General features: G+C 44.7%; 1 protein-coding gene and 1 long non-coding RNA gene across 4 annotated transcripts; both read right to left on the bottom strand.

Moving 5' to 3' along the window:
* Positions 1-118,772: 118,772 nt before the first annotated feature.
* On the bottom strand, positions 118,773-247,713 carry LOC133223438 (uncharacterized). Of its 3 annotated transcripts, none has more exons than XR_009728571.1 (4): positions 247,594-247,713; positions 184,319-184,399; positions 149,574-149,937; positions 118,773-119,475 (listed from the first exon to the last, which is right to left on the bottom strand). It is a non-coding gene; the product is annotated as an uncharacterized LOC133223438 (long non-coding RNA). The 3 variants fall into 3 exon arrangements; XR_009728570.1 differs by lacking the exon at positions 247,594-247,713 and adding an exon at positions 202,870-203,030; XR_009728572.1 differs by lacking the exons at positions 118,773-119,475; positions 149,574-149,937 and adding an exon at positions 169,125-169,313.
* Positions 247,714-266,352: 18,639 nt separating this feature from the next.
* MYC (MYC proto-oncogene, bHLH transcription factor) lies at positions 266,353-270,413 on the bottom strand. Its single transcript, XM_061374099.1, has 3 exons — positions 270,110-270,413; positions 268,457-269,159; positions 266,353-267,495 (listed from the first exon to the last, which is right to left on the bottom strand). The coding sequence occupies exons 2-3, from the start codon at positions 269,142-269,144 to the stop codon at positions 266,933-266,935; spliced, it is 1,251 nt and encodes a 416-aa protein (XP_061230083.1). The 5' UTR covers positions 269,145-269,159; positions 270,110-270,413; the 3' UTR covers positions 266,353-266,932.
* Between the last annotated feature and the right edge of the window lie 17,945 nt (positions 270,414-288,358).

Here is a 288,358-nt window from a genome sequence, read left to right as displayed (position 1 = left end):
CAATAGATAACTCCTAAAAAGAAATGTTGCAATATTTAAAGGAAGTTCTTTGTTGGTTTTTCTCTATTAAATTATTCCATAAATTTGACTGTTGTATTCTGAACATTTGACGTTTTCTTTGACAGATCTTCTGTTTCTAAAAAAGAAAACTATCCATTGTTCAGGTTTGATATTTACCTAATGGCCATGTCTTAAGACTGGCAAACTCAGTAGAATAAGAGAGTGAAAGAATGGCCCCATACACAGCACACTAAATAACTGGATCTCTTGTGATTCAAGATGTTATCAAAGGGATTTCTTAGCACCAGTTTACACCAGCTACCTCCACTGCTTGTACAGAATCCTCCCAATGAATAACATATAAATAGTTTTTAATTCTATGTACTTATATATGGATTTGAATTGAGATTTTGAATAATTTCTTGATTTCCTTTAAAATTTATAAATTTATATGAAAGAAAATTGTATTTCAATTACCAATGAATATACTCCCACAGGCACATGTATATGTATAAACCATGCACTTTGTGGGTCATAGTGAATGTTTTACTCTGTGTCTTCGATATACTGAAATTGCTGTAAGGAGATAGCTTTGAAGAATTTTTTTTATCATTGATATTCTTGGAAAATTCAGAAAATGTAGAGATATGAAGGGTACATCAGAGAATTTCATTATAACTGCACAGCTTCTTCTTGGTGCTGCATAAAAGTCTTTCTTCAAAGGATTGCAACACGTTGTACTGCTTAGCTGAATTGAGAGTGCACTTTCTTATTCTTCAAACAACGCCAGCCAGACCTGGGAGCAGTGGACTCCAAAGGACATACAGGTTCACACAGCAATTAGGGATTGGTGGATTTTAAGAGGCATACAACCATCAGCCTAATCATGGGTGTCCTGAGGCATCCTGGACATGGCAAACCAAGATAGCAAGTCTAACAGCCTGATGACTGTCTTGGTCGCTGTCAAGCACGGATAGCTGAGGCAAAGAGAAAGGGAAACAAAGAAAAAGAAGAAAAGAAATAAAAATATAAAAAAATATAAATATATCTCTAATGTACACTATAGGTTTTTCTCTATGTGCAAAATCCATGAAATTTCCAGGAAAAGGGCTGTCTGCCTGAAAACCATGGCAGCTCTGCTGACAGCCCCACTCCCTCCCCAGCCATCTCCCTCTGTGCCGACAGCAGCATAAAAAGGACAGGGTACCTAAGACAACAGGAAAATATGTTATCTCTCCATGGTAACCTCAAGCCCAGAGGCCACATGGTTAGCTGGTATAAATTGCTATATCAACTTTGCTGGATCCTAGGTGATTTATTTCAGGGTCCCACTCTTTACTGGGTGTACAAAGACCACAACAACATGGCACTCTATACACACCCCCCATCCTGCCTGCCCTTCGTCATGTCACAAAAGCCCCATAAAACCTGGATTCTGCAAACACCACCACTCTGGGCTAGTCACGGACAGGAGATAGGGTGCTCCTTTCCCCCAGGGTCATGGCCTTCAAGGTCCTGCCTCTCACTTCTATAAAGTGATAAAATTAAGACATTCACTGAAGTAATCCCAGGCGCTGCCTGGGGAGGAAGCAGCAGAGCCCTCTTGGTGGGGATGCCTGCCTCTGGGATGCCTCCACTCTGAAATTAGCTCTTGGAAATGGCACAGGCATCATCTTAACAATCTGTGTTTAAAGAAGCTTGTCAAATGAGGGCAATGGTAACTTGTTGTGCACAGCCCTGAGAAAACTCACTGAGTGCAATTCTGGTCATCCCTTTTCAAGAAAACTAAATTCACAGAGAAATAAGTGCAGAAGAAGGCTACTGAACTGTCCAGGGACATGGAAAGGCTGTTTTACAAGAGGAAATGAGATGATTTTCCCTGCCCATAGCAGGGGGGGTTGAAACTTGATGATCTTAAGGTCCTTTCCAACCTTAACTATTCTATGATTCTATGTATGAGTTTTGTTTAGCTTTACAGGACAAAGGCTGACACAGAATATGGTTGCTATATCTAAATATCCCATACTGATAAATGCCACGGAAGAATTATTTAAGCTACAGGATGGTTGTTGGCACAACAACCAGAGCAAGCTGCCTGTGAAGCCACTTGATGGAGAACAAGGATTTTCTAATTGGCAGAGGAAGAAGTTTTTGAAGACATAAGAAAAGCTGTGAGATTTTATCGTGAGATCCGGTGAGGTAAGTCATGGAAATTTGAGATTTTACTTGAGCAGAGGGACTGGATGCAGAAAGCCTTCTCATCCCTTCCACCTCTACGTCATATAAAAGCCAAAGGGAATTTTGCCACAGATTTAATTGGGCTCCCCCTTAAATATTAATCCTATCAGTGTGTGCTGGTGGCCTAATCAATTCTGGGTCTTCAAATGATTCACCGCAATTTTTCAGACCACATACAGACTTTAAGCTAAATGAATGCGTAAATTGTATCTTCAGCAGCAAGGATCCAGACCTGGCTGCTCCATTCTCAGTGCATAAATAGTGGCCACAGATACACTTTATTAATCAATTATCCCTGTTTATTGGAGACCAGGATCTTCCTGCAGCTGCTAAACCCAATGACATGAGCTGACAATTATGTAAACTTTCATGAAACTGCAGAAAAGCTATCATCAGTTTCCTGGCTTTAATTTTTGAGCTGATTTCATCTGACATACAGTGATTTTTTGAGTCATTTGATAGTGTAGAGAGCTAAGTAAACCCCTCTCCAAACAGACATAAAAAGTGGCCCTGCAGTCTTTTCTACTTTTGAAAGACCAGAAGCACATTACTGCAAACAATCAAGCATGAACACAAAAAGGATTAGATCTTACAGCAGATCTTGACCTTGGGTGCATCAAACCTTTTTAAAACAAAGATATGTTTCCAGATAAGCAACCTATTTTTTGTAAAAGGAGTCAGCCTTCTGGAAAAGATCACGACTCTTCTTCAGAAAGTGTAAAATCCAATAGGTAAAAAGTTTTCATTTGAACATAGGGTTTTTGTCAACAGTACACTTGTTAAAAAAGATCAGTTTTCAGTCACTGAAGATGAAAACATTTGTAAAGGCAGTTGACTTTTCTGTGAAGAAGTGACACTGGTGACCCTTCTGCAAATGGTGGAATTTTATTCTGCAAATAAATTTCATCCAGACATTTTCCAGAGCCTTATATTCAAGTCTGCCCCAACTGGACTTCCATTTCTTGCTTTAGCTTGGGTCATTTAATCCTCTGAGAACTGATTGATCCTATAAGTCAGCTATTTAAATATATAGAGGTCCTAAATATTACACTTGGAATAGGATTGCGTATCCAGACATGTCTCTTAAATATCTGGCAAACACAAACCAATAGAAAATCTGTCTCAGAGCATTAGGTTTACAACTGATACCTACAGAGCAAAACAAAGATTACCCTAAAATATTTCTATTAGCTTATGCTGAACTGCATATCCTGCTTACTAGTAACACCAAGTTAGGTTTAATAGAAAGAAAACATTTGTAGAAATCTGAAGTACACAAAAATGTCTCACAATCATGCATCAGCTTCTGGACAGCACTGAAATCATCCTGCTTCACTCTCATCAGCACCTTAATAATAATGATGGTGCATGTAGATTAGAGTCTTTGTTTCCACAAAGGCAATCTTGCTTAAATTTGCTGTAATTGACTTACAAGCCAGTGACCCCACTCAGAGATATAAGGCAAGCTGCTGAGGATGTGAAGAGTTTTGGTTCCAGCAGCAGCTGTAGCTGCTGCCTGTGTCCTGTAGCGGTTAGTGCATGAGGAAAAAGGAGGTGAGGAAAAGGGCCTGACCAGAAGTGAACACTGGTGTGAAGCTGATTTCATACCTACAGCTGAAGCAGGAGCAGACAATATCAAATGTCAGAAGGAAGTTTATCCCCTCAAGCTTGCCTGCCCCATTTTGCACAACAAAGAGATCTGGCCATTTCAGATAAGGGGTGGATGAACATCCCAAGTTTCAGTTGCTTATTTATCTGAGGCACTCCACCCTTTACTGAAGATCTCCATTCCCAGAATGATGCAAGTCCCTTGATTAGGAAAACATGGCACATTACCGGAATACCTCAGTCCCAATGTGCTCTGTTTGTCCTGCTCCCAGAGAGCCATCACAAAACCTGGTTCTATCCTCCCAAGTTAGCAAGACTCCCACCAACCTCAGAGGCACCAGTATTAGGCCTGGGTGAATATTTTGTATTCATACACAGGTTGTCTTATCCAGTTATTTTCAGCAAGGGAGGATATTACCATACACACCTTTCTTAAATAAAGCTTTTCTTTGGCTTTGTTTATAGAGCCATGAAAACACCGTGCATGGAAGAAATCTTTTATTCCAGCTGCCATAACAACTGCTTACAGTAGTTGAGAGAGGCCTATGAAGAAGAGAAAGGATAACCTTTCCATGACACAGATCTTCATTTCCCTTTGAAAACTTGCATGCTTCAGTTGAGTTCTTGTCTCTCTCTACCTGCGTGTTCAACCGTTTTTTAAATGCTGACTTAGAAGGCCCTGCTTGATCAAAAAACAAATTCCTGTAGAGTGAATGCAAGCCTGTAAAGAGTAAGCTCACTTTTCTTAGCTATCTCCTATGAACCCACTGGGACTGCTTCTTAGTCTTTCTTTGATGATTCACATATGGATTTTTTGTCCTGCTCACCAGCCCTGAAGGGACCTCCCCAGAACCAACCCTGAAATGGTGAAATGTCACTTGCCCATCACAGAGATGGAGCTGTTTTCAGGAGAGCTGAGTTGCAAGTCCCTTTCTCAAGTCTTGGTACACTAAAATTGTTCTGTACCTGGCTAAAAACAGAGAGGGCACAAGTTCAAATGCACATCCAAATGTGGCTACTTTCTCTCTACTTTCTCTCCAAATTATTATCCTTAAGTGAAAAACTCTCCTCAGACTTACCCCACCATCTGCCAACCTGAGAGTGGCAAACCCTCAGTGTCTCAACTGCTCCCCTCATCTGGCATCTGGCTCCTGTCAGGTCCTGACAACGCTATTAGAAATGTCTCCTTTACATTCATGTCTAAGTGAAGTAGTTCACAGTCTCCTCCAATATTTTCACATCTTTGGATATTTCACCTTAACGTATCCTTCTAGTGTCTATTTCCATCTCTTTCACTTAGCTATTAGATTTCAACGAATTTAGCTGGAATAAGCATTTAGTCTGACTTATTCTATATATAAATCAATCTTTCGTATTATTTGTTTGAAGAATTCTAGCTATTGTTTGCTTGCAAGATATGCACATTATGGAGTATCCTCCTATGGCATCACCACAGATAAACTTCTTACATAGTCTGTCCCACTCACAATTTACATTAATTTTCTAATGAGCTAAAAACTAAAAAGGTAGATAAGGCTCATTAGAAATATGTATTCATTTTTACCAAAGTCAAACTACACAGCTGCAATTGAACACATTATTATTGTATCCATTGCACTAGAAAAATGAGTTTGCTCCAGATATTTCGACCAGCATTTTTCTAAGACATCAAAATGCACGACATGCAGAATCTCCCCAGACATTGTCTGCAGATCTCATCAGAGCCTTCAGACCTGACATGAATATGGTTCCCTGTTTTCCCTACGCTCACGTATAAAAACCTGGCATTTCAGCAGTTTGCAACTATTCAATTAATAGGTCACTCATTGACTGATTTAGTCAAACATTAACATGAGAAGAGGCCAAGTGACCTCCTTCCTTCACTGCAAAACCTTTGCAGTGGTGACTTGAGTGAAAAAAAATTAACCATCTCTGCTACGATCTCCATGAGTGAACATCCTACTTTCAAATAGTAAAACTTCACTTGCCCTCTGGAATACCACAGCATCAATCTGTCACATATTAGGGATTTCCCCTTCATGCTGTTAACATACCTCAGACTCAAATACCAGTAATTAACAGGCTTGTTGAGGAGAGAAACAGTTTACCCAGTGCTTGCCTATGTATCTTTTCTATACCAGTGAGGACAATCCTTTTCTTGAACTTATGCTCATCCTAAATTTGCTTGCTTATTACTTTGCACAGTGAGGCAGGAATGTGAATCCTGTGTGTACTCTTGACACTTTCTGTCCGAGGATGCACTTTGTGAAGAGTTGCTCAGGTTTTACTTCCTCAAGCCAGCAAATAGATTGCTTTAAGCTTAAATCTTGTCAGTTTTCAGGAAGCTGAACTGCTCTGGATGTGGATCATGCCCAGAAAAAAAATTAGAAGCTGTAGGTCGTGGGTTTTGCTGCGAAACTGGTACCAGTGATTTCATGGCAGATGATAGTTACACGTCTGAATCAGATCTAAACAAATGTGGCTAGAAGGTGTCAAAGAGTACAGAGCCACCCAGAAGTGCTGTCTTTTAGATTAGATTAATCATAAAAGCAAAGTTCAACCCTTGCCTCTGCAGGTACATTAAAGCTAGTCACTCTTGTGCTCTTTGTGGGCTACTAACTCTGATGCCCTTCCTAAATCTCAGCTTGTTGAAGTACACCTGATTCCCCAGTAGGCAATGGCAGGATAAAGATATTTTTTGTTTCCTAGGAACCAGCAGACAAGCTGTTTTCTGCTTTTGTGGCTCTTGTCTTAAGCAAAGAAAGAGAGTTTTCTTTTCCCTTACAAAGTAAAATTTCCTCTCAAAAATCTCTGTCATATCTTGTGGAAAAACTTAGCATACCACTGGCTAGAAGAAAAACAGCACACCTTTTTGTTCATTGAAGCTCTGTATCTAAAACTCCAGGAGTTGTTTTAATGAAAAAAGTCCTTTCTAAAGCTCTCACCAGAAAAAAAAATGATAAAAAAATAACAAAAAATCAACACGTTGTGAATGTGTAAGGCCTTAGCGCTCTTAAAGAAAGGCCACCTTTCACCTCACATACCTGCCTGAACCAGTCCAAATTTCTTCCTCAGCTCACCATTTCTATTGCAAGCGCAGCTCTGAGAGGTGAGACCTCGTCTTCCAAATCCTTTTGCACTGATGTAGATACCTTTTGTACGATGATACAGGCAAAATGGGCTTCAAAATGCCCATCTGCTCTGGTTAACCCCAGGCAGCAGCTAAGTACAGCACAGCTGCTTACATGCTTCCCCTTTGGGGTGGAAAATCAGAAAAAGGTAAAACCCACAGGTTGACATAAGAATAGTTTAATAATTGAAATAAAGTAAGATGTAATAATAACAACAATAATAAGTTATAATAGTAATAATAGTACTAATAATGAAAAGAAAGGTAGCAAAAAGAGAAGAATAAAACCCCAAAACCACAAATGATGTACAATACAATTGCTCAACAGCCACTGATCAATGCTCAGCCCATCCTCTGGCAGTGATCTGTCCTTCTTGGGTAACTCTCCCTAGTTTATATACTGGGCATGGTGTTCTGTGGTATGGAATACCCCTCTGGCTACTTGGGGCCAGATGTCCTGTCTTTCCTTCCTCCAGCTTCTTGTGCCTCTCCTCACCGGCAGAGCATGAGACTGAAAAGTCCTTGATCAGGGTAAGCCCTATTTAGAAAAAACTAAAGCATTGGTTTGTTACCACCATTATTCCCAAACTAAAGCCAGAACACAGCCCTGCACTAGCTATTAAGAAGAAAATTCACTCTATCCTACCCTGAATCAAGACACCATCAGGACACTAACTCTCCTGTAGTCCTCTTGGTCTTTTTAGAACTATTTCTTTTTGTGGAGTGGTGGAAATCTGGAGGGTAAAGAAAGTAGGAAGTATGCTGCTGTTCTGCTGGGCAAGAATGAGGTGTCCATACTTCATTTGGAAGCCACATCTGTATAACTAAACTTGTGAACACTGGGAGGATGGCTTCACTTAGTCATTTTGGGGATGGGCTAATAAATCTATGTCCACAACACCATACCCCTCCCCAGGGAACCCAAACCCAGTGATCTTCCCAAGTCCATCTAGCTTCCAGAGCCATGTACAAATGCAGGCCTGTAATTACAGTGATGAGAGACAGACCACATAATGAATAATAGAAATGAGTCAGAAGGAAGAAAGAACACAGCAACACCCTCTCAGCTCAGCATTCAAAGAGTGAGTGTGGCCATCAATGGGTGAGAACGAAGGTGGCAAACCAAGTCCCTTCCTTATTCCCTACTCCGTGGTACTAATGGGAAGGAAAATCAGATGCAAGGTCCAGAATGGAGTTGCAAACAGCTTCTTCCAACTATATTTTTAGCCCTGTCCAGGATGGTATGACTGCAGACAAAGAAGAGCCGTCACTCTGTGTAACCTCTGTGATGGCTGTGAAAGATGGCAGGAAGAAGTAAGACTTGGTGATCACCAATTTATTCATGCTGGAGGTAAGGAAGGCCAAGTGCAGCTCAGGTAATGATGATAGAAGATACATAAGAAACTTTTAGGAAGTCGCAATGCAGATCCCAAACTAGGAAGTAAACAGGTATGTTATGACAAAGAGAAGATGCCATGATTTAATAGATGGCAAGGAAAAAGACCCCGGGCTTTTCTGTGGAGACATGTCTGTGGAGGTAACCTCCAGCTATCCTGAATGGTGCTAAACCACATGCAATAGTGCTCTCTCCACTTTATTTATGAATGAGCAGAGTCTGCAAAAGATGCTTCATTTGGGACCTCAGGACAGGTCTCTGCTCATGGTGGAAATGAAAACCTAGCTGCTCTTTTACAGTAATCGGAGGGTTGTAGCTGGGCTTTGGGTTAACAAAGAAAATCTCTTGTGGTGACAAATTCACTTCCTTAAAGTGATGACCCAGCTGTAAAACAGCAAGGTTGGACAAAAGACAATAAAAATAAAAAGACAAAGACAAATAAAAAAGAAAAGGAAAAAATCCTTTCAGGATTATTCACCTTTTTAAATTGCGCCCTTCTCATTCCCTTAATGCTGGTCCAACAATTGTCCAACACTTCTCTTTGTAAATTAAACCTCATGAAGGAAACACTTTTCCTTTCTCATCATAAAAATGTAGGTACGTAAAAGTACTGACCCTGTGAATCAGGGGTCAATTGTTCTTTCTAAATGTGTGCTTACAGACAGGCAAGTAGACACTGGACAGACCCTAAAATGCTGTGGACTGTGTTCTGGCTGCCTATTACAGTCATTAAGCAAGTGATTCATTGCCTAGTATTTAGGACTGCCAGACTATGCCTTTCTGTGCAATAAAGAGGCAGAGGAGTTGCAACATCAAAGTTAGAAGCTCACAGTCAGCCATCTGCCTAACACTTTGACTTATATCCCTTTATTGTACATGGATCAGGGTCTACTATGGTATACTATGATCTCCTATTAATCATCACTGTTCTAGGTGCTTGTATCCATACCAGGAGCCCTGCTCGGTAATAAAACCAGCCTTATCTAACTTGGGACATGAACAAAGCACAGAAGGTCACTGCAAACAGTATATGAAGGAAGGCTGGCAATGCTTCACTGGAGAATGGCAAAGAAACCACATTTGATGATGTGTTCTGCTGCAGCTTAGGTTTCATGGAGTGGGCAATGGGCTGCAAGCCCACAGTAATGCATGACACGCACCACTCCCCTAGCATCTCCCACAGGTTGACCTCAAGGTACTTTGCTGAAGTGTGAATGTTATTGATCCCCATTCCCACAAGGAAACAGAAACATCATAACATCACCAAGGTTGCACAATAAAAGCCAAACCCAAATGGTTTCTCCCAGAATTCCACTTAAAGCAGGGAGCAAGAGCAGTAAACTGGTCTGCTACCAATCTCCAAAGCAGTATTCGAAGCACTGCTAATCCTATGCTTAATCCACCCCAGCACAGTACAGTAGCAGGCAATTACCATGTCTTTGTTGCATGAACTCTCCTGCAACATACACAGGGCAGTCAAAACCACAGGTCTGTTGTAATTGTTTCGGTTCAGGCATTAAGAATGGAACAGAGGGAGCAGGTGGAGGTGTTTTGGCAAAGCTGCTCTTCCCTCAAGAGTCACAGTGCATTGCTTCCTGAACAAGCCCAGCCGTGTTTGCTCCTCTAATTGTGCAGCTACAGGCTTGTTTCTAGCTCTCACTTTTGTCACCAGACTGCGTAAGTCCTGTCAGGCTTCACATGCCAGGCATGAGACCTGCATGCCTGGCTCCTTCTCCATCACTGCTACGTCAGGCAGTGGTGGAGTGGTGCCACAGGTGACACCAGAGAAGAGTGAATCACTGTAGTGCAAAAAAGCTGCCATGCAAGACATAAGTGGCACAGCCAGGTCACCAGGCTAATACTGGTAACATGATGCTTGGCTTGGGATCATTCCTACATGCCTGAATCACATTTCCTATTACTAAGAACCACTCCAGGACATATACACTGGCAGCCGGGAAGGATGGCATCTATTTGGAACAGTCGCAGAAAATAAGGTTGGGCGCTGGGTGCAAAGGGTCACTGGTGATCTGGCTCATCCTTTGCAGTAGAACTGCTGCATAGGGCACATCCCTGCACACAGCCACTTCTGCCACTGTGAAACAAGAGGCTCCATACAATGCTTGGACACTTCTTTGAGCAGCTACCTTTAAAAGGAAGTCCTTTAAAAGGACCAGTGGCTTCCAAGTGTGCTGATCAGCTTAATATACCCTGAAATATTAATATATCTGAACACCCCATTCAGCTGAGTACAGGTCTGTGGATTGCCTCTGTGGACAACATTTAAGAAATATTCTTGCAATTGTAATGTATTTATATCTATTTGCTGGTTTGGCAATTTTGAGCCTCACCTGATTTAGTTTATTCAGTTCTCTTGAGAAAACACATGCACACTCATGTAATTCATTGTGCTCATGTAACTCTTTGTGTTCTGCTCCTGTGTTAATTTGAAATTCATACATGCGCACACACTTGAGAGGAAGATAAAATCACTCTGGCTGAGAGGCTGCATCTTGCCTATCTGTTCCTCAAATGGGTCCATTTGACTTGGAAAGGAAGAGGATAATTTGATTCCTAGCAGAAAATGTCCTCCTTTGATCTGATGTTTCTGCAGGGTTACCCATTCCTCAATAGATCTTCTCTGTGTGATGTTTTCCTTTTGTTTTTCTTCATCCTTGTCTTATTTTACAATAACACATTTGAGATAACCCACCCTTCTCCCAGGGAAACATCTCATCTAGCCCATTCACAGCACTGCCTCCTGTACCATCCTGTGTTTTTAGATGATAAAACACTATCTGACTGGTCTTGCATTTAAGCCAGCAGATGCTAGCATTACTACATTTCAAAGGACCCCATCATTCCATTTCCTTCATTGTCCCACTCTTGCAAAAACCTAGACAGAGGAAGCCTGAGGCTTTGTAGTTTTTGAAGTGCTCTAATCTGGACAGATCTTACCATTGCTGTCATAATTGAGTAAGCTGTTGCTAGCATCCCCTGCATCTCCTGAGAGCTGTCATGGTTCACATTCTTCAGGGCACGCTCCAAAGTTCACACGCTTCCAACAAGGCACAGCTCAGAGGGAGTCGGGAGTCATTAGAATAATAATACTTTGCACTTGCATCTTGCCTTTCATCACAGGCTCCCAAGGCACTTCACAAATACTAGGAGCCCATTTCTGCTACCCATTGTCACACTCTGTTGTACTGTACAGCAATCCTCTCCTTTCCAAAAATATTCCATGGAGTTATTTACAAAGTGAGATTCAACCAAGGACAAGTAAACACTCATCAGAAAAATGCCATGATGCTTTTGAGAGGTAAGTGTTATTCCTGTTTTGCAAATGGGAAAACTTAATGACTATGTTGGCACTTGTCTTCTAAGGGTGGCTGGAAGCTGCACCCTGAGTCTTGCCTGTCTCCTACAATGGGTGCCTGCAAGCATTGCCCCAGGCAGGATCAAAGTGTCCCCGCAGGATTTTGCGAGCCCAAAATATAGGCTTTGTCATACAGGCTGCTTGCAGACAGCGTGGAGGAGCCATGCAGATAGAAGGTGGATGCATTGGGGAACATATTCCATTTACAGGTGATTTGGAGAGTCTTCTTTCAGTCCTCCATGTGATTTACCAAAGAGGATAAAGAGGACTCAGCATGGGAACTAACACAGAACACAGCATTTCCTAAATTCCCACTCAGTGTCTAGTCACTACAACTTCCCATCTCTCACTAGCCAATGGGTTCAACTAGATGTTTACTTATTGGCTGAAAAAAAAAAAAAAAACCAAACAAAAAACCCTATGAAATGTATTTTCACAAACAAACAAAAAAAAAAAAACAAAGAAATGTAATTTTCCATGATCCGAACAAATAGGATGCTTGCCAAACCTGTGTGCATGGACAGAGTTGCTGTGGATACGTGTTTTTTTATAGGTGTATTTAATGCACGTGCAAACCTGGGAGAGAAAAAATCAGGCACATATTGATGGGGGTTCTCATTTTGTAGGAAAGGGGCTTGCTGTGTTCATGTGACAGGTAATTTTAAAAGAGTGTTTTCTTCAAAGGAAATAGTATGTGTGTATAGAAGGGGATATTCCCCTCCATAAGCAGTTCAGGTGGGGACAGGGCAGTCTTTTATTCATGCTGGAGTTCTGTAGTCAAGCAAGAACAAGGCAAGATGCAACAGCGATAAGGAGGCAGGAAGAAGCCTCAGTTTGGTGGAGAGACTCAGTGTCTTTACTGCCTGCAGGAAGCACAAAGGGAAGATTCAGCACAGGTCAATATTAAGAAAAGCCTTGTCCTGGGAGACTGAGAAGCTGCAATTTGCATTTTCTCTATTAATTTCTTGGACGCTTCTTGAGATGATGACTTTGCACCTCTACTTATCTGCTCTCTCCCTTTCTTCTGTCCAGATTTAAACAGAGAGAAGACAGCAGGTTGCTAAAATAAAATGAAATCGTTCACTAAAGGAAGGGCAAACTGAGTTGGAAAACCAGGAGCCATCTCTACACCTACCAGCTGGAGTTTCTCCCACTTCTACAGCCATTAAAGTTATGAAATGTTTGGATGTTTTAGTAATTCCACTAAGAACCAGAAAGTCTGTTCCCACCATGACCAGAAAATGAAACTGCAGCAATCACACGGGAAAATGCTCAGCTTTCCAGACTCAGCAGGTTTTTTAGTGCAAATACCCTCCAGATAGACAGCCACACATTTGACTGCTTCCTTACGCTGAAGCCTAACTCAGCCTGCAGAGGCTAACCCGGTGTTACTAACCTTCTTTTCCAGCTCTTTTCACCAGAAAGAAGGAATGGCCCATGAGGACTCTGACCTAGGATTCAGACATATATTCTTTTCCTCTATCTTTTGTGGTCTGCTTGAGAGACTTTGGGAAAGTGTTAAGTTTGCCTGTGTTCCAGTTCCCCATCTGTGAAATGGAAATAATAGCACTTCCATGCTGCAAAACAGCATTAAGAAGGTTAATTTGGAGACAACTGGTATATGAAAAACATTGGAACAACCATTTTCCAGGCTTCGTGTTTAGCCTGGGTCTGGTTCTTCCCTAGGATTTCTTTAACAACAGCAAATGCTAATGTGGCAAACATGGGGCTTTTTTTGTGGTGTTGTCTATGCTTCTTCCTTCATCACTCAGCTCCTGGAGTCATGTGATTCTGGATAATCTCTCTTCATTAAAATAAAGCCTAAAGTTTCATAGTCAGGAGAGTGCAGCATAGGGGGTGCCAAAGGAAGGAAATGAATGTCTAAAAGCATGAATGCAAAAGAGGAGCAGCTGAAACAGCCCAACATCAGTTATTTTAAAGTATCAAGATTTCTAAACTGATAAAGGCTTTATTAAGGATTAAAAAGTTAGCTGTAAATGCAGAGCTGACAATACCAAGTTTCGTTCTTCCTGGTTTTCCCCCTTCAGGTGCTTTTGCAGTACAGATCAGATCAGCAGAATTCACTCCAATTCACCAGTACAGGCACCCAAATTACAACCCCAGAGCTGCCTGAGTCTTTGAGAAAGTGAGACAGAGCTCGAAGCTGAGGTTGGAGGACAACTCACACTATGACAATCTTGCTCACTAATGTGATGAGGGTATTAGTATTTAGCAAAGGTATATAAAGCCATGGTCCCTGCCTCAAGGAGCTTGTAGCATTGTAATACAGACAGAGGGACTGCAACAGGAAGCCACATGAAAAGAAAAAGAATTAAGCAGACATGTTGGTTATATATTCCTGCAACCACATCAAGCCTGGTCAAAGGCAGGAAACTATTGTGTCCTTGAATGCAATCCCCAACTCATGAATCCAGGTCCTGGCCGTCACCCGCAGGTCAGTGCAGATCTGCATGGATTCCCAGCACCCTTTCCCAGGGCCAGCCCACCCTCCTGCACAGGGCTGCATGGTATGCAGCAGATAGGCATGCATAAGTTAGCTATAAGCCACACGTGTAATTAAATTACTGGCTGGTTCAGCTAGCGAAAGCAGGCACTAGTTACGTACAATCTGCTAACATTTTTAAACCCTGTCATTAAAAATTCCTTGCTCCAGCCTGTGCCAAACTGAGTCAGTAAAGTCTGAGGCTCCCAGGGCCCTGATGCTCCCATCATAAGCTGTCTTCTATCTGCAGCAGCCATTGGTGTTCCTGGCACAGCTGCACAGACCCCAGCCTGTCCCAAACCCCTCTACCCCAGAAATGCCAGGACTCCACTACTCCAGGGCTGAGTGACTTGTGTGTGGTCTCAGCACTAAAGGAAGGACAGCTGTGTCTGGCCTGGGTCTCATCAGACAGGGGCTGCCTGTTTTTCCTAGGAAGCTGGAAAATTCCCAGGCAATCACACAAAGGAAAGAAAATCTTCTCAGGAATCGAGGAGCACTCAAACACACAGGACCATGGAGGGACTTGCTCAGGTTCACAATGCAAGTACTGCTGGAGCTGGACAGAGACGCGAGGAACCTTGATCCCTAGTCTGTACCATGCCCTCTTCCCTTAAACCAACTCAGACCAACGCAAATCAGGATAAGAAAATGATCAGACTAAGGAAACTTTAATATTAGAGATGCTAGCACCTCCAGATGATGATGGCAGTAAGAACCTGTTCCTAAAACTATACAGAAAAATATTGGTTCTTGATTGCTCTATGGAGCTTAACTATAAATAAGATCATTCCAGCTTCTTTGGCTATCCCATGTCCAAAATAACAAATTTCAGAGTTTAAGCCACCTTGTGGAGGCACAAGGGGCAATATAACCTGATCTTCTTTTACAGAAGCAGTCATTATCTCTCAGATATTTAGCATTCCTCTGCAGAAACCCATCAGGCTGCTGCACAGAGCACTGCACGCCCTGCTCTCCCTCTGCATAGTTTATTGCTTTCTTAAAGAGAAAAAGTAAATGGGCCAGATCTGCAGCTGACGTAAATCAGCATCTCCCTCCTGAAGTCAATGAAGCTACACCAGCGGGCACTAGCTAAAGATCTGGCCCAGTGAGTTTAGTGCCATGAGGTTATGAATCACTGTTATTATGTGGCGCTGCATGTAATTGCCTGATCCCTTCTCCCCATCTCCCCAAGGGGTCCAGAGCAGCCCTCCTCCTAATGCTGCCAGCAGCAGGGGGAGATGAGAGTGTAATGTTCAATTATCTTTTGCATGTTTTTCAATAGTAAATCACAGCAGGGGATGTGACCCCCTGCTAATTGGAAGTCATGTCCTGTGGGGTTCTCTTCTTCCCTTTTGCTCCAATGTATGTATTTGTATTAAACACTGATAAATGCAGAGGTGGTAGATTCTGTGCAGTTGTGGCTCTAATGAACATTTCTCTCACAGATCTGTTTTACTCTAGTTTTAGAAATGTTCAATCCCATTTATGCTAGGTTTCAGCATTAGAAGCTAAAGCTGACAGAGATTCCTTCAGCCAAATCTGACTTAAATCAGCTAAGCTGTTCCTGTGTTATAGGAGGATAATATTTCTTTCACTATCATCTACCACAAGGTCTGAAAACCCTCCATGACCGCTTTGTGTTTCAGAAAGGGTGAAACCTAGAGATGGTAATGCAGTAGACAGGAAGTATTTCTGTGTAGCTCATCAGCAACCCAGTTTAGGTTTTCAAAGGGATTTAATCCAGGTGAAATTCAACCCTGTGGTCAATGGAGCACTTACATTCCTCCTGAAGCTCAGCAATAAGGTTTAGACACAGAGGGGTGAGATTGTCAGTCGGAGATTTCCGGGGGAGAGATACACAGGCTGTAACACCCTGTGCCACTGGAGGGTGACGAGTGTGCTCTCTCCTGTCACTCAGGCCTGACAACTCCTCTCCCACTCTTTTGTTCCAGGTCTTCTGGTGGTGTGTCCCAGTGTGGAGCTGCTGCTTCAGGCACTGTGCAGAGAGACCACTGCTCTCCCTCTGCTCCTTTCACCCCTTTGGTCCCTGTCTCTTACAGACTTGTAAGCCCATGGAACAGAAGTACCCGGTCAACCTGTTCCGCACCCTGTCCACAGCAGTGGGAAGGCTGCTTTGGAAAGAGCACGGGACGATAACCAAGCATGACCTCCCAGCAACATTACCACTAACCTCTTCCTCCACCCAGTGCCAACATATCAAATATGCTTTCATCCCATAAACCAACCCAGCCCTGTCTCATGCATGGAAGGATGATACCTGAGAAGCCTGTTACATCACGATGCTGTGAGACACAATTACGCACCTTTGAAATGTACCCAGCACCTATTGCATCATGAGAGATGTACCAAGAATATGATTAGAGAAGGATAAAAGGTGTTTCTTTAATAACGCATTAGCCAACGTGTTTAATGAATGTATTTTAAATGCCAGCTGCAGACAGAACAAGGTGTATTTCGACACACATTAGCTGATCAAGGGAAACCTCAGGAGGAAGTCTAAAGGCAACAAATGAACTTGGCAAACTGGAGAATCCAGCCAACAGAGAATTTAATGGGAATTAAGGCCCTAATTCAGCAACATATTTAAAGACAGATTTTTAGAGGTACTTAGTGAGCTAAACGTTTAAATACATTTTAAAATCTCACTTGCCAGCATGTAATGATCTCTTAAGTCAGTGTTCAGATCCATCCCTGTTCATTTCAGCAAAGTAAGCAGTACTACAATGCTCTGCTGAGTCAGGACCTAAATCAAATTTTACAGGGTAATCCAGACATTATCTAAATCCTATGCAAGCTACTAATGGAAGTTTTCTCCTCCCATTTTCAGGTTCTGGAGCCCTCTTGTGAAAACACTTCTCAATATTTTATTAAATTCTGTGGGCTAGTTGCAAAAAACCAATCTGTAGCTGAGTAATCATTTTGTGTCAAATTCTGCCAGACCTGAGGAGAGCAGAGGTTTGAATTTCAAACAGCAGAATCAATAATCAACTGCTGGACAATAATTTGGAGATCCGCAACACAGAATTATCCATGTGACACATAGAAACCAGGTTTTACAAATGGCTCTTCTCCCATTTTATGTCTCATCAGGAATACCAGTCACAGTTGCCTCTGAACGCTAACTCAGCGGGAATCTTACAGGAGGAGGAAGTGAGAGGAAGCTCATATACTACAGGGATGGGCAGTGTAAGAACACAAATCAAATCTAGTAAGTCCAACCCTCAGTGAGTGAAAGTGGCAGATAATTAGGGCAAGTCAGAGGCTTAAACATCTGTCACAACTGGATGGGCAGAGAGTGAAGAAGATCCTGCACTGGGATTCCCCCACTCCAACTGGCTGCTCATAAGAGAAGTTTGCATTTTAAGAGAGACTGTGAGGGACTGATAAGGTGAAGAAGAGACCCTTGAGACTCTCTACTTCCTCCATGCCTGCAGTGAAAGCAAAAGCAATCTTGGACAGATGATGAGTGAGAAGATCAGATGTTGGTGATATGACTTTAAAGTGTCTCCAGACAAAGTGGCTGGCACCCCATTCTGCAGTGAAAACCTGATAAGCATCAACTACCTGAGAAAGCCTCCAACATAAGAGGTTGAAGTGCAATGTGCTTCTTTTCACCCCAAGGAGCCTCTGCCCACATCTCCAGACCATGAAGTGCCCTGGCTGCTGGTCATGCTGCACAAGCACCACGGCTTTGCCAGGTCCTGAATCCACTCTCAGGGGAAAGACTCTGTGTGTACCCAGCCGCTGCAGCAAGAAGGTGTGATAGCATCCTGTTCCCTGTCACCTCGCTAGCCTCAGGGAGCAGCAAGCTCCACCACTGACCTGCTTCCCCCCCTTGCAGCCCTCACCCTCTCACAGGCAAGCATTACCCTCAAAGATGAGAGCACTTTTTCAATAGGGCAATACAGGAAATGCTTTGGTCTGTACTGAAAAAATAGCCACTTTACAAAAAAGAACCCCCTAGTGCTTTTCAATAGGCCCAAAGGTGCTACTCTGAGTATGCACAAGCGTATGAAATCAGACTACACATGGTTTTTACACACATTACTGTGATGAGGAAGTTTTGGGGAGTGATAGGGTTTTAGTGAAGATACTACTGCTTTTGAAAAGGTATTTTAAACTACACTTTTATTTCTTAGGGCAAATTTCCATATGCTTTGTGGTCAATCTGGGCTGCAGTCAGCAAGTACAGCTATTTGATTAGATGTGTGAAGACATCATGCTCCTGAACAAAATGTGTTGTTAAAATGAACCTGCACTAGTGTGAATTATGCTGACAAAAGCCATATACCAGCTAGAAGGAGGGTTGTTGGTGTGATTTTGCTGCTGGTGGATTCACAGAAGAACAGTGGCTGATATTGGTGGCATAGTGGGTATTACAAACATTTCAGGCTGAGGTGAGATCCGTGGCTGATGAAATGACTGCAGCACCATAAGACAGGGTTTAAATATCATTGTCTTTACACAACACGTTCCTGGCCAGCAGGTCTGCTGGCAGAATGCTTTCTGTGCTCTCATATACCACCTAATTCCCTTCAGGAAAAAGAAGTCACTCCTGCAGTGGGCTGGAGTGTGGAGTAGGGGAAATTTGACATGGGATGCTTTGCTGCAGGCTCAGTAACCTCCTGATGGGCAAGGCAATCTCTTCAGCCCACTCAGCTGCCCCTGGAAGAAGGCAATTATTTGTAACTTCTTTGAGAACTTAGCTTGGACCAGGAAAACTTTGCTTTTGCTGCCCAGCCTTTCTCACCAACCAAGCAAAATCAGGCAGGCATCACCTGTGTTTTCATCATATTCCTTATCATATTTTCAGCCACCACGACAAATGTCTGGAGTGTGTTTGTGGTCTCATTCTGCATTCATATGGGGAGTTCTATGGTATAATATATATGAGCATAATTTTTAATGTGAACTTTACTGTGCAGGCAGCAAAGTTTGAGGTCTGTGTCTACACTGTTGTATCAACAGATTTCTTGTGGCTTAAGTCCACTACCCTTCACAGTGGCAAGCAATCCAGTGTAGCCAAGACTGCCGGTGACAGCTGTGCCCTATAGAATCATAGAATGGTTAGGGTTGGAAAGAACATCATGATCATCTAATTCCAACCCCTCTGCCATGGGCAAGGATGCCTCACATTAAATCATGCCACCCAAGGCTCTGTCAGACCTGGCCTTGGACACACAGGGATGGAGCATGTGTGCAAGCATGATGTGGAGTGCCTATAGGTAGCCCTTTTTCATCTGGATCTGGCTCTGATTATGGTTCTTGCTCAAGAGCTGCAGGTGACTATTCCTCAGCTCCACTGCTGTAGCAGGACATGTGAATTATCCCTCTTCCAATTCAAGAGCATCAGCAGGTCTGTTTCAAATCAAGTATTTAGACTGTTTTGAATAAACTGGTGCAAACCAGACAACATCTTTCCTATAGACCCCTCTGCCAGCAGTCCTTGTTCAAGGTTGTATGGCGGAGGGTTAATAACAAACAAGCAGATGGCATTCATGAGTTAAACCAGGTATTTGCAGGCAGCAACTGCTGTAGCTGGAAGGGTGCTGGCAGCTCCCCTCTCTGCTTAGTGACAGCATGGAAAATCTCTGGAAAATCATTAAAGCAGTAGCTTGCCCTGGTCTTTACTTCAGTGATCAGCATCAGAGGTCTCCTCACTGGACTGCCTACTGGGACTGTTTCCAAATGGGTATGAGTAGATAGCAGTAAGGGCAGAAATGTTAGTAACTTAGCTGGTCAGGGTCCTGTGGTACCGTTACAGTGGGCTAAGACCTAATGAAATCTGGGGAAATCTCAAAATTTCAGGGAATCAATCACAGTGTTCCATTTCAGAAGAGAAGTAAAAAACTAAAAAATGTACTTGGGGCACAGAAATGAGGGGGGGAAAAGAAGAAACACTGAAAAAAGCAAATGTTTGAGTATTGCCACTACAGTGAGTTCCAGTGCTTCTCCATATAGCAATTCTATGATATTTGAAGGCTTGACCAAATCCAGACTTTCAGCGTTTGAGAAAAGCAGCCACTGACTTCTGAGAGCCTGGAAGAGAAGCCTGGAAGTGTCAATGCCCCAGCATAAGCTGAGATGGCCAGATTTTCCAGACTCCCAAGAGCATAGTGGTGGGATAGGCAGTGGCTCTAAAGCCTTGTGCCACATCAGCTCCTTTACATTGCATCTGTGATGGCGTGGTGTCAAAGACTTTATGAGCCCTGGAAACTACAGCCCTTTGGACTGCCTTTATGTGCTCTACGACTGTATTTTCTGAAAGCCCGGGCTCCTCACTGCCATTCAGCAAGCAGAGACTGCACAGGTTTTACTAGAAGCTTCCTTGGTCAAAGCCTGTGAAGTGAATATCTAACTGCAGCTATTTTCCTGAGTTTCCTCCTGAGGAGCCTGTTAAGACCTGGAGGGAGCAAAGGGTTCCACGTTGTAACACATTTGATTAGTCCAAAGGAAACCCCAGGCCCATGCTGTGAATAGCAGGGTCAGACCCTGCCTCCACTATTGACTTTCCCTATGGCTTTGAGCTTATAATACCACTGTGTGCTTAAGCTTCTGCACAACATGAGTTACCATTTCTAAAGCTCTTAGGTGGTATAACCTACCACGTAAGGAGTCACGGCCACAAATAAAGCTTTGTAGAGTTGGGTTTATAGGTGATAGATTGCTGCCAACTTCATTTGTTAAGTGAGTTTCATGTGTATGCTTTCCCACATGTATGTTTTGGTGGCTGCGTGTAAATCAAGACCATCAGGTTTGATTTCATGTATTGGGCAGAAAGTAAGAGTAGATTGTATGAGGCCTACAAATCTTACAAGGAATCTTTACAACTGCCCATTGACACGTTGTATGAAACTGCATGCACTAGAGTGGGCATTTCTCCTGGTTTTCTATTGGGAAAGTGGGAGGAAAATACCTTTTGTGTTCTGTCAAGGGTTTAATTAATGTGTAAATGTTCTTTGGGCTTCCTGTGAATGGGAAACCAAATATGGTGAGAGGAAAAAAAAACAAAAAACCAACAGACCCTCTTCCTCCCCCCCAGAAAACCCAATATAAAATACCCCGTTGGCACATAAAAGAAACATGAACTTTGATTTTTATCAATGCATCTCACAGTTCTGATGTTTTTCAGAAGCACATACTTGATAAAATAACTCAGCAAAGGGGAATTAAGAGGCAAATGAAATAAAGCAAGCAGGTCACAAAAATGTATTGCAACTAGAACAGGCCTGCAGGAAGGATTAAGAAACAGAGTCGCTAGTATGGGCCTAAAGGTTTGTAAGTAACTACTCATTTCGGTTCATTAGGAGGAGATGCCTGAAAAGGCTTTCATTTCCAGAAAGCAGTAAATTGTAAAGGATTTCTGGAAGATGAGCCACTTTCAAAGGCAGATACACAGGAAAACAAAAGGTAAACTAAAGCCCATAATAATTATTTATGTAAATAATTTTGCAAATTTAAGTTCTCCAGATCTCAGTGTCCCAGTGCTTCTGGGACAAAACTTTGACCTCCTTCCCACAGAAAAAGCTTCTGGAAGTACAGCCAGGGGGCTCTGAGTGCATCATGACACTTCTGTCACTGGAACAAATATCTGGGAGTGGATGGATGTTCTCTTCAGTTTCAAGATGATTTAAGAAACAATTGTTGTGGTTTAAGCTCAGATGTCAACTAAATATCACACAGCTACTTGTTTATTCCTCTTCCTTCTACTGCTCTGCGAGATAGGATGGAGCACTGGAAAAAAGTTAAACCTGTGGTTTGAGACGAGTTTAATAATTTAAATAAAGCAAAATGTAATAGTAATAGTAGTAATGAAAAGGAAGATAAAAAAAAGAAAGAGGAATGGAACTCTAGAAAATTAGGCTATGCACAATACAACTGCTCACCATCCACTGACCAATACCGAGCCTGACCTGAGCAGCGATCTGCTTTTCTTGGTGACTCCCCCCAGCTTATATGATGGGCATGACTTTGTGTGGTATGAAATACCCCTTTGGCTAGTTTGGGTCAGGTGTCCTGTTTTTGCTCCCTTCCAGCTTCTTGTGCCTCTCCTTAGTGGCAGAACTTGAGAGACTGAAAAGTCCTTGATCAGGACTGTGCTACTGAGCAACAGCTAAAACATTGATTGGTGTGTTATCAGCATTGTTCCCAGACTAAAGCCAAAGCACAGCATTGCACCAGCTACTAGGGAGAAAATTAACTCTATCCCAGTCAAAACCAGGATGACAATCCAAGCTTTGCTGTAGTGAATAAAAATTCCTAGTTAATGAATCTCAGCAGGTATTTATTACATTTTGAGACTCCTGAGTTAATGATTTCTTTGCCATACGATGGCTTTAACAGCTGTGAATTGTGGTCTTTTTCTAGAAAGTTCTCATGCAGTCTGAGAATAAATTTAACTTGTTTTCAAACCTAATAAAAAAATAGGAAATCAGTATTTTCAAACCTCCCATGTTGAAAATCCTTAGCAACCCTAGGCCACTTGTTTCTCACCAATCCTTGACTTGATTAAAGGCCAGCTAATATCTATATATTTGTATGCATCAGAGCTGCATGTGTCAAGCATATGTTAATTACACTAACATTGACTAAGGTAGTGGAGAGGCTGACCATGGCCCCATGTCTTCCTCTGTGTGAGCAACACCCTTGGAGTCCAGTCAGTGCAAGGAGTAATTTGTGGGTAGGTTTCAAGATTTTAGATCTCATTTCTTCCTCTAGTATTCCCTCCTTATCAGTGTGGCTGCAAAAAGGGAAGGCTTTCTTTCTTAGTTTCCTTAATTTAGTATTTCAGGATCATTTCTAGGGTTTTAGCCCTTTTAGGCATCCCTTGTGTCTTGTATCCTGTGACAGGCACAACGAAGCTGTGAACTTGGGAGATGATAAAAAGTTAAATACACAGGGATGCAGCATCACATTACACGTACCCCAGTGTCACAGCAAGCAGCCACTAAAAGATGATGCATGGATCTAGCTTGTTCCGACCTCCCACCTACCCTTGTATAAAATCTAACAATCACCTTGAAGAAACTGGTTTGTTTGCTAAATCAGGAGAAAACAAATCTTTTTCTTCATGTTTGTAATTAGTTTCGATATCAGCTCACTGCACCCTCGCATGGTCTGCAGATCCTATGTGAGGGAAGGGCAGAAATATGTAAGTGGGGGCAGAGAGGGGAAAGGAGGTTACATCAGATTAAATTGAACATTAAACTGAACCCAAATCCCCAGTGGCACATTTAAACCTACCAATGCAGTCATCAGAAGTAGGAATGGGATGCTGAATTATGTGAGAAGCCATGAAGGCTTTTCACCATATGAAGAGAACCCTAACGGTTTGAGGAGTTTTAGATAGAAGTTTCAGGCTGTATCAGACACCAGGCTAGAAGCACACAGTGAAAATAACATTTTGTGGTTTATTTTACTGTAACAAAGATCACTTATTTCCAAGAATAACAGTAATTAACCTGCACTATATTAATGTTTAAAGACTGAAACAGTGTTCAAATGATGAGTAAGGATGTTTTATCATCAATGGTCTTTCTAAGTTATCCCAATCATTAGGATTTGTTTTTCATTAAAGCTGTAAAGTTAATGCTTGGGAACTCTATGATACTGTAATAAAGTACTATTTTTACCAGCTACATGAAAGGTGCCAACTCTTACATAGGGTACTTACTTAGCTTATAGGCGTATTTCATGCAGCACATATAATTTGGATTATTTGGGGATTTCAAAGAAAATTAATATTTGTTTTTCTGTTAGAGGAAACGTTTTCTTAAAAATCTTTAAAAACTGTTGTTAGACATCTTGCTTTTCATTGTATGACAACAAACTCTTAGAATCTCCATGTATGAAGACTGCAATGAAGAGTAATTAATGGTGTTTATCATCTAACTTGTCTTTTGTGCTAGATAATCAAACAATACTTTTACAGTCATGTGAAAACCTTTTATACAATTGCAGAAAGCTGATCCTTACTAAAGAATGTATATTTAAATGGCTTAGATTTAGTCTCATCCCCCTGTAAAGTAGAACTTCAAAAGTATTTTAGTAATATATACAGCATTACTGATAACTTCATTATAATATAAGGTCCAGCCATCATAAGCATTTTCCAAACAGATTTTGGCAAACGTAAGTTCAGAGAAGAGGATAATGTGCTTTTTCAGCTAGATCTGTCAGGAACACAGTTGTAGCACACACAGAGAGTTTTAACTAATTTTAGCCATTGGTTCAGGTATTGATGTTGAAGCTTTACTGCAATATGCTACTAAAGACAGCTTGAGTGTCTCTGCAGACACCCACAGCTGCGCTCTAGACTAAGCCAGAATGACTTTTGAAGCTAAGGTCAGGAAGAGATCCAGAAACATGACCTCAGGTCAATAGTAAACACTAAAAACATTGAATTGAATGGAATGGGAACAAAAGTGCAAAGTTAAGGATGTTCTTTGCAGAATCACAACCCACAGCACTATCAAAGGCCCCTCAGACAACTGGAAGCCCATCAGTATTTTGGCAATTGACCATTGAGCATCCACCTGCATTTGCAGCTTCATGGCCAAAGAATATCCATTCACATAATGAATTTTTTGAGTTTTGCATCTTCCAGGAAGGAATCACATTGCCCCAAATGTTCGTGTTGCAAAACTACTTGCCCTTTCCCAGACACTCACACTGATGTGAGACATAAGCTCATCATACTTATTCCATTAGTCACACAGGACCTTGATGTCTGAACCAAGAGTTCCCTTATTGAAAACTGGGTTACTTTTGCTGAATCTGAAAGATAAATTATTTATGAAAGGTGTGAGGAGCTCATTTGTTAAGATATGACTGGTGTTAGCAGAGCGTCTCTGACTGACATGAGTAATTAATTAAAAATGCACTGAACTGCTTCAGACAGAATGCAGATTTAAGGGGGGAGGTCCATGCTAAACCCATGTATCTCCTACCAGCAGATGGTACTGGAATCCTGTTGTTGGAAGACCCCATTCCCTCCCCACCAATTCTCAGCCTTGGTAACTCTGCTCTGAAAAACACAGAACTGCCATGGTATGAAAAAAAGAAGCATTTATCCTTTGGCAATAGACTCATTATGAAGTGCTGGCTCAGCAGAACAGAAGAAACAGAGGACCTGACTACAGCTACACAGTATTCCCTCCTGGTTTTCCAGTAACTGTTTGACATTAGAAACCATTACCCACCTAGTATACTTGCTTCATTTAGCTGAACTATGACTGTGTAAAAGAGAAAACATTTATCAAAGCTTCTAAAAGTTAAGCAATTACAATGAGGATGAAAAGCTGTCTATAAACTGTGTATTTGTCTGTGTTGTTTAGAGCAATGATGAGGTCACAGTTGCATCTGCTGACCTTGAGGGCGTTTATAGCTTTTATTCAATAAGTCTACCAAAGGAACGGAGAGATGAAGAGATTTGGCTGGGGGAAATAAGATTTTGGCAGGTGTGCTGACCTGTAGGTGAAGTCTACACAGGAGGCCTTTACTGCTCCATGCTAACTAGCAGCACAACTCTTTCTTACCAGCCCCATGTTCTACATTAGCATGAACACCGTCTCTGCCCCAACCTTCCCTATCGACTAAGCTTATTTCTTTGGTGTGAACAAAAGCACACTTTGAAACCTGCCAACAACATGTCCAGTGGGAGAAGCTACTACTCTATCCAGTCCAAAAATGCTGTCTACATTATGGGGATTTTTTGGTGTGAATCTCAACAAGTATTTGTAATCTTGACTGGTTTTAGGCATAATTCCCACCAAGTTCTGAGAATTTAGTTCTATGAACCTTAGCTTACCAACACGTAAAACAGAAATTACAGCCTTTTCTTTCCTCACTTGAGCACTACAATTTGTTCTTTACTGTGACATTATTAATTATGTAGCACCAAGAACTCACTGGGAAAATTTCAGGTAATACTTGTTCCAATAAGATAATGCCAGACTCATTCCCAGGCAAGGGAGCTTGATCATCTCCACTGCTGATGGTCCCTACCACAGTTTGTGTTTGTGCCAGGTAACATTCTCCAAAATAAAATCCCCAAGCACAATTTAGAAGCTTGCACAAACCAAAGATCATTCCCAACAGGTGGTTTGGATGCAGCCAACCATCTAGTATGATAAAAGAGCTATAGGAGTTGGGGCACTTGGGACCAGTGCCAGACAATGGCTCTGAGTACAACTACTTGCCTGGACATATATATTCAAGTCATGAGCGAGAGAAGAATAAAGCAATTTGTTAGTGGTTTTAAAACCATATTTATCATTGTCATAGCCAGACATACAAATAAATGCACAGGATGTTGTTATCATTAGGTATCCTGGGTGCCAAATCTCTGTGGTTATGTTTGTACTAAGTAAAAAAGGCCAAAGCATGCGCCTGGATGGGACTGCTGATGCCCAAACAGACTGCCCCTTCCCTCTTTGGTCAGATCGCCAGCTGCTGAGCCATCACCCCAGGCCATGCCAGAAAACTCTGTAAGAGAGCTATCCATGGACAGTGGTGTGACTGAGCTTTAAGCATTGCTCTGACCCTCATGTTGCCAGCTTATATGTAGCTCTGTGCTCTAGAGCCCTTTGCACATAGATAGTACAGCAGGATGAGCACTTCCTGAATACCTATAGCACAGTCTACTTTTTTTCCCTATTTTCTTTACCCTCAAGCCATCATCAGTTCAATGACGTCCCTTGAGGTCCTTGCATCTACACCTCATCTTGAAACTCCTCAGACAACAATTGATGCAGGAGGAAACAGTTCAGGGCTCCAAAAGGAAAATCCTTTTTGTGGGAAGCAGAAGGCAGATGTCCCCAGCCAGGGACCAGTTTTGTGCTTATTCATCACTGTGAAAACTATTTCTGCCCTCATTCAAGAGGCACAGAAATTTTTTTAACATCTTTAGGTGCGGAGCTAGAAAGTAGGTCAGGTAGAATAAGTGTGACAAGACAGGCCACTCTCGGGGAGGTGGGAAGTTCAGCTATTATAAGCACAGTTGTGACATAGGTTTGGCATTCGTTGATCAGGATGTCTCAAATGTCTAATACCTTCAACCTTCTCCTGAAAGGGCAATGTGCCTGTGTTTGCCCTTAAAACATTTTGTGAGCGTAATAGTAGAAAGTGAAGGATTTATTTTACGGGCTGAATATTTCATTAACTAAGCAGTTCCAAGGTACTTAGGATAACATAATACAGTAGTTTCAAAAATTACACTTAACGTTATATAGCCGGTTTTAGGGCACTTCATTTTTAACTACAGTGTATTAATGAGAGAGATAAGATTAACAATAAAGCTACCAACTGTTTGCAACGTGATCCATGGCTATTAAGATGCATCATTGTAATGTAATGAAACATTTCCAAATCATAACATTATTTATTATGTATGAACTACCAGAACTTAATTTTGTACAGAAATGAGCAGTAGTGGTGTTATTTGTTATTTTACTTATAAAACAGCCTCCAGCTTTCAGAAAGATCTCAATAAAAAAAATAATTATAAGAAATCCACAATTTTATAAGCAGTTCCTTAATATGATACCAGTAAAGCTGGAAATCTTGTATAATCTGTAATATATGACTATCTACAAAAGCCAAGTAAAACTCCAAATTCCAATCAAAGCAGTTGCAAGTCTGATCACTTACAAGCTAACTGATGTTAATGTGCAGGTCATATATTTCTGCAGTCTTTGTATCAGATCCTGTCACACATGCACAGAGCCACACACATACAATTCAGCTGTTGCTTGTCTCATTGAGCAACTCCAACAAGGCAGATCCATTGCATTACAGAGGTTTGTAGCACCATTGTCATCAAGACTAACAACAGGAAGAAGGTTGACTCAGCAGGACACCAACAGAGGATTTTAGAGTTGTCAGTTCTAGCTCCTATGGCTCACAGGCTCTGTATCATGAATCATCTATGCTTAAAAAACCCAAAAGAAACATTATTGTTCCACTTCCCACTGGGGTGTAAAAGGAGGAACAAGTGATAGTCCACCGTATGCAGGTACACAGTGATAAGGGTCAAGCAATTCCCCTCAGTGCAGCCTCAGCAAGCACCCTCAGTGATTTAGTACTTTCTGTTTTTGTGAACACAAGTCCCTTTTAACACTCACACACTTAATATTTACTCATTGCTAAGAAGAGTGTTCATCTGCAAGGTCTGGGTGGCCTCAGAGTAATCTGAAAATTCATTTGAAAATCAGTAATTTGAATACTTTATGTACTAGAAGTCTACCAGCTCCCAGCAATTCTTGTTTTCCTCTTTCCCAGAAATGTCAAAAGCCTGGTGTGTTTAAAGAAGATCACATCGCATGCTCAGAGACTTTCTTCCTTGACATGTAGACTCTCTGCTAGTGCCCCCATACCACAGAATACTCTTCTCCAGCATCCTACTGTTAGGCCCAGCTTTAACACTAAAACTCTTGCTTCCCTGAAGCACAAAGGCATCATAGGACCAGCAACACCTTGTTTGGGTCGTGCCAAGGCCAGGCTGAGCTTCAGAGATCAAACAAACTTTCAATCTTGTATGCCTACAGGCAGCTTGTTGTGATTCTCAGGGCCATGAGTCTCTCTTGGGAATAGACTTCTGGTACAAATTTCCGCATGTGTGCGCTGCTTACACAGGAAACACAGAATTATGATAAATGTGTGATTAAAAAATTACTTTTTGATAAAAAGAAATATATTTAATAATATAAAATAAAAATAAAACAAATGATTCTACAAGTCATTGGTTTGCAGAGGTTTTGGCCAAGGGAAGTCATTGATAACTGTGTAAAGTGCATATAAAATACTTTTCATATTAGAAAAGTTACATTTTGCACTTTGCAATCGCTTTCTTGCACTTCATATTCATATTTTATGGTGTACATTAATAGCAATAATCACATATTCTGAGTTGCTTTTCATAAGGAAAATCTGATATATCTCTCCTACAGCCATGAAAACTTTTGTGCGATACCGTAACTTCTGGGGTTTCCTAGCTTTTCAATGCTTCATTTCACATGCATTAGACTGTGAAAGTGCTGCAGAATTTTAAGGGTGATAGGAGGTGCGGGGGTTCTGGGTTTGTTTTGTCCTCTTCTTATGAAATGGGGATTTGTTAATTTTCATTTTGCATGTAATTCCATGAGTATTCTTCAACACAAAATAAGGAAACAAGGAAATCTGGTGCAGTGTCTAAACTTTACCTACTTTCAGACTTTTCAAAATCTTTATTCCATACAAACTCTGTGGGTAACTTTGCTGCTGTGAGTCTCCTCAGCTGACATACCTCATACATAGCTTTTTTCTTCCTTAAAAACTCTTTATATCTCATAGCCTATAATCTTATTTGACTTTCCCAGAGTTTGGCTCCTCTTTGAAATGACCAGCGTACCCATTAGTCATGCACACAAGGTGCTGCAGACATATTATAGGTTTAGTAAGGTTCTCATATGAAATACAGGTAAAGCACACATGATATAAATGTGCACCACACACTAATTCAGTGGGGGATCACATGCACAGGCCATTTATCCATCTAAGCATGTGTTTAAGCACCATGTAATACCTGGTCCTTTCCCAGCAAAATGGAAATGCTTCCTTTTTGTGTTCACTGTCACTTAATTACCATTCCTTCATCCATCAGTTCTTCAGAAAACACTGTTCAAATGGGCCAGGCTTGAACATGAGCGAAAACAGAGCTAAGGCAGAGTGAAGTGAAGGTCCATAAAGAGACTTCAGAAATGTCAAGGGTCTTGTGGCTAGTTCCTGGCTCCCACATTTTGGTATCAAATGGTGGGAATGGTTTTATAAAGAACCTGGCATTCTTTGACACATTCACAGAATGAGTTGAGCAACAGTACAGAGACACCTGAGCTAGTAAAGACACCATGCATTATTTACCTATTTGTAGATAAAATCAGTTCCCAAGAACTGACTTGATACAGAAGACAGTTGCAACCAGATCTAGAGGCATTTATGTTTAATCCATTCCTGGGCTGCTGAGGCTACCACAGAGTTGTACCTTACCAAGTGGATTACACTAGTTTGATCTTCACATGTTCTTTTCTCACCCCAAGGGCAAACACATCCAGAGGCATATGACCATGGCTTACCAAAGTAAGTTTACTACTGGTGGGGTGTGAATTATTTTGAGATGCCACAGGCATCATATACACCTGGCAGCAGGAGTTTGGAAACCTCTCTCTTACAAATCATAGAATCATAGAATGGTTTGGGTTGGAAAGGACCTTAAGATCATCTGCTTCCAACCCCCAAATACTGGCATTAAGCTCATCTTTTGGTCAAGATAATTTCACATCCGAGTAAATTTTATTTCTAGAGAGAAATATCCTGGGTAGCTGCGTGCTCACAAAAAAGAGGAGAGCCTTTCTGAAGTATTTCTCAGTAGTGTCTTCTCTTGGGCAACTGTTTAAACATGTTCTTTCAAGCAAGATTGTGGGTTGGGCTTGTTTTTTTTGTTTGGGCCACTGACAGCATGTGATTTCATTAGACATGTGAGTAAAATTGTGAGTTTTGTGCCTTCCTTGTGTGAAATCCCCTCCCACCTACCCTGTTGCTTCCGAGAAAGAGAAGCTGGAAATGGCTGCTCGAGATTTTCCTTTCTGTCGAACTAAAAATGAGAGCAAAGCAAAGACTTTCTGAGCTCAGCTGTACTTTCCCAATCAATAAAAGCTGATCGAGAGCCCAAAATGCTCTGCACACAGCTACAACCCTGCATTTACTGTCACTGCCTGAGGTGAAACCTTCCATTGCCTGCTGCGATGATTCATTTCCAAAATTTCAGTTAAGTTATCACAACGGCAGGTGACCTCTGATTTTCACCCGTGTCTTTTCCCCACCCTTGCTTTCTTTTATTCTTTTTCAATTAATATGTGACTCACTATGATAGAAATTTGTCAGAGTCCATCAACCCTGATCCTCTTCCTCCCAAAACCCTGCTCCTAATGCACCCATCACAGATTTCATTTTAAACCTTGATATTTGGTGCTGTCATTTCATTGGATATGCCTTCAGCTTCTAGCAACTGAATTCAGAAGGTCTCTGTTGAGCCACGTGCTGTACAAACATAATGAGACCTTTGCCCAGGAGCTACATTTTAAAAAGGTCTCTCAGTCCTTTAGAGATACTCTCTATTTCATGTTTTCCTGCTGGTGCTCTCTCATCAAAGCAGTAGCCTGGCTGCAAACTTGCCTTTTGCTACCATCACAGTAAACTGGCTTGTCTTACTAGAGAACTACTGTGGATTTATACTTAGGGTCACTGACAGCTGGACATCCTCCCCTCTTCCACTCATTAAAAAATTAGTCATGATGAAATGCTGTGATAGGTGCAATAAAAAAAATCCTGTGAGGTTAGAGATCCAATAAACCTTCCTCCTTTGTGTGATACTACCTGCTTTAAGGGACCTTAATTACTAATTAGCTATGCTGTGCATTTGTTTTGTTATATTCATCCCTGCTTTCTGCTGCGATTTCAGCATCTGCTGGGGAGGAAACCTTGGAAGAAAGCCAAAAAGCTGTAGTAAGAGGTGTCAGCAATGCTCTTTTTAAGGCAGAACCGGAACACTGCCACCATTTGATGGTAGTTACCCCACTGTGATACTGCCTTGGACCACATCGTGGGAATGTGACACTGCATGTGGTCATCAGAGCTTGGAAGTCCTAACAATGAACTGCAGAATTAAGCAAAATTTCAACAACATAATGAAACCAAAATGCTTTTATAAAAAAAAAAAAAAAACACAACCAAAAAAAGCCTTCTTATAAATTGCCTTATCTGATTAAGAGACTACCAAGGAACCTTTAACTTGAGCACCCTTGGGTGAACTTTTTCTCATAAGCAAAAGCCTCCCCCCTTCCCTATCAAAAGTGATATTTACTTTAAGAGATAACAGGCAACAGCCCGGCGTACAGGCAGCCACATACTGGTGGTGGAACTAATTGATGCAAATGTCTTCAGGGTGTCTTGCAGAGGGTCTCCCAAGGATCTTCACTGCCCTCATCATCCACATTGCAGTATAGCCTTGTTAAAGAAATAGGTTACCTTCACAAGACTTTCCTTAAGAAGGAGAGCCTAAAGACTGAGAAGTCGGCACCAAACTCTAGTACTCAATATTTGAAAGCTGAAGGTAGTTACTGCTAGTATCTTAAACATTTCAGTCAAGCTCTAATAATAGGTTTCCCACATAAAAGGATAAATGATACTGTGTGTCAGAGATTATGTCTTCACTTCAGAATTAACTCAGGTGAAGCTGTTGTCTCTTAATCCTTCTGGTTCATAAACAAAAAACAAATCAGGGGGGGTGTTTTCCATTCAGAGTGGGATTACCAATTAAAGCTCAGGATGTGTTTTCACAAGAGCTGACACCCTCAGTGTTGAAGATGTGGCCACAACATTTGAATGCTGAGTTCCCCAGTGTTTTCCCACACCTTTCTGTGCCCAGAAAATCACTTCAATTTACATACACTCACATGGATGGGGCTATGTGTACACCATCATCTCACTCCCTGCATCACCCATGATCTTGATTCACTGATCCTCTGTGTTGCATGAACACTGGTTCACTCCCATGCCATTTTTGGAAACTCTAGGTAGCTCCTTTGAAGGAAAAATCAAAGTATTTTGTCTTAGATATTCTACTATGGGAATATCTCTCAGCAGACACTATGGGCAAGAATGCATCTGACTATCTGACTTGTTTTCTTCTGTTCTGCAGTCCTCTAGCATCTTCCCTGCAGTCTGCAAACTCAAGCACTCCAGTCTTGACATGTCATGCATACAAGACCCAAATGTAGAATCTCAGGTTCATTCCATGAAAATACCAAACAGCAGGACTACAGCACAACACACACTTGGAGCTGAAAGGAACAGAACAAAAATGACAGCTATTTCTTAGGGGAAAAAAGACATAGGGCTAAGTGTGGTAAGGAGAGGAGAGAGCTACCCTGCTGTCAAAGAAGCCAGCCTGCCTAGTACAGATGCTGCCACTAGTGAATGCATTCATCAGGGTAGATATAGCCAGAGCAACACCATTAAATGCAGTAAAAAGAATTACATGATATTACTGTGACTGGTTCTGAGATGGACACGGGTGCGTGCAATCCTTTTGTGAAAATAATGAGTATGGAATATGGCCACACTCTGGTAACTTGAGTTTAGACACACGTGGAATTCAACCACATTTTAACAACAAAGATCTTCCTGTGTGACTGAAAGTGGTCCTCTTAAAGGATTCAAATGCCCCCAGATTGGAACTTTGTCATGAATAAAATATGACAGACTCCTTAGATAATGATTTTCCTTAGGGCAAAGACAATTGGTACCCCCTCATGAATCAGAGCTTTTGTGACACTGTTCTTCACCTGTGAAGTGCTTTTCTGGTCCATTATAATACAGACCATCGATCTTGCAGGCTGCAGAAGCCAAGGAGGTCTGTTACATGGAGAAGTGACTCTAGTCTTGTTTTGAATGTGAATTTTCTTCCATGGTGGTCTAATATTCAAGGAGTATATGCATTGTGGTTCAACCAACTTTGCAAGATTAACCTTAATTTGATGCCTCCTACCTGCAGTGAAAACATAAACAACAACAGTTGTCAATCTACCTACAGCTAACATGTAGGTTAGCTGTAGGTAGATTGGAAGCTGGTTATAACAACATGTCATAACCAGCTTCCATATGCAGGAGCTTCCCAGCTGGTGCTGAGGACCTGATTCAAGAAGAACCATGAGATTCAAATCTGGGTAAAATATGATTAGTTGGCTGTATGTCATGAAAGAGGGCAAGCAATCTGCTGCAAGCTAAGACTAAGAGGCTGTAGTTATTGCACTTGATTAAGAGGGCAGGGTAGTCTTGTGTATGTCTACAGAGGTGGGAAGGAGTAAAAGATCCTCTCCATGCTCATCCCAGTTGAGGATTATGTAGGCAGAAGGTGTGCACATTGAGTGCAAGACACTTACAGTGGCTGTACCATTTCTGAGGACTTTCGACAGTTTGGATTTTGTCTGTGGACACATTGGAGGGATAAGGTGGGAAAGTTTCTCAAGATTTGAGAAAAAGAACTCACCATACTTACAACTGCTTAATCTAAACCCCTTAGATCTGCACATTTGGCTTGGATGTATCAGAAGGACAAACATTTGCATGAGATTTCTTCTGATTTTTACTTCCAGAAGAGCCAGAAATAGTATGAGAATGTCAAGAATGACCTCTTTACTTCTGCTTTGGGTTCCCTGTAGGAGGAAGTACAAATCTCCCAACATGCTCAGTTCGACCTCAGTTTTTTTCTGAGTCTTTCTGTCAAAGCAGTTTCTCCCACTTTAACTGTGGAGAAGCTACAAACCCTGAAATGGAACAGCAAAGACAGCAGAAGTGTTGGGTAGAAAAAGAATAATTCAACTATCCCACCTTAATGCAGAGGGAGCATGATATCGGTGGAAGACTCAAGACTGCCTTGAACTCTGGAGTCACTACATTGTAATAATGCACAAAACTATCTACTACGTGGTTTGTATTCCTGGAGACAGAAAAGAGAAATGAAGAATCTTTTCCTAAGCCTTCCCAGAGCCTTGTTCAATAACAAAATATTGACAGTTTTTCGATCTATGCAATCATCTTGTTTAAGTAAAAGTTCTCCTAGATGGCTTCAAGTGATGTGGAACAAGACATCAATGTAATTGGCAGCTCTAACCTCCACTTTGACTGACCCAACGGCGTGTTCCCTGACTGAGCACACACAGAAGAGGGGTCATGCAGCTTCATATAGGACAAAGAAACATTTACAGCTGCTTTCCTCAGTAGTGTGGCTCTGCTCTCTGATGTCAGTGGCATCTTGAGGGAGTTTTCCCTCTCTTTTCATCAGAAAAGCAGTTAAATCTGCCTCGGGAACAGCATTACGGGAATGTGACTTTTCGGTGTCAGAGGTGTTGTAACACGAGTAGCTGGAAGTCTGCACTGCAAATAGGATGGGAGATAAGGAACTTCTTCACATCTGGGGTGGCCTGCATATCTCCTTCACACTGGCAAAGTAAGCAAACGGCTTTGCTAAATGGCAGCTGTTGGATCCAACAAACTGTTGGTTCTGCCCCTTTTCACATACTGTAAATATCCATATCAGAAAGCCCACAACTAACCCATACTGAAACCTTGGCAGATAAAAATCAAAGGAGAGATACTGATGTCTGATGTCTTCATTCAAAGCTGACTGAAGTCAATCTCTTAAATGATTTGGTGTATATATCTATCCCTAAATCACCCTTTCATTCTTGGGGATGTTAGCAGAGACAGAAATCTCTCCAAAGGATGTTTGAGAAGCATTAGTATGACACTGTATGAAGTTGGTGTTGCCTTTCTCAGACTGTGCCTGCAGAATCTATAGGACAAGCTGGAACTCATGCATCTTTTGTCAACCCTAAAAATCCAGGCTTGTTATAAAATTAATAAATAGAAATAAAAGCTTCCCTAGATAAATGGCCCCTTTCAAATTCACACTGGTGACAGAAACCTTATTACCAATCACTAAGCATGCTGATGTGAGCACTGCAGATTGTTTCTAACATGAGTTACTGCCCATTTTCAATGGCTTGTACAATCAGTGGGTTTTCTAATTGCTTTGGGGATTAATAACACAATAGGAGGCCATTTCACATTGGTTGACAATTATTTTATCCAACTGTATAAAGAACAGGTGATAAATTAATAAATTATAATCCGTCAGTTATTAAAGCTTAATGGCAGATGGCTGTAACAAGAATAAAGAGAGCCTGAGCCTCACAAAATGGTATTTTGATAGTATTTTTCAATGCATTTTTAATGAGAGGCATATAAAATGCATAAAACTTATAAATCATTTATAGAAGAACAAACTAGAGAGTTGAATGGTCCAGTTATAATGCTATCATTATATTATTAATACCACAAGATCACACAGCAGCCTGCAAATCTGACTGGCATCTTATTGTGTCAAGTGCTGTACAAACAGCGACTGCTGACCCGGCGCCAAGGAGCTGCATGGCCACGGCTGGGTGCTGGGGGCTGCACACTTGGAAGATGACCTGCCAGTGTCATGGGAAGGTCCCAGGGTTAAAGCTCACTCATCAGCACAATCTCTGCACTCCAGTCCTCGGTGACTGTTGAACGCAGTCTAGGGCCTGAGGATTTTAACCCAGACATGAGCTTATTTCTTGTGCATTTTGGTGTTATGAGACCAAAAAACACCCCGTGCAGGTGGGAGAATGAATGTGCAGTGCCTTTGTTTGTTTGTTTGTAGTTGTAAGGTATTTCACAGCACAAGTGCATGCTCATGTGTGTATTTTTTTACTTCCTTACTTTTGGTATAATAGTCTGAAAATATAGTCAATCAAATCAGTCTATGAAATTTATTGTTTTCCTGCCTCCTTTTGCTTCCTCTGAGGCACTGAGTAGCCTATTGTATGCATTTTATTAGTTCTGTATACTTGGATGAAGTTCCCACCCTTTTCAGGCCACTAGTTTTTACTGTCATTGTGCCAGAATGTCAAAGATTGTCTTTATTTTCCAGGTTATAGGTCTACAGAATACTATTTCTTCCCTCATGCAGCACCCAGCCAAATAACACCTTGGAGTCCTAGTCCAAATGCAGAACAGCTAATTAAGACCAGATAATAGATTCTGAAGCTTTTTGCTGGTTACTGACTGGCTCAAACTGACTTTGGTCAGTTATAAGTTAAGACTTTCCCCATGGGCAATTTGGTGCTGGAAGGACACTGCTCAGGGGACATTGATACACATCTGTCAGTGCACACAAAAATTCAAGTTTCTCCACCTCAAAACTCACCTCAGACAAAGCTTTCCTTAATTCCTCCCTGCTGAAGGTTAGCCAGCAATTTAAGGAAAGTGAATTGAATATTCCAGCTCCCTACATCCAGATGCATTCCTCACAAAACAGTCATCATGGGTAATATCTTCTCTGGCTGCACTAAGCCAGAGATAGAGAGCTGAATAACCTCTGGAAGCTAACCTATGTTTCTTATCCTGGGGGTAAATGCTTTGACAATGTAAGACTTTAAAAATGTATTTGACAGCCAAAGTTAGTCATCCCCAAACAAGGTCTGTCACTGTGACCAGCACAGTCTCTTAGCTTCCCCCTCCTCTCCCTCCCTAACATCGCTGGCTGCTTGCTTCTATCTTCATCCCACATCAGAGGCTCTGTAGGAGGAGGGTCTCTTTGTTTTCAGTGCTTGTACAGCCCTTAGAGTCGTGGGGAGAGGCTGGTTCTTGAAATAGACCCCTTCCTACAGCACAGATCAGAAAACAAGGACAAATACTCAGGAAATGCCATGGAAGCATCTTCCTTTCACTGCATTTGCTATCGTTAGCCTGTGGCTGAACATGGGAGCACTAGTCTGGCACCTTTTGCAAGCAGTGACACTCACGCTGTCTTTTCCTCAGGCAAAGGTAAAAAAGAGTGTCTCTTCTACACAGATGGTTTTGGGGAGTAACAGAGCAGAGAGAGACTCTTACCAGGTCTTGAGGGACAGAGAAAGCCCCCAGGGATGTGCACCCTGTGTCATGCCCAGTTGCAAAGGAGTGTCATTGACAGAGGCATACAGGTGAAACTCTTCCAGATCTCTTAAAATGTGATAGGTATTGAAGGCAGCACAAGGATTTCCCCATTTCCTTCCCCTCTAACACCTGCTTTCCTTCTTATAATAAAGGTGCCTGTGCTCAGCAGGGAGCAAAACCTCCCCTGAGTCACAGGACTGTTTCTCAACCCCCTCATATGAGCTTTCATGGTCCGGTTGTTTCTTGCAGTATCTGACTTTTCCAGGAAATCAACAGGGAACGGCAGGTTATGTAGAAAATCAAGGGGATTGTTCTTTTGGAAGCTCTGAAGAACACATTTATGTTAAAACCATGCAGTTTCCCAAGCTCTGAAGGAATATCTATGTGGTGGAAACCTTATGAGAACATCCTTCCTCCCCGTGGATGGGAATCTAACAGGGTTCAAAAGGATTAGAAGGGCTGCACTCAGCTGGTCCTGCAGCCCTTGGGATGGCCAAGCAGCCAGGGGAGTGGCCAAACTGGTCCCATGCCCAGGATGAGAGGAGCTCCAGGGACTTCTGTGGCTCCACATCCCCACCAACCTCAGCCTCACATCCCAACTATATTCTCCCTCCACCATGTCTTTTTGCTCTCCTGTGACTGCAAGCCCCACTCCTGCTGCACTGAGCAGGTTCATGTGAAACTCTACTTTTCCACAGTCTAAATGTGCCTTTTTTAGTCTCTTCTCTCTCCCAAGGATAACTTGAAGAATTTTAGATTCTGTTTCTGCAAAGATCTGGGGAAACGGCATCTCCCTCAATTATCACATTAAAGATGTCAATAGAGAGAGAAACTGTATATTCCATCTACCCCATCTTTTCCCTCTCCTGATTCTAGGGCTTTTGGCTTATTATCATGATGCTACATTTATTTGACCTCTATTGGATATGCCATCTGCCATGCTAGAAACTTTAAACAGCATTTAATTCTGTCTGTACCTAATTGCAATTTTCCTCATTGCCCTCCAAATTTAGCACAATATCATCTGGAAACTGTGGCTTTTGATTTAGCTGAATCATAAAAGCCAATTATATCAATAATAATATATTATTATTATTTTTTAAGGAAATATTAAAGGCAAGAATGCACCCAGGATTTCAAGAACTAAGAAATAGCTCCGCTCCTGCAGGTTTAAATGCCAGTTAATTTTGTATTATATCTTTACTCACTCTATAATGTAGGTATCAGCTCCAGACTTTCCTGACTGTGTTTTATTCTACTCCATCCCACCAAGGTACACAATGCTCACAGTGAGTTGCTTTTTTATCCTGGTCTCCCTCAGCAGCAATATCCTCAAAGAATTCCAGCCAGTTAATGAGGCATGCCCTTCCCTTCCTGAAACCATATTAGATATCCTTAATTAGGCCATGCTTTTCTAACTGTTCCTCCCTTAGTATCTCAAAAGAGGAGCTGAAGACTTTCAACTGCACAGATCTGCAGCTTCCCAGTGCATCCCCAGGCCCTTCATAAAAATAGAAAAAGAGATCACATTACCTCCCCCTCAGCCCTAAGATATCTCTCCCCTGAAGGAAGCAAACCTGTAAAAATAGCAACTACGGCTTCTCCAGTTTCTCAGTCAGAGCAATAGCAGCCTAAATAGATGTGTGTTTTTCTTTCCTGAGCAAGGATGAGCCTCAGAAAGGCTGGAAATGTGTTGCAGATGAGCATGAGAAAGCGAGTGCATTCCCCTGCTTATCCTGAGCTCAAGTTTCCATTGTTTATTGTGTTCACCTGAAACTTTACAAGATAATTTTATGGTTTTCTACATAGAAGTTTCTTCTATTTTTCTTGCTTAAGGTTCTCAGTGCTGACCAGATCCGAAACGTACCCCTTCAGGTCATGCAAAACTTTGGTCTTGTACTGGAAATACCAGAAGCTTCTGGAATTTCTCCTTTTCATTTTTCTAAGATAAGCCCAGCACAGATGCTTGAAATGATCTTGATCTGGGGAAGCTGAGTTGAGAATTGAGGTTTGCAAACCATTGCCTAGCTGTTAAATTCTACCAAAACAAAACCATCACAGTTCACTCTCTCGTTCCTCCCCTGGAATAAACCCTGATCTGGCCCTTCTCTACCTGCATTTACAGTACTGCTTGGTCCCTCCTATCTCTTCTGAAAACAAAACAAAACAAAAAAAAAAAGCAAAACAAAGCAACTCTGATTTTCATGTTTAACTCAGGGGTAAAACATTTCCTATAAAGATTACTTTCTTGCCTCACCCCATAACTACACATTTTAGCATTAAGGGGCATCTCTTTCAAAAGACATAGTTATCTCCTCTTATTTTCTTGATGTAGGTATATATTATTCTCACTTGGTGGGACTAAAGATGAATATAACATTAATTCCATACAGACCAGCCCAAAAGGGAGAAAAGGTTGAATTCTAACATCAGGCAACAAGAGGTAGATGTCTGTGGGATCTAAACAGAGCCCAAGTCTCTCACAGATGTCAGACACAGGCTGAGCTCAATGTCCCCTAAGTTGTGAGAGCTATTTCATCTGATGGCAAAACGTTATGGGCACCTCAGCAGTTGCAGAAATGAACATCTGGTGCCCAGAGAAGGCCACACGGATGCGCAGGACTGGGGATTAGGAGGTGTGAAAGTCAGTGATAGCAACTTGAACAAGGTGCTGCAGATGGGGAAAGCTGAGCTCAGTTCTGAGACTGATACTCAGAGGAGAGGTGGAAGCAGGACAGCAGCTTCAGGGGCAGCACAGGGTTTCTGCCAAAATTAGCTTCCTGTTTGCTGATGACTAACATTGCCTTATGCAAATTACATCAGTAAGGCTGAAAGAGTAGTATCTGTGACCAGTATCTGCACCATAATAATTATTGTCCCAGAGGGCTCCAGATTTTGTCGTTGCTCAATAGATGGGTGACAATACTGATCTGGGAAAAATCTTGGATGTGGGATTGCTTGATCTCAGGGAGAAAAGATATTTCCAGTACCCTGAAAAATGTAAGCATTGATTTATGCTTATAAATCCCTTGCAAATACCCTTGATCTCATTCAGCATTAGTGATTGTCCTGATTCAAGTGGGAGGTGAGATGGGAAATATCCAGAGGTTTCAACCTTTCAGCATTTCTGTGGACCTCTGAAGAACGAGTAGATACCTAAAATCCCAAATAATCATTGGGTACTCTTAAAACATATTAAAATAATAGTTAGTAATGGATAATATAAGATAGTCCACTGAAAAAGACATTATTTGTAACCTTTGACAAATAATCATTGTGTCTGAATGCACTGAATACACACTACAGTTAAAGACAGTCAAAACCATAGGGATTACTTTTATGGGAGACATTCACATTTAATCTTATTTCTTGCAAGGACTGCCATCAAAAGTATCTTTCAACTATGTTTGCACATCAAGAATAATGCTTTCCCCCCCTTCTCAGTTTTTCAGATGTGTGAGAGAAATTTAAAACTTATCTCTAAGCAGAACATACCTCTTGTCTCAAACATGCTCACTTTTATGCTGCTACTTTTGTTGAGGACAACACTGGATTTATCTTCTTATCTCTGTGACTAATAAAAATTTGTGCTTTTCTTTAGGGAAACGAAGACAACACATTGTGATGTAAAAACACAGCACAGTCAAAGCATTTCAGTTTTACCTCAAGGTAAATTCATAAAGGTCAACATCAAATGTGGGTATGAACCTCACCCTGCGTAGGTCAATCTCGTACTTAAGGTGAAGTGCCTTTAATGTGCATACATCTTGTGTGCATGAGTGGTGCAGGGTACACATCTGTGTCATTCTGTCTGCTCTCTAGCTCATTATTCAACACAATGAACCCTTTGCAAAGGAATTTCCCCGTGTTGCATGTCAGAGAAAGCCCCCCCGCCAGTGTCTGGAGGTTTCAGGTACGTGCACACAGCTGAGGATAATACTTGGCCCCCTCAGCTGTACCCCTACCTCTCTTGGTGGGTTTTCACTGCTGTTTCTAGGTGGATGGGTGCAAACAGCCACCTCTTCACTGCTCGGGTTTGGCTGTGTTTTGAGGGAGCTTTTTCACTCACATTTCCTGCGCTATACTTTAACTTTTGTCATTGTTCATTCTCCTTTCATTACTATGGAAGGACATTTCTTTCACTTCAGCATTTGGTCACATCAGAAGCAGATAACACTGTGGGAGGTGGGCGGAAACGTGACTCACCCTTGAGGTCACCTCGCTTTGCAGAGAGGGGGCATTATTGTCTCACCTTCATCCTTGAATTCAGCATCCTAGCTGTGCTGAGTAGTGCTGCCTGTCAGTCCTGCCTGCCCTTCCCCTCTTCTCCCTGCCATTGCTGCTTCTGTTCCTTGCTTTCCTCCTCCTGGGAAGGACATCAGAGGCCAAAGGGACCTTCAAGCCCAAATTGAAAGCATGGCTTACTTTGGTGCATCACTGTTGGGATAGCTGCCCACCCCGTTCTTATTATAGGCATAAAGCCTGATGAGCCTGTCCATTCACATATTAAGTCAAGCCATCTGGAGCTCCCTCATCATCTCAGTACCTGTGGCTTTACCATCACAAGACTTCACAACATTAAGGAAAAACTATACCCTCTTTTTCACTGATGAAAACTGAGAGTAATAGTTAAAACACCATAAAAATGTTGGATTTACCATATCCAATCGACTTTTTCTGTACCGCTGTCAAATGGAAAACCCCAAAGACACACAACTGAATTGTCACTTTCTGAATATGGCCCTGGTCTGGTTTGCCAAATTATAATTTAATACACAGAAGAGCACAAATAAGAGTCAAATCTCCACACTACTTCCTTCCCATTCCACTCTTCCTCTTCACCTCAACTGTTAAAAATGTTGCAATAGCAGAAGTAAAAATTAACCAACTTTGAAGAGTCACTGTGGCATGTAACAGGCACTCTGTGCTGGAGCCCTGAAAAGCCTTTAAGCCATTCATTAGGTAGGAGTGAAGGTATTCTATTGACAAGCATTTATGGAAAACACACCCTCAGAATCATGTTGGAAAAAGCTTTATGCTTCTCTTCTGCTGTGCAAATGTCTCCTTTGATATGTCACAGGAATTTCCTTGGAAAAAAAATTATGTGGGAGTGAGGAATTCCCAAGAATATTTCACTTCAGACCAAAAATGCACAGGAGTAATTTTCTAAAGGCAATTTACATCACGAAACAGACTTGAATTTCTGGACCATAGAGCCACTGAATATTGGACCAAATCTGTCTGTGTTCTCTGAGTTTACTGGTGATTCAGGAACTCAAGCACTTAAACAAGTATGAAAAGTGTTTGTTTAAAAAAAAAAAAAGATAAACCCTTCACATGCAATGTTATTAGTATTATAATTAAAAGCTGATGCAGAGTAATAACAGCAAGATGCATCCTTCTAAGAAATTACCCAACAGAAGTAATTCCATGGGAATTCAATTACCAAGTGTTGGAATAGAAGTTGGGGTTGAAGTGAAGGTTTCTCTTTCTCATTGTTGTCAAGCCTTTTGTGTTGTGAAGACATCGGTTTAAGACAGCTGAACATGTAAAGACACCACAAGAGTTTAGACTGTCATATCCAGCCATAGTATAGCACTGCTATAAGGACCTAAGGACACAGGATGCTTGCGAAACAGTCTGACTGAAGAGACAAGTTTAAGTCACACTGTTGCACAACTGGCCCTTATACCTGTACAAGACACTCTTCTAGGGGAGAAGAGACACAAAATGAAACAAAAGCTACACTAAAGCAGACAGCCTACCCCCAGGAAAGCAATACTTGTGCCTGCAAAGACAATGGGTGAAGCTTGAAGTATGGCTGAGGAGGGTTCTTCCTTGCAACAGAGCCCTTTTGATCCTGCTGGGGCTCAGCTCTGGCTGGGGTCACATTTAGTTTTGTAGCCTGAGCCTCACTATTGATAGACTGTAGTTGTCTAGACTCACAAAACAAGAGACACTGAACCAAATGGCAACTGCCTCCCCTATGAATTTGCAGCATTTGCAGCATACAGATTCCCTAGCTTCAGAGACACTATAATTTCTTCAACAGATGGAATCACAAAGGCACAAAATCAGAGTAACAAAATGGTAAAACCAGATCCTGTAGTTTTATATTTTCTTATAAAACTATTTGGCTAGCATAAAAAATGGGCCAAATTTTCCTTTCTGTGGAGAAGTTTGAAATTCTTGGGACTCCTCATGCAGAAGTAACATAAGAAAATAATTCTGTAGATTAATTAAAAATAAACCTTCTGAAATGTTCCTGTTTTCTTTTAACTGTAGAACTTTCCATATAGATTATATCCAGCCACAGTATAGCTAATTTTGTGATGTTATTTTAATTCTAAAACCAAAACAGCAACAGTTACTCTGTCTCCCTTGGTATGAAATACGAAGAGCAAAAGAAACAAGACACTGAAGTAATCCTTTTTCCTGTTTTGTGTCTGAAACATCCTCCAGTTACACACATGATGGACAAAGGAATTGCTTCTCATTTGAACTTTTTCTCTCTGCAAACCATAAACGGCCTATTAATTGACTCAAAAGGTGGGTAGGGATTAGCAGAATCAAAGTCACATAGATGAGGGGAGGTTTTTAAGACTTCCAGTGGCAAATACAGACAAGGGGGTAATGCAAACACAATTAAGCTCTTTTGATGCAAAGGAAGCACATGCTCATATTGTGACTTGCAACAGAATGAGTCAAGAAATTAAGACAATCAAGCTATGTCATGTTTTAGCTCACAGTCGCTGTAAAGACTGGGGTTATAAACTCTTCCCTTTCAGACAAGCAAACAGTAAGAGCTCTGTTCTGTTTTCAAGGGATGGATGCTATCACTTAGACAAGATCCTAACTCCCAGTGGGTGATAAAAGCTTATCACCCCTGTGAACAGCACAGCCCAGTAACTGGTGGGTGCCTCTATCTCACAGCTCCAGCTGCTGGCTTCCTCTGCCTTGAAGTAAGGGAAACATAAATAAAACAATCACCATATGGATATTGCATTATGTAAATGGCAGTGGTTGTAAGAAATGCAGTTTCATACGGTGTTGGCAGAATGCATCACCAGCAGTTTGAAGCTGGTTGAGCCAAAAGAAATGTTTCTCAGGCACGTTCCTCCAGCAGCAAGGGACAGATGAGCATTATCTCCAGAACACAGTCTTCCTGGCTAGCTGACACAGGGAGAGTGTTGAAAATTAATAATCAGGGAACGGATGACTCAAACAAACTGCCTGAAATGAGCAAGACTTGGTAGCAGCGGAAGAGTGTGCTGCATCTTGCTTCTAGCTGCACTTCTAGGTAGCATCGGCTTCCAATACAATCATGCAGCAGAAAGCTGGCTCAGGACAAACAGCTTCAGGAAACATCACCCTGGGCCTGATTGTCCTCATTAAAATCAGCAATAATAGCACTAAAACATGGAAGACAATGATGCACTGTGACTCTTGGACTGCAGCAGGAGGGACTTTTATATTGTGTTTTAGCATGAAAAAAGGCCTTCTTAAGACTTCCTCCACCTCAGATCATGTTGTGCTGGGTCTGATTTGTTGCTCATGTCCGTTTCCAGCCAAAGTCTGTTATTCAGTTAAACCAATGCAAATCAGGAGCAGCCCCAGATGAAGTTAGTGAGTTTTCTCCTGACTTGTAAGGGTGTACGAGCCAGAAGATTTTAGTCCTCTGTGGTCAGTGTGTATTACGGTAAGCAGGGAGTTGCTCAGGACCAGGCTGATTTACAACTTAGTCACTATGAGCAACCCCCCTGAAGGACAGCCAAGGACAAAAGTTTAGACATCATACAATCTGTAATGGTTTCAGTCTTGAATCATCACTGACCACCTAGATGCAGCTCAGGATTTAGGAATCTGACATGGGATTGAATCTGATCATCAGTGCTTAAATCCCAATGAAGAGCAGCAGCCCTGCACCCTCCTTTCTTTGAGTTTCTTCGAAAGGTCTATGGGCACACACATACGCTTGCTTTACAGCACCCACCCAGCCCTTGTGTACTGCAGGGTGCAGTCCCCAGCTTGCGGCTCCAGTCCGCAGGATATGTTCAAAGGGTGCCCAACACATCCTGGGAGGTAAATGGCTAAGCAGTTGTAAATGACAATGCAGAATGTAAAATCAAGGAATTGCAGAGCCCTACACGTGCTGTGGGACCTGATCTCTCATCTCTGCGCCCGACACAGGTGTGATTTTCAGCCTTAAACAACTTGAGAGACTTAATTTAAATAAGCCACAGCTTGAGTTCCCTTTAATCTCTGAGATAGGGTATTTTTTATCTTGTATGTGCTGTGGTTGTAAGAATGAAAAATGAGTGGTCAGACTGGTAGTTTGCAGTTATATTGGTTGTTTCCTTTTCCAAAGATAATGATATATATTTTTACTCAATGAGTTGGTTTTCTTAATGACTTGCAGCAAAGGGTTTTTTTTTCTTGATTTTTTTTAACTTTCATTATTAATAATAGCTCTGAAGTAGTCTTAATGCAGCATACATGTGGTTTTACAGAAGTGTGAATGCTCTGCTGTGAACCCTATGCAAAGAGATCACAGCCCCTGAGACACGCAAGTCTTAAAACTGACAGAGCAAAATGAGTAAACCCACTTACACAAACCACCACATAATCTAAGAGACAATGATTGCTCGTTATCCTTTTAATATACTTAAGCAGAAGAAAAGCAGTAGACTCATGAAAGCTCCTACCAGCTAGGAGACTCTGAGAATGCCATCATCGCCATTCAGAACAAGAAGTTAATCCTACAACCAAGGGAAATTATCTTCTGATAATGTTAAGTACATAGTTATGGCTGCAAACATTCAGAGCTTTTAGAAACACATAAATTACTGAGGTCCTTCCCATGTGTTGCAAGACAATGCTACGGAAAATAGTAATTTTGCCCATTATGAGTGATTTATGAATATTTGCTTTCCTTCCTTCTCCAGCAAAGTCATTTACTAAAAAATCTTGACATCAGAGGCAGAAACAGAGCCTTAGTTCTTAGGAAACTGGGAATAGGAGGGAAAAAAAAAAATCTGTGATCTTCAGGATACTCTTAGCAGCAGTAAAACAGTGTTTCCTTTAATAAATCTATATAAGATATGGAGCTTCACTCATCCAGGTCTTTATAGGGAAGTTCAACACAGGAGAGAAACAGGCATCTGAGATCAGGTTATTGAATTGTACCTGCTCAGGGATGCTCACAATGGAACTTCCATGAATGAAAAGATGAATTTAGATAAGCTTTCCATACTTGAAAGTATTTTCTGATTGCCAGGACTGATTTTCCCAGTGTTCGTAGTTCATATTTTCAACATTCCCCTTTTTTAATAAAAGACAGAAACAACTTTTGGAGAGGAGACTGAATCTTTCTACTTAACAAAGGCTGACTGCATCTTCATGTCTGCAGCTGACCAGATATATGGGGTCACCTGGCTGTGTAAAAAGGTCACTTTTTTCAATATTATTACATCCTCATCTGTCCCATGGACCACCTCTATTTTCAGCTCAGTCAGACCAGTATTTTCTTTGCCTCCAGTCCTGACATAGGTCATTACCTTGGAATATCACCTTGTCCTTAAGATTAAAATTTGCAAGATGCATAGAGCTTACATCATTTTCTGCAATACCCATAGGTGTTTTGATATGATGCCTATCCAGGGATTTAACAATTTAACATTTGTCCGTCACACCCACAAGAAGCAATTATTCCTCCACAGGCCTCTTTTAGTCCTGCCAATGCTTGCACTTTCTCTTCCATGAGCAAGAACATGGTTCCTGGATTGCTCACAAGTTATGTCTCATTGCACAGATAGAAAGCATGGACTTAATTCCAGGATTCAGACTGTCCTGAGCAGAATATATATCCAAGAAATTAGGCTGCACAAATGCCCTTGTTGCATACCTTACCTAGAGAGATCCACAGGGTTTGGGTGCTTTTGAATGAGATACAATAAACCCATCAGATTTTAGTCCTCATGTTTGTATCCCATGGAAGAGCACCACGGCCACACTAAGCGTGACGTTCACCACTGTGACTTCTGAAAGAAGCCATAACTCCTTACCTTTCTATTTAACATTATTTCAAGTTTTGAACCCTGTAGCAGTTGCAGTGTTTCTGCCTGCATTTCTAAAGTGAGGAGGATTTCCATAAAACTTGATATTCTGTCTGTCTTCTTTACTACCACAAGCTGCTGATCATACAAACCCCTGTAGTGACTAATTCAGTCTGCTAAGGGATCTCTTACTTTCATCCATTGGCAGAAGAATGAATTAAAACAACTAGTGAATTTCTTCCCATGTATAGATCTCAACACTGACTAAATATTTTTAGTTCTTTGTGTGATTAGGCCAGTGCATGAAACCTTGGGTGGCGAACAGCAGATGATTAGGGAATGATTACTCATTCTATTCATTCTTTCCCCTAAAGAACTAGAAGACATGAAATGAATTATCAGGTAGAGGATTTAAACCAAATGGAAGTGCCTTTTCATGCAATGCATACCTAACCAAATGGAAGCCATTGCTACAGGATGTTGTAGGTGCCAGTTTAGATGAATTTAAAAAGCAATTAGACAAACGTATTGAATGAAAACCCATTAGCAACTATGAAATAAATAAATATACACCTTCTTTACCAGAAGATACTGAAAGAATATGCTGGGTTAAGTGAAACTGGAGGCTTGACTCTTTTTTATACCTCGTCTTTAAACATTTACAGCAAATCAATGTCAGAGACAGAAATCCTGGGATAGCTGCATCTAAACTCTAGAGCTGCTCTTGCATTTGTGTGTTTAAGAGGCATTACCTTTCCTCAACTGCTGTAAATACCCATTTCTTTTGGGGGCAATTCTGCTAGCACCTACCTTTAAAACAAGGAATTATGTATTTACTAGGTAATGGTTTCCATTTGTTTCTTATGTGCTGAACCCTCAGTTGTTATCAACCTCCTCTTTGCCAGAAGTGGCTGCCAGTTTTATTTTGATATTAATAGCCATTTTACAAAGGGCACACTTGTCCTCTACCATTTCCCATTTTTATATTTTCACCTAACATAAATTGAAAGTTTGAATGAAAATACATGGTCAAAAACCCATGTGTCATGCTAGTACCTATGACATATAAGTAATTATACACATTATCTATAAGTCACTCGATTTCGTACTTCCACTGACATGACAAGATAGTTCCAGGGAAATTCAAATGACCAGCTGCATTTTGAGTTTCCTTTTCAGTGTAGCATCCCTTACAAAAAGTATTTCTGAAAGGCATTCCTGCAATATACCTCTGTCTGTGTCCTGCTGTTAAAATGCTTTTTTATGCTTGTTGAAGAATACCAGGGTATCCACTCTTGCAGTTTCTCCTAATTGGTCTTGTGAGAACACCTCATGAAACCACTATGTGCAAAAGACCGACAGGCAGCCTTGTGTGTTTTTAACATTTCATGTTGCTTTGGGCCATTGCTCAAGGAGTAAAAGCTGCCCATGACATGGAGCCTCTACACTTGAAATCTCTCCTCAAAAGGGGTTTTCTTTCCTCTTTATCTTCCAAATCTGTTTCAGCTGTACCTGGGTGGGATGGGAAGAGGCACTGGCAAAGATAAATATGTGATAATTGCAGCTACAAATTCCCAGCTCCTGGTCAATATAAAGATGTGCATTCTTTTCAGTATATCCTCAGAAACACTGCTGCTCATTTAGGGAACCCTCCTGAAAAAATCTCCTTCTGAGCTTTTCTTCTGTTCAAAAAGCAGTAATAATTTGAAAGCAAGCATCAGATTCAGAGGTCTACTTTGTAAAAGCAAAGTTGACATTAGATCAAGAGAGGGGATGGACTGCACAGATATAAAGCACAGCTACAAATTGGCTGCAAATTAAGGTATGTTTTTTCTTAAAGGAGGAAATATTAAGAAGAAAGGATCCACACATTTCAGACTGCGGGCTTCAGCCTGCAGCTACATCCCTTTTCCAGGCAGGGTAACCTTCCTGTGGGGTATTCTCTTGAGAGCCGGGTACAAGTCAGCAGGACCCAAAGTCACTGGGAGTGGCCCCATAAATGCTGATTTAACTCCAGATCTGGCTGTTCTGCACAGGTGCAAATTTTGCCCTTGGCAAATACAAGCATGGTAAGTGACACAGAAGCAATGACTTCTGCGACCTAGCTCTGATGATTTGCATCTGAAAAGAGACGTTTTTGGAAATAGAACTGTTTTGTCTCAATGTCTCCAAAATAAAAAGATTTGACTCTTTGATTCAAATTAACTTTTAATTCTGAAACCTCCTTCAGTGCTCAGCTATTAAAGTCATGGGCTTTTTTTTAAAGGTTAGACTCCAGAAGGATCTTTTGCTTTCAATTTTGACCCAACTCTGACTTAAGAGCAAATTGCCAGAAGGGAATCAATCAAACAGAGTTATCAACAGTTGTGTTGAAGTGAAACAAGGGTGAGCTTAGCACAGAAGGTGTTGCCCACAAAATTTCCAGAGCTTTGCTCAAAATGTGGGGTCATTTTTACTATTTTGGAGCTATTCTTTAAATGTGTGGACAGCAATACTGACATGTAAAGAATTAGCAGCTAAGGCTACAAAGAGAGCTTGTGTGCCTGCAGACTTCTGTCCCAGGGACCTCACTGTAGTACTGGGCCTTTGATAGCCATGGAAATGTGGATTCCCAGGAATTGTGAGTAACCCTGTGGGCAAATGTATCTTATAAGGAAAAATAAAGGCAACCAGCGTGAGGTCATAAGTTCCTACTGGGGGAACAATTGACAAGATGTGGTTTAAAGAGGCAGAATTCACTTGAAATCCCTCTACATCTGGAGCTTACTTCTCATGTTACAGGAGTCCCAAATGTTCAAAACAGCGAACCATTAGCAACTGAAGGAGCAGCAAAACATCTGTATAATGCATGAAATGTCTGTAAGTGTCTGACTCTCTGGGAATCAGCTGAAGCTTTCAATTGATGCTTTAATGGTGGTAATTGAAGTTTGCAGCACTGGCACATCCTAGCTCAGTAATTAGGTGGATTACAATCTTTCTTGTTTGGCAGCATTCTTTAAACAAGCTTCAGCTTTTCATATAGTCAACACTCTTGAAGAGATAAATGTCACATCAGCTCAGAGTGAAAAGTAATTTAAGGAAAGACTCAAATTTATCTTCACTCAGTACCAAACAGGAGATATTTCAAATACAGGACAATGGCCCTTTCTATCTTAAAAGAATGGCCCATTTCTCAGATATAAAGGCTAGCTTGTGAGGGGGAATCTATGGGTGTGCCTTCCCTGAAATTACTGAAGCTAAACCTGCTTATAATATTTCAGGATCTAGTCTATGTATTAATGAGAGTATGAAATTCTGGTAAATAGAAGTGTGTAGGTAAAGAAGAAAGGGAGAATTCTAAGGGAGAAAAATATATTGCCTATCACTTAGCAAGATAGGATTTGTCACTGTGATTTGTAACTGTATGGCCGATGGGGAAAGAAAAAAAATGAAGCCTTGAAAAAAAGACCGATGCTGGGATTATTTGAAGTGAAATTAAATAAAGGCAGTAGAGATCGGGAACCAGCCTCCATCCATAGAGGAATGGAAGATGATGTTTTTCAGTCACATTCAAACCTTGCTTCGGTAAATCATTTTCAGTCTAAGCCTTAAAATGGCAACATCTAGCTTGTGCTTGTTTTAAAGCTACTGACAAATGTGTTACATTTACCTTTTCTACTTTATTGGTGCCCTTGGCAATTTCAAAAACTGTTATGAAACTGGCTTTATTTCTAGTGCTTATGTCTAAATTTTCTCCTACCTGGATGTTTTAGTTGAGTGATAAGAAAACTTCTAAGCATCAGTGGATTAGTTTACCTAAAGAACTGAGCAGCCTGAGGATTTCACTGAACAAATCATCTTTCCTATGTCCTGGGAACCAGACCACCTGATTGTGCCATGAATGTGAGGGAAGCAGACCTCTAAAGCATAGCAGACAGGTATGGTTGTCTTGTGGTCACACTATTGCCTCAGTTTTCTCTAAATCATCTCCCATCCTTCACCTCATTCCTTTTTGCTATCCCACCAGTCAAATATTTCACATCTAGGGCAAATCAGGCTGGCATAATTCCAATGGCCAAAATAGGACTGAGAAAAGAACTCTGTGTCCTCTCCCAGTTTTCATCCATGGTCTTCATGCACTTCATCTGGAGGAAATTTAGCAGCTGTCATCATCATTATTCCCATATTACAGAGTTTGCACTATGCTTGGTTCCCCCACAGCTGAGCAGAGTTTTACAGTACAACATTCCCCAGCACTTTTGCATTAGTAATTTGAAACAAGAAGAGGCTGCGATCTCCTTGTGTGAGATGGTGGGTCCCATTTCAGTGAAATTTATGAAGCACACAGATATTGAAATCTGAATCGCTGAAGCCTTGACTTAGTATCCATTACCATCAGTGCAGGACCATACTGACAGTAATAGCCAGGATCTCAGTGTTCAGCAAAGGTTCCAAAGAAAAAAACATCCCACAGGACCTGCTTCATTCCTCTAGAATTTCGCATGTGTTCAGGTACTTAAATGATCAGAATAAATAAACAGAGCAAGAACAAAAAAAGACAGAGACCAAGAGAAGATGACTGATAGACTCTCACTGCAGCAAATCACTCAGAACACCTGGGTTATGCTTCCAACTTTGCCGCAAGCTCCTGTATGATCTTGGGAAAGTCCTTTGAAGGCCATTTCCATTCTAAAAACCATCTACCTGAAAATGACAATACCTTACTCTGCAAATCTATGTTCTTGAGCAGTCATAGTCATGATGCATTAATTTCATGACAAAAAAATAATTAATTTTTAAGAGGGGCTGTTGGTTTTCTCTTTTCTGAAGAGCTGAGTTCAGCTGGAGGCTGCCTTCTGCTTTCTCAACAGGAAAAAAAACAGTTGTATCCCTGCAACCTCAAGCTCAGTCTGTTCAAGCAAGGTCCCTGTGGACTTACTGCCTTGCACAATGTCCGGTGCAAAATATGCTTGTATTTCCAAGAATGAATGAGTGTAAACTTGTTTTGATGAAAGACTACAACACCTCAAAACATCAGGGGAGTAGTTTACCAAAAAAAGCTTCAAGTAAGAATATTTGGACATAAAACATATTAGCTACTTTTAAGACTGAGTTTAATCAGTTCATAAAAGGGATTATATAATGTGATCGTCTACACACAAGAGACCCCTTTCAGGCCTGCAACGCTTAACTGCAGAATATATCTTAAGACTAAGAGATGAATCGATGATAAGGACCCTTCAGAGATTTGACAGTGTATGGGAGGCATAGTTTAAATGAAAGTGCTTTAGCTTTACATCCCTTCCTGTCCTACAACACATTCAGTAATGTAGCATTTAGGAGGATTATGATAATTTGGTAGTGTAATGATAGGGCAGGGATATCCTGGTTGATAGAGAACCCTGGATAATGCTGCTGGCAGGACTGAGCTGAGTGCCACAATCTTTACATATTTGGTGGTCTTCAATGCAACATGGTGCAAAATAGCACCTTCAGTGGAGGGACAACATGAAGCACTGAACCAAAACAAGATGCTCACTGAGGAGCAAGTAGTGGGGATGATGGATAAAGCCACCCATGATGGCCTGACAGGATCACCCCCATGTTCAGCATAAAGCCTCTGACTGACACATGATGCTTTCCACATACCTCTGCCACTTATGCACCAGGGCTGAAGAGGGATCTCAAGAGCTAATTTAAAGCAATGGGGCTTAACAACTTGTACTCGGTGCCGCGTAAGTTATTAAGTATAGCTATACTATTTTAAGACCAACACTGGCTCTGGGAGCAGCATAGACACATGCACTTGGCACTGTTCCTGCACTAAGAAATGATGACTTGGGTGGTTCAGTTCTGGATCTCTCATCACCTACTGCATGGTTTATGGGCAAAATCCCCCCATGGATAATGTTGAATTGACTGTACTGCTAAATAACTTCCTCTCCCACATGCACTGTGTCAAACCAATGGCCACACATACATACAGAAACTGAAATATCCATGTGGAGGTGAGATAGAATTGCAGCTGCTGCAGAAATCACCACTGTCTGATGTAGAAGAATTGCTAACAGCTGCCACTCACCCATCCATAGTCATCTGCTGCTAAGCTTTACAAAAAGGATATCCTCTCTATTCTGTATGAGGTCACTCAGACAGCAAACTAATCACTTTGAGTAGAATTTATTTTATCTGAGATTGGCCATATAAGAGGCAAACATCTAATCTATGCCCTTTTTCTAGGCTCTGTACTCAATGGAGAGAGAAGGCAACACCCAGGACGGGCAGGATCAGTGACCCTCTGAAGACAACTCTTTCTGTTGACTACAAAGGGAGTTCAAATTACTAGTTTATTTAAAATACTTGGCCTTTATGCAGTAGAGGTTATAGAAAGCAAAACTTTCTCCAAATATTTAGTGCCTGCAATATTCAAAAGTTATGTGTAGCATTGCTACTTTTCTTGGGTTCCCCTCCCATTTCTGCCAAGGTTAGAATATACCAGATCTTAAAGGAATAAAAATCATCACCTTTGTGGCTCTCTAAATAACACACAAGTTGGGTGCCTTTTCCCTTCATTTGTAAGAAAATTATAGGTCATTTATGCATTCAAGAGGGGAAACCAGTCCTGAATTTCAACAGGATGTTCATCAATACCTGGCACTACAATGGCTGAGAAATGTCTATTGTTTGGTATAAGCCTTGCTCAACAGACTAGGGATAAGAACCGTAAAGCAAGCAGACACTTGGATTTTTGTATCCTCAGAAGTGTGATTGAAAAGCAGTGACTGGTTCACTGCACTATTGTTCAAAGATTAAGACAAACAGAACAAAGAAGCAGCAAGGTCATCCACTCCATCAGAGAAGACACACTTTCCACAGTGTGTTTCTGAGTGTTTTGTCCGACCTCAACTTAAAAGGCTCATGCTGTGGGGGCTATGCCAGTTTTCTTGTGAGTTTATGCTACTCTAATAAAGATCTTCCTCCTGGGAAAATTTCCTTGGTATTCACCCTGTTATTCTTTGCATCGCATTATTATGTTGATGCATTCACCTCCTAGATAATTCCAATAATCTTTCTCTCAAATTTGGGCTTTTCATACACACACGCTTCACATCGCCATGTTATAGATAATATTTCAAACCTTTCCTTCTTAAAAGACTGCAAAGAAGAAAAAGTCTTGATGCAAAGCTGAATATGATGAATACAAGGGTTTATGTTCTGGACAAGTATCAAAGGTTTTTTCCCATCCACAAGGCTACACACTAACATTAGCTGAGGGAGTAAAAGGAAGCTTCTCAGGTGCTTCCAGCTGCAGAAACCTCATATGGTTTATCTGATCATGCAAGTGCCTTGCACTGAGGATGTTTTTTTCTTGACTTGGCCTCACACTTTTTTGAAGCCCTTTCTTTTTGCCAGTACTCTTTCGACATATCAAGTGTCCAGCACTGTGTATTTTTGTCATAGAGATGGTTATGAAAAACAGAACCCTCTGTTCCCATGAGCATCACTAATGTTTCTGTAGCACCTAGAGGCTCTGATCCCATTGTGCAATGTGTGAAAAACATGGTCCCTGGCTCATAATTAAATGATTCATTTGTTCAACAGATCCTAAAACAGTGTATCATGCTCATTTTCATTAACCCATTGATGACTCCCTCAGCCTGGCTGCAGTTTCTCATCTCAATATGTTCCATTGAAAAGCACCCACGATTTGATTCATATTTTCAATCCTAATTTAAAGGAAACAGGGAGTCATAACTCTTGCTATGTCAAAACAACCAGAGTGTTCCATGAGTGGTGAAAATTTTTGTTTGAACTACACCTACAGTTAAAATACCAGAGGCAATATTTCAGGTGTGGAAAAAAAGCTGGTTTTCATTAATAAAATCAAATTAGGTTTAAGTGGAAACAGTGGAGATTAAGCCTTTCAGGTATCAAAATGCAATGAAAGAAATTGAAGTCTAAGTGGAGAAATCAAAACATTTGGAGGCTTCTGCTACTGTGAATGTATTTAATACAATTCTTGCCACCATGAAAGTTCTAACTCACAAGAAAAGTTGCCACCAATAGGAAAAATAACCATAGGAGGAAGTATACGGTAGATATAAAAATTCACACACCCACATGTCCTTCCTCTGTCCTTCCACCCCAGTTGTGTGTCATTTTTCTCATAGAACATAGTTTATTTTCCTTTCTCAATCTGCATCTGGCCATGATCTTGGCTGGGGTAAATTTCATGCTTTGGCTTTGTACCCCCTATGTTCATAGTGGATATGTCCCACTCAGAAACTCACTAGGTTGAAACTCAGGGCATTGGGACAAACCACCATATCTTGCTTTCCATTTCCACCACAGGACCTCAGGACCTTCTTTTTTGCTCTTCCTTATTCTCACGTCTCTGAACAGGCTTTCATGCAGTCAAAGTGTCTGTGTCTTTCTTGAATACTGTTTTTATTGACAATTGAGCCTGGTGCCACTCTTCCTGTGATATGGGAGAGATAAAGCTCTTGATGCCAATCAGTTGCTCTACATAGGAGATACAACATTCCTCTGACAAATATTTGACTAACCTTTCTCCCAGCCATATATATCTCAGTGAACCACTATAAAATCCTGTGGCCTACCAGATCCATGTGACATTGCAGGGAGAGGACTTACCAGAAATCGGGGGGGGGGGAGCAAAGGGGAAAAAAGAAAACCAAATTACAAGCTAAAATTTCAGCTGGTCTGAATTAAAAAAGCTTCACTGAAATCAAGAGCTGTATCATTTTACTTTGGTTAAGAATTAGGTCACAGAAGTTTATATTTCCAGAACCTCTCCTGGTATAAATTTTAGTATTGAGAATTGTTTCAATCAGGCAATGATTTGGCATCAAGTTCAACCACTTAGTGGGTTCATTATAGAAAAAGTTGTATGCAAAAGGCCAGATGAAGCCAATGCACACCAATATTTCCAGTGGGTTTAGTGCAACTCTTTCATCTTTGGGGAAGACCTGAGTTTTAAATAGACCAGCTCTTTACTGACTTCATATGAATATCTTAATCTCAGCTTGATGGCCAATCTTTTGTAAAGAGATCACTCTTGGAGGGTAAAAGCAATAGAAAAATTTCTTCAGAAACCAAAAGAGGTGGGCAGGAAGCCAGCTGGTGGTAAAGTCTGAAAACATAAATTAAATGGATATTGGTTCAATGGGGACCACTGAGCAGCCCATTGTGACCAGAGTCTAGAGTGATGTACCAATTGGGGATAGTGCTACTGAGTATAAACCCAGTTAAAACTCTGATTGGGATAAAGACCTTTGGCACAGACACAGACTATTAATGTTGAGGTAGGCAGCAAGGCTTGAGATTTAGGCTATCAGGTACCCAGGTCTGCAAGCTGTGTGCAGAGCTTGCTACCAGGGACTGTCCGGAAAACACCAAACATATATGGATGTGCCTCAGAAACCAACTGCCCTCATAGCACTTTGGCTGTGACATGTTCCAATGTCTGGGACACGATGACAGTACAGATCCAAAATGAGAGGCATTATACAAAATTGAGAAGGAACTGACTAACAGGGAGATGACAACGCTGTGCACAAAGGGGAACTGTCGGGCTGCAGAGAATATTTTTGGAGTTCCTCAAGAATCAGTCTCAGAACTGCTGTGACAATAATTTCATTAGCATTGTCACCAAAAAAAAAGCCTGCTGTAAATGGATTTTGCTGATGAGAAGTTTAAAATATCTAGTATTATCAATGCAGAGAAGGATGTGTGAATCATACAGAAAGCTCCAGATAATGTCAGTGATGGGAGTAAGAGAAAGAGAATGACTTCCAACAGGGAGAACAAGTTTGGCTCTTTCTTTACAAGTCTATTAGAAAAGAATATGTGGATTGATAGTGCAAGTATGTTAATGCAAATCTGCAATAACATGGATCCTGCTAAGTTTCATGTTTGACAGTTTGAAGGAATAGATGATCAGCTCAGATAAGTTGGCCTCAACACCAGCACCTCAGTTAAAGGCTGTCCTGACTTGCAAAGTCACCAATATGAAAAATAATTAGTGATAACTGAGCCTTATGCGTATCCTAACATTTCTGAACAAACTTTCCCCATTTTATATGGAAAAATATTCTCAGCGACATAATGCATAAATCCTTACCATGTAGAGATTGCCATGTAACTAAACAAGGACTCGGGCTCATCACACTTGTGTTGATGAATTTTTGGCCTTAATCACTTTGTGCAATATTTGCTTCCTTTTTCAGTTTCACCTCAGTGAAAAGCAGGCAATAGGCACAGGGCAGGATCTGGCCTTAGGCGTTTAGGAGGGAACCAGGAGCCACTGCAACCTCCACTCTTCAGACAGACTGGGGCAGGCTGGTGGCTACAGAAGGGACTCATCACCTGGGATAGACAGAGCACCCTCCTTGACCTATGATGTCTGATGGCCCCACTGTGTGACTGCACAGTCAGTGGGTCAGAAAGGAGAAAATGATGCTCCAGAGCTGGGGATGCAAATCAGACTGCCTGAGAGGGTGGCTCTGAACACCTCTGCTAGGGCTGCCGAGAAACACCACCCAGGTGTCCATTGCTAATCCCCACTGTCTGCACTGTCAAACCCCCTGGTAGCCTGACAGGGGTCGAGACTCAGAAATCTGGCTGAGAAGCAGGCAAATCCCAGGGCACTCACTTGGCCAATTTATCTCGAGAGCCTGACACAAAGGCTGCAGGGATGAGCATCTAGGATATGCTTGCTGATACCATCCAACACATTCATTTGAGATGCAAGAGACACACGCTCAGATGGATGCACTATCTGGGAGAAGCACAGCTCTGCCAGGTGTACAGAAGCCTCCATCCTGGGACAGACACAAAGCCACACCTGCAGTCTCCCACCAGGCAGAATGAATTGCAGTTTTGGATGTCAGCCCTTGGGCATTGGTACAAGCTAGCAGATCCAACCCTGGAGTGTTTCTGCTTAAGGTTATAAAACACAGAGGGGTTGTTTTCATTCTACAGACTGTTTTTCTGGCACCAGGATTGGTGGGGGTTTTTAAGCAAACAATTTAAAATGTGATTTTTGGGGGGTGATTCTCACCAGGCTCTTCAGAGACTTTATGCCAATATGCCTTAAGTAAGAAATTGCAGGCATCAAGATCTGCTGACTGAATTTTGCAGAAATAAAGGGGGAAGGGAACAACAGACTATCATTTAAACTCCAGGGAAATTAAACCAAGGTCCATAGATTCCTACTCGCCACTGCTTCTTATGAACAAGACAAATAAGGCTGAGCGGTTACCAACTCAATACTCGAGTAAGTGAAATTACCCCTTAGAAGAATAAAGCTTCAACTAAGAGCGAAAGTGAAATAAAGAACATTTAAAATTATTGCTAGGAACAAACACTAAGACTTGTTTGGTTCAGGAGTTTCAGTTTATCCATTAAATCAACAAAGGCACACTTGCAAGTTCCTATTTAGCCATACACCCCCAAATTAAAGATATTCAAACCTAAAAACTTGGTTCAGGTCATTCCCACTAAAGATATTATCGAAGCTCAAAATGTCTTACACTGATGGTAAATCTATTACTCAGAGAGTCTACTTGTCTGGTTTCTTGTCAGCCTACAGAGTTTTTTGTTTGGGTTTTTTTGACACTATAGTAATATTTTCTGTCTTCAATGCTTCATTAGCTTGTCTTACTCATGTGATTTTCCCCCGTTTTATTTCATGTAAATCAAACTACTCATCAGCTCTGTAGTGTCATCAGTGTATAAAGAGGCTTCTATAAAAAAAAAGGAAAATCACATAGTAAAAAACCCCAAACTGGTACTTATGCAGGTAGTATAATTTGATGGAGAACTCTTCATAAGAGGTACATAAAGTTAAATGCCCTTGTGAGAATAGGACTTGGGAGGAATTTTAACAGGATTAGATTTGCTAGTATGTGGATGAGGTAAGGTGGTAAGGAAATACTTTTCAAACCAGGGGTTTTTGCCCTATCCTTCCTTTCCTTTCCTTTTTCCTTCCTTTCCTTTCCTTTCCTTTTTTTCCTTCCTTTCTTTTCTTTTCCTTTCCTTTCTTATTTCTTTCTTTCGGAAAGTGTGATTAATGGTACTCATGCTTCAGTGCCTTAGTTCATCTGATAAGTATTCCCCTCTTGAAAGAATATGCCATAAGCAGAATATTCTGTTTATTCACCAGAATAGGCAGGTGAATTACAAGCAGTTTACAGCTGTGCATGCAAGTGTTTCCTTACCCCCTGCAAGACCAAAAATGAGAGGTTTTGCAGAAAGGTTTATACTTACTTCCAGCCATGGACGATGAAGATGCACAGGTCAGGTGATAAAGGGGGTGAAATCCCAGAAAGAGGGCTAGGACAGAACTCGGGGTGCCGTGTCATGGCCTAGGTATCTCCACACTTCTTACTGAGGACAAGCTCCTCCTTGTATGTATAGGGTGCAGGGCAGAGAGGTGGAAAGAGGAGGGAGAGGGTTGTGAGGATCAGTGCATTAAACACCCTTGTAAATCACAGCTACAGGGTCTGAAAAAAGCAGCTCAGCTAGAAAAAAAACAACACTTTTTCTGTTACCAATCCTGCTATACATCAGGGAACTGATATTCAGATGCATAGATATAGGTTCATATGAACACAATTCATTCTTTTTAAATGTCTCATTTTACTCCTGCTTTTTATCCTAACTTTAAGGTACAGTCAAATACTGAACACAAACCGTTACAGTAGACAACATTAAAGCAGTAAGAAAGCAAATGACTGAATGCTGAACGTGCAAACAAGAGAAAGCAGTGTAAATTGTACCTAGCAAACACTCAGGGGACTTTCCCAACCATGATCAATAACTGGTTAGTCTTCTGAGCAGAATAAATTTATTCTAGGACAGACAGGCAGCATCAGCTGAGATTTGTCTCTCATACACAGGGTATATAGGAAAAGGTTTCCAAATGTCACTATATAACCAGCAAAACTGGCGACTCATAGGATTGTCTCATATATACTGAAAGTGATGAGAGAGGTGTCTTACAATGTGAAGGCAAACCAAGGGAGCAACCATTGTACTGGTGTCATTGTGATGAGACATAGGAAGGAACATCTTTGAGAAATTACAAGAAAATAGACAAAAAAGCTGATCAAAATCTCAGGGAGAAACTTGGTCCCAATTTCATTAAAAAGAAGCTTTCACCTGCAACTACTGCCCTTGCTTGCAAAAGCTTTTTGGTTTTAAAGGAGCAAGAAAGACGGACTTTGAAAAGATCACTGCTCATGGCAAGGAGAACACTAATTAGCCAGCGGGGACCTTGGGAAGTGGATCTGTGTATGGTTGGGAAGCTCAACATTGGTTGCTAAATTTTTTGTCAGTCTGAGTGAGGCAGGATCTTTTCTCACAGTATCACTGCTTCAGCTCTGTCTGAAGCTGGGACGTATACCGGTTTGTGAGGGATTAAAATTTATCTTCCCATTTTTCACCACAGAGGTCAGTTTTCCTTCTCATTCTGGATTGCATTTCCAATAATTTAACCAGTAATGAAGGCACCAGCAGATAACATACTGGCTGAGGATAGTGAACCTTTAGCAGTGTTCATTCTCTAGCCTCCACTCCCAAGGATTTCACTGCACCAGTTCAAGGAAAAAAAGATGGGAAGATTTCATCATCTAACCCAGTTCTTGCCTGTGATTTGTCTTTGAAACCCACACACTAGCAAAGCAGAAATCCAGAGCCAAGCACCTGAAATATCTCTAATTAGCATTGTTCTTGCAGTTTTACATTGTATTTTTCCCCTGTGAAATCATTCTTTCTGAGTCAGAACACTCGTTGCATCTTAAAGCTCTTTCTGCTGCAATTGTTCAAGATTATTTGTCTCTACCTGATCACATCTAAACACCTTTGTAATGGGTGGTAGCAGCTATTCTTTCAGTCCAGAGGAAATCTTCAGATAACCAGGCATTTACTGCAAAATGTTGACCTTCATTCAACTTACTCATTCTTTTACATGATTGCAGCTGACTGGGGCGGAAATTTGCAGAAGGTAAATGCTGAGCAAAGCTGTCTCCTTGCACTAACCTCATTTTCACAAGATAAATCTTTCTGAACCTCCAGCAGACCTACTTTATGGTATGATGTTGTTCTTCCAACTCTTCTTACCCAAACAGGTCAAAACCCCATCTGTAAGAACCAGATCCTGTATCGATATTGGCTTCTGGGAATCATAGCCACGCCAGGAGCCCCGTTTCTAGTGGAAATGGGACATAACTGAGCTGTTGTTTCCAACAGCTAGGTGAAATATGAGTACGTCACAAGGAGTCATGGATTCCCCCTGTTAACAAGGGTTTTTGGAGCTGTAGCTGCTCCACAGTCTTTACACACAGAGCCCTGGAGAAGATATCATAGGAGAAATAGGTTCAGGTAGTCTTGCTAGCTCACCACCAGTCTGGAAATAAAGTGGAGACACAGGAAGAGATGAAGACATGGCCAATTTGCTCAAGACAGGTTTGATTGTAAAAAGGTCAGGATGTGCCCATACTGATACACTGGAGCCAGACCCTGCTCCACTCCTGGTAAAGGTAAAAAGTCCATTTGAACCTATCAACCCTCAATTAAACAGGGCTTTTTTATCCCCTGGACAACACGTGTCTGTCCACAAGTAGGGATGTGAAAAACAGGAGTGCTCTCATTGAGCAATCATAGAATCATCGAATGGTTAGAGTTGGAAAAGACCTTAAGATCATCTAGTTCCAACCCCCCTGCCATGAACAGGAAATTTATATTAGGGCTGAGAGAACCCTGTTTGAGCCTCACTGGTGCGTTATGCTCAAAGCCTGGTTTAGAGGTAGGAAAGCAGAGACTTGCAGAGCAGGCTGCCTTCTTGCATCACCTGCATTGGTGGTTTGTGTGTCATCCTGGGAAAGTTGGGGTCCTACAGGTACTGCAGGTCTCTATGGAATCAATAGAAGAAAATGAAGGAAAACAAGCCCATTTCCTGTAGGATTTAACTTCTTACATGGGGGTTCTCAGTTCTTGGCAAAATAAGAGGAATCATCATGCAGAAATGAACTGAAATCTATAGAGACACATTGCAACACAAGATGTAGGGCAGAGAATTTTCTGCATTTTCCATGCATGCTCCACTGAGAAGACACAGTATTTTCAGTCTCTTACGCAGTCTCAATTAGACTTTCACTCTTGCCTTCCACTTGTTATGTCTTTCCACCCCCCTTGACACTACCTCCAGCTGTGTCTGCTGCACTTCCCTTGCCACTCGTTGCACAGATAACAGCCAGACAAAGGAAGCCAGAGGGCCAAAGGCGGCATCTCTTTCTGAATACAGATTACACAGCTGAAGTCACAGGGTGAAGTTTACACAGGCGATCCTCCTGTGTCAGGAAAAGCAGGCGCTTGCGCTGGCCTCAGGAAACTCAGGAGGCTGACGCTTGTCCTAAGATAGTGTCAATTTGGCTTTGTGCAAGAGTGGCTAATAAAGCACTTAGGAAATAAGTAGTGCGGGTCTGTTGCACAAGTTCTCACAGTCCCTTCTTGACAGACTTCCTCTGCCTCCTTCTGCCTCTCCATATTCTTCTGGGTTGCAGAATAGGAATAGGACCTGAGAGCATCGTAGGCCAAGTTTTCAGCTGTGCTTTTGCAGCTGCTGTGGGGCACTTTGTTGAGATTTCCCTGTAGCAGAACATCCAGTATTGCACCATCCCAAATAATCCCTATCTCCAGGAATGCACTGGGAGTATGCCCCGAGCAAACCCATACCCTGCTGCAGCAACAGCTCCCTGAGGGTCACTGAAATGAGGTTATTCTGATTCGTTGCAGTGAGTCAGATGATCCGTCTGGTGCAGGAATTTGGAAAACATGACTTGTGGGCTTCAATAAACTATTGAGTCTTCATGAATATTGTCCTAAGTGAGGTATCTGAATCCCAAAGTCCTGTAGATATTATAACATATATTTCAAACTATCATTGAATTCAATGTTAGGAGAGGAAGATGATGGTATTTGCTCCCTTTTTTGTTGGAGGTCTGCAGATTGTGACCGTGGAGGGCAGGAAAGCTCCCTTCTCCTGCAAAGAAGAGGGAAACCAGAGGTGGTTTTCCTCCCAACCTCTCTTACCTCTCCCTGCCATCAAATTTTCTCAGCACTGTGCCTTCAGCAGAGATACACCCTCAGGTTTGCCCTCACTGGCAACTGCTTCACTTACCCTCCCCAGTGGGGGTTTCAGCAAAGATTGGTCTCTGTGTAATAACTCAATGAAGCATGTGAGTGAAGCTTAGGAGAGAGGACACACTCCTTTCTCTGCTCAGCTGCAGTGGCCTTTGGAGCAACGTAGGCAAAAAATGTTTCCCAAAGACAAACAAGACACAACCACACACACACAAAATGAAAAGTACTGGATTCCCATAATACCCCAAATATGCAATTTGGGCTATACAAGCTATTTCATGTCTCCTATATATTTTTATACGAAGTCTGAAGTAATAACAGAATAGTAATTTAATTATTCCACAAAATCATACACCCTCCAAAGCACTAGCAAGAGGTTTAAGTGTTTCTTTACACAAGTCCAGTACAGCTGTAAACAAAATTAAATGCACTTGGAACTGGGAACATCAGAGGCAGCTACAGGACTATGGCTGTTTGCATCAGCAGACAGTGCAATCTGAAGGGTTTAGATGTTCTGTAAGGCAAGCTCTAAAAGAGAGCTTTGACACCAGTGTTATAGGTCATTTTCCCCTGACAGTCTCCTGTGCCTGTGGTGTGAATCTGCAGCCATTCTAAGATAGGTGATCTTTAAGCTTCATGAAGACTTGATGATTAAATTCTGTGAAACAGAAATTAAAAATAGATAAGAAGCATTAGATTAGCCCATACGTTCCTTTTCTACAACAGGGGCTTTCCCTACATCATACAGTGGTCTTCTCAGCTGAGTTTTAAAGGACAAATAAAACATCTATTGATCTCTAGATGACTCTGGCATTTTCACTGCATTTGTCACCTTCCTGGCATTTACCCCCTGTCACCATCCTTTCACTTACCCCTGTTTAATATGTGGCTAAGATACCCCCAGTTAATACCTCCACCTTCAACGCAGGCTGCGCTCTTTGATAACTTGAAAGACTGATAAAGGGGTTTTGGACAGAAATAACTTCAACATCCACATAGTCCACAGCGCTCAACTTTGATATGAATTTTAATTATTCCCATAATTCAGTTTCTTTGACGCAGATAACACATTTGCTGGCATCACGAGTCTCAGAACAGCATGATACTTGCTAGACTCAGGTTCACCTTTGCCAGGCAGAGATGGCCTGTCAAGGCTATAACCTCTGCCAAAGTGGCTGCAGTCACAAGGTCATTAGTAAGAGTTTGCCAGCATGCCACACAGTGAGTCATATTTAATAACCCATCTGCTGTCACACTTCATAAAATATCTTCCTATCATTTATTCTTCCTACTCTATTCTTAAGGAGCAAAAGTAACCCTTGGCAGATGTGTAACCGCCAGAACCCATTTTTGCAAATAAAAGAGCAGAAACATGGTTCTTGCCTTTCCCACTACCCCCAAATGTCTGATATCTCTTATCATTCTTGCTGACATTTTAACAATGCTGGCTGCTGTTAGGGATCAGCATTAGGATTCCTAGTCACAAGCAAAGGCCTTATTTTACTAGGCACTGTAAAGACACAGCACAAAAGCTGCAGCCCAAATGGCTGCACACTAAGTACATTCACAGGGCAATTCCCTTCTCACTCAGCACAGATTTCCCTTTGGGACTAACCTCCCAATTGTTACCAATTGCTCTAACTAGTCTTTTTGGGACTTGCTCTTTCTGAATATCTACCTAATTCCTCATTCTTTTACGTTATCTGCATGCTCAAAACTAAGTTACAGTGATGACATTTCAGCAGCTGGGTTCTTTTATGTCTGTTTCTGTCTCTACCATCTTTTCTTTTTTAATGAATAAACTGTACAGCATTTTTGAAGCCATCTAAGCAGCAACATCCTTTACAAAAATTCTATCTTCATCCTGCCATTTTATGCTATTTAAGTCTCATTAGTCACCTGGAAATGTAGTAGCTCCACTTTGTTGTCTGTTGGGATTTTTTTCCTACAGGATCTGAAAGAAGAAGGCAGAAGAGATTATTGTGAATGAACTGATCATTTACTGAACTCATTAAATATGCCAGCAATTATTAATAATTAATGTCAACAGGGGTACATTCTCCTCCTTCCCAAGAAGCTAAGCATGCTTTTTAATAGCTGTACAGAAACCCTTTGAAAATAGACAATGAATCTCATCCTTGGGGGTAACACTAAATGATCTGGATTGATAATTTCTATTCCTCTTCCACCACAGTCTGCATTTAAGAGGAGCTTTAAAGGGAAAGGATTTGCTTTCTAGTCAGTTAGTATTATGCTTACTTCACCTCTGTAAATTTCTCGAAGTCTAAGCAGCAGATGTCACAGAACATCTTTTCTAGAACCTTTTTGCTCACTTCAGCTCCATACTGAAGCTGCATTGCAAATGCCGACAGTTTTTCCTTAAAGAAGTCTTTGGAGACATCAGCTCCTGACACCTCACAGCATGTCCTCTCAACAAACAGGACACCCTTTTCCTGCCATAAAGGAGAAAGGTGAATCAGAAAGACTTCCAAGAGTCAAAGGCAGAGGACAAGAATGTGGGCAACCAGATTCCTAACACCTTGGATATCCTCCTGATGCTCAGGCAGCACCAGTCCCAATGGCAATGTCACATACTCCACACCTCCTCCTTCCACTCTGGACCAAATCAGCTTCTCACATTCAATTTTTATTCACTAGTGGGTGATACAGCCACAGCAAAGAAGGAATCTGAAGTGCAGGATGAAGCAATCTCACTTTGAATACATGAGACTCAGAAGGTCTGCTTATACTTTCATTGCAATGAATATTGCTTATTTCAATCTTATTCAACCTAGCTGTTGAACCACAGATAGAGGGTGTTCATCCTTCCAGTTCCAGTAACAGAGGATGAGCTTATGCAAAACTGTAGGGACATGGACCAGAATACAGTAGCCTATAACTGCAACAATCACATCTTGCATGTATAAGCTAGTTCCACCATCTTTTGCATCTTGTACTGCATTTTACACCTTTTAAACGTTAACGTATAAATTACAGTTACAAATGCAATCCTGGGAGGGGGAAGGAGGAGAAAATAAAACAAAAAAACCCCATAAAAAGTATTTAAAGATGAAATAGTATTTCGTGGTGGATTTTGTTGTTTGGGCTTTTTTTGGGGTTTTTTGTTATTTTGTTGGCTGTTTTGGGTTTTTTTTGTTAGGAAGTTATGGTTTCACCTGTAAATAAAGAGAAAGAGCAGGATTTAACTGAAAACAAGGAGACTTCTAGTTTCAGAATTTCCAACTAAAACACAGATTCATTTCTGGTGACTGGTGAAAAACAGGAGGTTTGGGATTTTTTCCTATTTATTTTTCAGGAGATAGATTAGTGGAATTGCCTCTGTGTGTCCATTAAAAGATGCATTGCCCATCCTAAGAGCAATTTTATTCTATTGCATAAGCTGGTAAAGAGGAAGGAAATGTTCATCTAGAGCAGTAATAGAAATAAAAGAAGGAGATTCTGTCTTAAGTTTACAACATGGAGAAATAAATGCAGCTTGTTCTAAAAAGACAGAGTAAAGGTTGCTGTGATCCTCCATGCTAAGGCAAATTACACTTGGATGTTGGACTGATGCTTACTTGTGAAGGAGCAGGAGAGACCCATGCTGTTCTAAGCGATGAACAAGAGGATGGAGCACTCAGCGATGTTTGGTGTCCATGCTCAGGACCAAAGGGAACAAATTAGGGAAAAAAAAACACATTGTAAGTAGTCCTGAAGTCCAAGAGGAGGTTGACATTAGCAGCAAACCAGCCCAATCCCCGCACTGTGATGACTTGCACAAAGTGAAGATGTGAGCCCTATGGCAACTCTGTGGGAAATGGTTTTCCCAAACCACTTCCACATTTGAGATTTCTCCCATTTCACACCAGGACAAATCTGTGACCTCAAGAAGATTTCCTCAGACTTCTGAGAACCACCCATCTCCAAAAAGACAATAATCTGGTGGGCAGGGGCTCCATGCTGAGCAAAGATGAACAAAGTTCAAGCCCCTTATTGATCCCCATCAGGGGCTGCATCTCAGGTTTTCCAAGTGTCAGGCAAGTCCCATAAATACCAAACTGGTGGCTGTCCTGAGCAGGGCAAGATTAGTTAGCTAAAAGAATACAACCTCAAATCCATACTTTTTTCTGAAAAGCACAGAAGATGGAAACCTTAGGGAGCTAAGAGGAAAACTAGTGCAGCTAAGAGAGATTTTAGTCTTGGAAGACCTTCTTTCACGGATTGGTGAAACAAATTGCATTTCTACGCTGCACATGAGCTTCAGGGGCAAGAAACATTATATGTGTACAAAAAACCCCACCAAATTTACTGGGAGAAAGGAAGAAAACCATTTCTGTAGGAGATGGCCCCAGGAAAAATGGAGAAAAAGAAAAACAATATGAGCTATACACTGGAAAACTCCAGAGAGTAAAGGAAATAACATGGAAACAAACAAAAAAAAAAAAGAATAATGTGAAGCTTTAAAATTAATGGAGAAAATAAAATTATGAAAGAAGTCTCCACCAGAAAATCAGCAGAGGTGGTGACTTAGGGGAAGTTCAGAGGATTTCATCTGTAAACAAATGTAAGAGATTTCAGAAAGCAAATAAGGAACTAATAGTAGCAGCAGGAGATGCACAGAGAGGAGTGTTTCAACATCACGGGCATAACCAAATCAGAGCAAGGAAGTGAAAGTCCAAGAGGATGGGTGATCAGGGAGGGGAACCATGTAGCAGCTGATGACACACAAACTTGCATATTTTAACCTGGCAATATTGATACATAAGGTCTTGCAGACACTTTTGAGATCATCCACATGACAGACCTGCACCACAGTAAGCATCACCTCACCTTCGTTGTCATCAGAATTCTGCTCCCAACTTCCTAGGGTTGGCCCTCTGTATGCCCGCATGTCCTGCATGGGAAAACTATCACCTTACAGGATCGGCTTACCACTGTAAACAGACTTGGAAGGGGTCTTAGGAAGTCTCCTAGGTCACTGTCCTGTTCAAGACAGTTATATGCACCTTCTTTGTTCCTGGCAGAAGCTTGCCTGGTCCACAGAAGTTCCTTTGCATATTTGCATCCAATTAAATTGTTGTTGTAATGTGACTGCATCAATTTTTAATAAATAAATATGTTCAAAACCCACATGTGGCTCTTTCCAGGAAGTTGTCATCTCTGCAGGCTGAGTGAGGAGCCAAGTCCCTCTCCTGGGTTCAGCAGTAGCAGTCATTTTTCTCCTTCTCAGTAGCTGGTGCAGTGCTGTGGTTTTGATTTTCGGCCTGGGAACAGCACTGATAACACCAATGTTTTTAGTTGGTGCTCAGTAATGTTTACTCTGACCAAGGGCTTTCTGAGTCTCATGCTCTGCCAGGGAGGAGGGGAAGCCTGCAGAAAGCAGAGGCAGGACACCAGACCAAAGAGGTATTCCATACCACAGCACATCATGCCCACTATATAAACTGGGGGCAGTTACCCAGAAGGGCTAGATCACTGCGCGGTCAGACTGGGTATCGGTCGGCAGGTGGTGAGTGCTTGTATTCTCTTCCCTTGTTATTTCCCTTATCATTATTATTATTAGTGGTAGCAGTAGTGGTCTGTGTTATACCTTAGTTACTGGGCTGTTCTTATGTCAGCCCGTGGGAGTCACATTCTTTCAATTCCCCTCCCCATTCCTCCAGGAGCGGGGCCAGGAAGGCCAGGAGAGTGAGCGAGCTGCTACATGATACTGAATTACCAGCTGGGCTTAAACCACAACAGTCCCTCACTGTACTGTAGGAGGCTAACCCTATTTCTTTGTGGATGGGAATGAAGCTGTACATATGGAACAGTGTTGGGTTCAATACATCTTTGTTCCTTGCAGCAGGTATTTAATTCACTCACAGAGCATACAAAGAACAATCTGGTCTGTCACAGGTCTCTGTGCTGTAAAAAGAAGTTTTGCTTTATTTTGTATTTTTAAAATAAATACTAGCTTAAAAGTGTTCCAGTTTAATCCAAATGTGGTGGCACGTTACTCACTGCTGGAGAGCAACCAGCAGCTACACACTACAGTCTTGGGCAGTGGGAACAGCCATGGTATCATGCAGGTTTCAGCCTCCACCAGATGCACCATTCACACCTCACCTGCTCTGTTCCACTGGCACTGTTTAACCTCTCCAAATCCTCTACTATCCAGTTGCTGGGACTGTGGAACAGATTTCCATAGGATGCCACAGCACATAGTCTGGACAGTGTCAGCATGGAGTCAGGCAAAGCTCCATGGCATGAGTCAGCCTCGCTGGTGTGGCTACACCCGGCTCACCACACTTTCACCAGCATCGTCCCACAGCAGCAGCTATTGAACTGACCCAGAGCAAGGTCTTGTGTAACCAGCCGCAGAACAGAAAGTTCACACTGAGCAACACGATGCTGCCAGTTGCCAAATGTTTATTGTACAAGCCTGGGCTAACCATAACAGGAACCCAGCTTGGCCAAAGCTGAAAGAAAAAGATGCTTAGCTTGGGATGGAAGCCAAGTCAATTATTTTGTAAACAAGCTTGGTTCTCTTCCTAAAAATTGAAGTCTGATCCTCATTTGGTGTAAACGCGTATGGCTTAATCTGATTTCATAGAGCACGTCAGGAGAAGGAACCAAGCACTGAAAGTCACTTTATAATGGCTGTCCCAGCTGTTTAGTGCTGTCCAAAAGGCCAAGTACAACCTCCCCATCCTCTTCACCTCTACTGACTGCAGGACCAATCCCGTACCAGAAGACTTGCCTTTCCATTACTAACACTGACTGTAACAATAAGCTATCAATGCCAAGATATTAGCAGCTTAATAGCAAAATGCCTTCAAAAAGCTCAAGACTTCTGCCATGGGAAGAATGACCCAAAATACTATCAATACCTCTCTGTGTAGTTTGTTTCTTTACCCACACCAGTAGAGAACTTACGTAGGATGGTCACCTACATCAGATGACATGATTTTGCCTTAAGTTTTTCCTGAAGGTGACCAGGGAGATGGCAGAAGCTGGAAAGAACCTCAGATGCCTGGTGGGGTGACAGGCGGGGGAAGGAGTCCATGGAAGAAGAGCCAAACTGTTGTTCTGATGTGACTCGTTCATTTTCCACTTGAGTTTGTGACTGTTCTTACAGAAAAAGATAAAATAAATAATAAATTACCAAGACTACTTTGAACCTTTATTTTAAATTTTTCTGACACGAATAGAGCTTTTCTTCATTCTTTTTTGTTCTACACCTGGAATTTAACTTCTTGATGTGGGGAAGCTGATATTTCTTCCCTGTTTTTGCACCATCTGATAGCTACAGATGATGTGGCAACATTTGTTCACATTTATACAAAACATAATGACCCAAGACACAATGATCTTTATTCTTACTATGCCACAAATCTGGAATTTGGGCTAAACCACACTCTTAATGGAAGACATTATCTCAAAGACTTGCTTTTCTAACTCACATATACAGGATGTGAGTACATTCACTAGCATTTAACTAGTTTGTTTTAAGCCCTCTATGCTTTTTATTTTTCTTTAATAATATCAATATGATATAAAGTATGCATCATGATAAGGAAAAAAAGCAAACACTCCAGTGATCTGCTTTAGCTGAGCTCTTTCACATCTCTTTAGACTTTTATTTAGTTATCAGGTGAAATGTTACACTGAAGCCCCTTTTTTATTTTCTCTGAACAATCTAATATTTTATATACCTTTATTATATCCATTCATCTTCATCTCCTTTTAAAGCCAAGCAGCACTCTGTTCTGCTGACTCTCTCTCCTCTCTCCTACAGGACTTGCCGTTCTGTTTCTGCAACACTTGAGAGAGTCCCTGGCAAATTCCTGTTCCTTTTATTAAATTCTCACCCCTTTCTAACCAAAGATTTCTATGGCTTTTTGCCCCATATATACAACACAGCCCTTTATATGTGCTTTTCTCAAACACAAAGACTATGTTTCTTTCTTTAAATGGAGATCTGAATCTCTATCACAGGGAAAAATAGCAAAGAATCACACCCCCTACACACAGACATACGCAGCCAATGGATTAATTTTAGCAAGAGCAGAGGGAAAACCTGGCAGATGGAGTTTTCCTCCCTCTGAGGCATTTTGGCTAATTTACATCCTCCTTTCAGAGCTAAAGGCTCCCACTGAAAGGCAGCCATGTGTTCCTTTTAAACAGGTAGATTTGATTAAAGGCTGGACTTCTGGGGCATGATCCTGCTTCCTCTGTACAATCAGTCCTACCAAGGATAATGAGATTACTCACACGAGTAAAGCACTGCAGAACCAAACCCCGGAGTCTCACCAATTAATAGGAGAATTTTCTCCTCTTTTCCCCTCCGCCCCTTTCTTTATTGCCCTTAAAATGCCATGGGAGCTTCAGAGATATAGCAATTATTGTTATGGAGAACAGGGCATAAAATGAACTGTTATTGCCTTTAAAAGTGCTGGAATCTCTTTACCTTTCAAAAGTAGGGCATAAAAATCTGTATGCAAATGAATAAATATAAATGCAAATATAATCTACACCACGAAAAGCTGTTTTTCCCTGAGCTAAGGAAGCATAACGATAATCAGGCTCCTAACTGTAAATGGTGCTCAGTGTTTTGTAAGGGCTGTGGAAAAATGAGGTGAGGGTTTAATCCACTTTCTCCTCCACTTGCAGGAAGCAGGTGTGGCTCCATTTGTAGGTAGCTTATTATTTTTCATGAATATATTACAGGTACTCTTTGCATATTTCAAGTGGTAGCAAATTTTGCTGTTCCTTCTCAGGAATACCAGAACAACTAAGAAGGAGGTTGGGCTATGATGCTTTGCTCAACTTTGATGATTTATGTGGATTTGAAAAGGCAGTAAAACATCCTTTGGCAAACAAAGGCTTCCAAGTGGATGAAAGATGAGTGCATCCTTGGTTTACCAATGGACAAACAAGAGGGGAATTAAAAGGCAGAATTCCCTCTCAAAGGCCCCACCTTGCAACAGATATTCAGGAGACACTTCACCAGCCCACATGAAGCAACTGGGCTTCATACTGCTGAGACCTTGTTAGCATTGGAGATCCCTGAAGAAACATTTGCATCAATTCACAACTCAGCACTGAGACGAATGGTGAATGATCTATGAGAACATGAGTATGTAGGTGGGCTGAGGCATGTGGGCAAAAAACACAGGCACATGAGTGAGTGTTGGACCAATAAGAGCTGTGTTAATTCAGCACAACCAAATAAGTGTTGGTGTGAGCACTACATTTTTGCATGCTCTTGGTTTCCATGACCCAGAGTCACTGTGTTGAAACAAAACCAACGAATACCACTAATCACTGTGAGTTCAACACTGTGAGAAAAAGAAATGAGGTACAGTGTGCTGTGGTCTCAGTGAGAAGGGGAACACATGGAGAAGCGTGGGAGAAACTTGATGATCCCAAGGGAAAAAGAGAGAAAAGGGAGGGAAGCGTTAAGTGACCCCCAAGTGTGTGTTGTATCCCAAAGTTCAGTTTGATACCTGTGATAAGAAAGTGAAGAAAGTAAAGAAAGCAAGAGCTGTGAAAAAATAAAGATAATAGGTCATGGGGAAGGAAAGGAATGAAAATGACTCAGAAGACACCAAGCTTCTGAAAATGCTAAATAAAAAGACCAGTAAAATTCAGTTGCAGACAACACTCTATGAGAAACTAAGAGTTCAGCAAAGGAGACAGGTTTAAATCCTCCCAGGATGTAACATGATTTATTGGCACAACAGAGAAGACATTAAAGTCCCTGGTGAAACTAAAATTAAAGGGGATTATTTTGCTGCAATGTTCACAACAGGACAACAGGGAAACAAACGTACATTTCCCATGAGGTGCAAAGGTCAGAAAAGACACACAAACAGATGAACAAGAAATCAAAACTGCTAGAGATTTGATTGTAACCATGGGATTGTTGCTACCATTGAGAAGAACGGCAAACTTCCAAGGAAAATTTGGCAACAAACTAATGAGTCAGGAGAGAGCACTGAAAGTAGGACACAGTGATGACCTTGATTTCAGTATTAGGGGGGAAAGAAATGCAAGGCACAAGGTATTTTAATCTGGCATAGAATAATGTACCATCAGGTTGATACTTACTACGAGAACAAAAGAAAACATTAAACAAAATTAAGGGTCAAGAAAACCCAGGAAGTTTATGCAAATTTAATGGAAACTTTATCAGAGCCATATTATCATAGAATCACAGAACGATCTGGGTTAGAAGAGACCTTCAAAGATCATCCACTTCCAGCCCCCTGCCACTTGCAGGGACACCTTCCACTAGAACAGGTTGCTCCAAGCCCCATCCAACCTGGCCTTGAACACTGCCAGGGATGGGGCAGCCACAGCTCCTCTGGGCACCCTGTGCCAGCACCTCAGCACCCTCATCATAAAAAAAATTCTTTCTTATGTCCAATCTAAACTGGCCCCTTCTAGTTTAAAACTGTTGCACCTTGTCCTGTCACTACAGGCCCTGGTAAAAAATGTTGCTTTGTCTTCCCTTCATAGGGAAGACGGTGAGGGAAGATGGCTGCTGAATGACAGCAAATATTGCTGATGCGAGCTGGCTGTACCTCATCCCAGCTGGAAGAGTGGCAGGTAACCAGGGGGGTGACAGCCAGAAAAAACCATGCTATCAGCGAGACAGTGAGACCAAGATTATTACCGAGCATGACATATGAAAATGGGCCCTAATGTTGTGAGCTGTTCTGCCTGGGCAGGCCCTTAAACTTGCTTAAAATACTGCTGATTTCAGTGATGCTCCATACCTCTCTTGCAATCAGTTTGAAATAAACAGGATGAGCCTGAAAGCATTTACACACTTCAGCACCTCACTTTTCCCTGCTGTGGGCAACCTCTCCATGGGCCCTCGTTTGATATCCTGTCTAGGGTAGAAATGAATGGTTGGGGATGGGGGAAATCATAGTGAAAGCCCCAAAATGATCAGCAGATTTTTCAACAGTTGTTGGAGAAATTACTCACTGGTGATTCACAAATTCTATGGTCAGAAGGGGCTGGTGATCATCCCCTCTGACTTCCTGCAAAATAGACAACTAAAGCCTCACTTTGCATCAGTCTCTTCATTACTGGCTGGTCTGGAGTGTGTCATTTAGACTGAATTCTAAGCCTTTGGAGACAGAAATAATTCACCTGGATGTAGGTGCGTACAAAGTTGTCTGGTGGTCCTTTTACAATCAGTGAGAATATGGTGAATATAGTAGAAGGAGATTCATTTGTTTCTTCCTACATTAAGTATCAGCTTTCGGTTGGCTGAATCACACTCTAAACTTCATTAACTCTGCTGACTGGATCCTCTCCAAAAGGAAACAAGACACAGAGTTTTGAGAAGTGCATGTAGATGCATTGTATGCACCCAAACTGGGTGAGATATATCCCAGTCCAAGAATCCAATGGTCCAAAGCACAATCGTTAATCTAATTTATTTTGAGTGTGTAGATAAATCACACTAGAAATAAACTGAGCAACCTGATCCTGCTGAAGATACATCTGCTCATTGTAGCAGGGTTAGAGTAGCTGACCTTGGAAGGTCCCTTCAATCCCAAACTGTTCTATGACTCTATAAGGTACGATTTTTCTGTCTTCAGCTTCCAAGCATTGACTTTGTAATGTTATTACCTACTTAACTGATTAGTTGTTCACAATTAAATTACTCTGCTGTTATACTCCTCTTTTCTCTGGATCAACAGATCTCATTATGGGCTAGATCTGTTATCATTGAAGACTAGGTAATGGTTCTGGATCAGATCAAATAGCTCCATTAATGAGGAAAGGACCTAAAAGAATCTATGAACAAATTGTTCTATAAAGGGGGGTTGGGTTTCCTCCTCTCAAACTTTTAAACCTCTCAAAAGGAAAAAAATAAGAACAAAACCATCCCCCACAGCCCCCCCAAATCTGCCTTTTTCCAAAGCAATTATAAAAACAGATAAATGTCAATACTGGTAGATAAAACAGCAGCTCCTGTTATGGGGAAAAAAATATGTAAGGAGCAAAGAACGCATCCTACTTGTTTACACTGGTAGACTTACTCTTGGATAGCATAAGAAGTGTAGTGCTCACTGTGCAGTGCAATATGGCTCAAAAAGTAAAGCAGCCAAAGGGAGCAAAAATAGCCTCAGGTACTATTTTTCTCTCACTCTCAGAACACAGTTTCTTCCTAAAGACCAAAGATAAGCCTTTAAATGAGTCAAACCCATTGCATCTGGATCACAGAAGAAAACTGTGAAAGCTACCTGTAAAAGCTGCCATTCCAGTATCACACAAACTTACTGCGTGCTTGAGAAGAAAACTGACACTCTGAATGTTGTATTCATGCATAACTTATCTGGAAAGGGGCAGCTTTCTTTTTTATTCATGTGCAACCTTCCTTTTTTGCTAAAACTATTTTAATCCAGAAATATTTTTTTTCTCTCTCTCTTTTTTTGTTTTTTTTTTTTTTTTGTAGTTGTTGGGGTTTTTTTGTTTGTTTCACAAGCAGAACCCTGAGCCAGAGGTAGAAAAAATCCCCATATGCTGCCAGGAAAGCAATACATCATGTTTCACACTAGTGAAGGATAAAATGAGCAGTTTAGAAAACACAAGGTTAGATGTGATGCATCTGCACAGATTGCTTAATAAAAACTGATGTCTGCTTTGCAGATTCTCTTTCCTGATTTCAGCTAGCTGGAGCACAGGCCAGCTTTTCTCAGAGCAGGATCCTGCTGTTAATGATAACTACTGAAATGCAGCATTGGCAAAGACTTCAAGAGACCATCCAGCTCAGTCCCTGGGAAGATCAGGAATACCTAAACCATCTCTGATGCATTCTGATAGTAGATGCCTCAAAGGTTCTTTGATGCTGTCTTGAAGGCTGTAGCAGGGCTGTAGAATGACAACCCTATAGAGACAGCTGGAGACTGGAAGATGCATCAGCCCTGAGGACTCCGGGAACCCTGAATTATGCTGCATAGCCTAAGGGCTTCCCTTGTTTCCACCAGCTGATCCACTCCAGGAGCTCCAAGGGAAAGGGAAGCCAATCACATCTCCCCAGATGGGTTTCCCAGAGGGTACAAAGCCTTACATGGATAGAAGGGGAACCCAAGCAGCTCTGTTGACCTCCCCAGAGCTGAAGGATGGTAAGGATGGAGTGAAGGATGTAAGTCTGAGGTGCCACTGCCCGATAAATATATCTTTTGAGCTCTTTTGAGTTGTTTCCTGAGCATTAGTTGTGGCTCCTTTACTACTTCAGGCCCAGAGGGAAATTTGATCATTATACAATCAAAGCAAGAATCCAAAGCCTTCAAAACTGTGCCCCAGAGGCCCGAAACATCCCTGATGCCTTCTTTCTCTTCTTCCTGGCAAATCCCTTCTACATAAAACACCTATTTTCAGGTATGCCCAGGATGAAAAAAAAAGGCGGAAACAAAAACTTTCAGTTAATATTAACAGGATTCTAGGATGGCTTTGTTCCATGACAATTCCATCAAAATTGCTCCCATAAGAAATAAAAAGCATACTGATGTTTCTGCACTTCAGGTCTGAATTTCACTAGCTAGATTTACAACAAAACCTTAACAAAAACAAAGTTGGGATAAAATTTGGATAAAAATAGTTTCTAATTAATGGATTTATGTGCAATATTTGGATGGATATATTTGGATGGATTTACATGCAATACTATAATGAGCTATGTCTTGCAGTCTTTTTTTCTGAATTAATAATTTTCTTATTCTTTTTTCTGAATTAATAATCCTTTTTTTTCTTCTTTGTTTATGAATCAATCATCCATGCAAAGGGATGACCTCTCTTCTTTATACATGTCATTTCTCTGCTCCCTTCTCTTGGAATAGTGATCTATTCAACTTCTTCTGAAAGCTGCCCTGACCCACTCTGCTCAGTTCTTTCTCAGAACCAAACTGATTTCTTGAACAGCAAGATTAAGACAGCATTTCTGCACCAGGCTTCCACTAAAATACCTTTTAGATACCATGTATAAGTAATTCCTGCCCTACTTTCATTTCAATAGTTCAAGTGCTCTACTCAGGCTCTGGCATTCTGGGAGTTATTCTTGTCTCTTTAAAATACTCTTACCCATTTATAGTTCCTTCTTATCCCAATATACTACTTTAATTGTTGCCATCATCTCCCTTTAGCTCAACAAGAGAAGTTGCAGATATGCAAGTATGGAGGTTTGGAAAGCAGACAGGCATCCAATTTACATGTGAGCAGGTAGGATTACGTTTCTGCTCAGTGATATCTCAAACTTCCTAAGCGACACAGGGCCTTCCTCTGATTATAAGCCAACATTATTTTAATTTGGTTGTTTGTATTCAGCTATAGCCTTTGTTCTGGGAAAACAGCCAACTGAAGTACTGAATACTTAGTGAGTATAATTAGAAAGGTAAGCAGGTCCAAAAGGAATGAAATCAACACACACACAGAGTCATTATACAGGGTGCATGAGGAGAAAGTTGAGGAGTGGAGGGCAAAGACTTGGACATACACAATAAAACCCCCACACCCTAAGCTATCTGTCTCTACAAAATTGACATCCCTGTTAAATGAACTCCATTCCCCTGATAATTTGGAGAAATGTTTGTTTGTGGAGTGGGTGGGTTGGACTCATGGCCTGTTTGCTGAAGCAACAAAAGCTCTTGAAAAAGAGCCTTCCGAAGATCTGACAGGCTTTGGCCTTCAGCAAACAACATGTTCAAAATAGGCAAATAATGAGCAACCTTCGTTGATGAACTGCCAGCACAAAATGCCTTCAGATCTTGCAGAGCAGTTCTTGCTTGGCTGTCCTTCAGGCCTTTCCTAGTAGACCCAAACAATCACATGGGTTTTTTTCTCTCCAGCTTTCCTTTCAGCATTTGACTCATTGCTGTGTTTAACGTTCAATGCTGTTTCATAAAGAAGGCAGCTTATCTTTGGTCAGATTGTTGCAGGTATTTACATGCTACCTGGATCATTAGAAAATCAATAGGAATCAAGTACCTAAATATCTTTGAGGATACAGACCGCTGTTCCTCCTGAAATGCCCATCCATCTCCTGTCCCTCCAGCAGAGTAAAAACACTACTTTTCTACTAGCAACATGACACAGACTTCCTTTTTTTCACCCAGAAAAGTCTGGTCTGAGAGCCAGAAGTTTTGCACTTAACTGGAACAAGCTGCAGTGACTAAAACTGGGAAAATATGGTCAAAGATACAAGTAGTTGGAACACCCAAATGCTCCTGGGTGGTTTACGTAAATTGGTTTATTCAGATTGGTTTGTTAGTTTCTGCCTGAGAACATCAGTCCTGTTGCTAAAACATCAGACTTGCATCCACAGAGCTACTTACCAATTACCAGGAAGAAATCCAGTCAAAGTCTGATGCAGAGCCCACTTGAGGCTCTGCAAAGATTCCATTAGCTTAAACTTCTAATTTGCTTCTAATTAATTTGTTGCCCATCTTAGTGGGGAAATCAAGCAGTAGCCAAGCAGGGTGGGTTAAACAAAGCCCCTTTCCCATCAAAAGTCAGGGTTCAAACCTGCTGGGGAAGGATTGCAATATGAAGGTGTTCACATTACTGTTTCCCACCATTTAGCGTAAAAGTGACCCAAGAGTGTAGTCTCCAGACCCTATCAGTGCAAGACACACACACCTATGAATTTCTGCAACCTGCTCAGGTCTACGCTTGTTTACAGAGCTGGGAGAAGCCGTTTCACAGTGCACCCCAATAAACCCTCCTCTCTAAGCAGCAAAACCTGTGATTTTCAGAGCGTAAATTCTGGAACCAGACTTTGTTCTCATTTGAAATCTCACATCTGACTTTACAACCAGGAGGCTTCAGCGCCCTAGAAAGTTAAGAAGATAAGGGGGGCATAATCTGAGGCCAGGATAAAGCCACTAATTTTTGCTGGATTTGGACTGATATAGCTGCACTAACTGCAGCAGAATGGAAGATGCTCCATTAAAATAGTGGTCTTGATAGTATGATTTATTTTGCTGATGATCACAGGAAGAAAAGGAGAAGGCTAAATCATGAGTCAAAGCAGAGCTGGACCAGAATAAGCTATGTTACCTGCAGGAGAGCTCTGGGATGCATACCCTACCTGGCAACATCTTCCAGCCTGGGTCTAGTTTTTGTGTTTCAGAGGAATCCAGATGTTGGTTTTACCTGTGCTGAGGTTTTACTTTCCGTGCCTCAACGCTTGCTTCATAGAACTATCTCTGATCTTAAACTAGAGCCTGTGTCACAGCATCCCAGTCTCTTTTCTCATTTATTTTTATGTCCATCCACAAACAGCTTTGCACAAACTGAAATCCCCCCACCCCACACCTAGTGTTAGCTTTCATATTGACTAATACCCATGAAAGCCCACTAACCCAAGCCTGAAATGAAGCATTAAAACTGGGCCAAACTCCAGCAAGCCCAAGGCTGTCTCATTATGCATGGTGACCTTTCCACTGCTAGCTAAGGATCAGATGCAGAAATGACTCCTTCTGCTTCACAAACATCGCTATGGCCAAGCCATTCTCCAACAGTTATGCACTTTCAGTATTCCTGCCTTCATTGCAGCCTTCCTTTCAAATCCAATGTGATGAAAGTGGAATATGTTCCACCTCCCTAAGTGGCTGCAGGACAGGCACAAGCTATGTGACCAGCACACTCAGGATAAAGATCCCCGTGCAAGCACATAATCAATATGCTTGTAGCATTTTAGGCTCCACAGAGATCATTTTCACTCCCAGGCTTTCCATTTGGCTGATCTGGACCAGAGGATGGTCTCAAAGTCATTATACCACTGTCATCTTACCGCACTAAAACATTTAAAGTCAAATCAGCCAAATACCCAACTTTCAGAGGGACATTTCACTCATTGCTGACTTGTATCAGGTATTTTCAATTGCATCCAATGTTTACATATGTAATACAAGACATAGAAAATGCAGTTTTGTTACGTCAGTCTTCTGGCTAGTATTTTAATAACTCCCTTCAGTTGGAAGGGGAAGTCTTCACTTCCTGGCCTGGTGCTTCTGCAGATTTTTCTGGTTTTTGCTTCATTTTGATTCCAGAGAGGGTGTTTTTTCAGCTGTGGACAAAATGCCTTTTAAATATCTGTCTACAAAGAGATTTGAGATCTTTCCGGTTGAAAGTGACAGTGCCTACCTACCATCGCTACAAATACTCTGATTTAAATCAGGATTTAATTTTACTACCAAGATTAAAAAAAAAAAAAGAGAAAAATAAAAAAGGAAAAAATCATGACAGTACTTACACTACATCCAGAAATGTCCAGATCATACAGAACAGTAGATCTGAACTCACTATACCCTTGTCACACTGCAAGATCAACACTATGCATTGCTGTTCTCTGTGATCCATCATATCTTCCTGGCTAATTATGATTTTCCATGGTATTTCTCTACTTATGAAGGTATTTTTTCTTGAGCTAAGCTCAGGGTGTCATGTCTTTCAGTAAATCAGTTTTGACTGAAGAGAACAGCTTGTGTTGGCCTCCTCATGCAGACAACACCTCCCTGATGTAAAGCAAGTCTCCCACTAACTTACTCCCGGTTTTGGCCTTGCCTATGCTGCCTGGAAAGTATGATTTTTACACAAGGATTAGTTAAGGCACATTAGTCAACTCCCGAAAGCTAACAACTGGACAATACAATGCTCACATAATAGGTCTTCTCAACTGCATGGCAGAGCTGTACTTAAACCTGTGACTGACACTTGCTTCTTATGGAACCTTGTGAGTTCTTATTGCACATTTCATTTGTGTTTCTTTCAGAAAGACTCCTTCTGTGAACAATGAAGATACAGACTTATTATTTTTCTATTTTTCCAGTAAGTAGGTGGGAAGGCGGCAAAACATGAGTATACAGTGCAGGCAACATGTTCCGAAGTATTTTACATCATTAGCTTTATATATGATTTGAGGTGATGCTAAAGTGCTAATCCAACAACAGATGATGCAGCAGCCTTGCTAGTGGATAAATAGGTTCTGGTCTGAACCATTGTGATTGCTCTGTCTCAAATCTGTCTCTAGGTTTGCTCCTAGTTAAAAGCTGGAAACCAATACAGCTGGAGTATAACGATTTCTACTGCACTTTTGGAGAGGCAGTCTTGATACATAAATTCATCAACAGCTGTTTCTCCTTGCTGGAAGGAATGACCAGAAGGAAATAAATAGCTGCTTGGTTACCATTGAAATCTTCTAGATTTCATCAGGATTTAGGTTACTGATGCTCAGTTTGACACTGAACACTCCATACTATTAGAGTTTGTGTGTGTGAGTAGATGCATACAAAACAGATTTGTAGACAGCTCGGGACATCTGACTGTGGTGGTTTGTTGAATACCACTAAAATTATCCAAAATGCTCAACACAGGATAAACCCATTGGCCATCTGACCCAAAGGCCTTTCTCTTGTCCAAAAGTGACACAAAGCAAAGGAGGATTAATTTCTTTATGCCAGGGCTCTTCCTTAAGGGTAGGCAAGAAAAGCAAGTCCTTGAATAGGAAAAAATTCCCTATACAAAAGAAGGAAGAGCTGAAGAGTGGAAAAGTCCCCAAGCAGAAAAACACAGACTTGAACCTGTAAAGGAAGAGTACTCAGCACCAAAGGAAGTTTGGGAGGTAGAGAGGAGTGGAAGACAGCCTCTGAGACCAGGCAGGAAAGACAAAAGTCTGCTTGATAAAGAGACAAGCTTCGTGATTTGGCTCAGACTCCATATATAGGAAAAGAGGATGTTTTCCTTGGAGGGCTCTATCTCCTAAATTTTAAGGGGAATATTGAAAGAAATATGTACTGAGCACTGGAAAATGTGAGGAGTTCATGCTAATTTCTGCATGGCCTGTGGGAACCACAGCTTGATGCAAAACTTTTTAAAGGGCTAACTTCCTTATCTGTTGCCATCTCCTTCAAATGCTAAACATTGGATGAAGACAAGAGCATGGAAGGAGAGAAGTTTGCATGTAGATAAGACATGGAATGACACAGGAAAGAGACAAACCATCAGGTTTAAAGAAAATAAAAACAAATCCAGTAATTTAAAAGAGAAAAGCTTTATCTACTTGAAATGTATTTTTCCAGCTTCAGCCCTGCCCCCTCTTCCTCTAGAAAGGGTATTCTGTGGATTTACTGAAAGTGCCTTATTGTCTTGGAATCAGAGCCCTTGGAAGCTGAGCAGCTACTTGCCATGTCAAATACACAACACTCACTAGCTTGTAACTATGCAAAACTAACATAACACAGGCATGGTGCTCTGTTGCTGTCTGAAAACTTAGCCGTACTGAAGCTTGGTTCAATTTGCATTCATTGCTTCTGCGGGAATAATCCATTTGTCGGATGTTTTCCATGTTCATGATAGCCCCTGAGAAACTGAAAATGAATTGCTATTGACCAGAGGTGACTTCTCAGGAAGGTTTGCCAGTTTAGCTGTAATCATATAAGCAAAGCAGAATCATTGACCCTCCAAGAATCAATGCATCTATGCTAGTGCAAAATTATTTGTAATAGTCACATTTAGGCCATGTCTATAATACAGACTTTGGAAAGCATTAGTCATGGATGTGCTAGGCAATATGTGACAGACATAACTAAGCTGACAAGAGTACTCAGCATAAACTGATTTCCAAATGGCTGTGCTTTAACCCACACAGAGTACTGCACTAAGATATGTGGGTGAAAGAGTTTTCCTCACAAACAGCACCCGTTTTCTATGACAGAAACATGCAGAGACCTGATACTATTCTGGTGTAAAATCCTTAAGCATTGTAGAGCTGCATCCTTTTAGATTCCCCCTGTGCAGGGCAATGACTTGTGTTTCAGCTCCCTCCCTCCATCATCTCACAACAGCTAGAGATGAGCTTAGCAGGCAGATGCGCAGGCTCAATACCTTCAAACACGGCATCCCCCAAAACATCTGCTGATATTCTACTGGCACTTCTGCATATGCATAAATTAGGGTCCACCACAGTAGATAAAACAACCATAAAACTGTCTAGATTAACCCAGACAATTTTAGAAGAAATAATTTTGTCTGACGTCAGTAAATACCAGCAAGAAATCATGACAAATACCTCAGAAAAATAGCCTCTTCTACAGATACAGCTGATCCAGAATCATATCTGTCCAGTCATCACCAGGTTTTCCTTTCTCTTTCCATGTCAGATAAATATATTATCATTGCTGGTGTTTTCTTTTAGCCTTCTTTCCCAAGAATATGAGGCTTGTGTAATCACACTGTGAAACTGTTTGCACGTGGATTCTGGCCTTCCCTTCCCAGCAATAGCTCTAACCCTATTATCAGTTTAAATGTTAGTAAATACACGGATGGAGAGGTGGAAGACTCAAAGACACAGAAGTTATGCAAATAGAAGGATAAGGAAGAAGAATAAAAATCCCACAAAGATAAACACTATATTGTGCCTTGTTTTGGGACCACCATCCTGTTGTATGAGGAGGATAACTGGAAGGTGTCCAACCAAAGAACGCTAAGATGGTGAAGGCACCGAAGCTCATAATGTACAAGAAGAGGCTGGAACAGTCAGCTTTGTTCAACCAGGAGAGGAGAAAGCTAAGGGATGAAGCTGCTGTTTTCTACTGCCTGATGGAAAGAAACAAGGGAAAACGAAGCTAGCCCCTTCTGAAAGATGCACAGTGAAAGACAAGGTGAAACAATTGCAACATGCAATGGGGGCTATTCCAGCTGGACAAAAGAATAGAGTTTCATCTTCAGAGGAGCTCAGTTCTGGAATCAGACCCCTGATAGTGTGGGCATTGTCCAGTCTTGTAGGTTTCCAAACCTTGCTCAATGAGACACCGAGGAACCTGATCTAACTCCAGAGTTAGTCTTGCTCTGACCATGATGCTGGCTAAGACACCTCAGGGGGACCAATCATCCTGCAATTCAACTATCATTAGACACCAGAGTGACCACACAAAAATTCAACCTCAAGATACAAATCTATAGGAAATGAAACTTCTTTGCCTCTGTTGCTCACAGAACTATCTGAGCTTTTCAGTAGTGGTTTTCACTTGGTTTGCCTTTATTAAGAGGAAGTTGTATTAAAGCAGTAGTGTGGAAAATAAAGAATGGAAATACCTGTTCAGCTTTCCCTTCAACAGGAAGAAAAAGAAAAAGCATCTTTAATCATAGTGAAAATCTGCTGCTTAAAAGATGAAAGGAATTCTGTTGCACAGCTTTGAGTCCTGGAAACAATAGGCAAACCTATGGAAAATTAGGTATGCCCCTTCATTTCCAGTACAGGAAAGGAAACATCATAACAGCATGGTAGTAGACACTGCTAGTGCTCTATACCCAGAGTCGTTTTTCTCTTTCTGTCTCATCAGATGGGCCCATTGACTCAGTTTCCCCTCTGAAATAACTGCCCTTAGCTTTAGGTGATCTGAAATGTGATGCCATACCTGGCCCTGGAAAAACTATGTGATACTGCTTACCCCAGGAAGAAGAGCTGCTGAACAGAAACACTAAGCAAAATCCCTAACTTGGCTTTCCCCTGATAGAGAGACCTTTATATACAGTAGGATGTCAAGCCCTGAGCCACTAAAGCAGAGAATAGAAATGGGGGAACTCCATGGCCCCCTCTTGGCACTTCCAAGTGACAACAATTGTGCTCAGCACCTCATGGACTCTCACGGAGTATCCAAAATCTCATGCATCTAGAAAGAACAGAGTACAGTTACCTTCCATTCCAGGAGGCTAACTGGATAAAGCCCTGAGCAGCCCAGTCTTGGAGCTGGCCCCACTTTGAGCAAGAGCCTGGACCAGAGATATCCTGACGTCCCTTCCAACCCAATTCATCCTATGATCATATAGGTATTTACTTAAGAGCTTTAGCTCTGCACTGACACCAATCCAATTGTGTTGCACATCTCCATTCCCCTGAATACACCAGCCTCAGGGGAAAAAAAAAAAAAAGATAAATAAAAATTTTAACCAAATGTGGTTTTGGAGTGGGTTTTTTTGACCAGCAAAAAATATAATTGGGGTTGGCAACTCCCTTTTTACAAGTTTTTATCTAACCCACTGAATTGCTTTAGTTTAAAAAATGACACCCCCCACTCTGGAATCGTTTCACTTAGGGATTTTTATTCAGAAAACACATCATCTTCAGGCAGGATTTTTAACAGCCTTTAATTATTTTTAATTGAGAATGATTCAAAATTGCTTTGGTTCCTTTGTTTGGACCTAACAAGGTGTTTTCAGCCCTCTCCCAAAGTTTGTTTATATAAAAAGGAGGACTTCAGTCTTGACTTTTTAAGGTGTGTGTTGGGGCTGCTCATTAGCTCACCGAAAATACAGATTAGCATAATTTTGTTGGTGTGAAACAAATGTTGGTTGTGGTCTTTCGAAGAGCAGTCAGACCAAAAAGTGATTCCTACTGTGCCCTGGGCAGCTTGGTCCTTCTTATGTCTCCTAACTATTCCCAGCTGATCATGGCTCTTTGTCTCCACCTTGGCCATTACATCAGAGCAATGCTTCTAAGGCTGTATGTTTTCCCAGGTTTTTGACAAAGCTGCCCTAAGTAATTATCTGGAGCAACCAAACAGTACCTGCTATGGCTCCAGATTTTCTCTCCCATAAAGCCTCCTCACTAGCTGTTTGATGGGGAAAATGAAGCTGCTGCTATTGCACGTCACAGCCCATCTCCTACATGGAGCTAACAGCAGGACCAGATCATGGTGGTCTATTATTCCCCTGGAAGGAGCCAAACCCTGAGATCCTGCCACAGTCCCAGGGGAAGGGCAAAGTAGAGATGGTGACATAACACGCAAACTTACCAGCAGACCTCTAGGACATTATCTGCACTACCAGCACTTTCATTCCATCCCCATAGAAAGTAACATTTGTCAGTCTGGAGAAGGGAGAGGCCAAGTGTCCCTGGAACAGGAAGACCAGAGAAAGTCTGTGTCGGTAGCTAAGACGGGAATGTGCTCAAATGCCCCTCATGTCAATTTTCATGTGCTGAGATGTTTGCATTAGGTGAGCACTGACCATAGCTATGCAGCTTGCAATGGACGACTCCTAGGCAAGACATCTGACTCCTGAAAATTTTGCTGAAAAAGCCACATGTTGAAACGCAGTCAGCTGGTGTGTGCCTTCCCACCTAGAAAATAAACGTGAGCAATGTTATGTAATTATAATAATTAGCATTTGTAGTATGATGAGGCTTTGATGCAACCCATTTTATGTGGCTTTTTATCATCGTTCTTTAATTAAAAAGATCTTCAGCTATTGAGATCAGCATGAGCACGTCACACCCAAACAAGTGAGAATGCAACTTTACCCCAGATCCTAAAAATAAAGGTTATTCAGAATTTGGATACCCCTGAAGCTAACAGTGCTTGTAGCTGGGGCTTTGGCTCACACTTGTGTCCCTAGGTATGAGCCTATGCTTGGCAGATAAGAAAAAGGAGCAGAGCCAGTAAGTTTCCTATAGCCACAGCTGTAGCTGGGATCCACCATGCTGGGTCTCGGTGCTCTGCCAGATCCAACAGACTTCCAAAGTTTCCTACTGTAAAAATTGCGGTTGTGAAAAGCAGATGATGGTACAAGCCAGGATTGTTTTTTCTTAACCTGAGAATCCATTAAAGGAAACTCTATGTGATATATTCAAAATGTATAGATTTTTTGGCAGCTTGTGAAGTACAGTCATGGGACTGAAGCACACAACAAGTGTTTGAAGGTGCTTAACGTTCATTCCATCTTTGTTCTGATTTAATTAGTAAACATCTTCAAAGGGAACTGGCTGATTGCTCAGGCAAAGGGCACAAGCCATCCGGCACCGCAACAAGCAAAGAAATGTTTAAAGGAAAGTATTTGGAACATACAAGAGCCTGGGGTTTGTCCATGCAAAAATGAGAACCCAAACCTTTCTGTGACTCACAGCTCTAGTTAAAGACAAGGCAAAGCTGTGCCTATTCTGCAGTCTGCTATGGAAATGGAGCATTCATTTACAAAGAACTGTGTCTATATGCAGATTTGCACTGAAATGCACTTGGGATTTGCAACTACATTAGGTACATCAATACTGTTTTCCATGTAAACAGGGTTTTTTTGTCACCGGTTATCACAGCCATCTAAGATATATTGACCTATTGGAAAATAGTGCCCCCAGGCTCACAATAAGCAATGAGTTGCTTCCAGGCTTATGCAGAGTATTCCGTGCTCATTTCAGCATCAGGCTGGCTGCAGAAAGGGCTGCAGAAAGCCACGATTGTGCAAACCAGAGACTTCTTGAAATCAAAAGGTTTCCAAATAGACAGAAATGTCTGCTTACAGGCTGACAGCATCAGGCTTTGATCTTTAAAGTTAAAGAGCAGTCTGCTCTCCTCCTCAGTGCATAAATGTCCTGAGAAGTCTGGTTTGCAGGCTTGGTGACCAGGTCTTAGATGTTTGCAGAGACAGATGGAAGTCAGGCACATAAGCCTCCCTATGGAACCTGTTGGTGGCCTTTCCTGGCAGAGCCATACAGCACATCTCTTTCTCCAAGCTGGCATGGGGCACTGGTGAAGAAGTTGCTGTGTGGCTGGGATGGAGAAGGGAACCTGGGTTATGAAATGAAGGGGCAGGATGGCAGGCATCTACTCCACTGTGCTGCTCTGCTGGGGCTTCAGATGGACTGGGTAACAATTACTTAAAGCACCCCAGAATCCTTCAGCAGGGGTTTTTTCATGGCCACACCAAAAGAGAACAAAGGGCACTGCCCGAAGAATCATTGCCAAAATGAGGTAAAAGCTTTTCCCCAAAATGCCACAGTTTGACAAAACATATGAAGAAAAAATAGTGGAAAGGAGAAAAAAAAAGAGGGCTGTTATTACATCGTCTGACTATCGCAGTAAATTCAGTTCTGGATAACCACAAACTTTCCCTGGGCTTTTAAAACCTTTCAGTGTAATCTGGATTCACCCTGCAATTCAAATTCTATAATCCTTTCTCTGCCACCTGTCAATCACCTCTGGTTTGAATGCGAGTTCTTTTTGGCAAAGACACTTTTACTGCATAGAAAAGTGCAGACTGCCACCAGAGAGTTACTGCCCAGCTGAAACTTCTATATACCCTTGAAACACGTTTTTAAAATCAATGGGTTTGTAAATCCTTTAAAACGAATATTTAAGCAACCACAAGACGTTTTAGGACTCTTAGGTGCTGATGAGTCAAGAATTAATCATTGCTGACAAAGAGCATTTTAGAAGACAAAATAATGGAGTAATAAAAATACAAAGATTCTTTACTTTAAAGTCATTATCATGTAGCCTTATTTTATAATTATATTAACATAGAGCAGAGAGCCTGTATAGAATTTGAGAGGGGTGCTCATGTCTGTAATCGATTAACTTGAGAGAAAGTTAGTCAGGAAGTTTTGTGTCTTAAAATGAAAAGGCATGAATAGTTGTAGGGGGTTTTCAATACCTCCTCCCCTGAGATAGATCCATGGCAAAATGAAAGTTCCCAAATATTAAAAATGTGAGAAAACACGGGGAATTTTCTTTGTTAGGCTTTGTTGTTGTTGTTAACGAAATTTTCCCATGATTAAAGGAGAAACAGAACTGTTGCAAATGTTTCCATAGGAAGTACTTATCATTTCCCAAACAGCTCTCATCTTCTTTCTCTTCATTCATACTTCAGATTTAAGCTGACTAAACTCTGAGTCCCAAAATGGTACTTAAGCACAGTAAAATAAAGGGAATAATAAAACAGGGCTTGGTGGACTACATGAAACAACACTATGTGACTTACTGGCTAATACCTGTCCTGTTACTATTTCTCTGCTGTGGTTAAGCATATGACCTCAGGACAGAAGGGAATTCACTATAAAATAATCCTTTTCTCTCCAAGAGTTAAAAACACACTTCTTGAACATACGAACCAGAAATGAAATCAACCTTTGCAGCTTTCTCTTTGCCATAAAAGGACTCCCCTCTCAGCAGCCACCAGAGTCCATTAGCTGGGAAACCAGGCAGGTGTAAAAGAAGTTCATGTTTAACCTCACTGGGTTTGAAAGCCAGCACTGAAGTTTATCAGCTCACAAGCCCGTGAAGGGAGGAGGAAAGGCAGAGAATGGGATTTAGTCAAAGACTTACTCAGAGTTAACACAGGCCACTGGCGCTAATAAACAAACATTGCCAGACATCAAAAGGAAGTAAGTAAATCTGGGAAGGTTTAGTCCAAACAATGGAAGGGCAAGCTAAGCCTGTTGCAAAGTGGGCAGTGAAGCGGGTGACTGAGATGTTAACCCTTGCCTGGGCCACAGTGCCATTGTAAAGGGAAGGTGGGACCCTAAATTTGTTCTAGGGAACCAAGAAATTATTCCCTCAAAATCTGAAAAAAACCTACAGCCTGAACCTCAAATTTCTTTGGTTCTTCATCTTAAATTAATCAGTTCCTATAAGCTCAGAAATCATTACAGTGCAGACAAGATGTTACTCAACCAGCGATTTGCCAAAAGATTTGCAAAGATTGATGAATCAAACATGATTTCCAGACCTGAAACCTGGCAAGTTTCACAGTGCCCCACAACTGCTGTGTGATGGCCTTAGAGCAGAACGTGTGGCTGCTCAGCACACCAAAGCATACAGGTTTTCTGTATATGGGAGATAATCCACTGCCAACAGGCAGTGCAACTGCAGCCTATGGAGCTTGGCAATGGAGAAGCTGTGAAGATGTACCAGCATGCCTTTTGAAAACATGTCTCCAAAGCCTCCAATAGCTTCTTGAAGAGCACACAGACTAGTGAAGGTCCCAGGTCTTCCCCATTTACAGGGCATCTCTTTACCCTAGGTGGTAGTGCCTCTACCCTAGGTAGGGTTGATTCAGCGCAACCAAATCACAGAGCTATACACACAATTCAGTAGAGGGACAAAAGTGTCATTTGATCATCTAGGGCTTCCTGATCTGCATAACTCCCTTCGTCTTCTTTCAGTTTCTATTCGAGTATCAGTTTTGCTCTGTCCATAGCATAGTGCCTTGTGAGCTCAGCTCCAATGGTGGATCCGTGGAGGACATTATGTACACCCATCCTCAGAAATAGACTCTTCCTGAACAGAAAGGCTTTGAGGATGCAGCCGGGAGCTGGAAGAAACAAAATCTCTTCAGGTGACAGCACTCAGAGTTGGGAGTCTCAGAACTATGGGTGGTCTCTGAGCCATCCGTGCTCAGCAGCATCTCCTGAACCAGCAGCGTTCAAGATGTACTTCACCAGGCTCAGGTAAGGATCCCCTTCCAGGCCCAAGGAGCAGGAGCTGCCGCCTTGCAAAGGATGCACTGAGACTGCCTGTCTTTCTGCAGAGCTGAACCTCCTCTTGTGTACTTTGCAAAGCTGGGAGATGCTGCCTCTCATCAAAGCACAATCTCAGTCTTTTGGAAGCATCATCTCCTGCTGAGGGGGAACAGGAGACATTGGGGTGAGTAGAGCATTGATTGCGGAGGGCAGAGCCCACCTCCAGAGCTCTGGCTGCAGAAGCCTCATCAGAGGCAGATCTCTCATGGGCTCCTGCTGTGCATCTCCCTAAAGGCTTTTTGAATCACCTTGTTCCTGAAAAAAAGAGCCACAAGGTGACAAAAGCACTGTAAGAAATGGAAACGTGTCCCTCAGCTCAGTACTTCAAGTGGGCAGATCAAGAGCTGAACCAGAGGCTTTTCTTGACTTGTCTCCCTTTGCCTAGGAAGAGTAAAAGAAAGGGAAAGTCCAGAGCTCCTTTTTATCACCTGGATGCCTTCAATGCATGCTCTTCCTACCAAAGGGTGTACCTCTGTCTGGAAGTACAGGCACTACCTCCCACTGGATGCCTTGCACCTTATCCTTCAGGAAAGGGCAAGTTTGTGAAAGGGAGAACAGAGGAGAGAGCTTGAAGGATCCAGAGAGCACAAACAGAGGCTGCAAGCAGGATGAACAGCCAGATGTAATCAGGTAGGTTTTACTGATCACTGAGACATTGATGCTGAAGGGCTTAGGGCTCCTGTCCTGTAGCCCCCTCTGCCCTTTCGCCTGAGCAGTGAGGACAGCTGAGCCAGCAGTGTCTTGATCCCAAAGGCAGGTGATACATTAAAAAAAAAACCAACAAAAAAATTAGCCCCATAGAAACCATGATCAACACAGAGGTTTAAATAACATCATGAATTATACATTGCGAACTCCCACCTCTGAGCGAGATGGCTGAAAAGGAGTGTAAACTGAGCCAAAAACAAGGCAAGGCTTTTTCCAAAGGAAAAGGGCTGGCAAATCTGTAAAAGCCTGCAATCTGCTGCAGCACAGGTTGTTTCAAGGCTGGGATGAAGACTAGCAAGCCAAAAGGGCCCCAGTGCCTAAGGATTATTAACCTTTTTCTATTTCTGTTTTTGTTTTCCTTTTTCTCTGTTATTTCTGCTCAGTCAAGGCTCAGTTTGGCACCTCACAAACTCCCATCTGCTGCCGGGAGTGCAGACACGGACCACCCAACACAAAGCAACAGTGAGCACTCCAGGTGGTTCTAGCCTTGCTCCCTTCCCACACTCCCCACCAACCAGATCTCTTCCCATCAACTGGGATGCCTTGTCAGGCACTGTGTCACCTCGGATCTCTTCAGACCATGGCGTGATGCCTTTCTTTGTCAGGCAAGGTAATGCAATGACAGCATGATGTGCAATGGGTCCATGTTTCTTTTATTAGGATCGTGTACCTGCTGTCACTTCAGATAAGGACTATCTATTTCAAGTGGTTTCCTGCAAAGTCAACAGGGCTGAGTTTCTCCAAGAGGTCATGACAATTATGTGGAACCTCCAGCTGTGTATCCAGACCCATATCCTCTTCTGTAGCATGGCCAGCTTCATTATTTCAAGATCACATCAGGTACGTAAGTATCCCAATCAGCCTTAAGAAGCCTAGAGGACATAAACACATATTTAACTTTCAGCAAAAAGATTCCTTTAGACTTCAGTTTTATTGCCCCTGTGCTTAAAGCTAGGCACATGTCTTTTGTGGATCCTAACAGCATCAATAATTTACACTGTAGAAGCAGCTAGAGGCCCCATTTAAGCTGAGATTGTTGTACAAACAAAATAATTGACAGTCTCTGCCCTAAAAATCTTTCAGACTGGAAAGTGAATCTGTAATTCCCTTTGTAGTTTGCTCTTCCCCGATTTATTTTTCCCTCATATTTAATCCGACTTAAACACTTCCGTGCAGCAACATCAGCATGTTATTTTTAAATACAGCTCTTATTGACTCATAGGAAGAATTGACCCTCGTCTTTATAGTTAGAAAAGGGCAGAGGCTTCTGGGCTCAAATGCTGAAAGATTTACTATAGAGCAACCAGTTCTGCTGAAGCACTGAGATATGAGCCGTGAATTAAGATGCTTCTGAAATACTTCTGTAAGCTTTCAGCTCTACCACAGGCTTCTTCTCAGTTCAGTTGTTTGCCAGGCAAGACAATAAAAATGTACCTTCCAGATTAACTCTTCCTCAAGAATTAGGGTTTAAACTACACGATGCTTTCCTGACTGTATCTGTCTATGCAGGAACTGGTATCAGTCCTCTTGCAATGTGGATCACATGCAAAAGGAAAACAACAGAACCAAATAATTGGGTCTCCATTTTCTGATTGTTATGGTCTCAAGCATTTGGTGTATTTTTAGTTCTTTGTTTTTCTTGTTATTTAATGTATTATGTAGTTCTAATCCCGTAACAAGCAGGGTTCTGGAGACAGAGCACCTCTGGCAATCAGGAGCTTTGCTACAGAGTCTGTTTCTGTGTGTGATTGTCATGAGCTGTCGTTGCTCACTTCTCTTCCCGTCGGGCCAGCACCCCTTGTCTGCACAAATACTGATTCTCAATTTCCACAGCTACTGCAGTCTGCTCTCCACGCTGCCGCTTGTCCTATTCTATAACATGAAGCCCCAGACTGAACCCCGTGATCCAGCCACTGCTGAGGAAAGCAGAAAATCAAGTGTCTGGGTACTTTTTATTTGGCTTTTGAAATACACCCCACACTGCCTGCAGCCCGGTAGAGCAGGTTCCTTTAGCACCATGTTGCCCCACTGACTCATACTCAATTTGTCATCCTCTAAAATCCCCCAGTCCTATTCCATGATAGGAAAATACTGGTTATAAAACAGCAAGTTCCCTCTTTTTTAGCAGAATGACAGAACTATTTAAAGGCTTTTACAAGAGGCATTGTTCCTGTAACATAGTGTGCACAAAGTTGAACACATCCAATATTCTTAACTGATAACTCTGTAGCTGCAATACAGTAAAAGCTAAGAAAGCGAGCCAAGGCAAAACAATAAATAAATGAACATTTTTGTTAGATTTCAGGGCAAGAGCATCCACAGCTTTGTTACAGATTCACTTCAGTGCTCTCCAGGCAGACACAGATGCCATCCTGTTAACACCCCACTCAGAACAAGGAGATGAAAAGTCCTTGCTCTTATTATATATAAGCATTTTAGCAGCATTTGGAGGCTCCACTCAGGGCCTTTGAGAGCTTACACACAGCTCAAATGTAACCCCTCTGCCAAGCCTTGAAGTGGTCAGGTTTAGTCTCCAAAGCCTCCTGCTGAAGAGCAGCAGTAAAATCAGCATCAGTCCCAGCCCAGATGCCTAGGAGGACAGCTGAGATGTTCTCTGGCACAAGCAATATTCATTCTAGCAAGTACTGAATTAGAGACATTCTAGTGTAAGATTTGAAGCCCATTTCCTTAATTGCAGCACATTTTCTAGTACTGATTCAGACTCTTTGCCCATTAAATGGTGAAAGCTGACTAACTTTATAGGTCTTTTATTACAACAAGAATAATTAAAGTAGGGGTGTAAGAAGTTGGTCCAGTGGAATTTTTCTGTGGGGCAGAGAAAGCAAACTGCATACAAAAGTTTGCTTTGTCTTCAGTGGTTTTATACTGTATTTAATAGAAAATGTTAGAAATCATAATACATCCTGGAGAAAATCCTTTGTTATCTCTCTCTTTGGATGAGCAGCCTTGTGACAGGTCTGTTTCAAGCAGAGCATTCAGGTGGTACACTGAAGTTATTTGATTTCTGCCTTCCTGAGATCAGCTTTTAAATGTGTGTCTTCTGATTTCTGAAAGGGTACAAGTGAGACAGACAATCCAAAGCCAGCTGACAGCATGGAAAGACCCCTCTCAAACTGGATGAGTTTTTGATCAGACCCAAAGCCACTTGCTCTAAAGAAAAAGAGAAGCAGAAATTGAGTATTCCCCAAGTGTCAGAAACGTAAGAAAGGCTGCATGCGATGGAAATAAGGAAAGGCTGACTGATAAAGGTAAGGAAGCAGTTTCCTTACAAGCTTTTATTTGTTCCTATGATTTAGGACAAGCCAGCTTCTGACAGATCAGTCAAGTATCCATTTTCCTTCCAGGAGAAACTGCGGTGAGCATCAGTAAAGGCTGAACATACCACACTGCAGAACAACGCTGCTGTTTGAGTTAACAGCCTTCAGCAAGGAGACCAGCCAGCTGGTCTGAACAAGAGGCAGCACACAGGCAGCGTGCTGCCAGACACGCAGCTGTATTTGCAGTACACACTTACTTGCAGTACCAAACAAGAGGTACAATGAAGTTTCTCTCACCCAAATACTGATCAAAGGGCACTGAGATACTCCAGGTCAAGGTAATGATAATCCAGAAACATATTCCCACTGTTGGTACAGAAACAATAATCCCAACACGTACCAAAGGTGACATTACTGCTGGTGCTCAACCTGCACAGACCCTTCAAAAAATCCCATAGCTCTTTTACAAGGATAAACAGAAAGTTTTGATAAAACTCCACAGTTTTTATAATTACATGCTACCTACCTTACATCTTTCCATTGCTATTCCCTGCAAAGAACAAGACAGACCTATCACCCTTGGTGGTGGTTGCAATTTGTGTGGAAGGAGAGCATGAATGAATTACTGTTTTTAAAATGCTTCTGACTCCTGAAAGACTGTAAGTCCCTCTGTAAACATAGCACTCTACCATAAGCTTTCCATTGGGCTCCAATGATTGATGAACTTTCAGGCCAGAAATTACATTTTGATCAATTAAATCAACCCCAGGCAGAAGAGAGTCCAGAGAATTTCCTGCAGCAGGTTTTATAATCAGATTAAAACCTGTGGTTATAGCTTACAATCATAGAATTGTTTAGGTTGGAAAAGACCTATAAGATCATCAAGTCCAGCTGCAAACCTAACACAACCAAGTTCACCATGAAACCATGTCCTGAAGTACCACATCTCACGGTTTTTAAACACCTCCAGGGATGATGACTCCACTGCTGTCCTGGGAAGCCTGTTTCAGAGCTTGAAAACCCCTTCAGTGAAAAGTTGTTCCTAATATCCAATCTAAAGCTCCCCTGGTGCAGCTTGAGACTGTTTCTTCTTGTCTTATAACTTGTTACCTGGGAGAAGAGACTGACCCCCATCTCACTACAACCTCCTCTCAAGAAGTTGTAAAGAGCGATAAGGTCCCCCCTGAGCCTTCTCTTCTCCAGACTAAATCCTCCAGGTCCCTCAGACGTTCCCCATCACACTTGTGCTCCAGGCCCTTCACCAGCTCTGTTACCCTTGTCTGGCCCTGCTCCAGCACCTCAATATCTCTCAAAGTGAGAAGCACAGAACTGAACACAGGATCTGAGGTACAGCCTCACCAGTGCTGAATACAGGGGAATGATCACTGCCTTGGCCCTGCTGCCACGCTATTGCTGATACAAGCCAGGATGCCATTGGCCTTCTTGGCTGCCTGGGCACAAGCTGGGTCACATTCAGGTCCATCAATCAGCATCCTCAGGTCCTTTTTTGCTGAGCAGTTTTTCAGCCACTCTTCCCCAGGCCTGTAGCATTGCATGGGGTTGTTGTGACCCAAGTGCAGGACATGGCACTTTTCCTTGTTGAGCCTCATTCCACAGGCCACAGCCCATCGATCCAACCTGTTCAGATCCCTCTGCAGACCCTCCTACCCTCCAGCAGACCAACACTCCCAACCAACTTGGTGTTGTCTTCAAACTTAGGGAAGGTACACTCAATCCCCTCAACCAGATCAGTCCCTGAGCCCTGGGAAACACCACTTGTGACCAGCCATCAACTGGATTTAACTTAACTTGCTTTTGGCAACAGAGGTATCAAACAAACAGGAGTGTTTCTGGTTTTCCTAGAGAAAGAAAGAGTGATAACTGAAAGAGTTTTAGAGTTAATCTCTCGATGATTTTAATCCTGAAAAACATTTCAAGAGCTTTACACTAGGTTTTCATTTAGGGAACACACATTTGTACTGCATGTTGTAACTGTTTCTGTTTAGGGTAGAAGGTTTTTATCCTTCTTCTTCTTCCCTGGCCCAAGAACCACAAAATGTCTTTTCCTGGAATTGCTCAATTGCGTGTAACTATAAATTAAAGATGAGCTATGCCTATACTGAAGCCCTGTTCAAGACCCACATCAAAATATGTCTGTGTCCCGCATTTACAAAATGCATATTTGCTTCAAGCTAAGAAAAACTGACATTTGCAAGCTGTGTGCTTTGTGTTTTACTGAAAAAACAACTTTTAGCTGTGGTTTGTGAAAGGTGGGCTTCTCTCACCAGAGGCACATACTTTCCCAGGGAAAGAGAGGACTGGTCTCATTAAGATCCAGTTGAGAACAAATTGACCTGCTAAGACGAATGCTTTGCAAATTAAGTTTCTAAATAACAAACAAAAACACAGAACACTCAAAATAATAAGACCTGTCATTCATCCACGAGTTTAACCTGGAAAGCTGAAGCAAGACAGGTAGGAAAAAGTGAAAAAGCTTTTCAAAGTGCCAGGCAAAACTCTAAATATGTCTTCCTGCAATGGCAACTGCTCACCCCTTGCCATACCAGTAAGGGTGTCTCAATCATATCACTGTTTTCCACAAGTTCTCCATGCCTACATACCAAAAATAAAGGAAAAAGTATAGGAAGAAAGTAATGCAAATAAATACACTGGGGATCAAATTCAGATCTCTTAAAATCAATGGCAGTTTTGCACTGGTTTCAGCAGACCCAGATTTTACGTACAACTGATCAGCCTGCTGGTCAATGATGTCCACATCAGACCACTTCCAGATTCCATGCATGGAAGTCCTTCTTGGCAAGGGGGCTTTCAGCTATATCTCTAACATCCTAATGGATGCCCTAGAGAGAGAGATTATTTACAGCTTTACAGCAAGTCCTTATCTTGCCCAGTTGTGGCCTAAGATCATATATTCAGGAAATTACACAAGTGAAAAGGAAGAGATGTGTCCTCTCTAGGAGGACGACAAATCTGATTTCCCCCTAACCCTTGCTCTCAAACATACATTTCTGTCTGGTATTTGAGTGACTGAAAAAAAAAAACATTTTTCATTATTACCCAGTTTGGGTAAAAGTGGTATTCCTGGATCCTAGACAATGGTGGGAAATGAAGAAGGAAATATCTCAAGGATCTCTGCTGAATGTCATATTTGTATTAGTCATGGCAAGTGTAAAGTTTGGCAGCTCAGTCTTTGGGAGTCCCAAAGACCAGGAAAATCTTCTGAAACCAGAGGTTAGCTAGGTACAGCCAGAGGCCAAGGTGAGGCTCTGAGTGGATTCCTCCAGTCTTGCCAACTCTTCCCACTCTGAAGCAGCCATCACCTACTCGATCTCAGAGGACACCTGACCTCACTCTCCACAGGAGCCTTAAAACCTGCCCTCTCCATTATTCCCTTCCCTTCACAAAAACATTCTTTTGGTTGAAATCACCTTGCTGCACAAGACAGCACATATTCCACCTTTTGAGATCAGATGGCATAGAAAAGGTCAACCAACACCCAACAAATGAACAAGCTGTTCTTTTCCAGTGTTTCCAGTTTTAGAAAGCCCAAGTCAGTCCTCTAGATAGAGCACATTTTTTAAGAAAATGGGCCAGAAAGTCCTCTACAGATGAGTCACACTGAATATCAGAGCAGAACAACGGAGCTGTTGTCCTATCAGGGCTGAGCCAAAAATAGTTGTTTTCATAAGCCTTTTACGTGATTCTGATTCTCATCTGCACTCAAATCCAGTGGGGATGGGAGAACCAGTTTTACTTCAACTCTAAACTCTTTCAAGATGAGTAGCAGAAATGTATTACTGAAAGGGATGTAGCAAACGAGATTGTTGGCAAATGACTAAAATGTTGGCAGAAGAGGTGGTAAGCAGGACGTGGCATTATTCTGGTTTCAACCTACCTCATAAAATTTTTTGATGTGCATCATAAGTATTCCCTCTTTGCATGTAAATACCCCAACACATGCTTATTAGCACATATGAAAAGCAGGCCCATTCTGGGTATTATTACTGACCCCAGCAGTCACTCGTTCCTGAAATACGAATCTATAACAACTGCAGAATTGCCCTCAGCTGTCTTTTTATTTCCAGTATTTCACACTTGCACAGGACTTCCATAAAGGGTGGAAGCCACTGACTAGGAGGAACATAAGAGCATGCTACAGCTAATGTACATAGGGCAAAACTTTGTTATATACTTGCAGGCAAGATATGCAACACCCCATCTTTTTGTTACTCTCACCTCCATACTCATCTGTGCTGAGTTAGCTTGTATGCTCAACCAAGAGAAAACTGTGTCATGCCATGGCAGGGGTTTTTGGCCTAAATTCAAAATGGGCCATGGCTTTAGATACCTGAATTAAGACACGGTAAAATGAGCAAATTTTTAGAACTCTTAAATGCATACCCATAAAGAGAGAAAAAAGAAAAAAGAAAAACAAACCAAAAAACATTCTCTTTCAATTTGAACAGGAAAAAAAAAAAATCACTAAAGCCTACATTAAATCCCCAACATGAAAAGCCCTTCAATAAGCCACACAACACTAAAAGATGTCAGATAAATAGTACACTATTACATATCAACTGGCTGGCATAGAGAAATCAAACGATTTGTTCAAAACTGCTGTGGACATGAGGGCAGAGCCCAGACGTTAGATATTTCAGACAGTTACCACATATTCCGCCCGTGGAAGCTGGCAGCTAATCCCATATGCATTTTTTAGAAACCATTATGGAAATTGTCATGTTCTGTGACATGTTGATCAAGGTTCCCCACCAAGGAAAGGGCTTTACTTAACCTCAGACCTGCTTCTGAGTTGTGCACACATCCAAGCAAAAACATACAAGCACAAGTCAACAGACCCACAGTGTCATGGAGCCAAACGATACTCTTTCAAAGCATCAGAATGCGAGAGGGGGCCAGAAACCTTTGGCAGCCCTCAGACCTCCCAGCCTGAGAGGAGAGCCTCCCGGGTTGCTCTGTGGCTGTGCACATTTTGTCAACTGATTGCAGACCTTGGGAACATGACAAGAGTTTTATAACCCCCTCGATATATTGATTCTCTTCACCCACCTTGGTGAGCATAATCAAAGGATGGGATGTGAGAGGATGAAGGACAAAGAGAGGTGGCATTTGTTTTTCATCGCCTCAGTTCAACCCAAAGTGTTTGCTTTCAAGAGCTTCAGGGCTATTAATTTATTCACATGGTTCTTCACTTTAGCATAAACATGTTGTAAACCCCCATGCAGATCCACTAGCTTCACCAGTTCAGCTGAGATGCCTGAATCATATCCTGCATTTTTCCTTCAAGGCTAATTTTGTTAAAAAGCAGAAAATACAAATGACTGGAGGAATACATAACCATGTACAAGGAACACTCAGGACTGAGGAAGGACCATCCTATAGTCTCAGCCTTATGAGATCAAAGACAAATCAGTACTGCCTTTAGATCTTGTCACATGCTTGCTCTTGATCATGCACCCTATGCCCATGGGACCCTATTCAAACAGGTCATGCAGATACACAAGCAATGACAAACAGGACAAGACTCACCTTCTACTTTTCAAGTCAGACACGTTTCTAGCCTTACTGTCTTAGCCAAAGACATGCTAACTCCTCTGAAAGTAACCTATTAGGGTCAGTGTAGAAAAGTAGATTACTGTAGATTTCTTGGCTGATCAACCAGGCCACTGTCTATGATGAGACAACTGTGTAAGTTGAAAGAAGTCATAATTCCCATTTATCTGACATTTGTGAGATTGTGTCCGGAGCACTGTGTCCAGTCTGGCATTCCCAGTACAAGCAATGCATTGATATAATGGACCAAAATACATTTCAGCTATAATTCAGCTGTACTGGACTCCAGAACTGGTGATTTATACAAGATGAGCTTTGCAGCATTGACTCAGATCACAATACAGGTTTTTCCCCAGGAACATCATTCCATAAAGGCAAGACTACTTACTTATTTGTATCAATCTCAGCTGGGATTTTAAGGTCAGAAGAAGAGCAATTTTTTTCAACAGGAACAACAAACCTGACTAGTTTGACTACAATGGATGCCTTTTACTGCAAGTTTATGCCTAATAAAAAAAAGGAGTAGACACTGGTACAGATGTGTAGAGACAAAGCCTAGACATCATAATATGACAAATGAGACCCTGTATATCAGATTGCCTACTATTTCTGTTTGGTTTTTCTATGGTTTTGAGCTGTCTTTCCTTCTGCTTCTTATTCCTCTTCTCACAAATAGGGAGCTACACCATGCTTCTTAATTGTATCAGCAATTATCTATAAATTTCCTATAGTTTCTCTATAGACCAGAACAAAACTCCTCCCTAGTCATTTCACATTATCTTATGCCTGCTACCTGAAGATGAAAGGTTTCTTCCTTTCCTTGTCATATGGGAGCAGTAACAGGTATTCATCAAGTACAGGGTTTTCCAGAGAGACAATATGTGAAAGTACCTCAAAGTTCAACAGAATTATGTATTTCAAAGTTGCATCCAGAATTGCAAAATTCATGTATGTTGTACCCCACCAGTGGCCTCCTGTATCCCAAAACCTTCATCTTGTCCATACATGAAAGAAAGACAAGCCAGGGACTGTTGCTTGGCACTGGAACCAACTGCCCAGCAGCTCATATCCAGACAGCTAAGCCCTTTCACCTCTCTAGAGCAAGCTGCCTGCAGCCAAATTCTGTTTGGGGATGGCCTCTGGCCAGTGTGAGTCCACAGATGGTGCCCAGGCATTGTCTGGAGAAGCATGAGTTGGTGTGGGCTGGAGATGTACTAAAAACTTACAGTATGGGCAGGTATATGCCAGTGCTCAGGGCTATGTCTTGTCCCTGTTTAACCTGCTAGGATAAACCTAGCCACAACCACCTACAGCTCTTATATTTATGGGCTTTTCCACTCTCTCTTGGCCATTGCAAAAAAACGGCCTCTTAAGACAAAGCTCAACTGCAGTTCAAGAATCATGTTATCAAGGGCTGGAAAATAGAAGGCCAGTATATAAATTGTTATTATTTATCAAAAGTGACTGTTTAAAGTGTCTTTTAAGGGCTCAGATGATTGTTGGTTTTCAGGAAGCAGACTGGTATTAACACAGGGAGGAACTGGAGGTAAACCCCAAAGTATCTGTCAAATTCTGGAGATACAATATTAGACAAGAGGTGACAGATTGAATACTTGACATCTATCACTTACAGTCCAGACTCTAAAGCTCCAGAAGACACAGTTTTATTTTAAGGCCATGTTTCCCCACCCTTCTTCTACAGGATCCTTGCACAACTCAATGGAGACACATCCCTGAGGGGCCACCTTGTATGCAATGTCCCTGCCTGCCATTTATCATTGCACTGGAAGTGTTCGTGAATTATTCCCCACATATATTAGTTTATTTAGAGACAATTCAAGTTGCCACACGTGTGAACAGGGCCTTTCATTGAAAACCTGGGAGCAGCCAGGCAGAGGGAGGGCTCATAGGGAGCCGTGATAAAGTGTTTCAAGCAGATGACACCCAGTTCTACCTCTGCAGTGCCAGCAGGGAGCCCACAGCACAGGGGAAACACCAGTGCAAAGAGCTGGCACTTTTTGCTCAGCCAAAACCAGGAGTTCTGTATATTTATTTAAACTCAGCTGACTATTACAGTGTACACATGTAATACTGACCGCGGGTGCGGCAATGACATGTTTCAGTGGTGTCTTTTTTCTACTGACCCTTTACATCCAGACCAGACATGGGTAATGCTAGTGAAAAAAAAAAAATTAAAAAAGATTGGAAAATGGGAGAAAAAACCCACACTTTTGTTCTCACCATCTTGAAATAACTTGGGGTTTGTCTTAACTTGGGCTCTGGGTGGATGCTGGGTTTCCACCCTCCTAGAGGGAGGGCTTGAGGACATGCTTTGTTAGTAAAGATGTAAGAAGACTAACACAGTACATAGCTACCTGCCCTGTGACTATTAATAATAGTGTTAAGCAATGTCATGTCAATTACCTTACAATTACAATAGTAATTACAATTACACCTTAAAATTTGAATCCATAGGTGTGGAAGAGGATACCCATGTGCAGCTGTGCATTGGCAAATTCCTGCCTAGGAGGGTAGTCTCGTTCAAAAGCCCCACGTGAACCTCCCTGATCTTTCTGTAATTTCCCATTCAGCCCTTGCTGTTCTCCTCTTGCTCTTCTCAGAAGCCAGGCTGGGAGCCACCAACTGCCAATATATGGAAGATATGGTCACTTGGTAAGCTGAATAAGAAAACCCCATCTTTTGGCAGTGGAGAGCACGTATTCCCTAGTCTTAATGTGGTGGTTATTAAAATGCAAAAATAGCAGTTCCAATGCAACTACTATGGTATCATTGGATAACTATTTCAAAGCTGTAAAGTCTGGGCTAACGATGTGTAGCTTGTTTTGCAACATGAAATGAACACGTGGGCCCGAGGGTGTATGTTGCTGGTGTAATTGTGCCAACTAACTGCATTGATTAGACAAGTATTGATATATATAATTATTGATAACAACATAAGTCTAAAACTAGGCCACTTACTACAGTGGCCTGTGCAAACTTTACACAGACCTTTCAGCTAATGACAGACCTCTAAAAGAACTCTAGGTCCCTCTCAGGACATGACAACTCCACCTAATGAAACCCATCATAGTACCAGACAGCAGCAGTGAATATCACAACAGTCCCATGAAATGAAGCCCACTCTTTTGTGGAGACACCTGGCTTCCAGGTACTGGCAGGGAAGAAAAAATCTTGACTGCTGAATGCATGCTAGGCCAAAGACCTTGTTAAATAGAACTTGCAAGAATAATATTAATGATAGCTCATGACACACAGAAGTGCTCTTCACCTAGGTCTGCAGACAGGATCATTCCACCATCAACAAGAGCATCTCCAGAATTAAGGTCATGACTAGATGCCACTATGAACCATTGTTATTTTCAGCTCAGAATCTGTCCTGTCTAATTAATTTAGACTGGCATCAACACACACAAGGACCTTCTGTTCTTTGCATGTTGTCATCCATAGTGCTTTAAGCAATTTTTCTGGTGTCAACATTATTTCCCATGTAGTGGAAGTGAAACACAAAGAGTAAACAGTTTTGTGTGGAGAGACATCTTCTAGTCTGAAGGCTGGTGAAGAGCCAATGCTATGCCCACCTATGAAAAGGGGAAAAAAGGAAGATCCAGGAAATCACAGACTAGTCATTCCTCAAGAAAACTATGGAACAGGTCCTTACAAAAGCTATTTCCAGGCACACAAATGACAAAAAGCCTATTGTGAAAAGCCAACGTGGATAGACTGGAGGGTCAATCATGCCTGACCAAGAAACTTGCTCAGCAGATGAGGGGAAAGTTTTGGATATACCATACCTTGATTTTAGCAAGGTCTTTGACACAGCCTTCCTCAAAATCCTTTTTTGATGAGGCATTAGGATATGGGCTGGACAGATGAAACACAAAATCACTGAGGAGCTGACTAAACTGTTGAGCTCAGGGGGTGGTGGTTTAAGGCTCAAAGTCATGCTGGCAGCTGGGCACAAATTAACTTCTTCTGGAGTCAATGCAATTCAGCTTTACGGATGAGCTGTAAAGCAGGACTGAATGCACTGTCACCAAATGTGAGGATGAGCCTAAGCTAGGAGGGGAGGTAGATGCGCTGGAAGGGAAAGCCTCTGTCTAAAGAGATCTCAACAGGCTGTTGAGATTTGGCCAGCAAGAATGAGATTTAACATGAGCTTCAGCAGAGATAAATGTCAAGTGCTGAACCAGGGATGGAATAATCCCAAGCAGTAGCACCAGCTGGGCACTAGCTGGGTGGGCAGTTGCTCTGCTGAAAAGGCAGAGGGTGTCTTGGCAGGTGGCAAACTGAAAATGAGCCAGCCTTGTATCCTGGCAGCAATGAAGGCCAACAGCATCCTGGGATGAATTAGTAAGACTATTGCTGGTAGTAGATGAAAGGATGTGATTTTCCTGCTCTGCTCAGCACCTGTTAAGCCACACCTGGAACACACTGTCCAGTTTCTCTCTCCCCATTTCAAGAGAGACATTGAAAGCCTGGACATGGTCCAGCACAGAGGGGACCAACAAGATGAGCTGGCTGGAGAAGTCACAGTGGAATAAGAGGTGCTTGCTCATCCTTGAGCAGGAAAGGCTTAGGATGGGGAACTCGAATTACTGCCTTCCAATCCCTAAAAGGCACTTGTGGAGAACATGCATCTCTTCTTGAAGATGCACTATGACAGGAGAAGAAGCACTGGGCACAAGTGGCTTCAACGGAAGTTCCACTTTAGGTTTAAAAAAAGAAATCTTTGCTGTGAGACCAACTAAAGAGCAGGACCAGTTGTCTGAATAGAGTGGAACCTTCCTCACTAGAAATATTAAAGATGTGGCTTGACTGAGCTTTGAAAACCTAATCTAAGGCCCTGCTTTCATCAGAAAGTTGTACCAGCTGGTTTCAGAAGGATCTCTTCCAATCTAGACCTGTCTGAGTTTCTGTGTTTCTTTTTCAATTCTTCTTAATATATACTTTGCTATTTATTTATCTTGGGGGACAAAATTGTCGTGAGGTTTTCAGTTTGGAGTAGAAAGCAGTAAGGATGCAACAATATTTATTTTCCATGAGTGTCCAAGATACAAAGAGTTAAAGATGTCTTTACCTCAGACAGCAGCTCCAGCTCCCACATACCCAGACTTTTAATGGCCTGGGTTGCACCCTAACCTGGACACCTGGCAGACATCTTCCCTGCCAGGTTTCTGCCCAGTCTAACCCTGCCCAGAGGGGCAGTCTTATACTTCTTGCTGGCCATGCTTCCCGTGACTATGGACTTGTTTCATGCTCCACATCATGTACCAGCCCATAGCAGAAGCCCTGCCCTTCCACCTCCTGGACATGAGCTGGCACGCATGGCCTAGCCTCCGAGTGGGTGTAGCAACCTCCCATGAGAGCTGTAAAGACAAAACCTCTGTCATGGCTTGAGCTATGAGCCAAAGAGATGAACACAGCCTCACACATAGCCAGGGTCAACAAACTGTGGTAGCAATAACAAGACAAAGGATGGAGCTGTGGAATTTTTGGCTGGGCACCTTCAAACTTGCCATGTCACTCACCATTTCCCTGTGAGGATCCACACCAAGATGAATATGACATGAAGGGTGGGTTTATCACTCACACCAACACTCTCCTGACCCTCCTCACACAGGCAGGATAAATGGAGAGCCAGCTTTGGAAGGAGGCAGCCAGCGAGAGAGAAAGCAACAGGGATGGCAGCGAGCTGGACCAGCACCAGCAGCATGCACCAGGGCCGACTGCTGTGGCACACACATTTGGGGTGGCTTCCACCAGTGCGAAATCATCTCCATCGCAGAAACCACACCTGAAATAGTTTTTCTCCAGAATTGTTTCAGATAGAAATGCCTCTCCAAATTGCTTCAGATAAGCAGTGATTCCTACCCTCAGGAGCTAGAGACATATCTTAACTCCACGCTCCTCCCTTTCCTGGCCCCAGCTCCTAGCTTGCCATAAATGAGAGCAATACAGACACCTCTGTCACTATTAAGCACAATGAGATGTCTGAGACAATGGGAACCTGCTCAGAGTCCTTGAGGTACTTGGGGAGATGCCCAGCTGTGTTTTGCTTGGCCCCATCCGCAGGCTTCCAGGAGACCCTACGTCACTGCTCCCCATCCCAGCAACACGCCGGGCCAGCCACGCAAGCCAGGGAGGAAAGCAGGAGCATTAGCAGCAGGGCAGGCAGAAGCCAAGCAGCCACAGTGGAGCCACTTGGAAATTAGAAAACAGACAGAGTAGGCACCTGTTTTTGTGAAAATGATCTGCAATTAAGTTGATGTTAACTGTTTGAGACCATGCACAGGAAGACGACGTGGGCTCGAAAACAGGCATGAAGCACATCCTCACAAAGGCAGGAAACTGAGGTGTTCTCGTATTTATACCCGTTTCCCACATAACAAGGTCCAGTTCACTGTCTGCCCATCATCCCTCTGCTGAATACATTGGCTGAAAGGAACCAAGTATGTAAGAGAATGGAAAGATGATGAGATTTTGATCCATTGTGTGAAAACAGCTGAGTAAAGGAGAGAAAGCTTAGAGCTGTCAGGCCAGCATGGGGATGAGTTCAGGCACTATCAGAGATCAGAGGCCTTGGATGGGGACAAGCTGTGGTCCCAGGGCTGTGAGTGCAGGGAACACACAGACCCTGTCTGAAGATATGAAATGGTAGTGGGCAGGTGACTGACTTGAGTGGAGATGGGACATGGACCTCTCATCTTAAAGAGGAACTGCTGCTCAGTGCTGGTCTCTGCAAGCTCTCGTGTATGCTCGGTAGAACATGGGAAAAGCAGGCACAGCCAAAGAAACAGTGAAGGTTGGTGAAAGTAGCACTGCCCAGAGTTCTGCTGTTCTCCCTGCAAGCACAGAGGTGGCCATGAGCAGTAGGGTAGACCTTGGGCTGCCTAAGGAGAGGGCAGCCCCAGCTCCTGCTTCCTCCCTTCCCTGAACAAAAGCAGCTGTATCTGCTGAACCACCTGCATCAGAAGCATTTTGAGATAAATCCCATCCTGATATACACAACTCTACACAAAAGGCAACATTGACTTAGAAGGACCAAGTGGATGACAGGCGTGACGGTGAGGATGACAAACGTTGCAGCTCTTGTTATAAAGAAAATGTATTGGGCAGCATATATTTGAGGCCTCCTAGCATAACACCCAAAGTACGATGGAGATAGAAAATAACAAACTGTGGTGATGTGGGAATGACAAGAAGTGGTGGGGATTCTTTCTCTTATCCAGGCAAATCCTCCTGTGTCTTGCCTGAGGCAACTATTTCAAGTATCTCACCAATGCCAAAGGGGCACATTCTAATTGAGGGTTAAAAATGGGAAATCCTCTGGCTGACAGAAGGAACATCCATCACCAGGAGGTATGCAGGAGATGGCACCTCCACAAGGAGAGAAACATTAACAGTTTCACAAGAGCTGCAGACTACTCAGAAAGTGCTATGTTTTAAAGCTTTTCCTGATCCTGAGATGCTCAGTCCTTAACTTAGCAGACACTGAGGTCCTTATCAGCACTGGAAGTTTAGGTGACTTGGCAATCATCCTCAACATTTTCTTTACAATGAATAAACCCCACAAGCACAACGCGACTTACACTGCCCTGACTTCCAGGAAGAAGGGGATGGTTCAAAGAATGCAACCCTGGAGTCTCCAGTGGAAAAAGGCTGTCTCTCAAGACAGAACCCTCCTATCCCCACCCACATTTTGTTAGTCAATTTTCTACCCCCTGCACTTTCACTATGAGGCAGTCGGGATGTCTGTGCAGCAAGACTCATTCCAACTGGCAGCTCTGGATCAAAGAGCACTGGAAACATTAATCAGTGTGCCTAATCATTCCCAATCGCAAGAAACTTTTCTCTGTGACCTGGCATATAAACACCGAGCCATTTCATTCACTGGATGACGGCCCAGAAACCAAACAATCCTTATCGTACCTAATTCATCTTACTCCTCCGGGTTAGAGATGGATCAGCCTGCAATCCTCCAGCAGCAGTGGCAAACTTGAGGCGCTTTACTTAATCAAACTGATTAGCACCCTGTCTGTAGCACCTTTTATCTGTTGGTGCCAAAGAAGTTTATAAGCATTAAGTACATCTAATTTTGCGATAGCAAAGTGAGATGTGGTTACTATACTCAAAAGCACCTTCAGTAATGAGGGAGGGCTCTTGTTTTAAGGGGGTGGGGAGGTTCAAGGCAGCAAGTCTTGCTGATGCATGAAAACCATGCTGAAAATTAACTGAGCGAATGGTGAAGTCAGGGAGGGAGCCTAGGAATTCTGATTGCCAGCTATCTGTGCTGCCTGTGCTACCATATGGTGTGTAGCAAAAGGAAAGGAATAATCAAACCAGACATCTGTGCCCAGAGCCTTATCTACTTGGGCACCATCCCCTGGACAGCCGCACTCTGAGCACAAACAAAGGGTGATGAGATATCTTCTCCCCTTGGTGGGTCCGCAGGGGGACAGGGTGCCTCCTGCGCTGGTTCAGGTTAATATATGTGTGTGATCACCACCTGTCTGGGAGTTTGCTAGCACGGTAACATTGATTTCTTACCCAATAGCCAAGAGCAGAACAACAGCCACTGTGCAAGGAAAGCTGACAAAAAGCTGAAGCTGTTGTAGCTTTCCTCAGTTTTCGTGTGAGTGCCCCCGACTTGGGGGAAAAAAGAAAGAATTAAGCCAAAGGTCAGTATGTTCCAGGGCAGCTTGTTCCTGCTTTGAAGGAGAGAAGTGAGGGGTGGCACAGAAACCTGCTGCTACACCTGCCAGGCTCTCACGGATAAGAGCTGGTGATGGAGCCCTGCGGGAGCAGTTTGCAAACCTGCACAACCTGCCTTGAACCTTGCCCAAAACTGTCCCATTCTTTCCTCTGGTGCATGGAGCCAGAGGCCATCCATCTCCCTTTCTGCTCTGTTCTGGGCACAGAGTAATACTTCTTTTCCTTGCTTTGGGGAAGAGGTGAAGAAGGGCTGGAAGAGATGCACGAGCACATGGAGACTTCCTTCCTACATCAATGTAACCCCATCCGCCACGGTGGAAAGTTAAATGAAGGATTTCCTGGTGGAAAGGCTGCCAACGCGAAGCTTGGGAGAGCTGGATTTCAACACCTGCTCAGCCACAGGCTTGCTGCCTGGCCATGTGCAAGTCACTCAAAAGCCACATGTATAATGGTACTGACATATCTGGCTCCTGGAAGGAAGTCCACGACACTGAGCTGGTTGGCTGCAGAAGATTAAGCAGTTATGAATAGGTTTGGCATAAGGCAACACATCCAATGATGGCTGCCAACCAGGGGAAGAGGAGGTTCCAACAGGAGCAATCTCCCCCAGATTGTTTGAATCAAACAGCTCTGCAGGAGCCTGCTGATGGTGTGGGCAGCAAGGGGCTGGTTCACCCTCTGCTCATCCAGCACCTGCAGTGGCTTAGCACATTATCCTTGCTCCCATCTCCCTGCCCCAGGTTCCTGCAACCGTTCACAGACCCCTCACTGCGCTTTATCCCTTTGATTCCCAGTCCCAATATGCTGCAGAGGCTAATAGACCCAATTGGACAGGCAGGGCACAGGCAGGATAGCTGGAAGCAGGAATACTTTCAGCAGCTTCAAGGAGCAATGCCAGGACTGGTCCCTGGGTACCTCTTCTCTCTCTGCAGATGGCTGGGGACAGGGATTTTGTACCTCTACTTGTCACCTGGTGATCAGGCACCAGGAGGAGTGAGCTGAGGCTTTAGATACGGAGTTATGCACTAACTCCAGGCAGCTCTAAAACAGCAAAACAGAGCCGTATCTCCCTCCAGTTATGAGCAGAGGAGGATGTTTCCCGACCTGGCTGAGACAGCATCACGTTTTGGCAGCATCTCAGTACTCTCTGGTACAGAGTCCCAAGCAGGCAGAAAACACCCACTCTGACAGTGTCATTGCCATGATAGTGTCAGGCTGGGCACTCTCAGCAGCACCACTCCAGGCACTGGGGAGCTCTCCCAGCACCCTACATGCGTCTTGGGTTTGCTGCCCAAGGCCTTTCCCATAGCTGCTTGGCTGGCCTGTCTCCTACCACCAAAATGGGGTAAGGACAGAAGACAGAGACAACGTCTCAATCTCACAGTGAGAAAAGCAGAGATCAGCAGAAGCTGGAATATTCCCCATATCAACCATTCAAAAATCCCTCATTTTCCATAGATAACAAACCCATGTTGCACCTTTCATAGACACTGGGTGAGAATCCCTGTGAGGAAGGCCTCAGGAACTCTAAGATAACTGTTCCCTGCACTTGACAAGTGCTCAAAAAAATGGAGGACTCATGGAAGAAAAGTGCTGTTGCTTCTGCTGTAAGACCAAAACTGGGAATGCCAAAGACATCAGGAAGTGACTATTTTGATAATGATGAGGAAAGGCCACCAAGCCCTCCTGAACCGAATATGAATCGAACATGAACCATGCACGCCTGTGTGTGCTGGGAACAGGCTTTAACAGAGAGAAGGGTCAGCTTCTTGGATAGCACAAATCAACCCAAATCCAGCCTTAGGCAAATAAAACATGGCTCTCCTGGTGCTTCTTCAGTAAGGCAGTAACTGCGGGGCTGACTTTTCCAAACCCAGCGGAAGCTGCTGGCATGCCTTCCCTGCAAGCAGACAAGGCAGACCTGCTGTGGAGAAGAGCAGCTTAGCAAGATCTTGATGAATCACAGACAAAGGTCCATCTTCCCACAGGCCAAGCAAGCTGTTGGCGATTTGCTCTGCCCTGGGAGCATTGCAACTGTGCTCCCATGCTGCTAACTGGAGCTGCTGTACCCTTCCTCTGAGCAAGGCTTTTTGAGTTCAGCCTTGGCACTAATGGAAGGCTCCAGAGCTCAGGAACCAGAGCAAGCACCCATCTGTCCATCTGAGCTTACCTCACTGATAGGCCCTCCATAAAACAACGTGTTTGATGCAGCCATGGTGTCTGTGAGATGCACACTGCTGTCATCCCAAAGGGAACCAAGGAAAATGGAGAGGAGAGGGCTGGTGGCTTCTACTTCCTCATCCCCTTCCACTCGCTGGGAATCCGAGTGGTAGAACAATGGTAAGATACACTAGAACACCCAACTCTAGGCATATCATCAGAGCAGGATTGCTGCTAGTCTCTCCTGTCCTGACCTGTTGCATTTTTTAAGTTCGCATCATCACACCTCCCATTCCGTATTTATTTGCTGATGCGATTTGAAAGTGGGTCAGAATTAACTGCTTGCCATTTTGCTGAAATTAAAAAGAAAAAACTGGAGATAATCAAACCCCAATGCTTAGCAGCTCCTGACTGCTTTTGTTACCAACTTGCTTATCAGGAACCATTTAACATACAAATATGTGTACACATTTTGATACAGAAAAAAGCAAAATAAAGCAAACACACACACCCCCTCCCAACACTGCACAAGAAAAGGGTAAAAATCCCAGCTTTTTCAGTCCCATGAAATACATTTGATTCATTCAAAATGGAGAATGAAATTCAGGCATGAAAAAAAATTATTCCACAACCACCACCGTTTTCACATTTTCTGTGAGAACTCACACTTTTCAGATGGCTCAAAAATCATAGAATCACAAGTGATTTGGGTTGGAAGGGACCTTAAAGACCATCAAGTTCTAACACCCTGCCATGGGCAGGGACACCTTCCACTAGAGCAGGTTGCTCCAAGCCCCATCCAGCCTGGCCTTGAACACTGCCAGGGATGAGGCAGGCACAGCTTCTCTGGGCACCCTTTGCCAGCACATCACTATCCTCATAGTGGAAGAATTTCTTCTTAATATCTAATCTAAATCTACCCTCTCTCAGTTTGGGTATTAAGTATCTACCAAGTGAAAGCTTGGAGCTCATTTGGCAGTCCAGCAGCCCTTCTGAGGAACATGAGGGAATCATTTTTCCAGCAACATCTTCCTGGAACAGAATATGGGCTACAGTTTGCTGTGAATAGTCCATTGCTATCATCTTCTCAAAGCCAAGATTTTGGATTTGTTTTTTTACCAATTTTTCCTTTGTCCACTTAAGATGCCCTCCAATCTGAATCTGTGGCAAAGTGGTCACATCTTCTTTAGGGAGCTTAGGGATGTCAGCCTGGGCTCATCACGAGTCTCTAGTGCAGGCAGTCTTGCCAGCAAGCATCGACATTGACTGAACAGTCATGCTGCTACTCACTGATGGCAAGAGCCCTCCCTCCATCCTCACTAAGTGGGTTACAGCCTGGGATGGGAGCAGCCCTTGATACCAGTTATGGTGCTGGAGCTCAGCCCCGAGGACATGCTCACAGCCACTTCCCAAACATGGCAAGGCTGAAAAGACTGGGATGTGGCAGGCAGGCATTCAAGGAAGGAACTGGGAAACCATTTGATCAGGTTGAAAACAAATCACTCCAAACACCTCCCTCCTTTCCGAGAGGAAAGAAATGCTGCAGAAGGTAGGTGTGCATTTAACAACAAAATAACCCAACTTGTTCTTAATAGAGTCTTACTACTCACTGTCCTCCCCTGTGCTTCCTTGTCTCTTTTTAGATCACTGTCCTTACATTCCTGCAAAGGCAGTTGGAGGAGCACCTGGTGCTGCACCGCTGGGGCCCAGCAAGTGGGTCAGGCTTAGTCCAGGACCTCCAGGGACCACTCAGTATCTGAGAGATGATTAAAGTTTCCGTATTATTTCTGTCTCAGATGGTGTCAGATGGCTCTGCTCTAGCAGCTCCTTCTCACTCATACAGGCGGTGAGGGGGGTTCATCTTGTGCTGCTTCACACATCCAAAGGGCCGGAGTCCACATCTCAGCCACTTGTCTGGCCTCCCACCATACTCGATACACACTACAAGGGAGAAACCCATCTATTTGAGATGCCTGCCTTAAGAGATGGCTCCAAAGCATCTTGACCTGATGGTTTAAACTATGCCCAGTGTTGTGGGAGAACCACCATACCCCAAGGATCGAGGGAGGAAGGTGCTGGGGAGCATCAGATCCCTGAGAATAAAGGCAGAGAGACCCAAATGATCCATCCTGACGTTAGTACAATGCAGATCAGTCCTTCCACCCAAGACCTCTATATAATAAGCCCAGTATTTTAGACTAAAGCTGTAACCCTACAGCGATATTGTGATTTCCTCTAAAACCTGGGAAAAAGCATAAAACTTCCAAGAGTTCCTTCTGCAGTGCCCAAAAAATGCTGACTGAAACTTTCTTATACTAGATGTGGCACTCAAGTCATCCCCTTGCTACGCTTCATCTCAATTAGCCAAACAAACTGAGCTCCTTAAGCCTGGAGTTCTGCTTTGGCAATCCCAAGCCATTTGTGGCTCTCCGAATTCTTCCTGGCATTTTCCCACCCTTTTTCAAGTGCAGACATCAACCAGTGTCCCCTGCTTAAAGGGAGATACACACACACCCTGCTCCTACTCACTCTCCAGAGCTGCAGAGATCCTTTCTGTCCCACTGCTCTATTGAGCACTCACTTTCACATGATTACACATGAAGACCCCTTAAATTCCCTCCCTGACACAGTGTTCCCCATGCAGTCTTATTTAGGCTTTAGGCAGAACCTAAACTTTGTTCCAAACTTTACTGCAGTGCATTCAACTGCCATAAATGAGGGAGTTTTTTGCATTGGAGCTATTTAATCAGATACCAGCCTACAAGGACTGATTATATCCTTACTGCCAAAAGGCGCGAGAAAATACTCCCAGCACTGGAACCCAAATCATTCCAACACTGCTCCTTTGTACCTTCTTGGTTCATGACAACTAGCACCTTCCTGAACAAAAAGTAGGAGCAAATGTGGACCATTTCCAATAACCAGCCGGTTACACTCCCCAGCCCGGAAAGCTGAAGAGTTTATGCCCTACGGATACATGCTGTGCCATGCCATTTGGCAAACTGAAAGAAAGCAGCCTTGGGTGCATCAAACCATCTCATCGTTCTAGAGTAGTCTAAAACCCTGAGTGAAGTCCCTGTTGAGGTCTGGGTAGAAGCCTTGCTGTAGGACAGGCAGGGAAGTGGGTCCAAGTCACTGCAAAGACAGGTCAAGCCTGGCCCATACAACAGGGATGTCCACTGAACCACCAGAACCTCTGAGTGCAGGGTGGCACTGTGTCACAAGCCTCATTTGGCAGGGAGGAGAGGGCTGCCGTCAGCAAGCGCCCTGCTCATGCCTGTGTTTTCATCCCACTGGGAAAGAAAGCAACATTACTTCAATTTTCATTCTGTTCCTGCCACTTGACTTCCCTCTTCTTTTCTCCAGTTATTGCATTGCTCCTGGGTTTCCCAGATTTCCCTGTTTTAACAAAGTGCTGTGTAGAACTGGAGCCCAGGGACTCTTCCACAGCCAGGCAGCTAAAGTGTGTCCCTGTGTTGCCAGCTCCCACAGCCCTGGGTTTGGTGGCTTGCAGGAGTAACTGGACACTAACAAAAGCACATAAGCTGCTCTTCCTCCCATTTTTGCCTTGTTGCAGGATCCCATGGTGCTCAATTCCCATGGGCAACAGAGAAGAGACAGTTGCTGGCTATGCTGTGGTGATGAGCCAGTCCTCAGATGTTTGTTAAATCAGGGCTGGCATTAAGCATCATTCATTGCTGTGGTTATTACAGGCCATAATAATCAACGTAGAGTTGCTTTTTCCACCCATACTGAAATTTAAGTAACAAGCCCAATTTAATTCTCCTTCTAGGACAATTTCAAAGCAACACAGTATGATGAAAGCATGAGAGAACAGATGGGTTTTGTTGTCTGCATGCTACCAAGGCTTTTCATGGAAACTCATAAAAACCCCAACACTGACTGTGTGATTCATAAATTCTAAAAGCCAAGAGAAACCAGCTAAATGATTTTGTCTGACCTCCTGCCTAATGAAGACCACAGAATTTCATCCAGTGATTTCTGCCTGAAGCCCAGTAATTTGTGGTTCAAACAGAGCATCTCGACCAGCCTACTGTCCAGCTTTGATGTGAGGACGTCGAATGAGGTGCTAACCACTTCCCATGCAGTCAAAAACTGACTCTTCTACAGGTTGTCATCATCTCTTCACCACTGCATAATTTGCCATAGCCTTCACAAGGACATGACCATTTTGGTGTGCTTTTGCCCTTTCTGTCAAAACTCTCAAGCCATCAAAAAAAAAAAAAAGGGAAAATGGAGATTCTGAAGCACAACTTACCAAGCAAGGACATGCCAAGAGAAGGGCAATAGAGCATCTCAACATAACCTTTTACTGTGGTCAAATTGATGAAATATATGTTAAAATGCAGCTCAAGGTCCACTCATTTTCCTAGTCTACATAACACAGTGGGAAAATTATCTTGGTTCAAACCAAAGGTTTTCCAAACTTACACCTCTTTGTGTGACTTGTAGAGAAAACACATTTATTTGGTTACAAAAGTAGTTCTTCCTGCCACTTCTAAAGCTTGCTACAGTTTCACGGCAATAAATATGTCCACAGCTGAGACCTTTAGTGGCCAGAGCAAAATCCACTTCAAAACCATCCCTTGCAAGACAGGCCCAGTAAAAAGACAGCTCGCTGCTGACTACACCTTCCAGCTTTTTGTTTCCAAATTTCTGTGGCTGGAAGCACTGATGGGGTAAAGAAAACTTCTTTTTTGCCTTTGTTTTTATTCAGGAAACAAACCCAAAACAGCAAACAGCCCAGGAGGCTACAAGACCAGACTCCTCTTAGGTGAAAAATATTCACATTGAGCACTGTATTACAACCAGCTCCTCCTTCCTTGTATCCTGTAAATGCAGCATTCAATGCCAACTCAGGTGATTAAAGTTCCTCCATTCACAGATGGACAACAGCCTTGAGACCTCTCTATAACATCACCTGTGTTCGAGGGTTGGAAGGCGCTTTAGGCACCATGTGTTAAATGCACTCCTGTTCCTGTGCATCACTAAATAACCATATTCACTGTTAATAAAACCAAGCCAGAAGTTTCATTCAGTGTCTTTCTCATTGCTGCTTTCAAGGAGATGCTTTCTCACCCTCTACATCTCACCCTCTGCCTGCACGCATGCTATGGCCAAAGCCAGGCTGCAAAGGAAGTTCTCAGGGCAGCTGTCTATGGCCCCATGGTTCAGCCTCTGCTGGGATGAGGGATTAGTGTTATCTGCAGAGCAGGTAAAGGTGCAGCTCCAGCTTGCAGACGTGCTGAGTTGGCTGCAGTCAGCATGGTGCTTCTGATGAAGGTGCTGAGTGTTTGTGTAGGATGCCACAGGGGGGTTTGAGGTCTACACTTAATTACATGCTGCAATAGCCATACTCCTTGTGGTACCCATGCTAGAAAAGCGATGGCAGTAAAGCCTCTGGCTGTGGCTTTCTCAGCCATCTATGAGCTCTTGCTATGTACATGGCACAAAGGACTATGGCAAAAGGAGAAGCACGCATCTAGAAGAACAGGACATGTAGGCTTATGAATAAGACACTCAAATAACAGGCCAAGTCTACACAAAGCTTTACCGCATGTGAAACTTCAGGCTGTTTCAAGGATCAGTTGAGGTTTAAGGCATCATCATTTTGTGCATGCTACCTCTGTGTTGAAGTGTACAGGTGCAATCCAAACTGCAGCAGCCTGCTTGAAACCGTAAGTACATCTGAAGCAGGAGTAGCTGCATCTCATTTCTGTACCCCATATCTGCAGAAATGAGTGCTGCTGTCATAATGTAAAGATGCTGTATGCCCACATAACTATACTGACACCAAACAGATTCATGCTTAACAGTGGTTCAGCTAAAAAGGTACTGCTGAAAAAAACTCTAAAGCACTGTTTTCTCAAGTTCTGGTAACCAATAGTTAAAGCTCTGCTTTCAAGTCATCCATCCTGAAGCAGTCATAGCAGGCAAAAGGAGCGATCCAAACAGCACAGCAGTGTAAGATGATGGGGTGAAGCCCCACCGCCAGTTTAGGCCTAAGTGTCACAGTTTCCATTACTGCTACTGTAATGATTTTGCAACTCTCATTTATTTTGCACCATTTCAGCTGCTAGTTTGTGTCAACTATTTTGAAATTAAAAGCTAAAAAAAAAAAACAACAAACCCAAAACCTCAGAAACTGCCCATCCTTGACAGGAACAGTCCTGGCATGCCTGGAATGTGTAAAACCACAAAAGAGCCATTTCTGTTCATATTACTCCTTATGAAATCCCCTTTTAAAGACAACTCAGCACTGGAGGTTTCAGCCACTCTGCAGAGCCCCATCAGCATTGCCTTTCTCTTCGGAATGGGGCTTATCAGTGGAAGCTCAGGCGGGTTTGGATGTCTGGCTGTTTTGTCCTTTGCTTGGAACCCCAGGACCGTTACACACACAGCAGCCAAACTGGTCAAGCCATTTTCCTCTCCTTTGTCCCCAGGTTCAGGGTAGATAAAAGCCGCACCAGGCTTGCTGCCCTACCAATGCCAATTTGACAGTTTTACATTGAAGAAAACCCAAATAACAAACCCCAACACTACACACAACGATTATCACTGTTGCCCAAAGGCCAGAGCAACCACAGTGTGATTCAACAAGAGCCGGGCTGCAGCGGGTATCTCTAGGCACACATGGGAATATTCTCCAGGCCATGCAGTTGTGCAGCTCTCTCCTGCTCTGACATGCCCTTTTCTTGCACTGCTTGTACAAGGCTTTCTTTGACCCTCACAACTTGCTGTAGCATCAGTGTGATGCTGCTGCTGGCAGCTGGGTGGGAGCCTGGTACGAGCAAGGCTTTGATCAGCCCCATGTACTTATAGGGATACCTACAGGGCACAAACTGGGCAGATGTGAGTTTGTTTTGCTGGAGCAAGGAAATGAATGCATCAGTGCAGTGCTGAGCATGACATCTCTCGTGGTGCCTCAGGATGGCCAAATACTGCTCCTGTTTAAGTTACTAGCTAATTATCTGCTGCCGCCTTTTTGTTTTCTACCTCTCTCCTTTCCTGAGCCTCCTGAGGGTTTCTGGGTTTGCCTTCCCATGTAAATCATCACTACAGGAACATGGCATTCTTAGTGTGAGGTTCACGTCTAGCTTGAACACTAGTGAGCACCAGAGCAGAGCTGGAACACAGGGACTGTTAACCCTGATTTCCAGCACTTACCGTCTTTTATTCATGCACTGACATGGAGCCCTGCAAAATGCAAGCACCATTGTAGCTCATGAGCAAGAGGTCTGGCAGGGCAAACATTAAAGACTGTAAGAAAGAGCAAGCAAAGAAGCATCTTGTACAGAACTGAAAACAGAAAAGACAAAAATGATAAGCAGGAATTCCCCAGTGAGCTGAGGTTATTGGTGTGATTGCTTTCAGGAGTCCTTTTTTGTTGTACCACCTTGGTCTGCATACAAAGCACCTCTAACAGGAAGTATCAGCTGTCCTAGAAAAAAAGCACACAAGAAGGATAAGGATTTTTTCTGCCAAGAACAGAATGGCTTTCATCACTATATGACATGCTGGAAAGCCTCCCTCCTCATGAAAGCAACTGGCAGCGGCACGTTGCAGCTCCTCCTCGCTCAAAGCTCTGTGTCCCATCCCAAGGTCAGCAGCACACGATGCAGCTCCTCAGGAGAGCTTCCATAGTTAGAAAACCTAAAAATGAAAGGAAAACAAGCAGGTGAATTGATTTGCATTCCGGATTCACAATTAACACAGCGCCAAATTAGCCCATAGGAAGTGGAAGGGTAAAACAGGAAAACCGCCAACTTGAAAATGCAAATCTTCTCCTTACTACAATTGCAAGCCACAGCCAGGATTCTTACGGGCTAGGAGGGTGCTAGTAAGAACACTTTTTTCACTACTCTTTCAACGTGGTCACTTCACAAACTCAACAGTGGTTTGTGATATGTGGTTTCATTCCTATCCCATATATAGTCAGCCACATTTCCTGAAAAGAACATGAACAGAAAAGCAGAAAACCTTTAAAATGATGATCTGGATCTTTCTGTCTTTTCTTTCTCCTTTTTTGTCTTATTTCTACCATGCTGCACTACAAAAGACACCATTTTTTAAATTAGTACATCATAAAATATGGATCTTTTCCCCAAGGCGCTTGGATCTTAAAGAATATAGGTTGCTGGTTTGAAATTCACACACTAACTCTTGGCAGCACAGAATGAAACTGCAGCATTTTGTTTCAATATGGTACACATAGATATATACATACAATTTCTCTACACATGGCTACCCGGACTCATGCTTTGTCCCCAGCAGCAAGCACAGCAAGCGAGATTTGGTCAACCACCCTTTGCCAATGGTATGGTAGACCTCAGCTCTCCATGGCCACCAACAGTCACAGCTCCACTGAAACCACAGTAGTGAGCAAAAACTTGCTTTACAGATGAGTAAGTGAGACGGTGTTAATTAGAACACCTGTGTTTTTCTGAAGAACTCAATACATTGCCTTATCTGCCCAGGCTTGGTACCTCTACCTGCAGGAGCCCATGTCATTAGCAGTGAGAAGAGGTCTTTGTCTCCCGAGGGCTCCTCCATGCTCCTCTTTCCTCCTGGCTGCTGCTAAGCGCTCAGGCTTTCCAATCACAGTGACAGGTCCTATTCAAGACATCATGTAAGCACAGCCCAGCATCCCAGCTGAGCAGCTCTGCCACTGCTCAAGAGCTGGGCTGACAGTTGTTGGGCCCACAAGCTAACTGGGACCTTAGCAAGGAAATTGCAGCAAAGACCAACAGTGTCCTGGGCTGCAGGAGCACAGTAACGTTACCGGTAACACAGGGCCACAGAGTTCTCCACAATGGTGTCTGGCAGCCGAATGAGAGACAACACGTATCATTTGAAACAAGAGTGGTTCAGACTGGATGCTAGTGAAAGCTTTTTCCACGTGACAACAGTCAGGCCATGGAGCTGGATGCACACTCTCATCATTAGAAGACTTCAAGACTTCAGTGAATAAAGTTAAAAGCAACCTGGTCTGATCTCACAGCTGACCCACCTGAGATCCTTTTCAGCCTGAATTATCCTACAGTCCTACAAGTCATCTTTTAACTGCCACCAGCTCAGGCTTCAGAGGAAAGGGTGGGAATCATTCAATGCTCAGGTACTGTGATATCCCCCAAGTGAAAGAGTTGAGAGGAACAACCAAATCCCAACACCGTGAAGGCCCAGAAGGTACCCCATGACAACATACCTTATGCTTCCCCCAGCATATGACAAACCCCAATTCTGCATGCAGTACCACGCAACTGTCCATCTCAGTTTGGGCATCAGGGTCCACACCCTATCTGCAGCACACACAAGAGCAGTGTTAGAGGGCAGTCAAATGTCCCTCTTCCCCTGTACATACACACATTTACAGAACAAGCAGGATTTCCTAAGCCCCATGTAGAGTGTTGACTATAGAAAGCCTCTCTGTACTGCCCCAGGCTGCAGCCTCTATTCCACAGGATGCAAATGCTCAAGATGCCTTCCCTGTCCCCTGCTAGCTGCAACGCTCTGGTACAACATGAGCAAGCTACACAGTCAGCACAGCCTTCTCCACCTCTCCATCCCTTGTGTCGCAAACGGTGCTGGAGCAATGTCTTGCTTCCAGTCAAAATAACTTATGTGGCTGAGAAACAGGAAATGTCACAACTGAGAAGATGAAAAGGGATCTTACAGACAGCGCTGATGAGCTCTGCGTTCTCAGAAGGATCCATACAAACCATAAGGCAACTGTCATGTGCTGGGTGGGCAGGAGAGGAGAAGATGGAAGAGGAGAGGTTCATCTCCTCACCCCAGGTCACCCAGGAGGTCAGTGGCAGAGCCATGAACCAACTCTTCCCCTTTACCCCAGGGTCTTGATGCTCCTTGGACTCTTCATGACTCTGCTTGACAGCCAAGCAATGCTGGGGGTAAAGCTGCCCTCCTCACACTGCACATAACCACATTTGGTTTTGGAGACCAAAGCCTATGAGATGCCAGCTCCCCACCCAAAGTCAGTCCTGACCAAATAGCATCCTTTAAAAACGCGAAGCTGCATCTGCATTAAGAAATCTGTACAGCTTTGAAGACGTGCTCTCCAACACATTTTGAGATGTGCTCTACTTTCACAGAGCCTTAGAGGGCTCTAAGGGTTTACCTACATGGGTTTTTTCTCCTTGGAGGTGAGACCAGTAAGCATTTTTATACCTACCTATTCACAGGTTTTTATTTTCAGGGTATCAGATCAGTTTCAACTTCTGCTGAAACTCCTCTGTGACCCAGAATAGCTAATTTCAGGCAGTTTCTGAGCCCCTGTAGTATCTTGTGGGGGCCTATATTTCTGTAACTGCACCCATACAAGGTCTGTACAGATCAGCATAAGAAACCACAGCTTCAGTCAAAATCAGTACCTTGGTATACAAATAAAGATTAAAAACCCCATCTCCTCCTCTATGTTGATAGGTGAGGTCTTGAAGTCAGATAGGCTTTCAGAAACAGCCTCCCCCTCTTCCCTCCATCCTCCCATTCCTCCATCCTTTGAGCAAGCTCTCAGGGCAACACTTTGCAGCCTTGTTTGCTGGAGGAAAAGGATGCTTTCTCTCTGGGAAGCCAGGAAGACTATGTCAGAGCAGAGCAGACCCTGGGCATGCAATTACCCAGGCAGCAGCAACAATATGTTAATTCACTGGATCCCTCTGAAATGTAGCACAGTGCAAGTCCCTGGAAAAAGTGAAAAGGAGACTGTTAAGGAAGCTGTGTGAAAGCCTTGTGCACAGCAGCCCCTTGGAGTCCAGACAAGGACGGACGCTGCACAGACATCGTGTTTAGAACTGAACTGGCAGCCAGTAGGACTCCTCTTTCTGCCACGGGGCATCCAGAGGAGCAAGGGAACCACCTTCAATGTGAACAGGTCACTCCTGTCAACATCCTGATTTTAAAGAGCTGCAGATACATGGAAAAGCCCCTGCAAGGGATGCCTCATCTGCAGCAAGTTCATCCTGGACAGATCACTGATAAGGCCATGATGCCATGCCAAACCCTCTCTGTGTCCAGAGCTTTATCACACTTTCAGAAGTGCAGTCTCCTCCTTGGTGTCCTCAGCTGCAAAGTTCACCTCTCCTCTATTCACACGCCCAGAGCTCCTTATGTACAACAAACAACAAAGCCAACGTAGCAAGGAGAGGAGAAGTCTTAAATGGTCCCTTGGTGAGTTTACTGTGACAAGTCAATGCCCTTAGAAGGTCTGCACTATCTGTGCATCACCCTTATGACTACTAACTAACTCCTCTAACACCCAGCTAGGAACTATGGCTCTGCACTGGCAGCATGATGGAAGTAGTCTCACACTTCTAAACAAGAAGGCTTGTTGCAGACAGGAAAACCTGCCTCACTCCACAGGAAAAGAGGCAGAGGAAGGGTCAAGAAGATCTCCATTACCTCTGTGTTGGACAGACTGCCCTGCTTTTAGCAGCAGCTTTCAGATGACTACAAACCTTGAGGAACACGCAATGATTTCCATCAAAGGCAAGCACATCTTTAAGGGTGCACAGACTCTTGGAGAGAGCTTTCTGTTGTAACTCATGCAAAGATCAAACTCTGCCAAGTGGAAGAGTTGCACACTAAAGCTCTTTTTGCATAAGGGTGTTGACCATTGAGCTGATGTATTGAGGTCAGAGGCTCATCTGTGCCCAACACACTTCTCCAGGGACGTAAGCATGGCATGCAACTGCTGCCCTGAGGAGCAAGAGGAAACCAGTTTAACTACAAGAAGTTTAAATTTGCCCTTAGGTTCCACCAAGACTCCTGGCTCCTGCAGAAACAGAATCAACAGCAGCAAAGATGTAACAAAAGTGGTTTTGAATCACAGAATGGTTTGGGTTAGAAAGGCCCTTAAGATCATCTAGTTCCAACACCCTGCCATGGACAGGGATGCCTCAGACCAGACAATGTCATCCAAGGCTCTGCCCAACCTGGCTTTCCAGCTTCTGCTATGCACTGGATTTTTTGGAGACATTTTATTTCTGAGTGCAGGACTACGACAAACCACACTGTTGGCTCTTGTTCAAAAGTGCATATGTGAGCATGGACTGACTTTTGCTCTCCAAGGAGAAGATGGGGAAAGCAAAGTGCAACAGTGAGCTGCAAAGACACCAGTGCCTAGCCATGAGCCCTGACCTTTGCAGAGGTCCTGGTGGCTGTCCCTAAATCAGAGCATTTCATTACCGGATGACGCATCTCAGGCAAGATGAGTTTCCTAAAAAGCACTGACGACACGCGGTTAAAAGCCCAGTTCAGGCAAGCAGTGAAACAAGTCTGCTTCTGGGTTTTGAGCTGAATATTCAACACTTTCCATGTTTGCTCACTCACAGGGCTGCACAATCAGCAAAATTCCTGCAAAAAACACTCAATAGGGCTCGGCTGTAATGGAGGTCTGTAATGGAGCCCTTTCAGAGAAAACAGAAGCGTTATCGTGCATGGCTGTGCCAGTAAAATTAGTCATACCTGATGGAGAGATATGCGTCCTCGCAGGGCTCTTACCGCCTTGTCAACAGATGAAGTCAAAATGAAAACATCCTAACTATCAAAAACCAACTTGAAAGCTGAATCATGAATCCTGAAAGCAGCCTCCACGCTACAAGGAGATGTCTTCTCTGCAGAGACAGCTGGGTTCATTCCATCTGTCTTTGGTTTCTTCTGCCCATATGATTTCCTGATGTTGCTCAATGAAATAACATGTATTCTTTCATATTCCCACTTGCAACCCTTCTCTGCTCTGTCTGAGGGGTGCTGTGGGGTCAGGAGAAGAACCCACAATCAAGGCAGGGATTGGAAAAAGGCCAGAGTTTCAGTGGTGGAGGACATCATCCCGGTCATCTCCTCTGTGTCACCTCAGACATGCTCCCCAATGCTGCTTTGCCTCATTTCCCCACTGAAACAGCAAGCTCCCCACCGTGCTGGATGACTATCAGTAGGATCTATGCAGTAGGCCTGGTATTACCACCGTGGGGTTAACACTGATAATAATAAAGGAGACTGATGGTGTGTCTAACTTTCCCTCCCAAGTCAGAGCCTTGTTCAACACAACCTAGGCCATGGTTTCACGCAGCACTTCTGTACTTTGCAAATGTCTCTTTCGTTTTCTTCTAGCTCCAAAGGTCTTGGCAAACATTCCCTACTGCAAGAGCACCACTGTCAGTCTGGTGGCTCAGGAAAACCGCTTTCTCTCATGACACACAGTTCCACAGGACATTCTGTTGCACTGACACTAATAAGCACTGAAGAAAACTGTCAAATGAATAGGAAGAGTATAGCTCGTGGCTGGTACCGAAGGCAGAACATGGGGATGCAATTCGGCTGCTGAACTTCTCCATTATATGGGGGGTTACCTGGCCAGGAGGCACCACACCAACTTTGCAGGGATACAGTGGTCATTGCCTGCAGGGAGGACCCTGGCAGGATCTACACACACACACACACACACACACACACACACACACACACGATAGTGGTGCTGGGAGTAGATGCACAGTGTTTCCTCTTGATAACCACTATGAAATTCATTTGGAAACATATTTGTTTTTCAGAAGCCTCCTCCCCAGTGCTGACAACGCTTTCGAGATGCAATCTGCATTGCTTGGGCTCGCAGCATAGTGCACGGAAGCACACCCTGCTTCAAGGGGTGGCCGCAAAGGCCAGGAACTGCCCAGTGGCTCCACATCCATGGCACAGCTCATAACCAAAGCCAAGTCTTCCAGATCTGGGTAATTCCCAGGCAAGTCTCAGCCAAAACCACACATCTGCACTCACGCCAAAGAGCAGAGATACATCAAGAGCAAAGAGCAGTTGCTGTAGGTTGCCATGGCAGTGTGCATGGGTGATTTTATCACTCTTATCAGCTACAACAGCATTTAGGCCATTACCACAGAATACTGGAGTATTTTTTTAAGGTGGGAGAAGCAGAAAATCAGCATCAGACAGAAGCCAGCAGTCAGCAGACCAAGCAGGAGACCCTGCTTTAAACAAGCTACCTCCCGTGGGCATATGAACATTTATCCAGCCCTGGGCTTGTGTTGGGGAGTCCATGCAGGGCTCCCCAGTAGCCACCTAGCCCAGGAGAGCTCTCCTCTGCATGGAGGGATGTGCAGCCCTCCAGGGAGCACAGCGACAGCAAGTGGAGGGCGTTTTGCCTGTACTCCCTGCGGAGCTGATGGAAGTAGGTCAATCCTTCTGCTTTGCTGAACCTTTTGGCAGGTCTGTGCTGCGTTGCCGCTGCCGCTCGCAGCTCGTTATTTGCAGCCACATCATTCAGAAGTTAACGAATTCAATACATCCAATTAAATCAACCTTGGCATCCGTTCAAAACACATCTTGCTGCCTTTTTCTTGCTTTTCGTTTCTTACTGTTGGTGGTGAAGGCACGAGAGGAGAGATGCAAGAGAGGGTTGCTAAGGGGCAAGCTGGTTTTCATCTCTCGGCTACTTCCCTGCTGCTCTCCTGTTGTCACAGAGATGCATAGTTTTCCTTGAGGGAACACGATAAACTCACGTAGCATCACTCCTTATACCCCTCCCCTCCTCCCCTACCCCAGATGAAATTACCTTTTCTGTCTTCTTGCAGGCAGAGTACTACACTCACCAGTGATCCTTTGGCTCCACTGCTGACACTCACCACACTGAACATGGCAAGCAAACCAAGCTGGCATGGCTGGCAAAGGGAATGCACATCAAATCATGGCCTGCAGCACCTGGGCTGGGCTGGACATGCTACAAGATGTGAGCGCCATCTCCACCATTAGACTTAGCAGAAAACTGGTGGACAGAAAACTTAGACAGAAACTGGTGGAGAGGCCACCAGAGATGCTCACCCCAACAAGGGTCTCCTCCAGCTGCTCTCTTTTGTAGCTCCCAAACTCCTCTGTATGCCAGTGCTGCTTGATGGACATGGTCATGAACATGGACTCACATCAGAGAAGCCATTCCAGATGTGCTACTGAACGGTCACAGAGCTCTTGGAAAACACCGCAGGATGTGGAGCTTCTACTGGGATGACATCCTCAGGGACATGGGGACACACTGGTTAGCTGCCCACATTTGCCCTGTTCCACAGCCTGATATGGATACTGGGACCACTCCTTACTGTGGCAGATACTTCCTGTTGCACCAGCTCTTCCAGTTCTGCCACATCCTCCCTGCCTTTTGACCACCACCTGGAAGGGAGGACAGTGGCACAGCCTGATGCCTTTCTGATGCCAGCAAAGCTGTGGGAATTTAAAGGCACTTGGCTCATGACAGAAGAACACATCTCTCATCCTTGGAGCAAATTTCTTTTCCATAGCCTTCAGGTCTTCTATAGCCTTGCTGAGCTGGAGAACCAGGACTAGGGAATATCCCAGGTGCCATCATACCCAGGCTATGAGGTTTCCTCAAAGTGTTGTTTTCTCTGTTGTTTGACATGAAAGATCTCTCTGGCAAGAGAGAAGAATGTTATATCTGGATACTTTGCACAACAAATTCACCTGCAGTCTATTCTCTGTTATCATCTCAAAGCCCTCCTTGGCCTCCTTGCTCAAAAAACAGTCATTTTACTTCCCATATCTGCATTATTTCCTCTCCTTTAACCCACCCTCCCTCAATTTAAAAGACCCAAAACAGTCCTGAGCAGCTCTTCCTCCAGACTCCATAAATGACACTGTGCTGCGGTGTTGCTTTGCTTTGCTTGCCAGCAGAAGCGGGTGCATTTGAAGAGTTCTGGCTCCCAGCTCCACAGCTGCAGTGGTTAGGTGCTGCTCTCCTGGCAGGGAAGGACGTTTCATGCAAAACCCATTGTTCACCCCTTTCTCAGATCTATGAAGTAGTCTAAAAAGCACTTTGAACTCCTCTGGGATGAAAGGCACCAGGAGACTGAAAAATACCCCTCTCCCCCATGGCAGTGGATGTTACACAAGTCTATTTGAGCACAGAAGTCGTGCTCTGCACTCCCCCTCCTTGCACAGCAATGACAGTGTGAGATGCCCTGCCAGTCTCATGAACAGCTCTGCCCTCTGCCCACCTCCTCACCTTTCACATGTGGCCCATGCACACCCCAGGCTGCACACCAGAAAAGAAATACTCTTGGACCAGAGGAAAGAAATAGGAGTAGAGGACATCAGTTGAGGGCAATTACTTTGGCTGCTGTGAATCAGCACACCTTCCCCGACACCACCACTGCCAGAGCTGACCTGCTCTGTCGAAAAGTCATTTACATTTTTATTTACATTTCCTTAATATTGATCTGATATGAGCAGGGCGCTTATGTGCCCTGTGTACTACAGACACCTGTCCAAGCTATGCCAGTGGTGCTGGGCACTGCATGAATACAGAAGAGGCAGCCTCGAAGGAGATGCTGGTGACCCTAACAGCTGACAGAGGCCAAAAAGACCAAGTGCCACTTGGCACTGCGTTTCAAGAACTGGTCCCTCACACTGCTGAATTAAGCTGTAACTGTACGTTGAATAGCAAATGGTATGAAAGAATTTGGTGGGTTTAGCAGCAGGGTTGATGGGAGCTGCTGTGTATTCAAACTCAGAGAGAAATACGCCGTGGTTTGTTGAGGGGTACAAAAGTTCACACAAGCATTGTCTTCTATGAAGAGATGGACGTCTTCCGTGTACCCCCTCACTCAGGCCAAATCTGAAGGGAGCCTGCAGTTATGGAGGTGAGCTTGCAGATTTTGGCTTGCCTGCTTCTCCCCACCCTGCCAAAGGGCTGCAATAACCAACTTCTGGTGCATGCTGCAGCTCCTTGTGAGATGGCCCAGCAGGAGATGTTCCCATGGTCCTCCCTGCTGGACCACATGCCCTTGATGGGACCATAACAGAGACAGCGGTTTCCTACTGCAAGCTCCTGGCACACCAGGTCAAGTGCTGCCTCCATCAAGCCACGTGTCCAAAACCATGACAGAGGGGATGGAGAGGGGAAGGAGCTACAGCTCCTATTACAAAAAAGGAGAAGGAGCTAATTCCAGGTGCTTTACATCCAGACAGTAACCTTCTCTCTGTTTTCCTCCATCCCTCTACTTGCCACCACCTCTGGCAGCAAAGGGATTGTTGAGCTGCGCTTTTGCTGAGCTATGAGATGGTTAAACACTAAGCACAGAGCAAATGCTATCGCTGATGGGCTTCTGGCTTCTTTGCAGTGGGTTCTGTAGTTGTCTTTCTCCAAAGACTGAGGTGGTGTAGGAAAGTCCTACCTCCGTGATGCACATAACTGATCCTATCAGAAAGGACAGAGGTTACAATGATGTCATCTGGATTGCTGAAACACATCAGGTTTAAACCAGCCCGGACCTAGGAGCTGTTGACGCACACATGGAAGAGCAGTGATTTGCACTTCCAGGGTGAGAAAGAAACCAGAAGCTGCCTTTGGCACTAACAAACACAGGCTGTGAAATAGTGTCCTCAGAGGAACAGCCATCAGCAGCTCAGCATCTCCTCCGCACTCAGCTGTTTTCTCCTTTCATGAACTTCTGGTGCAAGCAAGCCGAAAAAGATAAACTAATTTGCTTTTTTATGACATCTAGTTACACAAGGGACCAGAGAGTAGGACACATGAACGATCTCTGTGCCCTTGGAACAAACAGCACCAGCTAGGGAGCTTCACCATTCCTCCTGCAGCAATTCTTCTCCCTGGCATTATTCTCTTGCCCAGTCCTAGATGGTGGGTCTAAAGCAATTTATCAGCAGAGATGGAGAGAAAGTCCACAGGACTGATGCTCCCAGTGTCCCCACACCCTGTGCACTCTTTCAGCTCTTTTAGGTACCACAAAGCAAGAAATACAAGCCTGCTTCAGTTCTAGCCTGGATCTCACCATGGCTGCTTCCAACCCCAACTCAGCCAGGACCACCCTACATGGGGCTCTTACCCTTCCCTCCATCCTAAAACTGGGATCCTTGAGCCCGGCCTACCCACCTCTACAAAGCACTCAGATAGCTGAGCAGCACAGCGCAGCTCAAGGCCAATGGCTGGGAGTTTCACACCACCGCTGTCAATGCCACCAACGTCCCCATAGCCGGTGGGAGCCCAGCGGGGCCGCGACAGGAAATCGGGTCTTAATCACAGTCTCACTTTTCATTCCCCACTTCAGTTCTGCTATTTCAGCAGCTGCTGCGAGCTGGCTCCACGCTCTCAGATGAGCAACCGTTGAGGCACAGGGTTTTAGCTTGAGTGTTTTCAGGCTGCAACTCCAAATGCAAAGAGAAATGTGAAGTTGGAGAAGGGTGAGGGGTAGAAATCAGGCAGTGATCAAGGCTCCAAGACACAACCAAGCAAGCACCAGCCTCCTGCTCTGGTCGACATTGCCTGGGATAGGCAGACAGGCTGGTGAGTCCATGCAGGAAGGACATTAGCACTGCACGGACCTACTTGCAGGGCTGCTGCCCAGCTGGGACAGTTGTGTGACACAGTTGATGCAGATGTGTCTCCAGGTGCTTTCCCTTCTTGTTCATCATACATCTATAGATCTGTTACAATACGAGGGTTGGGCTTTATCAGCCTCTGCTGCAGCCAGGGAGAATTCCCCTTGCAGAGGGAAGTCTGCTGTCACTGTAACCTGTGCAGATGGCAGCGCAATGCCCTCTACACCTGCACCAGCGACCAGCTAAAAGGGAGACTCTGTGCTAAGACCCAGCCAGACCGCACTGGCACAATCATCCCATGCACCAGCACAAGACCTTTCACCAAGTGTCCATCAGTCCATGCTCCATCACCTTTGCTGCCCTTCGAGGACTTACTTTCCTTATTTTTTACTCTTCTGACCCCTCTGATCCCAGCCTTCCCTGTGCTGTGTAAAGAGATCAACATGGGCAAACAGACGAAAGCAAAGGAGGCCTTTCCCTCCCATTTCAAGCTGGCAGCATTAAGTGGCATCCTGTGGGACTCCCACATAGTTTTGTTGTGGCAGAACCATTAATACACAGAATTGCCATCGGAATAAAATGGCAGCATTGGCCTAGCATGTGAAGGGACCTGGCTTCCCAGGAAGGGATGGACAAAGTGGCTTACAGGGATGCTAACTCAAAAGCCAGTCCAACCAGCACAGACGCTTTCCTTCTCCCTCCTCCCTCCATTGGGAAACTACCCCATGACAAAATGAAAATCACAGAATCACAGACTGGTTTGGTTTGGAAGGGACCTTAAAGATGATCTAGTTCCAACCCCTGCCAATGGCAGGGACAGTGCTGTCTATGTCTACTTCAGAATCCAAGCCCCCCCCCAGTGTGCTTCCATCAGTTAATCCCCATCCCTCAAGCAGGTGGAAGAGAACACATATGCCATACTCTGGCTTCCCCATTTAGTGCTCCAGCTCTCCCAGTAAGAAAATAGGGGTTTGTGCTCATACAAAACAATGGATAAGGTGCAGATGCACACGTAGCCTGTCCTATAGCCCTGATTCTGTGGGTAGCAGCTTTGGGCAACAGGGTAGGTGGGAACTAGTAGCAGCAACAGCTCAAATGGCTCCATTGGGATGCATTTCACCTGACAATGGTTATCAGAGCATGCAGATTTGAGTGGTACATTCAGCCCAGCTGTATTAACACATCTAGTTAAAACACTCTGAGACTCCAAGACAGAAAACACCACATGGACAGCTAATTTCTTCCTGATAGAGAATTTACCTCTGACAGAAGTTAGAGGCTGCAAGTATCCCATGAGCCATTCTCAGGAACATTTGTAGGCATTACTGAGTAACTCAGGAACTTAATTATCTCTTTTTAAATGACCTGTGTCATTTAAAAACCTATTTGGATATCAGGTGCTCTGGGATCTGTAATCCCCAATCTAATTGTTCAGTTGACACAATCCTGAAGTTAACCATGCAGGTCACTCATGTTGCTCTAAACTGTTCGACTTACCCCCCAAACCCACAAACATGCCCTGAAATCCAGCTTCCCGAACAGACACAGAGAAGAAAACCCCAGCAACCACCTCCTTATCCACTACCTGCTCAAGCTTCCAAAGTGACAGGAGTACACATCCCCTCTACTGGGGAAACTTTCAGCAGGGACTCATGCCTGAGCATCTTTAGACATAAAATATATTTAGGGAAGTAATTAAGCTTCTCGGAAACTTTTTGCAACATTATTTACAAGGCTCAGCAGCAGTTTTTAGAGTCCACTGCAGTTCACAGCTTGAACCAAAAGACACACCACACATGAACCCTCTTACTAATACTGCCCTGCAGGGCTGGAAAGCCCCTGGCAGCAGTCAGCCCCATGCTGCAGCAAGGTGACATGCCTGGGTGCTCAATTTGAATATGCAGAGCTGAGGCCACCCATGGGGAAGCACCAGATCCTACCTCTGAGCTGCAGTCCTGACCCCCAGAGATGCAAGGTGAGAGGGGCAGCATTTTCATTTCTCTACCTCAAGAAGTATTTCCACCAAGCGATGGTGCTGGTGAAAGGGGTGTGATACTCATGCCACAGTGCTCAGCCTCATGGTCCAGCACTTTAGTGGAAATCAAACATCTTCAGCAGTTTAAGCCAAGGCATGAACCACAGATGATGCCCAAGTGTGTGGTCCAGGAATGGTATCAGCTATCCTCTGTCCTGTACATACACCCCACCTTCACAGCTCAGCTCCCTATGCATCTACATCAAGGACAGGCTCCTCCTTAGTTGTAACTTATTAAATCTCATTACCTACTGCAGCCTTCCAGTATCTGAAGGGGGCATATAGGGATGCTGGGGATGGACTCTTCATTAGGGACTGTAGTGGTAGGACAAGGGGTAATGGGTTAAAACTTAAACAGGGGAAGTTTAGATTGGATATAAGGAAGAAATTCTTTATTAGGTGGTGAGGCACTGGAATAGGTTGCCCAGGGAGGTTGTGAATGCTCCATCCCTGGCAGTGTTCAAGGCCAGGTTGGACGAGGCCTTGGGTAATATGGTTTAGAGCGAGGTGTCCCTGCCCATGGCAGGGGGGTTGGAACTTGATGATCTTAAGGTCCTGTCCAACCCTAACTATTCTATGATTGCTCTCACAGCCTTAATGGCAGTGGCTGTGGAAGCAAATGGAAGTTCAGGCTCCCATGTAGCCTTCAAATTCATCCCCCACTGTAGTTATTCCAGGTGTTTTCATGGAGCTGAGCACACTGGGTACAACTCTCACTGCTGCTGAGCTGGTTTTTCACTTTACTACAGCCAGTATTTCACCCTTAATGACTCAAATTTAACAGGCTGCAAGAGCAGTTGCCTTACCTGTTTGTGCACCTTCTGGTTTGTTGTGCTGAAGGAGGGGGGTAATGGCTCTGGGAAGAAAACAAAAACAGAAACCACAAAGAATCGAGGAAAGCCACTAACGGTATCTATTAAAAAGACAAAAACTGCATGTTGTCCCAGAAAATAACAACAAAGCTGCCGCCTGTAAACAACAGCTTTCATTTCAAGGTGACAGCTTGAAGTGGGGCTTGAAATGGCAAGAGCTACGCCCTACAAGGTACCCCATCAAGGAAGCAAAACCACTTTGGTGAACCCTTTAGATGGACAAACCAAAGGGAAAAAGGTGCCAGAGACTCAAAGCATATTAGTGGATAAGCATGGATGGTGAAATTAAGGTTCCTGCCTTTTGGCATCATGCTACAGCTGTTATAAAACAGCATATTCATCGCAGCCACACAGCTATCAATCCTCTAGCATGAGTCATCTGTAATACTTATCTAATGGTGAGTAAGCTGCTCCCGCCAGTCATACTTTCCAGATAAATCTGTAGAGAAAACAAGAGGGGAAAAAACTATCAGAACATGTTATCAAAGAAGTAAAAGTAAGGGGATGGTACCTGGGCAGCACCCGAAGTGGCAGAGAGAAAGTTGGCATGGGGGTCACTGGATGAAAACACGCACATCAGGAGGAGTAGGACAGCTCTAAGGGTCCATCCAGAGTCCTGCCTGAGTCATATACCACTAAACCAGCCATACTATGACCTTTCCACTAGTGGATGCTGCAGCAAACACCGATGGCAGAGGAGGTATACGACACAGCTTTTGGGATTGGGACTCAAATTTACAGGAGATACGGCAGTTTGGAAGTTTGTGCTCATTACTTCCTTACCCCAATAAGTTCCTGGCAGTGAGTGTAGGTCCAAGGAAGGATCTAGTGCCCAGGGAAGAGCTACTTGGGCTTGGTGTCTGTAAGACCCATAACAGCAGGGAAAGCCCAACCCAACCAGGTAAGAAGCCATCCTGAAGCTGGGGGATGCTTCCTCACCCAACCCTGCTTTCACTAAAGCTTGGCATTTAAATTGTGAATGATAATGGTGCAATGAATGAAAGTAAAAGACAAAGCTGCCTTGTTTCAGATCTTTGATGAAAGCAACCCTGAGCAACCACGCTTGCCCTTTCACACCCAGCTGTATATGACCTCTGCATCCGCTGCCTCGGCAGGCTCTGGTGAGCCACAGTAGCCAAGGCCAAGCCTTAGAGGACTTTCTCACAGGAGAAATTGCTGCTGTGGAGGTGGGGTAATACCCCAAGGGTCTCCCAAGGGGGCTGAGTCACCACAGGGGTGTCTCATATTGATATCGGAGGGTTGGCTGGGGAGTGGGGGTGAAGAGAGGAGAAAACTCCAAACACCTCCCCATCTTCACACAGCAGAAAGGAAGAGAAAAGCCCAGGTATGAATCACCCTGCCCTGACATCTGAGCCAGCAAAGCATTTCACACAGGCTGACATGAAGGAGACCAACCCAGACCCACCAAACCCTGAGATCTTCACACCTAAGCGTGAAGTCCAAGATGGTCACCTCCATCTCCTCCTGCCTAGGAGGGACTGGCAAACAAAACCTCTGTCATGACTAGGACAGCATTCCATAGAACCATAGAATGGTTTGGGTTGGAAGGGACCTTCAAAGATCATCTAGTCCATCCTCCAGGCCATAGGCAGGGAAATCTTTCACTAGACCAGGTTGCCCAAAGCTCTGTCCAACCTGGCCTTGAACACTGCCAGGGATGGGGCTTCCACAGCTTCTCTGGGCAACCTGTGCCAGTGCCTCACCACCTTCATAATAAAAAAAGTCCCTCTCCATCTTTTTCACGAGATTTCTTTATATACTGATAGGCTGCAATAATGTCTTCCTGGAGCCTTCTCTAGGCTGAACAACCACAACTCTCTTATGCTTTCTTCATAGGAGGGGTGTTCCAGTTCTCTCATCATTTTCATGGCCCTCCTCTGGACCCACTGTAACAGGTCCCTCTCCTCATACTGGGGACCCCCACTGCTGGGGCAGCTTCACACCGCATCCCTCAGCACTGCTCAGGGCTGTCTCCATTCTCCCTGCCTGCCCTGGGGCTGAAGGCTCTTGCATGGCAAGTGCTGGGATTGACCCATCAACATCAGACTTGACTGTAGGTTCTTTTCCAGGTTAAATTTTGTTCAAGTCAGTCTTTTCGCCCAGGTCACTGCAGGGTCATGTGAACCCAAGCACCAGCACCAGGGATGGGCAAGAAACCAGTTTGGGAGAGGAGAATGAGTGGGACCAGCCCCTTTGGCATCAGCACACTCAGGCCATATGAAAAGAGCCATGTAAGTAACCACAGCCTTGGACAGTCGCTCTTGGCACTTAACCATCAACCTCAGAATAAAACAGATTCCTTCATCTGAGAACAGGTTCTGCATGGGGACAGCCATATAGAAAAAAAAGCAGGCCGACTTATTCTTTTCTGACTCCTCAAAATCATTTTCATTATACACATTTTCTTGCCTTTTTTATTCTTACATAGGATTGACAAGGGCTTCCCTGGACCACCTAACTCCATCTGCATCTACCTAAGGCAAAGACATAATCCCCCCCAGAAACATACCAGACTCCTTACTCCCACCACTCATTAAAAAGCTCCTCCAAAACCTCTCTTCTCACATGATCAACTTTCTTCTCATTTCCAGCCTAAGCACAGTCATGACAAGTGAGATCCATTTGGTCCTGAACCAACAACATTCTTCTGCTTCCACAGGTCATCACCTCCCTGGTAGACCTGGATGGGGCTGAGCAAGTGGTTGCTGCTCCAGGTTCACCCCTCTCAGCCCTTCTTGTTCACCTCTTCCAATCTGAGTATCTTGAGGACAGAAGAACTGGGCCCAGTTAACAGCCTGTCTCATGAAGGTGTCCTGTCCCCTAGGAAACCTCCCCTGCTTCTCTAGGTACACATCTGCTGCTCTGAGACCTTTCTAACAAAGTCTTTAACTCTGGGTTTGGGGCTTTGTTTCCGTTTTGAGGGGAGCTGTATGATCAAAATTGCATATGCCTTTTAATGCCTAAATACGCATTTCAATGGAAATGAGCATACAGGGGAAGAGGGGGACAAACTGCCACATCTTACTGCCAAGATAGAAATAAAGTGCTGGATAGGAACTGAACTGGCCACAGTTGTAATATAGCCTTAGCAGTGCTTTTGCAGCACGTGTGATACAAAATTAGACACAGATTAGGAGAACCCTGCAAAATAAAATACCATTATGCCAGCTATAAATAATTTTTGATGGAAAAAAGAGAGGTCTTCAGACACAATTCAACTGTAACCTTGCTCTAACACAGCATTTAGCCTAACCAGTTTTGCAGGAAAAAACCCCAAAGGAATCAATAATTATCCTTATAGCAACCTATCACAGCTCCACACATTTCTGTCAGTAAATAAATGTAGCCATACTACAAGGATTGCCCATCTGTACTACGATACAAAGGCAAACAAACGCGCAGTGCCAGCTTTGGAGCGAGGCACTGGAATTTACAGAAGCGAGGAAAAATCAACAGGGGCTTTGCTTGAATAAAGACCTCTGGTTTAAGCATACATGGCTTGTGCTGATGTTCAGCGAATCAGCTCGGCTTGCATGCGTGTGTGCACAGTTAAAGATAACTATCTCGATATATTTATATTAAAGGCAGAGAAAAAAAGTCCTGCATGCAAAACACGGTGACATTCATATCGATCTTGCAGATCTGGAGGCAGCCAAGTGATGATCTCGCAAGAGGTCAAGGCTCCGCAGTTGATAACCCCTCTGACGTGGACATTTGCTGAAAGGTGAGCTCATTTGACTGCCCCTACAACAGCTACTCTACGCACTGTTGGTGCAAAAGTCACATAGTGAGCACGCAATGAGGTGGAACGGCACTGTGGTCACCCATCTCCTTGTTTTCTACAAGCTATAGAACATCTCTGGGTCCCTGATTTTATAGGCTTGGAAGCTTGGAGACTGGATTCTTAAGAAGAATGTGTTAAAACAGCCTGTTCCTCTTAACCACTAATGTGTCCATTTGCTTAGATAGCACCTTTACCCTGGAACTGGTGAAGCGTTTGTGTTTTTTATGGAGCAAAATCGCATCCACCAGTGGCATGCAACAGAACTGCATCTCAGCATCACCTCTACAGCCATCTGCTTCTGGATTTGTACCTCATTTGGTCACTCAGCTTCATCCAGGGCTCTGAGCGCACTTCCTACAGTAACTACTAACTCTCGTTGTACACCAGGGTGTAAACAGAGCTGTCATCTAAGATGTTTGCAGCCATTAATTAAATTTCCGGCTCTAGGTACTAAGAGATGCGATCTCTCTTCGAAAGCAGCAGCCTTGACTCAGCATACAGTGCAAAGCAGGGACCGTGTTTCTTCACTTTTCTTCAAAGGTCAGCCAGGCAACACCCCGGAAACCCTGAGTAGTAACACCTCATCCTTAACCAAAGCACAGGAGCTGCATTTAGGCAGCTGCCTGATCACAAGAGCTACAAGGACACGTGTCTGCTCAACAACAACCGGTTTGAAATACGGATGCCTTTTATTAGCCGCCCTTGTGTTTAGCTTTGCTCGGAAGAGCGTGCTGCTCTGCTGGTAGGACCTGCAGTGTGTGGAGAGCAGTTATTAGTGAAGCTAATTACAAACAACGTGGTTACTTAAGAGGCTAAAAATAGCGTCAGTGTGTGAATAGATGGAGAGCAAAACTGGGACACGGAAGATGAAGATTCTGATCTCAAGCGCAACAATGTCCTACATGATCTCGGGTAAATCTCTTCATCTGAGTGTTTCATTTTCACGGTTTACAAAGCAGGCAGAAAAACCACTTCTCAGAAAGGCTGTGAGGTGAATTCCTCAACATCCGGGAGCAATGAGAGGTCCTCTCCTGCATCTCCATGCAAGTGGAAAAGGTTCCTGTGTCAGCCAGGCTGGCTCCCTGACAAGAATTTCACAGTGTTTGTGTGGCAACTCAGGTGGCAGTTCCCAGAAAGCTGTAACATTTACTTAAATAGCTGAGTTCACTAGTCGGTGATCAAAGGAACGCAGGCTTTGGAAATGATGTCCAGTTGACCCAGAGCTGCTGGAGCAGAGCAGCAAGAGAAGCCTTCAGTGCACCACTCATGCCCAGCACTCATCTGCAGGCAGGCAGACCATGGCAAAGGGGGAAATGACTCACTTACTCCATGCAAACTTTAGCTGATTTAAAAAACTTAGTATTTGCATCTAGCTAATGACCAGCAACACAAAGACTTGTAAAGACATTATAAAACCCTCTGCCTCCTCACCCAACAGCCACAGTCTCAGCCCAGTGCCCGAGAGCAGACATCAAAAATCAAGCCCTTCCTTTCATCAATCTGCATCCTTTCAGTCAAACTACAAAACAAGCCCCTGACAACCCTTCCAGGCTGGACAAACACCACGATCATGCTGAGGGACATCTCCTGATCATTGGCCTGGCAGCAGGAGACCACACCAGCCACCAGAAGTAAAGGACATGAGGGGACACAGCTCCTCTCTTCCAAATCCTTGATGTCCCAGAGAAGCTCCAATTGCCAAACCCTTGCACCACTCAGGCTGCCGCTTCCAAGCTAGTTTTGAAACCTCACAGCGCTGATGGCTACGTGCAGGGTAGCCATACGTGTGCAACCTTTAGTCCACCCATGCAAGCTGCAGTTTCGTGGATGCAATCTTGGCATTGCCCCAGGATGCTGAATAAACTCTCTACATCTGTCCCTCTGATGCAGTTGTTTGTACAGCAGCATTTAAAAGGTTGTCTTTAATGACGATGCAACTGCTGTGCTACCATAGACCTGCCTCGTAATAACTATAATGCAACATACGTTAATGAGTAAGAAAAGGGAGTGGAAAATTAATGCGTTTCAGCATTTGCAAAGGGCTTCATCTATTTGTTCATATAGAGAGTCTGAAAATGAGACAATGCAATCCCACGGTAAATGACAGTAGGTTATTCTACCTTTGCACTGATGTAAAAGAGATAAGACTCTGCCCTGGAGTGTTTTGTTACCTTCTGCTCAAGAGTTCAAGATGATAAAAAACCCCCCAAACAAAACAGTAAAAAAAAATGTAAAAGCCATAAAAGCCACAAACCATACCAGTTTCAATACAAACAAACAGGGATGTTTTCTTTAGCCATTTCTACCATGGCAGGAGTGAGATAAGCAGACCTTTCATATGAGAATTGTGAAAATAGCTGCAGGAGGATAACAAAAATTGAAATAGATGTTAAATGTAACTGTCAGCTACTGTCATCTCAGGCTGCAACTGCTCCCACGCTTAATCTCTAAGATGAGCAAACAAAAACATCATTGGCTGCAGAATTGGCTTCCCAAGCAGAAGGGGTGGTAAGAGCCCCCCGAGCAGAGGCTCAGTCCTGGAGGGAGAGCACTGAGCAGGAAGAGGAAGGATGGAGAGATGAAGGGAGAAAGGAAGAGACACAGGGAAGAAGGAACAGCCGCCTTCCTCCTCTATGTTTCCCTTCCTTCCCACTTTTATTGGTACCAAACTACTCAAGGCTTCTGCCATCCCCCATGTTTTCTAGTGGACGTAAAGTGCTTTACCGCACTCAGGAGCAGGTGCTTGGAGAAACCTGAAGTAAAGCCCAAAGCAGCCCAAGTTCCCACTGAGCCCCAGTGGTCCCAGAAGAAGACTCAGCTCAGGGCTGAGGTGCTGGGACATCCTCAGTCGGCAGTGCTTCAAGCTGCCCCTGCTTTTCCATGCAGTAATCCTCCTTGAGTTTGGGTGAGGTGTTTGATCTCCTGTAGGACTCTGCAGCGGAAGGCAGATGAACCCTCTCTTCTGCACTTTGCTCACCACAGTAATTCAGCTATAGGACTGCTGCAGACCGGGACCTTGGCAGATGTAGGTCTTTGCTATTGATGTGAACTCAGGGGTGGTACTGTGCAAACCCAATGGGAACGTGAAAAGAAGGTGGCATTAAGTTATGACCCTGGGAAGAAAGATACACCTGGTGCACACCTCTTTCTTTTCTTTCAAACAGAACATTTTCAAATCTATGACCTAATTTTTTCTTAAGTACCCCTTTATGCTGGGATAATACAATAAATGAAGAGGGAGGTGCTCTCCAAAGCCAGTATCCACTGCACCTCTGATGGAGCAAAGGATTTTAGCTACTTAAAAGTTAAAACAAGAAGCTTTAAAGTGGAAAAAAACCCAAACATAAACTGCCAAAAAAAAAGCTTTTTTTTTTTAATTTGTTAAAATAATCATCCAACTCATAAGCAAAGTGAAATCAAATTAAGAAAAGGGAAACTTTAGCAAGACATTGGGAATTATTTACCAAGTTCATGCATCTTCCTGTTGGGAAAAGCTTCCCATGGGAAGGCTGCCGGTGGGGGAGCACAGTCACCATCAGCTTCCCAGCCCAGGGCTGCGCTGCCTAATCCGGCGCTGGCAGCACTGGTAGCAGCGGATGCAGCGGGTCCCTCCCGGCTCGCCCGCTGCAGGATGGAGTTGGGCTGACTTCATCGGAAGCAAATCCCCCCCATTTCCCTCCTCCCTCTCCGGACCCCCATTCATGTTGGGAAGGAGTCTGGCAAACCCTAGGGAGATTACAAGGCAGGGGAAGCAGGAGGCTAAAACGCTCTGAGGCCCCTTTCAGTCTAGAAGACAAAGTAATCGTGAAGCTAAAACAGATGCTTTGCTGAACATAAAGAGTGGTTTACATGAGTCTCAGAGAGAAGCCAAAACCCAAAAATACCATAGAGTCTCAGGAAACCATGAGCATCCTGCTCTTATAAATAATTATAATACTTCAGTCTACAATACGATTACTGCAGTATTTTGAAATGGTGTGAAAGATTATGCATGTTGTCTGAAGGATAAATTTGAGATGGCACAAAAAGGAGACTGTGTCTGATTGTAATGAAATCCCAGAGTTTAAATCTATATATATTTACAATTTACTTCCATGAATAACACTGAGAAGGCTGACAAGACCAGCCACCCAGACATAGGGACAAGCAGTCACACATTTAAATGAGCTTCCAGCAACCGAAGAGTTGCCAAGAGAAAGCCCATTAAGAAACAAAACAGCAAATGCCACTTTTCAATATGATTATGTTCAACTCCCATCCTATTTCGTGGTCTTACCTTTTTCCCTGGAAACACGGAGAGGAGTGGTATTTTGAGAGAGTATTTCTGATGGGGCTTTGAGGAACCTCATCTAGTGGAAGGTGTCCCTGTCCATGGCAAAGGGCTGGAAGTGGATGAGCTCTAAGATCCCTTCAAACCCTAGTCATTGTATGATTCTATGATTCATCCATGGTCTTTTATGATGCTTTGACCCAGATCATCTACACAGGTGAAGAGATGCTCAGGCTCTGGGCTCATCACTCTCCACCTTTCTGGTGAACCTGCCACCTCCAAGCCACAGCAGCTGCCATCAGTTCTTGGCATGAGCATGTCCCTGACACTGCATGGACTGAAACTGCCATGTTTCCTTCCTCTCAGTTAATGCAAATGTACAACTGCAGTAGGGGAGCACAACTTGTAGGATTTGAAGAATCAGAAAACGGTTTGGGTGGGAAGGGACTTTCAAGATCATTTAGACCAACCCCTCTGCTATGGGCAGGGACACCTTCCACTAGACCAGGTTGCTCCAAGCCCCATCCAACCTGGTCTTGAACACTGCCACGGATAGGGCAGCCACAGCTTCTCTGGGCACCCTGTGCCAGCTCCTCAGCGTCCTCATTGTAAAAAGCTTCTTCCTTATGTCCAATCTAAATCTATTCACTTTCAGTCTAAAACAGTTGCCCCTTGTTCTGTCACTACAGGACCTAGTAAGAAGTCTGTCTCCATCTTTTCTGTAAGTCCTTTCACATATTGAAAGGCCATTATAAGGTCTTCCCAGAGCCTTCTCCAGGCTGAACAACCCCAACTCCTTCAGCCTTTCCTTACAGAAGAGTCATTCCATCAGAACACTGGGGTAGATAAAGGCAGCTCTCTTGGAGGTGAGTCCACTCCTGAAATCTGCGCTCTACATTTCATCTCTCTGATTAACACCTCTGGCTGCTACGTTTGCTAATCCACCCTTCTGAAGGCAAAAGGACTCTGTATCATCTTGCCCCAGTCTCTGGAACTCCAGCTGAGGAGCAAGTCTCCAAGTGCTGCAAGGGAACAGCACAACTAGCAAGATGTGGCTGTACTTCATGCTGCTTCCCAGAAAGCCTGAAGGACCTGTGCAAACATCCTGGGACCTGCCATTAAACTCTGCTGCAGCTTCACCACAGATACCCACACTAGACCGTGCCTCATGGCTTTTACATTCACTGGCTACTTACATACACCAAACGCAAAGAGGGAGAAAAATCTTCCTGCTTACTGCCACCTTGAGCCATGTCTCACCCCACTGCTAGCACAGCTTTCCACAGGCTTCCTTCCCATCTGCATCGACAGGTGATTGTTCATCCCCAGGTTCAAGTGGGACCAGTACAGAAGCAACAGCCCCCTTGTTTAGTTCTTATGCAGCCAAAATACCCACAGCTCAACTACAGCTAAAACCTTCTACTGCCTGGCAAAGAGCTGTCAGTATTTCACATGCAGAACATAGTGGTAAACAGTGGAGAAAAGGTAAAAAAACAGGAGGAGGAAAAGAAAGGAGGGATGAAAAAGAAAAGAAGGAGAAAAAGGAAAAGGCCACGGGTGGGGAAGAGATGGAGAAAAGGATGAAAAGAACAAAACAACCGGGGGGGTGACTTCAGTAAGACTCAGGCACCTATACTGCACTTGCTCTGCTGGCATCCTGCCCATGAAGAACAGGCACTGCATTAGGTACCAGGTCTCCTGCATGCTGCGTGGCCCCAGGCTTTATCCTTCCTCCTGCACAGATGGCCCCATGATCATGTTTCGATCCTTATAAATTATTTACATCAGATAGGAGGAAGCGGAGACATTAGAGATGGAAAAGATGCACCAACCGATCCCCTGGGGAAGAGCTGGATCCTTCCCTGTGTCACACAAATGAAGCAATGATGCCTCGTGTCTCCCTGGGAAACTGTTTTGCTGCTCAGTGCCCTCACCGGGGTGAATTTCTTCATATCTCTGCATAAATTGTATTTGTTTCCACCTCTAGTCCTTTCCTCCTGGCATTACCACCTGACTGCATTCCGTGCAGGCTTCTGGAGTTGTGCAGCATCACCAGGACACTTCCCTCTTTAAAACTGTCAGAAGAAATGAATCATTCTACAGAGCCCAGTGAAAGATCCCTTAAAGAATAATCCAGGGATCAAGCAGTAAAAAACAAACCCAAAACATAAAAATCGGACTAATTTTGAAAGACCTTCAGCTAGAACTTCACTCTTCCTGCCTCACCTCCCGGAGGGGGAGGCCAATCACTAGCTAGGGATGCAGTCAGCAGAAAAACATTTCCTGAGCTATGGAAAACTCCGCTTTGTAAAGTTACTCCTGCAGCACCAAAGGAAATGAGTGACTCCAGCACAGCTTCATCCTGCATCCCACGATGCTCAGCCAGGAGGAGTTTGCGGCACAGGGCAGCAGCCACCCTCTGAATGGCTGGCAGAGTTCAGAAAGCACAGAAGAACCCAGTCCCCATCCCTAACATCACATTTTAAGAGCTAACTCCTGACAACTGAGATAGAATACATAGAGGAGTGTGTCATGCTTTGAACTCCACAGTAACGAACCTCCTTGCCAGGATTTACACATTCTTTCTGTTGGCTCCAAGAGCTGTCAATGCTTCCTTCACTTATACAGAGCTTCCTGCAGATGAAAGACTCCCGCTGCGAGTCACCATGATTTACTGCAGTTTTGGTTCCGATCAGGAAAGCACTTACACGTGCGCTTAAATCACTGCCGAAGTCAAGGGCACCCAGTTGCACGCTCCATACTCCGAAGCAATCAAAATGAACCTGTTTTTTTTTTCCCTTCAGGATAAAAAGGCATGAAGGGAGAATCATAATTAAAGCTAGATGGCAATTACCTGAATGAGCTGTTTGTTACTGTAACAAATCGGGCGGGAAGATGATCAAGTGCAATCTGGTTGTGAGGACAGAAATTGGATGGGGAAGAGCTGGCACTGAGAGTTTGCTCAAGCAAACGCAGGGTGCAGGACACAGCATTTGTCCTCAGCATCCTTTTCTGACCTGTTCAAAACAAGGGACCGAGTTCATCCACTTCTTCCCCACAGTGTAATGGATTTCTGCTGTCTTGTCCTGCTTCACATGCACGAGCCCATGCTGGTACTAGGAAGCTCTAATCATGGAGCAGATGTTTTGGAGGCTCTTCCAGACTCAATGACTCCTACTTGGCTGGCAGCAGCGGTGCTGAACAGATTTGGGGATTTGAGGATTTGGGAATATTTAGTAGTTCAGCCCCTGCAGTCCCTATGCTTGCACTCCGAAAGCTATACGTGGGACGGCTGCCAGGTACAGTCAACCACAGACACCACAGGTTGCTCCACAGGTATCTGCTGCAATGTCACCTAAGGCTGTGCCACATCCCAGACATGCAATGGAATCACTTCAGCCTTCCTCTTTGAGCATGCAAGCTTAACCCATAAAATGGTTTTCAGCAAGAGCACTGCAGGTTCCAGGTTGACTGTACCCTGGTGGCTTCCATACAAAAATCACCTGACAAACAAAATGACAAGTTTGTTTAGGGGTTTTTTTCCAGCTGCAGACTCAAGTCTGGGAACTGAAAGCAAAGATTTGAGCTCTTTTCATCACCCCAAACACCACCTGGCATGTAATCTTGGCATGCTGGAGATGTACATGCTATGGGTACACTGGTTGCATGCTCGTGGGTACGTGGGGTACATGCTGTGCTGCCATGGATATGTGAATTGCACACTGTGGGTATAAGCGGTGCAAGCCATGGGTATGCAGGGGGCACACTGTGAGTATACAGCTTGGGTGCACACGATGGGTATATAAGGTCCACACCATCGGATATACAGGGTGCACACCGTCAGTATGCAGGGTGCACACTGTGAGTACGCTGCCTGAGTCCCACTCAACCAAGGTTACCTGCAACAGTTCAGAAGCCACAGTGAGACTCGATGCCTGAGACAACGGACAGAGCACGCAGTCAGCAGTTAGAGGTAAACCCCTCTCCTCTTTAACTAATCCAACACGATGCTGCAGCAGGGTAAGGAGCAGGCACCCAGCTGCACAAGCCGGGCTGACTCAGCTAGGAGTGACCTGGCTATGTTGGTTGAAGCCAGGTAACGGGGAAAAACCCGTGGTGTGATAACTATTCTATGATGTCATGTGGACCCAGCCGGGGAGCAAAGCCCAAGGGCCGGCTGGTCATGCACCGCCCCGGAGACCTCCGTTCCAGCGTGACTGCAGGGTATTTGGACAGTGGTTGCTCAACCAAGTGGCACAGGGCCAGGGGCTGACGGGCCAGCTCGAGGTCTCTGCAGCAAGGCCAGGGTGACTCAGCATGATTTGGGGGAGGAAAATGGTGGAGAAAGTCTAAAGGAAGAGAGACCCAGCCCATGTGTGACAGCACCCAGAGGTTCTAGGACCCCCCATGCTGAGAGCTGCAATGGGTGCTGGGCCACACGATAGAAAGCAGGACACATTAAAACCTCAAAACCAGGCTGTTTCAGAAGCAGTAAGAAGGCTGCACATCCCCAGCCCTGTTCTCTGCCCCCAGCACCCTGCATGAGGGATGTCCCCTGCCATGGGGATGCTGCAAATGGCAGCAGAGTCTTCCCAAGGAGTCACTCACAGCACAGTCTTTGCCCTCCCCACACCACAGAGAGCTGTTGTCTCTGGGCATCATGCAGAAAGCAGTGCTGGTGGTTTGTCTCTTTGAAATGAAGCAGTCTCCTCCAGGCAGCATCACTTCAAAACCTGTCCCATGCTCTTAAGAGCACACTAGGGCTGAGTCGGTGAGGGTGCTCATGGTGGGAGCCTCAGCCATAATGTCCTCCCCATACCCGGAATGGTTGTCAACCTTACACCAACCTAAAGAATGTCTTTTGCTGTACACTTGGGATGTGAACTCCTGCTGTGCATTACATGGCTGCCACAGGCCAGCTTGAAGACACTTGCATTTAAAGGGTGAATGAATTAACTTGCTATAGTCAAAGAAAAACTCACTTGACACCACTGAGCAGAAGAAACCCAAGGTGCACATTCAGTCTCTGTGGAAGAGGTCACTTTGAATTGAGATGTCCCGGCCCTGTCCCTAGTACAACACTGTGAGTACTGGATGTCAAAGACACCCTCTTGCAAGGAGAAAACAATGATGCTAATTCAGAGTTGCCTTTTCCAGGAGCCTCTTATGGAGAGTTGGACCATGCTTGGGTGCTGGGTGGATGGCTGGCCTTGCTTTCTGCCCAGGAGGGCTCCTCAGGACAAACCTGCCCTTGTGGACAGAGCTAAGCTATGAGGAAAGACAATCCATCAACAGGTCCCTCCTCTCTCCATCGACAGCTTTGCCCAGATGCATTGCAGAAGCTGAACACCCCATGCTGTCATCTCTGCACTGCAAAGAGAAGGCAAAGGGAAGATGCTGTGTGGGAAGAAGCTATAATGAACAGTTGTTTTTCCCTGGCTCTCTCCTATGTAAACACCCAGAGAACACCTTGAATCATCAGCAGCTACCAGATAAACTCCAAAGCAAGCAAGACAGAATGAGAAATAGAGGAGGGAAAATAACCCATCCATTAAAGAGGCGGGAGGATGGAGAGGCAAAGCTTTATGCAAGGTGTAAGTCTAGAAAAGCTACAGCTGCTGGTAAGAGGAGGTGGTTACTCATACCACCTAATTTGAAGCAAAAGCCTTTGTGTGCAGTGGGAAAAGAGGGTTCCTAGCTTCTACTGGCTGCGAAGCGTGAAGTTATTAGCGGTGCATACAAGGACTTTCCAAGCGAAGATGCGTTTGCACAGATGTAGACCCTTCTGTTTTAGTTAAAAGAACATCCTCAGTTCCCTTCCTCAATCCCATGTCCTACCGAGCACACGCACAATCCTCAGAGCCTCCATCTGCAACAAAACCTTGACGCAAGCACCTCTGACCTACAGACACAAATCCATTTATCGCCAGGCCTGGAGGCTGGACAAAGAGGAGCGGTGTCTCAGAGCTGGGTGCCAGGGCCACTCTCTGATTCAGCAAAGCCCTTGATAAGAAATGTCATCCTCCATTGAGTAATTTTAGAACACAAGATAAGAATCTCTATCAGGCTCAAACATATGGCTGGCTGCAGAGCACGCAGCAAAATGAGACGGGTAATTTATTTGCTTGTGCTAAGAGCACTCCCAGACTCAGAAAAGCTGATGCAATGAAATAATAAACGCCAAATTACACTCCATCCTTCTTTGGAAAGATACAAGGGCTTGTACATCTCTCCTCCATGCATCAAGCCACCAAGGAGACAATAACAGTATACAACTAATGAAGATGGGGCTGTCTGGGATTTTCTAAGGTCTGTTCCTCTTAAATCCTACTTGCTACACAGGAACTTGTACCCACAGGTATTACTGGTGCTTTACGAACTGCCAATAGATGCTCTCCAGGGAAGGAAAAGGAGGGGTTAAGTGACAGAATTACACAGGAACGGCTGAACTCCAGTCTCCTGAGAGAAGCTCTTGCTGACAGAGCAGGACCATCAGTCCACTCAGTGCTGCAATGTTCCTCTGTCAAATCCAACTTAGCACCTCTGATTTAGGTGACCTGGGCTAATCCACATAAACATGACACTGGGCAAGACAATGCCTGACTTAGGTTGCTCAGAGTAACAAACTCGCTGACCTGAGCTTTGACAGGAGCATCCGATCCATAGGGATAACTCAAGGACACCCCCAAGGAATTCTTAGCACATTTAACCACTGCTTACTGGGAGGACCTGCTGGGGAAGGCTCTCCCCTAGAGAGCTGTTTTCTTACCATCTTTCCTCTCTTGGTTATCATCAAGGGAGATATCAAACTCTCTCTGTACAGCTACTTCTATTCCCTCTCATCTTCAACACCATGGCTACTGTTCAACGTGTATCACGCGATTTCACGCCATCCCTTTTCAATGGGAGAATTTCATTCTCAAACTGATTAACATCCAAATGTCCACTCTGAAACAGAAACTCACACTTAGCTTGCAAATATCTCAAATTGATGCTTCCAAAGAACTGGGCCAGACCCAGATTTTGAAAGCATCCTTCCTCTCTCTCTGATTCAAACCCACTGTAGAGATGTAGAAGACACGTACTTGGTCATAAACAGTCTCTACATTGATGTGAAATCAGTGTTGCTTCCTGGCCAGTAGTACCTTCCCATCACGAGATCTACCCATGTCAATGGCATTCTCACTGGAAATATCAGCAGTTAAACCAACATCTGAATGAGTCACGGAGATTATAAACTTCTTGCTAATACTAAGAGATGGTCCTTCCATCTGCGCTGAGACATGGAGTGACAGTGATGGGGAGACCTCTGATCTGCAAAAAATCAGGGGATTTAAAACTCACTGGAGTTCAATTCAGCATTTTCCATCACTGCCAGATTTATTAGGGAACGTTAACATGACAATACAGGTCTACATGCACATGCTGGCATGGCCTTCATCATTGCCATCATGTCAACATGTAACCTCAGAATAAGAGTCTGATGAACACTTTCCACTCTCACCACCATACAGCCTTTACATGAACCAGCCAGACTGCATGACATGCAGCAGAGCAAAGCCACATGTCCCTCATGCCCATTGAGTTGTATTGCTAGAAGAGACCAAGCTTAAGACATCCCTCTGGCCAGCCTTCTCCTGGCCAGCCCTCTTCTCCGAGGAACGCTTAGAGTGCTTCAGAGCCCAGGGCACAACAAGCAAGGACCCACACATGTTTATGAGGAAAAGCATTTGCAGCAGGACAAAAGCTAAAAAAGAAATCAAGCTTCAGCTTTCTTTTCTGCAACCAATGCTTTTCAGTTCTCCAAAGATGATAAATTGAAAACAGGTAATTTTGCTGTTTTTTCCAGCTCCTGTCTCTCTCCTCTTGTGGCTTTGGATTGAGGCAGTGCAATACATACACCCATTTATTTCAGCTCTCTTCGTGTATCATCAGTTTGGAAAATACTACTGTGCTCTGGAGCTGCAAACAGTGCAGGTGAGTGTGAGGCTTGTCATCCTCACTTCCAAAAATAAAGCAGCAAGTTCTTCTGGCATAAAGTAAAGGCACAAAGATTTCTCCAGAAGCAATGCGTTTAATGTGTATGGGTGTGACAAATAGATGCTTGAAAAGATAAGTCTCAGATACGTGGAGAAGTAAAACTGTAGAGTTTTGCTGATCATTTTTACATGAAGCCAGCTCAAGCGTCTGCTGGCCTCTGCAATTGGCTCTGCAGAGGCAGGCATGGGTGACATAGGACACGGGAAGAGGACAGGGGAGAAGGATGGAGGTTGGGAGCAAAAAGAGAAACTACTTGATCAAAAATCAATGCCTGGACTCATCTCCCTTTTTGCCTGATGGATATTTGACTGGGATAGGAAGGAGAGAAAATGTCTGGGTGGTTTGGGTTGTTATTATTACCTTGTTATGACACTGCAGTCCCATTCTGGAGGTCAGGAAGATGCCTTGTATCACCACCTCTCCTCCTTCCTCCTGTATCTTCCCTTCTGCATATTCCTCTTGGACAATATCCTCTCTAAAATGAGAGCCAGACTCCAGTCTTTTCTCCTTCTAAATGCTCCCAACAGCAACACAACATTGATTCTAGTTACTTGTGCGAAGCAGCCAACTTCGTCCTTTCTCCTTGTGTGATACTGGAGATACAAACTTAAGCTCCCCTGCCCCCAAGGACCAGGGGAGGGCAAGTTCAGAAAGCCTTTTGAAATACTGTAATCCAAGTGAAACTGCAGATCATCAGGCTCCATCATCCCAACTGTGGATGCACCTGTAAGGAAAACACAATTTTAATATCTGGATAGGGATAGACTGACAAATGTTCAGGTTTTATACATGATTTCTGTTAGTATTATAAGAATAATGTCTGGTTCACCCTTCATGGGATACCCTGACCCTGCAGTATTGATGGAAGAATACCTTGCTCATGCCTACAAATTCAGCCAACAGAAGGTAGTACTCAGAGATGAACAAGGGGTTGGATTAGATGACTTTTGAAGGTCCCTTCCAACCCAAGCTCTATGATTCTATGTCAAAGCTGAAAAACCCCAGTTCTATCATTGGAGAGTTTCATGACCTTTTTTTCCCCATTATAAATGAGTGGGGGGAAAAAAGAAGATAAAAACCCTGACATTTTGAAGATTGTTAAATTCAAACCAGCTTTGATCTGAAGCACTTTGTTTCAACAGTTGGAAATTTTCCCTTTGGTGTCATTAACTTTTACACTTTTCACTGTAACTTGCTTTAGAAACAAAGAGTCATTTCAAATACAAATGCAGCTGGAAAGTTTAGGTACTGTCAGAGGCAAACCCTCTCCAAAATTTTACTCTCCCCCAAAAGGAGGATTTATTGAAGCTGTCTCTCTCCTGAGGGTTCACTGAACTTCATCATGGTGGCATACTGGTGAAAAATTCCCGGTCAGTTCAAATGCCAACAAAGGAAACACCGAGCTACTTTATCAAATTAAATGACTTTAATACACAATGCAGTACAGTTACTTCTACATGTGAATTCTATCCTAAAACCATTTTAGTGCTCAACTGAAGATTCAGATAGATTCATATAGAGTAGTATGTCTAAATTCATATAGATTAGTATGTCTATTCATATAGACTATGTTCATATTAGTATGTCTGTTCATATAGTATCTTCATATAGACTAGTATGTCTAGATTCATATAGATTCATATAGACTAGAATCTTCATATAAGCTTCATATAGACTAGTAAAATTACTACACTGTGTGTTTGTTAATACTAATGTGGCATTGATCCATGGATGCAAAAGACTGGTCCAGTGACGAGACAGGAAAACACCCAAAAATCAGCCCTAGATTAAATTCTAAGTTTGTCAAAACTAGCAGTTTTTTGTGCACAGTGACAAAGAGAAACACGGTAGATAGATGGGAATTGTAAGCCCTCAGTCATGAGGGTGCTAATACCACCCACAACTCCAGAGATGGGTTTTTGTGACCATCTCTTGCTGCTTTCCGTATTCACACGTCAAGCGTTTATATGCTTCTCTTGCTCCAAGACCTGTTGTGCTGTTTCTGGGCCTGCCTCTCTAAATGCCACACATAGACGTACCAAGTCACTGTAGGCTCCTCTTGGGTCATACAACATTATTCGTCACATCCATCTCCATCCTGCAAAACACTTTCCCAGGCTTGCTCCCTGCCTGTAACCACACATACTTGATGGCCCATGCTTGCCCAGGTCATGGTGCTGTGTGTGTCATGCATTGGAAGGGAAGAAACATAAATAGGATGAGATCTTCACCTTTGGGCCATTCATCTCACCTACCACATCAACGTCTCCTCTCCACTGAAGTCCTTTGTTACATCCCAACCACATGCTTCCACCTTCTTCCCGATTTTAACATGCACAGCCTGCAACATCACCTCACCACCCCTGCAAGGAGATGACACACTAGCCCTAATTTTGGGTGATGAGTTCCTTTCTTTTGTGGCTGCCAAGTACCTTTCAAGACGAGGTGTGCACATCATTGCTTTACAGTGAGCAACACAAACTGCTCTGCTCTGAAGACATGTGCTCTGTGACGTGCAGAAGTCGTTGAGGAAGAGGGAGAAAGAGCAGTGTGCTGTGAGGAGCTGCAGCACACACTAGGGCTGGGGACATACTGGAAGGGCTGTGACCATAAAACGAGGGCTTGCAATGTGCAGCCTAGAAAGAGACTGCATGGCACAGGGCATCTGGAATTGCAGTGTTACCCTCAGGCTGCCAATGATATTCCTCAAGGCAGGGCACAATGCCGACACAGTGATATTAAAAGCACAGCTTCCAGTAGCACCCTAGCTGCCCAAAGCCCTGGCACGAGGCAGTGGAGCTGTCCCAAAGCTGACCCTCCCTGGGAGGAACACCACATGCTGAGAATCCTGGCAGGGGGATTAGCAAGGCAGTGTTGAAGTGCTAAACACGGATACAACCGGGGAGTGGAACAGCTTCCCGCAAATGGGGACAGGCAGGAATATCTTTTCACACATCAGTCTCTGTACAAGCGGAACTTGTCCTGTTCTTGGCTGAAATCAATGTTCAGATGGACAGTGTTCTCGTCCACATGGCTGAGGTGCAGCAGCACACATAGACAGTGACGTGTAACCAGGCAAACCTGGGGCACAGTACTTACGATTACACGCTAGACTACCTCCAAACACTCTATCTGAATGGTAAAAGCAAGAATAATTTGGGTTACAGTCTGGAGTGCCTTCCTCTCCACAGCTCCTCAGCAGCTGGATGTCCCTTCTTCTGCCACTACCTGATTCCTGCACCACTTGTAAATTAGCATCACACATAGCAGCAGGCAGCAAAATGCACCTGCAGGGCTGCTGAAGGCACTGACTTCAACAGTGGCTTAAGCAGATGTGCTAAGGAAACATCTGGATGTTACTACCAACAGGCTTTCCAGGTTGCCATTCAGATCAACACCTCTGTTTCCCCTGAGTTATTATAAATACGTAAGAAACAACATAAAATTGATAGTAAAAGCACCACAATTGGAAATACAGCCAACCCTCTGTGTCTAACATCTAGAAATACACTGACCCAAACCCTCCAGGGGGGCACTCAACCCATGACTCTCAAGCAAAGGGTTTGGTGCTACACTTAGTAGCCAGCAACAACAGGTCTGGCTGGCACAGGACTTGCAGGTTAACCAACTCCATGGATAATTTCCATGGGAGAAAGCAATCCATTAGAGCTGAAGAGTTCAAAAAAACCTGCAGGACTCTGGAGCCCAGTGGCATGCAGTCTATCCTGTCCCACCAAGCACTGGAGATACATCTCAGTGTTATTTCCCTGTTGGGAACAACTTGCCTTCCCCCCAGCTCTGTGGAATACCTTCCTAGCAACTCTCAGCTATATTAAGATTTTTGACATGTGGCTGGTACAGTGAGAAATGTTGAACTGAAACTCCTTTCAGAATACAAACCAAGGGAAAAATACATCAAAAAGACTAATGAGATGTTTGGCGCATAAAAGAAATGGCTACATGGAAACTTTTCAAACACACAAGACCTACAGGACTGGCTGAGGTAAGAGGTATAATTAGCCCAACATGAGCTTCAAGGCAGGTCCGCAATGCTTGGCCATACAAATGAGGGATGTCACGTACCAGCAGAGAGGCCCTGTTATCTTTGGGCCTTGGGTTGGCACGGCCGATGGGAGTGTGAGGTTTTAATACTTGTACCCACACTTCAAGAAAAATGCTGGAAAAACTGGAGTGAGTTCAGAGGACAGCCACAAGAACAAAACCAGGCTTGTACTGAGGAGCTCAAGGAAGTCAATCAAAGAGAAAGTTAAAAGGTACCTCGCAGCCTGTAAGTACCTGTCAGGAAGAGTGCTCTTCAGCCTACCAGACACAGGCATAACAAGACCAAAGGTTGAAAGTTGAAGCTCGGCAGAAAACAAACTAGAAACAAAGGTACCGTTTTCCAATGCTGCAGGTAATTAACAAAAGGAAAAGTGCTGCAACTGGCATGGCCAGTGATCCAGCACTGGCAATTCTTAGAGTGAGATTGGATTCCACCCCAAAAACGCACATCTGGGTCCATCCACAACCGCTGAACCCAGGGTGGAAACTAATTCAAGGAATCTCTGTTATACAGCAGGTCAGACTAAGCAAGCACCATGACCTTAAAACCCAAAAATTAATGCGGTACAAAGAACAGAGGCCAAATTATCAGTGGTTGGGCCCTTACAGCCCCAGAGATCCCTGCTGCATTTGCAGTTCAACCTACACCTCATCACTATCAAGATGTGGGTTTTGCTGAAGAGCAACAAAAGCACCAGATTCCCACCATGAGCAGCTAAGTGAGATGCTGTTACAACAAGACACCCACACTGATACTTTGTTTTCCAGCTAGAGAACTAGGAAAAATCAGAACCAGACCAAAACAAGTAAAAACATTCCACTGATGGGGCAGAAACAAAGCACAATATAGGAAATTAGCTTTTTACAGTGAGAAAAATCATATCCTGGAACAACCTCCCTGGGGAAGTGATGGAGTCCCCATCACTGGAGGTTTTCGAGATGGACAAGGTGTTAGATAATCTCACCTAGGTTACCCTTCCCACGACATGTTGGACCTGATGAACTTTCAAGATCTCTTCCAATCTGGGCTGGTCTATGACTCTATAAAAAGCACACGAAACTCTCCTGACTAGAGGCACTTGAGCTAAAGGAAAAAAGCTCCCAACTCCGAAACACCCATTAATGTTAATCATATTTAGGATTCCAGGTTTCCTTTGTACTTATCAACTTCAGAATTTACACATCTGCTGGGCTCTCCTAAGCCTCAAAAGCATGTCCCAGGATGCAGCCCCTTACTGCATCTTCCCTTAAGACAGCTGAAAAGTGCTAAGGATGTAAATGCCCTGGTCCAGCCCTTCTTGCAAGCAGAAAGCAAATCATAGTTCCTGGCTGGTTTGTATGAATTTTTCATCATCACGATGTTGGTTTATGGTTGTGAATTTCCAATACTTTCCTTCACCCCTGTTTCTTCTTCCTTCAGAGCTTAAAATGTGCAACCCCACCCACTGTCAGAGCAATAGCATTAAGAGAGTAAACTAACCTACTGCTCCCTAAGAAACCAGGAGACTGCAGTCAAACCCAGCCTCCTTCAGCTCTGGACCTGCACATAGCTGAAAAAGGCTGAGAGACCTAGGGATGGGGATGAACTTTTGGGGCTGCAAAGCATGGGAATCAATTCCTAAGACTTCAAGGACCACTGAGTCACCCAGGCTGAATCTTGCATAAGGGAGGTCACAAGTTTCACTCATTTACCTTTGATTCGAGGTGCACTGCTAGTGTTTGCCTAAGCCTCACCTTCCAGGGAAGGCATGCAGGCTCCATGCAAAGATCTCAAGATATGGAGATGGTAAGTCACCTTTTTGATGGCTGGCTCGAAATACTTAAAAGCCTTTGGTATTTAAAAAAGGCACTTTAACTCTGATTTATCTGCATTGCATTTGCGGCTAGGGGCGCCTGTGATATAGCTGCTGGCTGCAGGAGGTGCTTTGCCTGGTGATTTCCTCAGCTGTTCACAAAACCCTTCTCTAGGAGAAACCCTGGGGCCCCTGAGCTCCCTTCCCTGCAGACAGCCTGTCTTCTGTCCCCACCCTTTTTATTTCTTTCTAATCACCAAAGGAGAAGAGGAGCTTTCAAAGGATTTAGCACAAGTGCCTGGCAGGGAATCCCTGCTGCAGGTGGCTGGGGGTGACACCGCTGTAAAAAGGAGAGGGGAAAATGGAAAGGAAGGGCAGAGCAAATACTTTCATCCCCATTGTTTCCATTCTAAGGTGAATCCACCCGTTTCTCCACACCCACTTTTTTCCATGGTTTTCAAACGCCTCCTGCTTCCTACCAGTTCTTCCATATACTCACACCATGTAAGGATGCCCTTGCCCAAACATCCTCTTCGAATGCCTCACAACCACAAACTCCTGTGACCCCATGTCATTCTCCCACAGCCTCATTAGTAATAATTATTACCCAAGTTACTAAACCTTCTCCTTGGTGCTTAGATCTCAAAGGGCAGTTGTAACCCAGCTGGTTGAGGAGTGCTCGTCACTGAGTAGGGAAACCTGGGCTGAAGAAGATGCTCATGGTCACACCAAGTACTTCCAGTTAAAACAGGGATCTCACAGCTAGTATCATTCCAGTATTCAGGGCACAAGTTTTGAAAGCCTTGTACCGATGCTTCATTGCTCCCATAGAAGACTCCCTGGTACTCAAAAGGTTTATTTTAAAAACACACTTGTTTATCTCTAAACCCAGATCCATTTCCAATTTATGTCAGCAAAATAAAAACCAAAATGCAAAGCAAACAAAGAAGAAAACAGCCTGCCTGGCTCGAAAGCCTAAAAATAGACCTGCATATTGCAAATAGTGAACTGTCAGGTAAAGGCTGCGGATTGAAGGTTCAGATGAATAATGTGTTTGGTTTTCCTGCTTCAATACTTTCCTGCTCTTATCACTGTACAAATAAGTCAGCGCACACTAATTACTCTGATGGCAATTTCCTGGGAGCTGGTACTTAAGTATCAGGCCAAATTCATTCCCAAGCTTCATGGACTAGTCCTCCCCACACACTCCCAAACAAACAAACAGCCCAGCTACCAAATCACCCTGTCCTTTCCTCCCTTCCTGCCCTGCCAATGTGGTCCCACTCCTGACTCCAACAGCGCCTGCAGATCTGCCCCAAGCGACACATCATTCTTGACCAGCACAATGAAAGCTAAGATGCTAATGTAGATGGCTCCAGCAGCGCCTGAACCCAGACTCATCTCCTTCAAGGTGTTCAATGTATGTACAAATTGTGGAACCCAACCTGTTTTTGTGCAGCAAAATCTTGGGAGAGTACAAACACCTCTTCTGCAAAGCACACACGTTAAGACAGAAAGGATGGGAAGGGAAAGGTCTGTGAAGTGTTTTTATAAGGCACCCAACAAACCAGTCTCAAGCCCCTTTTAGCCCAAAACCATCCCACAAGGCTCACAGTTTATATTCATGGGTGAACTACATCAAAGAACTGCCTGAACAATGCCTGTGGTTTCTGCTGGGCTTTTTTTTTTCTCCCGCTTGGTATTTATACAGCCCAGGATTTGCACTGTAATTCGGTCAAACACATTAAAGCAAAGATGAAGGGAGGAGAGGAAAAAAGTGCTGTTACCTGCGCTACCTCCTAAATGGCACTGAATTTCAGTATAAAGCTTTGATGCAACCCCAACCCAAATTCAGGCTGTTTGCTGAACAATACAAACCCAGCATTCTCCTTGTGGGGTATTTTTCAGCCTTTCAAGATCTTTTTGGGGGGATGGTTGGCTTGGTCTGGATTTATTGTATTATCATTCCTTTCTGCTTTCACTGCAAAGGGTTAAGCGACCTTTTCAGATCCTCCCTGGATGCAACACCATGCGTAACAAGAAAGCTTCCACCCCAGTGAAAACAACTTGAAAGAAGGGCAGTGACCCAGTCACAGGCTTAAGTTTCAGGTCACAACACCCCTGCTCAAAACCATCCGTCCTCCTCTGGCTACAAGTTTGCTGCAAGTCACCACCCATTAGAGTGACTTGTCTCCAGGATTTATATAAAAAACACCTTTTTTGGACCTAGCTGTTGTTCACATCCCCTCTTGAACCTGGCATGAGAGCCGTGGGCTAGCAAAGGACACAGCAGGTACACACTGATGCAACATCCCCTTGTATCCAGTAAGAAGTGCAAAAAAACCATGGACCATTAGGAAAAATTAGAACTGCAACAGTGAGCTTTGGTTTCATTTACTCTCAACTTCTGCAAGGGAATGGGTGTTTCTAACCCCTCTAATCTGGACTCATGCACACCACATTGCATGGCAGAATCAAAGCCATTTGGCTAAAACAGGAGTATCATGTCCCAGTTAAAAGCCCTCAATCAAAGAAAAAAGGTTTGGTGTTAACTGTACAATGCTGAGGGAAATGATGCATCTCAGAAATGCCACATGCTGGAATTAGGCTGCAGAGGGAAAGGATGTGTCCTCTTCCCCCCTTTTTCCAAAAGGGGCTCCCTCAGACCAGTTACAAATAATCACCTGCTGGGCCACAGTACTGGGAATCACAGACTCATAGAATGGTTTAGTTTGGAAGGGACCTTTAGAGGTCATCTACTCCAATCCCTCTGCAACAAGGAAGAACATCAGTGGCTCCATCCCTGTGCTGCAGCAAGGATGCTGGCAAGCAACCCGCTGCTGAGAAAAGAGGCAGCAAAAGGTTCAAAACCCAGCTCCACACAAGCTATACAGAAATACAGCTTCTTCAAGGGGGATCTTGGCTCACCTGGGGCAAGAAGAACAAAAAAAGCCACTGCGGACATCCAGGCTCTGAGCCTGGTATGGGTCCCAGCTCCTCTCAACCTCACACCTAGCAGGGATGGTCTTGCTCTGGACTGATGCTGATATACTATCAGGATGGAATACAAGTAGGGAAAAAAATGAGGATGTAAAAACTATGGAAAATTCTCCCAACCTCCACCACTTTGTGCTGTTAACTCTAAAAGCAAGAGAGCAAAGTAACAAACTCTGTGTGCCGGTACTTGGGAGGGGAGACTTTCCCATTTATCATCATCAACCAAACCACCCTGGGGAACGGGGCAGAGCGGAGAGGCAGGAAGCCCAAGGAGGTTCCTGGTTCAGCTGCAACTCCCGAGGTTTCGGTGCGATTACGCCTGGGAGTCTCCCCCACAAGCTTTTTGGCACCGTGATCTTGTTTCCATTCGTTCCTCCCTCTCAGCCGTGCCAGCACATGCCAGTTTGCCATGCAAGACCACAAACTGGACTGGGGAATCAAATCTACACAATAACAATCCAGGGGAAAGAAAAAATAGAGTCATGTCAGCTGGATGGGTCCCCCTTGTAAGTGGGTTCGGCAACATCCTTCGCTGTCAGCAGCTTGAAATGGTTTCAGATGCAGTAGTGCAGAAGGATGCCTGGATTTCATGGTAATACTGCTTAGCTGCTGAAGGGGATGACCCACCAAACGTGGCCATGGGCTTTTATCTGTAATGACTAGATGTATTTATACGCATTATCCAAAAATTAGATTGAATTTGGCTAAGTTATCCCATTTCTCAGTTGACTGGCTTACTGCATGACCCCATAGCACCGGAGGAACCAGACAGAAGTATAGGCTGCAAACCCAATGCAAGCTATTTCTGGCTAGGTGCTAAACAGTTAAGCCATGGATGAAGCTTGGTATACACCAGGGACAACAAAGGACAACCTCAGTTTTCCTGGAGAACAAGCAGTGAAGAAGTAATAAGATGCTGATCCCTTCAAGTGCAGTTATCTTGTACCTTCTTATATACCCACATGGGACAAATATGTGTGTTTATTATCTGCTGCAATTATTCATGCTATGTCCCAAAAAATTCAGATGTCCTTCAATGTCCAGAAAGGCACCACCTGTGGGAAGATGCGTGAAAACCCCTGTGCTTTGCCTCTGCAGGCAGCTTTGAGACTGACGTATCCTGATACCAATAAGCAGGGTCTGCACTACTTAGTGATGGCCTCTAAAAAGGCCCTGAGCCATCCATTTGGGGAGGAATTTGCAACTGAGCAATGTGAGTGCTCAGATCTCCCCTAAACACACACCACCCCTTCGCTGCACACACTACATGTGCTGGGTCAGCAAGTGTCCTCCACTCCTGCAGCTCCATGCCAGGGCGAGGGGGATACTCTGCACACCTCAACTGCCCTTCTGGGTTAGCCAGGCTGCCAGTTGCCCTCACTGAATCACAGAATGGTTTGGGCTGGAAGAGACCTTTAAAGGTCACCTAGTCCAACCCCCTGCAATAAGGAGAAAGATACTGAACTAGATCAGGCTGCTCAGAGCCCCATCCAACCTGACTTTGAATGTTTCCAGGGATGTGGCATCTACAGGTTTTCTGGGCAACCTGTTCCTCCTCCTTGAAGGAGATCAGCAAGAAACACACACACCCTACCTCCAAAAAGCACCTGAGCTGCTCTGGGTGCTACACTCTGATGGGTCTGAAGCATGAGTGATGATGACACAGGTCAGTGGGAAGATATGGGGACAGGACTGCAGTGTTTCACCCAGTAACCTCAGCAATGCTGAGCTCTGCCAAGCTGGCAACCATCCCTGGGGAGCTTCTTAAGCCTGGCTCTCTCCACTCTGGAGAGGGCAGAACAACTTCCTTCTTGGCTTTGACACTCAGTGCCACCCCTCTTTTTCCAGCAAAGTACCCAGTTTGGGTATACCAGGTCTGGGAGGACCCTAAAGGATAGCAGCACCAGAACTGGGGGCCATGACTTCTGCCCTAGAGATGTCTTTCACCACCACAGAGTGCATGAGGAAACTTAGGGCAAGACCTCCACCCCAAACCACAGAGCACATGGGGCACTCACCCAGGGGTCCAGCAGAACAGCCCAGTGTGCACAGGAGCAGCTTGGCCTTGCAGGGCTTTGCCACCCTGCTGTTAATCACAGCCCAGCACTGCCCAGGGCTGCCAGCCAGTGCGAGTGCTGGTGAGAACAAGCCCTGGGGAAGAAACCCAGCTCTGCATCCTGGCTCTGCAGCCAAACAGGAGGAGAGGAGCAGCTCACCCTCTATGGAGCACACACCCTTCCTAATGAGAGTCGACCCAGGAGCTATGCGGGAGTCGCGCCCATTCCCAGGCAGGCTTCAACGCCACCGAGAGCCAACGCCGGAGCCAGGCAGCCTCCGAGAACAGAGACACGGGTTGGAAGCTTTGCTTTGATGCTGGCTCACCAGCCAGCCCCAGCACCGGGGAGGAGGAGGAAGGACTGTCGGCGCTCACCCCGCTCCCCTGCGTGTGCGTACACGCGGGGCTGAGCTCAGCCAGAGATCACAGGAGAGGGATGCAGCAATTGCTGAGCAAGTGTGGAGTCACCAGCTATGCCCTGCCTGGTCTGAGACTTGAAATGGCAGCGGACCACACACTGCTGGATGAGAAAGCCCATGCAGAAACGCTGGTGCAGCAAGGATGCTATGAAAGGATTGAGCATAGTCCTAAGATTTCAATAGGGGAAACTCCGTTATCTGCAGTTGACGTGGGAAGAGCACAGTGCCAGGACCTCTTCTCCAAACGTAACCTCCAAAGATGTTTTATTCCAGAAGACACAAATAGTTTTTATCAGCTGTGCCACTGCTGTCAGCATAGTAATGATGTCAAGCCTCATCCAGCAGCACAGAAAGGTTTGGGGCCTTGTGTTAACCAGTCTTGATCTAGCTCTAGAAAGCCAACAGTAGCAACAGGTGATACAAATACAAAGGTGATAGGATAGAAAAGATTTCCCAATTAAATTCCCAACACTTGCACACAACACACCCCCCACCCCCACTCCTATCTCTTTTAATTCCCTTCCATATATCTCAAAGCACTTGACTCTTTAAGCTCTGTTAGCATCGTCATCCTGATGGAGAAACTGCAATTCAGAAAGGCTGAGCAACCCATCCAATCCAGCATTGCCCAACCAGCCCCCGGCAGAGGAGAAGGCAGGACTGGTTTAGCACAAGTCTATCCATTCCACCAGGCTGCCTGGCCGCAGGGTACAAGTTCCTGGCAGGAGAGCCGGGGCAGTTATTCAGCACCACCATATTTCCCAGAGCAGGGTGTGCTCAACCTTCACACAGCGTGGAAAGCAGCGGCCACTGTCCCTGCTAAGAGGATAGTCGGAAATACAGCCCTTGTTTCTTTCTTTCCTCCTGCCCCCATCAGAAATGAGCTGGTTTTAGAGCTTAGGAATGCAGACTTTCTGCAGAAAGCAAGGGCTGTCAGAAAAGGTGACAGATGTGCCTCAGTTTCCCCATCCGTGACATAAGACTGATGTTTGCAAGCAAAAAACCACTGAAAAGCACTGAGGGTTTTTGTTACCCCTGTCTAGTCACAAATCCTGTGTGTCCAAGGTCCAGGTTAAACAACTATGCACCAGGCTGACCAGGAGAAGGCATTTCAGAGAAGCAGGAGATATGTAGTGTGGAGTGGACATCACCATACAGAGTCTCTGTCAAAGCACACAGGACTTTAAAGGTACCCAAAGGCCACAAAGCTGGATCTTTCCATTAGGCACAAAGATAAGGCCTGAGGCTGTGATAGTGCTCAACTTTTTAAGCCATTGGTACAGGCAACCACGGAGAACATCCCATGGTCAGCAGGTCTACCCTGACTGGAGCATTGAGGTTGTTTGCCATATGTGCTCTCCAGTGTGCTGTCAAGGAACTGCTTCTTTTCAGTCCAAGGCAGTGAATGTGTCAGATGGAGAGAGCAGCCAGAAGTCTCTCACTTAGCCTCATTTATTTGCTCTTCATTAATTCCTCCACTTGGTCTAAGGACCCCATCTTGGCCAGTCTATTCCCTCACCTTCCTCCTATTAATTCATGTGGCCTTCTTGTAACCTCTTAAATTACCATACAAATGAACAATTAAAGGATTATCATCCTAGCAACTAAGGATCATGTGTCTAAAGGTCACACCTCCTGAGAAGTCCACCAACTTGACAAAGAGGAAACTGGACAGGAGCTATCTACTGATGATATCCATGACCAAAAATGAGGCTGATACAGAGTGTGGAAGACAACCTCTGCCCTACCTCTTGCTGTACAAGCATGGGCCACGGGCTTGAAGCAGCTTAGTGGCTTGGCCTAAAATCCAGAAGCTGGGTACCAACACATTGCACCTGAACATTCCACACATGGGGAGTGGACTATGCAGACTCCTTTACTGCTCAGTTCTCCACCACTCAATCCTGCAAGGAAAGAGGGTTTAACTCAAATTTCACAGTACAACAACTGCAACTGTTGTACTCTGCCAACCACATACCAGCTGCTGAAGCACAACTAACTCTATCTTGTCTTTCAGGCACAGGCTGTCTCCTCTTTGGCACTATGCAGCATCAGAAACCTCACTGTCCCCAGCTAATGGCTAGTCCCCCTAATGCATTAGGCTGCTTCCATTCTCATCATATACCCTTCAAAACTGTGTCCTTTAAACACAGAGCTTAATGCTACCTTCAGTAAAACCTATGTGTCTCTGCTGCTCAAATTCAGCTGTATCAGCTTCTATTAAGTTGACAGTTCTGTTGTACCTATGCCACTCACTTCTGCCAGGAAACTGTCCAGCCACCCAGCCTGTGCATCTGCAGCTAACACATAGTACTCATCTTTGTGCTACGGATCCAGTGTTCCACAACTTCCCAGGCCCTTTATGTGAAACTCCAGCAGTTGATCTGATGGTAGCGACAGCAGCAGCTGCTGCAAGCAGTCAGGTCTTGCAGAGAATGGCATTCCTCCTCTGGGAACAGGCAGCGGGAATAAACCTAAAATCTGATTCTAATGCATTTTTCAAATACTTAACAAGCCAACAAAAATTACTGCTGCCTTTTTTTGGGTTGTTTGGGTTTTGTTTTCTTTTTTTAATTTCCCATTTTTAAAGTCACAAGGCTTTTGAAATCAATAGTTAATTTTAAAATGCCAGGATACTGTTAGATGCATGTGTGGTTGGTTAATCAGAAGTACTAAGAAATAATACTAAAAAAAGGCAAAATAAATTCCCCAGCAGGATACACAAGAGTTCAAGAGTGACCCTCCTCCTCCTCAGACTCCAGAGCAAAGAGCATCCATCCATCAGTCCCATGCTGCCACCGGAGCAGTGCTATGGAGGCAGGGTGTCCCAGGATTTGCAGGACAGGCTCTTTGGGAAGGATGTAGGAGCCATTGAAACCTCAGCTGAAGCCATTTGCAGGGCTGAGTGCTGGGAGAAGGCAGCACCAGCAGGTTTTCCCTCCAAGGCATAGCTAATACCAAGAGGAGCACAAAAGCCTTTTTGGAAGCAGGCAGATGCTTCCTGGGAAGACATGCAAGTGGGGCAGGATGCAGGGCGGGATGCAGGGAGCATCCCAGCAGGAAGGACAGCCCTTCTCCACAGCATCAACCTAAGCTCTTTCCCGGCTCCAGCCTTCCTTCCCAGCGCTGAGCTGGGGAGGGCTGGCGTGGCAGTCAGCCAGCTCAACAACTCCAGAGGTGCAATTATCATTAAAGCCAAGCAGGCTGGAGCAGCGGAGAGGAGATGCCTCCCCACCAAATGAATAGGTTTAACGCTGCTCACATTCCTGCATTCCTGTGCCGCTGTGTAATGAATAAACCCTCACAAACTGTTAAAAACACGGTGGTTTTGGTTAAGCCGTGTGAGTGTGTGAGTGTGTGTTTTGTAACCGTACACCTCTGCAGACAGAGCCCTGCTATGTTTGTAATCTAGGAGCTGAGGTTTTCCAGAGCCGGCTTGTGTAACCAGGCAGACGTCAGCACATGCCTGTTTTATGGGAATAGTATCCCCACCACGAGCATGTGGAGATGGGACAGAAAGTGTGCAGGGCCAGGCAGACACCTTGCTGGACAGGGGTGCAGCATGGGTCCCTGACCAAAGCACATACAAAAAGCCACTTCTGATGATAAAATAGAACCATAGAAGCATAGAATGGTTTGCATTGGAAGGGAGCTTAAAGCTCATCAAGTTCCAACCCCTGCCATGGGCAAAGCCACCTTCCACTAGAGCAGCCAGGAGTGCCTGGCCACTTCAGGGCTGGCCTCTTACAGCCTGACAGGCGTGGGGCATTGACCAGCTCTCTAGGAAGCCTCTCCCAGTGTTTGACAACCCTCTCAATAAAGAAATGCTTCCTAATGTCCAGTCTGAACCTCCCCTGGCACAGCTTTGAACCATTCCCATATATCCTACCACTGGATACCAGGGAGAAGAGCTCATCACCTTCCTCTCCAGCTCCCCTCCTCAGGAAGCTCTAGAGAGCAACAACGCCAACCCTCAGCCTCCTCTTCTCCAAACTAGACAAGCCCAGAGTCCTCAGCCCCTCCTCTCAGGACATCCCTTCCAGCCCCACCACCAACTTTGTTGCCTTCCTCAAGGACATTCAAGAACTTCCATAACCTTAAATTGTGGGGTCCAGAACTGCACACACCACTCGTGGTGAGGCTCCACCAATGCTGAATAAAGCTGTGCATCACATCTTTTGACAGGGTTGTTACACTGTGGTTGACATAGCCCAGGATGATGTTACAGTCAAAGCTTTTCACTATCTGCATTGGTTTATCTGCAGTGGATCCTGTCTGGGTCTGGAAGCAATAATATTATTTATTCATGATTTTACTGAAAAATTTAGTGGCTCCTTAGCCGAAGGTCAGAATCTACAGGTCCCTCTGCTTGGCTCTGCCTCCTCAAACCTGCCTCTGACAGCACCATGTCTTGTCCCTCCTTTCACCCTTCTTCATCATCCTCCAGTTCAGCTTAAGGCTTTTCTCCCTGTGGTGCCTGTGGCTCCAGCCATGCTACTATCCTTCTCTACCTGCCCTTCACCTCCCCACATCCAGTCCTTCTCCACACAGACTCTCCTTTTTACTCCAGAATGGTCTCCTTATGTTCAAAATCAAGTCTCAGGACATCTTCTGGATGCTTTTTCACCCAGCATCCAAATCTGCTGTCATCAAAGCTCTTACCCACATCAAAGCCGACACAACTGCCCTTCTCTGAGAAACTTAACTTCTCCTGACCAAAGAGTATGCCACCACACAGGTCATGTTTTCTATCCTACCTCAGCTGCTCTAGGCTCCCCCCTTTCCTCATCACACAAGAGCTCCTTAACTTTGAAGGCTCATCCCATGCCCTACAGTACCCACTATCTGCTGTTGACTCTTACAATGTTGACTCCTACAATGCTGACTCTTACAATGTCAACTTCCACTTAGGAAGCTGGTCTCCTGAACCAGTCAGTGGAAAATGTCTTTGATACTGAATGATATTTTCTCCCTCGCTGCCCCTCTCTTGACCAGTATAAATTCTTCCCTAATGTCTGCCAAACCACCTCATCGACTTCATCAAAACTCCCCTTTGCTGTGACATTTACAAGAAAGCTCAATAACTGTGAGGCTGCTGGTGTTCTGAGACATGTCTGTCAAGGTGATCAACGGTGCCTTTTTGGCATTTTTATTTTACTCTCCTGTCTGTGTATGTCCAACCACAACCTTCCATCATTGATCCAGGCCATAAGATCCTTGGGGAATGGACAGCCTTTTATTCAACATTTGTACAAAGAGCGGTAGGCTCTGGGGTACAGTTACTGTTCTTCATGTCACAGTGGTGTAAATAACCCGTTTAAATACCCACTAGGGTCAAGATACCTGCTTGCACTAGATTTGATCCAGGTCTACAGTAGAAAACATGGCCAAGAATTCCACAATGTTGACAGGAAGCCACAAGTTACCTGAGGACATTTCACAGTGCACTGAGGTCTAGGTGCCCTGCTGTTGCATCTAGTTACAGCAACATCCTATTTGTTCCCAAACAAATCATAGCACAAAGCATTCCCACTGGCTACTACTAACACCTCTTGACACACCACTCATGGTAGCATGGAAGGCATCCCATGAAGATTTTTTGTACGTGTGGAAGAACACAGTGTTAATTACCTTTCCTTGCAAGCAAAAGCTCCATGCTGACTACTCAACTATGACTGCTCAAGCACGACTACACTTCAGTGATGTTCTCTCTGCTAAACTGGAAATCCTAGAATCATAGATTGGAAGGGACTTCTAAAGGTCATATAGTCCAACCCCTGTGCAATGAGAAAGTACATCAACTTCAACTAGATCAGGTTGCTTGAGCCGCATCCAACTTGGACTCCCAGGGATGAGGCACCTACCACCTCACTGGGCTACCTGTGCCAGTGCTTCACCACACTTACTGTAAACAAAATTAATCCTTACTGCTAGTCTGGATCTCCCCTTTTTTCATTTAAAAGCATTACCCCTTCTACAATTGCAACAAGCCCTACTAAGCTGTCTCTCTCCACCTCTCTTACAGGCCCACTTTAAGTACTGAAAGCCTACACTAAGGTCTCCCTGAAGCCTTCTCTTCTCCAGGCTGAGCAACCAACTCCTTCAGCCTGTCCTCACAGTGTCACTGTGCTCCTGGGGACCAGATGAGCTGGTCCAATCTCTGAACCTCTGCCGTCCCCTCACATTTCTCATCCAAAGGGTGACCACCACCAAGCAGCCCCTGCTGCTGTTCAGCCCCAGGAGCAGGGGCAGCCCTCAGCAAGACCTCAGAGTGCTCTGGTCCAAACTCTGCCCATAGCTCTGGCCCCCACAGGTGCACTGGCATCTCTGCTATCAAATCAAGGAGATACCCAACCTGCCAGGAACACAACCTGTGAGTATCACAGCTCACACTCCGGGCAGAAGTCTCATCTTTGCACAGCTCTGTGGATGCTGCTAACGGACTGAAAGACAGTAATAAATATGAGCAAGCCCATGCAGAGGTGACTCTCCCTTCGCTGTCCAGAAGAGGCTTGCAAGGCAAGTTTTTCCACCAGGCTCCAGGGCTGGCCATGACATGGGCAGGGCTGAGCCTGCCCTGCTCTGTTCTCAGTGCCAGCAGCCCCATGCAGCACGGCGCCAGCAGCCCGCTGACTGATGGAAATCCAATAGCCACATGAGACCTGTGCACTGCAGCACAAAAACGAGATGCACACACAGCAGGGTTTGGGTTTTTTTTCACTCCTTTCTCACTTATCCTTTAGTTGAACTTGTCCTGAACTGACTCTGTAATGAGAGAAGCCAGGCATAAACCACAGGCCTTACCTTAGACGTAACGTGAGAGCTCTCCTATCTCTTTTAGTGGTTCTTGCTGGGGCTGAGCCACATCTCTGCAGAGGGAGGATTGCTTTTCCCCATGTGGAGGGACCCTATGGCATCTGCACTGCTGGAAACAACTCTGCCTTCCCCAGTGGGAAGCATTTCCCATGGCTAACACCAGGCATTTTACACATATGCACATGAAAATGTTTCTTGGGCAAGAACTTGCACCCATCACTTTGTAATCATCTACCCTGCAGGTCAGGTACCATCAGTTTCGATCAGGGTTTCTCCAAGGAGTACAAGACTGAAAACACTGTTCTCTGAGAAACAGCAAGATTCCACTTGGCTGAACACAAACAACTCCCTTTGTTTTCATTAACCTAACAATTTCACATTAGAGGCTTTTCCAGGCTCACTTTGATTAGCCTGTACATTCAGTGCTACCCAGTTCACAGGTACAGCCAAAGGCAAGAAGGTCCCTTTAAGGCTCTAATGAACAGGGATTTCACATGATCTAAGTGGGATGTGTCTACATAGACATGTGAAGACAGACCTGGGCTTGCTCCACTTGTGCCCAAAGCTGACTAGGAATCAATCCAGCTTAAGACAAAACCCACAGAGCCACAATTAGTACAGCACTCTGACCGAGCTCATATGCCCTAAGTGGGTGCCCTGAGCAAATGCCAGTCAGACCTTTGATTTCGTCCTCTACAACAGTTACAGAGAATAGAAGGGTTATAAATCATCAATGATCCAGAAAATTCCTAATAACTAGTAATTATTAGAAAGAACAGATTTAAGTGAACCAGTGTACTATTCTGCCCTGTTCAAATAGTGGCTCTCAAGCCATTTGGACCTTGGGAAACTATGTACAGTATTGTATAGATCAGTGGAAAATAATACAAGAAACACAACTCATTACTGGAAGACTTAGATTTCCTTTGAAGTACACCTCCATCAAAAGAAAGTATTTAGGAACCTGCAAGGTGAGAAAGGTTTGGAGAACCAGTTAAAAGGTGCATAACGAAGGGAATTCCACCCTTGGGTGGAAGCTGCTAAAAACCCAACCAAACAAAACCCCCACAACAGCAGTGACCTCATTGCAATGGTTTGTGCGGAACAGTTTATTTAACAGAAAGGAAATTGTGCACAAGGAAGAAAGCGAGCTGAAATCCAGCCAATACAAAGATAAATGTGCATGTACAAAGAAAGGTTTTAAGATCCTGTGTGATCAAAAGCCATCTCCAATAAAGCAAGTCCCTTGGAGGAAAAATACCTATTTGCTGTATCATCAGCATCCCTGCGTACAGATGGCACCTGGAAGTGTCCAATGAACCATCCAAGCAGCCACCAGCTCAATCACATTGAGCTTGGAGGCCTCAGTAAACACATGAGAAGAAAGCATGCTTCTAGATGTACATGGGTGACAAGACAACCACACACGGAAATAAGAGGAGGTGATGGTGTACTAGACTTTTCCGTTCTATTTAAATAAAATTATACCTTATGTTGTATTATCTATGGGGGGCTTGGATTAGTTTCAAGATAGGTTAGAGGGAAAAAAACAGTGACCTTGGCTCTTTAAGGACTCTTGAAGTTGAACATTATGGAGAGCAAAAAATACACAAAACCTTTTCATGTTATACATCATCTGGATACAACCTCACAGGACTGAAACTGTTCATCTCCACGACACCTCATCACTGCCAAGCACTACCCTTTCCTCACTTTCCCAGAGCCACGGCTGGCCAAGGTGCTCACCAGATCTCTCCAGAAGCTGATGCAGCTCATCAACCAGTAGAAAGTTCACCAAGCATGGATGCAACATCATGTTCTAACAGCACAGCAAGCTGTCGGTGGATCAGCACAAGGGCTGAGGAGGGATGGAGAACTCTGCAGTACCATCCCCTTTGGTAGCAGGAACGGCGACAGCTCAGCACCCCCCAGAACAGCCCATCACAAGGCCAACAAGCTGTAAGAGGGAGAAATGGAACAGAAGGAGGAAGGGAAAATACTGATAAATAAAAGGCTCATTTTTGTTTTACAAAACTGACTAATATAACCCAAAATCAGATGCAAATTTGGCAGCTGAAGAGAACGGTGCTGGGTTCTGTTTTGGTTTTGCTTGGGGTTTCTCAGCCTTATTGGCAGGACAGTAGCTCATCCTAAGGGAAATACCTCTGATTTTCCTTAAGAATTCCAAGGTGCTATAAACAGCAAAAATTATTCTCGGGTATCACACATCCTGAGAGTCTCTGACCAGACAAACACATTTATCTCTGAGTAAGTATTTTGCCACTACCTACCTCCACGTGACCAAACCAGCTAAGAAAAAGGAGAAGATGACTGTTTAATCCAGAAAAGAAACAGAATATGCACATGCTGCTTTGAAAATTGCACAAAACACTGAAATGGGAAAGAAAAGCAAGAGAGCAGACAGGAAAGTCGCCCCTGGTGCCCTTCATGTCATAGTACAGGTTACGGGAAGATGAAGTTCTGATCACTCCTACAGATGCCTGCAGCTGGAAACTCCTGTCCTGAAACCTGTGCGTGCCCCACGCTGGGCTTTCCCTTCTGTTCATTAAACCACACCAAAATGCCCTTTTTGAAGTGGTTTGCCAGAAAGGGCTCCAACAGATTTGAGGTGTGGCTCCACCACTGCTCCATTGATTTGAATTAGGGATGCTGCCCTCTGGGACATGCCCTGCCTCCTGGCAGCAGCATGGCCACCACCAAGCTCCAAGAGCCATCTTCTCCAACAAATGATCTTACTTTATATATATATATATATATATATATATAAAATTCTAAACATGTTAATATTAAATATATTTATATTATAGCTTTTACTTACATATAATATATATAATTTATATTTTTCATATTTATAATTTCATTAAGGTCACTTTTACTTGTGCTAAATTAATCACAACTTGTTTATCAGCAGAAACATGCATTTAAACAAAAAAATCCACTCTGTATGACCAGGCTTTATCCCAGGTCAGCCATCACCTGTAAAGCTGGCATGATAGTGTCATGCATCCCATCCCCAGTCAAATTGGACCATGTGCCCCTTGCACATCCAGGCTCAAAGGGTCACCGCAGTGGCTGCAGCCATAAGGTACAGACAGCACCAGGGAGGGTGTGGGCAGACTGTGCTCTATGCCAGGTTGTGGGAATGCAAGGTCCAAGTCAGAAGTGATGAGTTTGGTGGCAAGACTTAACCAGGCATTTGAAGCAGCCCAAATGAGCACCCAGAAATTCACAGCCCTGGGCAAGGGAATGGGGATGCTTCAGCAGGGCTGTCAGGGCAGGGGCTGGCACAAAGCTCTGTGCCACAGCAGTGCAGGCAAGCAGACAAAATGAAGGGGGAGGACAGAGGCAAACAGCAAGTGTCTGACAGGAGGAGAGGCGGCAGGGGCTGCACCGGCTCCTCCTGCCCACAGCACACTGGTGGCCCTGGATATACCAGCCAAAAACTGGATACACCTACATGCAGCACCCTGTGACCCAGCTCGTCCACACCACCATCCCACATGCAGTTCCTGCTGCCTGAAGATCTTTGTCCCAAGGACCACATGAATTCAGACATTGCAGACACTGGAAGACTTCTGGTGGAAAAGATCACCAGATCTTTAATTCTTTTTAGGCAAGCTTTAGTGGTCCTCTGTATTTTGGCTTCATTCCTAAATATTATGAATATGCAGAGGATGCTTCAAACACAGAAGGAAGCGTCATGCACAAGAGACTTGCGGAAAACCAGTAAATGAAAAAGAAAAAACAAGTTTCCAAACCATCAGAGAACAGAACAAAGATGGCAGAATCCTACAAAAAGTATAAGAGTAGCAAGGATAAAAAACACAGCAAAGGATATAAGGAGCCTCGTTGCAGCGTGGGGATGTTACAGGGATGGGGAAGGCAGATAAACTGAATACCACGGAGGCACATCAGGCAGTGTACAGCCACAATTCATTGGATTAACGATCTGAGCTGGGATGAAAATACCTCAGGAAATGACACATAAAATCCACACAATCACTTTAAAAACCCCAATACTGTGTAATTTGTGTATAGTAATGTCATCTGTGGCTGACACAAGACCTGAGGCCACAGCTCAGCAGAACGTTGGCATAGGGTCCACAGCCCCTGTTGCCACTACAGGATTTCTGTGAGAGGGCACAATGGGGTGATGCTTGGCCTGTCCACATCTGGTCAAAACCAGATGTAAACAGGTAAAGCCACATCAAGCATCATCCATGTGCCCTGCTACTTTTGCACCCAATCCGGTATCATCAGTCCTCCCATGGCCAGCATGAAGCCAGCCCGAACACAAGCCAATGTAACCTTCACATGGAGAGTTCAGTCCCATCCTACAGAGAGGCAACCGAATGCCCAGGGCTGATCTGGATCAAAGCCATGCTCCTGGCTCACCCCACAGTGCCAGCAACAGGTTGTAACCATCATGAAAACAGCACCTGAGAGAGGCTCAGGAGTGCAAAACAGCACAGAACCCAGTTTTGCTGCCCGAGAGCAGGTTCACACAGAGGAAGAACAAGGCAGACAGTAGCTGCTCCTGTTGGTTCACAATCCAACAGTGAGGAACAATCAACAATCCAGAACAGTGGGGAAAGGCGTGTGTAAAAGAAATCAAGTTACGGTTTTGTCACTTTTCATTGTTTCCTGCATAAACCAAGTTTGAGTATTAAGAACAGAGGAAAAAGAAAAATCCCTCTCACTGGCACAGCCTTGAGCATTTCACACAGAAGCATCTGAAGAGTCACCAAGCCCCAGCTTGTAAGGGAGTAGATGCTGGTGGTGATGCACCCCAGCCACCATCAGGGTGACACCTTGGCCAGGGAGCCTCCATCAGGAGGACTGGCAGCCCCACATACCACCTATTATCAATACTTGTTGACCTCGATTACAGCATCAGCCTCCAAGATGTGCCTCCCTGCAGCTTCCACAAAGCAGGAATGTTTTTCAAACACAGCAATTTGGAAAAGCTTTGTACCTAATCTCAAACAACCTTCCTGTGCAAATTCATGCTCAAATGAGATTCCACCTGAGCAAAGAGGTGATGCTCAGGCTTCCAAGGATTCTGCTGTCTCCATGCAGGTTGCCCACCCTGTCTCCATGCAGGGTGTGCAATACACCCAGTGAAGAAGGGTTGGGCTGAGAAGGGGTGTCAATTGCTGGAGCTGTCCCTCAGGGGATCACCAAGGAAAGTCAGCATGGTAGCACAAGGCCAATAAGATGCACAGCAGCCCGTGACGTTCCCACCTGCTGCAGGGTTGGGAAATGGGAAGCAACCAGGGAGGATAAGAGATAAGAGATTGCACAGGGAGGAAAGGTGCAGCAAATGAGAAGTTTGGACCCATTCCCAGTATCTGAAGGAGGGGGCTCAGCCAGATGAAACATTTTCCCTGCAGAGCTTCCCCAACTTCCCACCCAATGATGCTGAACTCCCCAAGGGGTCCCCACTTTGATGCTCAGTGCTGTGATGCCTGCAACAGGCAGTGATGCCATGGGCTCATGTGCATGCCCAAAAGTGCCTGCAAAAATCACCAGTCTGCCGGACATCCAACTGCAAAAGCAGCATGCACATGAAGTCACACATAAAAATAGCTGAAATCAGGATTCCTGCTCCTTGAATCAGTTTTTATCTGCTAAGGTAAAACAGGATAGATGCTCAACAGGAGTCACGCTTAAAAGCATCAGAAATCTTCCTTTTTTTCCAACAACTCTATCTCTGAAATCAGAAGCAGCCTGCGGGAAAATGCAAAGAAACCTGAGATAACAGCAATGATCCAAGCAGCATGCCCTGCTCCACACAGCAAAGGCAAAAGCTTTTAAACTCAATACAGTTAACAGCATGCCTTGGAAGTTTTTAAGTTAGCAAAAAAGTTAAAGAAACATGAAGCAGAAAGACTAGAAATTATCAGCAGAGGTGGACAGGAAACAGAAATTGAGAGAGGCCAGTAAATCTTCACTGACTGCATGGGCTGTTTGCAAGAGGCCATGGGGAGTATTTCAGCACCTTCATTCAAACACTATTTTATGCATGTGACTGAGCAAACTGGCCACCACTAAACCTTATAAACCCCTATTTCACCATACTAGGTATCAGCAGTTTATGGGCAAACTGCCTAGCAGGCTCAGTGCTTTGTCCAAGGAGCTCTGACCGTGGGTCCCTATCCCAACTCCAGGCTCCTGGAAAGACATCAACCCATATAAGAGGAGTGTTGTAAAAGAGCTGAGCTCATTCAAGGAAGGAGAAGCAGCACATTTCAGTCTGGGAAGGCTCCCACCACATTTTTTCACATCACAGTCATGTGCAGGGAGGGACCTGGGCACACGGCTGGAACACCGGCTCCTGTGTGTATCCTCTGTGACTGAGCATCATAGGGATGAGCAAACAGCCTGTTACACAACTCCAGGCTATTTGTTTTTAACTAAAATGCTGAAAACAGGGGTGGGGGTGGTAGGAAATTCACTGCAAAGTAGAAATTAACCAGCCAGAAAGGAGGTATATGATGCCTGCCCCCTGCATCCCGTATAGCACCCTGATATCCTGCCAAATCCACATGGTTTGTATTAGCAGATGCATCCTTTGCAGAAACAGCCCCGGGCTGGGATGCAGGCGCAGCACAGTGCTACCCTTGATCATAGCAGAGAAAGGCAAGTGCATCCCAGCTCCCAGATGGGGAAAGCACAAGTCATCTCCCAGACCTTAAGCGCTGGATAATGCAGGTTTGATGGGATATCCCAAAAAACCCTTCACTGAGGCACCCAAGCACCTCTGTGCCAGCTGGATCACTTAACACAGTACGCAGCACTGGCTGTGGGCATTTAAACTAGAACCCTGCAGTATGCAAGCTGGAATGGACAAGCCCTCTCTAGGCTCTGTCACTCTCAGAAAACAGCTCTGATCCAGCAAAACTCACCAGCCAAAAATTTGGGCCAGGACTCTGCTTTTTGCCCACAGATTCTTTCCTCTCTCTGCCTGAAGCAAAAAGGCACAGGGTTAAGTTCAGACTGGGATGCTGAGCCCTTGCAGATGTGCAGAGCGAGAGATGAGGAGGATGAGCATCTCTCTGGCCCACCTGAACCCAGACAGCATCTCCTGTTCTCCTGCTACTCCTCTCAACAACTTTATTCACCAACTGCCAGTAAAGCTCTGGAGCAATTTCCAGCACTGATTCACAGACCCATGAGATATTTCCAGTTTTTTTTGTATTATAAACTGGCTGCATATTTCTGGCTAAGTCAACAGACCGAGTCATTGCTGTTACACATTGTCCCGAGTCTGAGAGCTATTTCTGCTCATCATAAAAGAAACTGCAATTCTTTCTGATTAACTCCACAGAAATGCCCATTATTCAGACAGGAGTCTGTAAAGCTGGCTTGAAATAATCATCAAGTTAGTTTAAAACAATTACATTTTGAGGCTAAGCATCCTCTGGCATCCAAAATACCATTCTGAGGTTTTTATTCCCTTTCAGTGTTATTTTCTGTTTTATTGTCACCATCAGGTTAATCCCAGACAGAACAGAAACAGCAGCAAAACCAGCCAGCCCATGGTGGTATAACCCAGAATAACACAATCAGTTGCCATAACCAGCCTCTCTGCAGAAGCAACATGTCCTATTCCAGTCTTGGCTCTGTGATTCATTTTTGAAGGGAAGAAGCTCACAAAGAGGCTGCATGGGTTAGTGCAAACCCCAAAACTGCATCGTGCAAGAGACACTGAAGAGCTGATCCCAAAGCTGATGTGGTAAACACCCTGGATTGCAGCAGGCTTTGCCAGCTGGCTGAGCATGGCTAATCAGTGGTGTAGTACAGAATAACATCCTTACAACAGGAGGAATGGGTTTTAGCAAGTAAGTACACACTACTTGACAGATGGACACAAGAAGACCCTAAGTGGAATATGCAGCATATAGAAAAAGCCAAGGCTCTCAAGCCAGAGTTGTGCATTGCCCCTTCACCCACCACTGCCCCAAATTTGAATAGCAAAACGAGGCCACAGGTACTTCCACCATCAGCTGGGACTTCACAGGAGCACAGCACTGATGGTTTGAAGTTGACACAGGGTCAATGCAGCTCCACAGTAGGGAAACAGCCCTGCAGGACTCCACTTGCAGCACAGCAACTCTCTTCTCTTCACCTTTCCCTTTTGTCAAAGCATCACTTGAAGCAAGAGGCTAAAAATGCATTAACCAAGAAGGAAAAGCAACCACATTATGAAGCGAGCGCACAAAGCACATCATGACATTTACAACTGAGGTTGGTCTTGCTCATTTGTATTTCAAAGGCCAGGTTGACAGAAGACATTTTTCTTGTTCTAGCTTTATTTGTGAAAGCAATAATACATAGATTTTGAGTGTTGTTGCCACAGTGTCAGCCAGAGCCTTTCTGCAGCTTCAGCTACAATGACATTCAACCTGCCTCCCTTGGAGAACACAAGGACCAACCTGGGAAAATCCCCCTTTAGCTGGTATGACCCACACCAATTTAGGAGGGCTTGCTCATGCCCACACACTCATCAACCCATCCTAAACTCCCTATGGCTTGAGTTAATATTAAGCTAATCATGTTGAGTGTCTTCCCTCCTTCAGTAACTTCACACTGCTGAAACCTTTCCATCTTCAGACCTCTCGCTGATTGATGGTGACAGTGACAAAAGTCAGGCTCAACATTTTAATGCCTCTGCACCTCCACCACACTGTAAGGTCTCCTCCTTTGCTAGAATATGGCATCTTTGACCACACCACCAGTAACAACCTCAGCAGAGAGGATGCAGGGCCACCAGCGCTGATCAGACACAGCCCTCAGTGGCAAGCTGTGGTGCTCTTTAGATGAAGAGCTGCCTCTTCCTTCAGCCAAGCAACCTGATGTAAAATCAAGTTGAAATCCAGTTTACAATCTGCCCTATCATACCAGACCCACCAAGACCCTTCTTGGAGGCAGCAGTGTCCTGGTCTGGCCTAAGGCCTGACTCAGCTGAAGACCTCAAGTCAAGGTACACATCACATTTACCTGCCATAATTTTATCCTCACATTCTCCTCCCAGTAAAAACCCAACTGTCTCAAAGGAACAAGCCATCCTCCCTACTTCACAGCTCACACACTTTATGTGCCTGTTTTCACGTCATCAATTGAGGAAGTCCAGAGCTTCTTGGAGACCTTTACTTGCTACAACAAAGCCAGTTACAATTCAGCTGGACTGTGATTTACATTAGGCAAATATGTAAGACTGACGGAGTCACAAGAGGTCTCCATCTCCTTGGTAGTCACCATCATGCCTATGTGGAAGCCTTAAGGAGATGCCATTATAACAATGATAATGAATGTCCATGCACTAAGAACATCTTCTTCTAGTCAGGGTCCAAAAGATGGGTGTATTATGTGGGCATTTTGCTCCACTGGTTCCTTCAGATTGGAGTTGATGAGAAGGCTCCATTTTTCCTCTGTGACTTGACCCCATGATTAACTTTGGCTCCTTTTCTGCCCCCAAAGCATGTTGGCACTATTGGTGTCTTTCTACCCAGTCATTAAGTCCTTGTGCACGACCTAGCAGGCACAACTAGGAAAGCAAAGTAAGCAAAGTAGCAAAGTAAGGTGCACAAGAAACAACGGGGGAACCAGCTTGCCCCAACTAATGATCTCCATATCTGAACCAGAATTTTCCCTTCAGTTTTGCCATCCAGTGGCATTGAAGTGGGCACACGAGCATCTCAGGGCTGGGTGCATGACCTAGCAGGCACAACTAGGAAAGCAAAGTAAGCAAAGTAGCAAAGTAAGGTGCACAAGAAACAATGGGGGAACCAGCTTGCCCCAGCTAATGATCTCCATATCTGAACCAGAATTTTCCCTTCAGTTTTGCCATCCAGTGGCATTGAAGTGGGCACACGAGCATCTCAGGGCTGGGAATCATTGAACAACTCCTCTAGAAAAGTAAGACTAAGCAATACAAGCTAGTACTAATTTATAACAAAACCTACTACAGTATTAAACCATAATTCGTCAAAGTTAAATATAGACAACACTTACATTGAGAAATAACAAATGCAAAACACAACCAGAATCATTACACACAAAATTCAGACCCAGAATTCAGATAGGGGCAACTATGGTGCATCTTAAGTGGTATGCTCTGCTCCACACTTTATGGACATAGCACTTTCATTGCAAAACCTTCTGAAAAATCCCTTCCCAGTGTTTTCCAAAGACAAATCTGTGCCCCATACACCCACGCAGCTTCGAGCATCATCTTCCCAGTTCAGCTTACAGAATAAAGTTTTTCTAACTTTCCCATCCTTTTTCTGGCTGCTTTGGTGGATTATTTGGCTGTGGGCACGAGGGATGAATTACAAGCATGGGGTAACTCAACCCCTCTCTCCTCCAGAGCAGCAATACTGGCAGCTTGAAGTGAGGTGCTGACCTTGGTTATCTTACCCTCTTTTTATTCTCCTGCAAGCAACCACAACAGAAACCTCAAGCGCAATTGTCCTAATCTCTCCTGGAGATTCTGATTTCAGTCAGACGCAGCTGCTATTTGAAGCTCTATGAAAGGAACATCTTAAATAAAAAGGTTTGCAGTGGCGTGCAGCAGTGAAATTGCTTTCAAAGCCTTAATGCATGGGTTCACCAGGAGAAACCCAAGTGTGTCCATTAACTCCTGGCATGCTGGCAGTTTCAAAGATGGTGCCCATGGCTAAGATCAGCCTGTTGTCTCAAATGCAATCAATCATCTGCTGCTGCAGCCAGGCAACAGCTCCAAATTTCATATTTACCCTCTGTTTCAGCGGAACAAAGACTTAATATTAAACTCATTTTACATACACGCAACAGTCACCAAGGAATTGAAAGGTGGAACTGGTCTCTCCCTAAGCCCAGCTGTCTGGAAATCAGGCACCTACTGTAAGCCAACTGTCTGGAAAACCCCCATGGTCCATGGAAAAGCAGGCTACCCCAAAGCATCATTTCCTCTCCCTCTTCCCACTGAATGTAACTGGAGTTTACACTGGAAAACAGGGTTTTGGATTTCACAGGTAACCTCACCCATTCAGGAACAAAGAAATCCACCAAATTGGCACAATGATGCTGGTATAATAGCTCCAAATGGGTCAGCATTTCAGATGCCAATTCACACTTCTGGATGCTTTTGGTCCAACTGTGTGACCTGCCCAAAGTCACACAGGAACTATGGGATCCCCCACTCTCAATCTTGGGCTCTTCCCCCTTTTGGAAAATGAAACTGCTTTAAAAGCCTTCATTTGTGCTGTCAGAAACACACAAAAATTACTCACAAGAAGCCTCAAGACTTTTTAAGCACAACTGTTACAGAAATATGAAAACACGATTTGGGAAGACAAATCTATTTTCCCCCATTGCCAAGACATCCTTAGCAGATAACCTATGTGGTACATGACTTCCCAGCACTCAGATGCAAGGAATGACCATTCTGCCCTATTCTGTTCAGTTGCCCAGCAGCCGTGCCCACAGCAAGGGCAAGAACACAAGGAAAAGGTTGCAACTTCAGTTGTTTGTTTATTCATTACTGGGGGAGTAACATAATAACCAGAACCATACACTTTATGCTCCTTGGGACTATGCCCGGATAGGAAATCTTCCCAGGAAATGATCATTTGTAAAGCATTATTTATATGGAAAGGTCTAATAAGTTAATCCCCGTCACAACATATATCTGATGCCTTCCCACAGAAGGATGCAACCCAGTAAGGAGTTATTCCTGGTATGTCACTACGCATAGCCAATTTGCAGGAACATCAGCTTTCCCTGTCATGACCACAAGGAATGACAAGATCAAAAGCCACCACCCATCTCATTCCAATCCAGGCACTCCAAGTGTGTCTGCTTGAGCAATAAGCCCTCCCTCCCACAAGCATAACCCTTTCTTCCACAGCTGAGCTCCACCTATTGCAGTTAAAGACCTCTCAGCTCCTCATATTTTGAGAATCCAGTTGACAAAGTCAGGCAAACATACTTAAACAAAAGAAAACAAAACGCAGACCCAACACATGCAGCCATTTGACGTTTTGGTTCATGTGTTGTTCTGTCCAATATTTAATCCTCCCTTCCATGAAGGTGCATTGGTACTATGCACCCAGCTAGCCCTGTCAACATGGAGCTCTCAAGCCTCTTGGCTCCAGCCTGCGTGCCATCCTCTCCAAGGCAATACTGGTCTGGTTGCAAGTTGCAATGAAGCAGGCAGTTATGACTCAGGGTTATGGTTAAGAAACATTACCCCCAGGGCACTGGGCCATTAGCAGAATATGCCCTAGTTTTAATAATTAATCCTTCTTGACCTAAGCTCATTTTACTCCATATTGGTTTTCAATACACTATTTCATAGTTCAGAAAAAGAACATGGTTTTCTTCAAAAGGGTCAAATCCATTAAGGAAAAACATTTGCACAAGGATGACACCTTGAGACGACATGAGAGGTCCAAAGGAGGAATCTCTGCAGGACGTGCTGCAGATGCATTCACTGCCCACCAGTGCCATCACTTGTTGTCTGCAATAGGCCCAAAGGAGACCTCTCCCTGTTTCTTCCCAAGCCCTTCAACATCCATCCCATTTCAGCCAAGACAGACTGTGTAGCAAAGGGCAACATACACAAATTGTGGCCACATAGGACATGTGGAAAGCTTTCCTATGAGCAAAGCGGTGCAGTGTTGAAAAGGGTCACCTCAAGAGGTGGGCACATCTCCACCTCTGGAAGTGCTGGCTGTCCTCCTCCAGTAAGCACTGGAGACCTCCTGCAGTCCCACCCCATCAGCATTTTGGGGCCTCTCCCTTGAGTCCTGCTGTGTTGTAGGAGACACCAATGGCCCAGATTCTCCCTCAGGTTCTCTGCCTCCCCCACAGCTTAGTTTCCCGCAGGTCCCCACCACGGCCCATGTCTGGATGATGTCCTTCAACTCCTCTTGTTAAGCTTCCCAGGAAGCACATCCTGGGGAGACACCAAGGTCAGGGCAGCTCTGTGCAGAGGAAGGTGAAGGCATGGAGGCACTGAAAACACAATCAAGAAAATAATACAGGTGACACAAACCACCTCTGAGAGCAGCTTTTTAGATGTGTGTGATTTAACCATCCATAGACACCGTTAACTTTCATAGGAACCAGCAGAACTGAACGACTCATTGATGCAAAACCTGAACAAACAGACCAGAAAACACCTGGTTCAACTAAATGTATGCAGTCTGCTACTGGATCCCCTCATGAACACACAAGAGCCATACACCCCATGCAATTTGGAAAGAGACTGTATGAATCTACGCGATGCTGTGCGCTTTCTAGGCATGGACACGTGGAACACCAAACGTGGCAAGCCGTTATCTGGGCCAGATGATGCGGAGAGCCCCTGATGAGGCCCAGATGAAGAGGAAAATGCAAGGAGCAAGAGAAGAGCAGACTGAAAATGTCACTATTTATTTCTTCCAGATTTATAGCAACAGCTCTGAGAGGATGTAACACCTTGAAACCTTTGATCAGATGCCTGGGTGTTCATGCAGGCAAGGATGAAGCCTGCAAAGAGTGTCCCTATCCAGGCATCCACGCACACACTCATCATTCGAAGAAGACGCTTTAAAGAAATCTGAATGCCTGAAATAAGAGACAGCTCAAACGGATTTTTACCATCACATCCTGCACATATCAAATGAAATCAGAAAGGGGGAGGAGCAGCCCGCTAAATAAATACGCATTTAACCCTCGCGGTGAAAGAGTCAGTGTCTCAGCTTTGGGGGGGACAATGAGGAAGTGATCATTAACACTGGGCAAATTAGTGAGGCTCAATGAAATTAAGCGTGTCATTCATGCCACAAGAGAGCACAGGTGAGACGTGAGGGAGACCAACCATCTGCAGCCATGGCTGAGCTGACGGTGCCTGACAGGACACGTGTGCAGGGCCAAATCACAGCAAAAAAGAAAAGAGAACAACTGTAGCAAAAGCCCTGTTTGTGTGTAAAAATCATCAGAATTGGGGCAGAACAGAAGAACAACGGCTCAGCACTGCTCCCCACTGCACTCAGCATCACCACTCTGCCCAAGAGTGGGCCCAAACCCACATTGGTTTTGAGCCAGGGGATTGCCACCACTTAGCCTGTTAGCCCTGTAGCTGCAGCAGCTGACTGGATTCTGCATTAAACATGAGGCAAAGCACAGCCTAAAATCCCTTCCAGGTAGGTTTAAACTTCCAGGGACTTACCTTGGAAGTGAATTAGCCAACTAGCCACTGTTAGCAATTCACTGCTGATGAAATTCTGCCCATACCTGAGCACCCCACTAGCCCAGGGACCCAGCTCCCCACCAGGAAAGCATCTCCACAGCTATGCATCATCTCCTGGCCTGGTATTTGGGTTTTGCCCCATTTTTTGCCTTTTTGCAAGATCCTTAGGCTTGACAGAGTTATCTTGTCACCTTGGACTGAACTGCCTTTTCTCAGGGCTGATCAAGTTGCACCATGCAAATTACACAGGGTGGAGGTAAACTTCCTTAGGGGCAGAAAAGGGCATTCAGACAGTTCCTTTTATGTTTCACAAGTCATTTGCATCCTTATTCTGCCTTTAGGGCAACTCCCCATTGACTGAACACCTGCTTTTAGCTGCCGGGAAGCAGATAACAAACCTCCTTCTCCACCCACCCCCAATTCACACCCCTTCAGAATAGTCAACCAGTGTCACTTGAGACTTGCAAAACCCTTCTCACTTTGTCTTGGTCAAGGTGGAGATGAGCACATTCTCCCACTTACCATATTCCAGAATCACAAAGCCTCCCAGCACACCAAACCCAAGGAAAGTGAAGAACCACACTAGGTCATGGGACTGGTGGTTCCACATCTCTGAGCCCTGAATGCTCTCACTGATGTCCAATGTGTCAATCCAGCACAAAGATGCTTCCAAAAAAGGGGAATGGAGAAGGGAAGCCAGCTGGAGTGAACTTTATCATGGCCAGCAGCCAAGTGAAAATTAGGCTCTTTGCTGGGAACCAGTGATACTGCAGAAAGCATCACCCATGCTTAGGCACAGCACTGAGATCTCCTCTTACATCACTCACTCTTAATGTACTTTTCACACAACTTCAAAGTCTGTTTTCCTGTTCTCTGGATGGAGGATCAATGCACAACCTGACAGCATAGAGACCAGTGGCAAAAGCAAGCATTGAACCCAAGGCCATCATCAGACCTCTAAGATCCTCTGGTCCCCAAGGTAGACAGATGGAATGTAGAAGATGTATATATTCCCCACCTGGACATGGCCAAGGTTCAGGCAAAGGGCTGTAACCACACAACTTCACCTTGACAGTGTTTCCCTCCCTATAAAACAGAGCATTTCCTCTCTCTGGGGCTGCAGTGAAAACACATCAATGACTCGTAACACAGAAACACAGTAAGTTGCAGGAGAAACTCTGTATAAGAAAAACACAAACATTCTCTTTGCCCACTTAAAACTAAACAAGAGTGATATATGACAGGAAATTATATTTGTTCCTTGATTTAAGGCGACAATCTTGATGATGGACCATCAATATCAATCTCTCTTTCTCAACAGCTGCACCTCTGAGAACATACTGAGAGCATCAGCAGAAGCAAAAGCATACCAGAAATCTTAAAGTTGCATTTGCTTAGGTACAACAGCTTGTACATCTAAATTTTAACCTTTTCTACTCTATTTATTCACACTGCAGCAGTTTGGCCAGCATAGGCTGAGCACTCTGCAAACACAAGCAGAAAACAATGTTCTTGTCCTTCAACAGAAACAGAGGTGAAGCAGAGGAGGTGGCTCAGTAAAAGCAGATGGGTATCTGAAGGGTGAAATTTCCCCTGTGCAGGAGATGCAGCGAACTGCATAAAAGCTCTCAAGGGTGAGCTAACCAACAGATATTTGACATGCAGGTCTCAGCTCTTCACATTATCAGACCCATGGGCTGCTGCACCATAGCCAAGTTATTGGGATGTGGATGCTCCCGCTACAGGTGTCGGGCTTCCACAGGGACAGAGTGAGCGTTGCTCCAGACCTTCTCTATGTGGCTGAAAAGCCACAAGCCTTATTACTTGAAAAGCCAGAGGCCAGAGTGGCTCCGGGGCTGGTTCCCAGGAGATCTGTGGGCAGCCCTAGCAGCCTCACTGAGGCTCAGTGCAGCACCTCCTGGTGCTGGAGTTGTCCTGCTGGTCCCCACTGGGACTGCAACATCCAGGATGAGATGACCCAGCTGGACTGAATTCTGATGAGTGATCATACCTTATCGTTCAGGAACATACATACACTGCCAGTCAGGGTGTATGAATGCTGAGAGCAGGCTCAGACAAGTGGCTTATAGATGTAAACTGTGCCCAAACCTTGAACAAAATTTAAGGGAAGCTTAGGAGAGGGCCAAGCTTTCATGCAATTGGTTCATATACCCCAAGCCAACATCAAGCACCATGAACTCCAAGTCTTCCTATACAGGGAGCAGACATTAGACATGCCTTGCAGACCCCACATCCAAACAAGCCATCCCTGATGTGCGGACAGCTTGGAGAACAACTATTATAGGGATTGATTCACCCCATGCAGATACCTACAGCAGGTCAGGGGCAGGTGTTTCCTAAACATATCCATTTCCCTCCAGGGACTGTAAAAGGAGGCTGGGAGAGACTGGTTCAGTAACAGGAAATTGCAGAAGAGGGCTCCAAATCTGCTGTGAAGCCCAACTACAACCAGAAACAAGCTCTCTGCGATGCATAGTCCTCCAACATGTTCAAGGTTGCCTCCAACCCTTTTGAGACCCCCAAGTACACCATCAGTCTAAAATTCTTCCCATCAGCCTTGAAGAGGCAAAATACACAGAAACCCATAATAAAAATTACATCTGGAGGTTCAATAGAAGAGGTCTCGCCCAAAGGCTGCAGGGAAGCTCAGGAAGGCTGTATCTCCAGGCTTACAAGTGCTGAAAGCCATCACCACTCACCTCACTTTCCAGGAAACCCTGGCAGGATTTGACCTCCCTTCCACATGCTCCTCCTCTCTCCTTTTCACAGTCAAAAGGGACCTATATGACATTACAACAAAAGAAATGTCAGCAAGCCAAACCTTGTCCCATCCCTCCAGCTGAAAAGCTTCATTTCCTCAGTTCTTCAAAATCAGGCTGCACTGGAAAGCAAGTGTATAGAAATCACAGCTTACATATCTATTTAAATATTTATGTATGTATTTATTTTGTACCTATATTACCTATCTAAATAGACATATAAACTGGGGAGGGGACAGGAGCCCCTTGTGAGCAGCTGAGGCAGCAGCAAATGGACTAGCATGAGTGATGGAGCACTACAGCCTGTCGCATGATGAACACTCAGGATGACCCAGCAACAGGGCACCATGTCCTCCTGTGATGTTCACTGTCAGCTCTAAAGCAATCCCTCCAATGTTCCTAAATGGTAATGGGAGGAAACACAGCCAGGAGTGTCAGAGAGCCTGGGATGATGAAGAAATGTCCTGAAAGTGCCCACCTAGGGCTGGCCAAAAACCGTGAGGAGAAAGGGGAGGCAGAGGAGCAGTGCTGCATGACCCAGAGCATCCCAGCATCATCATGGACAGGATGTGGGGTTTTCCTCATGGTGTTCTCCACATGTTGCTGACACCCCATGTTACAGCCCACGGGTTGCAATGGACAGCCAGACGACAGCAGGCTGCTGCTCAGGCACACAGCACTGTGCAGGGTGATGGTCCCAGTGGCCTTTTTCTCCCACCATCTAGGTCCCCATCCTCTCTTCTCAGGCCACTGGACACCTTCTCAGGGCAACTGCATATCACACAGCCATATATCAGACACAGAGATGTATATCACACATGGGCTGGAGGCAGAGCAGGGACCTCTATTACCATCAGAATAGCCTCATCACTCAGCCTACTTAACCCAGCCACATTTGCACTGCTAAATTTGGGAGAGTATGAGAAGCATTCCCTCAGAATGGTGGGGGAGGGACAGACAGGCTTTTGGCCTCCTTTAACTCCCTGCCAAGTGCTCTGTAATTCAAAGTCCACTTCAGAGATGCTACCCCAAGCTGTGCAGCAATGGCCCAGACCCAGCAAACCTGGAGATCCAGTGCCTTAACCCCTTGGAGTCAGCATCTGAGCCTGGCTATTTAAAGATGATTGAGTCAGCCTTTCTGAAACAGATCCCACTGACATAACAGGCTTCCAGGAGGTATGTGGAGGGGAATGTGGGACATCTCCATGCAGAAAGGGAAGCACTTAACTTCAGATAGACTAGTTTGAAGACCCTGCCCCGAAGGGATGCAGTGCTCAGCTTGGTAACAGGCTAGCAGCAATCACTATATTCAAACTGATCTAAGAAGCTGTGAATGACTATTTGAGTGCAAAATAGATGAAGTACTCAAGAAGGATGGCAACAATACCTGCAAGTAAAAAGGGGCCACCACCCCTGGTAGCACCTACAAACATTGCCTTGCCCTGACCTGCAGCATCAGCACCTGAAAACATCTGATCACCAGGTTTTGCTTTTGAGATGGTAGAAGCAAATGAAAGCTCTTTCTCATTCTTGTTGCTGGAGGGCACAGGAAGGAAACGCACATTACAGTAACTTTTCTGGGCCCGTTTTCCATAAACACCATCAGCACCTGCACCCTCCTGCAGATGCCCAGAGAAATGTGCCCCTGGAAACACAACCCACGAAACGTCTTACAGGGGTGCTGCTGCCTACACCCAACAAATAAACACGGTATTAACCCCACAGGGTGCCAACTCCACTGGTGTATGAGGTGAGCCAGAAATCTCCCCCAGCACCTACATCAAGACATTCGAAGGAGCTTTTGAGAGACCCAGGCATGAGCATGAGCAATTGGCCGCCGAGCTTGGGCTGCTCTCCTGGGACCTTTCCCAAGCGATTCACACGCACCCCAGAATAAAAACCTAGGCTTGTTTTCCCTAAAAGTGGGCATCAAACACTCTGACATCAAGAAAGATGATTAAAGACAGTTGAGTTACGAGGAAAGATTAAAAGAACTAAAATATGCCCAACTTGGCTAAGCAATGAGTAAGAGGAGACGTGATAAAAGACTCCAGGCATCTGAATGAAGGGAGTGGCATAGCATTAAAGGACTGAATAAAATATCTCTCTGAGAAATGGATCCATCAATGATCTCCCAAGAGATAAGGTACAAGCCTCATTTTTTTAGCATTTAAAAACCTCAGTCGCTAGAACTGAGGTTTTTGAGCAGAAACCCATTTTGCCCTGAAGGGAGCACGCACCAAAGCTTTTCATCTCCGGCACCGGGTGCTGCGAACAAAGCGTGTGATGCCACAGGGGAGCACAGGAAGCTTGGGAAGTGGCAAGTATTTCATTCTGTCTCGCCCAAGAAACAGAGATAGGCTTTTTCACTGAAATTAAGAAAATAAATCCTTTTCACTGCTTGTTTTTCATTCAGCAGCCCTAATCCATAATGTTTCGGGTTAAGAAAACCCTAAATAAATAAAAAGGAAAATAATCACCAGCCCATTCAAAATGAAAAGCTCTGGGGGGTTTACAAGTAGTTGCATTTCCTCCAATAATTAAAGACACATGGGGTCCCACAGTTGCAAGAGAATGGCTTGAGCTGGGCAGTGCACTCCCAGGGACTGTGAGCCCAGAAGCTCTCCAGACCCAGCCAGACCCAGCACACACGTGGGCACAATGACACAGAAAATGTCATGGAAAACAAAAAGCATTTATTTACCTGCCTTTTCTGAGACCCTTCAGGAAGAGGCCCTCTGAAACCTAAGGACCTGATACACTTTATAGAGATCAGAACTAAACCTTAAGCCCTGAGAAAACCGCTCAGGAAGAGAGCTACACCTGTTACACTGGCTTTGCCTCAGAAAGCTCTGTATAATGCATGTAACATACATACCTACCTAAATACCAGCTCTGTGAAACCAAAGCAGTGCATTTTGTGTAACTGCACATGATGTCCAGCCATAGGAGGGTCTCCTGAACATCCTCCCCAGCACACAAGTGTACCCAAGAGAAGGAGCTTGACCTGGCCAACAGTATTTACTGCTATACACAGTGAGGTTTCCACCAACACCAGCTTGTCAGCTCATCTGAGGTGCCTGGGGGTTGCAATTAACCCCCAGATGTTCTTTCAGGTGCTTCTGCCCTAAAAGGCTTGGCACTACCAGGCCACTGGGTATTATGCACAAAGCTCAGCAGCATCCCAGATTTGGGTACCTGAGAGACTGCTTCATCCTCAGCAGGGAAAAGCCAGAAGACATTTCTCAACGGTACAATATTAAATCACAGTTAAATTCACTCAATGGCCAGATACCATCAAGGAGGTGGTACTGCCCCAGCTCCCCCTGGCTCCCCTGACCTGGTGAGTCCATGCAATTGGATCTAAGAGAAAACTAGCTGGGGAAAATAAAGAAAAAAAGAAAGTAAATCATCTTCTTGCAATGAATTCCCTAAACCAGTTCAGTGGGGTTCAGGCAAGTACTAGAAATCTTTCCTCTTTTGGCATGAGCGAGATCAGCTGAACTACAACATGTGACTGCAATCCAAGGCAACCTTTGTGTGCAAGGCCAAGAGTGGATCTTTCTGATCCCCTCCCCTTTCCCACAGCAACCTCTTAAGTCTGTCTACAACTGCCTTTCTCCATGGGAACAGGAGATCCCCCATTTACTGACTCGTGAGTTTTACTGCAGAGCTGAAACAGGATGTTCACAGAGAATTTTATTATCTACTTTTTTAATAAGTGGAGCACTGTAGTACACTGTGAATCTTCTTGCTTTATGCTTGCTTGCCTCTTTGGGAGGTTGAAGCACAAAACCAGGCTGCCAGATTCATTTTATATACTGAAGAAACATGACTCTCCCCAATCTGAAAGGCAGCCAAACATAAAAAGACCTGTTCAAAGTGGAGGAAACTGCACTTACAGTTTGGAATGAAAAGGGAAAAAAATCAAAACATCTAAGAGAGATTATTATACCTTCTATTAAACCTTCCTCTCCCCATACAGAATCAGCTGCAAGAACAGTGATGCTCAAGATAACCAGGCTCGGGGTATCACTGTCACAAAGAATTAAAGGCTTGCAGGTTGTATTCAGACAGCTCCTTCCTTTTCTTTTGATGTTAATTTTAGGTATTCCTGCCCAGGCCACGACTGCAGTTTTACTCTGCTCTCATCACGCATTCAGACAGTCAGACAGACAACCCTGGCAGCCCTCATATCTAGCATGGAAGGAGGACAAAGCCCCTCTGACTCACAGCTCATCCTTACATGAACAGCTTTGGGTATATGAAGATCAGCTAGTTAATAAGAAACAACTGTCTCCCGAAACACAAAGTTTCTGCTATTCAGAACAATGAACTGGGATAATGCATGTGTTTAAAAAAGAGGGAGAGGAGCAGGTCCCAGTGTAAGGGTGCATCTACTGCATCACTCACCCAAACGGACGGTGCTGCAGCGAGGGGTGATGGAGAAAGGTGAGCCCGGTGTGGTCCACGCACCCTGCCATGGATGAGGGAGGGATGGGGGGGAAGATCTAACCCAGAAGAAAACAAAAAGCTGGATCCCCGTGGCTCTGCACAGAACTGTACCCTGTGGGGCCACAGCTTGTTGCTTCACTACAGAGCCCTGCCACCTCCACAGAGCTGGCACAGAAACCACCCCTCCTCAGGAATAGTCCCTCTGAAAGCCTGGGAGAGCTGACTACAGCTACTGACCTGTAAAGAAACCCACTTGCTGCCACTCTTTCTTGACTTGCATGGACCAGCAGAAGAGCCTGACCCTGGGTGCAGGCTCTGCAGGGGGCAGATGCTTTGCGGCTTTCACCCCTGCCCACCACTGACATCAATGACCCAGCAGCTGCCCCAGCCACCGCAGCGATTTCTGTATCCCTCCCTTGCTAAAATAAACTAGCAGGGCACCTTTTGCTGCTTAAGAGAGGTGACTGCCAGCACAATCACGGAGAACATCTTGCTTTCCAATGGAAAGAGCCTCAGGATACCTTTGGAACTGCCTGGGAAAGACACACTAATGTATTCTGCATGTGGGCAGCGGGACAACATGTACCAATCCTGACCGGATAGGCAGGCAGGCAGGGAAACACCTTCAGAAAGATGACAGAAGGATTAAAGAGCAGGAAGGGGTAAGGACAGCCCATCCAGCACCAAGGCACAAAAGACAACCAGCTTCAGTGCCACCTCTCCAGGCTCCCACAGGATAAGCCTCAGGAGGGACTCATGTGCTGGGAAGCATCCAGTTCCCGTGTCCTTCCCAAGGAATGCATTTCTCACCCTGACACACTCATTTTGGTGCCCAAGTCTCTCCTTGCTCCCACTCAGGGAAGCCTTTGCCAGCAGCCGGTTTTCCCTGGATATTTTCCAAACGCTTATCCAGAGCTTCCCATCCTCACTCTCTCACACAACAATAACTGCTATTCTGTTTTTGCTCAAGATCTGAAAAGCTGCAACAGAGAAATGAGTGGTTTTGGGGTGTCAGGAAGACGGGCACCTCTGCCTGTGCAGGCACCTATTCCTCTGCCGGGGGAAAGGGGATGCGCTTGCCCTGTGCACAAAGCTTTTGGATAGGGAATGGAGCAGGATGTAAGCGCCTGAACTGCTGCTGGCAGGCTGGAAAGAGTTACAACCAGGCTCTGAGGATTTCTGCCTTCCCAACAAGCCGGCTGGGGTGAAGAATGCAAGTGACGCAGCAGCATCCTGCCGGGAGAGAGGGAAAATGTAAAAAAAAGGAAAGGAAAAAGAAAAACAACTAAAGCTCTTTGGATGCAGTTCAGGATGACTACACTTTTACTGTAAGAGTTTAGTAACTCGGAGTCACATAACCCTTCTCTGCCCACTTGGGGCCGGGACATGCAGATTACAAGCTACAAGAAACCTTCACACACACACACACGCCCAGCTGAATCCCCTGTTCAAGGGAGGACAAAAAAACCTTTAACAAATTAAGCTGCGTTTCCCATTTAAGCAGAGACCGATCGCTATTTATTTAACAATTTTAAAGTGTTATTTTAGCCTTCCTGGTTTGTGTGTGTTGAGAGGCTGTTCCTGGGACAGCAGCCAAAGTCGATTAGAACAACCCAGCAGCCAGAGAGGGAGGGAAAAGCAAGGGTGGAGGAGTGGAAGAAGGTGCTGGGACAAGGCTTCACCATGGGGATGGTCACAGGCAGTCCCCAGCCATGGAGCTGGAGGGAGGCAAGTGGAAAACTGAGGACAGTAATGGGGAGAGAGAGCCAGGAGAGCCCAGTCCATCACTGGTGGTTGATGGCAGAGGATCCCTGCTTTCAGCACACTAATGCCTTGCCTCAAGCAAGCATGCCAGGAGACAAGGAAGAGATCAGAGGGCTGGAGCACCTCTCCTGTGAGGAAAAGCTGGGAGTTGGGGTTGTTCAGCCTGGAGAAGATAAGACTCTGGGGAAACCTAGAGCCGCTTTTCAGTTCTTAAAAGGAGCCCATTAGAAAGATGGGGATGCCACTACAACTTGACTGACCATACTGAACTCCTCTGAAGCTCCACTATCAGCAGTCCTGCCACAAGCTTGCCATCGTGCAAACTTCATTTGGTGCTCCTCCTTTTGATGTTATGTGGTATGTAGTAACTGCCTGGTGATTTTACTTCTTCTCAGTGCAAGCTCCAGCCCGTTAGCCTTGAAAAGGCAATTAATAGCAAATTACTTGTTCTCTTCTTCACTTTCTCTGTACCGCTTTTAAGACAAATTACCACACTTCTTTTTCTAAGCAACCTAGATCAACATAAGATTCAGTGCCAGCACTTCACACGTCACAAGCAAGCATAGGAAGCATTTATATATATATGTATATACATATATATGCATGTTATATATATTTATATTTCTTTTCAGAGAAATTTTAGCATTAACTAAATTAGGACTGAAGCCTAGATCTTCCTAGCAAATCTCGTATCTACACCCTCCATGCCAGCGGGCACAGACACTATGCTTTCTGCTGTACAGGGATGCAGCAAGACAAGGGAACCCTGAAAATCACAGGAGAAAGCTTTGCAGCCTACAAAAGAAACCCAAAAAGACCAGGCATATCCAGCAGGTCTGCCTATCTATGATCTTCTTCTTCAAGGCACTTTTATATCCTCCTGTGATTTTAAAACCCAGCACACAGTTTCAGCTTTGATGATACACATCCTCATTATCAACCAACCAACACCAGAATATCCTTTCTTCTTGCAGTAAAACCCCTCTTTTCCCTCCTGTGTACAGCTGGTAGGGCAGAACAGACCATGCATTTAGCATTTAATCATAAGTATCAGTTTGAATCATCTAGGTTTGCACAGCTCCAGAACATTCCCACCGGCTGCAGACACCAACCAAGTAACGTCTCTGTCAGACAGCAGTTGCAGGGTATTTGGTTTAGCATCTGCAGGGGAGGAAATCATTATTTTGCATCACAGCACACAGTGACCAATTTGTGGTCAACCAAACTACTCTCAAGAGCCAAAAACCCAAGTGCAATGTAGTAATGTTGGAAATCTGGATTCAGAGTATCAGGTGTTGGGACACTCGATCTCAGCAGGATTGACAGGGGCAGAAGTCATGCCAAAATCTGGATGCAAGGACTACAGGAATGCAGGGCCAGGAGGGACATCAAACAGCCACCCGGTCCCAAACTGTCTCTTGGCTTGTTTGCCTTCATGATGCTCTCCAAGGCAACACCAGCGCAGCTCTGCCAAGAAGGAAGCAGGACTCGGCTGCAGTTCCCAGGGACAAGCACTGCTCACCCCACCATCCGGGAAGGGCTGCTGTGCTGCTAACAAAGAGTTTTCTAATGCTTTTTGGGCCAGCTCCAGCACCACTCATTATCCTTCACCACCACCAACAGGAGCTGGAACCTATACTTTGAGAAGTGCCAGCCTACCCTGCTGCTACCTGGCATGATGGAGATGATGTTGGTAGACAGAGTCCAGAGAAGAGCTTCCCTGTATGCAACTCCTTTCCGGTCCTGCCCTCAGACATGGAGAGACATCGGGTGCTGCACTCCCCACACCACCCTTCTGAATGTCTTAAATCTGCTACAGTCCCTTCAAGTCTCAACAATACCAGGTGCTCAAACACTTCTCCTCTCCCTGCCCTTATTCCTTCCACTTGGAATCATAGAATGCTTAGGGTTGGAAAGGACCTTAGGATCATCTTGTCCAACCCCTTGCCATGGGCAGGGACACCTCACACTAAACCATGCCACCCAAGGCTCTGTTCAACCTGCCCTTGAACACTGACAGGGATGGAGCATTCACAACTTCCTTGGGCAACCTATTCCAGTGCCTCACCACCCTTACAGTAAAGAACTTCTTCCTTGTATCTAATCTATTCTTCCCTTTTTAATCTTTAATCTGTATCTAATTTAATCTTCCCTTTTTTAAGTTTGAACCTGTTTTAACCCATTACCCCTTGTCCTATCAATACAGTCCCTAATGAAGAGTCCCTCCACAGCATCCTTATAGGCCCCCTTCAGATACTGGAAGGCTGCTATGAGGTCTCCACGCAGCCTTCTCTTCTCCAGGCTGAACAGCCCCAACTTTCTCGGCCTATCTTCATACAGGAGGTGCTCCAGTCCCCTCATCATCCTCATGGCCCTCCTTGGACTTGTTCCAACAGTTCCATGTCCTTTTCATGTTGGGGACACCAGAACTGTACACAATACTCCAACTGAGGTCTTACGAGAGCAGAGTAGAGGAGCAGAATCACCTCCTTTGACCTCCTTCCCCCTCCATGCCATCTGTTGTCTGGGCAAAACTGCATAGCCAGACTTTGAAATAATTCTGGGGACACTTCCCAGCTTTTTCTATGCTAACAGAAGTTCCTTGTCTCACCTCACAGTGTGGACATACAGGTTGTGGCCACACAACTCACCTCATGATGAGCTGCAGTATGCAGTACAGCCAACACCAGGAGAGCAGAGATACCTGGCTCTGAAATTATTGCTGAAGACAGTATCCCATCAAACCATGGCCTGACACCTGTGGGTTGGGTTGTTTTTTTCCCCAGGTTTAACATATGCAAATCTGCCAGCTGTCCCTCAAAAGTAAAGTTTCCCAAACAGAAGCTTCACCTTCCCAAGCTGCCTGCTTCCATATTAAAAACAGAGGGGCTGAAGTGGGTGCTGTATATCAAGCGAGCTTTTATTCGACAACCAAGATTGAATTACTACCTTTGCCATTTTTCTGAGGGCTATTCAAGATGTGCCTTTCTTGTACCAGCATCCGACTGCTGATTCACAGCCACCTTGTGATTCACTGCAGCTCCCAGATCATTTTCTGCAGTTCACCTGCTACTGCTCATTTTGGGTACATGCATCTGATTTCCAAGAGCACTGCTTTGCACTTGTCTTTGTTGGATTTGTTTTTCTTTTCTTGAAACCACCCCTGCAGCTGTCAGAGAAGATGCTATCACCTCAAGTATTTGCAATGCCTCTGGTTGCATTTCACCTTCTTTATCCTTGGCGGTCTACCATCTAATCTGCTATTGACCCTCAAAATGCCTTCCTGATCCACAGTGAACCACTTCTTTTAGCTTCTTAAGTGTCCATTTACGATGATTTCATCTTCAGCCCATTTCCCGAGTTTGTTTATCAAGCTGTTGGGATTTCCTCAAGAACGACTCAAGAGCTTTCAGCACTTTTTCTGGTAATCACTGAAATCCCAGACTTGCTATGAGTTTGCCTAGTAGCTCTGCAAGCCCTCCACCCTCCAGGAGAACTTGCTACACCAGGAGGTAGCAGCACGCTTAGGAGCTGGCAACTCAAACGATGCAAGATCTGCAGTTATTTGATGTTTTCTTACAAGGCAGATCAAGCAGATCATCCATTCCCCATTCAGCACCAGCACCACCGTTTTTCTTCAAGTCTCACCTACCCAGCTGTCTCCCTACTGCTATTTCCCTTGGCTGAGCTAGGACTTTAGGGCTGCAAAAGCTTACAAAGAAAGCTCATGCCTGAAGGGTTAAGGCTTGTTTTTTCATCATCTTTAAATCATAAATATGATTTCCACTTGAAAAGGGAACACTTCATTTAACAGACACGGTGGCTCTGAAGGGTAATGCAGGGCTTTGAAGGGAATTGAAAAAAAAAAAAAGGAAGCAAAGGGAGAAAGCAAAATAACACTTCCAGAAAGTTTTCCGAAGGAAATGAGTAACCACTTGTTATTAAATGATAAATCACAGTCCTCGGGAAATGGCATTGTCTGTGGTCTATTTTTAATGAGAAAACACCCCTGTCACGGGCACAAGGGCTGAACATGCTGATGGAACACGTCTGTGGATAGCGAGAGCATTCTCTGGGAGCCATCATCTCATTCCTGCCATTCCCATCACTTATCAGCAACCAAAATGGCACAGAAAGAAAGTGGCTTATAGAAAAAAAAAATGCATCCAGGACAACAAACAGGGGCTACTGTTTTCCATGGAGGGAGGAGAGGAGGAAACATGGAGAGCAAGCAGAAGAGCCACATCACAAGAGTAGTCTTAGGCTTTGCTTTTGTTTTCCATGTGTGACAGATGCACACGAAGCCACCAGAAAGCAAATCTGTGCTGACCCCAATGTCCCTATAAGGGTTTAGGTGGTATCTCACATGCAGTAGCATCTTCTGTGTCCCTAGGATAGGGACAGGTTGGGCACACAACCACAGTAAACCCCTTGGTGTCTCTTTTCCCTAGGGTGTGCCAACAAGACAGGGCTTTCTGGGGAAGCACCGGGTGCTGCAGCTCCACTGATGCTGAGCACTTCAAAGGTGCAATCAGCCTCATTTTATGCTGACAAATGAGTCCCAGATTCCTGTGGCGAAGTGACTCACTGGCTGGGAACAGGCACATGGTGTCAAGGGAACAGAAGCAAAAGTCAGCAGAGCTAGCTGGAGGCTGAGCTAACAGCCTCAAAACCAAACGAGAGGATCACAAGCTCTCAGACACCCCAGCATCACACAGTAAGCCTCCTTGCACACCAGCGAGGGGGCCATTTTTGGCACCTTGCACCAAGCCCAACCAGCTCCTAATCCCCAACTAAGCACCACCAAGCCCAAGCCATAGGGTTTAGCTGCAGACCCGTGTCTCCAGCATGCTCAAGCCAGCTCTAACCCAGAACCACATCTTCTCCCACCAAACTTTCCAAGCTGCACCAGGAACAAGCAGGAACCTATGACTGACTTGCTGTAATGCAACGTACTGTGCCCAATTTTACTGTGAGGGTGACTGAGCACTGGCTCGGGTTGCCCATGGAGGTTATGGAGTCTCCATCCATGGAGATATTCCAAAGCCATTTGGACACAGTCCTGGGCAACTGGCTGTAGGTAGCCCTGCTTGGGCTGGGAGGTTGGATCAGACAAGCTGCTGAGGTCCTTTCCAGCTTCAACCATCCTGTAATTGCAAAGACATACTGCACTGCAATCCTGCACGCTAAATTAGCTTTCACTGACCTGGTGCAAAAAAAGGCTGCAATTATTCAACTTCTCAACTATTTCTGACATTCCTTCCACAGATGAGGTTGAAGCCTTTCTTTTTTTCTACCCCTTCCCTTTTAACAGGAACGCAACCCCACAGTTTGCAGGAGATTATATAACGTGCACACACACATCCCTCTTCCAAAACAGAGCCTGAAAGTGTTTGTTTGATGACTTTTTTCTTTCCTCCCACCCATAAACCACCACCCTGCTGGTCTCATTCATTGTGCGGCATTTTGCAACGAAGCGTAAAAATGGTATTAATCATAGCCCTGAAAAAACACAAACTTTTTCTCTGAGGTTTGAAGTAACCATTTGGAAGGAAAACTTCCAGGAGCCAGAGCGACTGACAGGGCTGGAGACTAAAGTCCTTCTTTTCAAAGGCCAAGTGTATCCCAATATATCCCTTGGACAGCTGCCCCGAGTCAAAGTTATAATACTTTATTCTTCAGTTCAAGTAGCAAGAAGGAGATCTGGTACAAAATCAGGATAAATACCCAAAGTGAACAGGGAGGTTTAGTGGGCAAATGTGTTGTAAATCTAACAGGAGGCTTGAGCTCTAACTGGAGCTTTGGTGAGGACTGATACCTGAAGCCTCAGCTATCCCTCACTCCAGGATGCTGCAAAACTGACCAGGTAAGGGCACCTATCCTTCTCAGGCAGCACCTGAGCACCCCAGACCAAGCACTAGCATTGACCCGCAGCAGTGTTGCTTCAGCAACAGGCAGGAACACAGAGACTTGCACAGGCTATGCTAAAAAGTAAAAACCATTATCATCTTTATGTTTTTTGGCCAAACACCATCGGAGAAAATTACCTCCTCCATAAATCAAGCTCTTTGTCCACCTCCACAGATTTAGTGCTTCTCATGGACATGAGGAGGGGCTTCTGTCAAAGACAGAGTTGGGAAAGAGCATGAAGCTTTTTCCTACATTAGATGCTTTAACAGAAATTTGCCAAAGGCTTTGGAATCCCTCTGCTTTGGAGGTGAAACATTAATAATTTAAACCCCTCCTTTTAAATTAGGAAGGGCACTAAAAGAAACTATTGAAAGAGAAAAACCATCAAGCTCGCCACCACCTCCAACTCAAACACTGACATTTTCTTTCAAACTCCAGAAGTGGTTTAAGCAGCTGACAAACAAGGATTTTACCTTCTTCTCACCCATCCTCCCCCCACATTTGCGTCTCTGTCATTAATCTTACAGGCAAAGAAGTCGACCACAGGGATAGAGCATACTGAGCCTCCTGGTACAGCCCCAGGATGCTGCAACCAGGGACAGGAGTGATGAGAGCGGTTGCAAAGCATCTCACAGGGCTTGCAAATATTCTGTGTTTATTGTTATACTGGTAGGATAGGATACAATATTATATGATAGGATACAATAGAATATGACAGTTCAGTTTGAAGGGACGTTCAGCCATCATCTAGTCCAACTGCAAGTACTTTGTATTACAAGAGCAAGGGGAGAGAGAAAGAAAATAACCAATGATTGATCTTTTTTCTTCTTTTTGATCAATAAACCCAGACTCTTGTGCATGGTGAAGCTCCCTGCTCATTCAAAGCACGTGTACTTCTGCCCATCTCAGTTACTGATACCATTTCTTATCAGCACGTTTCATTCTTTCCCATTCTTGCAAGAGCTCTGCAAAGTCAAAAAAAAGAATATTATCTTCATATTTTAGAGGCAAAAAAGGCTGACAGGGATAGGTCTACTCCCTATCAAGGCTTTTGCAAGAGCAGGAACAATATGACAGCCCAAGATTTAGCACTGTCTACACAAGCCCTACAGGGACCCCAACTCCTTTGTCAGCAGCCAGCCCGGGTGTGAGCTGCTGTCCTGGTATGAAGGTGGCCAGATAAAAGCACACAGGGACACATCCCCCCCCCCCCTTCCACACAAGACTCCAGATGATCAGTCTGAATTTGCAAAGAAAAACATACAAGGGCCATGGAATATCACTCATTTACCATGGTTCCTCTTGGGCACCCAGCTCAATGCACCAAGAAGACCTTTATATTGATCGCAATCCCCACTGCAGCCATGGAAACACTGGAAGAATGCAACCTCATGTGTCTGCAAAGGATGCTTAAAGACATCGTTTTCTTCAGGAAAAAAACAGGGAGAAATAGCTATTCAAAACTACATGCCAGCCAATCTGGTGACCGGGTGCCATCCTCCGGCAGCTTTTTTAGACAGTCATGAACTCCAAATTTATTTTGTTTCCTGCTCCCAGCAGCTCCTAAACAGTGTGAGCTAAATATTTATAGAAGAGTCAGTGTTTGTTTAAGTTTCAGTCCATACTCACTGAGATCCAGTATGCCTAGATCCCAAAATGACAGCTGATTACAGAAGAGCCTGAAAACATGGCAGAGGAGACCCTGATGCTCACCAGACCTTTCATCTGGACACATTCTTCAGTGGTTGTTTTGAGGCACCTTTCCCAGCTTCTTTCAAAAGAAGAGGAACTACAGGTCCCGCCAGCCAATGTCCATGTTTCATCAGATGCTTTGGAACAGCTCTGTTCAATGCCATGGAGCCCCAGGTTCTGGGGAGCCTCTGTGTGCTCCAGAGCCTGCTCCTCCCCAGCTTGCAGCAAGGTGGATGGACTGCTTCTGGGAACACAACCGAAAACCCTCAGCTGGAACAGCATGCAGCAAAGGAGGGTGCAAACACCTCCGGGTGCCCCAAGGCCATGCTATCAAACAGTGAGACATGGCATGGTGTCACTCTGGCTCAGTAAGTCCTACCCTGACCTGTCCCTTATGTCTCTCCTGGATTCAGCAATAGCTTTTCCAGTTCAACACAGCATCCACTGCAATGGCACAATGAAGTCCTGCCACACCTTACAGAATAACTGAGCATACCCAAATTTTTTGGCTAACTGGACAACCTGTCAGAAGCTGAAAAGACACCTGTATGTGCCAACACACTTCTGCTATAAGCTAGCCAGGTCCAGCAAGTCACACAGCAGAGGATGACAGCACCTTCTTGTGCACGGTGTTACCGAGTGCCAAGAAAAATCTAGACTGCACTTCAGGTGTGGTGATTTTAATTTACTCACCCTATAAAGTCATGTGTGGGCGCAGTTAAACACTCCTGGAGTCTTCAATTTGGGCTATAACTGAGGATTCACCACCACAAAGGTGTACACAAGAGGCGAGGTCATCAAGCAGGCATAATGCTATGCCAGCACATCCCAAAAGAGCACCTCACATGGTAGATGCTCAGTGTCCAGCTTTGCAAGCTCCCAGAGGAACCGCAGGTACAGGGAGTCACCATGCAAGCACACTTCTCAGCATCTTCTGATGACCATCCAAGGCTGGTAATTCCCTTTATTTTTAAGGTTTCACATAAAAGTGCCTGCATGAGGAACTATGCAGGAGGTGCTTATTAACCTCAGATAGGTGACCGGTTGGGATGTCTTTGCATGAGTCCATCTACTTCAAACCCAACACTTGATTTGAACAGCCACTTGGATGAATGCAAGCTGCTGAGGAACTCACTGACAGCTATCACTGTGCTCATCCCATCAAAATACTCTTCATCAGCACTGCAGCAAGGTGGGACTTGGCAAAACTGCTGTGTCCTGGAGTTCTCTGGGGGACAACAGGACCTGTTCTCCCCTGAATAGGATGTTTCATGCATTTCACCCCAATAAAGTAAAAAATGTGGTATCAAGCATGAGAATGACTTGTCATCAGGTGGATCTCAAGGTCAGGTCTGCATGCTGCCATCATTAGGAGTCTCCATAGCAAGCATGAAGGCCCTTGCACGGATGAAGAACCCAACTGCATAAATGGCCATGCCAATGTCATACATGCATGTGCTACACACCCCTCCTCACACATATGCGTACGCACACAGGAAAGCACCTGATTTATGTTTTATGGACGTGCTCATATGTACATGCACATGAATATGCATTAGTACACAGGCCCACCGCAAGCACGCCAATGCTTGACAGCAAGATTAAAGAAGAGACTGCAACATGGGAGACTGGAAACAATGACAAGCACTTTCATCAGGAAAACTCCAATTACCTTGCTCTCATCTCCATGGAGCAAGCAAAGCTACTCATTACAAAGATGCCTTTACAGTGATCTGACTCTTAGAGAAAGAAGGAGAGCTGCCATGGCTTTCCCATATTTTATTTCTCTGGGTCTCAGGGGGAGAGACCTACTATTGGAAGCGCACGCCTTGCCATGCACACCCCACAGCTGGTGGGTCCACGGGAGACAGATGGAACCATGAGGTTGAAGGCATAAGCCTATGACCAAGGAGCCTTTGAAACTGCAGCTGGTCTCTCTACACCGCTAATGCCAGGGGGTTACCTTTGCTGATGCTTCATGGAAGACAGACATAGATGCTTTATGGAAGAAAGCAAAATTTTACTGGGGCACAGAAGAGACACTTTTCCAATTGAATTCATCTGGTCCTAAAAAAGAAAACTGAAGAAAAAAAGAAAGAAGAAATACAGCTTCCCTTTTCCCCCCTTTACATAAATATTGGATCTGAGCGCTTTATGCTCTTAAGAAGTTAAAAATAGGAAATAATATCAAGTCTACGTGCTGCATCTTTTATCAAAGCCTTTTATGAACATCAAAACCAGCTCCTCTGCGCTCTTTTATACTTTCCTGCTGTCACTCACTATTCATAAAAGGGGACTACAGAGATACAAAGGGTAAAGCACTGTCACAGGAGTCAGGGACAAAAACCAGCTTCCCCTCAAAGCTCTGAAATCTAAGAGCAATTTCAAGCTATAATGTCACTTTTAGCACACAAGATGAATAATAGATATTCAAAATATAATAATACTTTCACAAGTAAACAATGCTTTGCAGTGTCAAAGCTTTTCAGCGGCATGTCAAGCCTTTGCAGAAGGATCATTTTAACACCACCGGGAGGCAAACACTGCAAGAATAAACACGTGTTTAACGGAAAGGCAGGGTCTCTCTGGCCAAACTCCATCTGTGTTCTCTAGAGACATACATCCAGATCCCCTCTATAAAAAAGGGAGGCATGGAGATTAACAAGATGAACCAGAAACTCTTTACACATAAACTTAACTTTGACCCTGCCATCTCTCAGAGACCTGCCATAAATCCAAACCTCCTCCCCATCTGTATGATGAACAGGCTTACATTCACCTATATTCAAGAGGTATGAGCATTAATTAACTCCAACATAAAAAACATCCCACATTTGAAAGATGGTAGCTGCTAGAATATTCATGACTCTTACCCAGCATGTTTATATAACTGGATATGAAGCAAATTCCCCATGAAAACTATAGCAGACCTGAGAGCACCATTTAGCTGTTCAGCATCTTTTCCACAGAAGGCAAATTCCATAACTTGCGGTCACCATTATTTTTTCTCCTGCACTGCACATAAGAGCTAGGAATTCGAAGGGAGGAAGTGATAAACCCCTGATAAAAAAAATTCCAGTGAACTGTCAGCATTATCCTAACCAAAAAAGAATTTCCTCCTTAGTCACCCACAGGCCGGGTAAGCCAGCTCCCCCATGAATTACAGAGGAGCGTAGGGAAAAAATGTTTATCTGGGAGACTACTTCTCTTCCTAGTACCTCAGTATTTAATTTTTAATCAGGGCAAAGGTTAAATAAAAACCACCTGATGCTGACGTAAATGCAACCCTGGATAAAACTGCACAGGGACCCCAGCAGAAAGAGCTGCTCCTTCGCAAAAAGCTTAATGAAAACCAAGCGATGATGACAGCAAGGAAGTTGATGGCACTTCAGCATCCCCATAGCCCGCAAGGAGATGGGGCAGCATGGGGGTCCCACCATCACCCACCATCATTCAGCATCCCACTGAATGCCTCCTTTGGCCATGAAAACTGGGGGTTTGATACGGAGATGGACCTCGCAACTGGACAATGGGCAAGGGTCCACCTTCCAGATGCACCAGGGCTAGGATGCATCTGTGCCGCATCCCCCAACTTGCTTATGATAACCTGTAAAATAATATGTAGGATTTTTATTGCAGAGCAGCAGAACACACACTCAGGCCCCTTTTTGCTGCCAGAACTTTGGGTCTCTAATTTGATCTCCTGGCTTTAACACTGCAAAAGGTAAAAAGGAAGTGGTGCAATGATGGTTTCCTGCAAAAGCAAAGAGGGCGAAGCCACAGCATCCCCAAAATACTGCAAGACAAAAACCAGGAGGGCTGGTGGGAGATTGATTCCAAATCAAGAAACACCCTCAGGGCAAAAATACTGCACAAACCAGTATTTTGTGCTTCTGAACTGCTGCAAACATTACAAACCCTTCAGGTCATGTCCACTTAACAGCTCCAGGACAGTGCAAATCCTGCCACCTTCACCACCAGCCCCTCCAAGGGCCTCTCACAACCTTGGGATGCCAGCCAGCTTTGGAGGCTTTACATTTTCATGGCATGAGACAAATTTCACTGCGAGTTCCTCAGTATTAATCCACATAATGCTGCTCAGCAGATGGGAGCCCAAGAAAACAGCTTGTCAACACCTTCAGCTCTGCAGAGCCCCTCAAAGCAATGCAAAGGATTCAGGAGACAAGCAGATACTCTTGCTTTGCTGGCTTTAGCAAGGATACGTCTTGTGATAGTTCACCGCAACCTGAAGCAGCACAGTGATTCAGCAGATAGTTAAATATTTTCTGTGCATAATAAGCTAGCACCTGCAGATGCAGGCACTCAGGGAAAAAACAAAGATCACATATTAAGAAAGATCTTTATTCTGAAAGTAATTACTGGGATGTTTTTGTCAATATAAAGTGCCGAGCAACATTTTTAAGCAATAGAGGACCATTCAACACATGCTAACAGGATTATTCCAGGTCTTTAAAAATATATAATTATTTGTTTACTTACAGAAACAAAAGTATGGTTTTGTGTATCTCCAATTACATTTCCTGCAATTAGGACACAAAGTTTGGACACAAATGGAACCCACTGAGATGCTGTTAGAGAGCACCTGAAAAGAGGGACAGACCCTCTGCAAAAACGCATGCTGCAAAAGAGGCCGAAGGTTTTAGCATAACCTAATGACTGAGATCCACAATGAATTTGCTTTGTTAAGGCTGGCTCTTGCTGCTGTCAGAAGCACAGAAGTCAATGTCCTCTAAAGTACAGTCCTGGGGTAAAAAGCAGCAGGATGAGCACAGGTCCACCAGCATCCCTCACCCTGGTCAGGGTCCCCTCCAATCAACGAGGGTAGAAAGGGACAGGGAAAGAAAGATCAAAGCCAAATTTCAGCATCAGTGGCTTCAGCATTTCCCCCAAGCAGAGAAAGAAGTGAAGTTTCAGTTATAAATAATTTAGAAGTAGAAAATGGACTTTTGGCAGCCAAGACAAGAACCTTCATAAGCACTCACATTTGCTGCCCCCAACCCTTACAAATCCAGCCTGCTGAAGTGGTGAGGCAGGTTGTCTGCAAACTGAAAGCTGAAACTAGTTTCAGCCCCGATTCCAGAGAACTGGGAGTAATTTTAGAAGCAGGAAACCATCAAGCAAGAGACAGCACCTGTAGATTAAATCCTCTTCCTCTGCCAGGCTTCAATACATTTGACTCACGTAACCATAAAGTAAGACTCCCTAAGAAAACCTTCATTGTCAAATTTACTTTATAGCTCTGAGGTTATTTTGCCCCCCCTTAAACCAATAAATACTTGCAATTCCTGTATTTGCTGCCAGCTGGGGAGAGATTTGAAAACTTCTGCAAACCTGCCATTTCAGTGCTTGCCTGTGCTGGGCACTAAAAAATTCCTCTGGGGTGAGAGTGAGAGGGGTTAGTCATGACAAGAACATCCCTGCAATGCGCCAGGGCTGCTTTTCACTGTCATCCAACCATCATTAATACTGACTTAGCCCATCTGTGATTTGTGTAATCAGTTATGTGCTTTCGAAACACACACCCTCACATTACACTCACAAGAAGCCAAACTGAGGCTTTTTGTATTATTTTTTTAATTGGTAACATGCATCTGTCCATAGACCTACCCCCTAAAGGACATTCTGACCCAACACTCTGAACCCTGACTGAAAGGCTTTGCTATTTTATCAGTTAGCATTTTAAATGCTGAAGGAGTTCATCTTTAACTTGCACCCAGGCATGACCTGGCAGCCCCCGCAGCCCAGGTGCTTGTGCTGACCAAGAGGAAAGCCTTTATATCAACATTCCCTTTGACGCTGCCCCAAAGGGGCAATGCAGAACGCAAGACTTGGGGTACATCAACCACAGCTTTTCTCCTTGCTCAGTGCCAGCGCAGGCCCATGCAGCGCAGAGGGCAAGCACCACTGGGGCTGCTCCAGGTTACCCAGGTACTGGGCAGGTTTTGTTGGATCTTCAGGCATCTCTAGAAGCACCAAACAGACTGCACCGCTGGAGCACAGCAACTTAATACCCCATCTTCTTGGGTGACCTTGAGCACTGCTTGTGCTCCAGAGCTGCGCACTCAACATCCATGGAGAAATCTGTATACAACTAGTGATTACAACTCTTGTAGATCTCTAAACATAAGGAAACCCAAGCAACTCCCTTACATCAAATTATAGAGATGCTCTTCCTAAAAGGCTGAGCAACAAGGGCTAGGAGGAGCCCAATAAACACATTTTGCCCATACGCTGCAAGACTTCTAGAAGTGTTCAGGGCTCTAATTAGGTTTTCCTCAGGCTCTAATTAGGATTTTCTTTGACTGCAAGGAGGAAAGCCCAAGCTGATAGCTACATACAGAAGATAAAGCTCATTCCACCACAATGCACTGCTGACAAAGGACCTTTTCACATCTTACAGGAACAAGCAGAGATCTGGTTTGCAAGGTCTTTATCAATTGGCCACAAAAAAAAAAAAGACTTCAGATATGAATGGTGTTTGCTTTCATTGTAGATAAAACACTCACACTGCCAGTGATCCTTCTTTCTCAGGTGCTTTAGAAGTTGCTAGGAGCTAGTTTATAAAACACCAGGAATTTTGGTGATGGGAAAGCTGTTCTGTACTCCCAAGAGAGAAAAACGGGCTGAACAACTTTCCTGATCAACCCACACAGTGGGGCTTGCCCACCTCTGAAAGTTAATTCAGGTTAAGGGAAAGAAAACAACTCTTTGAATGAAGGGTTGAGACCCAAGCAAAGACACAGTCAAATCCTGGATTTTTAGTCACTTCTTAATTTGGTGCACAGATCAGAGGCTCTGAGCAAAGCCCTCGCTGGGGCTGCTCTATGGCAGTACCCACCGGCCTGCTCACACAGGGCCAGCTCCTGCACAGACTGGTCATGCCTTCCCTTTGACTCCACCAGCAGAAGACCCAGCACGGCTGGGAAGACGGTAGGATCCAAGGATGCCCAAAGCGTCCTGGTTTCAGCTATAACAGTTATTTCTCTTCCTAGTACCTGGTGCAGCGCTGTGTTTTGGCTTCAGCCTGAGAACAATGCTGATAACACAGCAATGTTTTACTTGCTGCTGAGCAGTGCTTACCCTGATCAAGGACTTTTTAATCTCATACTCTGCCAGTGAGGAGGGGAAGCCAGGAAGAAGGCAGAGACTGGACACCTGGCCCCAACTAGCCAAAGCAGTATTCCATAAAACACCATGTCATGCTCAGTATATAAACTGGAGGCAGTTGGCTGGGAGAGAACAATCACTGTTCTGGTCAGGCTGGGTATCAGTTAGTGGGTGGTGAGCAACTGTTTTGTGCATCACTTGCGTTTTCTGAGCCTTCATTTCTTCTCTTGTTGTTTCCTGTTATTATCATTATTGCTGGGATTTTATTATCACCATATTTTACTTTATTTTCATTATTAATCTGTTCTTATCTCAACCCCTGGGGTTTACATTCTTTTCATTCTCCTCATCCTGCCCTCAGTCACAGCCTGGGTCTAAACAATGACACCAAGTTATCAGCAAACCCAGCCCCAAGGACATCTCAGTGGGTGACTCCAACTCTGCTGCCCAAACCCACAGTAACATGAGTTGCAAACAGGCATTTTGCAGCAGATATAAACAAGCATGGAGTCTGGCTTGGTGAGCCCAGGTGAACTGCAGCAGCATTTATTTGGGTTTAATAAGTAGTTTTTATATGCTGAAGGACAAAAGGCTAAGGGAGAAGAGAAAACCTGAATACCGCTATACACAATGTTACCAGCTTTCACATGTGGACCCAAGCAAATGAAAATTATTTGTTAGCTTCACCAGAGGTACAAATGGAGTCACTGGAGAAGTCAGGTGCAGAATGCAGGTTTCCTACCTGCCCTTATTTTGGCCATCAGAGAAAGCATCCTGAAGTACAGAAGAGGGATCATGCAGAAGAAATACAATCATTTTTCAGTGCATTTTCTACATTATTTGAGCTGGACTGAAGCATGCCCAGGGAGTAAAGCAAGAAGGTTCAGTGCGGGGGGGAAGTCAAATGCTGAACATCCCAGTCCCAGGAGCTGCCTCTGCAGCAGAGCACAAAGTCCATGCAAGCAATACCAGAGGTTCTCCATCATCCCTGAGAGGTGAGACCTTGCAGATGCTGCTGAGCCTCTAGGCAGTGCTCCTAGAGAAGGTCCTGTCTTGACATATGACCACAGAGAACAGGGGTTGACCATTGACCATTCCCACCAACCTGCCACAACGCTGCTTTTCACCTACCGTGCCCAAATTGCCATGGTTAATTCTAGCCCCTCTTACAGGCACAGTAAGGGCTTGACTTTCCCACTAGTTAAAAGAAAGAACCTTCTGATCCCCAATCCTTGTCTCCCACCTCCATTTGGCCTATGTGTCAGCCAAATTTAAGAGTGAGATGGCTCATTTTGTTTCCCCCCTGACTGCACACACTCTATCTGCCATTTCCTTCCTTTAATCTGATGTGAAATCATGCTTATGAAGCAAGAAGATGAAGCTTTTAATGCCTCACAAGTGCTGACAGGAATGCAGAATAAATGTATGGCCAAGCATTTTCAGTCCCTTCCCTTCAGAACCTCCTCTTTGTACATTAAAAATAAGTAAAGCTAGATTCAAAGAGCTAACTTTTCCTTTACCTTGTAGAAGGAGTGATCTGTTCACCAACACACATGAGCAGTTTCAACCTAAACCGGCACAACTGCCAAAAAAAGGATGATTTTCGCAGCAAATTGATACCCACAGAGACCAACACAATGATCTAATTCTTGTATTAGAGAAAATGGAAAAGCTTGTCACCTGCACAATAACTCACTGTGAATGACTATAAAAATGCAAATTTGGTTGTTATCACTACAGCTATTGAGTTATCCATGTCTATATTGAATAGGAAAAGTTTTAATTTTAAAATTTAAGCCACCCCCTTTTTAATGGGATAAATCATCCTCAAAATGACATTCTTCAGCAGAAATAATGTTAAATTAAGAAGAGGAAAAACAGATTAAATGCTCATGCTGCCTCCTTTGCAAGCAGACACTGAAGTCCAATAAGCTGATCCACACATGGCTGGTGCTGGCTGTTACAAACCCAGTAGGAAGCTGCCCAAGAGAGACTGGGGTGACCCCGGAGAAGGAATAAGGAGCAGAAGGTATGAACACCTCCACCCCCCTCCTAAGATGTAAGGCTCAGGTAGGGCATCAAACCTTCAGAAGAAGGTGACCCTACCATTCTACACAAACTTACATCTCAAACGGGGTCTCTCTCCCAAGAGGAAAAGCCACATTCGGAGCAGGCACCAAGGACTGAACATGAGGAAGAACTTCTTTACTGTGAGGGTGACTGAGCACTGGAACAGGTTAGGTTGCCCAGGGAGATTGTAGAATCTTCTTCCGTGGAGATACTCAACAGCCACCTGGACACAACGCTAAGCAGTGTGCTCTAGGTGACTCTATCTGCACAGGGAGGTTGCACTAGATGATCCCAGGTGGTCCTTTCCAGCCTTAACTATTCTTCAATTCTGTGACTTTGGAAGTTCTTACGTTTAGTAGAAGCTGGTATGGAAACACTATCACAGAATCACAGCATGGTTTGAGCTGGAAGGGACCTCTGAAATCATTTAGTTCCAACCCCCTGCCACAGGCAGGGACACCTTCCACTAGAGCAGGTTGCTTCAAGCACCATCCAACCTGGCCTTGAACACTGCCCCAGGGATGGGGCTGGCACAGCTTCTCTGGGCACCCTGTGCAAGTGCCTCAACACACTCATAGCAAAAAATTTCTTCCTAATGCCTAATCTAAACCTACCCTCTTTCAGTTAAAAACCATTCCTTTTTGTCCTATTCCTACATGCGCTTGTAAAGTCCTTCTCCAGATATTTTGTAGGCCCTTTTAGGTACCGGAAGGATATTATAAGGTCTCCCTCTAGCCCTCAGAGCACAAATTGAGCTTGTAAAGATCAGGAAAGCAGACTCAATAATGAATGAGAAAACCATCTACATACCTGCTGGACATGAGCCCTGCTGCACTGGAAAGGTTCTGGAAGAAGAAAAAAGTATCCTTCTCCTGGGTAAAGCAATGGCTTCATCTTGAGAAAACACACGGGGAGGTATTCCAGTAAGTGACCAGTCTGCTATAATCCTCAGGACAGAGAGGCTTCCTTCCCAAATGACACAAGCTGACCCAGGAAAAAACCGGTAAAAAGATGGTAGGAACTTCCAGATGCTTTTATCCACAACCAATGTTCTCCAGAAGGTTTTGAGCATCCACATATCCTATGATCCTAAAAATCCTTGGGAGCTACAGAAAGGACCATGCTGCCGGGTTCCTCCAAACGTTACTCTGTACCAGTGGGAAGCATGGCGGCCGGGACCTTCAGAGAGAGGAAAGGGACAGGCTGTTACACAACAGCTCTAACCACACTGGACAAGCCTTCACCTAGCCAATAGATCCTTCCAAACCACTCTGTTTTGTTTGTTTTTATCTCAGAGGAAATGAGAGTTTTCCTACCCTCTCCTTTTTTCCCAACCCTTCTAAACCTAACGAGGTTATTTTCTCCACCAAGGAAGAGAAGGATAGAAAGGCCTGCAGCATGGCGGGTCAGCAGGACCATCTGTCCTCCTGATTTCAGAGGAAAATGTCCATTCACATTAGGAGCATCACACTGTCAGGGGTCCATGCCAAGCTCTGGCCCAATCCATCAGTGGGATTCTCCCGTCAACATCTCATAAACAAGCAGCTCTGAAGTACAACAACCCTCTTCGACCTCCCACCAGGCACAGCCACGCTTCCCACCTCTACGTTCAAAGAAAATAAACACATCTCAGCAAAGTGGATTAAAATACCCAGGGAATTAGTCATAAAGATTCGTATTTGATGAATATAAACCCATCGTAATCTGGGGTGGGGTTTTTTGTTTTGGTTTTATTTTAATCTGATTTTACTAATTGTGCTGGGAATAGAGTTGCTGGGACTTTTGCTTGTTATTTTAAGATATGAAAACTGTCGCTCCAACACAGGCAATTGCCAGGCCCGGAAATAGTGCCTAGCAAGCACTGAAAGGAAACTCAAATAACACTTTGCCCAGCATTGCTTTCTAGTTCATGTGTAATGAAAACAGCAGAAAACAACTGAGAGCCAAAAGGGTGGCTTTTTTCTGCTTTGTTTTAGCTTGCAGCCACACAGGAAGGTGATATCATTGTGTAATGTAACCAAGCAAAGGAGTAATGAAAGTGCAAGCAAACAGATCAAACAGCACAGGGTTAAATACAAGGTGTGATAATCATTTGTTTTGCTAATTGTGTCAATAAAGTCCTATCTATCCTCAAACAGTGGAAACGTCATCAGGTATTAACAAAACATCAGATATCAACAAGAAAAGAACTGAACAATTAAATGTACAAAACCCCCATCATTTTTTCCCCAGATGTTCTCTTTAAAGGGTTGATTAGGAGAATCAGGTGTTTATTTTAAGTAAAATTCCACTGACTTTGATCATGTTTAAATCACCTCAAGTACAAAACCTGCTTTGAATCAAAACCCCTTCCTCCCTGGGGAAAACAATAAAATTGCCTTCTCTGCAGTAAAGATGCAGCCTTGCTGCAGCCCAAGCTAACCTGGCTTGTGATGCCACCGATGCAAGTGGACAACACTGTAACCTATGAAAATCTGTTGTCTTTCCAGTGTGGACTGTTGAGTACAAAACCCAGGAGGCAAGTCACTACAAGGCAACTAGAAGTCTGCAGACAAGACTTGCAGATGGAGGTGTAGCTGAGTCTGCTAATCCATGGAAAAAGGCATCTGAATTGCCTTGCCCTTGCTTATATGAAATGAAATATTTCCTAACCTCCCCCCACCATTAAATGAACCGAAGCTGGAGAAGGCCTGACCCAAACCCCTGAGCTGATAAAAACATGTTGGAGGATCTCCCAAAGTAACTCCCATCTCATTAACTACATAGCAAACCTCAGCCACTTTGACATGACACTCAAAATACCTGTTAAACCTTTCTCTTCTGCTAGAACACCTGCCTAAAATCCTTGAGCTAACAGTTTTCTCCATAAACCAACTACCTGTAAAATATGAGCATGCACAGAGAGAAATCACTGTCACCAGAATAATGAGGCTTGCTCCACACAGCCAGCCCCTCAACGTGCTGTGCCCAGCGCAGCAGCCAAGCTTTTTGTCCCAGCTCAACCATGGATGTGTCAATATGTACTTTGCTCAGTTCTCCTGGGAGATAAACCCAACAGTCCTCACCATCCAATGAGCAAAACCATCATCTTATTTTCTTCCTTTTATTTTTCCCCCCATCTCACACACACTACAGCACTCATCATTCCCATCACCTATCTGCCTTCAAGCCCAGCTGGCTGGCAGCAGGACCCAAGGGCTATGGAAGAGCTCAGCTCTTTCACACACTGTATTTTTACATAAACATATGGGCTTTTCTAGTAAAGTTACAAGGGTTGGAACAATGGATAAACCAGTGGCAGACATTAATGTTCATTTTAAGCATCTTCCTTCATGGTAGGGAGGACCCTCAGCACCTTCCACCCTTCAGGTAAAATACCGTCTCAGTGCATCCCAGTTTGGGCTGCAGATGAAGGTCACATTCTTACAATCTGGAAAGGTGCCTGAAAAGTCAACTTTCCAGTTCCTTGGATTCTACCCTTAAAATGCACCAGGTTGCTAAGGCTAAGCACTCTGCCTGTATGAATATCCTACCTTCATCTCCAGCTCACTGTACTCCAGACTCTCAGCAGCTTTCTGCTTCCCCCTCTAATCAGATGGTCTTCCTTGCAGATTGTCTATGAGTATCGCCTAACACCAAGAGTTCAGATCTTGCCCTAACTAACTAACTGAAGGTCACGCAGTAGGTTGGCAGCACAGCTCTGAAGAACATGGAGAATTTGCAAGTCATGGGTCAGCACTTGGAAGACACATTTATCCTGCTCATCCCTTGATGAGGAATGACTCTGTTACTCATACACAACAAGGGTTCAATCTCCCACATGAAGAAACACGATGTGCTGAGCATGCGTCCATCTCCAAGCAAATAAAGCAGCAGCTTCAATACAGAGAGCAGCACTCTGAAGCCACGGCTCCTCTCCAAGGGCAGCAGGAACAAGTCAACATAAGCTGAAGGAAACCAGCAGTGAGCAAAGCATGCACTGCTACAGAGAGCCCCCAAATAATTGATAGCCACCTGAAAAAAATTAAGAGACTTGTTTCTAATTAGTGAAGAAATACAGGGGGAAAGAAAGAAGGAGTTTCACCTGTTAAATGTTGACCATTTAAGGGTCCCAAGTGCAATGGCTCATTTTAAAAAACAAAGGGTGTTTTCTGCGCCTGTGTTTTTTTGCCTTAAGGAACGGGTTGTTTTTCCACTTCAGCATGTTCATTACAACCCGGCCATGTGAGTTAAGTGCAGTAGGGGACCTGTTAAACCTCATGAGCTGTTGTAGTAAGCTCCAGCACTGACTTTATTACAGATAAGAATGCAACCAGGGGCATTCGCCTCTGCTGCTCCATCCACCACGCACCGCAGGTGGCATGTACTCTGTTCACCAACACCAAAATGCTCTCCTAAACACAAAGTGAATACCCCAATGTTGTTTAACTGCAGAACACCTCCAGGTGCAGAAACTGCTTATCAAAGTCAATGATACCCAGGAGAAGAATTAAATAATAAGCAAACCCCTCAACTCTTCTATTTTTCTATACATTCTCCAGCTCGTTGGTTGCAGGTATTATTTGCTTGCTGACAGTCAGCAGTTCACTACAGTGGGTATCCAAGATACCAACGAGGGGTGGTTTTCTCCTGGTTTAGTAAGCCAAAACAAGCTCAGCACCAGTGCTGGTGGAAGGAAGAGGGCAGGATCAACCCCACACTATTCCCCTGCAACAACATCCAGGTGGTGAATCAGCTCAAGCTATGTCCTTCTCTGTTACCTTCCTGTCCTTAGGCATGTACTTTTAAAAGAGCTATAGACTGAACCTGGGATAGCAGTAAAAGTGGCAAAATCAGGGGGGGTCAGGTCTACAGGACTTGTGATTTGCACCAGTAAGGAACCATGAACTTGTTCGCTTTACGGAGTCATGGAAGTAACCTGTGTTTGAGGCCTTCACAAGCTTGGCCAACAGCCACATCCCAGGCAGTCTCTAGACATAGGGCTTTTGCTCCTAGATCAGAAGGAGCAGCTCTGGCTGGGACATGATTAATGAGGTGAAGGCACTTCACAGATGCTCCACCAGCCTGTGACTAGGTGAAGACACATGCATCTGCAATCAGCAGTGCAAATCAGGAGGAGACCATTACAGTTTGCTCATTAACCCCCAAGAGCTGGTAAACTTGCATCAGTCTGAGGTACCCTCTGTAATACAACCCACTGTTTGTGTTATAGGAAAAGAAGGTGGAGGCAAGAACCAGTCACATCATGTCCCACTCTACCATTTTTAATCTTAAAAGTCAATTCCTTCCTGCAAACTCCAACCAAAAGATGTTTGAAGGAGAATGAAAAGCACTGAAGGACTGTTCAGTAGATTGGGAACTCCAACTTCCACTCTGTCCAAAGATGAGCTGTTTGATAAAGCAGGAAGTGCAACATAAAGATGCTTCCAAGAATTACTTGTATTAGATCCACAAGAAAGTGCAGCTTTTAAGATGTAATCTTAGATATTCCATTGAAGGTATCATCTCACAAATTCTTCTCCTTCACATCCATCCAGGACTCTTCACCCACACTCAGCATGGATCTGACAACCAACCTGGACCAACAGCCAAGAGACCAAGGGGCTGTATTTTCACAGCTCATATTCTTACACAAAACACAGGTCATGACTATGCTATTTTGTCTTCACAAAATGATTCCAAATAAGGATCATAAGCAGGATACTACTATTTAAAACACTGCTGAGATTCCTTATAATGAACCCTGTTCTTCTAACCTTTTTTTTAAGTCAAAAAGCAAAATTTTAAGCAAATATTCCACAATCTGACATTTTAACCACTTAAGGTCACCTTGGACCATTTTCAAAGTAAGATTTAATAAGATTTATGCTCCATCTGCACCAGCTGACATAGTTACACAAAGAGAAAGAAAACTTTAAATTGTTGCCTAGTGAAGAGTGGGGGGAGATACTCTCCTAATACATGGAAGACTGTTGTATAGGAAAGGCCAGAGGAACAAACTTTAAGGTAAATATTAACTAGCCTTTTTATGGTATTTAAGACAGGAATGTTCCCCAACTTAGTAGGTGATAATATCAAGAAAAATAATTTCATTTCATGCTATCAAAACATTCATATGGAATGCATTTCAAAGCATTCCATACACCCTCCTCTTTGCAAAAGATGCCATACAATGAATTTTAGAGTGTCACTCCCAAGAGATGCTGAATTGCCTCACCTGGAAAAACTGAAAGATCACAGAAAAAAACAAATCTACTAAAAATGACCATTTCAGCCCTGAACCATTTCCAGCTCAGACAATGGCTACATTCCCTCTAAGATGCAATCAGCCTCCTTGGGTAGGGGTAATATCCTCTGATCACTCACGGATGCTCCAAGAGTATGGGTCACCAATAATGACCTGACTCATTAAAAAAAGCCTCACCTTTATTTTAATTCTTTAATTTCTGAGCATCCATGCAAGACCCCAGCACAAACCGCCCCATTTGTGCAGTTATAACTTCAGCTGGGTGAGATCAGAGGAGCTGTAACCCTTGTGCTCTCCGTCCAGCTGCATTCCCATCACGCAGCAGCACAGGGCACCACAGCTGGGTACCCACTGGTGATGTTGGTTCCCAAACATGCTGGCATGGGATGCGCATGAGGGGAAAATCAGACTTGCAGATTCAATGCACAGGATAAAGCTAAAGACAGCACTTCATCCCTCCCGCTCTCTAAGGACTGTGGATTCTGGCTTCAAAGCTGTTTTACAGAAGTGCTGGCCCCCAGGCTAAGCTTGCAGAGATAAAATGTGCCCTTTCAAGTGCAGGAGGAAATGGATTTCTGTTTTGCTTGTTTGCTTACTCTTTTAAAATAGGCTCTCATTCAAATCAAGAATCTCCACTCATCAACTTCAACCACCAAAGGAGAAAACAAGATCTGTGCATCAAAATGAAAGGCAGGTTCCCCAATCTGGGTGGAGGATGGGCCCTTCCTGACAGCTCTTAAGTGAAGAACATCGATCAGCCCAGGGAGGACCAATGTCACTATCCCAACTTGATCCCCAGCCATGCTGCAAGATCAACTACAGATCAGTTACTGGGGGCTCTCCAGCCCATCCGTACTGGCCAGGAAGGAGACAGCGATGGGTCATCATCCTTCCAGAAACAGTCACACTGGTCTAAACTACATCTTTCTAATCTCTGCTTCATATGGGCCTTGAGAGACACTGGAGGGCACATTACTGGTTGTGCAGTGCTGGGGGATGGAGGCAGTGGAATAGGCCACATAAGTGTTCTTTGCACAACCCATCCCATCACATCTAGTATTTGGGGGAGTGAGAGTCAGTACACCCCTCTGAAAATCCACCAGGGACAGCAGTGCCCATCACAGACAGAGCAGGGACAAGAACTGCAATACTCTGGGGTACATTAGTCCTATTCCTCCAAGACTCTGGTGTGTACAGCCTCCCACTCCATCTCTATCTTTTCTTCTGCTCTTCCACCCCATTTGATCTCACATGCACACAGGGAAACCATGTCTTTGAACAACCATGCTTGAGGGCTGGGTCTGTATCTTGGTAAGCCCTCAACAACTGAACCAGGAGATGCTCACAGCAGATAGAGATCATCACTACCTGGTCACCAACATACAGCAGTACACAGTATACACAGCAGTGTTTCTCCTCCCCATTAAAAGGAATCAGAGTGGTTCGTGTTTGTAAAGATTTTATGAAGCGCTACCAGTACTTCTTCAATTCCTGAGATTAAACATAAGAGAAAACAATGTCCACTTATAATAGTTCAAGGTACTGAACCATTTAAATATCTGCCTCCACACCTGCAGCAGCAATCTCCTCAGCAGCAATCTCTGCACACTGAATTCACATTGCCTCTTACAAATGCAGAGGAAAGGCAACTGGGAACCTGCAGTAGCCCTCCACTTCTGAAAGCTCCTGTTGACTCCACAGTTGCTATAAGTGTGCAGGAGGCAGCCACCAGCCACACTGAAGACCCGAGCAGCAGATTAAAGAGTTCAGCCACACAGAAAAACCCTTTTTGTGTGAACACTGCTAGGGGCAAGCCCTCCCATCCAGCTGACTTCTCATCTTCCCAAAGAAACAAAAGGCACTTGTTAGATCTGGTGAGGGACGCAACCACTTTGGAGTTCCATGTATATCCAGCGAAGCGTAGAACAAGGGCACAGGAACCACGCAGTGATTATGGTCCTGTCCACCAGAGAGAAGAAGCTCCAGATAAGGCTGACTGGGAGCCTAATTAGCACACGTTCTTTAATTATTTTAATTCCTTAGAAAACAGATACTGGGTATTTGCCCATCCACTGGAGACTGCGGCAAACCCAGGTTTCCATCCCACTGCTCACACCCAAGTGGGCACCATTTCCTGTGCCACCAGTAGGCTCAAACAAGAGCCTCTCTCTTTCCTTGAGTCCCATATGTAGGCACATGGCAGCAAGGAAACCATCAGCTCTCCCACTGGCTCATGTCTAGCCACAAAGACCTCCAAGAGCTCTGAGGTACAAAACAGAGCTGCTGCTCCATCTCCACAGCTGCTCAGCTGCACCCCAATGCACAGTTGGGCACCGCTGTGGAATTACTGGGAAACTGGGAAACTTGGCTGCAAACTTGGTTCTTGCCTTGACCAAAATGAACTGTGGCTTCCCACACCTGGCTTGGTCACCATGAACCATCCTGGCTTCCCAGAGCAGCGCTCAGTCTGAAGCCTACAGTCACTTTTTGCTACCTTTTATTTATGATTTTTCACCTACAGCATTAGTTACCAACTTACAATAAAAAGGAAAAAAAAAAGGCACTAAGCCAGCTACAAAAATAATCCTCCTGCTCATTACATTTTCAGTTCTTTACCTTAGACCTATTCTTTAAGACTTCAGAATCTAGGCTGTCACCACAAAGGCTAAAAATAAAAGCATGCTTTATAGTCAAACAAATGCTGAAGCTCTCAAAAGACTACACCACTCTAGGAGCAAAGGAGTTGAGCTAGAATTATAGAAGTGGCTGTGAGATTAATTAGATGCTATAGAAAAGAAAAGACACCAAAGACACCAGCCCCTTACTTTTCAAAGATAAAATCCATCAACTCAAGGCATCTGCTTTACAGTCAACGTTCGCTTTCATCCATCCCCCCCACCACAGCTTCCTGAAATCCCTCTATTAAACTTGGATTTGCAATGCTCCCTGTTACGCCATCCAACTGCCAGTGCCTCAGCTCCAAAAAGGTAGAGATGTGCCAGTTACTGGTGTTGGGATGGTGGGGTTGGTCCTCTGAAGGCACCGGTAGGGAAAAACTCAGTAAAAGATCCCAGTGCTGGTGAGGTTTGATCACTGCAGCATTGGATCAACACAGTTCCAGCCCCACAAACACCAAATTGATTCACTGGTCCAACAAGGCCATAACGGGACATTTCTGAGCCCACTGTGCCTGTTTGTGCCGCTCTGGACCAGCTCAACTCATCAGCCCAAAGCAAACCATATACTGGGTTTTTGATCTTGCTGGGAGTGTTTTTTGCAGGTAAAGCAAAACAACCCAAAGATAATTGAGAAGCAGCAAGGGGGTAAGGGCCAAGAAGGAAAAAGACATTTTTTATCAAGCACAAATCACCTCTTGCACAGCTGATGCACTGCAAGCTTTATACTTGGCTCTGTTTGAAGCCGAATTCCCAGTGGCTGCTGCTTCCTCCTCTGATAACCGGACAGAAGCCCAGTGTTAATGCCTTTCCCTGTGCACTGTCACACTTGGCTTGAGGTCTGAGCATCCCTGCTGAGCCCAGGAGAAGCCCCATGTGCTTCAGGGCTGGCACACAGCTCCACAAAGGCACCCGAGGTGAAGATATCAAAACATCTCTGGGAACAGCAGTGCAGAGACGTTTTGGCAGATGAGGCTCTGCCTTCCTGTTACTTTTTTTAAAGCTCTCACTTATTAAGGGCACATGTTCAATATTCCGTAAATAATAACACAAAGTGTTTGCCATTAAACCGAAGCCCGTGGAATAATTTGACTCATTTCAGAAGGCAAATCCAAATAAATGCCTGCCCTGCTGTTACAAGCAGCTTTAAAGTGCAGCTCAGTGAAGTCAACGGGCACAAGCTCAGGACCTTCTTGAGGTGAAAGAAAATACTGTTATTAGGAAAGATTTCATAACAGTGTAGGATTTAGCTTCATCCAAATATAGATGTTGCATTGGTTTAACTAAATCCAGCATGGAAAAGTCTTACTTATTGCACCATACAGTTACATTACAAAATTACAGGACTCATTTATTCTGCTGATATCCAAGAGTGAATCCTTTTTCTGCTGATGCAAAGTTTTCCATCAAGAACTGGGCTCCATCTCTACCTGCCCTGTCCCATGTGTTTATGAAGGGATGTTTTTCTCACTGCAGAGCATTCCATACCACACACCAGTTTCAATCCTCCTCACCAAAACCAAGTCAGTCCTACCCAGTCTCTGTTCCCATCATTTTGCTTTCACCTACATCGCCTCCATCCCGTGTAAAGATTCTTGCAGCCACATCAAGAGCAAAAAGAGACAAACACAAATTTATGTTTGCAAAATAAATATACAGCCTAATAGTGGCAGGGAACCAGTTGTTTCCTCCTCAACCCCTGAGCTTCCTCCCACCAACAAGGCAGCAGTCAGGCTCCAGCTCCCCTGGGTAGATGGATGACCTCCCCAGGGTTGGCATCCCCATCATTCTGATGCCTGAACGTGTCCATAAAACCAAGTAAACTTCCTGCAACCTGAAAAGGAGAATTTTTAATCTTTATTCCAAGACTGGCAATGGAATGCACCTCTTCTCATTTATTGCTACTAAAATTTCTATTTTAATCACACTCAGCTCTTAAATGCCTAATGACCAGGTTTTTTGAAGAGCTTGCATGCTGCAAGTAAGAGAAAAATAAGGAAAACCAGGATTATTTTATCACTACACTAGCATCTAAAGACATCAAAAGAATTCCTAGCCACATACCGCTTGCTGTATTGGAATGCAGTTAAATACTGTATTTACATACAAGGCTTGTTCCTTGAGTCGCAGCTGAATTCGCGATCATAGATGAATAGAAGCACAGAATAGTTTAGGTTGGAAGGGACCTTCAAAGGTCATCTAGTCCATCTAGTGCCATGGGCAGGGACATCTTCAACTAGATCAGGTTGCCCAGAACCACATCCAGCCTGGAATGTTTCCAGTGCAAAAGGTCCCTTTTCTTTTGCAAGGATGACGCAGCACTGGAAGGTGCAGGGTTCACTCTGTCAACATATCTCATGGTCAGGCATTACTGACCACGCTTTGCTCTTTGCCGTGGCCCCATTACTGGAAGCACAGCCTTTGCTGCCATGCCAAGACAGCGATGCGGGTGAGTGCTCTTGGATTTGCTCCAGGGAAAGGAAAGAAATAAAAAGGTAAGGTCACATGGAGCTGTTTAAACATCAATTTGAGCTCATTGGATGGGGAGGGAAAATGCCTGGAGCCTTACAACTGCTCCTGCAGCACTGACCATCCACCGCTTCCACGGCTCCCCTGCCCCAGGCTCAGACAAAACCTTCACATGGGCTTCTCAGTGGGAGAAGGGCCCACCAGCATGTAAGCCACAATCAGGGATGTCTCTTATCTACTGTGCAAACGCCTTAACACCAGAAGCAGACCCATCTGTCGCCACCACAGAGCTGCTGCCTATGCTCTGAGCTCCTCTCCTTCCCAAGAGCTGCTTTAGGGAGATCAGCCTCCTTAAGTATCTGACTTACCCTTGCCAGAAGCAAACAGTCCCACTTCAGCCTCCCCACTGATTTCAGCGGAGTCAGGATTTCTCTCTCATGGTCATAACCTGATGACCATGTGGAGGAGAATCTCCTCCCTGCTCTAGGGACACAGGGAGGGGAACAGAAGATCTGTAGATGCCCGTCCTTTATCACAAAGAATAGGGGGAGATTATTGCAAGGCTATTTGGCTAAAATATCTAAAATACCTTTCTTCTGAAGACTGCTTATCAGGACACCCATTTTGCCCATCTCCTTCCCAGGCTTGAACTCATTTCTCTTGGGGGTTATGCTGGAACAGAACACAGTGGCCTTTCCAGATAGCTTTCCCCATTTACTTAAGATAGCAAACACAAAGCTGATACACAAGGTACATAATCAGACTGTGGGATGTACTTGCTGCAGGAAGCTCCCAAGGTTAAGGAAAAGAAGGAAGGATGGGACACCTAAACACAGCAATAATATCATAGTCAGTGGCATACTAACAACTGAACTTTGTGATCAGGGCTAGCAAACAGAAAGAAAATAGTTACGAAAAAGGATTTATTATAGGAGATTAAACTTAATCAGTTTTTATTCCTGCCCTCCCCTGACCCACCCAACGCTGCTTATTTGGGAGTCAGGCTATCAGATTAGACATGTCTGTGGCTGATGCAACGCAGCACACATAACGCTGCAGCGTTCCCGCATGGTCCCAACGCTGTCCCGTGATCCCGGAGCCACTGGAGGTGCTGGCAGCTGCGGTGTGATGCAGTAAGGCTATAAAAAGCTGAGGACACATCCAGGAAAGAGCAGGCCGACCTGTGCCGGCAGCATGCCAGCATCACCTTTCACCTACATCTGCCGAGCCCCTTTCCCAATGCAAGATTGATTATCCTGGAAAAACAAGCACTGCTGTGGCTGCTTGCTCTAACAAGTCCTGGAATCACAGTTAGGTCCTCATAGGACACAGTGAGCTAGGGTGGGGATGAGGGGCCCCATGCTGAAAGCAGTCTCCAGGGACAGAAGGATCAGAACAGGCTGTCTCAGGAAAAAGGAGCCTATTTCCATCCCCCACGGGGACTGATACATCCTGCCAGGGTTCAGCCCCCATCCATTGCTCTGCAGAGGCTGCCTCCGTGCACTACTGCAAGAAAAAGCCACAGCACCTCACACAGAGGAATGATGCTCCCTTCCTGAAAAGGGTCGCCATGGAGCAGTGCAGCAAGAACATCACCAGCATGTCAAAAAGCTCCAATGGCTTTTTCAGCTCCAACCCCATGGCTCTCCAGCCCAGCAGCAAAGCACAAGAGACTCAGGACCTGAGAGACACCAGGACATTCATGAAGGGAAAATGTACCAGAAATGCATCAACCCCAGTGGAAGGTGGCAGAAGCTACCATCAAGAGGATGTTTAGGTCCAAATCTGATATCGGTTCCATCAAAACACTCTCACTGCCTCTTGGGCTGGCCCAGGTTGCTCATGCCTGGTTATAACCCAGCTTCACTCTCCTTTACATCCTCCCCAGTGCCCAGCTGGTCCTGATGATGTGCTCACTTCAGCTCTGCCATCCAGCAGGACTGACTTCTGAGCTATCACAAGTAATGGTGCCAGCCAGTAAGGCCTCAGAAAACCCAAGAACTTACATTAGCTATTTGCTACATTTTGGTCTGCCTATCTGGGCTCACCCATAGCAATTTTTAATTTACCTATTTATTTTGCTATCTATCTTTTTAAAGTCTTTCTATGCCCCTTTAAAGTCATCCACACTTTTCCTGGTGGGTAAACTGATACATTAAAGAAAAAGAGCCTCAGAAAATACAGCAACAGGCTGCAAACATAAGATTGGCAGAAGAGTCAGGACTCCTTAGGAACATATTTTTACACGGAAAGGGGAAAGACCCTGGCAGACATCACCATTTCTTCCTACCTCAAAAGCAGAATGGATTAATGAAGATGACAAAAATGACCTGGAAAACGGTACTGGAGAGCCTTGGCCTTGATTTTGATCCTGAAATAACCTGGCCCAAGCTCAAGAATCATTTTTAATGTTTATCTTTAGAATGCATTACCTTCAAACCTCCAGACCCATCCTTCAAACTTTGACATGTTAGATACCTTTTCCATCTTTTTTCCACAAGCCTGAAAACATGGTCTGTGAAGTCACATTTATCAAGAGACTTGTCCATCATCCCTATCTCGGTACGTACTTTTCCAAGGAAAGCAGTGTTCGTTTCACAGCAGATGTGGGCTTTCCCACCACCAGGAAATGCATCATGTCGATATCCAGACATGCCAAAGCCAGCTTGCTCTTTCCACAGCTACACCACAGTTTGGGTCTTGAGTTGACAAAGCCCAGTTTAGCTGGTAGCTGTTATTCTCACCGACACAAGCCAAGTCTGTGTAAGAATTCACCCTCTCAAGGCTACTTTCTTCCACAGCTGCTAACCTCAGTCCACCTGGCTATTCCAGCTGGATGCAAACAGTTTATTGCAAGCAAGAAGTAGAATCTGCATCAACTTTGAGCAGATTTTGACTTTATTTGAGGAGGTCTGACTGCACTCTGCCAGGTTAGGGAACATACACTGCTGCCAAACCATTCCCCACACAGTTCATGCACCAGCACCATCACTAGTCAAGACCCAAAACCAAAACTGCTGATTTTCCTTGAACAAAACAATTCCACTGCCAGAAATCCACATCAATGTACCCAAGCCAGTATGAGGGCATCCTACCTTCCTTTCTTCTCATGAGTGCTTATGACAGCATAAAGCCATTCAAGACTACATGGGAATGGGAAGAGTGATTGGAGTCTATCTCTTCTGACCATAATGCAGCGTAACAAAGAAGTACAAATGGCCCCACTTGTGGAACACCAGGGCATGAGAGACCTTGTGATTCTCAACTGCCCTAAAATCACCACTTCCTGCCACCCTCCTCCTCCACGTGCTCCCCCAGAAAGGGACCTCTGTGAAACTGTCTTTTAAATCAAGCCCTTGAGCATCCCCATGGTCAGGCACAACCTGGAAGCCTGCAGTAGTTTACTGTATATTAATATAAGTGGTTCAATTGAATTAATGAAGCCCTATTCATTAGGATGGCCTGAGGCATGTTAAGCTATAAGACCTAAAGATCACAGCCCTACATATCTAAATGGACCAGAAATAACTGAAGAATGTGAACCCTCCAAAAACCATGTGATGAGACTCCCAGCGAATGGGATGTTTTTTAAACATAGTAACATAGGAATCACCTGATGAGATCAAAACCACCCACCTCTGATGCTCAGCATCCGGTCTCCAACCTCACATGTTTTGGAGAGCAAAGCCATGCAGTTATCACGAGTGAGAGGATGCTCCCACCACCAGCACATGGCACTCACCACCAACACACACAAATGACTTGGTACATTCTCCATCTTAATTAAACCAATAGTTTAATTCCTCAGCTGTGACTGGTGGCAGCTGAAAAGGTGACACAGCTCTCCTTCTGCCACCCATGGCAAGTGTGGCCGTCTCCAAGAAGCAGGCAAGAGAGCTGAGATGACAACACCTACCACTGGGCTCACACCACTGGGAGACCACCTGCCAAAGCTCCTAGAGGTCCATTTAACCACATGGTCACTGCTTAAACCACCTGTGTACTTCCATGCAAATATACAGATACAGATTGTTTATCTCAGATTGCTTTCTAATTGTGTTTTCATTCCATCAGACCTATTCTGAATATCACCAAGGTAGAACTTCATGTCTAGCAGTAGCAGAAGGTGAGTCCAAGTGAGGACATATATTTGCCACCTATCACTGTCCACTTCACTGCTCCTTCTACAGAATAGCACAGAGTACCAAGAGCAACCCATTTCAGATGACTTTAATGTGCCATGTTACGAGGCATGACAATGCTTGAGCTGCTTCATGTTGTGGCCTCCATTCCCACATATCAATTTCCCCAAACTCCAGAACTGGTATGGATCAGCAAGTGCTTCAGCTACCCCAACTGAACCTTCTGCAAGACAGACCCCTGGGTATTATGCCACTGTGGTTATGTGGCATCCTGACCTCAACTCCCCAGTTTGGTAGCGCAGCTACTGGCTCTGCAGTGATGAGTTCTAATGACTGCCTTGTACCGACAGCCCTTCCTAAAGGTAAAGCTACCCAGTGTGCCGGGAAGCAGCTAGCGTGAGCAAGTTCTGCACTCTAGTGAATGATGGTACATCTGGTTTCAGAGAGTCAACAAGGCACCAGGTCTTGAGAAAGGTCCTTCCCACTGCCAAGACTGAGAAAGAGTAAGAGCTGCATGAGGAAATGAGGGAAAAACCAAAACAAACACCCACAGTATCAAATGTGGTTCATTTATTGTTTCAAACTGCTGCAGCAGAAATTCTGCTTTCATTTTTGCTGGCTTTTCTCTTTCCCCCTCCCTGCTTTCCATCCACAAAAGTGAAATGAAGCATGAAGAGCAAGGGCCTTGTCAGCATCTGTTCTGCACTGGTCACCTTTAAGGACCAGCCAGGGAGGTGGACCTCAAATTACAACCACAATTGGACAAATAAACCTCTCCCAGAGATAAAACCCGTATTTACAGCAGAGTACACATCCAATTCAAACTGCACTGCTGCAAAAAGCATCTCTTTTCATCTACGGCAGGGGCTTGTCCTGATTTCACTGCATGAGCAGCTGTAGTTGCAATAAATCCACAGCACAGAGGAGGACCTCTTGAATGCCAAGCGAACCATGGCACTGCCTAAAAGGTTTGGTGTCTCACTGCATCCCCTGTGACCTCCATTTAAAAACATGCAAATAGTTTAAACAAAGAACTGAATCACAGAATCATAGAACAATATGGATTGAAAGGGACCTTCAAAGGTCATCTAGTACTTCTCGTACATGTAAAGAAGATGTAAGGCTACACCAGCACCAGCAGGACACCCTGCCTCCGAGATGCTGTGTCCCACCTGGAAGCTTACGTTCAAGAAGGATGTGTTCAAGCAGAGCTTGATAGAGGATCAAGCTGCCAGGAGCAGGAGGGACATGACAAGCCCCTCTTGGATGAGAGGACAGAGCGAGCTGCCGGTGCTAGACCTGCATGGCTGAGAGGGCATGAGATTGCTCTCTGCATCATGGAAATAGTGATTTAAGCTAAAGGACAACACTGGCACTAGAATGAGTAAGTATCAGCTGGCTCTGAAAAACAACTTCAGGCTGCAGCAAGAAGGTCTCTAGCCATGCCCGGCTCTGGATGCCGTCCAGCAGTCACAGGGCAGGCAGCCCAATCAGTCTTAAGATGCAGCTTGATGTATTTATTAATGAGATTATACCCCTTGGCTGCTCATGAGGGTAAGGAAGAGCCCTTTGTGATCCCAGCAGCGTAATGCACTCTTGTGTTCCTCCTCTCATTAGCAGCATTTCTTAATTGGCTGCTGCTTATCCTCTACCACCTAGATGCTTCAACCCTTACAACGACCCCTTCTGATGGCAACTCATTCTGGATATGTAACAGGACACTCTGGAAACCCAGAGGTTTAAAAGTCTACTGCAGAGGAAGAAGTATCATTTACCCAATTTTGCAAGTACAGTAACAATGACAGGAGGAATCTGCTTCCACATGGCAGGGAACCAGTTCTCGGCATTGGGCTGTGTATCACCAGCATGAATTAGGCATCAAGCCCAAACTACCTGCAAGGACAAAACCACACCATGACAGAAAGTGCCATGTATTGTAGGGATTACCCCACTCCTCCAAGGAAAAGAACTGTTAAAACTTTCAACTGAGTTTGCCCATTTTTTGCTACAACAAGCAAGGCTCCACCACTCTTGTCTACCAGTGAAAGCTCTTCACACATGCTACAGTAAATCCTATATAAACTTCTCTGACCATACTTTAAGAGAGAGGCTGCTGCCACCAACATCCCAGTGTGTGTCTCCATCCCACTGCCCAGCAGCCCCCCTGCTACAGCAGACACTCTGGTTTCATATCCCCCAAATACTTCCATCACTGTGGAGATTACTGCTCTGTGTTCTTCTAAGCCATTTGTTTTCAAAGACAGACACTTTGCCTGTACCTTTGATAAGCTTCCAGCTTTCAGACCCATGTGTTTAGACAAAAAGTACTTTCAAGTCCAAGACTCATAGTTCAGCCTTTCAGCTGCAGATTTTCAATGACCAAATCTCAGTTAAGCCAGTAAATGTGGCTGCTGCCTTGCCAACGTGTGACACTATTTCCTTCTGGACATCCCCAGTGGCTCCAATACAACTGCCAGTATACACGAATGAATTCATTCCTTGTACTCCACTGCCTTCTAACGAAAGGCTTGACTCTGGAGCTGTGAGGGCTTTCATGAGATCAGCCTGGGCATCCTAACCTCCCTACAGACACACCATTTGTGGATGCTCCATCCCTGGCAGTGTTCAAGGCCAGGCTGGATGGGGCTTTGAGCAATCTGGTCTAGTGGAAGATGTCCCTGCCCATGGCAGGGGGTTTGGACTATATGATCTTTAAGGTCCCCTCCATCCCATAGCATTCTATGGTTCTGTCTGTTGAGTGGTCCCATATGCTCCACAGTGCACAGTGAACCTGGGACCCTAGCTTTGCCTTCAAACTCTTTGCCAAGTGAACAGGAAAGCCTGGCTGTGTATGGGCACAGGTGCAGCACAGGCTTTTACCTAAGCTGAAGTAACACCTCATTGGTGCTGAGGGTACAGGGAAAAACCTGAGCACAGGTTCTCCAGCTTCCATAAAGCTTGAGGGCAATCAGCTGAGGACTCATCGAAAGTCACAGCACAATAAACCAGAAGGTGTATCCTCTAAAACGCTCCAGGAGCAGGAGTAACCAGGAGTTTTGCTTTTAATCCATACTAAGGCAGCACTCAAGCTTACTCTGGAATACAAACAGCTTGACATTAGACAGCTCCTGCTGCGCACAGCTGGGCTGTCCCAGGCACTGGTGGCCAGGCACCCATCTCTTGGGAGAGCTCTGCCTCATCCAGCACAAGGCCTCCCCATCCTTCAAGTACAGTCACCGACAGCCCCGAACTGCTGCGGATTACTTAATGCCTGGACAACCATTTGCAAGTGAGGAGCCCTGTGAAAGCACAAGGAATTATGCAAATATAAAGCAAAGAGGAAACGTTAACATCTTATACCAGTTTGCCCTCATTCCATCAAAGACTCACAGCAGTAACGCATTCCCCCCCCTCTGGTAAAGCTGCTGGGATTGTCACCTACTTTAATGTACTTGTCTTTAGCCTCTTCTGTGTGCCAAAAGCGCATGAATTTAATTGGTATCTCCATTTTATCTAGATTCAGTGCAAAGGGAGGGCATGTTGCCTAGGGGAATCCACTTTTCATCTCAGACCTTTGGCCAGGCCCAGCTGGATGGATATTTATTGAGAAGATGACCACCCTGCCTACCTGCTCGTATGCCAGGGGTTGCTGGGCTGGCCAACACAGGCAGGGAAGGCAGGTTGTGGGGTGAGGCTGTGTTAAGGCACTGGATCTGACTGAGAAAAGGTCTGCAAAGCAGAGTAAGAGCACATACTTCCAACACCTGCATTGCTAGAGGTAAATGTGGCTAAAGAAAAAGAATTAAATATCAAGCAGTGAGTATTTTGCATACAGGCAAATACCTTACTGCTTAAAAAATACAAATTTCACTTTACTATCCAAAGACTCTCTTTCCTCCTCAAATCACATACAGACAAGGGAAGGAAAAAATAATCCAGAGACTTGCAAATTCCCCACCCTTGCACCCAAAGGCATATTAGCTCCCTTCTGCATACAAGAGAAACCAAGGCATCTCACATTTGCCTTGGCTTCATCCATACTTGAATCGTGCCAGGAGCTGGTAAATTGATCAAAAGAAAATGAAAATAAAATGCAGAATATACCCACAGCCCCAGCCAGTGTAGTTTTGATGATGAAATGCAAATGAAACAGCTCTTGAGGAGGCAGTGGGGAAGGAAAACCGGGGTGGGGGGGGGTGGGGGGAGGGGGGAGAATCTTTTTTCTTGCTGAAGAAGAGTATTGTTTTGTCTAGGAGTTGGTTTCAACTGTCCAGCAGAAGATCCATAGGCAGCATTATGGGAGTGGGTACCATCACCTGCCACAGGTGGCATCTGCATCACCCCAACGTGCATTGCCCTGCTCCAAATGCTGCCTCCCCTTTTACTACAAGGAGGTAGCAAATACCACCAAATACCACTGGAAAATAACCTTAGACAAGGGGAATAAACTCCAAAACAACATATGAACTCCACAGTGTGAATTGTCACTCCATCTGAGAAGTTTTAGGTGTAGGAAACCCAAGGGGCAGTGAAACTGTCAAGCATCAGGAACTCCAAGTTGCCACTCTTGGACTGGGATGCTACCAGCTTTTTCCCTGTGGCGAAACATTTATCCTATCACCAATACCTGTAGTAATGAAAAATTAATTAAGGACATTGTAAGGAAAAAAGAACAGTCTCATATCCCAACAAAAAACTTTGCTCACTGAAATTTAAATCACTGGCACTGCTTTTCTTTGTGTATGGATTACAGGAGCACCGTAAGTTTTCAAATCTGCATGCCTTAAGCAAAGGTACTAAAACATATTTTTCAGTGCACACAGAGTCTAAACCAGAACTCATATTGGTAACAGAACGTAAATAATATAGCTTAATTGCTTCATCAAGGAAAATAATCTGATCAGAATAACAAGACAGCCAAAACTTGGCTCCCAAGGGAGAACCTGCTCTTTCAGGGCAGACCAGCTCTGCCACCCACAATTTTACCCCCTGTGGCACCATGGTTTCTCAGTCACATCTCTGGGGACATCCGCTGCCTTTTGGTGCTGCTGCCTCTGTGAACAGGACCAGTGCAGGGGACATGGGTTGGTACTCCATCCCTGGCATTAATATGGTGCAAGCAAAGGGCTAGGGGCAGGTAAACTTTATTAAATGAATATTGATCTTATACATCTTTTGGGGAGGGACATCTAATCAAAATGAAGCAACTGGTCTAGTGAAAGATGTCCCTGACCATGGCAGGGAGTTGGAACTAGACGATCTTTAAGGTCCCTTCCAACCCAAACCATTCTATGGTTCTATGAATTTAAAAGAGTAGGGATCATGGTGCTGTTTGAATCTGAAAGCACAATGAGAGCGGCTGATGGAATAAAATGCCAAATAGCACATGCCCTGTAAAAATACACAGGTTTCAAATTATTTTGGGGTCTTAGGCTCAGGCAGCTGTAGTAACATCACTAGGGAGATGACAGCCAGTTCACTTCACTGTATTTATACCACCAAGCTGTGGGTGCTGGGTGCCCATCACCATATTAACCCCCCTTCATAAATCATTTCGAGATGCTCAAAGAGCAGGTGCTGTGCAGAACAGTGTATTCTAAGTCCCCCACACTGCCTGGTGGGGCACAAACAGCTGCTGGTGGGTGGTCCTTGCTCAGCACATCTCCTCCACAGGGAAAGCGACAATGCCCACCCTGCTGCCACTGGCATTTGGGGGGTTCTGAGGAGGAGAAGCAGTGACCAGACAGATGGCAGGGGGTTTGCAGGGAAGCAGGAGTGGGGGAACACACCACGCTTGGGTAAGCCATGGAGATGAGGAGAGGAGAGACAGGGCTGCATTCTTCACGGATGAAACAGCAGAGAAAAGGCTCTCGCTGCTTCTCTGCGCATTAGTCAGCACACGGGAACACAAAAACCCCCTGAAGCAAATCCGCTCTGTAGTATTTGGGATTATGACTCAGAGATATTTTTTTCCTCCCCCCCTCGTGATTCATCCGGTGCAGCCTCACGGCTTGGATTCAGAGCTCTGAGTCCATTCTGGGCTCCCTCTGTTCAAAATCCCAATAAATAACTGCAGTCAGCAGTGAAGAATTCAGGGGGTTTTTATCCCTCTTTCCCTGCCAAAGCAGGGTCCAGAGGGGATGAGCACTGCATGCTTGGATCACGCGCCCATGTGGGTGCTTAACACTGGCAAAGCCATACGGCCCCTGGGAGATGGCGTGACCATCTGCGAGCGCAGGCGCAGAACAAGACAGGGATAAGTGGGACATTATCCAAGGAGCAAGGGACAGCTGGCTGCAAAGTGCTTCCCGGGGCATGCAGAGGGTAACACTGGGAGATGGGTGCAGCTTCAGAGAGGTGGCAGTCATTTGCCAGTGACAAGATGCATCCCCCATGCAGACCCAGTTTAGCATCTGAGATGGGTTAAAGTACTGGGAAGGAATCCAGAAGCAGGACAATGAGGCTGCATGGGGTTTCTAGCTAGGAAGACCACCCCTGCCTCCTCTGCACCTTCTGGTGATGAAGGGTACCACGCTGCAGAGAATGAGACCTCCAGAAGCATCCCGCACAATCTGCCACCCCTCTTGCAATCTTTAGAGGAAAAGGAGCTGTAATTGCAGGACAGGCTGATGTAGAGTAAGTGGAAAAACATTGTTTTGCAGAGGATGGGGCCTGGGCAACCTCATCCCGAAGCCAGGACCTCCAGAGAGAAGTGATTGGGACTGGGCTAAACCAAACAAGAAGTCTCGCAGCCCCTCTGTATTGGGGGTAATAATAGCATCAGATAAATTCCACATTTCAAACAAGGGTAAGATATTAAACAGAGCCTCTGTAGACCGATTAGGTAGAATAAGAAAAACAGTAAATCCCTATGTTCTTGGACTTGAACTGACTGGCAGCGAAAAACAGGGAGTGGAGCCTCCTTTCCCCCAGTATCACCATGGTGCCCTGCATAACCAAGTGCACTGGGGTTCAACAGCTTTCCCAAAGGATGAGGGCTGCGAAATATGAAGTACAGAAATATGTGAGAGCCCTTCCTCTGAGTTCACTCCAAAAACCACTCATCTGTTGCATCTGTTAAGGTCCCTGCTCATGCTGACTCACTTTGCCCAGAAAGACCACACAGAAGGGCACTAAAGCAAGCCTGAGATGCCAGGTGAGAAGCACCTCATCTCCTCCAGCACGAGCAGCTTAGCAAAGAAGGGCATCAATAAAACAGGGTGAAGACGTAAAAAAGAAAACATTTTCCCTTATAGAGCTGTATGCAGAGAAGTTACAAAAGCACTAACCCTTTTCCAGGCTCCTACAGGAGGGATTTTTGAGTCTGAAAGCCAGAAATAATCATTGGTAAAGGCAACAAGAAGAATGAAAGGGGGAATATCTTAACTGGATTCATGTTTTCACTTAAGTCTGTATCTGTTCTGCATGCTCTAGAGGAAGCAAATGACTCAAAGTGCAGTTTTCATCCTTTCCACATATCCCTTTGAAGCTGAGGTTTGTATCTCCTGAGTGTGGAGGCAACTCATGCTTCTCCTGCCCCTCTTGCCTCCCAGGGCCAGACTACATGAGGCAAGTTTCAGCCTAAAAATGAATATCAACAATTAAGATTCAATCTAAATGCCCTCTTCTTGTAATAATAACTCTTAGATGACTAACTTCAAAGACTGAATTTACTACATGGAGGTCAATCCAAGCTCCACCGATGGATGTTGATATCCTGCAGGGCAGCAGGTAAACTAACACACATATTTTCATGTTTAAAACAACACCCTGGAAACAGTTTCTGCTGCATGGAAAGGAAATGTGCTTTAATGATTGAAGGATACAGAAAACCAACTTGTGCAGAGGGGCTGTCACCTTCTGCAGAGGGAGGCCTACCCTGTCACAACCACATTATCAGTTAACATTGGTCTTGTTTTGCAATAAAACCCAGCTGCAATATTGCATCAGATCATGGGAAGACAAGCACACCTAACACCAGGCTTGTTCATACTTCCAGTTATCCCTGACAGTAAAATAAAGAATGTTAATCCAAATAACATTTGCTAGAAAGAGCTCTCCAACGTACATAGGAGTTTCTAAGCCTTATTTCCTCATCCAGATTACTACATCCCCTTATGTAAGTGCAGGTGACACAAGTGATACAAGTTACATTACCTGTCAAGAAGACACCTCACCCTTACACAGCCACGGGTCACCTATGCTAAGGGGAAAAGCAGCAGGAGGTACTGACAGCAGGACAAGCACTGACTTCAAAAGGGCACGCAAGAGCTAGGAGAAGTCAGCAAATAATAAAAGGAGGAAAGAAAGTATTTACGAGCGTGAATCACACATAGAACCATAGAATGGTTTGGTTTGGAAGGGACCTTAAAGATCACTTAGTTCCAACGCCCATGTCATGGGCAGGGACATCTTCCACAGACATCGTTCCACTAATGATGAATATCAGAATTCCCCTGCAAATGCAAGGACAATTTTAATCATTTACAGGCATCATTAACACTAAATACACCAGCTCCAGATGCCAACCTCACCATTCCTCCAAGCTCAGGGACTGTTTTAAGGAAAAGACTAACATGGCTTTCATTTTCTAATTTTGAAAAGATGCTTCAGTATCAGAGACAGGAGAGCAAAGGAAATGCCCAAAGCCAAGGAACTGTGCAGTGCAAAAGCTCTTTACACCACAGCTGCCATTCCTGTGTGATAAAGCAGCAATGAAAGTGGAGCTCTTGTTTGCTCAGGCGAATTGCATACAAGCAGAGGTATGCAACGCGATAGCTAGGGCCAGTGAAGAGGAGAGCCCTTCCCACCTGCCAGGAGAAGGTCCCCCACCAAAGACCAACAAGGATAAGGAAGGGGCACACCGGAGGCAGCACATCCATCACCTGCAGCACAGCTGGTGCAAAGGCAATGCCACGTCTGAGGGGTACCGGCTGTTACACCAGCTCCAAACCCAGCATCTGGATGAGGAGATGGAGATAATTACATGACACCTTTCAGCACTGCACTTCTCAGGAATGAAGAGCAAAAGCTGACTGAAGAGCTTTGAGCTTCATGGCTGCAATGCTTCCTGCAAGACACACCATGCATCCAGGAGCATTCCAGTGCTCTACAGCACTGGAAAATCAGGACAGGTTTCCCAGCTCATCTCGACCTGTGAGCCACCCACCACCTCATCAGCACACGACTCACACCCTCCCTGAGGTGTAGGACTGTCTCAACACATGCTCTGTTGTGATGAAAGCATAATCCCAAGGGGTGCTGCTGACACAGCAGTCCCAGTCACTGAAAACAAAGGTGACAGATAAGCTGTTCAGGATAGGTAGGAAGAGCTCTAGGACCATTTAGGGATGTCCTACTCACAGTATGGAGGAAGGTAAGGGAAAAAGAGGTCAAAGCCCAAAGTCATGGGGCTAGCACGCTTCCAAAACACTGGCATATTTTCCACAACAGCCTTTTTCCTGCAAATATAGGAGGGATGCAGAAAGCAGTAGGAATAAATCTACATAAAACTGGCATAGTTTTTAATTCCAAAGTCATATTCTGACATCCCCAAAACAAAAGTAGGGCAACCACCAGCAGAGAAGATGGAAACCCAACTGCACAGAGCAATGGCAAGCATGCAGTGTCTCACAGTGAGGAAACCCAGCCTGCTGCCCCTGCCAAATCTCTATCAGGGGTTAGGGTGGGACGAAAGGTCTGTGCCACCAAACCATGATTTGTATTGTTTCAACTTTTCTCTTTTCCCTTGGGAGTCACTCTTCTGATTCAGAATCTGCATTATTTTAAGAAACTCTGCTAAAAAAAAACGCCAGGAATTAATGTTTGTTTGGGCTGCCCATAAAAATCTTTTCCACTGGAACAAAGATTTAAACCTGTGACTCAAAATGAGTTTACAATGGGGGCTCATTATCAAGAGGACCAGAATATCCTCTTATTAGAAAAAAGTTGACTGGGCTTTCCTGAACTTTAAATGGTGGTATTAACCCAACAGCTTGTCCTGCTGCATGCAGACAACACGAGTTGTCTTTGACACAGGGGAAAAATGTATGTGTTTTACAATACACAAAAAGAGCAGGTATATGTGTGTGAATGTGTAGTATGTGTATCCACACATGCACATACACACGTGAACACACATCCTTCTGATCATTGTCAACAGAAGAGACAGGAAAGAAAAACACAAAATCACAAAATAATCAAAGGGTGGGAAAGATCAAAGGATGCTCCCCCTGCTTGCCCCAAGTAAAGCAAGCTTAATTAAGGCACTTTTTTTTAATCACTATTATTCGTCTGTTATGGTAGCAAGCATCATGGAGGGAAAATCAGGGCCTTATTTGTATGAGCCCTATGCAAATACTTGAGGCATTCTGGAAAAGATCTACAGTGTACTAGGCTGCAGTTAAACTGATGCAACCCAAAAGAGTACCCTATACTCATTTTAGCTTAAACCTGACTTTTTTAAAGACTTGTTTCTATTGGTAAAAATTGGTACAAATGGTACAAATATTTATTTGTATATAAATTATTTGTAAAAGGTAGACAGCAGCCAGGGCAGAGGCCCATCCACAGCTAGGGTCCGAGGATGCCCATCTTAACACTATCCTTAGGAAGTATTTCCCAAGCTCTGCTCGTTTTGGGGGCTGGATCAGTTCCAACAGCCCCTCATCCCAAATTCCCGTGCACGTTCCCAAGGTGAGTTCTGCCTTGAAGGCTCGCACTGATGACAGCCAATGGCACCCATGTCTGCATGTTGCTACCTTGCCGCCTGGTTGGGGACAAACCCTGACCTTTCTAATGAAGCAAAGAGATGAAAGCATGCTTAAAATGCCCTGTTTGCTGTTATGCATCAAGGCAGATTGGTTTTTAAGGCAGAGTCACCAGCTATGAGCCTACAAACGTGGTTTTATACATGAGGGTGGTAAGGCACTGGAACGTGTTGACAAAAGAAGTAAATGCTCCATCCCTGGCAGTGTTCAAGGACAGGACGGACAGAGCCTTGGGCAACATGGTCTAGTGTGAGACATCCCTGGATGATCTTGTCCTTTCCAACCCTAACTATTCTATGACTCTATGTCAGAGAAGCATCATATAATAGAGATGTCTCTCTCAATCCTGCTGACCCAAATCTGAACCAGCACCATAAAGGAGAAGTTTGGAAGGTTTCCTACCCATTTTTTAGGTCCTAGAGCCAACAGCTAGTCAAAGTTTGGTCTCCTGGCAGAAAGAACATCCAACAACTGCATCAAAACCTTCTAAAAATGAAATCTCACCCTGGGGAGCAGAGCACAGTGTAAACTCCTATTTACAAGTTTTCTGGCTGCCTTTTCATCAGAATTCACTGGAAAGTCTCAAAAGCATCATCACTTTACAAGCACGCTTTGCTCTGTGTGGCTCTTGCACCCAGCTTTACACAGAGAACATCAGTAGGGCAATACAAGCTGACTGCCTCTCCAGGCAGCTGCAGTGAGCATTCCATGTCAAAACCCCACTTCTCAACTTCCACACTGTGCAATAATTATTTTGCTAATCACAGGCTGCTCTGTGCTCTTCAACACGAATTATTATTATTAGAGCTGGCTCAGCTGCAAGCCCGCCTGCTTTCCAAACACACAGCACAGGGCTGAAGAGGGGCACAAGGTTTAATCCTTAACTGGCTGCAGCGTAAGGCAGTGAATAGCATTCTGTCATGTAATTTCTCTCAATGGGAAAAATAACATCTTTCAGGAGGTTTTCCATTTTGAGTTAGCACAGAATCACCACAAAAAGAAAAAAGGCTCGGTAAGGCAACATAACACATACTATGGCCTTCTTTCAATTCACCAGCTATATTTATCTCTCTATGGCAGCCTAGAAACATATTTCACTTAGAAAAACTTTTTAGCTGCTTAAAAGAGACACTCAAATAGCAAAGGCCACACACTTAGATACTGAAGAGGAGAAAGAAAAGAGATTTATGTGTGTAGATGCTGTAAACTGGCTGAAATGTGCCACCTACAACGCAACACCAAGCCCTCCACTGAGCAGGCATGACTTGGGTGCAAGTCAGCCTCAGCTTGGCATGTTTTGATAGAAAACTGCTCATATGATCTGGCTACTTTTTAGCCACCGATTTCACTTTCACCAACCTTTTTTTTTCATCTTAAACATCTGCCTTTGACCAGGGCCAGAGGCAGGATGCTGGCTCAGAAAAACATTAGCTTTTGACCCAGTATAGCAAGTCTACCACACTAGAGTCCAAACACATGGGATCAGCAGCACCACAAGCCTCACCATTGAACCTGGGACACCCTGCATGGTGTCAGCTCTATGTTAAGTAGAACTGGCGCTGAAAAGCAAAGCTGTCTGCCAGGCAGCCTCAGTCATGACCTGCTACTTATCCTTTCGATGGCAAGGTCATCTGCATCCCCAAGTCAATCAGTGTCATTCAGTGTCTGCAGTTACCACAGAAGTTGAGGTGCTACGAACGTGTGTGATGGACTGACAGCACCAAACTTGAGAGAGGATAAACAACCCATTCCCAAGACAAATTAAACCAGGGGGGGAAAAGTCCTGTTTGGGTGTGCAAGGGAAACAGGACCAGGCCCAAGTGCCTTGAAAATACCACCACACCCTAACAGTTGGCACTAGATGATCCTTGGGTGCAAGGGTCATCAGCAGGATCAGGTTATGAGCATGGCCTGAAATAGCCCATCCCCTGAGGGCTGAGAGGCGGGCGGGATGGCACAGGACTCACATTTATGAATGCAGTCTGCACTGCAGAGGAGAAAAAAGAGAAGAAAGAAAAATGAAGAGTCATCCTGAACGAAACACAGCACTGAGTGTTCACATTTCACATAAGCAGCCTCACATATTGCCATCAGGGGATGGGCTGGAGTCTGATTTCTGTTAATTTACCTTCATGACATCCCTTATAATTTTCTGCTCAGGTTACATCTTTCCAAAAAAGAAAAGAAATCTTTCCATATATCCAAAGAAAAGCCCCCTCCACAGATGCATTTGGTTGAACAGAGCTCACCCAACCTGACCTCTGTGGAACACAGATTCAGGAATTTCCACCCACTGAAGAAACCAATGCCACAAACCAGGGATGGGAAGCATCGTCTTTCCAGCATGGGAAATGCAGTGCTGAGTCCTGGGATTTTTTTTGGGAAAAAGGAGAAAAGAAAGCTGTGCAAGCAAAGCCACCCAACCAACCGACTTGCTGCAAGGCTGATGTGGCCGAGAATAAAATGTCTGCTGTCAAGCGATATTGCACGTGTTCTTCAGATCGCCAGCATCAAAGCATTTCCTGATTTCAGATCCCTCTGTTTCTATAATTGGAAGCAGTCAAAACACTCGGCTTTATCGTCTGCAAGTCAGCCCCTAAAAGATGCTGTGCTTCACAGCACTCACTGCCTGCACAGAAGCAGGAAGCGCGGTGCAGGATGTGCCTACAGCTCCATTGAAAAGCCCCCCTGCTCCCACTGCTGCCTGCCTCCTCTCCCCAGGCAGCATCTTCTTATGGGGATGGGAACTGCTTGAATCCAGCCATCACTGATGCATCACAAACCTGACTGCTCAACTGGCTGTGCACCCAAAAGGCACCAAGGCATAGCAGCCCTCGCAGGACCATGAAAAACTGAAGCCACATCCCTCTGGAGAGTAGAAACAGGGTTCAAGCCAGGTGGAAAAGCCCTAAGCTTGCAGCAAGCCAGAAGGTTACTAAAATTAGCAGCAGGAAGGTAAGAGAGGTAACAGCAGGGATGCAGAGCCTGGGCTTGGAGGTCAGACTGCAGCGGCCAAGGAAGAAGTATCACTGAGCCTGGGATGCAGGGGAGGAGCACCATGACCATTAGTCCTAGTTTTATTCTCAACCATCAGATCTAAGAACTGCCTAGTTGGCCACACCAGCCACAACCCAGAGCGGGCGACGGAAGCCAGAACTGTCAGCTTGAGACTCATTTAGAGAGATGGGAAATGAGAGCAGCTTCAATTCCCTTATTCCTTTTTCTTTCAGTAAGGGGCACAGCTGCTTTTTGGGCCACAAACTCTCGGGGTGTGCAGAGATGCTGACAGCGGGCTTGGCCAACCTGCCCCAGTGAGGTGAAGGAGAAGCTCTAAACTGACTTGGAGTAGGAACATGGACAATAAGGTAAAGAATGGAAAACCAGAATAGGAAAGAAAGGGAAAGAAGGTAATTAAAAAAAAAGGGAGATATGCTTATAAAAAACACCACATGAAACTCAAAAGTGAACTGGAACAGAAAAAGAGAAGTAGAGGGAAACTAGGAGGAGGAAGCAAAGTTAGACCTAAACAGGCAATGACCCTTTCACACATATGTTTGTATATATACAAAATTACAAATAAAGTTTACGTGGATATATACATACATGCACAAGCAGAAAAACTGTGCTGTGCTTTACCTACACTGCTGTAAATAAAAGCAAAGACTTCCCCACCTGCCCCTGGCTCTGACAGGTCAGCAAAGAAAGTTTTCACCTGCAGAGATGCTTTCTATACACTTCTTGTACCAAGCTGACTCCCACATTTAGTGCTAAATTCAAAGCTAAAATAACACATAAGCCATTCAAGAAAATGCACTCTACATCAGCACGTTTATGCTTATCCCATCTCCATCATGTGTACAGATATCTACAGATCCCCAGAAGGAACATCAGTGCTAAGTTACTGGCATTACACACAGCATCACCAAGAGCTTGAGACGCCAAATGTTCCTGTGCTGGCCACTATATAAAAATAGAATAGAAAGGCCAGCCTCTGTCCCAGAGACCCAATGACCTAGGGTAAAACCAAGATATAGATAGAACACACAAGCAAATAAGGCAGGCTGACCAGAGTGGATCAAAAGACATGCCAGAGGCAACAGCATCCTCTCACCATACATGGCAATCCTGGATGGGCACATCTAACAGTCTTGCTTTGGACAGGAAGCTGGGAAGGGGTCAACCACAACAGAGCACAAGCAAACACCCACCCATTCCCTGTTCCCCAAAATCCCACTTAAACCACTAATGGAGATTGTTGTAAAGATCCCCCATTACCAAAACAACCAGTAATAAGTAGTAACCCACATCAAAATCACCACATCCATCAAACCACACAAAGAACAACCCCTAACTAACGAGGCCACAATGTCCATCATAATCTTAACTTCATGATTCCTCTTCTGACTGCTGGTTTGTTTAAATATCAAATTTGAGGGCACACAAAGCAAATGGGGACCAAAAGTCATACAAGAATTTATTTGGGATCTATAAGCACATCCACAAGGTGGTAAAGAAGGCAGCATAATTAGAAAAAATAAATTAACATTTAACACATCTGTGAGATAAACCAGCTTGCTTTGACCTGTTAATATTACAGGGTATTACAAACATGCCTTGTGGCTGCAGAAAATTCCTGGTAATTAACCTTAGTTTGAAAGGGGTGAAGAGAATAAAGGGAGGGCAGAGTTAAGGATGTCTGGGCACAGATATATCTCAATCTTGCTATTTCATAACTTCTTTTATATTATGAAAAGGCTCAATCACTGCAGGTAACTGGAACTACAGACAAATGTATTTTCCTTAATGCTCAGTCGGAACACTGCAGTAGTCACCAGGTTATCTTTCAGGTACTGTCCTAAGTGATGAACATCTGATAAATGTTACTTCTCCGCTTTCCTCCAACCCATAGGTCTTGTTTTGATTGTGTGTTCCTTAACTGTCTTTAAACATTACACAAAATGATGCTATATATTTAGAAAAAGAACGTTCAGTTCAACATACCTTGCACTTGGAGAATAATACGAGGCCTGTGATAGTCCATATCTCCTGGGGTTGCCCAGTCCATGTGAAACTGGCCCCTTATAGAGCAGAGCTTCATTTCCTTGTAAAAAACTCGTACTGTATTTGGCATAAAGCTTTAAGAAGTCTTTCTGCTACCTGAAGCAATACAGGGAGCACCCTAAAAAGAGAATCTGTATTTCCAATGGAAGCCAGCATAGAAAGACATTGCAAGCTGCCCACGCAGTGGCAGAGATGTGCTGCAGCTTTCTGGACTGATGGGAGCTTCCTTCACTTGCAGGCTCCCTACACAGTTATGTCACTGCTGTTGTCAAGCCAAGGAATACTGAATGTCAAGTCCAAGACCAGAACTCTCCCAGATGAGGCTACACCTCCTAATCAGAGATCACACCAGAGGAGCTGGAGAGGCTCATCATTAGATAAAACCCAAGAGTGCTCCTAGCCCACCAACTGACCTGACCAGCTGTGGACAAGTACCATCAGCCAACACCATGGCAGTGGCAGACTCTTCAACCCCTTCCTGATTCTCTTCCACGTTGCTGGAGCTCTGAGACCTGTTTCTTGCCAATGAGGCAACAATGTCGGAGAACCCGGTTCCTTGGCAACAGCTGAGCTATGGATCATCCTCATGCCATGGTCACCTGAGCCTGTGTTGCCTGGCCAGGTCACCTACTGCTCCAAGTGATAAGACCAGTGGGAGGAGGCAACTTCATCACTTCTCCTGTGCTGCCAACCACCTCACATGAACTCAGACATGACTTCAAGCTGCTTCTTCTGGAGCCACCATGGCCTGCTGCTGCGCAGGGAGGTCAGGAGACTCTCTCGACAGACCCACTGTGCCAGCCAAGCCAGCAGTGATACCACAGCTCCATGCTGCCTTAACACTTGCCAACTTGTAATGAACGGTGAAAACCCTTAATATGTTCAAATGAAATATTTATGTTACGAGCAGTATTTCATAGGTCTGCAGGCTTTTTCACACCTCAGGGAGGCCTTAAACAGATTTAGCCCGGATTTCCAAGACTTTCAAGAAAGCATGGCTCTCTGGATCCCACACACCAGCCCTGGCCCTAATGGCATCTTGTACCTTCACGAGCTTTAGTTGCTTTTCTGCTGCCACAATGGAGACAACTGCATTTTTACATGCCTGACATGCAGATTTTCCAAGCAGAACAAGATACAAGTGTTTGTCACTATGAATATTATCACTCCTGATGTAATTAGAAGGAGGTGAAATGTATGAGCAAGGCCAATTGTGAGCCCTCCCAATCATGGTGGATCAGCACAAGCAGCTGCAGGTTGTTTAATCCCTTCCATATATTCCCTTCCCATAGTGCCTTGCTCCATGAGGCAGTGTTAGAAGTTATTTAACAGAAGGATGGACAGAGTGAAATCCTATTTATTGCAATTTGTCTCACAAAAGCCCCCCAGAAAAATACTCATTAAAAGTTACTAAAAACACCCTGCAAAGTAAGGTCTTTGCTACGAGTCTCTTAGGTCATCAAGATTTACATGGAAGATAAAAACACCAGGTACAAACAGTGGTGTACAGGCTACACCACCAGGTAATATAATGTTATACCTTATCCTAATGGACAACATCTTGAGCTCTGAACAGGCTAAAACCTGACTCAAAGATAGTTACACTCAAGTTACTGCCTAGTAATGTGTAAAATGGACCTGATACATTTATCTTTAAAATCAGAATTTTAAGATTCCTGCAACTTCCCTTCCCCTTTTCCTCCTCCATATGAAGAATGGCCATCAGTGCTGCTATGGGAGATAAAAAGCTAGACTCACATTTATCAGTCACACTAAGCTGGGAACTAAGGAAAGTCTTCCTTCCAGACCTTCAACACTTCCACTTCCAACATACAGCTACCTGGTGAGGAGCTTTTAAAACCTTTTTCCTCTTTAGCTGTGTTGGTTGCAGCCACCAGACCTCCCCTCAAATACTGCAGCCTACGGAAGCCACTGCTGCCATTTCTGACCATGTCAAGCAGACCTTCAGAACCTCAACCATCCCTGTGAAGCTCTGAGGGTCCACCTGACATCAGGGCTCTGATACTTTCCTATGCTGCAAACAACCACACAACAGACAGCATCTGCCCCAACATGTTTGCAGGGGAAAGAGCCAAGAATTGGGGAAAGGGAAGGAGTAGAAATGGCTTGCTGAGGGCAAAGCCCCCAAATCCTACCCATGACTTAGCACTGGGAACTCCACCAACTCTCCAAGCCACTCATAACAAGCAGGACTAGTAGGTTTTATAATAATTACCCAAGGTAAAGAAAACATCTCAAGATGAACTTCTCACTGCTTCTGTGTCTTGGACTGCAAAGAGCAACATCTTCCTCCCCCTCTGAACCTTCCCATCTTAATCACATTCACTCATGCTGTGCATTCACAAAAGCTGGGCCTCCTTCCATCTTGTTCCACAGAGACTTGGAGCTCAGCTTTCCAGTTTTTCCCCCGTTACCACAGAAACAGAGAAGTGGTGGTAGGAAGAACCCTCTGGGGTCTGCAGTCCAACCTCCCAGCTTGTAAACAAGGATGATTATTTTCCTCTGTAACATCAAACGTGTACTTTTTTGTTAGTATTTTTATATAACCTAGTATCAGCCTTTTTAACATTCAAGAAGAATGAAGAGCTTTGCCCAACCCACCCCCAAAAGCAAACTGAGGAGAACCAGAGCCAGATGGGCACTACTTGGAAATCAAATGATCCAGCAATTCACACAGCAAACACGATCAGCTGAAACCCCTGAGCAGCATCTCAATTGCCTGTGCTGCAGCACAAAGCTCTTGGCCTTTGCTCCTGCCATGACCATGTCTAGGACACGTCTAGGAAAGTGCATTTATTTCAGACTTTCCTACACTTATGAAGGAGGAAAAAAAAACACCAAACAACCCATTACTGTGTAAATAGAGCTGGAAACATTACTAAATATTTCCAGAAGAATGTATGGTAGCTATTAGCTCTGCATGCTAAATTACAGGTCACTGAACTGATAGGTGTATTTTACACCACCAGTTGAAGCATAAAGGGATTTTGGTACATCACAGCTAGAGACTACTTTAGGATGACTGCATTAACATAGAATAAGCTTTATGTCTGCAATACAGTCAATATAATGATAGTGACAATGATTCAAATAATAATGTTACACAACAATAACAACAGTAATAATAATAATAATAATAATGTTACCAAGCTTTAATATTAGCAAAGAAAGGCCCATGCTAGGCCTTTTTCAACACAGAGGAGATGTAACAAAGGGTTCAAGTACAGCCTGGACTTTGGCCATGGCTCCACAACACAGATGCTCAGGCATGAGCCTACAGCTGCTGTTTCCACCATGTAAGCCAGCACACACAGCATCACGTGTACATCAGCACTGCATCAGTGCTGGGAATAGCGATACCTGATACAACACAGAGCTGCAAGGACGCAGCACATGGCTGAAAGCTGGCCAGCAAAAGCCACCTTTCCTATACCTACACAGGCCATAACCCTCCAGCCTCCTGCACCACTCGTTCCTTGCACAGCCTGCAAGCCCCTTCCACTTACGCGTTCGGAGCTCACTCCCTACCTGGGCAGGGAACTGCACAAGGCAATGCAATGCATTTTATTTTGGCTGAGATTTGCTCAAGGGACATTTTCAAGAAGAGATGTTTGCAGTATGATCAAATCTAGGAGTCAGAACAAGAAGCGTTAAACAAGAGTCACAAATTGTTGCCTTTTTTTAAGTAAAAATTCTCCTAAGTTACTGGCAATAGCTCCCCAACCCCAGCTGAGATTTACACAGGACCTCACAAGATGTTGCCCCTACAACACTGGTGAAAAGATCAAAGTTTTAGTTCTGATTGAGAGGAAAATAGGCAGGCAAGCAATCTCTTAAATCCAGATGTTGGGATTTGAGGAAAAGCACAAAATGAACTGAGACTCAAGGCAAGCAGTCCGATAGCACTCAGAGAAAGCCAGGGAGAAGAGGACTGGACAATACAAGCTGGATGAAGGGAAGGCAGTGGTGGGTGGTTAGGACTAGACCGAAGTTTTCCATGTTAAAATCCCTGCACTGGTCTACTTTAGAGCCTGGGGGTTCCCAGCACAACCTGCATTGTACTGAGGGACTCCATAATAAAATATGTAATGCGATGTGGTCGTGCCTCTCCTACCACCTCTGCTCTCCACTTGCCCCTAACGAAGCAGCCTACAGCTCTGCTCTTGCAGTACACACATCTGTACCCGAAACAGGGACAGACTTTTGGGGTTTCATTTAGGCTTCCCTGCCATCCATTCGTAGCCCCAGCACCCCAACCTGTAGATGAGAACACCAGTGATGCCATCCTCTCCCCTTGGGAAGCTCACAAAGTCACCTCTTGGCCTCACACACATTTTGGCACCAGTATTCCTGACTGAGACGTGCAAAAGAGGTGACATAACGCTGTCTTCCAAACCGTATCATGGCAATGTCACTCCCCCATGCAATGTCACTCCCCCATGCAAGAGCACAGTCCTCCCAGGGCTTCAGGTTGCTATTTCTTATCAGGGTGGTTTGCAAGACCCAGCTCCAACAGCACAGGTTAGCTCCTAACACCTGCACAGCCCAGTATAGCGGGCTTCAACCACGGGACTTCCTAGTGAGCTGAGTGCAGGAACCTACCCAATAACTTTTATACAAAACTTCTTCTACTGCTTTTTCCAACTCAAATGTTAAGACAGAAATGACTGAGAAAATCTGCCCCTTTTCCTGGCAATTTGTTTCAGTGGCTAACCACCTTTGTCATTAAAGACCTGCTCCATAATTTCTAATATGAATTATCTGCCAAGCACTGGTTACAGTTCTGCCTGTCACTGCTGCATTCGAGAGCCCTTTAGTGCCTGATGTACTATACCAGCAGCAATTTACACATCACTTTCCCTTCCAAGTAATGGGGGATGCAACTGCAGTATCTGCTGACAAGTATAAGGTACTCAAATATCAGTGAAGATGACTGCACAGGCATCAAAGTGGGTGGGACAAACCTGTCTGGAAAACCTGTGTGGTACTCAGACAGACCCTGATTTGCAGGATACAGCTCCACATCAATATTGACATCTGTATCTTGAATTCACATAAAGAGGGATGCATAAAAAAAGGCATTTAGGTGTTGTACAGATGAGGATGCTTGCAAACCATCCAGACTGTTCCGTGTGCCCAGCTGATCCCTGTGTTTGTGCCACCCTTCAAACTGCTGTCTTCTGCTGAGTGGAGCTGATGTACCACGTAATCATATTGCTGCTTCACATCTGTCACCCTTGGAGCAATGGGAAGAAAGCTCCACCAGCAAGCCCTGTCCTAAACAACCTCTGTCACTAGCCAGAGAGAAAACAGAGGAAAGACTCAAGAACACTGCTTTATCACAAAACGCTGTCCTCCACTGAACTGTACCAACAAGGCAAGCAAACAGCAGGCACTGCACCTCCAGGTATAAATAAACCACGTGCAATAGTACAGTAGTACCTGCCAGGGCACTAAGCACTTTGCTACATAAGAAGACGGACCGGCTCAGGCACAGATGCAGCTGTGATGAGGGAAAACATGCCCCATGAGAAATGCTCATGTGCCCAAAACTCAGATTATGTCTTTATTCCCTCCTCACTCCTCATAAATATCACCAGGATCCATGCAGTTGTTCAGTACTAAAGCTACCAGCCAGCGAGGAGACAAAAATAACACACCGTGCTTCTAAATAAGCTCTGGATCACCTTGCTGCAAGCAGGCAAAAGCTTCCTGACCAGGTATGCACTCATCTTCCTCTCTGCTAGCGCAGTCTGCAGCTCTGCACCCTTCCTGGTTCACAGTGCAGGACCTCAGACCATGCTGCCACCACCCCCTGCACCAGCAGTGAGGGGTCAGGGTGATGTTCCTATCACCTCAGCCTCTCCAGCAGTAACACACTGCGACTGGTGCAGAGGCTCCACTGGGGCTCTGATGGACCAATTTTACTGCTGAACTGATGGATACACAGCTGCAGTGCACTGCTCCGAGCTGCAGTGCACTGCACCACGGGTACCTGTCACAGCCTTCGCTAAATCCATGTACCAGGAGCAAAGGACAAACCCTCTGTATTCCTGCAAGCAACAGAAACACCATCCAGGTCACAAAAAGCATAATTTCCCCTTCCCATGGCCTGTCAGCACTATTGTCGATATACACCAAGGGGGGGGGAGGGGGGGGGGGGGTATAAATGTATTTTTTCTTATTAAGATGTCATACTTGCAAGCCTTAAACTGCAATTCCTAGCAGAGCTGCACCAGCATGATTACAGAAAATGCCTGAAGAGAGAGGCCTGTAGGAAAACAGTGACACAGTAATAACCCACTAAACTAAAAGGTTCGGCTAAAAGGTGACAGATGAACACAAGATACAGTGTTAAAAGCATACAGATACAGAGGTTTTTATCCCTAACCTTGCTCCATGACATCAGCATTATGGGTCGCTTCCCTTGACAGTAATTCCTCGTATAAAAGTTACCGAAAAACATGCAGCCAGGAAGCATAAACCCTCTTTGTAAAGCGTTCTGGTTAAAAACAAGAAGATACAGCTCGAATCTCACAAAGAATTAAGCATAAACTCAAATTTCAGCACATTAAGTCCTTAATCAAACCAAAACCCACGCTTCGGTTCGGCAGGGGCACAGAGGGAGAACACCATGACTGCAGAGCTGCACAAGCGCAGCGACAACTCACCGTCGCCTCTGAAAGCCATCAGCTCCCACTAAAGTTACATTCCAAGCATGCACGTTCACCCAGGGAGCCAATATCCCGTTTTATAAACTAATTCAAACACACAATTCATTCCTGCAACAGATGGGCCTTGCAAGAGCAGCGGGCCCGAGCCCTTCCTTATTTTCGCTATTGCAGAACTGCTTGACGTGTGAACATCAGCGGGCAGATGCAGAGGATGCAAAATCGCCCAGGCCATGCTGAGGCAGAGCTGGCAGCAGCCAGGCCAGCACAGCCCCACTCCCAGGAATGCCAGATGTACAGATGTAGAGTGGATTTTATTCCTGCCAGGTATAGAGGCATTCCCACTGGCTGACAAACTGCACCTGTACAACTAATTGCCTTAATATAACTTAAAATACACAAAGGCACAGTCGGATCAATCGGAATTGTAACACTAACCTAGCTGTAAGCCCAGCTCATGACCTAATGCTATGAGAGATAGAAAAGGGAGAAGGGAAAACAATAAATAAAGTTAAAGGCGCATTTCTAAAATGATGCAAAGTATGTATAAGATCACATGAAACTCCCTGGGGTGTGAACTGGCATTTATCAGCGACATGCAGCACCCAGCACAAAAGAGCATCTGACTGGTCCACGTGCTCGGAAAATATACATATTTATGAAATCATTTAAAAAATCCCGACAGAAAGGAAACTGGATGTTTATGAGACATGACCGAATATCAGACTGTATCCTTGTTTCCTATAATGATGTCAGTGCTTCAGAGCTAGATTTTTTAATATCCTCATATTTTACAACATATATAAGTACTCTTACAATAAACCAGACCAGTTGGCATAAACTGACATTAGTGAGGCTGTAATTCTGCTCGATGAAGAAATAAATACTCCTATTTCAGAGAACCATAACCTGTACATATTATCCACTTTATACTTAGCAGTGGTTAATATGTTCCAATATGCCTCCAGAAAAGCTCTTTTGCTCCAAATCAATGACTTAAATAATGTCTATTTTTAAGCATCTTAGTAAAAAGGAACTAGTGTGGGTTCACCACTCACTGTGTCTGACCAGATACATGGACAGGCAAACATGTCTGAACTTGTCAACATGATCAGGATTAAAAAGGTCTCACTGAAGGCCTCCAGCATCTTTCAGATACAGTTATCGGTTCTGCTGGGATTTCTCCACTCAGTATTTTAAGATGCAGCAACCAACAGCTTAATAGATGGAGACCGAAGTCCTAAAGCACTCAATGTCAATAAAAACATCCTAGCATTATTTATATATATATGTGGCCTATTAAAGTTCTACTTGGAAAATCCAGCATTTTAAGGAAAAAATGGCCTAAAAACCCCTTTGTAAAAATAGTCTTTGGAGCCTCCATGGAATCTTTGCTTTTCATTCTCAGGCCCTCGTGCTTCCCAGATCTGAACCCCACGGCCCGCACCAAGACGGCCCGAGCGGACCAGTTCGGCTCTGCACGTTACGAGCTCCATTCGCCCCGCAAACACACGCAGGCAGCAGCAGGCAGCTGCGGGCCGGCTCCTCACGCAGCCCCGTGCCTCGGCCTGCGCGCAGCGCGCATTTTCCGCGCAGTTGCAGAGGGCACAAACAAACACCATTCCCCCCCCCCGACACCGGTTTGTCCCTAGGCCAAGGGGGGGGGAGCACCCATTAACACACAGACCCCAGGTCCAGGCGGAGGCGGGCCGGGTGTCACACTGCCCCGTGTCATTTCGGAGCACGACAAGACCCCTAACACCGCCGCCCCTCACCGCGGCCATCTCTTTACGCTGGAAGGCATCCCGAAGCCCTTCGCCTCCCCATCCGCACGGATTTCGGCTGGCAATCGCTATTTTTAGCCCACCGTCGACCCAGCGCTTTTAAAATAAATAACTAATACATAGATGGGATGAAATTAAATCTTTTTCCTCCCTTCCCCCTCCCCCCACCTCCCACCCGCACGAACCCCCGTGCCTAAGCTGTGAACTCCGCCGCGACCCGCAAGACCACCGGGAGACATAAATAATAAAGAGGCAAAGGGGGTAAATAAACAAATACCCCCCCACAAACACGTACCCGACCTCCCCCTAGATCGCGCCCCCCCCCCCTCCGCCGGGGGCTGCAGCCCCGGTACTCACCGCGCCGCCCTGCCCGGCAAGGGGAGCTGCGGGCCGGGGCCGGGGCTGCGGAGCAGCGCGGAGGGACGCGGAGCGGCCGCGGGCCCCGCTGCCCATGTGCTCGCCGGAGCACGCGCTCGCCTCAATGGAACGTTGTGCTGGCGAGCGGCTCTGTGACGTCACCGCCCCCCGCCGCCGGCGGCCGCAGCCTGGGGCAGCGCGTTAGAGACCGCCCCGCGATACCGCACAGCTCGGCACCGCACGGCACTGCACAGCACAGCACCGCTCAGCACAGCACCGACCAGCACAGCACCGCACAGCACAGCACCGCTCAGCACCGACCCGCACAGCACCGACCCGCACAGCACAGCACCGACCAGCACAGCACCACTCAGCACCGACCCGCTCAGCACCGACCCGCACAGCACAGCATCGCTTAGCACCGACCCGCACAGCACTGCACAGCACCGACTCGCACAGCACCGCGCAGCACCGACCAGCACAGCACCGCACAGCACCGCACAGCACAGCACCGACCCACACGGCACCAACCCGCACAGCACAGCACCGACCCGCACACCACCGACCTGCACAGCACTGACCAGCCCCGCACTACTACCCCGACCCGCACCAAACAGCGCCGACCCTACCCACACCGCACAGCACTGACCCACACACCACAGCACTGACACTCACAGCACCGCACCGACACCCACCGCACTGCGCTCCTGAACAGCACAGCACCTATCCGCACCACACACAACAGTATAGGACCGCACAGCACCGACCCGCACAGAATAGCACCGACCCGCACAGCACAGCACCGGTCCGCACAGCACCGCACTGACACGCACTGCACAGCACCACAGCGGTCCGACCCGCGCCGCCCCCCTGCACCGCACCAACCCATACTTCACAGCACCTGCACACACAGCACTGCACTGACCCGTCCCGCAATCCTGCACCGCGCCGACCAGCACTGCACCATGCTCCTTCCCGCACCGTACAGCATCGCACCGCACCACCCTGCACTGCACCCAGCACACCCCAAAATACTTCAAATAATTGAAATCTATACAGATATAAATAGATAAATTTGGTTGGGTGGCAGTGGAGCTCCACAGGTGCCGGGCAGCCGGCATGGGGAGGCTGCGGGACCCCGTCCCAGGCAGGGTGGCTCTCTCGGACCGGCACATGCCACAGAAGAAGGGGATCAGATTCAGCACAGGCAGAAGGGAAGTAGGGGAGAACTCAACTGCTTGTCTGCTGCTGCTTTCAACCTTAACAGATGCCTTCAGTCCTGATCGTCCTGAACCCCAGGCATTCACTCACTGACCAGAATCAGATTGCAAAAATAGGTCCCACTCTTCTGTTCTCCCCAAGCTGATGTGCAGAAATGTCATGGATGTCTCCAAGTAGTCAGGCAAGAGAAGGATACAGACATCTTAAATACAAGTAGGGAAAGTAGCTTCACACATCTCAAAGTACTGGGAGAAATAACATCAGAAACAGACCAGGCTGCAGGCTGGTGAAGCAGCAAAACAAAAGCAGATGTCCAGTATGTGGACAAAACAAGCTTTAATTTCCTCTTTTTATAAATATATAATATTTTTTTTAACAACAACAAAAAAAAACTAAGATAAAACTGAAATGCAACCTCCTTGATTCCAGGCTGGAACTGAAGCAAAGCAGAAGCTTCAATGCCACATGTGGTTTTTCCCCAAAACCAGTTTTTCTCTATCCAGGACGGAACCTAAAATCCCACTGTGCCAGCACCCTGGCAGTCATATGGGAGCCACAGTGTGTCTGTCCTGGGGTGGGCATAACCCAAGAGGATCTATGAGCACCAGCAAAGGTTGTGAGCCCCAGTTAGGAGCTGCTGCAAAAGGCTGTATCTAGTAAGTCTGCATTCAGTAAGTCTACATCCAGCATAGCCACATTTTCATGATGGCAAGTGCTGTCTCATTTAATTAGTAAATGTGCACCCACCTCCACTACAATGTTTTGAATATTGCAATAAAAAGCTGATCTGTAAGAACAACTTGGTTGTCACAGGCGAAGCAAATGCCAGTGTGAAAGGTAAAGATTATGGTATAAAATGTGGCTTTATCCAAACAGCAGTTCTGTGGTCCTGCAGTTCAAGCAGGATACGATACTGGGCTGGGAAAAGAGGCTTTGCGTGCGTGCTCACCATAAGAGAGAGGAGAGCCCTTCCGATCAAGTGGATTGAAGGTCCTGGTGCCATTCCCTTCAGCAACCTGCTGCAGCAGGAGTGGAGGAGATGGCTTTGGGCCGTATTCCCAGCGCTGGCTGGAGACCAGGTCCTACATAAATGACCTCCTGAGGTCAGTGAACCTGGGAGAAAGACCAACATCTACAGCTACTCCTGAGACCAAAGGATCATTTTGGCAGCTGAAAAGAGCCTGAGTGCTGGAGCAGCTGACACACTTTTTCCTCCAAGCCGGTTCCCCCTCCACAGTTTGGGGGAAGTGGTGGCATGAATTTATTAGTCTGGCTTCGCATGGGTATTGCCCTTAAATGGGGCCCTGATGGCTCTGTCACAGCTCCCGGCTGCCAGAGCAGGAGAGAAATATGCATCAAATAGCCCTGAAAATTGAGTTTTCATTCCCCTCTCCCTAGAACTCCCTTCCTTCCTCAGCAAAACACACACTGAATCAATGTGCTGTTCCACATCAGCTCAAATTAATACTGCTTTTCCCAAAGCCACAGACTTGCCTATGTGTTACCAGCCCCAGAAGCAGTGCCATGATGAGAGATAGGTATCTCTGTGCACAATTCCCAGCATGATAAAGCCAGAAAAACACAAAAAAGGGAGTGAAAGCATTTGCCTGCCTAAGAAGTCAGACCACACAGATATAACGCAAAGACCCTATTTCCCCAGGCATGTAGAATGTGTCTTGTGTTTGTATCACTCAGGCCTACAGCTTTTCTAGTGGTTGTACTCTAAAAATCATCTAGTATATAATGTGGATGTACTCAGTCCATGTCAATAAAGCACTTGAGTATAATCAGCTCTGTAACAGATTAGCACACTTACCCAGGCAAATTGCATTATTGCATTGCTCTAGGTTCATCCTGCAAGTTAAACAAGTCAAAGTCAAGGCCAAATGACGCAACATGCTCTTTCGAGGCCAAAACATCTGAGGCAAAGATCAGGGGTCAGGCTGCAACAATGCTGTGCCAGCTTAAGGCTTCTGCCCTCCGGTGCTCTGCTATTGCTTCTCTGCCTATGGCCCCACCAGCCTTGCCGGCTGCCAGGATCACATGAGCGCTTCTTAATCCCTGTCAGGCAGAGCTGGCCAAGTCAGGTGAAACAAGGAGAGCAGTGACATACTCCTTGTGGTTAGCACAGCGTGGAGGTGACAGCCTCCAGTGGGTGACCACAGGCAGATGGAAACTCAAGTGTCCTCATCCAGTGCAGGCGGGTACAACAGAGGCTCGGGCAAACCACCTCAGACATGGGTCATGGAGAGACACAGCAGAAAAAGCAGTTGAAAATGTATAATTGTAGCCAGGGATTAGGCTTGTTCCAGTTTAATGCTAGAACTGTCCAAAACCCTAAGCCATTCTAGATGCTCAGAAAGGGCTGAGGTCATTGCATCTGCTCCTAATGGAAGCCATTATTTCACATTTGCCTGCAGACAAAGGCACCCAGTTGAGCATTGGTGTCTTGTCCTCACTTCACCTTCTTGGCTATTATCTCAGAGCTTTTCTTCTCTGCAGGTTAAAAAACACCTAATTTCCATCCTGAACGTATACAAAGCCAGTGTACACCCATTTGTTCTGTAGCAGGTGCTATGATTTGACATAACCGGCTCTTCGTGTCGCCCTTACGCATACCTCCCTGCTGTATTTACCAATATCAAGTTAATTCTCTGAAAAGTAGTGGCATAAGGAAATGGTGCTTATCATAATTTGTTTCTACTCCCCAGTCTTTTAATGTAAGTACTCGTATTAATCTAAAGTAAATGCATTCCTGTCCCTAAACAGTGATCCATCTCTAGGTGACGGTGACTCACCTGTGATGCTGGAGGGGACAAAGCCCCTGACTCCAAGAGCCAGGAGTGAGGGCAATAACAGAGCAGAAGCAAAGACTGATAACTTTCTGAATCTACTGGAAAGACTTCCACTGCCTTCTATGGGCTCTTTATGGTGAATGTAAGATGAAGAAGAGAGAAGAACGTGTTAAAGGAGTAAGGTGGCTACTCAGGTGCATAAGAAATATCCCCATCCAGAGCTGTGGGAGCAGATTGCACCATCATCATTGGTAGTTCCACTCCCCAGAATTGATGTAATTTTTTTTCCAATATAATATTATAATTTCTACCTGGTCATTTCTTCATGCAGATTATGCACAAATGTGTCCAGGCTGGTGCTGCTCTTGATGTCTATATTGAGAACAAGGAAAGTAGGTAAAAGGAACAGAGGAGATCCATTTTGTAATACAGCTATGTTAATGAAGATGGGTTCAGTTTTGCTAGGACCCCAGAATTGCATGATGCATCTTCCTCTTCAGGACTGTAGGGAAGATATTTGGCAAATAACTGGGAGCATGTTCCAAGGTGTGGGAGATTTCTTAAGGCTCTGATTTAGGGTAGCTTAGCTGTGACTTCAGAGCAGAGAAAGGGGATATGCAGGGTTGATACGAAGCACAGAAATAACAGGGTTGTCACCAATGGCCCTAAGACAGGAGCATGTTACTCAGGTGCTCCATATATTCCCAAGTTTGAGAAGAAAGAAATATGACATTTTAAAGTGATGCCTTTCTGAGTGTGCAGCAAGACTGAACTTGGCAGACAGGTGCAAACACTCCGTTTCAGATTATGGAAATCATTTAAGGTAAGTAGCTTGAATGTGATTTAAGAAAGCAGTGGAATAAAGTGAAACGAAATGGCTGTGCTACTAAATTTGTGTTGGACTGACAGGACGTCAAGAAGATCCAGAGATGAGCATGCTGGGGCTTAGGGGAGAGTCAATAAAATGGTGAACTGGAGGTTTAGCATCAGTGGGGAAAAAACAAACCTGGTGAGCAAAAGAAGAGAGAATTCAAGAGAGAAGGAGGCAGCACCATCCAGGTCCCAGCCTGGTTCCCAAGGAAACCCCAGAGAAAGAGCCTGACTGTGTCCTTGGGGAGAAGGAGCCAAGATCGTTTGTTTTGTGTGAAGGGTGAAAGATCACGACAGAAGTTGCAAGCCTGGGAGAGGAAGCAGAAAGTGGTACTGTGAGCAGGGATAGAAACCCAGGATGTGAAGACGTCTTCAGATGAGAGATAAGAGTGGTGGGTCTGGTATCCATGAGAGCCCTGTGCCCACATGAGGAGTCTGTGTCCCAACGTCAGTAAAATGCCACCAGCCTCCAAAGGAGAGCCTTGCGTCTGCTTCCCTGCTCCTGGGAAAACAGCATGGGCCCTGCCCTCCTCACACAAAGATCCTGTTGCCAAATCGCAGAGAGGAAACTGTTTAACTTGTCGGTTATTCTTTGGCACCTGTGCTTGTGTTAGACATTATAAACAGGTCGGACCAGCCAAGCTGGCGTACACCACCGCAGTATCCCCAGGGTCCTTCCCTTTCTGTTTACTTTCTTTTTTTAGCCTTCGTGCTAATCTCTCCATCTATAACAAATATACAGCATTCATGTGAGTGGTTTTCAAGGGAGAGTGACACTGGCGGCCCATGAAGTGTCACGACAGGCACATTCATGCAGCCACACCATGATCTGTGCTTGGGGGCGATGCGTAGTGCTCTCCCAGCAGCAGGGTGAGACAGGGGGACAGCACATGAAACCCACACTGGATCTGGCATCCCTCTCCTCTCCAGCCCACTTGGCTGTCCATTGCACTCATGTTCAAATTTTAACCTTCCCAAAGTGTTAGTCTATGGAAGTGCCCCACAGTCCCAGCATGGGCACGCACTGGGGCTGTGTCCTCTGGGGGCTCAGGCAGGCTAGTCTGTGGCTGAAGGGCTGGGATCTTCCTCAAGGATAGTTGGGAGACCTATGTTATTTATAGCACAGCTGGAGACGGTGGCACCACCACCCACGTTTCACATAATAACCCAGCACCACCCTAAGAAGTGGGAGACCTGGTTCAGCACCCTCTTTTGCATCTATCTCCTTACTGCTTGGAGAGTGGTTTCACCCCAGGTTCAATGAGCCATCTCAGCCTGTGGCCTGTGTTGGACCCTTTCTTCCAGCTCTGGCGTTGGAGGTAAATGTGTGTACTGGAACAGAGCACTGTCCTGGGATTTAGAAGCCGATTTCATAGCCATGATGCTGCTGCTCCTGCACTGCAAGGCACAGGATCCCCCTGGGATGGGAATATGAATATAGGCAAACTGGTTAACAGCCCCTAAATAATCTCCACTGGAGAAAAGACTTGAGGAGGGAGGGAGAAGTATCTGGTGTGGGCATCTCCCATAAGCTGCTCACCAGCTCACCGGTTTAGTCCCAGAGATTGTCCCAGTTAAGCCCTGACCTCATGATGGACATCTGTGTTGCTGTATCCTTGCAAGAAGAGATTTAAGCAGCTGTGTATTGCAGGCAAACCTTGAAATCAGAGCAGCCACAGTACACACAAAGGTAGGTAAGCACAAGGCTATGCCCCTTCCACATCTCAAATGATGATATTTGATTTTGTGTTGTGCCATGGAAGCAGAAGAAATTGAAACAATTTAGAAGTAGTAGTAATCAATGAAGTCTTTCAACGCCCCTCAGATGCATATATACATGCTATATCCAAGTTCTGAGGTGCAGATATGTAAAATATCTTGCTTGCGGCCATACAGGGAGCACAAATTGACTCCTGGGTCCCAGTCTCCATTCTGAGCGTTGGGTGACAGATGGGGTTGGTTAAATGAGTGGGATAACCATGGCTAACATCTCTGCAGTATCATGATTCACAACCCTTAATCGCTGTTAAACAAATCAAAAATGAAATTACACGTAAGAGATGGGAACTACAGAGCCTAAAAAATGCAAACACATTCTTCCCCATCAAATCTAATTAGATTTGCCAAAATCAGTGTGCATTGATCTGTGATTCAAACGCTATGCTGATAGCGAATTTTCATGATAGGCATGGTTATGAAGTTACTTGACTAGACTATGAATTAGCCCCTTCAGCAGAAGCTCTCAGCACACTTTTCTCAGCATGCTCTTCCACAGACAGCTTTTAATCCACAAATCAACAGGCGATCCCATTGTTTAAGGTTTTCCAGGCTCTCTGCTGAGCATCCAGCAGAGAAGCGAGGCAGACGGTGTATTCATGTTGACTATCAATCTTTGTTAAAATCAACACACCATTTTTAGCCACCCATATAAGCAGGCTGTAGGATGTGCTGGGAAAAGACTTTTCCATTACTATGCAGAGCAGCTTATTTTGTTGTCATACTCCATAGCTGCACCTCGGCAATGATGGGTAGAGAAATCATGCGTTGTATGAAAACCATCAAATACATAAACTATTGCTCTGGAAAACCAGCATCACACAAATGCTGCTGGCTGTTATTTGCCTTTCTGCCACTGTTCAGTCTCTGCCTTTAGGACTTAAGAATGCTATTTTTTTTCTCAGCTCTTGACAGTGATGCCACACTGATCTGCTTGGATGGTTTGTCTTTTAGCCACATGATCCCAATAGGTACAACTGAATGGAAGTCAGAAAATGAGGGCAGAGTTGTTAAGCTTTAAAGAGGTCGAAGAAAATCCTTAATGTGCCAGGAAAGACCAAAGGACAGGATTTTCCATTTGTGCTCAGTTTCAGCTGAGTTTTGCATCCACTGAGAGCTGCTGAAAATGTGCCTTTCCTGAGAGCATCAGTTTAAAGGTACCCAGAAAACAATGGCAGAGGTCAGGGAGTGCAGTTGCATCTGTCTGCGCTCCAGATTTATCCTGCTTCTGCTGTCTTTTCATCCAGAAATCATTACTGCTTCAGGAGAGGAAGACCCCAACAGTTTATTTTGCCTGATCTTTAAAAGCAATGAGCATCCCCAACCATGGTTTAAGGCAATGGGACCTGTTCAGCACCTCTGAAAATCGCCATACTCTGTGTTAAATCATATGTAAGATCTAGACCCATCCTACAAAGCATGTTGATCACTGAGCACTGGCACAGGTTGCTTAGGGAGGTTGTAGAGTCTCCATCCGTGGAGATATTTAGAAGCCATGGTCATTGTGAAAAGGAATGGCCCTGGGCATCCTGCTGAAAGTGGCCCTGCTTTAGCAAGGTGGGTGGACTTAGCAATCTCCAGAGGTCCCTTCTAACCCAAACTCATCCGTGAGCTGGTGATGAAGGGCATGAGGATATCCAACATGCCAGTTTTTTCACCGTGGTCCACTCAATACAGAGGTAAATCACCAAGTGAAATCCAATGAGTTACAGCAATGGGCATAGTTGCTAATATAAAATCTGTCCACCTAGGAAGAGTTTATACCAGAATAAGCATTTTTATTCCAGTGGCATGGGATGGACTGGGGGCCAGTGGGGTGTCCTGGTGCTAGTCCTGCCACTCTGCACTTCATGCTTAGGCTTCTCTCACCCAGACATGGCTTCAGTGCCTGTCTCCTTCATTATGTCCCTGCTTAGCACCAGCAGAGCCACAGCCACACTGAGGCCAAAGAGAAGAGGGGGACAGCCCATCTGTATTTTGTGGTACCATTAAGGTTAACTGTATGGCAACAGCATGGTATTTTTGTGTGGCTGGGAAAAAAAAAAAAAAGGCCTCAGTTTGAACCAAAGTAAACAGAACAACAGCACAGTATGGATTATATACACTTTTCAACCTAAACTGCCTGTTCTAAGCTGTGTTACTGCATTTCCCCACCCACACCAGTACTGTCCACCTGAGGCAGTTACTGGGAAAAACACCCCAGCAGAGACAATTCAGGTCCTGAAATGAGTTAAAACTGGAATGAGCTGTAAAACTTTATGGAATCCTGTCTGCCCTTCAGTATTAAACTGGCTTTGGCTGAACCGGTTTTAAATCTGACTGGAGAGCCAGGATGGGCCAGCAGGATCACCTCGAAAGGCAGACGGTAGAAGTTCAGCTCCTCATGCCTGAGTTGATCAGAGCAGTGCCCCCTCTACCAGGGAGGGTGGAGTGCTTTGCCTGATAAAAGGCTGAGCTCAGCAGACATTAAAGGAAGGTTGTTAGAAAGATCAAAAGGTAGGAATGGGAGATAGAGCAGCAGCATTTGCAAAGTTACCAAAGCCTTCCAATGAGAATGAACAGATAGCTGCTGTGATGCTAAATGAATGGGGCAATCTAGATAATGATATCAGAATTAAATTAATTAAGAGAAGATTAAAGAAAGATTGGAAAATTAAGGCTGTAATCCTGGCCCTGCTGGAGTCAATAAGTGTTTTGTGGTTTGTGTGCTGCTTCATGAGGAGGCTGAGATTTTGCTCCCAATGCATATCAAGACAAAGGAGGGTATAAACTGAAAGCTAATATACACAGAAGCAACTAAATTAGGGAATAAACAAGTTGTGGTGTCCTCGTAGTCACAAAATTGAAAACGTGTGGCTGGAGCATCCAGCAGGATAAATATGATTCGTAGTAATGCTCTCATCGATCTGCACACTGATGTTCATAGAATCATAGAACAGTTTGGGTTGGAAGGAACCTTCAAAGCTCATCTAGTCCAACCTCTGGCAATGAGCAGGGACATCTTCAACTACATCAGGTTGCCCAGACCCTCATCCAGCCTGGCCTTGAATGTCTCCAGGGATGGGGCATTCATCACCTCTCTGGACAACCTGTGCCAATATTTTATCACCCTCATAAAGAATTTCTTCCTCATATTTAGCTTCATGTCTAGGTCTTCAGATAATTTGCTGTCTTTACCTATTCTCCTCCATGTATTGCTCTATTTTAATGGGTTTGGGTGACCATTTTGTTTAGCATCACTGCTCTCCTCTGTGACGGGTCCCCCTCTTCACACCTCATCTATGATGACTTTAGAGTGGCTGTGGCAGGATACCAGATTGTCATAATATCTGGCAGGACAAACATTTCTATTCAAAGTGTTTTAAACAGGTTTAAACCAGCAAAGTGCATTCACACTGGATGGATGCTTTGGCTTGTGTGGATATGGTGCGTCTGTTCCAGAAACCATCACTGGGATTTACTGTTCCTCCAAGCAAGCTCCCTGAGAGCCAGCAACAGCCACATGTACAGAGGAGCCTTGTGGATGCATCAACTAAGCTTACAGTCTTCTGGCATATAACATTCCCAAGCAGCAGTGCATGACATTAATGGGAATTCCACCACCGATTTCAAGAGAAGAGAGTTTGAAAAGGAGTTACAGGGATGGAGGAGATCCCATGGCCAGGCCCTGTGGTGCAGCTGCACAGACCTCCATGGCAGTCACCTCACTGCCCAGACATTTCACTCCAGCTGCTAAGCAGGCCATAAATATCTGGTGATAATTTTGGCCCCAGGAGCCCTGTTAATGCTTTTGCAGTTTGCATTCACTGTTTTGGGTGTCACACTCATCTCAGTTTTAAGCAGCATGATGAAATTAATGGGGAAGGGGTAGATTCACTTTAACCAAGCACCAAAAATTTAACTTTGATTAAAAGTAGAGATTCTGATGAGTACTTCTGCCCTTGTAAAACGTGGGAAAATGATGTGTTGTTCCCTAAGTGCAGGAGACTAGATTTTCTTTCTCTTTCATAAATGCAAAACGAAGAAACCTTTTTTCAGTAAGAATCAAATTTTACGAGGAGGGAATAATACATTACATATTTGAATCACTTTGATGTCAATTTTATTTTGCAATCACTTCATAAGATATTCATATAGCCTTTTACATTGCCTCCAAGTGTGGAAGTCTAAGCACAATACAGTATTATCTTACTCCTTACCATAATGATGAACGATAATGAGAACACATAATAAGATTTTATGTGTGCTCAAAGAAAAATCTCCTTTACCCCAGATGAGAGGAATTTTGCAGATCAAATTAATATTATAAAACACTATGATTTATCAAAATAATACAGCTTTTCTTCTCTGAATCCATTGCAATCACAACGTCTGCAGCCAGTACATGGGGAACTATTGGAGTCTGATGGGGCATTTTGTAAAATCTCTGCCTATGAAAAATAAAAAAGAATACCCCCCCCACTCCCTTTTCCTCTCCTGTCCATTGCATTTATTCAATATAAAAAGTTGAATACTTGAAAGCTGTTCTATAGTGGTGCTGTTTGCTATTGAAAACTCAGTCTAGTCCAAGGCAGAAGTATCTTTGTTCAAGTTCTTTAGAAACTAACGGATCACATTTGATGTCTCTCTGAAATGTGTATGTGCACGCAACATGGATTATAGCATAATGCTTGCAATATACCTTGTCACCTTTTAATTTAGATTCAGGTAACTCCTCTATTCCTGATTTTAGCATATAACCTAAAAGCCAATAGTAAAGTGTGGAACAGTGAAAAAACTGTGGAAGACTCATCTTTGCTGTCTGATCCAGAAGCCTCACCATATTTTCAACATCTTTACTTGGTTTTAGACACTTACTTCAACACCGAAAAGCACTATTTTCTGGTAGCAGTTATTACAAAGCAGCTTTTCTTTCTTGAGACACATATGAGATGAATAAACCCAAATTATTTAAGGGGTGATTGGAGTGCAATCAAATGAAAGGCAAAGAATTAAAGGAAACACATTGCTTTATGGAGTGATTGTAGTGCATTGTAATAAAAGGCAAAGAATTCAAGGAAACAGCATTGCCCATATCAAATTGAGTAAGCAAACTACATAAATCAGGCTGAATACATTTGGAAGCTGAGCAATGTGAGGTCTGTCCAGTGCTGGGGTAAGAGCCCACCTAGTACTGTAAACACCACTTCTCTGCAGGGAATGGGGTGGCAGGGATATTTTCATGCCGTGAGGAAACATGGAAACCTTTATTTCACATTTGCTGTATCTACACAGTTGCAGAGTTGATCCCTCTTCCCCTAATTCACCCGTAGCGCATCACAGCCTTGGTCACAAGCCAAAAAGGGATTTGTCAGACACTCAGCTGGGCACTAGATCATAGGAACTACCTGCATTGAGAGGCTTTGTTTGGATCTGCTGTCGTCACGGAGCAGATTAATGGGAGAAAAAGGAGTGGAAAGAAGCTATCACTCCCGCAGCTGCATCCCTACGATCAGCCTCTTGCACACGTGTGGCGCCTGGAAGAAAAATGTGCTGGAAAACGGGAGTGCTGCTGTGCAACCTGCACAGCGACCTGCAGCAATCCAGGGGGATGTCCAAAGGGACATGAATGCGGGAGCAAGGCTTTGCATTTCATCACACATGCTCATGCATTACCCTGCAGAATTTTGGGGGCTTTGCCTACACATAGTAGTTATATATAAAGCACAATTCCTTTGATTTTCAATTTATTATTTTTCCTCCTGCTATTTCTGTCCTCTTTCATCATGGATAAATTAGCATGAGGGAAGCTGATGGGGCTAATTAGTTCCAAGTACTGTTAATTTCTCTGCTCAGAACTCTTTGTTACCCAGTCGGATTACTCCAGTTTTGCAGCTTCTATTTTAAAGTCTCTTCATTCATAGCACCTAATCTTTTATTTATTCTTTTTTTCCCCTTTTTTGATCCTATAGGGGTGTCCTGGTTTCAGCTGTAACAGTTCTTTTTTTCCCTTCCTAGTAGCTGGTGCAGTGCTGTGTTTTGGCTTTAGTCTGAGAACAAAGCTGATAACACACCGATGTTTTAGTTGTTGTTCAGTAATGCTTACTCTGATCAAGGACTTTTCAGTCTCTCATGTTCTGCCAGTGAGGAGGAGCACAAGAAGCCAGGAGGCAGCAAAGACAGGACACCTGGCCCAAACTAGCCAACAGGATAGTCCCTATTCGGGCTGGGTATCAGTCAGCCAATGGAAATTTTTCATCACTTGTGTTTATTGGTATTTTTTTCCTTTTCCCTTTTAGTTTTATATTCTGTCCCCTTGTGATTTTCCTTATCATTATTATTATTAGTAGTAGTATATTGTACTTTAATTATTAAACTGTTCTTATCTCAACCCATGGGGTTTACATTCTTTAGATTCTCCTCCCCATCCTGCCAAGAGAGGGGAAGGAGAACGGAGTGAGAGAATGGCTGCATGGTGCTGAGTTACCAGCTGGGCTTAAACCATGACAAGGGAAAAAATAATTCCACATCATTGGTACATAGAAGCTTGAAATGGAAATTACATATGGTTGAAAAGAAGATCTTGCATTGAATGGAACTGTATTCAACAGAATGGTAACTGTGGCAAGACCTGTAGACAGACTTAAATAAAAGGTGAATTTAGCAACAAAATGCAATCTCCTTAATAGATAACGTTAGGAACTAACCTACTTAGCTGCTTCTTCCTAGACTTGTGTAGAACAAGGAATAGCTCCACATGCATCCATATATCCTTCCATATATCAAGCTGGAAACTGGAAACAGTGCTTGTGGGAATAAGATACTTTGCCGTCAAAGTCAGTCAGAGTCACACAGCTTCACTATCAGTCAATGACTTCTCCCTCCTCTCATGGCTTCAAGCACAACCATGTAGATGTGTTGTGTAGCTTGGGCTCTCATGCACTGGTCACAGCTTGATACAAGGTTTGCTAAGTAACTACATTAAATAGTTTTGTCAAGTGGCACATAAGACTTTCATGTGCCTATCATTCAGCAGCAAAAGTAATAATCTTTCTTTTTTTTTCCCCAGAAAAACTGACTTATTTCCTAAGAAGGTGGAATCTGGACACACTTGCAGACAAGATACTTGTCTGTAAAGATGTGAAAAAATACCCTGTCATATAGTCAAGAAGCAATGAAGCCTGCCCAGTGTCGCACCCGGTCCTGTTCCCACTTGGATGCACGGTAACTGCAACTCTCCCATGATAAGAAAGGTCGGAAGGGGATTGTAAAGGATGTAAATCCAGTCCTGTCAGTCTGACCTTGGTGCCAGGGAAGGTTATGGAGCAGATCATCTTGAGTGCCATCATGCAGCACATGCAGAACATCCAGGTGATAAAGGCTCAGTTAGCATGGGTTTTTGAAAGGCAGGTCCTGCCTGACTAACTTGATTGCCTTCTATGACAATGTGACCCTCTTAGTGGATGAGGGAAACCCTGTGGATGTTGTTCACCTAGACTTTAGTAAAGTCAAGCCCAAAGAGAAGTAGTGAGTGGAGTTGGCAGCCAGTTACTAGTGTTGTTCTGCAGGGCTCACTACTGGGGCCAGTACTGTTTAATATCTTTATCAGTGATCTGGACTAGGGGATTAAGGGTACCCTCAATAAATTTGCAGACAACACCAAGTAGGGTGGGAATATTGATCTGCTTGAGGGTTGGAAAGCTCTACAGAGGTATCTGGACAGGCTGGATGGGTCAAGTCCAATTGTATGAGATTCAATGAAGAGAAGTGCCGGATCCTGCACTTGGGCCACAACAACCCCATGTAACGCTACAGGCTTAGGGAAGAATGACTGAAAAGCTGCTCGGTGGCAAAGGACCTGAGGGTGCTGATCTATGCTGCTGAACATGACCCAGCTTGTACGCAGGCAGCCAAGCAGGCCAGCAGCATCCTAGCCTGTATCAGCAATAGCGCAGCCAGCAGGGCCAGGGCAGTGATCATCCCCCTGTACTGGGTACTGGTGAGGCTGCACCTCAAATCCTGTGTTCAGTTCTGGGCCCCTCACTACAAGAGAGACATTGAGGTGCTGGAGTGGGGCCAGAGAAGGGCAATGAAGCTGGAGAAGGGTCTGGAGAATAAGTCCTGTGAGGAGCAGCTAAGGGAACTCAGGTGTTTGGCCTAGAGAAAAGGAGGCGCATGGGGGACCTTATGGATCTCTACAACTACCTGAAAGGAGGTTGTAATAAGGTGTGGGTCAGTCTCCTCTCCCAGGTAACAGTGATAGGACAAGAGGAAATGGCCTCAAGCTGCTCCAGGGGAGGTTTAGATTGGATAGTAGGGAAAATGTCTTCACCAAAAAGATTGGAATAGGCTGCTCAGGTAAGTGGTTGAGTCACCATCCCTGGAGGTGTTTAAAGAACATGTAGATGTGGCAATTAGGGACATGGTTTCATGATGGACTCGACAGTGTTTAGTTGGACTCACTGATCTTACAGGTCTTGTCCAACCTCAATAATTCTGTGATTCTATGATGTGCATTACTCACACCACTGAGGCAACTGCCACCAGCAAGATGCTCCAATCGCCTGCACCCTCCCTTTGCTCACGACCTCTTTAGAAGGTGAATGGCAGAATTAGGAAAATACCCTTTGACTTCCTAGCTGTTATTCTGAATCTTGGATAATGTCTTTGCTGTTGCCTGTCTTCACTGACTCTACAGCTATGCCTGAGATGAGTAAATGGCACAAATGTACGTAAAAGCTGCTAAATGTCAAATATTTTGTACTGGAAATTAAACCAAGCTTCTGCAGCTCATCTGTCTAATTTCTTGATTTTTATTGTTTTTTTTTTTTATTTTTTTTCCCCTGAGGTGAGCTTATGCCTTGCCTGTGTGGAAACCTCAAGGGGAAACCAGGGGTTAGTTTTCAGTCAGCGGAGCGTCTTTCAGAAGCTCCCATAGACATCCTTCTAAAACAAGGAAGTAGCAAACCTGTGAGCTAGGAAGTAAATCCTGAGCCTCTTACCAAGCATTAGAAACCCCTCTACTTCAGTTTTATTTTTCTTGTAATTCATTGGCAGATGACTCTAACACAGATCAGTCAAAAAACCATCCAAAAACATTAGCGCATTCGAAGATGGCTCATCTCTGTAGATGAAACAACCACCTCTACCTTCCGTTTTGAATAAATTCAGATTTTAACTGAAGTGGCCTGGCTTATTTCCAGTTTATAGTAATTCCACTTACCTGAAATCCTCCCTTAATACAATTCTGATGAAATGTTTGTCATCTCTCAACTGTCTGCAATGGTTGCAAAGTGCTACAGGAGCAAGAGTGGTTACAGCAGGGGCAAGTAAAGGGCGTTCTTTACAGGCAGTGATAAAATTTTCAAGAGCATCCTCCACTGGCATCAATCTGTTCCCCTGGGAGAAACACAGAATTTCCACAGCCTCTGATGGTGGATGAATTAAGCAGACACAGGTGCTTTTAGACATCTCAATGCTCTTCCAGCAGATTTTGTATTGATACATTGAAGTCACTTAGATTATTAGTTGGTTGGAAAGACAGAACTTACACATAGGAAAAAAAAATAAAGCTGGAAGCATAAAAATCAGTATTATTAAAATAGTGAGGGCATGTGATAAAGGCAATTTTATTTTCACTGTGGTGGCTTGTTTCTTGTTTCCTTTGATGACATATTTTGCCTAATGTTTTCCAGGAAGACAAGTAGCTTGAAATCTCCTGGGAAAGTACAGGAACAGAGAGATGAAGTTAAAATGCTCCTTGTATTTCAAGTACTGTTTTGGTACAGCTGTTTAGCAAGCAGTGTAAATAGTTACTGCATTTTATTTCAAGGCTCAGAGACTCCTTTTATGAGCTTATCTTCTTTATTGCTCCGGAACAGCAGCAAAACCCAACACTTTCTTATCCATATACAATGCGTTACTAACTGAATCCAGCCTGGAAACCCCTGTGGGATGTCCGTCTTCTGAACATCCTAACCTCTCCTCTGAAAGTGGAAGCTACTTTCCCCAGTATAGTAGCAACATTTTAATGACTGGGAGGGGTTTCTTACCCCTGCACCCGCAGGAACTTGTTCTTTACTACATTATTTAGCTCCTTTGCAATCCTTCAACAAAGTAAGAAATATCATAAATACAAAGCATCATCCCATAAAATCATACTCCTTTAGAGTGGCAATTTGGGATCACGTTCATGACCTGGTGTGCTCTTCCAGTAGGAAAGTGGCAAGCAGAACTGATGCTCAATTAGAAGATGAGAGTAAGAAATTAAATAACTACAAGTATCCCATTCAACAAAAGACTGAGGATCTGCTATAGATCGAAGGAAAAAGCAAAACTGTTCTCCAAATGATTTAAGAAGCTGACAAATACGGAGAGATTTATTAATCATTGTGGTCTAACCTCATGCAATGGTAAGAAGTGAGGGGGGTTTGCAAACACTGTGACTTAAAGGCAACAGACATTCTTCATAGTCTGTGGATGGATCTGCACCTCTGGGTTTGTTTTGGAGGATGGGAACGCAGTTAGAAATTCTCAATCAACAGCTTCTGTTCCGAAGTATTATCTGGAATTGGGTGCATGCCAACAGGCAAGTGAAATTCATGTTCTTTTGAAGTAAGTTATCCTGTCTAGTATAAAGTAGAACTTTTCTGTTATTCATAGCTGGAAGATGGCCTGATCTATGGTTCAGATACAATTAACGGTTTCATTTCACATCATTCTTTTTCCTCGTAACTGAATAGCTGAATCACATGCTGAAGAAAGCAACTCTAGACCACTTCTATAAGAAAGCTTTGCTTTCTCCTGTTCTTCTAACAATGATTTTTTGGTTTTCCCCCAAAAAATCTTCAGCCTAGTGCCTAAAACACTTCATCAATGGGATTTAGACATCTTCTTTTGGAAACAACATGTGCAAAATTGTTGGGATAGTTACCCTAAGCTTTGCAGGAGAGAGACCTTTAGCATCTACCCTGCCTATAAAATACTACCTTCACCCATCCCGTATGCACCCACTTAACTCTTCTTCCTGCTCCATACTCAAAAGCAATAGAAAACCTGAACCCTCACCCTCAGTTTGGTTGCTGGCACTGGTGTTATCTGACAGCACTTCTCCATGAATGTATCAGAGCCAAGTATGTAATTAATGGGAATTATGAAAACTGAAAAGTACAAGGTTTAACTTTTTGAAAAGCACCTTCTGCCCCCACATCAAAGGGCTCATTGATTTCTTGCTGAAGTTCTGGCCAAAGTGGAGCTAAGTGGGTGAAAGGAGGGGAGAAAAAGATCAAATCTTATCTTAGGAACTGTATCAAGCAAGTACTTCATGGCCCATCTGAAACTGATCATGAGACAATTCCTGATTTAGTATGCCCAGCAAATGTTAGGATTCTGCCTGAGTACGCTCTCCAAGCAAGAAACAGCTCTTCTTTCTCTTTGCTCCTTTTCATGTGTCCTTGAACTCTGTGTTCTTAGAAATTCCAAGTAACTATTCATGTTAATAAAGTGTTAAGATGTTTGACCAGGAAGATTAGCTCTGCTGATTTCAGCACTTCAAAGGGGAAAGCGCTGTGTTGTTTTAACCATTTCAACACTCACCCACAAAGTTTATTTTCTTATCCCATTTAACTTCTGTTCAAAATCAAACAGGAAGCAATTAAGGTGAGCCTACTACAAAGCAGCCCTCAAAATACGTAGCCAGGTCCCTAGTGCAAAATGAAGGTCATGTCCTGAAAATGTAATTATATATGTTTGGAAAGAATGCAGAGCACATAGGCTGGGGTGGCTGGTGTAAAAATACACTACCTTGACTCCACTTTAAGCAGGCAGATGACCATGGCCAAGACAGACATTGCTACCACCACCTCCATGGAGGCACTGGTGGCAATACTGATTGAACTGATAAACCACATTACATCAACAATTTTATCTACCTGAATTAACAAGAGGGGGTAAGAAACTCAACTCCCTACTAAGCTACAATGCAATAATCATTTCCTCTCCCCTAACTCCTGTTTGACTTCTGTCAGGTCACTGCCACAATAACACAGAGAGGAGGGATGTTACGGAAATAAGCATCTAAAGGCAACAGTGGGAGACAAAGCAAAGTCTTTACACAGGATTTAGCTAATTAGATTTTGGGCAAATATTTATTTATCTAAAACCAAAATAAAAATCAATTTTAAAAGAAAAAAATGTATTTAAATAAAAAAAAAACCAAACTGTGAAATGCTATGGCACAGAAGTTCAAGACAAGTATAAATCCAGTTGCCACAACTGTTGCACATTAATGTTGCATGTTTTTCTATAAAGGCTTTATTAAAGGTATTTACATGGCAATAAGATGTGTAAATATATACAGCAATCTAGGGACAACTCTTTTTGGGGATTCTTGTATGAAAAAATGCCTTAAATACAAAATTTTAAAAGAAAAAAAGTTGAAGAGTTCATCTCCAAGCATGAAGAATGTCCCATCATCCCTTATGCCCAAAGTGTCAATTATGAGGCAGTTTTGAGGTTCCGGCCAAACCTTTGGGAGATTCAGCCAAGGTTGTGTAGTCTCAAGTTAAATCGCACAGCATGCAGTTGCAATAGTTCCATACTTGATGGACTGGTGTAGTTCATGAGTGATATTGGAAACAGTAATATTTTATCATAGTTTCAGTCTGGTTTGGGATATTCTAAGTGATGCCCAAGAGCTCCTACGCACAAGAGTTCCTTAGCTGCTCGAGTTTGTGTTTCAACTGTTCTCTCCTCCGCCTCAACTGCTCTTTCTCTGCGATCAGTCTGTGTTCATCTGACTGGATGGAAAGAACGTACTCCGTTGCTTTTTTCAGGATGACAACCTTGGGTGCCTTTTCATTGTTGGCCACCTCAGGTATCTGGTCACGCAAGGCAAAGAAACTCAGCTTCAGCTCATTTCTCCTCTGGCGCTCCAAGACATTGTGTGTTCGCCTCTTGTCGTTCTCTTCTGAATCTGATGTGCGGGGACTTGAGCATTTTCGGTTGTTGCTGATCTGTTTGAGAACTCTGCCACTGTCCAACTTTAGCCTTTTTGCAGCTGGGTAGTCAACCTTGGTGGAGGGAGGAGCGGCATAATTGTGCTGATGGATGTTGACATGACACCGTTTAAGAACCAGCGGGCTGTGGTGGGGCTTACTGTGCTCTTCTGATGTCTCTGTGCTGGACTCTGTGCTGGATTCGGATTCATTCGCTTCAGCTAATGTGACAACATCAATTTCCTCATCTTCCTCTTGTTCTTCTTCTGCAAGGGAAGGAAAAAAGATTCATAAGCTTATCTGTGCAAACACACTGAAGACCACTATTCATAAGGGAAGGCTACTCTGAGCTGCACAAAGAGGAACCCATTGACAAACCCTTCTTAAACCCAATTGATGTTGCTGGACTTCACCTTTTCCAAGAGCCTTTCCATTAAGGAAACAAGTCTTCAAGTGCAGTAGGACACACCGCCCAACAGCACTCCAAACCCCAGCTCCCTGATTTCAAAAGTTACAATGATCTTGTGCAATTCCAAGGAGCACATGAAAGATAGCAGGAAAGTTTAACCTCGGTTGTCAGCAGTACAGCACAATAAAGCTCCCAGACTCAAGCTGCCCTTAATTAAGGATTTAGAAGGCTTTGGCCACGCCTCAAAAGAAAGCTTACTTAACACACATGTGTATTCAGAGACATTTTCTGAATCTCTCTTGATCTGCTAATTTGTGGAAAACCAAAGGGAGGGGAAAAGAAAAAAGGGGGGAGGAAAGGCTGGAACGCTTTGAGTAGAAGCTCACTCTCAACCCAAATTTATGAGGGAGCGGAACACGCTGTCACATACCTAAGGAAGCATTTCTAAAACTTTCCCAGCCCCATTCACTCCTCGGCAGCCACTTTCACTAGCACCTCCCCGACTGCACATTCCCCCGCGGCTCTCGGGCGGGAGTTAACTCCTTCCCGGCCCACAAGGGGCACCGGGAGCCAGCTCCACCGGGACCCCGACAGGAAAGTTTCTCCTTCCTCCCCCCCTTATTTTTCTTATCCGCCTCCCCCTTCCTCCCTCCGCTCCTGGATGGAAAACTGGGCTGTTTTTCCAGGAAATAAACTCATCGGAAGCGTCGCTAACGTGGCATTTGAAAGAGTCCATGCCGGAGGGAGGAGAATCGGGAGGCAGGCGGGGGGCTGCAGCCCCTCTGCCCCCCGCGGGTGACCCCCATGTCCCCACTCACCCGAGTCGCTGCTGGTGGTCGGCGGCGTGTCGTCGCCCAGCAGGGACGCGGGGCTGGAGCCGGGGGGGCCTGCCCGTGGGGCCCGCTCGCTGAGTGGGTATGGGAAGACCACCGAGGGGTCGATGCAGTCGGCGGCGGCAGCGCCCAGGTCGTGCAGGTAGAGGCCGGCCGAAGCGGCGGGGGATGCGGCGAGGCCGGGCGGCGGTGGCCCCGCGGGCGTTGTGCCGGGGCGGGCGTTGGGGCCCCCTTCCCGACGGGCCGCCTGGTAGGAAGCCAGCTTCTCGGAGACCACCTTCTCCAGCTTGGCGGCGGCGGAGAAGCCGCTCCACATGCAGTCCTGGATGATGATGGACTTGACGAAGGACTCGTCATCCGGATCGCAAATGAAGCTTTGGTTGACCATGTCTCCCCCGAGGAGCTCGGTCACGATCTCCAGCTGGTCGGCGGTGGAAGGGAAGCAGGAGGCAGCGGCAAGGCTGGAGCGGCGGCTTGGGGAGAGGGGCGGCGTGGGCAGCAATTCAAACTTCTTCCAGATGTCCTCGGACGGGGCGGGGGGCTGTAGCTCGCTGCCCCGCTGCTGCGCCGCCAGGTAGAAGTTCTCCTCCTCCTCCTCGAAGTAAAAGTAGGGCTGCACCGAGTCGTAGTCGTAATCGTAGTTCTTGCTGGGGAAGCCGGCGCTGAGCGGCATCGCGGCGGCTGGTGCCTGCAGGCAGGAGGGAAGGGGGGGAAGAGGGGTTCCCGGTTAAGCAGCGATCCTCCGAGGGGAGCAGCTCCCCCCGGCCTCGGCGGGACCACTGAACTCCGCTGCGCGCAGCGCTCCCTCCCGCTCCCCGCGCCGGGGAAACGCGCAGACTCGTTTGGTAATTAAAATATTATATAATAATACAAAAAATTAAGGCACGGCCTCCCTTCGCCCCCTCCCAACAACGGGACAACCGAGCGGCGCGACCTGATCTGCCGCGGGGTCGGCTACCGGCTCCCGGACCACCCTCCCCGCTGCTGGGGGCTCCCGCAGCTCTGCCGCCCCTGCTCGGCTTAGCTCCGCGCCCGCCGCCGCTGCCGCGCTCCCCCGAAGCAGCGCTCCGGCAGCGCCGGCACACAGACCCTGCCTTCCCTCCCTCCCTACTGGGGCCGCAGCGCCATCCCCATCCCGCCTCCTGCGTCCCGGGAGCCGGGCGGGAAAGGACGGCGAGCGGCCGGACAGCTTCCAGAGGGGAACCGGGCTGCTCCCCAGCCACCCACCTGGGCGTGCGGGCAACGCACGGGGACAGGCAGAAGCCTGGGCAAACTTTGCTAAATCGTGTTATATATACATACATACACGCATGTATGTGTGTATATAAGCAATATGTGCAATAACCATAACCTGCCCGCGCGTAAGCGGGAGAAGCAAATGCTCCTCCAGAAAAAAAAAAAAAAAAAACAAGCACAACAACAACAAAAAAAAAAACCAAAAAAACACCACACCACCAAACCCTAAAAATTAAATAAAATCCGAGCACAAGAAAAAAGATGGGGAGCGGCGGTGCCCCAGCAGCCGAGGGACCGTCGGTATCCACGTCCGCGGCAAGCCCGGGTGTCACCGGCCCGTGTCAGTCCAAACGCCACAACCGCGGGATCGAGTGATGGGAAGAGCAGAGCCCCGCAACTCACCGGCTTCTCCAACGCGCCAGCTGCGAGACGTAACGAAGCAATTATTGCAGGCGGTGCGGAGCAACAAAACAAGGGGAAAAATACAAATAAGAAAAAATTAAAAATAAAAAAAGCAGCACCGCCGGAAAGGACGGAAGGGGCGAAAAAAGAAATCGCAGCAAGAACGTAGATCTCTTCGTCCACCACGGTTTAAAAAACCCACTCGGCGCAGCGGAGAGAAGCCGCCTATCCCGGGGTGCGCAGGCTGTATGTCCAAGGCGGGCGGCACGCTCTGTCCGGTACAATAGAACTTTAGTAGCTTTAAAGCGCAGGCGAGGGGCGGGCGGGAGGTGCCGCGGGGGGCGGGGGCAGCACCGCGGGGCCCCATGCGCGCTCTCGCCTTGCGCGCCGCCGCTCCCCGCCCGCTGCTTGCTGCCGCGCAGGCTCCGCGCTCCCGCCATGGGGAGGGCGCGCCGCGAGGGGGCGGCCGCGCTGCTCCGCGATAACCACCCCACCCCCCCCCCCGTTTCTTTCCCACCACCCAGAGCCGCGCTTGGCTGCGGATGGATCCGCGGGCGCGCTTGGCTGTTTCTGCGCCGGGCCGGAGGCGCCGGGGGGAGGCGATGCAGCGCTCCGCGGCCCTTCCTATTTATTTTACTATTTTTTTTTTCCTTTTTACTACGAGCCGGGCAAGGAGAGGTCGGAAGTAAACATAGTAAAAAAAAATACTAGTAGGGATTAAAAGGCAGCTCCTCGCCGTTCCCCTCCTCCAGCCCGCTTCCCGGCAGGGACACAGCGCGATGCCACCCGATGGCGGCTGCAGGGGAAGGGGCTTCCTCCTCTCCTTTCCCCGCCTCACCCTGGGCTCGAAGGGCGAGGTGGCGCCCTCGGCGGGGCAGGGCCGGCGAGGGAAGCGCTGGCTCCCGGCACAAAGGAGCGTGTGTGGCTCGGGCACCCCCCGCCCCGGTCGCCGCTTGATTATCCCGCCTCTGCCGGCGTCTGCAGGGGATTAAACTGGGAGAAGGAGGCTGCGGGGGGGTGCGGGCAGATCCCCACGGGGGTCACCTTGCAACCGCTTTCCCTTTGACAGCCCCTGGGGGTGCCCCCCCCCATTCTGACCCCTTCCTCCCCGCCCCTCTGTGAACCCCCCCTCCCCATTTTTGACATCCCCGATGGGGCACAGAACCGCGGCGGCTGCCGAGCCCCGACGGGGCGCCCCCACCCCGTTTATGGCAGGTCACACCGGTACCCCGGCCCCGCACACACCGTTAGCTGCCGCGACCCGCACGGGCACCGCCGCCCCCTCCCACCGTACCGGCAGGCAGCGCTCCCGCACCTGCGGTTCCCCCACCGAGCCCCGGGGGTCCTTCCCCCCCCCCCCTCCCGCGCCGTCCACCGCACCCCCAGGAGATGGGGGGACACTCCGGTATGATGTAACCCCCCCAATCCGCTCCCAAGCGCCTGTCCCCTCCGGGGTTTCTATTCCTATCGGTACATTTATTTCTCTCCCCCCCCTACAGCTTTTCCCTTAAGCCGAAGGCACCGGCCCGGGGACAAGGCGGGAGCGCCCCCTCCGCCGCCGCTTTCCCACGGCTGCCGCTACCGTGAGGCCATCGCGCCCTCTGCCGGCCGGCCCGGCCCGCGGGAGGCGGTGCAGCCCCGCCCCGGCACCTGCGGCTCCCCCTCCCCCAACGGTGGCGTCTGTCCTGCACCCACCCCCCAAAATACCCCCTATGAAGTGTCCCCCCCCGTAACCCCCGTTGCTGTTTGTCTATAAACAAAAGCAAGCATCAAGCTCCAAATGGTCCAAAATCTGGACCGTTCTCTCCTCTTCCACACCCCGTTAGTGAAGAAGGGGCAGTTTCACACAGGATGAAAAACCAGCCAGGAGCAGTGGTGGAGTCAGGATGCAGATGCTTCACCTACTGACATTTTCAGCGTTGGATTTACCCTGGCTCAGAAATGGCTTAAAATATATAGGGCTATTTTTAAATGCCATTGCCCTCTGTCTATAGTAGACCTTGCTGCTGTGAATGGAAATAACGTGACTAAAGGGAGGCCCGATCTCAGCCAGAAAGGTGTAAGATCAAAATTAATCTAGTTACAACTGGTGTAAAACACAGTGTGGGCACTTTTATCTATGTAAGAACAGCACCAAAGTGGGCAGATGCATTATAAATGCCCTCAAAATTGTAAAAACCATTGAAGTTCAGCTGGAGTTGGTAACAGTAGGAGTATTTTGAAAGCACTCTGGTACAGATAGGGTTGAAAATTATAACCCTATTCCTAACTGCAATATTATCATAGTCAAAGCAATTAACTGTAGTATCATAGAGGATTATGACTTGAAGTGAGGAGTAAGCAACAGGAGCAGATGGACTCTTAAAATACCCTGTGTTCACATGAATAGAAAAGCAGGAAAGGAGGATTGGAAGAAACGCGCTATTGAAACAATATAGCCTTCAGGGGAAACAGTCTTTAAGATATTCTATAGGACTTCTATAGGTCTCATGCAGACTGCAAATGTGCTTTTTCTTGCGGAGCCAACTTGCATCTTAGGTGGCAGTTTTAGTGTGGATGAAGTAGGATGTTTCGCTCTGATTTCTTCTGTCCAACCCCAGCTGTAAAAGAGTACAGGTGAGGTATGAAATCATAAGTATAAATCTCCAGTAAAAAGGCCATTTTGACAAAATAGCTGCTATAAGGAAAGAATAAATATACAACTATAATGTTAAGGAGACGGCAGAGTCAACGGGATTGTTTTGACACAGGGCATTTAGTGATAAATAGGAGGGGGGGGGGGGGCCGAGCTGGGAGCCTGGGTGGAATTTATGTGTGATGGCAGAGTGGGAACCTATGAGAAGCAGAAACGAAAGGAAAACCTGAGAGAGAAGTGGAGATGGTGAAAAAACCTCTCACACCTCTGTGTCTGGAAACCGCTGAGACAACTCATAATGTTACACGTGCCTGTGCCACCTACCTCATGGGTTGCTTTCAGGAGATGTCTGCAGTTTCTTTCTCAGTGGACAATAAGCTGTCTGGTAGGTGTAGGGTCACCATGATCTCGTAGCTACCTTCAGCAATTTCTACTGAAGTTTTCTCTTGACTCTCCATAGGCTTTGCAGGTTCCTGGTCTTCCACTGATAAGAAATGGGAAAGCACTAACCAGGTATTAATTAGTCCTGGAAAGTTCTTACTCCTTCTATGAGAGATTTACCCAAAGAAGTGGTCCTTGCACCCAGAGCTGTTAGAATCCTGTCTCCACTGCTACCCTAAAAGACCCCAGCCCCAAAGGCTGCCCCACACTACAGAATCAAGAAGAATCAAATTTGCCCTATAAGAGCCAGAAAATAAACCGGTTACTTTTTCATCTCTTTCAGTGGCTGCAATATCTTTAACAATAGGTGAGATGTGTGTAGGCAGAAGTTGACAGTGTTTCTGCAAGCTGCGTAGCATTGACTAAATTAATAACACCTTCCTACCCCCCCTCTTTCAGGCTCTGAAAGACTCTCATGCTGCACTGACATGTATATTCTCAATGGACTTCCCCAGCATGAAGAAACACAGACCTCTGGGAGGGCCACTGTTCACTACAGTGAAAAACAGAGCCACAGATACACCTCGTGTTGAAGACATAGCAAGACAAGCATCACTGCACTTCCCACCTTTGCCAGCCAAGTACAGCAGCCCCAGCCATGGGCTGCAAGTCTTTGGCATGGTAAAGGGTGCAGAAGAAAGCAGTGAGTTTTGTGGATGATGTGTAAAAATATCATCACTAAATATGAATGAGAGGATCACAATAGGATCATACAATGAAATAAAACATTCTAGTTTTAAACCAGAGGTAGTGTGTATCAAATGCTGAGGTCTCATCTGCTGCTGGAAGGCAAGGCTGTTTGCAACCTCACCTTGCAGATGTCCATCTTCAGGCAGTGATATCATGGGGTCAGTGAAAGTGACATCTGATGTAATTTATTTGCCTTTCCCTCGTGCTCTCAGTGATGTGCAGCAAACATGGCAGGCTCTTCCTCTGCACTATGCTTCTCATGATCCTCACTATGGAAAAATTCAGACAGTTTATTCCCAACAGGAAAGGGGAAATGCACAGAAGGAAATAGAGGAAAACTAAATGGGGAGAGGGCTGGGGAAATAAACTGTTATGATGACATTAAATTATTCCCCCAGCGCTCACAGAAAAACATTGAAATCCCAGAAAAGTGAGTTTTGTCCTCAAGAGCATTAGGGCAGATCCTGAGCTGCTCCTCTGGCTTGGCTGCAAACACCAGTCTTCAACCCAGACCCAAGGAGATTTGAAATGATCCTGCCCAGTGTCCAGAGCTAAGATGTATTTTGTCTATTGATTGTTAAACCCAAACATTTTAGATGTTGGCCCTTCAGTTGCACAGTGCCTGTGAAATCAAGTCTTCAGTGAAATAAAACCATTGCCAGTTTTTAAAGGAGGTTTGCCATTAGTCACACATTCATTGATCAGTATGTATATGTCCTGCTTTATCCTATTCTATGTGGTTGTAAAATTGAAGAGGACAACAGGATTGAAAGACAGGAAAATATCTTCATTGTAATATAACTTTTTTTAAATACAGAGAATAAAATCCTTTTCACCAGCTTTGGTCTTTCCATCCTTTGCAGCATTTATTTTATTCGCTTCAGGGTAAAATAACCACAGCTGTTAATTTAACTTTGTTTACAGACAGTTTTACTCTGCAGGTCTTTCAAATCATCAGTTTAGTTGGGTATCAAATTTGAGTTTATTTTCAAACAGAGCAGCCCTTGATTAGTTTATTCTTAACTATATAAAATAATTCAGATGCATATACAACTGGTTTAAAATCTCAACACCAGCTGCCTAATGCTATTTTGTTGTTTAAGTACAGTAACTGTAAACTAATCTTAAATCCCACTGAAGCAACCCCCAACATACAGTAAAGTTTGAATCAGCCCTTCCTACACAAATTAACACCTTTTGACATGGGTAGCAGGGAGGGACCCAGCTAACAACAGTAGTTTTGGCATTCCTTGACAGAAGAGAGTTGTCCAGCTGTGGATTAAGGGTGAATTACAGGAAATCTGCACTGATTTAAGTGCCTGATAAATGAGGAGATCTTCAAAGCTCTTGTGAAAGATAAACAGTTGTTTTTGAAAGTCCGGGTAATTTAAATTTCTCATCGAAAAGAAAAAGAAGAGCTTTTTCAGGACAATCAGCCCCAAAAGGCTGGTCCTGTATCCCCATGCCCTCTGCATTCTCTGAATTTCATGCTGCAGTTACCAGATTGTTAAGGCATCCCAGCTCTGCTTGATTAACTCCTCTTTAAAGTATTAAAGCTATTTGCAACTACTTAATGATCCTTTCAGGTACCAACACTGTCAAGGCTTTCTTTAATTTTCAAAGCCTTGGTCTTTAGAGCTAAGATGGGATCAGAGCCTCTCTCATTGTGCTCCAGCCCTTCAGTGTTAGTGGGGGAGAGTTTCTGAACCGTGCTCCCTGTTCTGGGCACTGCACAGGACTGAATATCACACGTGGAGCAGCAGGAATGAGGCTAGCTGCCTACCCTTGCATGTGGAGCCACTTCCATACTGCACCTGCAAGTGCAGAAAGTTCCCCTCCTCTTGGTGTGATGCTGAGAGGATCTGCAGAGCCTTAGTGAAGGAGGAGCCCCATTGCAGCTGGAAAGGAGGGAAGGACTGAAAGTTATTAGGCAGGTTTCTTATTAATGTTCAAGACAAATAAACCACCCCTCCTGTAGCAACTTCTTTGCATGTTTGTTATGAAAGCAGAGGAGCATGGAGCTCACTGCAGTTCTTATGGCACGTCTTGTGGAGGCACAGCTTCAGAAATATCTGAGTGCATCAGATATTATTTGGAGGAAGGAATGTGTCAGCTGACAGCAAAGCTGGAAACTATTGAAACTATTGTCAGATGGGCCATTATTATAATTATCTCGTCTCCTTGAGAGTTAATATCCAACAATCCCATCCCATCTAAACAGGTGAGAGTATACAACCCTTTCAGGAATAATGCAGTTGGTTGCAAAATAGCTGCTTTAAAGATGAGGCATCTGATTGCTACCAAATTACCATGTTCAGCCACAGGAAAGCATTCTGGGAAAGACGGTAGCCCCACAAAGGGACAATCTCTAGAAGAGTAGCTATGTATGGGCTTTGGAAAACACTGAAGATTGTGGATGTTACTGGTCTTGTTGCAGCTCTTTGATTGTATTTAATTCTTTGAGGAGGTGGAAGAATGGATGCAATCTACTCATCTGATCCAATGCAAAGTCCAGAGCTCTGGCTCAAGCTGCTGGGGAAGACTGATCTCCCTTGTCTGGCCCCATGCTGAGCAAGCTCAGGAGTGCTTGCAGGTTTTGCTTGTCTTGCTCAGCAGGTGAAATGATGTTCTTGTCGTCAGCCCTCATATTAATCTCAGAGCTCCTGTTTGATCATGCCTTTATGGGATGGAAGAAGATGAGCTTGTATCAGGGAGTTTGGGGGTATTTGCAAGAAACATTTCTAACTTGAGGTGTGTGTCCTCCATGAGTTTCTGCTATCAAGACTTGCTCAGAGCTGGTTTATGGAAGAGAGAAGTCACGTGAAAAATCATGTTGGTGAGCTGAAAATGAGCACACCTGGCCTCTACAGTCAAGGACAAACCCTTTCCAGTGCTGTCCCAATGAATTTACCTTTCTAGCCACACACAGCCAAAATGATACTGACCCCAGCACTGAGAACATTCTGAGAACAGCTGAGTGCATTCATCCTACTCTCAAGTTACTGCAGTGCAGGCACCTTTCTCATGGATAGTACTCCATGCACAGTCTTTCAGAGTAGTTGCTCACAACACAGAGCACACCAGTGGGGAACATGCTATCAAGCTGAGTCCTAAAAAGGCATCAGATAGTTTCTAACTCTTTACCCCTACAAACCTTTCAATGAATTCAGCTGTTATGGTCTCCTACTAATGTCACATGTCTGACATCACTAACTTCTCTCCAGCTTTATTATCCCATGCAGTTAATTCTGAATGGATTTGGGCATATGTAACCAGGTATAACAAAAATATTACCTTGGCTTGATCAGGGGTTGCAATCTCCAAGGTTTCTGAGTCCTAATTGTCTTGGGTCAGGCATCCATAAGTAAGGGATAGCACTGAGGTGAGTGGGCTAAGCCACTCGCAATGGTCATGTCAGCAGGCCCTGGTGATGCAGTGTGCTCCTGTAAGCTCTTTGTATGAGTTTTAGCATTGGTTTTATTACTTTTGGTGTAGTTTAGTTTACCAGAACTCAGAACCATTCAGAACTGTTTAACAGCACTCAGACCAGATGTCTTGGGGAGATGAAGCATTCTTATCTGCTGCATTTTGAAACGAGCATGAGAGAGGCAAGTACATCCATGAACATTTGTGCCAGTATGGATTTAAAAGCAAAATGCAGTCAGAAAGGCTATGGAAAAACTACTTCACTTGGCTGATAACTCAATTTGTTGATAAGAAAGAGGGAATGTTTTGTCTCTCTGTATCAGATAAGCTACTTATCACTCCCTGCGCTGTTGATGATGAACATGTTCATCTGGCAGATAGTGGCAATAAAGACGCATCTCCCCTTTGCACTGCAAGACATGTGCCACATCAAATGAAATTACTGGAAATGGATTTAAAACACTTCTTGGTAAATGCTTTTTAAACCAATTTATAATTAACCTGTGGAACCTCCTGCTGCATTTTATTAGAAAGGGAAATACCATGCTTGAAAATGGATGTTTCACGTGAGCAATAAGATGGGGAGATTGAAAGTGTAAAAAGAGGGGAGGAAGAACATCTGTGTTATGGGCTTGCATTGCCTGATTCAAGAGGTGGGATGTAACTGAAAGTGTGAGGTTGTATGTTCTTTCTACACTGTCCAAATGTAGATAGAGATGTATTTCTGATCTGACTGATTGTTTTTTCATATTGTGCAACCAGACCCAGTGTTGGGACCCACCTTTGCCAGGACAGCCAATGTGTTTGGGATGGAGGGACCTTCTATCACAGCTGTTTTCAGTGATCTTTAAAGCACAGTTTGACCCTGCAGTGCAGAAAGAGCCTAAATGCACATGTGCTCATACCTGTGGTTGGTTTCCCAGGCTGGGGAGGCATCAACAAGAAGATGTCAGGGTGCATTGCAATGCTACCCAGACTAACCACCTTGGGTCTGGCTGCAGAGCCAGACTATCAATACAGGATCCTAACATGGGTGCAGAGCCACATGAATTCCATGTATTCCACTTCTGGGGGTGGTGGGGACAGAGAGACCCTAGATCTGTTGATACTCTCCAATGCAAATCAATGCAGTGGGTTGTACCCACACATGTGCACTCATCAAGATTAAGTCAGGAAGCTTGTGTGCCAGTCCAGGCTTTGACCTTGGAGGAGCAATGATGTTTCACTAACCCTGTTTCTCTTTGCCTTGGTGAAGTTCATGCTTAGCAGAAAGTGGGCTAAAACTCTTGAAGTGGCTGTGCACTGGTGGGCCATTCCAAGGGACTGCTGAGATCCAGGATATCAAGCACAGCTACTGGGGAAATAGGGCCACAGCCACCAATGTAGAAAAAAATCCAAAAATTGGTTCAGTCATGCTACTAATTGATTCTTCTGTGGGGTGTTTTTTGTTTTATTTTCTTTCTTCAGACAATTCTTGGTGTTGCCCGAGTCCAGTCCTTCCCTGCTGACATTCAGAATACATCCCTTTCTCAAACTGGGGAGAGTTACAGAGGGTTGCAATTATGACCACGGTAGCAAGAAAAGCTTTGATCAGAAATGGGCCTGACAAGGAGTGTGCTGAGGGATTAATGCAGAACTGACTTCATCAGCAGCTGAAAGCTCTGTGGAGGAGGAATTTAGGTGCTTCTTACAGCCTCAACAATGCAAAGCAGCCATCATCAACAAGGTGTTCCCCAGAGGATGCTAATCACTCTCCTCCCTCTTGATCAGCAGTTAAGAGTGTCTCTCCTTCTACTTATCGCCTAGTCAGAGATGCCAGAGGTATATCTTAGAAGATAAGAACATTATTTACACCCAGCCTCAGAAAGGAAAGAAGAGGTCCTGAGTGAGCTACAAGCATTATTGTTACTGTTATCATCGGTATTGCAAAGGCACTTAACCATGCTCAGTCCCCGTCTTATAAGGCCAAGCATGTTGTACTGATCACACTGCCTGCCTTAGCTCTGAAAGGGCTTGTGAAGTGTGCAACAGGGATGAGGGAAGGAGGTTTAGAGGACCAAAGTACGTGGTTCAACACTGCATGCAGGAATAGAACAAGGGAATCTGGGAAGTCCCAGATTTTCTCTAACCTGTGTATTTGGGAAGTAGGGAACATCTCTGTTTCATATTCACTTCCATTAGAACTTATCTTCTGATCCAAACCATAGTAGCTAAAGGATCTTATGCAGGATAACCCTTCTGTATCAATATTGCTCTTGTCTACTTCTAGGGTAGCTGTACCCTCTCGTGAGTGTCATGGGAAAGGGTGATGGGAGATGGATCTCACTTTTAGTGAGAACAGAAATAAAGAATAAGAATATGTTACTTTAGGACCATCTATCTCTTCTCCTTACTGAGGACTGTGCATTCTTTGGCTTTATATTTTCTTTTCTCTTCGTTTTCTTTCACCACAAAATTGTATGAGTTAAGAGCTGACAGCTCAGAATGCCTCAGAATATCAAGTTCTACCTACGCATGTGATGAAAAGTTTAGGTAGGTATGTATGCCAACCCCCATAAACAATGTGCTAATGTCTACAGCTATTACATTGTTAGTGCTCTGATATTTAACCAGAAGGCATCTCTGCTGTTTTTCTTAGGCTTCCCTTGTTAATCTCCTCCACAAACAAGCAAAGAATGAACCTTGATGATGTCTATGAAGCCAAAGGCCTTGTGTGTGTACGTGCGGTGGAATTTAGTCATGATGCTTCTAATTGGAAGGTGCAAGACCATCCTTACATCTACATGCTTGGTCATTCTCTCCTGCTCTTCTGGCAATGTGAGTGTTGTTATACACTTCCCTCAGAGTCTCAGAAGCTTCTATTTGCTAAACACTGAGTAGATGGGGTTCTTCAGGCATAAAAAAAATGAGAAATCTCCTAGATTATCTTGAGTGATGAAGCTTTCCAACTGCCCTTTGCTTTTCCCTACTTGAAAAACTGAAGACCTATGTTTGTAGGTCACTCGATTAAAATGATGCAGTATAAGGAGTGTAGGTGTGTTACATGTCCGTAACAAGATTGTAACAGATACTGAAGAACTTTAAAACAGCAGACCTCAGTACCCGGAATCCCATGGCAGCTCAGAGCTTAGACAAAATTCATTTACCTTGCTTTGCTCATACAGGTTTTACAGCCTCTTCTGAGATGAGCAGCTGGTGGACGAGGGCCTGTACCAGAAGCTGGGTAGCTGAGATGCCTCAGGTATGTCAGTGCATCACTGCATTACTGCTTTTTTGCAAAAGGTGCAGTGTAGAGCTACCCCTGCTGCCAAGTGGGTTGGTACTGCTGAAAACGTAAAGAAAAAGAGTGGTCATCTACAGATGTGCCTTGGTAGTTTGTCTGAGTAACTTCTGTTGCTGGCACCGTGCTGTTTCTGGTAGCCATCCTTAGCGTCATTCGCCTGACATTGCTGGCTGTTACAGGTTTCCCTATGCCATCAGGGTAAGTTTTGCTGGCCACACAAAGACTGTGGGAGAGGCCAGTGGTGAGGATGGATTTCTCAATGTCCCACTGCCTCGAGAACCTCAGGACCCATTTACACCTTCATAACCACAGAAATTAATGAACTTATCTGTCTCTCAAGCATAGCAGTGTGTAGGAGAGACTGTACCTTGGAAGTAGACACACTGGAAGTTCAGACCTCAGCTCACATGGATCCTGAAGACTGTCCTAACACCTTGCAGATGAGATGAGCCACATGAGGAAGAGCAAAGGATGTCGTCTTGTCTCCTCTGCCATCTTTCTTTGACCTTGCAGCTATTTCAGATTTTGTGGTATTGGAGTAACTATCCTATTGCAAATTTAAACTTATCTATCACACATACACCTGAAACTCAGTAATAACTGGCTCATGTGTTCATTCCTAAAGTGGCTACAGAGAGATTTAGTGTTAACTCATCCACTATCACTGCTCCCTTTTTGTTACATCATTGCCTGAAGGCAAAGACTTTGGTTAAGATAGAAATGCGGGTAGTTTCTGAACAGCTTCAGTATATGGACCAAATGACTGTTTGTTGGCTTAGATTTGGGAAGGAACGGCAAAAAAAAAAAAACCCAAACAAAAACCAAATCACAGTGGCTGTATATTCAAGCAGAAGGGGAATTGTGTGATGGAGTTGCTTCTGTAGGCTGGCTTTCAGGTGCTACGTGAGGAAGGGGTGGCTCTTCACCAGGCTTTGGTGCTAGCTCAGCTCCTCCGAACATGACAAAAGCCCAGATGCAAATTTGTGGCTTAGCCCCATGTTAATACATTCCCAAACACTGATTAAAAACGGTGAATGGAGAGAGAAATGCAGGTTAATGTAGCACGCTGGCGTTTTCCAGACTGCCTGCCAAATTCAGGCTTTGGAGGTGACGTGTCAATAGGGGCCAGCAGCCTGCACACAAGTGAGCTGGAGGGTTGGGACTGGTGCAAATACTGCTTACTTTGGAGGGAAGATAAAAATAGGTTGCAGAGTGAAAGACTGTACGCTAGACCAGTGTCCAAAGGGGAGTGGGAGGGAAAAGCTTGGGATGTGGGATTGGTTCGGTATTCTTCCTGAGGGCAAACTTTGGTGCTCCTCATTGCTTAGGCAGAGTCTTCTACGAATAAGGTGGAAGTGTGGGTAGCTGGGAGCTCAAAGGCATGCCTGAGGGTGGTTGTAAGCTCTGCAAAGACAAGGGTGTCCCTGTGGGCCCCACCTGCTGATCCCAGTCTTGGTAGGGAGCCAAAGAGGGGTCCTTAAATTCCCAATCTCTGTGCTGGATTTCCACTCCATGAGTAAACCCTGTTTTTAGGGCAAGCCCTGTAGGCAAGACTGCATTCCATTTTCACCTGCGGTCTCCTCATATGGAGACCAAATAGGCAGTTGGAGAAGTACTTTCACTGCGTAATGGGCCACTTGTGTGATTCCTGTGGGAGGACTGACTTCAGCAAGTAGATGGGGGATTTTTGCTCCAGTGAGTCAAGAGCTCTGAGCTAAAAGCCAAGAGTTTGCCTCTTCAGTTTATCAGGTCTGCCCTGACTTTATCGAGAAATCATAACACCAGCTTCATGACACCAAAATGTGCTGCTGGAGAGTTACATCCCATGGCTTCATGTGTCTCTTCTGTTCCTGTTTCTGTTGGATGCAATATTCCTTGCCTTTTTTGTGGCTTGACATCTTTGAGTGGAAGATTGTAGGATCACAAAGCATTGCAAGGAACAAAGTTCAGGGAAAGCACATGAAGCAACATTGCTATAAAAGAGGGAAGGAGATCAAATTGACTTCAGTGTTAAATATTTACAATAAAGCTGTTGACTTGGGATTGTGTCACAAATTCCCATTTCAAACCAGGCTTCTTGAGGGGTTTGCTAAATCTCACAAGCCTTTGGGGCAGGTCTGTCATACTGTTTCTACAGGCTTCTTTTCAGCAAATCTGGTGCAGTTTTCAGATTATTGCAAGACTTCTGGTCCAGACACAAAGGCCTCAGTGTCCCAAAAGGTACCCGCTTGTCTCCTTGTCTCTATGTATCCCACAGCACTGATATCTGAATTGTGCTGCAGAGGCTGGAGAAAGGATGGTCTAAGTTGCAGATGGATCAAACTGATTCTTTTAGCTCTTACCATGAAGGGTATTTCTGAATGTTTGTCCTACTTTCATGAGTTGAATGGTAGTTTAGGTCAGAAGGGACTGCCAGAGGTCAGCCAGCCCTCCCTGAACTCCTGCATATTGTTTTTCCAAACAGGTACTCCCATTCTGGCTTTGGAGGGCGAGGATCCTTGTGCTTTGCAGCTCCTGTTGTGTTACCTCTGTTTTTAGCTCCCTCCGTGTTTCTCTTGTCTACCTCCAGAGGAACCATGTGATGGTCAGAATTATTTCCATGTGAGAGCTTGTACCAACATCAGTTTAAATTTGTTCTGAGATCAGGATGTTCCCATATAAATTTTTCCTTTATATTCCCTACTGTCTCTTCTTCCCTCCTCCCAAGCCACATGGATCCTGAAGGCTCTTCTAAGTATTTATGGTATCATAAATGCATATAATTATTAATATGAACAAAGGTAATGTGCTTCTTGGAGTATATAGAGGTGAAATGCTGAATATTTCTTTGCCTCATCAGATCTGAAACAAATGCAGTAGGGGAGAAATTTGAGCTCAGAAGGAGATGAAGCATGATTGAGTTTAGGAATAGTTCAGGCTCATCTCTGAGTGGCAAGCCCTAACCTGGTGGTGTTGGTTCTCTGCTGGCAGGCAAGGAAAACCAAGATATGTATTGGTCCCAGTTTACTCCAAGTGGAAGCAGGAATGGAAGCTACAGTAAAGTTTTTGTGATTGATACCAGTCAAAAAAAACCAGGCAAGGTCAGCAAGCTTTTGCTCCTAGTTTTGAGGGGATAGAAGCCCATCTGTCCATTTGCCTTGGGCTCTGCAGGCAGCCATCTGCCTTAATAACTGAGCTGTGAAAAGCACAATCCTTGCAGGATGAAAGCAGAAGCAAAGGAGAAGGTGGAACCTGCCTCTCCCACTCAGAGCACATCATACAGGATGGTTGTCATTACCAGGCTGGCCATGGGTGGCATCTGAGTGCCACCAGGGCACACCTGTCCCATCAGTGCATCCATCGGGACCCCATGGCAATGCTTTAGCTGTAAGAGAGTATTCAGTTTGGGTTGGTCTTGGGCCTGGCCTTCACGGCAAAATGGCACTGAGCAAACAAGGGCCACAGTACAACGGCTTCTGGTTAGCTTTGGCAGTAGCGAAAACATTTCTTCTTAGCAGAGGACCTGTGTTGTGCTTGGCTTGCTGAGCAGAAATCTCCTTACAGATGTGTTGTCACTAGGTTGTGTCACAGGGAGCATAGGGTAGGCTTCACCAGTAGATATGATTACAGTAGATATATTATAAGCGTGGTATCTCATGGGGATATGGATCACACAGACCTGGTGAACTGTGCTGACACATGGAACTTATGTCTGATGCATGCTTTCAGTACCTGAGTGCAAATCTCAGTAATTCCTGGAAAATGGTTCAGTATCATGAGTGAACCCCATTCCTTAGGTGGCCAGTCCTAAGGAAATCTTATTAATGGAAAACTTGCCTGTACTGATGTTTTTAATGTAGCATGCTCTCAGCACAGATCTGAGACATAATGAGCTGGTTTACAGTTCAGTTGTGCCTGTATTAAAGCAAAGTAATATTTGCAGTTTGCACACTAAGAGCAGATGAGGATCTTTAAATCTAGAGTAAATCTTTAGGAAGTCCACTGCTATTAATAGCTTACTCCAATTTTGCATGAAATCAGGATATAAACTGTAATAGTAGATACAGGAGTTATTTTTTTATATGGTGCATTATACCATTACCATTAATACCAATGTACTAGACTGTGTAGTATAACTATCATTTATCTTAGGAATCTCACTGGGGCTCTTTTTAGTAGAAATTTGAATGTTCTGGCTGAGCTTAAATCCCTTCCCAAATGACATAAATGAAGCAAAGACAGACTAGAAAGTTATGCCTATATAATTATATCCATTTGTGTTCTTGCCTTAAGTTAGAGGGAAAATGCTTTCCCAAGTAGGTCGCTTCATTTTAGAAGAATTAGTAGCAGATATATCACTATTTATTTATGGGTATTAACTGAGGCTCTATGACATATTGAATAGAAAAAAGAAGTATGTTCTAGTTGCAAAAAGGTGAAAACATAGAAAACCTTGTCTCCCATACCCCAGTTGGGTGGTCCAAAAAAGGTTATGCTTTCTATGTAACCCCACTGTATTTGTATATGTAAATAAAATTCTTCTGGTCCTTTTCAGCCTGTGAAGAAATACAGTAAAAATCTGAGAAATGAGGGAAAGGAGGACAAAAAATGGCGATGAGCCAGTGGTTTGTGAGGGGCTGCATTTACACCATGATGGAGGGGCTGCAAAACCCACTGAACATCTGGACGTAATGCTCATACCTTACTGCCTAACCTGTGCTGCCCTGCTGCCTGGGAGCACCAGCCTCATCTGTGGGTGAAACACACTGTGTGAACCTAAGCTGTGGAGCTCAGCACTGCAATCCTTGCCGAGCATGATCATAGTCTTGTAATGCACAGCTGTGGCGTCATCCGCACAGACACGAAGGATGCTATCTCAGCACATTCCTCCTAGTCTCTGCTGTGGGCTTCCACAGACACAGCAGCATCTGCTGGGGCTTGCAGAGGGGGCACCCTCAGTGTCACAGCTTTTCTGGCAGAAATCCTTTGCGCTGATGCTATTTATAGAAAGAATTTGCACTTTTAGTGGCATAACTTTTCTGATGGGGAGTGGTTTTCCTGCAGCAATGCGGTAGTTCCAAGAGTGCTTTATTCACTGCTGAAAAATACTGATATTTCAGGAGGCTGTAGTGCTGTACATGCAGCGCTCATGCAGCTTATCACAAAAGGAGGTGCTGGTGGTATCACTTATTTTACCATCCCTGAACAAAATAAACCACCTAAGAAGAAGCTTGTATAGCTTTTTCAGTGCTGAGGCCATCTGCCAGCAGAGCTATCTCAGTCCTGGATCATACATCACCACACCTCACTCCAGCATAGCTGTGGCTGAGCAGGTTTGCCGTGCAGGTTGCTAGCATACTGCTGTGTCACCAGTAAATACCTGGGTAATTTTTAATCTCACATGGGATTGTTTTATCAACTACAGGTGGCCAAAATAATTACACACACTGCTCTCTATGAAAACTGGGTCAACAGGATAGTACTTCTCCTTCTGTCCCGTCAGGCTTCCCTGACTTACACCTAGGGTCAGACTTCAGGGAGAAAGATGTTTGAGCTAATACAAGCAGCCATAGCATCTCTTCAGGGGACACCACCTTTCTAATGCATTTACTTCCCTCTAATTTTGCATCATAATGTTGGCTATGATACAATCATTGCTCTTGACAAAGCAAGAAAGGAGAGCCCAGAGGAAAAAAATATTGATATTTGTTTAAAATGAAGTAGGATAGTTAAATACACACCCTCCTTATGTCAAGGCATGAAGAAGCATGGACTTCCAGCATCACAGCTTTCTAGGCAGAGATCCTAAGGGCCAATGTGGTTACACTGACAAAACTGCACGTTTAGGAGCATATCTTCCTTTGCCCGTGGGATGTGGTTTTCCCACACCAGTCCAGTATGTGCTGTGTATGTATGTGCTACAACTAGGAAAGCCATAAGGTGACAGAGCTAGTTAGCTGGTGGGACCGTGATAATTTCTATTGGGAGGTGGTGGCTGTTAGCTTCAGTTTTGGAGTACCGAAGCTTGAGAGCCCCAGTGTCAGCCCAATGGTCTGCCAAACCTCAAAGCCAGTGACTTCTGAAGAGGAGTAGGGAAATGTCAGGAATAATATGTCCCTAGAGTGTGCTTCCTTGTGATCTCCACCAAAATGTGGTTGGCTTCTGTCTTCATATTTCCCTTCCCTGTTGAGTGCAACACTGGGTCCTGATAAGGATCTCAAACCTTTTGGACTCTGGCTAATTCCTCCACCTGACCAGCCATGTCTGTGCTGGCACAGAAAGCAGGCCAGGGCCTGCTGCAACCCAGAGGGCAAGAGGCATGGCATGGCTTGTGCTCAGAGAACTAACCTTCCTTCTCCCAAGAGCAGGGCAGTCTTCTCCATAAGGCCAAATGGGAGCCGTCCCTGTGGATGTGCTCAATGTTCTGGTGTCATTCTTGTGCTGACCAGTGATAAGAATGGGATCTGCAGATGTTTTTACCCTTAAAATACCAATCTGCTGAAATGCAGTTGCCTCCTGTTTGCTCAGAGAGACATGATAGGTAGCCATTACTTCTGTAGACCATTAATCCTTTTGCATCCTTCCACTATGTCACTCCTTGTTTGCATAGTCTCTGAAGGAAGCAGATGCAATCTCTTCCATCTCTCCCCGTGCTGACGTATTTCTGTGCTGCTCCTCACTCTCATCAGCTGTTCCTGAGCTGCCTCTTACCCACAATTGGAAATGGAAAGCTGGCCCCTCCCCAGGCACCCCTTTGATGTTCTTTTTTCCCTCTCTGCACCGCTGACATTGCTCCCTTTGAACGGGCATCATGATACGGTTTATGGGATTACTTCCCATTAGAATGAGAGCACCCGAACCCTGAATGTCTGGGGACCATCTATTACATCTCAAATGGACACAGCGCTGTAGCTTCAAGAAGAAAGACAAGGTCAGGTTGCTTCAGAGTGAAGTTACCACAGTTTGTGAATCAGAGCCCTCAAATATGTGCATAAACACTAATTAAACCCAATTTAAAAGTGACTGATACTTATCAAGCTTCATTTAGTTAGAGATCAAAATTAAATTATTGATTAGCTACTGAGTTATGTCTGTGTCATCGTCAAAAGCAAACAGAAGAATATCTACCTGAAGGGACTAATTCAGTTCTCAGTCAACTTCAGAAAACATTTGATTTGCTGTAGGTACTCTGGTGTATTGTAAGCTTGAAAACCACAGGTTTGCATTTAAATTACACCCCAAACTGAAATTTCAGAGTTTGAATTCACTCCCTAATTCAGTTCTCCTGAAAGTCTGACCTTGGATTTTTGGATCCAGAGGGTTTTTTTGGCAGTTGAAGAGACAGGAGCCAGCAAAGCCTGCTTGCTCAGCAGCTTGCAGAAAGTTCTCCAAATCAGGCCAGATGATGGGGGAGCATCAGAGATATCACTGGCAGATTATGTTATAACAGTTGTTGGAAAAGGCCTTCAGAGGAACAGAATACAATAGAAATGCTGGAGCAGAGTGAGAATTTCAGACAAGGGTCTGGGATCTGGTCTTGGAAGATACCCAGTATTAGCAGCTTCACTGGAAGGCTACAGCAGACCGTTAGGAGATAGATAATCAATCTGTGTGAGAATATTGCCTTAATCCCTATAGGTTTAGGGATAATTTATACCAGCAAGCACAGGAGAGAGATCTGGGTCTGTAAGGAATTTTCTGCAGAGCAAGAAAAACTAATATTGACATTTTTCCCCTCAATGACTCCATCTTGCTCTTCAGCACTATTTCTGTTTTACATGGGAAAAAATTAGCT

The sequence above is a fragment of the Neopsephotus bourkii genome, unplaced genomic scaffold (assembly GCF_033783945.1).
Source record: "Neopsephotus bourkii isolate Nb327-2 ecotype Australia unplaced genomic scaffold, CSIRO-AGI_Nbou_v1 NB_1637, whole genome shotgun sequence".
Taxonomy (NCBI): Eukaryota; Metazoa; Chordata; class Aves; order Psittaciformes; family Psittacidae; genus Neopsephotus; species Neopsephotus bourkii.
The sequence above is the reverse complement of the archived record's forward strand: the minus strand, read 5'-3'. Positions and strand labels throughout refer to the sequence as shown.

Bases quoted from the DNA above. Each gene is read 5' to 3' on its own strand.
- MYC (XM_061374099.1), bottom strand. From the start codon at position 269,144: ATGCCGCTCAGCGCCGGCTTCCCCAGCAAGAACTACGATTACGACTAC. The intron at 267,496-268,456 runs GTGAGTGGGGAC...CTTCCCTTGCAG, and splicing joins GACCACCAGCAGCGACTCGG to AAGAAGAACAAGAGGAAGAT.